This window comes from Battus philenor, unplaced genomic scaffold, assembly GCF_028537555.1.
Source record: "Battus philenor isolate CCGP_79_NKW_IND1 unplaced genomic scaffold, ilBatPhil1.0.hap1 SCAF_6, whole genome shotgun sequence".
NCBI classification, from domain to species: Eukaryota; Metazoa; Arthropoda; class Insecta; order Lepidoptera; family Papilionidae; genus Battus; species Battus philenor.
Window position 1 is genome coordinate 16,216,840 of NW_027181726.1, and position 222,181 is coordinate 16,439,020.

At 34.8% G+C, this 222,181-nt stretch overlaps 8 protein-coding genes across 8 annotated transcripts; 4 read left to right on the plus strand and 4 right to left on the minus strand.

The window, feature by feature from the left end:
• Positions 1-632: 632 nt before the first annotated feature.
• On the minus strand, positions 633-7,037 carry PGAP3 (Per1-like protein PGAP3). The gene is made up of 7 exons (XM_068773807.1): positions 6,780-7,037; positions 6,246-6,403; positions 5,322-5,477; positions 3,539-3,663; positions 2,263-2,396; positions 962-1,169; positions 633-745 (listed from the first exon to the last, which is right to left on the minus strand). The coding sequence occupies exons 1-7, from the start codon at positions 6,916-6,918 to the stop codon at positions 670-672; spliced, it is 996 nt and encodes a 331-aa protein (XP_068629908.1). The 5' UTR covers positions 6,919-7,037; the 3' UTR covers positions 633-669.
• Positions 7,038-7,380: 343 nt separating this feature from the next.
• On the plus strand, positions 7,381-8,648 carry LOC137930516 (GTP-binding protein 10 homolog). Its single transcript, XM_068773791.1, has one exon. It carries the CDS (start codon positions 7,439-7,441, stop codon positions 8,597-8,599), a length of 1,161 nt encoding a protein of 386 aa, XP_068629892.1. The 5' UTR covers positions 7,381-7,438; the 3' UTR covers positions 8,600-8,648.
• Positions 8,649-12,993: 4,345 nt separating this feature from the next.
• On the minus strand, positions 12,994-34,205 carry BTBD9 (BTB (POZ) domain containing 9). Its single transcript, XM_068773378.1, has 15 exons — positions 34,134-34,205; positions 33,230-33,330; positions 31,047-31,210; positions 29,923-29,986; positions 28,150-28,306; positions 26,812-26,911; positions 25,254-25,382; positions 24,141-24,300; positions 22,836-23,058; positions 20,376-20,535; positions 18,429-18,556; positions 17,550-17,789; positions 16,565-16,643; positions 15,017-15,125; positions 12,994-14,023 (listed from the first exon to the last, which is right to left on the minus strand). Exons 2-15 carry the CDS (start codon positions 33,300-33,302, stop codon positions 13,863-13,865), a joined length of 1,947 nt encoding a protein of 648 aa, XP_068629479.1. The 5' UTR covers positions 33,303-33,330; positions 34,134-34,205; the 3' UTR covers positions 12,994-13,862.
• Positions 34,206-35,743: 1,538 nt separating this feature from the next.
• Positions 35,744-69,137, plus strand: l(3)mbt (lethal (3) malignant brain tumor). The gene is made up of 12 exons (XM_068773353.1): positions 35,744-35,859; positions 36,140-36,365; positions 36,438-37,238; positions 38,786-40,933; positions 43,082-43,307; positions 62,929-63,068; positions 64,349-64,520; positions 65,284-65,434; positions 66,011-66,079; positions 66,654-66,711; positions 67,474-67,653; positions 68,573-69,137. The coding sequence occupies exons 2-12, from the start codon at positions 36,213-36,215 to the stop codon at positions 68,762-68,764; spliced, it is 4,290 nt and encodes a 1,429-aa protein (XP_068629454.1). The 5' UTR covers positions 35,744-35,859; positions 36,140-36,212; the 3' UTR covers positions 68,765-69,137.
• A 4,904-nt stretch (positions 69,138-74,041) lies between these two features.
• Positions 74,042-82,689, plus strand: Prp19 (pre-mRNA processing factor 19). Its single transcript, XM_068773499.1, has 7 exons — positions 74,042-74,165; positions 74,406-74,555; positions 76,300-76,433; positions 77,667-77,807; positions 79,471-79,653; positions 80,734-80,975; positions 81,577-82,689. Exons 1-7 carry the CDS (start codon positions 74,147-74,149, stop codon positions 82,205-82,207), a joined length of 1,500 nt encoding a protein of 499 aa, XP_068629600.1. The 5' UTR covers positions 74,042-74,146; the 3' UTR covers positions 82,208-82,689.
• Positions 82,690-82,799: 110 nt separating this feature from the next.
• LOC137930377 (E3 ubiquitin-protein ligase RNF185-like) lies at positions 82,800-108,793 on the minus strand. The gene is made up of 4 exons (XM_068773620.1): positions 108,390-108,793; positions 103,238-103,376; positions 97,874-98,036; positions 82,800-83,367 (listed from the first exon to the last, which is right to left on the minus strand). The coding sequence occupies exons 1-4, from the start codon at positions 108,542-108,544 to the stop codon at positions 83,270-83,272; spliced, it is 555 nt and encodes a 184-aa protein (XP_068629721.1). The 5' UTR covers positions 108,545-108,793; the 3' UTR covers positions 82,800-83,269.
• Positions 108,794-109,875: 1,082 nt separating this feature from the next.
• LOC137930487 (uncharacterized) lies at positions 109,876-121,907 on the plus strand. The gene is made up of 7 exons (XM_068773751.1): positions 109,876-110,351; positions 112,612-112,844; positions 114,255-114,358; positions 116,554-116,704; positions 117,406-117,597; positions 117,852-118,547; positions 119,602-121,907. The coding sequence occupies exons 1-7, from the start codon at positions 110,143-110,145 to the stop codon at positions 119,832-119,834; spliced, it is 1,818 nt and encodes a 605-aa protein (XP_068629852.1). The 5' UTR covers positions 109,876-110,142; the 3' UTR covers positions 119,835-121,907.
• A 2,088-nt stretch (positions 121,908-123,995) lies between these two features.
• sprt (PDZ domain-containing protein sprite) lies at positions 123,996-211,534 on the minus strand. The gene is made up of 11 exons (XM_068773895.1): positions 211,455-211,534; positions 167,323-167,417; positions 162,123-162,210; positions 152,429-152,479; positions 141,594-141,712; positions 140,497-140,724; positions 139,508-139,669; positions 130,252-130,389; positions 127,901-128,066; positions 126,555-126,716; positions 123,996-125,267 (listed from the first exon to the last, which is right to left on the minus strand). The coding sequence occupies exons 2-11, from the start codon at positions 167,388-167,390 to the stop codon at positions 123,996-123,998; spliced, it is 2,454 nt and encodes an 817-aa protein (XP_068629996.1). The 5' UTR covers positions 167,391-167,417; positions 211,455-211,534.
• Between the last annotated feature and the right edge of the window lie 10,647 nt (positions 211,535-222,181).

Consider the following 222,181-nt stretch of genomic DNA (forward strand, 5'->3'; position numbering starts at 1 on the left):
ACGAGAAATCTAGACGGATCTTGGAGGCTCCGAAAGAATGCCGAAATTGAGACTTTAGTAGCACAGCCAAACATCATTGGCGAATATAAAGCTCAACGAATCCGCTGGCTTAGTCACTTGGTGCGAATGGGATCGGATCGGAGCGTGAAGGTAGCGTACCTGAAAAAACCGAGGGGTCGAAGACCAGTGGGTAGACCCAGGTATCACTGGATCGTTCGCGTTGAGGCAGACTTGCGCGAATTGAATGTCAACCAATAGCAGACGATGGCGCAAGATAGAGTAAAGTGGAAGTCTCTCGCTTCGGAGGCCAAGACCCACTTTGGTCAGTGAGCCAGCGGAGTAGTAGTAGTATACCAGTAAAATCTTTAAATATGTAACACAAATGAGAAAATTCGAACATCAGCTTACCGCCATACAATGTTTGCACTTCGCGGCGCACATGCCCGGTTCAGTAGCGTCAATTAGGCGAAACGGACTGCCGTAAGGAAAGGGTTAAAGATATTATTTAACACTCAATGCATATTAAATGTCGGTTTTAAAACTAAAAGTTTCGAACGTACTGCAAAGGATAAGACAATAAATAAAACTGATGATTTAAGAAGATTTATTTTGAATAAACATATAGACTAGATTGAAATGTTAGATTCTTATTGAATACATGTGCGCAGGTTACAAAAGCTTGAAGTCCGCCTTGCCGCCGCTGGCCTGGACCTTCTGTGCGTACTGCAAGTCGTCAATTACGAATCTGTAACCAGATTTTGCAATCGCAAAACTTTTCGCAATTTTTCAAAATAAAAATTAAGAGTAAATCACGAAAGAAAACTTCTCAAAGAAGCATTCGTTGAAAGAACTAAAAAAACTAGAGACGTGATTTCCATTACAATTAAATATTAAAATTGGCAACACAACATCGACGATAGAGGCGAGAATTTCGCCACAGTGGTAATAGTGCGAAGCTCACCTGTAAAACAGCAGTGGGAGTGGCACGGTGCTGAGGTGCCAGAGCGCGTGGGCGTCCCACGTGTGGTAGTGGGGCGGGAAGTCCAGCAGTTCTAAACACAAGGCAGCCCCGGAGAGGAGAGTGAACGCGATCAAACGCCACACGTAGCGGCGACCCGCCAGGTATTGGAAGCATGCCCATAGCAACCAGATCAACGAACCCACAACGCCTGGAAACCCACACTCACTGCTGATCCTTGGAGATTAGTATACCTATTATACATTCAATCTAACGACCGGATAAGTTTCTTGTGGAAGACTTTGAAGTAAGATATTAAACCAATTTAAGATAACCTGCAAGGCAAAAATTTAATTGCCACTTAGACCAACTGTCACGTCGGACCTCATAAGTAGGCTCAGACACTCAGGGTGCAACGGAGAAGACTATGCTCAGAGTTTCGCTGCGAGATCGAATCAGAGATGAGAATATCAGCAGAAGAATTAAGATCTAACCTAACTCGAAGAATTTTGTGTCTGAGTGACAGTTAGCGGGGAACATCGCTCTTGCTACTGATGGCTATTGGGGAAGAAAGGTTATCGGGTGGTGACCACGAACTGGTAGCCGCGGCGTGGGTGGAGTTCCACTAGGTGGACTGACGGCATAGTCAAGGTTGCGGGAGTCGCTGGGTACGGGCAGAGCAATACCGGACATCGTGATGATTTTTGGATGGCTATTCCTTGCAGTGGGCATCAAATACATTATTTTTACAGAACCTTCAGCGTACACCATCATGATGCCATCGTCCTTAGTAGACGTGGTTTATAATCATCACGGACCGCGAAGAGCGCCCAAAGTCCCCTTACTCTCCAAGCGGAAAAACGCATTGTGCCGAATTGATGGTAAATGGTGAATGCCAAGGTGACGAGTTTGGGCAGCAATCACCGGGGGCTCGACAGCAGCCCTAAAGTAGACGGCTTCTTTGGCAGCTTCTACTCGGGCTGTACAGGATGATTATATATAAGGTTTAAGGATGTGAATTCATTTATCATTTATAAGCAAAGCATTTGACCTCTATCTCGTCTGATGTTTAGCAATGACGAGGTATATGCTACATGCTTGTCTAGAAGAAACCTATTCACTCTTGTCTCGAAGACTCCTAAGTTCTTCGACTGGTTGTTTCTTCTTAGCTGTTCGCATTATAAAAGTAGAAAGAATTTCAACTGTGTCCGATGGAAGGAGATGGGGAAATTGTTTGGTGTAATTCCTATAAACATTTTATTTCTGGCAATACAAAGTTTGCACGGAAAGATGGCAACACTTACCAAAGAACACGTTTACCAACATATTGTAGTCATAATCAACATTGTCCGAATAAAGATAACGAACGTGCTCTGCGTAATAAAGCACTGACACGAATAGAACAGCAGCTGCGGTTTTCCTTCTTTTATGAAACACCCTGTAAATACAAAATTAGGATGAACATAAAATTCGTTTATTTAACCTTGACTCTACTCTGCTTCGCAAGGTGTTATAATTATAGAGAAGAAGCAGTAAGAAACTCCACAACAACACATGTTTTAATAAAGTTTAACACAGATTTATATACATACACTTTATCAGATATAGTTTGAATGAAATCAAAATAATCGGTCAATATCGCTGCCAAGGATTCTAGTCATTTAAATATTAATTTATATCTAATAAGTTTTTTACGTCAATTTACTTTTAATATTTGTTTTGAATTTTATAAATGTAGTCCAATAATGTTTTGCGGAATTATATAAAAAAATCTTGTTCCGTACTACACTTTGCAGTCGAATCTTTGGTACAGTCAGTATATCACTCTGCCTTGTAAATACACTATGAATGTCCCCTATTTTTAATTTATTATAATTATTGTAAATGTACAAAATATTATCGTAAATATATTGTGAGGTCACTGTAAGAATTTTGGCGCCATTTGTAAAAATTAAGACGCATTCACATTATGACATTACTTTTGCGCCATCTTATAATTATAGTTCTAAACTCCTTTATAAAGACATCCCTAAATATAAAATACATACTATACATATAATATAGTATATACATATTTATTTTTATATATATATATATATATATATATATTATTAAGAATAGTTATGCACCTTGAAAATATCAATACATTTATATAATGTACATTTAAATATATATCTACATATAGTGTTCTTCTCCATTTTTCTCAAAAAAAAGTTTTATATTGTTGATCCTATCAAGAAGAATTAATAAATTTATTTATTTTTCCAACTTACAATAGATATGATCATATGATCGCATACTAAATAAATAATTTATACGTAATCTTTGGTATAAACAAAATTGTTCCATATAAAAACCTAAATTAAGTTAAAGGAATATTATATTAAGCTATTAATCAGCGAAATTCACCGATTAACTAATCAAAATTTAACAAATCGTTGAACATTGATCTTAATCATTAGTTAATCAACCGTTGATCGATTAAAAATTTTTCTTTTTCGTTTTTGCCACCTTAAATATGTTAATCAATGGTTAACCTTAAATTAAGATTTAAAAAGATCTCATTCGACTGTCTTTTACCTGATTATGGCGGCGGCGTAGAGAACCATGACCATAGACAAAGCGCACGCATAATCCATGAACTCTGTAAACGGGTTGTCGCGAGTGTGGAAGATGATAGACCACACCCATGCATTCATACACACCTACATTATAAAATCAATTTAAAATCCAAAAAATATATCAGGGGTGGCCAAACTGCGGCTCGCGAGACACATGCAGCTCTTTGAACAATTATTTTTGGCTCCGATTAATTATCGAATTATTTCAATATTCAAATTTATATAACCTATGTCCGCTCCTGGGATATCTAAAGAAATTATTGGTATAAATAATTATTATTATTATTCCACCATAATATTAGCGAAATCCAAACACCCATCCTAATTGACTAACCGGCGTATTAAGTATTATTAGGAGTGCTGTCATATACGTGTGCCATTACACATATTTTGTACTTTTGTTTAAATAATTTCAATAAACATGATTTTTGTAAAAAAAACATTCTTTCATTTAACAAAAAAATTACAATTTCGAAAAATGCCTCGCACTATCAAAGAGCTTGGACACCCCTTACATATATTACATAATATATATTTATAAGGCATTTACATGCACTTTTAAATCGTCAATTATATTAACATAATAAGCAATAGGCTACCACTGGTTTGAACACTGATCTGTTTAAAAAAGTCATTCAGTAACTCAAAAGTCGCTCTGATAAAATAAAATTTAAAAAAAAACTTTACATATAAATATAATTTCGATCAACTAAAACACGTGAATGAAATATATAAAATTAATTTAATAATAATATACTTTTAATTTTATATCTAAAACTAACAAAAGGTATGTCTCTGAAGAAATACAACCACAACGACTTGGATATGAACAAAGTAAAAGCTCCTTATTCACATTTCTTTTATTCGCGGATTGAAAAAATTCAACCCAATTCCTATACTCACTGCTACAAATTCTTTTAAAAGGATTCCAATAGATATCTAATCCAATATCCTTTGTTATAGCCATCAAATGGTCCAATAAAAAAGTTATATTAAAATGTTAAATTCACAGCCTGTTGAAGAGGCTTCAACAAGCACTGAAAATGTGATATTTATTTGAAAAATCCTATTGAAGGTTTAGGAATAGCAAATGAGCTTTGCAATTTCTTTATAAACATTCACTCTATAGAACAAAGTCTTATTTTTAAGATGGAAATTGATAATGCGACTGCTGCCTATCAGTCTGAATTAAAAAAGCTTTTAAAAACTGCCAATAAAAACAAAATTATAAAATCCCTCAAATCTTTATTTTAACATTAAGATAATTAATCAAAATACCCAAAAACCTCAACTGAATTGATTTCTTTATACATTTGATCGTTTTTATTGCCACCTAGTAACATATCCTCTATAATCCCATATAAATCACCATTCCGTATTATTCACATGTTACACAATGTATATTCCGTATATTCACAGTTTAGAAACTGTGAATACGGAACTGTGAATATGGTATATGTCCTTTTACATAAAAAATCTTTTACTATGGTGGTCAATTACTTTAATTCCATAATAGCCTAAATTAATTGAAACCAGAAGCATATTTCCCAGAGTTTGGAAACAGTTTGAAAAAACCAAGGCCTTTCAAAGACCTAAATTGTCCTTTATTAAATCTGAGTTGGTAGTTACTTTGTGTATAATGACTACCAACAAATTCATATATTTTTTTTAATGTATATTCTATTTTTTTTTATTAGTATCAATATGGTCAAATTGACCAAAAGTTAATTAATATCACTTACCGCTGCAAAGAAATGCCAGAAGAGTACAATCGGTACATTATCAACAGGAAACAGCCTGGTTATCTCCACATGCATGTAAACATGCATCATCAGGTTCAGGAACGAGGAGAAAGCTGATGCTGGTTCCTGAACACCCATGATTCTCTTGAACGGCCACTAGAATCAAACACACATTTCAACCTGAGCCACAAACAATTATGTCTATTTATTTTATTACACTCTAAACTATTCACATATAATATGTTTGCTATTCATATCCTGAGCTATGTGATAAAAGATGGTCTAGCATCAAGTCATTTGTGCTTTTTCTTAGGTTCCACTAACACACTTCTAACCAACTCTTGTAGCACTATAAGGCTTATATTAAATTTAATGAATGCTTTTAGGTATGTTTTACTTATTTTTTAAATTTCTTAATTTACAATGGCAAACATTTTCACAATATACTTGTCTTATACAAATAAATACAAAACTATGTTTTTCATCACCGCTATCACTGTTTATTCTCCATCACTTACCAAGAGAGCCTCAAGAGTGATGAGCAACATTTACACAAAGACAGAAAATCAATTTTACATGTACGGGTGCAAGGTCCATTGTTTTTAGGCAAGATGAACTGGGTATGGTGTTCATACCTGACAACTAGCATAACAGGTTTAAGAAGATCTCCTTATTGTATTAGTGTTAATCACTGACCAGACTCCTACCCCTAACTATCGACATTAAAAAGATCCTACAGTGCTGCTTCAGATGCCCTTTGAAGAAATGAGCTGATGTCAACTCTTAACAGGCTCTAATCAGGTTAACCATGACAAACAAACTAGTAACAGATGTAAATCAAAATTCTTAAATATATTCAACTGCTTTTATTCAATTACTGGAATGAACATAATTAACATATATTTACTCGCATGTTACACCAACCTTGCCATGGAACTTGGGTATCTGAAAGCCTCGTTCTTGGAAACCTTCAACCGTACGCCACATACAGTTATAGCGGCATTCATCCAGGCAGTTCCATACGAGCAGTTGGTTTGTAGCCTCCAGCTTCTTGGCCAACTTAGGCACATACAATCGACCCTCTAAAATAAATTTATATCCCATATAATTCTTTTGCATAATGTTATTATCTTGGATGAGGAAGGTGAGAACAGGTTGCCCAATAAATTAATTTAAAAAAATTATCAAAAAATTTTTTAATAGTTATGTATCTCTTTGCTTTTACATTTACAGAATCTAATAAAAAGAAATTGAGATTAAATGTAACGTCCAATATATTTTTTACTTATCAATAAATGAGTGCAAATACTAAAATAAACATCGAAATTGTCGCAAAACTTTCCAACATACAACAACACGCTTTATGTATTAAAATTACCTGAATTTAACTTTAATTTAATCTTTTCTCTAATTATAATAAATGAAAGTATTAATAAATCAACGTTCACAAACTTTTACCTTCAGTGCAATTAGCCTTCTTGCATTTATTAACACAGTTTTGGTAAAAAGGCGATCGATCCCCTTCGCTTGCTGATAAATACGATAAGACGTTAAATAAAATTAAAATAAAGACCCATTTACGTTCATGTAGTTCCATTATTAATATTTTATCTTAAATTAAGAATTTAAAAACAATCGTCGCGCCCGGCTTTATTTATTATCGTTCAATATTTTCCTCATTTTCATTTCCACACAAATGACAGAAATGTCACTGGAATTATAATCTTATTTACTTCAAGGTGATGTTGATAATGATTTTACACCAAAGATACACAAAATCAATAACTTTAATTTTTTATATTAACTTCTTGTTTTCATTTAGACAAAAGTTTATATAATTTATATATAATAATGTTTGTTAATATAATGCGATATTATTTAAAATATAAGGGGTATAATTTTACAATATTTAAAAAAAACTTATTGCATTAACAATAATTAATATTTCATTAAAGAAGCAAGTACAAAGACATTTTAATTGCATTTAATGTTAAAATCGAATGGTAATTGATAAATTTAATACATGTAACATTTCACCATCGATGTCAATGTCACAATAGCACATATAAAGTCGTATTAATGTTTTTAAACACAATAACCTGTAAAAAGTTGATATTATGGTTTTTATTACAAGGATTTGCCTTGCAACTAAGGAAATAAAACTTCCACGTAATTATTTACGAACTAAGTTTATAGATTCCGTTAGATTACATGTCAAAGGCGGCACTGGAGGCACCGGCCTCCCCAAATTTGGTGGTTTGGGAGGACAAGGAGGATGTGTATATTGTGTAGGAAATGAAAAAGCTAATCTTCGAAGTATTATGACAAAGTATCGTGCAAAGACAATAAGCGCCGGTCATGGTGAGGACAGTTGCAAGACAAAAATTGTTGGTAGCCCCGGATCAGATATCAAACTTGAGGTACCGCTAGGCGTTACAGTATATAGAGAAGACGGTAAAGTCTTAGGCTCAATAGATAAAGAGGGAGAGACAGTAATTGTGGCTAGAGGTGGACCTGGCGGGAATTCCGACAACAGTTTCCTTGGTCATTTTGGACAAATACATCATGTTCGTTTGGACCTTAAATTAATCGCCGATGTAGGACTCGTAGGGTTCCCGAACGCTGGTAAGAGTTCTCTGCTAAAAGCAATATCAAGAGCCAAACCTCGCATAGCCAATTATCCCTTCACCACAATTAAACCGAATAAGGGAATAATACAGTTTAAAGATTTACGACAAATATCAATAGCCGACCTGCCTGGTTTGATAGAAGGTGCACACTTGAATATAGGTTTGGGACATAAATTCTTGAAACATGTAGAGAGAACTAAGTTACTGCTTTTCATTGCTGATGTGGAAGGCTTCAGACTTACACCAAAACATCCGACAAGGTCCTGTCTAGAGACAGTTTTGTTACTTAATAAAGAATTAGAATTATATGATGCAGAATTGTTAGACAAACCAGCCATTTTGGCAATAAATAAAATGGATTTGGAAGGCGCTGAAGATATCTTCCAAGATGTTAAAAAGTCATTATCAAATATAAATAGTGTTATTGATAGAATACCAGAAGAACTGAGGCCAGAGAAGATTATTTCCTTTGAAGATATTATTGGAATATCTGCATTGAAAGGAACTTCAATTGAGGACTTGAAGATGCTGATCAGAAAGAGATTAGATGAATATGGTGAAGCTAATAACCCTGATTTCATAGACGCAAGTAAATTATTTAAGAGAAATAAGGCTATTGTGAAGGAGAGAGGATCGCAGGTTACATAAAACAGTTATACATAGTGTATAAAAAGTAATTGTTTATATAATATAAGAATGTTAGATATATTAACTTTTTTATTTTAATTCCTACTTAAGTATACTATCATTGGCAATTGGCCATGTTTGTAATAAGTACCTGCTGGGACGGAACAGCATTTACCACATTTTTGCATTTAACAAACTTTCCTGGTGGAAAGTGACATTGTGGTTGAAGATGAAGCACCTAGACACTGTATTCACTCTGCCTTGATAAAGACCTGGGTTACAGTTATCAGAAAATAAGGAAGCAAGCTGAATACAAATTTCAGCCCTGAGCTACATACCTGACTCCATTCTCTACAGCAGTATATTCTAACATTTTAACACCTTAGCCTTTCTACAATTATTACGCCTATATAACATACATAATTTTAATATTAAATTGAAAAGGGTTGAACTCATGTCAAGTTCACTTTCAAGTTGCCTTCCTTAACAAACAAATTGCCGCCTGTTGGGCGTGAGCCATAGGTTGGGAAATGCTGCCGTACAGTATGGACCTGATGCCCATATAGTCAATCTATGGAATGCTGGGATATATCTCTTATGATAGTATTACTGCTTACACTTCTGTATTTCAACTATGATGGAACAAATACAAAAATAAGCTAAAATTCTTTTCTCAATGGTATCAACTAATATATACTGTTAACTTTTTTAAGAACATTAAATAAATATAAAAAAAGTGTTTATCAATTAGCTTGTAAGCCCTCAATAGATGGACAGACAACATAATCAAGGTAATGGGAAGTCACTGGATGCGTGTAGTGCAAGATTTGTTGTGGTAATCTTTGGCAGAAGACTCTGACTTGCAATGGATGGCTATACTATATGAAATGATGTTTATCATATAAAATTGAACCTGCAGCACAATAAGGTAATTTTACAATATTAAGGTATAAGAGTACATGCTTGATGAGATACACAAAAAAACCAAAGTCATGGACATAGCTGGATGAGTTTCTCGTCTGAAGTGGCAGTGAAAGAGTATATCGCTCATACAACTGATGGTCGAAGGGTTCTCGACTGTTGACCATGAGCCTGTAGTCGCAGCGTCGATAGGCCTTCCACTAAGTGGACTATCCAGATGTTACTGGACCTGTAGACGTGACTATGGTGGAGGCCTATGCCATGCACTAGACTACTACAGGCTGAAAAGAAGAAGGGTAATAATAAAAGACTTTATACACAATATTAACTTTATTGAAAATTGTTTAACACACATTGTTCTTATAGCCTACAATAATCACAACTAGGTACATTATCACTAATTGTCCGCACTGCCATCTCCAAGAAGCCTTTCATATCACAGCAAACTAACAACCTTATCACTTACAACCTATTTCTAGCCTAAATAAGGTATACGGTTAGTGCTTAGACTATATAATTTAAAACAAAAACACAATGAAACATTTGTCCATAGATATAAACAGTTTTAAAGCTTACAGATAGAATATACCAAGACTTAAAATTATTTTTGGATAATTAATTTCATATTTTTTCATTCCATCACCTATTTTTCTGATATAAAACACAAATATTTTTATAGGCCCATAAATAAATCTCAAATTAATTATCCTGTATACTACCGTGATCAAAAAGTAGGGTGACATTGTCATTTAAAATTCCCGGACATTAGGAAGACAAGTCTATATCATTTGCCGGGCGTGTATTTAAAAATTTGGAATATCATTTGGCTTAGCCAAAACCATTTTGAAAGATGTTTTGTGTCACAAAGGAGTAAGTCTCGATTGGTCGATGTCATACTGCATTGGTTCTTCGCGACTTTTTTTGCAAAAAAAACCTCGACTGATATTAAAATCAAAATTACATGATTGAGGAGATAAAAACCGAATCGAAGGTTTAGGTTACACCAGAAAAAGACTATCCCAACCATTTCCAGGACTGTAAAAAAATTAGCAAAAATGCGTTCTAACGCATGGGCCTTACATTGAAGGGAATGAAATTATTTTTCTACAAACATATTCACCTTAGTTTTTGATCACAGTAATATTTTAAAAGATATTACGTCTTTATCGCCATTTCAGCTGTCATCTCTTGATGGTCTACCATGGATTTCCAATAAGGCCGTAAACTAACTTTGACAAGGTTTGTCCACTTTGAAGGAGGACTTTCTAAGCTGGGCGTGGTCTGCCCACTGTCAATTACAACTTCTTCAATTTAATTTCACCATAGTTGAATTTCTAGAACTATAGAAGGAATTTTTCTACAAAAAATCCCAAAAATGTGCGAATGAGATGGAATGACAATACTTGTGCTGTGCGAGGAAGATAAATTACACATTGAAAATACTTCCTTTATCTGTTAAACTGTATTAAAAAGTCGCCTCCATATTGTGTTAGCTCAAATAACAGCCAGTATGCACTTTAACTTTTATCCTATAAATATAACAAACGTGTTTGAATATACAGTACCAGGCAATAATATTGCACATCGACAGATATGCTCTACGAAGCCGAAATTAGCCGATTGTCTCTTTCCAAAGGTCGATGTGCAATATTTATCGATGGGTACTGTATTTTGTTAGTATAAAAAGATATTTTATAATATATTATAGTTATTATACATGCAAACAAAAGGCGTCCCACTAGGTGGAAAAACAACCTAACCTTAAAAGTCATCGAAAGATGGTGTAGGCCGCTTCTTACAGGTTCTATTGGAAATCTATTTGGTAGGTCTATGTCCAACAGTAGACATCTAGATATATAGTGCTTATAGAATTTAATTATTTAGTATATGAAATACATAGGCCACATAGATTAGTATTAATATAATATAGAATCTACAGAATAATAGCATATACAAAAGTATTTCTAAGTGTTGCCATACTATAGAAATGACTTTCGTATAGAAAAATCCAGATCCAGAGAATATACAGATTAATAGTAACTAATAGAAGCCACTTCCATAATTTATTAGCAAAAATTATTTCACTGATTTAACTTCTTCAGTCGAATTTTATTAAATAAGTGTTGCCATGAACACAAAACAATTTTTTTTGGATATCAATCGAAATATACAAATTTAATAATGATATTACATAGCAATTATATACATTACTAGCTGTACCTGTGACTTCGTCCACGTGAAATTTAAAAAAAAATCAATTCAGTTTTTTTTTTTAATAAATGAAGCCTAAGTTACTCCTTATTACATCGGCTACCTGCCAGTATAAGCTATTTCAGATATTACCAAAACGAAAAAACAGATAGATGGACAAAAATTTATAAACATGCAATTTTGGTACATGTACTACATATATATATATATATATATATATATATATACTCATATGCGTGCAGTAAAGAGCGGTTATTTTAATATTACAAATAGACAATCCAATTTTTTTTTATTGGTTTAGATAAATATAAACATTTTTTATAATTAACAATTTCAGATGTTGAAATGAAGACTAGAAAATATAAAACTAAACACTAAATAACTAAAACAAATCACTTCTTTATGCCTTAGCTCTAACTTTCATAAACAACGCAGTTTGGCGGGAAAACTATTGCGCATGCAACACTTTTACCTTTTTTTTAATCTCAAAATCGATATTGTAATTTTGCTCATTAACATTATGTAAGAAAATCAATTAAATTTATATACATTGCAACACAAACACATAGTCCAAAATCAACACTCGGAATTTAGTGATGCAGTGATGTCATGACTGTTACACTATATAACTTACATACGTAATACTTTAAGGTCAAAATATAAAATAACACATAGAAATTCTTAAATTCTATTATAGTAATCTTACACAGTATTACTAATAAAATATATTTGTATAACATCTGATATATAATTGTGGTTAAACAAGCAATAATTTGACCTTAATGAAATATAAATTTTGTTCGAAATCAAAACACTCATGTACGAAGTTACGCAATCTTAGTAACTGTCAAAGTGACAGGTTGGCGCCAATTTTCGACATATGTCAAAATGCAAACACATTTCTATATTTTTTTTAAAAAACAATGACATATGCTGCCATTAACTGAAATTATATAAAAGATTTCATTTAAATTCAATTATTAGATAATATTCCTTGAGTTTGGCCACTGTTTTTTATTTAAAACGATTATTGGATTTAATATTTTATTTTCAACGAATTGTTATTAAAATAAATAATTTTAGTAAAAATGGCTATCAATTGAATTAATAAATTTAAAAATAATTGATATTGTTATTACATTTTATGGTATACATATTGCTACAATATGTAATATTAAACACAGATAACAACTACAGCTATAATTCAATTGCGATAAAAATAGCTTCATAAATATAGCAGTGTTAATATTAGCAGTGCCACATTATATTAAAAATACAAAATTTAAACGTTATCAATTTGATCATAATTAAAATTGTTTACAAGTAAATGATACAGTCTGTTCTGGTTAAAAATGCAAAAAACATTCTTCGCTGACCAAGATCCAATTCACACAACATATTCAATCATATCATTACTAATTTGAAAATAAATGTCACATTTATCTGTTAAAGGCATATTTTCAAACATTACCATTATCGAATTAAAAATGTAATGATAAGTATTGTAGCCTATTATAAATATATTTTTTACAGAACTGAGAGAACTGTTCATGTATATGAATATATAAATAATTAGGACACAAAGAATAATATAAGCAATTTGAGAATTAAAAAAGCATCCGTTAATAACAGATTATATAACAACAAAATACCAGAGCCAGTTAACCCTTTCGCTCCGGAGCTCATAAAAATAAATTAATCTCTCAACGGCCAGCGCGACAACAGGTAGTCTGTACTAACGACACGTATTCAAAAACTTCCGAATTTTATTGAACATAACCTCCAAAATACCAAATGTCAAAAACAATGGTTTCAAAGATTTTGAATTACGTAATGATTATACGAAAAAGAGTTCAGAGTGATCACTTTACATAATGGTGATTGCTTTAAATTTTCACACCTATAAACAACATTAATTAAGACAGTTTCTAACATCTATCCGGAGAAGTATCCGTTCTCAAATATCTCGTGTGCGTCTTGTCAATCACGGCTTATGTAGGCAAACTATTTTAATCATGATCAAATTTATAACCCACTGCATTAACATCGTGCTATCCTTGTTACACACGAGTATAGATGTGATGTTAAAGAGAGATGTAATAAAGTAAGGAAGAGTCTACACACAGTTGCAGTATGGCAGTGTCCTGCGTCCTCACTCCTCGTAGTTCTCGGCGGCCTCCTTGGCGGTCTCCGCGGGGGGGATACCGGCGGATATTGGGGGGTCGTCGGCTGAACCAACCGACCCGGCTGAGCTGACCGAACGCGCGGAGCCTGCTGGGGACGCCGTTCTGCGTTCCGGGCTTACGCTACCACCTAGACACAGATACAATTGGATTCTCTTAAAGGAAAGTTTCACGATAGTAACATCTTCTATGGAAACGTGTATCAGAGGGTGAGGACCTCAATAAATGGTTAGACCATTTCACCACAAGGCTCCGGGGACGAGGTTAAGGAGCGAGGCGGTCATCGTCGAACAACAGATCCTCTCGGGCTATATACCAGTGTCCATCATACGGTGGTAGCAATATCACGTCACACAAACTCGTGCGTGTATTGTACGGACGAGATTCAAGATACGATCGTAAAATTCATCAATTTGAATACGGCAACCGCCGCACAGACACTGGCGCACAACATGAGGTTGCCAATATGGAAGAGGGATAAGAAAGTAGAACGAAAGAGAAAGTCGCACGCAAAGTAATTTTAAAAACTGAACACTGATAGGGCGACTTTAAAATATAAAAAGATACTTATACTACAAAAAATGGCACGGACGCTAGTGTCAGTGGAATATGGATCCTAATAAAAAAAAAATTCACCTCCATTTTCAGCAATTTTAAATGGTTAACTAAATTGCTGAAAATGGATGATTTATGACAATTTGCGACTTGTCTAATGTAACTATATCTAATACATAAAATTCTCGTGTCACGGTGTTCGAACTTGAACTCCTCCGAAACGGCTTGACCGATTTTTACCAAATTTTACATGCGTATTCAGTATGTCTGAGAATCGGCTACTATCTATTTTCCATACCCCTAAGTGATAAGGGTGGTCCACCCCTAAATTTTATTTTTTATTTTTTAGACAATTTTTTTTGGTTTTTATTTTATTATGATACAGCATACAAAAATACATACAAACCTAAATTTTCACCCCTCTACGATCAACCCTTATCTTACATTTGTTAATTAAAAACTTTAATTTTTTTTGCAAAACAACGTTTGCGGGATCAGCTAGTATAATATATTTACGTTATTCAAGGCTTCGTGTGGTCTTGGGTACCCCAAAAGGAGAATAACTGACCTGCAGCGTTGCGTGCGTTCTCGCGTTCGTTGCGCTGCTTCTTAGCAGCTGGGTCGTCGCGCGGCTCCTCCACCTGCGCCGGGCACTCCAGGTGTACCAGGTGGAACACCTGTCAGGCACGTTAAAATCACATATAAAATAAATATTTATACTTGCGAATTGACTTCGCTGATTACCTTCGACTAGACAAAACATTGATATAAATAGATAATACATTATTCATTGCATTATTGGTATCATATTTAATGGAATCAGGCGTTACCTTGCGAAAGTACATCCTAAGTAAAAAAAGGACCAATATTTAGCCACTTCCGTACATGCAGTCGTAGTCGTGCAACAAAGTGCACTGCCCGCCAGCTCGCTGATAAATGCGTATGCGGCAAACAATGCGAATCACACAACCGCCACCGCCAAATTACTCAACACGTGTTTCACCCCTCCACGGGGCATCTTCAGGAGTTATGTTACACCGATTAGTGCCAAACACAGAGTCTTTGGCATTAATCGGTGTAACATTATTATTGGTATCGATTTTCACCCAAAATGCACGAAATATCGACTCCATCGAGAAGAATTTTTTCATGATATAAATTGTCCATATAGGCGCAGGCAAATGTTCATACGTTGTTGTTATACCCAAAAGTCAAACTAAACGGATTGACAGCTCGTTTTTGATGAGAGTCGCCAAGATTTGGAACGACCTGCCTGGGTCTATTTTTCCTGATGAGTTAAACTCTGGAGCCTTTAAGAGTAGAGTGAACAGGTTTCTTTTAGATGGGCGTGTATCACCTTCGTCTTCATCTACACTTTCCATCAGGTGAGATGGAAGACAAACGCCTATTCCGTTACAACTATATAAAAAATATGACATGTGAACACCAACATGATATAAATCCAAGTCCATAGAGATAGATCGAGCAGTGTAACCCAGTGGTAGAGATCCAAGACTTCGCGGGTTCGATACCAGATGATGGGTAAAAGTGTCCTCTGCGTACCATAATACCACACTGCTATCGTCTGCCTGCTAAGCGTGGCGATTACGATATATCTCTTATACTTTAGAATTATTTTTGATAAGTAAGTAGTATTGTATCGTAAGTACATTATTTGATTACAAATTTAATTACCTTTAAATCTTTTACTATCTATTTTTAATTATCTTATTTTTGGGACAGAGATATATTAGGTGGACCGGAAAGTAATGTCGCTTTCTGATGTTAAATTCACACGACTACAATATTATCAAGTTTTTATTTCTAATCAACAATATATTCACCTTCGTTATCAACAGCCTTTTGCCGTCTAGTATACAAATCAATGCCGGAGCGGTACCAAATCAATCGGTTTTTTTCTGTAAAATATGTCGACAGAAACGAAATTACTTTCCGGTACTCCTAATATTTCTCAATATTTTTTATTTATCTCCACCTCTTTCTCTCGCTCTCTCTCCATCTCTTTCTCTCGCTCTCTTTCTTTATCTCTTTTACTCTCTCTCTCTCTCTCTCTCTCTCTCTCTCTCTCTCTTAATACTATATGATAAACACTAACCTCGTTAACAGAGTTATGAGTTCCAACGATGCGTATAATGGAGACCGGGCGGGGAGTGAAATAGATCACTTGCCAGGATCTGAAAATCAGTTCCATTTCACAAGGGTCTTTGGTTTTCACCGCCTTCTGCGTGCCAACTGACACAGGACACTTATTAATTGAACATTAAGTAAATATTCAATTAATTAATTTTTTCTATATGACTTCTAACAATATGTATGACCCGTGGCGTACCGCAGTGCAGTGTATAATCGAGTGGTCGTTTATTACCGGATGTACAATTTATAATTATGTTCGCAATGTATAATCTAGTGTTGAGTGTATGACCAGGACTACAATGTATAATTGGGATTGCAGTGTATTGCCGGGTGTGCAGTGTTTAATCAGGTGCGCTGTGTATAATCTGGTGTGCAGTGTATAACCAGGTGTAATATGTGTAATCTAGTGTGCAGTACAGTGAACTCAATGCACAATTGGGTTTCCAGTGTAAAATTTAATTTTCAGTATATAACCGGGACTGTGATGTATAATCGGGTTTGTAGTGTATAACCGGGTGTGTTGCGTATAATCTAGTGTTCTATATATAATTGAGACTGCAGTGTATAAATGCGTTTGCAATGTATAACCGAGTGTGCTGTATATAATCTGATTTGCCGTGTATAATCTAGAGTACAATGTATATCCAGGACTGCAATGTATAATTGGGTATACAGTGTGTAGTCTAGTGCGTAGTTTATAACCAAGTGTGCAATGTATATTTAGGTTTGGTGTGTATAATCTGGTGTTCAGTGAAAAATTGAGCGTGCAGTGCATATTTAGGATTGGTGTGTATAATCCGGTGTCCAGTGTATAATTGAGTATGCAGTGTATAACCGGCTGTGGTATATATAATCGGGTGTGTTGTGTATAATCTAGAGTTCTGTGTATATTTGGGTTTGCTATGTATAATCTGGTGTCCGGTGTATAACTGGGTATGCAATAGTACCTGCAGTGGTCACGGGTGCGGTCAGCTACCATGTCCCAATGCCAATAGTTGAGCGAAGTCTCCACGTAATATGAATAGTGGCGGTAGTCGCAGTCCCAGAGCAGCATGCGGATGGAGCTTAGCATGTAGGGCTGCGCCAGCTGCACCACGATGGCGCCGGAGCCGAGCTGGTGACAGGTATAGCCCTGCTCCCAGTCGTAATGCTCCGTGTCACCGTTCAGCAGAGCATTTCTCGAACGACTGTTAGGGAAGAACTAAAGTTACTACTACACTGATATCCTATATGATCGACTATAGAGTCGATGACATATCAGTTTCTCTTCCTCTTCTCTTGTTCTGGTTGTTTGTTCTCTTGTTATGGTTGTTGTTGTTGCTTCTCTTTCTCTTCTCTGGTATATAGATCCTACCCGGTGGAGAAACGCCTCATTACGGAAATAAACGACATAATTAAGAGAAATGGCTGAATCCGAGCGGCATACGACATGTCTTCGTGACGATCTTTGGGGAGACCTATGATTTGCCAGTAAATTTATCTATAAATCCTAGTAAAGACTTTTTTAATGATAAGATTATGGAATGAATTTCTATAAGGACATATGTAATTCCAAAGCAAATTAAGTTTGTATCAAATAAAATTTCTAGGATCAGATAATGTTTGGAATCCTAAAGGTAAAAGTGATTGATGCCATTATGAGTAAGTTCATTTTGATTCTAGTTTCTATCTAATTGGGTTTTTTAGACATTCTTCTCTGTCCATATTTTCCCATACCGAAAAAGATTATCTAAAAATGTTATCACACACTTTTTCACACAGAACCTATATATATATAGTATGTGATAGGTAAATAAAGACTAGAGATGAACGGTAACTCTTCATACCTGATACCCTCGATAACGACGGCGGCCAGGTCCACGGTGGCAACGTTTTGAGTTGGCCGCACCAGGCCGTTGCACAGCGGCGGCACCCGAGCTGTATACATCGCCTCCAGCGCCACTGCGTGGAACACCTGCAACACATTTGCTGCATTTACCAGGAAGTTGACCTGGTTACCCACACCTGGTTTTATGAGTATAAACTTTTAACAGGTTAGTGAGGCTTCAGTTAGGTCTCCAATTTTTTGCATCAGCACGAAGAATTGCTCATCTGAAATGGAAATGTACAGGGTACATCGCTTGTGCAGCCAATGACCAGTGGGATCAAAAGATTGACGACCACAAGCCGTCAGACGCGGCATTGGAAGGCTTGCACTAGTAGGGCCGACGATGATGTGATTTTTCAGAAGGCCTATGGGGTCTACTATGGGTGTTTAACAGCTGATACCATGACGGAGAATTTTTTATATATGTAATATTTGAACATATATAAATGTTGTAAGATATTAGTTTTTTATCAATTTATCAATTTTTAACAGTTTATCAAATTTTTTATTTATTTTGGTGTTCACATTAGTTAATAGTGAAATCGCGTTACGAACAGTAAATTAGGAAACCGTATTCACATTGACCAGTTAAAGTTATAATAACCTCCAAAAATTAAGGTCGCGTCTTGCTAATTTACTATGATCGAATTAAAAAAAAGAGCAAGAGATACTAAAGGCGGTGTTGGGTGTTTAACAAATTTTTTATACATGTAATAATTGAACATAAATAAATGTTGTAAGAAATTAGTTTTTTTTTCATGTGTATCTTTCATAAAATGGGACTTACACCAATATCTTCATAATAATATTTGTTGTAAGGAAAAAAATGGTGCCCAACCTGAAATCTTGCGAATCTCTGGCCTTGGTAGTGTAGCGGCAACTGGCTGCATAGATTAATGAACGCTTCAAAACTAGGAGCGTTCGTATTTACGTGTATATACCTTTCTCTGTCGTACACATCTTCTGTCGCACTCACACAAACGACACGTGTGATTGGTTATAAAGTAGGGATTGTGATTGGTGGTTTAAATAAAGAGAGTTTTAGGATTCGTCAACGTAGTTTTAAGATTTGGTATAAACATAGGGTATCTGTTTTCATTCTGTTCTCTGCAAACGAGTTACTTTTAACTCCAAGAGACAGTTTCCTAAAGTAGTAATCGCAGTGTTTTGGAACGGTGATGAACTATGCATAGGGCTTACAATACCGAACTAAAATCTGAATACCGGTATTTGATGTTTGAAATATCTGGATACCGATATAAAAACCGGTTTTATTTATAATAAAATTACTAGTTATATTTTTACTTACCTCACAGTTACTATATCGACTTGTTAACAAATAATATATGAAATCCAAGATCAAATTCTTTGTTACATTTTATACATATTAGGCTCATATGGCATTATGTAATTAAAGAAGCAGAATATAAATTAATTGAAAGTATTTATGAAATAATATTAATAACTTGCGTTTATTTATTAAAGTACGCTCTTAAAAAAACAATAAATCGTTCAATTTTTACATGGCAACACTATAGCTGAATTGCAAAATGAAACAATCTAATCTAAACTATTTAATAATTTTCGTGTTACATACTTGATGTATTTGTAAAAACGAGATCTATTCATCAGGCAGTAGACGTAAAACATAAACAATCGCTTTATGGTGCCATATTCGGCTCCGTTTGTGTAATAAATGTGTTTGATATAGATTTTAATACAATCAAATTTTTTATCTTAAAAAAAAATTAATTAATTAATATTATTTTAAATTGGATTTATATTGTCCATTAATTAAATTTTCATCAGCTAATGTAAAACCGAAATACCGGTATTTTTAAATAATTATCGGATTTTAATTCTGGAAAAAAATGGTCCGGGTATTGTGAGCCCTAATTATTCAGACCTTATTGACGGTGTTGCTGGTGCCGACGATCTTGATGTACTGAACTACGCGGGCCTCGAAGTACAGGTTCTGCCAGGAGCGACAGAAGTAATTGCTGTGGTCGATCACCCGCACCCAGTCCTTCTGGTCCACCGACACCTCCACGTAATACGCGTACGATCTGAACACGTTCAATTCTTTTAATAAATGGCTCCACATTTTAATTCATAAACAGTCAAACATATAAGCAGCTCAGAAGACGAATTTGAATGAAATAAATAATAATCTTTTCAGTTATTAAACGATTTACTCGTTGGGTCCTTTTTTCTAGGTTGACCAGCCCTTTTTTAATAGCTCCTGAATATATTGTGTAATAATTTCCGAAGCCACTGTAAATAAGTCTACCTTTTATCAATATTTTTTTACATTAACTTTGATATTAATTTAAATAACTTGAAATATAATGTTTATTGTTATGAGTAAATATAAAACTTATGACAAGCAATGTAATTTTGTTATTTATACTTAAATTTGTTATCTTTCTCAACTGTAAAAATGTAATAAAAATGAAATTTAAGAACGCTGTGATTAATTCAATAAACACTTACGTTTTTATTTACACACCCTGTATATATCTTCTTTTTTTTTTTGCAGAGTTTACACCTCGAAAAATTACTTTATACGCTTTTATAATTAAATTGATTAACAAAGAATTTTAAAAACGAATGTAACAAAAAACATTAATTTTGTCAATGTTTGCGTTTTGACTTAACCGCATTTGCTTCTGAACGGCCCATATCTCAGAATCAAAATAAATTTTAGCAGTAAACTAACACCGAGACTGGTCTGTTAGGAAGAGCTGACCGGAAACTAAACAGTTGCTATTCTTAACCACTTAGATACGAGCGACGAGTATACTCGACGGCGACTGGTGAATGCCCACAGCCGTCTCTTACCTGCTCCGACAATGGTCTCTACTTGCTCTTTAACACACTTGTGACGAGAGTATTTTATATTACAAGCAGATACAGATACACAACACGTTCACCTAATGTTATTATAATAAACTGTAATTACAGAGACAGGTTAAAATTTCTTGCATGACGAGTAAAGTCGACGCTCGGCCGTGCGCGTTAATATTACGACCGTCGACTATACTCGACGCTCGGCTATGTGTATAGTTTTGTGGCCGAAATGGTTAAATGAATTCAGATCATGTCAACAAACCAAGTTACACAAATTTCGATCAATTAACTCTCAACTCTACGAAGATATAAATACGGGCGAAACTCAAATGAATAAACAAACTACTACTTAGGAAGAATCCCACAATGGATTGTAAATGAACAATTTTATTTCTGTGTAATTCCCCTTTTCGATGCGCCGCTGACAATGACGTAATGTTGCCCCTTCAAGTTATATACAATCGTTTACATATTTTTTTTTTCAAATAATTTTGTTTAAATATCAAGATAAAGGAATCTAGTCTTCTGATCAGAGTCTTATGTCTATCATTGGACCTACACCAATACCTCACTTTGTGTCGTGGTTACGTTCCAAAAAAACACGACGCAAATTGAAACGCCGCAAAGTGAATTAAGATTTTCTATAGCAAACCATGTAAAAATCGAAGATAGGTTCCACGGTTACAAAAACACTACATTTTAAAAAGAAAATTGAACAAAGTAAACATTTAAAAAACAAAAATAATATATCTCTGCCAATAAATAAATTGGAATAATATTTACCTTTTTTGTAACCAGAAACCACACGTAAAAACTTTTATAAATTTATTATTCTCTTTAAAAAAAAATCAAAACACACTACATGATTTAAACTGAACTCTACAATTACCAAAACAAAGTGAAAATAAACTGTATTCAAATTTGGTTGTTTTTAGTTAGAAAGGAAATCCCCGAGTTTTGATGGGAGTGTGCAATTAGAAACAACGAGTGTTGCCATCTTTTAAAAAAAAAGAAAATTTAAAAAAAAATTAAAAACTTGAACCTAAAACAACGCAACATCGAAAATCTAACGACACACAATGAAAATTAGTACTAACTAAGCAGCGACGCAAAACGAAACGACGCAAAGCGAGGTATTGGTGTATTTCTCTCTTTCAGACTATTATCTGTGAAGTTTGAGTACTGCAAAGTGTTCTCTGACATCCTGTATAAAAACCTAGAATGTAGTGGTTAAAGATAGATGTATGGCTAATGGAATGAAAGAACGACTGGGAAAATTGAAAAGAAACAGTACGACAGATAAGATGATATATGAAAGAGAAGAATGATAATAATAAAAAATATGAATAAATTACTAGAATTAAAAGGTCCCTGTCCCACACGAGATAGGGGAACGAGAGGTCCCCAACAGCGATGACCATTATAATTTAAAAAAAGACACCCTGTATAGAGTACAGCATCGTTTCCAATCCAATGTATTGCTGGAGTGAAGAAAATAAAACAAAATGATTCTCACCTATTGTCGCGATCCCACAGCAGCAGACGCAGGTGGTTGATGATGGTGCTGGTGGCCAGTCGCACCAGGATGCCGGGGTTGTCGGGCGCGTCGCTGATGGTGTGCCGGGTGTAACCGCGCTCCATGTCGTAGTTCTCCGTATCGCCGTCCAACAGTGCCGACCTCATGTCGCCGGATATAACACGAGCGCCTCGCTTCGGCGTCGCCACGTTCTCTTCCGGCACTGCTGTCAATATTCATAGACAATTCTCTTTTTAAATAATACTTTCACGTATATACATCATTGGTTAATAGGTTAGTAGGTTCACTAGATGTTTGGCACTGGTCGGTGTAACATCTGAAGATGCCCCGCGGAGGGGTGAACACGTGTAGAGTGAATTTATTAGCTACTGCACTCACGACTACTGCTGCATAGCGGTAATAGCTATATATTAGTCGCTTTCTTAGTTCATTGGTTATTGTTTTCTTTGTTTTTTTTTTTAATGGCCTCCACTATTAGGGGCCTCTCGAACCCCTATCTTTGGTGGGACAGGGACTTTATGGGCAATTTTATTTATTCACATAATTATTTTTTATTTTCCTTCTCTACTTTCATACTTCACATAATCTTTCATTCTATTCTTTTATGTCACAATTCTGCTTTCTTTCCCTTTTGCTTTGTTTACCTTTCTTTCATCCTCTTTTCATTATACATTTTCTTCATTTCTATTTTTATTGTATCACATTTTTATCTATTCTATATTACAGTTTTATATTATTTTATTTTTTTAACTTGTCTTGTTAGTTTTTATTTGTTGTCTATGCCTAACTTTTATTTCTTTCTATTGCATATTGTGTGATTCTTTTGCAATAAGAGAGGAATTCTTCCCTTGTATCCTTTCCGCTTATCAGGGAGGCTATTGACTCCTCCCTGATTTCAACGCCAGACCGGCACTCGAAGCCGACATTGGTTATTGTTGCAAAAGTGCGGACATTTCACACGGGAGACAAAGGGAACGCTATCTATTTTTTTTAATTTTTCGTCTGAAGTGGCAGTGGGGGGAGCATATCGCTGACCCGAAAGTTCCTCGAGTGACGACCACGAGCCAGTAGACAAAACGTGGGTCGCCAACATGTGGACCTATGACAAGGTCCAAGGTCGTGGTAAGTCAATTGGATGTAGCCGATATGATGATGAAGAAAGAAAGGAAGATAAAGGTGTCATACTGTCACGAGGTGTAACTGATTTACCGTATAGCTGATCGAAGTTGGCAGCCGGTTTAATAATGTGAGAACATCATAACAAAGGGAGATGAGTGAGCTCACGTAGGAGTCCCCGGTGGCGGAGATCCGTGCTCTTGGTCTGAGTCTTCTCTTGTATGGCGTCCAGGAGCATGTCGGGAGTGACCAGCGCGAACGGCCGCACTACCGTCAACAGCTCCTCCAGGCTCATCAGCGTCAGGCGCACGCACTTCAAGATCTTCTCCTGGGGAGAGAACAAGTCTTTAATACGATACACGGTTGTGCTGAAATACGGATTAATCTATACTGCAGTACGTAGAAAATGGTTTCCATTATTGGTACATATATATCTTGTCTTTATAAATTTTAAACTAAGCCTTTAATAAAAAATCCTCTTTCTTTTTCTATCGTCTAGGTCGTTTAATACCATAAACGACCAAGGTATAAGTGTCTCCTAAAGATATTTGATATCTAATCGCGGTGTAGTATTATTGTAAGTTGAGGGCGCTGCTGTGCGTACTCTGGAAACTTTTTTGTGAGCAGTGACAATCCAATGTAATTAAAATACAAAGGGTGAATTAATTAAGATTATTGTATCCCACAAATCGATCTCACGATCTACAATCACAAGTATCACTTGTCCACTGCTGGGCATCCACTACTAACTTCCTTCTTATTCTAAAGAGAAACTCGATAGCCTGTACAGCGCATAAACGTGGAACCGTAAGATAAAATGAAAGCAAAATTATTCTTTGGAAAGGTGAAGACGAAGAATCCAGCCGTGATTCCTATCCCCACTCCACACATCCATGTACTAATTTCTCCATTTTCCAAACCAGCAATTTCTCTCGATAACGGTTTAATACACGAAAGAATGACATCGTAGAATCTTGTTGTCTAGAATATCGTGAATGGATCTAGGTAAACCAGCTTTGGGATCAGGTAAAGACCTTCATAGAACCTCTTTTGAGTCTAAGCCAAAGTGACTCGGAGTAGGAGAAATAGTCAGTTTACTTGCATAGAACCCTCAAGTACTTCAGCCATATTAAACGGACTAGTGGCTTGAGGATGGTCACCTCCTCGTTGGACAGACTCAGAACTTTCCAAAAACAGAAGTCTAGAAATGACATCAGATGATTGGCCACAACCCTCAGACAAAAAGAAACGCCTGGATAGAAAGTAAGAAGAACATCTTACCACCTGCATCATCCCACTCTCGGACTTGACCCACTGCTGGTTGGCGTTAAACCAGCTGCACACCGCTTTAAAGATGTCCACCTCCGGGGCAAAGAACGAGTCCCTCTCCAGAAGTCCCTGAAGCGCCTCCTGTGACACAATCCAGACATTATTAAAAGATAAAGATAAAAGATAAAACTCGTTTTTAATACATTGGAACTTTTATTGATCGTCAACTTATTATTTATTTCTTTTTTAATCTATTTTATTTTTGACTTTGCTTCGCAAGGTGTTATGGTTGTGGAGAATAATCAGGAAAAATTTAAACACTTTACACTGAAAACTAAGGTATCCTAGAGTCCTCTAGATATATATCTTTGTTGATGACATTTCTCAAGGAGTTTGACTGATTTTGGAGAAATATTATTATTTTTAAACCGTTTATCTCGTGATTGAAATTCTTTGGTAAGCAATTCAATGGTAAGAGACAGATGTCTCTATTATTATATAGTCATGTTATTAATAATTAAATTAAATAAAGGTTTTAAGTTAATCTTGGTTCAATTTAGAATGCTTACACAAGAATTCAAATCGCTTTTGCTGTGAGCTCTTCTCGTGACGTTTTGAACACTCTAAGCTTTAAATTGAAGTATGATTTATACAGGAGTTCAATCTAATTGTATTTTACCATCAGATTGGGTTATTCTGATACTATATATCACATACACAAGTGGTCACTACAAATCAGAAAATTCCAAATTATTTTATACTTGAGTTCACCTTTTCTAAAACGAACTGATATCATGGACTTACATAGTTTTTTTTTTTTAATTTTAATTTTTGAATCTATACACCACAGACATTCGTGCCTTTGTTTTTACAACAGTTAATTTTTCTGTTTTTTTTTCTTTATTGCTCACATTCCTGCATGCCAGTATTTATTAAGCTAAGTTACTCTTGTCAATCCTAAAATTATTTTAAAACTAAATTAGTACTTAAAGTGAAATTGTCATTTAATACTCTGTGGCATTAGGAAGGCAAGTATTTTTTTTCTAAGTTGGTAGAGCTGTCTATAACATTTGCCAAGGATCTGCTTGTCAAAAGTTATATCATTCATCTCAGCCCAAATCATTTTGAAGGATGTTATAAATCTAGATTTTTTCTCTCTTCTTAAATCTAGATTCGCTTTAAATCTAGATTGTTCGAAATCATACTATACTTTTCGCCACTTCAAGCTCAAAATTCCAAAGCGCAGACGCTGTTTTGACTCGAGATAAAAACCGAATCGAAGGTTTTGAAGGCTATACCGGAAAAAGACTATTCCTTTTATCGGCGGGGATAACATTGATTTAAAACAATAAATAAAGAAATTGCATTCTATAAACAAATTGACTTAACTTTTTGATAGCAGTATTACATACTTTTTTTATTGGTATCTTGTGATTTTTTTTACAACGTCATTAGTCAAAATTCTATTTCTGGTGTATTTACTATTGATACAATATACTTATTGATAGACAGTGAGCATCTGTTTGCTGAAACGAAGACAGAGAAAATAGCTAGGATTAAATTCACTTACAACTGATAGCTGCAAGAAGGAGTCATGCTGGAGAACCTCCGTTGCGTTTCTATCCAAGAAGTTGTAGCAGTAGTCCATCAGCGCATCCAATCCGTACAGCCTGCATCAATCAAAATTCAAGTTAATACAAACTTGTAAATTGACTTTAAAGTCATTAGCATTATTTATTCATTTACACTTTACTGTACACCATAGACCAGTGATTTCCAAAGTGGTCTATATCGACCCCTAGGGGTCTATAACAACCTGTAGGAGTAGACCCCTTCAGCGTCCCCGTCAGCGAAAAAAAATTTGGGGGTCCATGAAATGAAAATGGGAATCCACGATAGTGCATCTCATCACTGATAGTACCTATTTACTTACATCATACTATCTTATAATATCAAAACATTTACATTATTTATAAAAGTACCTATGAAGTAAAAAAATTATTATATATGTTTATAAAATTGTGTAAGTTGTAGGATGTTAGTATTCGCTTTGTGGTCGCAGTACAATTTGAACTTGTAAAAACATGAGAGTCGCAGTCTCAGAGCTTCGCTACCTTGCACTGACTTGTTCATTTCGTCACTCTTTAAATACGAATGTGGGACAAATACGTTAATTCGTTTCCTGAATCTTGAAATTCTAAGAAAATATTTTAAAAAATATAAACAGATAGTATATCACATAAACTATAGTGAGTCAGTGTTATTTTGATTGAGAGTGCCGGAGAAAAGTAAGTACATTATTTTTTATTAAATTTTAGTTTTGTACTCGTAGTTAGCAAAGATAGATAAATTACGCCAATCATGACATTTAGAAATTTACAGGAAATCAATATCAGGTAAGTAGGGGATCTACCCAACACGGAAAAACATGGCAAGGGGTCTACGACACAAAAAAGTTTGAGGAACCCTGCCATAGACAATAGGTGTTACCGCACGAGGCAGTCTCTACGAGGACAAGCTTTGGAAAGAAATGAGAGACATGAAGGAAAGGGCACTTCTGGATGCACATACATACAAATACATGTATTTCTTTAAGCACATACATATACACAAACATACTCATATAAAAACACACAAGTTATGCAATTAAAATCATATATATATATATTTTATATATATATATATATATGTATATATATATATATATGTATATATATATATGTATATATATATATATATATTTATAAATATTTATATATATATATATACATACATACATACATGCGTGTGTCGGAACTTTGTAATTTCGGTCAGACAGATGGTGCTAGTAGTTTCACCGCATAAACACTAGGGCTATAAAAAAACATAATACAGTAATAAGAGCTTCCACCGCTTGTAATATCATCACCTGGCAGCATCGAGCACAGAGCAGACGTTCCTCAGCGCCAACACCTGCCGCAAGTAATCAGAAATAGCAGCCTCCAGCTCTTGAAAGTTGAACTGGTGCGCCAGTCCCAGCATATCCAGCACGGTGTCCTCGCGGAGTAGAGACAACCCCATATGGCCTGGGGAAATAACTTTAATCAACATGGTGATGGCCTTTAAGCTTTGTTACCTATGTAGGATAGAACCACCAAACTAATAGTCTATGAGCCCGCGACGCCCAGACCTTCGTTATCTAATATATAAAATTCTCGTGTCACGGTGTTCGAACTTGAACTCCTCTGAAACGGCTTGACCGATTTTTACCAAATTTTATATGCGTATTTAGTAGGTCTGAGAATCGGCTACTATCTATTTTTCATACCCCTAAGTGATAAGGGTTGTTCACCCTTAAATTTTTTTTTATTATTTTGACGAAATTTTTTGTTTTTATTTTTTTATGATATAACATACAAAAATACATACAACCCTAAATTTTCACCCCTCTACGATCAACCCTTATTTTTAAATTGAAAATTAAAAATATTTTATTTTGCAAAACAACGTTTGCGGGATCAGCTAGTATTATATAAGCTGAAAATTCTTCTATATATGTCCCCTATACAGGTATAAGCAAACCCAGCCTATACAACCTGGGTCGCGGTTGGCTTTGGCAGGTAACAGGTAGTAAAGGTGAGTAAAATTGTGTTTCAAATTTGTGATAGTATAAAACCTAGTTTTCATATATTTTAACTAACAATCATATTAGAAACCGCCTCGTCTATTGGCGGACACTTAGAACGGTAACAAACCCTTTCCAGACACCCTCACAGTTTAATTATTCATAAATCTACTTTCATCATAGTATAAAATCTGACTTTTATATATGTTATTCCGAAAACTATATGAATAATGTTTCCACAATCAAGTCACTTTCTATGGTTCCCCTATCTTCCCAGACACATGTACGTTGGTGCGAGTGAAATAGCACGATCTATACTCTAAATATATCAAGAAAATTAATTATGTAGATTTATAAAGGATTAAGAAAATATATTTTACAAAAATAATTTTAAAAAAAATTTTCATCAACAAATTATGAAATCAACAATATAATAATGCGATACATTACGCTATTAACATTCTATGTCTGGGCGTCGCAAGCTCTCACTCTATGAGCTAGACTAATAAGACAAAATGTAAAAGTTCATAGAGGACATGTAAAAATTAAAAAAAAAATTGTGGCGGACACAATATTAGTCATTCTATCTTCTTCCTTCCTTCACATTTTCTTTCATTCTTATTGCCATTATACCTTCTATATATTTTAAAAATATTAAATTTTCTAAAATATCTTTACAATAGATTGCAGGTTTTCTGGTAGAGTGTCCACTAAGGGGACCAACATAGGAAAGGTAATGAGAGCTCACTGGACTTAGGCAGCGCAAAGCAAGTAGATATTAAGGAGAGGCCTAAAGCCTTTGCAGTGTGTCTATACGCTGAAAGCAATATAAGCCGACCATCAATTTGTATCAAATTCAGTATAGTACCCAGCAACCAGAGCTGATGCTTCCGGGACAGCCTTCAAGATTTTGGCCTGCCCACTGTAACTTCAAGTTATTAGTCCTGGGCTACATCAGTTGTCATCTGTTAATTCCTTATTCAATTTTGTAGAGATATCTTCAGCGTAGCCCTCTAAGAGTGATCACATTTCATGATTATTTGGAAAACATTATATATTAATTTTGTAACATCTTACCCGAGTAAACATATCTCAGAAGCGCCTTAAAAGCCTGCAGTGGAGCCTGGAGTTCAACCTCTGCCTGTTAAAAAAAACAATCATTAACTTAATACCCTGTCACTCACATAACCTAAGTAAGGAAACGACCAATATTTAGCCACTTCAGCACATGCAGTGGCAGTCGTGCAACAAAGTGCACCGCCCGCCAGAAAAACATTCACAACAGTCAACAAACAGTCAGAAACATTTTGTCCTTTTCAATTAACACCCTATGATTACACATGTAATATTAAAATAACTTACTATTCACTAAGAAACAAAGATATACTATATCTATTACTAGAAACAAACTCAATTTACAATTTGTATGTGGCGGACATAGGAGCAAGAGATTTAAAAGAGAAATCTCTCTTTAAAAAAGTGTTTCTTTTAAATGGCTCCCACTATTAAGGGCCTCTCATTCACTTACCTTATATTTGGGACAGACATATGTTTTACAATAATTTTTTCACATACTTTGCTATTTTCACCCTTTCTCATTATTCACAAGTTCTCCATCTTTCCTTACTTACTGCCTTTAACAAATTAACTCTCTTCACTCAAGCAGGCTTTAAAAATCCCAATAAAGCTATCATGTGAATAAAGACCATAAAAACAAATGTGACCTCTATTAAATACAGTATTATGCCAGTACTAAAAAAAAGGAAATCCTGTACTAAAATCACCAACAAGCTCCCAAACAAGCTTCCCAAAGATATATATATAGAAGGATATACCATAATCGCCATGCGTAGCAAGCGGGTTGGCAATCACAGTGTGGTATATACACAGAAGACGCTGCTACCCATCCTCTGAAAACTTGTTCTTGAGCAGTGACAATCCCCTGTCAAGTCTCAGTCCTCTACCAGAAAGCTGTTGCTCTTTTTAAAACTATATTTGTAAAGAGCAACTGTTCAGTCTTGCTGGCACTACTCAGCAGTACTGCCTTTTGAGACAGCGGTAGCTTCCTGACAATACTGACATTTTATGCTGATAGACGATTCAAAAGTGCTTGTACCATCCTATTTGAATAGAGAATATTTTAATTTTCACATAGAACTGAAACATAGGTAGTATAACCTAACAATGGTTATAATATTTACCTGATTGGCCTCCCGCATACCACCGTACAGCAGAGCCCTGAAGTAGTCGCTGCTGGCCGCCAGGATCACCTTGTGGGCGGGGATACGCTGCCCCTCAACAACTAGAGTCACATCAGAATACTCCGATGACAGACAGAGAGACCCGATGTGCTCTGACAGGTGACCTATTAAAACATACCATGTTAAAAATACAGTAAACTCTCTTTATTCATGGGTGTACATGTTCCATAAAATTACCGCGAATACAAATACCGTGAATAGGTAATGGTAATTTATATGGGATCAAATCCTAGGAGGCAAAATAAAATAAAACTTACATATTAAAAAATAATTTTAAGTTTCCGAACATACTGAGACATCTTAAATTTTAACAATGCTTTGGAGAATTTCGTAATTTTCTCTTGATTGGCAGTTTTTAAAAGCTCCTTCATTTCAAACTAACACAGCAGACGCATTAGCAATTTGCCTCTTAAAGATGTCTAATCTTTAAGATGTAAATTCATTCCATAGACGGATCAATGTTTATAAAGAAATTGCAAAACTCGTTTGCCATTCTTAAACCTTCACTAATATTTTTCAAACTGAATATCACATTTCTAATGTTTTTTGAAGCCTCTTCTTCAATGGGCTGTGAATTTTACATTTTAACATAACTTTCTTTTAGTCCATTTTATGTGTCAATGGAATCTTTTTATTATTATGTATGTACTTATTAGATCCACAAATAAAGTAGCTTTTAGCAGCAAATTGAGTCACATTTTTTAATCTACAAATAGTGAAAAGGTAAACATGGAACATTTATTGTAGTTTCAAATAAACTGTCACTAGGGTGATGGACAGCATAAGTCACTAGATGCAGTAGTAGAACAGTCATTGTGATGATCTTTGGGGGACCTATGCCTTACAGTGAGTGTCTATGGACTGAAATGACAATACAGATTATATAAGGCCATTGTCAATATAAGCAAAGTCACATAAGCAAGTGTTTTAAATAATTTAGTGGTTTAAACCAAGATCAGTATATTTGGTACTCCATACATACACATTTGACTTTCCAAATGGTCAAGTACCTTATAATGGAATGATTTTTGTATACAACCAACTCTTTTTTTACATGGTGCATATGTTCCTCAGAAAAGTATGCAAAAAAAATTGTTAAACACATTCCATGCCATGATGACCCACATGGCATGGAATGTCCACCACCACACCTCCCTCTGCACTTTCCGTGCAGCCCATTTGCAGTTCTTATTGAAAAACAAAGGATTCTTAAAAAACGAATTGTAGGATAAAGATAACTCCACACCATGTATGTGCATAGGTAATGCATATTAAAATTCATAACTTTTTCCCACAAATTATAGTTTTGCAACATTGAAGCATGTCTTAAACAACTTTTATAATTTTTAAAGTTTGGATCCTATATGCTCCAAAGGGCCTGAATGGAAAATCATAAAAAATTGTTGTGGCACAGAATGTGTTAAACATGCAACATATGGTAAATATAGTAATATGAAAAAACTAATTATATAAAAAAGGCATAAGTAATAATAAAATATATATTATTTGACTATTTATAAAACAAAAAGATTCATATTCATTACAAAAATGAATGAAATTAGTGTACAATGAAAATTCAGTCCATAAATACACAACACAAAAAATTTTAATTAGGAATAAAAATAAATTTCACAACTAATTCTAGCTTTTACTTATATACAGGGAGTGGGGAGAACAATATTCTCCCAAATGTAATTTGTTGCTGTATAAATAACTTTCTACAAGACATTATCTGAGCTATTACAAAATCTTATTAAAAAGACTGTAAAAAAGGAGTTGGGTCTATTTATTCATTTATTTTACTTCAAAGATATTAAGTGCAACAGATTATAAATATTTGATGGAAATCTCTCACATATACATATATAGATAAATAACATGATCACTCTAAAATATGTTTTATTTGCAACATTAACACTTTTTTTCACACAATTGAATGCCCCTATACTCACGACATTGCAAACATTCTTAAAAAATCAAATTCTGAATGTATGGTGGCATTCAATTGTTTTTCTTGCATTAGAAATAAAGAAATAAATTTCCTAAAAATCCATTAACCAACTAGTCATCATTCTAGAAAAATGTGCTTGTTTGTTAAAAGTTAAATTAAACTCTCTACTTACTTATATGTTCAATGTCTCCCACTCTTGTACTGGGAGAGTTGTTCACCGTCATGTACTGGTGTTGGCTGCTCATCTTTTAGCTGCAGCATCCGAAAGCAGCCCTTTATAAACACAGAAAATGTCAAAAATAACTACAGTGTACACATAGTTCATTTTTAAATCAATCTGGTGGTAAAACAGACAGCTTCTAACATGTCGTAAGTTTAACATCAATTAAATGTAGTATCACCAATTTATATAGGTGTAAAGATAGATTAAATGATGGCTGCTACCAACCAGTCTACAAGATAGTATACTTAGATTTATGCTAAGCATCCTCAGTCAAAGATACCAAAGATTTTTATATTCCAAATGTTAAACAACCTAGTGATGAAAAAACACATTATCATAGAAATTTTACTAGAACCTTATAGACCATTGCTACATGATATGATTTTGTATTTTCTTAGTAGAGCTTATCATAGTGAGTAATTAATATGATTTACTGTTGAGTCAAGAAAAAAAATAAAAAAAATGTTTGTGTTTGCGTCTTAATGTGCAAAAAATAATAAGACGCTTATGTCAATTGCTTGTTAAACTTGTTAAGAAGAGAATATGTATTTAAATATATGTGTATTAATTTTTTTTCTACTCGATAAATCTTAAACCATTTTGTTACCTAGCAAAAGGGACATTGAGGGATTAATTCGGTAGTCCCTTGCAGCTTGTTATAAATGCTTTCAAACACAAAATAAATTTATCCACATATATCATAACGATTTATATAAAAGGAAAAGCAAGTAACTAACACGGATATCTTGAAGAAAACCGGCGATGTATTGCGAAAGCTACGTTCACTAACTAAACAAAAATAATAGAAACGCGCAGTGGATTATCTTAAGATTCTTAGAATGCGTGTAATTACCTTAAAAATATAAAACCGTCTATTATAAGCGAAATCACTTCACAGAAATTCTACCCTCTGGTAATGGTATAGTATACTTCAGGGGTATATTTTTGTATAGCATAAAATGAAAAGCTATCTCATAAACTGACATTTGATTATTTTGAAGCGATTTCTTTTTAATTATTGTAACATTCGTTACACAACTTTCTGCCAGAGTAAACAATATAAAATATTCTAAAAATATACTAAAATGAAAAAAAAAACATTAAATTCGAATATAGTTTCATGAATAAAAACATTTTCCGTTCATTTTAATAGTTCCATGTTAATTTTAAAAATTGTGGTAGTAATATCATTACGAAAGTAGCAGGACATTGACCAGTCGATTATAAAACTTGCTCGCAATAGTAAGTATGAAACAGAATTTTTTTCTTCTAAAATTGTGCATCATGTAAAATCGCTGATTAAGTTGAAATAAATTTCATGTTCGAAATGTTGAAGATATTACAAAACAGGACAGATTATTACTTACGCATAATTGTTTGGCGGCAAATATATCTGTAAAAGGATGAGTATAAAAAGGTTACCCGTGATTTTATTAAACTAAAATTGTTGCTTTTTTAAAACCAAAGTGAATTGTAAGCTGAAACCTTATATGGTAATAAAGTCCACTATCGGAATGTTAATTAAATTGTTATATCTTGGGCAAATAAGCAACACCTGATTGTGTTTTGCCCATTTGCTTAAGGGATAAAATGTTACTCTCATTTGCAATTCATTGTAAAAAGCAAGCTACGTGTAGTTTTTGATAAATTCGAAAGAATGTTTATTATTTTTGCTCTTAAATTTTGTCATTGGAATTATCTTTTTAATCAACATGATTAGAAAGTGATAGAAAACTTTTTTTTTTATTTTCAGTTAGAAGTTTTTTCTCGTGAATAATTTTTTCATTTTCAATGTTTCTTATATATTCCATTGAATATTTTTAATATTACTGTTCAAAAATAACATAAATTTCTTCGCTTCGATTAACTATACGAATGCTACTGCATGTATCCGAACGGAAAACTAAAAGAACGGAAACTCGTAGCGGGAACGTAACGCAAAATTCTAAACTTAAATGGAGTGGTAGGTATTTAATTTCCGATTCCGGTATTTCCTGTTTTATACAATATGATAATTTGATAACAGCCTAGATATTATTTAACAGTGTTGTTGATACAAATTTACGTATAATACTTTTTACATATAAACCGTAAAAAAAATATTACGTAATTAAAACTTAAATAAAATTTTTAATAAATTTGGCGAGCAGCTAAAAACAATGATGTAATATTTTAAGATTTTTGTTATTAGAAATAAAGTAATTAAAGTATATGACTTAAGAAATAGTAGGGCGAAATCTCGATGGCCTTTTTGTTACCAATAGTTGAATATGTATTGTGTAGTTATGATAATTATGTAGTACTTATCTTTCATTTTTTTAGCTGAATAATCGGGCGCGAAAGCTTCGTCACAGAAATGCTCGCTGTTGATTGGGCTAAAATTTCGAAAGTGCCAACCTAAGAAATGCTGTAATAATTCGGCTATGTTGTCAGAACTATTACCAGTTGTGTAGGCAGGTAAAATTCGTCGCTTTGCTGAGCATAATTTATTTTTCTTTAATGGTTTTAAAGACGACTATGAAACTGCAATAACTAGAATATTACCGAGAAAATTCCCCTTTACCCTCGAAGTAATAAATGTAAGTAACAAATTATCGTTTCAGTGTTTCGAGAACTTTTCTTTTCAAAAGGTTGTGGTCCTGCAAAAGTAGCTGCACAATTGATAGAGCGCGATAGTCGCGAAAGAAAAATGTAATAATTTTGGTTAATACAAATCAATACAGAAGTAGTGTAATTTTTTTTACTATAATTTTTAATTAACCAAAGAAACTTTATCACTGCGTGTTAATTATTTTAAAAGTGAGTTGTGCGTTGAAGTGATTTTTACTTGACAATATTTTATTTTTAAATACGTTACAGGTGGTCAATAATGAATTGTAAAAGATAATTAAAACGTCGGTAATGATTTGGCCAATGTTTTCGTTGGCGAGAAATGGAGAGGCAGCAGAATAATGTACTTCAAAACTTTGACGATCCAAAAACGGAAATATTGAAAAAAAGATTGTTAAAGGCCGCCAACTCCAACATTAGTGGCAATCTGTCGCAAAATAGTTCGCAGCATAATGTGCTCTTGAACACATTGCGCGTGAGTTGAACTGCTCTCGTGAATTGCAACAAATATGGTTCGTCCTCATTGACGTCATTTAATATATTTCAGGCGCCAATTTCAAGCAGCATGATCGTGTCCTCGGTGCAGGCGCCTCAGAGCTCGATGCCAATCACCCACAATTTAGTCACGCACTCCATTGCGCCTGTGAAGATTCACACAAATAATTCTCCATATCCCCTTCAGCTATCCACTGTACATGTCCCTGTACAAATTCCAGGGTCTACTTCTAACATCAATGTCCCTGTGCAATTGTCAGCTGCCACAAGTACTGTGCCACTACAAATAACACCTGTCAGTCTTCCGCTCCAAGTTTCTGGTACAACCAATGTACCTGTGCAGTTGCCAGCCGGTGAAACAATTAATGTACCATTGCAATTGCCGCCGGTCAGTCAGAATATACAGTTGACCGGGCAAACTCTGCCGTCCATGCCACTCTTGCAAAACACACAGCCTTTGCACAGTTCAATAATTCATGTCCATATGGGATCAAATCCAAGGCCAGGTAACATTGATCCAAATTCTGATATGAATGTCTCCAGTTCAACACAGCTTCAGTTACCAGATTCAACTGGACTTCAAGTCAAAATGAACAATCCTACACCACTGTCCCAAATGCAAGTTACTTCAAATTCAGTTGTACAAATTCCAAACTCCCCCAACAATGCAATACAGTTGGCTCTTCCCGGAGCTGGAAATCCTGGTCCTGTGCAGCTGAGGGGTGCACAGAGGAATGTGCCTCATGTTGTTTACATACAGACACCGACTGGTCTCAAACCAGTGACAAGTACAGAGGTGATAAGTCAGGCCAGTACAAGTGGTAATCCACCACAGATTATTGTGCGGAGACCTGTGAGTATTTTTTTCTATATTTAAATTTTAAATTTTATCTTTTATATTAGATATTCATATTAATTTATTTTAACACTGATATAGCCTGAAAAAATAAGTGGAACTGCTAAAACCACATTCATGTACAGTATATATGTGATAAATAATTTAAACATACATACATTGAAATGTATTATTTATCACTAAGTTCCAGTTCATTTATCAATTGTTTATGTGGCTTTATTTATATTTGTAAATTGTTACATATATTTCAATATGTTAATAATTATACTTTTAATTATATATATTCATTTAAAATCATATTGTTTAGTTACAAATATATACTTCTGTTATATGTAGAAACTTCTACCTCAGAAATATTATGCAATAAAGTTTATTAAAAACATGATTACATAAAAATGTATTACTTAAGTTTCGGGGTGAGAAACCTTTTTAATCAATAGGCAAATCCAAACTTTAATTTTTTGCAACACATAAGCTTACATATAAATAATTTACAAAACTTCATTTATAGTAAACACTAATATTTTTAAAAAATCAATATAGTGATTCCACTTACAAATGTAAAGGCAAAATGTGAAAATAAACAAAAAAATATTAAAGGAATAATGAAAAAGAAATAAAATTACTTGAAATTTTTAATGAGAAATTTGGCACTGTTCAACATTATTCTAAGCTGATTTATATAAGCCGTAATTGATGAGATAACAATATTCACGCAGCTTTCTAATCTTGTATCATTGTCTTGATCTGTGGACATTTTTGATTGATTGTTTCTCTAGGATGTTCTACCATTTTATAATTGTTTTTATAACAAAATATTAATGAGAGAAAATCTATAAAATAGATTCAATTTGATAAATACTTGGAGAGCCGCATAAGTATGTTTAAAGTGCTGCAAGTGGTCCACAGACCATGTGTTGGTCATCCATAAACAACTAAGAAATTTATTGTGGGTTTTTACATTTAGAGCATGTTTGGAATTGAAATATCCATGTGTTTTAAGTAATAGAATCCCAATAAAAGGGACCTTAATTTTATTTCAGTTCCTTTCAAATCAGGTTCTTCCATTATATTCTCACAATATATAGGTGTTCGCTATGGGTGATCCAAAGTGAATAATTATTTGAATTTATGAAAAATATATTTTTTAAATTAAACATTATTTTTTTAAAATAGATCATAAACATTTGTCAATGTTTGTGTATGTATACATTATATAAGGAAATATGTAATCTTAGTAAACAATATTCTATATATAGATATATTATTATTAAAATTGCTTGATGAGGTTGCCATAATAAATAAGGATTGAAAAAAAGGAACTATTTTTAACTAGGTTTAAATATTTTATGTATAATTTAAAACATAAATTGTCTTTATTATTAACTGATTAATTAAATTTTTAGGAGCTGTGGTTAATATCACAGAAACTAATATTTCTTTATAAACAATATTCTATTGTCAGGTTTTTTCTTCTGCTGTTGTGTTTTTTAGTGTGTTAATTAAAATAAATTGTAGGTTTCTATCATATACCTTTGTTTCAGGTCGCTACAAACTCTAATATACATTTAATATCAAATGTAAATAATAAACCAAATATTGCTCAAATGCCAAAGCCTAATAAGTCTTCAATTCTTGCCCCAGCGAATGCTTCACAACCAATTGTAATCCAAAAACCTAAATCCAATGATAAAATGATGGTTCCTGTCAGCATAGCTCCTATGACACAAGCGAAGCAGGCGATCGCATATTTGGGATCCGTAAAGAAAAATAACACAAAAGCAATGAATGAAAATCAATCTATCCTTATATCTAGCAATCAACAGGCTGTTAATTCAAACAATCAAAAACTTTTCTTAACACCAATGAACATGCCTAAAATACAAAACACAAAGTTTATTCTTCCCGTTACTCTACCAGCAACAATGGCATCTAAAGGTCCAATAATAAATTTACAAATTGCAAACGGACAAATACAAAATGATCCGCAAGGAAATATAACTGTTATGAGGGATACTCCATCTATGGATTCATCAGATATGCCTCCACTACACCCACTAGGAAGTTTAATGAATGTAAATGGTAAAGATATGACCATACCTCTGAGTCCAAAAAACGAAAAGTCTTTCGCTATGTCCATTCCAGGTTCAAGAGCTGAACCGACTGGAGAACAAGGCGAATATACTCTATCGATACCAGAAACAAATTCTTCAATGAATGATGATATTTACACAGTCTCTATAGCTGATGAGGAAGGTGGTCATACACTTGAGAAGTCATTTACTTTGGCGATACCAGAGAAGAGTAAGAGTTTGTTAAACAAGAATATAATTGATAGAGATATCGCACCAATGACTGTAGCAGCGCCTGCTATACTTCGTCGCTCTAACTCTGATAATGGAGAGAGGAAAGTCTCAAATGCTAGCATTAAGAGGAGAATCTCACTTAATGATTTTACTAATAAGAATCTAAAGCCGCCTTTACCACAAATGGCTAGGATAGACAGTTTGAACAGCCATATGGACTCTGATATTAACGATGATCATCGGGTGCCTTCTTTGTTCTGTGATGAGAAGTTAGATAAAGATCTAGATATGAAGACCAACATTGGTGGTGATTCGGACCTTGAGGATGACAAGGAGAAGATTAAATTGATTCCAGAGGCAAGCATTGATGCTCTGTACCAATCGCTCAATGACTTCAATTCAAGGAAAAATTTAAAAGGTAATAATAGTGAGCCTACATCAGAGGAGGACCCTCCAGGGTTGATATGGAATAATGGCGTTGCACATCTTCAGGGAAGTAGACTACAATTTCAAACAAATGAATTCGGATTAATTGATTTGGTTGAAGACCACAATAGAATGTCAGGGAACCAGGCTACCAAATATACACCATTAAAGCAAATAAATGATGCTGTGAACAAGGAGAAGAAACCAACTTCACCAGAAGACTTGTATAGATGTGATGGATGTGGTTGCCATGGCATGTCTGCAGAGTTCATAACACCCAACTTCTGCAGTGTCACTTGCCAGACGGAAGTACAGAAGGCAGCACAGAAAAAGAAAGACAGAGAAAAGGCTGAATTGGTGAAGAAGAGGAATAAAATGAAGAAGTTGTTAATGAGGAAGCAGCTATCAGAATCTGATATTCAAGAGTGTAAAGATGGTAAAGTTTCACCCAAGAATTTCGAGTCAGTTGCTGGTGATATTCCATTAACTGAAGCAGCATTACTAAAGATGAGCGAAGATTTAATAGAAGATGAGAAGTATCCTTGGATGTGTGGAAAAAACGGTTTCTCATGGATGAGATACCTTGATATCTGTAAAGCGAAAGCCGCTCCAGTAAAACTATTCAAAGATCCATTCCCATACAACCGGAATGGTTTCAAAGTTGGAATGCGTTTAGAAGCTATAGATCCTCAGCATCCATCGCTGTTCTGTGTAGTGTCAGTGGCTGAGGTCCAGGGGTACAGGATGCGTCTCCACTTTGACGAGTACCCGGACCTTTATGACTTCTGGGTGAATGCAGACTCCATAGACATCTTCCCTCCTGGCTGGTGTGAGAAGAATGGACGGTCTCTTAAGCCTCCTGCTAGCTACACGCCAGCGGGCTTCTCGTGGCCATTGTACCTGAAGAAAATGAGGGCGGTAGCCGCGCCGAGGCATCTCTTTTCACATATAACTACTACGGTAAGTTGTATATGAATTTACATTAATTTATTACTGTGTAAATATGTTCATATATACCTGACCTTACCTGTCATATATTTATTATCAATCAAAACAAAAAAATTGTGATAAGATTATCTATGGTCAATGTCATTATTACAATAGTCTTTCAGATTAAGACAAAAAACTTATTTCTGTTTTGCAAAAGAGAGACATCCAACAACTTATGGCTTAGAAAATGGTTCAAAAAAATCTAAAATCTTACAGTGACCTCACAATATATTTACGATAATATTTTGTATGATTACAATAATTATAATAAATTTTAAAAAAAATAGGAGACTTCTATAGTGTATATTTACAAGGCACTGTGATATACTGACTGAACCAAAGTTTCGATCGAAAAATTCTTAATTCATTTATAATAAATTGAATCAGATTTTTTTAACAAAATTCTGTAATAAAATTCTGTAACGCATTATTGGACTACCATTTTCAAAATTCAAAACATATATTACAAGTGGATTTACAGGAAATGTTTATTGTTTCAATAAATGAATATTTAAATGACAAAAATCCTTGGCAGTGATGTCGCTTGATTATTTTGATTTCATTTAAGATTTATCAGATAAACTGTATATGTATAAATCTGTGTTAAACTTTATTAAAAGATGTGTTGTTTTTGAGTTTCTTCCTCCTTCTCCATAACTATAATAGTTTGCGTAACACAGTCAAAAATAAAACATATTAAAAAAAGTTCTCTTAAAAGTTCCAATGTTCAATAAATTTATTTTACTTTAACATGTTAGTAATGACTATTTATTATTGTGACTTGAAATAAAAGGTATCAAGGGGAAAGATTTTCAAATTAAGAACTGTTTATGTCAAAATTCATGTTACTGCATTGGTTTGATCTTTCTTTGTGCAATGTATGTATATAGTAATTTTTTAATGTTGTCTCACTTATAAAGCGACCACAATGCAACCATTATTTATATGGGAAGTTATAATGTCGCCATTGTTAATATTAAAGATTGCTTTGAAAGCCCGATGAGTATATATTTATATATATATACATAACTTTGGAACAACTTTTAATGAACTCTTATATATCTTCTTGCTTTATGAGGTACTATAGTTGTGGAGAAGAAGCAGTAAGAAACTCCACAACAACAAATCTTTTAATAAATTTTAACACAGATTTATACATATACACTCTATTAGATATAGCTGAATTAAATCACTGCTAAGGATTCTTGTCGTTTTAATATTTATTTATTGAATAATAAGCTTTTTACATTAATTTACTTTTAATATGTGTTTTGAATTTTGATGATGATACAATTACTTTAAATAGAATAATTATGTAACTTTAGTAGGAAGACTGTGAGCAGTCAATGGAATAATAACTTTAAATTCAAAACATCTTTATTTAAGTAGACAAATACATACGCTTTTGAATCGTCGATTATTTTAACATAAGTAGTAAGATATCACTGGCTGATGTTGATCTGTCGAGAAGATCAGACCAGAAACTGAACGGTTGATCTTTTTCAATGGAATTTATCATGGTGGGTGAAAAAACCAAGTTCCACACATTTCATTCAACTAAAAACTATTGAATGATATAATAAGATTTATTTAATAGCATACATTTAATTTTAGATTTATAACTAAGAAACGGAATGACAAAGATATCTTGTGGAACTTTATTATATGTTGTGTATTTGGTAACTTTTTGAATTTTTCAATTAAATTTAAGTGTTACGAGTTGTGTATTTATTTATTATATCTATATGTCTCTCAGTGTGTTTATATAGTAATATAAATTTTGGCATATAAACAATATGTTAGGATAGTAATGTCGTTTTTGTCGAAATATTTTTTTCCGAAAAATTGATTGATTTTTACCACTGCAGCATTGAAAATTTGTATACTAGATGGCAAAAGGTTGTTGATAACGAAGGTGAATATATTGTTGAATAGAAATGAAAAATTTTTAATGATGCAGTCGTGTGAATTTAACTTAAGAAAGCGACATTACTTTTCGGTTCCCCTAATATATCTCAGAAAATATTTATCTTTTTAGTTATAAATAACTAAAGTAGTTCTTTTTGTGTATTATAGAATCAATATTAATGAATATATTTTACCATCTCTATATAGCAGACGGTGAAGCCGAACGGATTCCGAGTGGGCATGAAGCTGGAGGCTGAGGACCTGCAAAACGACATGGTGTGCGTGGCCAGCGTGGCCGATATGCTGGAGAACAGGTTGCTGGTGAACTTCGACAGCTGGGACCACGTGTACGATTACTGGGCCGACCCCACGTCGCCGTACATCCACCCTGTCGGCTGGGCTGAGGAGAACGGCTTCTCATTGACACCACCCAATGGTGAGTACCATTAATTATTACTAGCTTCTAATGTGACGACTCGTCAAGGTTTTTTTTTTTTTTTATTGGAGTTAGTAACAAAAGGCAGTAAGAAAGTATAAACATAGAAGCTTAGAAATATAAAATTAGTTACAGTTGTTACCTAACTATCTCACTGAGAACATATAATGATTTATAGTCAAACAATGAAAAAACAAATAATAACGTTACTAAACAGGGATCAATGGTTATGGTTTATATATTTATACTAGCTGATCCCACAAACGTTGTTTTGCAAAATAATTAAAGTTTTTAATTAACAAATGTCAGATAAGGGTTGATCGTAGAGGGGTGAAAATTTAGGTTTGTATGTATTTTTGTATGCTGTATCATAATAAAATAAAAACCAAAAAAATTGTCTAAAAAATTAAAAATAAAATTTAGGGGTGGACCACCCTTATCTCTTAGGGGTATGGAAAATAGATAGTAGCCGATTCTCAGACATACTGAATACGCATATTAAATTTGGTAAAAATCGGTCAAGCCGTTTCGGAGGAGTTCAAGTTCGAACACCGTGGCACGAGAATTTTATATATTAGATTATGAGAGCACGAGAATATATCAATATCACTAACATATGAATTGTGGAGGTCACACATTCTGTATAAGGGTGCACGTTTACCCATATTAATTTAATTTTTATTTATTTACGTTGCGGTAAGTCACTAGATGCGACGCAGAGTCGAGTCTCATGGCGATCCTTGGAGGTGTTTTATCAAGGAATATCAGCAGATAAAAGCATACGTTGGCTTTTTTGGTTGACATGACTGTTCCTAGTCTTAGAATCAATCAGTTTAGTCTTTAATATTTAATGGAATTAGGCGTTACCTTGCGGAAGTCCATCCTAAGTAAGAAAAGGACCTATATGTAGCCACTTCCGCACATACAGTGGTAGTCTGACCTTTGTCAAGGAATATCAGCTGATGAAAGCATACGCCGGCTTTTTTGGTTGACACGACTTTTCCTAGTCCTAGAATCAATCTGTATAGTCTGATCCATCTTCCTCAAACCACTTTAACAAGGTCTTTTGTCCACCTTATGGATGGACATCCTACGCTGGGCTTGACTTAGATTTGTCTTAGACTTAGACTTGTCTTAGATTTACACTAAAACCTTAAGGTAACTGTTCTGCGTGCTATATAGCCTGCCTACTGCATCTTTAACTTGCCAATTCGCTGGGCTATTTCGATTACTTTAGCTCGATTACGGATCTCCTCTTTTTTATTCCATCTATTAGGGGGGATAAAGTACAAGTATTTATTTCTAATCAACAATATATCCAGCTTCGTAATCAACAAACCATGCCATATAGTAATTAATTTAATATTCTTTATTGTACATGCTAGAAAATATATACATAGTAGCATGCAAGAAAAAAGTACCATGGGCGGTCTTATCACACAAGGCAATTTTTTTCAGACAACCATAGATGAAAATAGTAGAGGAATAAATAACGGGTAGTATATATAGACAAAACATATGTATGTATATATTTTGTGTGTGTAACGGTTAAAAAAAAATATTTAATGGAATCAAGCGTTACCTCGCGGAAGTCCATCCTGAGTAAGAAAAGGACCAATATTTAGTCACTTGCAGTAGTAGTCGTGCAACAAAGTGCACCGCCCGCCAGCCCGCTGATAAATGCGTATGCGGCAAACAATGCGAATCACACAACCGCCACCGCCAAATCACTCAACACGTGTTTCATCGTGTGACTCTGTGTTTGGCACTAATCGGTGTAACATAACTCCTGAAGATGAACCATGGAGGGGTGATTGGACCTTTTCTCATTTGTATAGTCTTTTTCCGGTATAGCCTTCAAGACCTTCGGTTGGGTTTTTGTCTCAATCGGGTCAAAACGTCGACCCCGCGTTAGCCTTTTAAGGTGCTGAATATCCAGTAGTCATATGGAGCCTAATCAAGTAAATATAGTGGTTGCGTACCGATATCAGTCTGAGTAACCTTTATTTAATCAACGGATTAGTTAGATTTTAAATTTTTTTAGTGGGTCGCAAATAACATTTACTAATGAATTTAATTTACAAAACCTCAATAATAAACATAAAAATATAAAAAGTATAAAATTTTAATAAGGTAACGAGTTCGTATACAAATTTTTAAGTAAAATAAATTAAAAAAAAAAACAAGAAAAACGTATTTTGCGACGTAAAACAGTCATGATTTGATTAGTTGTTTCGTTTATTATTATATGGTATAATTACTTTTATAACAATATATTGCAAGGAAAATGTCGATATATTAAAATAAAAGAAATACTTGGCGGGTTGTATAAACATGTTTAAAGGACCGCCAGCGACCCGCGGGCTGCATGTTTCTTACCCCTGATCTAGATGACGAATAAAAGTAATGGAGATAGTCCACCGGTAGAGCCAGTTGAAGTGGGCGCCCAGGCCACAGAGCTCAAAACAGATAGCCATTGTGGCCTTGAGATTCTGGATGAAAGCCCACGGACTGGACTTAATAAAATGTCGCAAAACATCATTGGACTACCATTTACAACAGGGATGAGCAACCGCGGCCCTCGAGGCAAATAATTTTTTTTTAAATGCTAGATTCAAGGCTTTAAAGATGATAAAAGTGTCTAATTAGTTGTAAATCGAGTTTATTACGAAAATAAATTACGTTTAGAACATGGTTCGAACCTTGAATATATACTTTTTTTTTTCATGGCCCACTGTTTTTGAAACTGCGGCCCTCCGACTAAAAAAGGTTGCTCGCCCCTGATTTACAACATTCAAAACGCAAGTTAAAAATAAATTGACGTAAAAAAACTTATTATTCAAACGAATATTTAAATTACAAGAATCCTTGGCAGTGATGTCATCTGATTATTTTGATTTCATTTAGGATATATCTGATAAAGAGTACATATGTAAATCTGTGTTAAACTTTATTGAAAGATGTGTTATTAAGTTTCTTCCTGCTTCTTAATTACAACTATAACACATTGCGAAGCAGAGTTAAAAATAATTAGATAATAAGTTGACGATCAATAAGAGTTCTGTTAAAAGTTCCAATGTTAAATAACGGTCCTACAAGGAACATTTGACCTTGTTAAGCTGGTAAGAAGACGCTGCATACAAGGCACTTTCAAATAGTCATATTGAAGATCGATTTGAGTGAGAGGCTAGCATTGGACGTCGTGATGAATAAATATAGTAAAATTTAAAAGTATGCGAGCGGATCCGTGTTCAGCGCCTTGTAATGCAGAATTAATTTCAACTTCCTATGAGATCGTGAATCTGTCCGGATTTGCAATGACCTCTCGTAAAATACAAATGAATAAGTATTTGGAATAAATTCTCATATCGCCTTGCGGTGGTTGAATAAATTTTGAAATGATAGGCCTCGATATTGGAGCGAATAAGATATTAGTTATACAACCTTCATTTTCAAGCAGAACCTCTTACTGTGGGCTATCTACAACGTTTCGTTTGGTTAGTGCTTCACAGGCGTTTTTATACTGTTACGTGTTAGGATATGTATTTATATGGAATGGAACGTAAGATCATGCGTGAAGAGAAACGTCAGATTGTGCGAGCGAGAGGTGTGTGTGTGTGTGTGAGAGAGAGAGAGATATAGACGACTTTTGAACAACAAAGGAGAAAGGAGTGTGCGGAGCTCTGATTAAGATCTCTTCTTTAAATAAATCTTTGCGACCGACTTTAGATAGAGAGGAAAGACGACGAAAGACTCTACAGTTGAATCTCTGCATCCCAATAACCACATTTATTCACGGCATCGAGATAACAAATAGCCACGGATGTGTATTGACTATTTGCTTACAATTTATTTAAGCGAACGCTAGACTAGGACTAGAACACCTGCAGTATTAATCCAAGAAGTCTCCTTCGACCTTGAGTAAAGTGCCGACCATAGCTTCTTTGTGGTCCGTATGTCGGTCAAATCACTTTTCGCTTTTCTCAAGACAGCTTAAATGCAGCCTTAAATACCGCTGGCAGGTAATTTATAAACTGTTCGACGCTGGTATAGAAGGGGAAGTAAATAAACAATAAAGCCTGAAAGTCGAGCCTTTATTGTATTCCATATTTTATTTAATCTCACCGCCTACAATGAAAAGTGCAATAAAAAGAGGCACGGACAACAGAGCTCGCATAGTTTTATTGCCTTAATTGCACCCTGCACCTTTTTAACGCGCCGTCAGCCCCGATAAGCTCGTTCGTGGTGTTCGTTCGTTGTACCCGACGGTGTTCAGTGACACATAGGGAATCGAAATCATGAATAAAACTTATGATTGTTTTACTAAAAGCAAATAAATTATAGAAATATTTCTATTGGAATGCTACAGGCCAAAAACTTAAGGCAGTAATTTTGAAAAAGCCTTTTCTATATTACCAACAAGTTATTTATTATTGAATATGTGGACAGGGTGGTATAATATAGTAAACAAATAAAAACAAGCAGCGATATATGCACCTCTTTAAAACTGATACTGATTAGGAATCATCCTGTATACACTTCTCTTAATCCTTAAATGGACGATTTTTGTTTCACGTTTGAAAAAAATATATTTGTTAATAGACATGTATTACAGCGTAGGAAAAATGATTAAAAAAATCTAGACATGAATTTACTTTACTTTTTTTTTGCAATAATGTGAATGTTGTTTATTAACTACATTGCGCATTCATTGAGATTTTGCAAGTATGGGTAAAATAAGAGCGGAAATTGTTTTTGAGAAGTATTTATTTATGCTTCATTATGATATTTATAAAAACAATTGCTTTTTTTCGTATCATATAAAGATACACGGCATTTTTGGCACATTTTTAATGTAAAGCCTGAACATTTTGGGAATTTGCACCTGCTGCTGTCAAAGTGCCCAATGACATGTCTGATACAATCTGACGTCTTTCAAAGGAATTGCTTGAGCTGGTCCTCAGAACTTCTTCTTTACAAGTTCTCTTTGTATAGTGCTCCCACTAGGTCGACCACGTTTAGCGCCATTTGCAGTAGTAGATTTGTTTCTGGGCTGCGTATAAGTTACTTTGTTCTACATTTTTATTTTTTAGATCTGATGTTAAATAAAATGTAAAAAAACATACGGCGTGTTACAAAACATCAATGCTTCTGTTATCTGAGTTTCTCCCCTAAAAATAAGGCTGTCTTCAGCAGTAACAAGTTTTCGTTTTCGCCAAATCAGAGGTCGTCTAGGAATCCCTTGTTATTTACTCTGGGGTGCTGCTTCTTCGGCTTCCAAAATTGGAGGGTCTGGCATATTTTCATCGTTGTCGATTACGAGAAGAGGATCAGCACCCACTTCATCAGGCTGGGCATTCTCACCGTCATCACCATTTTCAAGGTCTCGAAGAACATCTCGAAGGATTTGATAATAGTGACCTTCATCCTCTACTTCGAAGTCTCACCCGTCTAAGCCATCTACTGAATCTTCAAGAGTTTCTAAATACTTTGTAATTTTGCTTTCTAGTAATCGCGGCATGGTAAAAACCAAAAGAAAAATCTTTCACCAAACATGCATTTATTTAGCAGGCAATGCGCATTGTAGTTTTCCTACAACATACCAGATTTCGTCCTATTCGACTGTAGCATCAAGTGATTTTCAATGTTTTACAACGTGAACATGTAATTGAAGATATAATCAAGCAAATAAAAATATATTATATACTTACATGATATTTTATCAGTCCAAACACAGTTACAAAACTTAGTTTCGCGCCGCTAGAAAAGTTTTCTTCTAAGTGATTTTGACATTAACTTATTTTCAATGCTTATAAACATTGGATAGTGCTAACATTAAAAAATGTACAAAATTAGTTCACAAATAAGAACTAGTTGTCAAATTTAACAAGAAATTAAAAGAAGGTCCATTTTATCTGTGGTTTTTAGTATGTTGTTTAAAAACAACAATGTGCATTTAAGGGTTAACTGCACGTAGATATAGGACGATGTTACATATGCTTTGGCTTACGTTTTTGGGAACCTCACGTTCAACTTCTACCGTGTTTGGTGCAGTGACTACATTACCGCATAAATAATTTGTCGGAATTTTAATTTTATTCATCTTCATTTCTCATACACTTCTCTCCTTCACTATCTCTTTCATATCTTCTATCACACTTCGCCATCGTTCTCTCGTTGTCATCCTAGATCACAGATTATTAGTTTCAAACTAATTTGACTTGTATATAACTTATTTATAAATATTTTATATTAATTTTTTATATTTAATCTTATTTGTATATAATATATGTGTTTCCTAACCTAACCTAACCTAACATTTTGTTCTATCCCTGAGAATTATTCTTTTATATCATGCAATGTATCATCTTACAATACTCTAAGCAGACTGCGACATTTATCTTCGCCCAAGAGAGACGTTTCTTCCTCTATTCTTCTCCTAACCATTGTGACCTCGGAAGCGGTGTCCTCTAAACAGAATAGCCAGGTCATATATATCGTAGGCGTTATTTTGCGGAAGTCCCTCCTAAGTAAGAAAAGGACGAATATAAATATAAATAATAAGTGCAATAAAGTGCATCGCCCGCCAGTCCGCTGATAAATGCGTATGTGGCAAACAATGCGAATTACACAACTACCACCGTTAAATCACTCAACAAGTGTTTCACCCCTCCACGGGGCATCTTCAGGAGTAATGTTACACCGATGCCAAACACAGAGTGACCATATATGAGATCATATATGTTTACATGTTGCCAGTCACGTATAAAGGGTTAAGCAATTGTTGGACACCCTACTCTTTCATCAAGGATTACCTGTTGGCGTTGAGTTATGTAAGCTTCAATCCGGTCAACACGCGTTCTTGATATACCAGATGTAGGGTCACCATGTCGATTAATTAATTCGGGATTTGTGTGTGTTGCAAACAATACATGTAAGACACATAATTAAAAGAGGTAATAACTAAATATGTACATCTTCAATAACAAAAATGATGAAATAAAAAAAATCGCCTTAAAAAGAATTAACATGAAACAGAGGAATTAAAATGACCATTTAGTTTTCCCGAATGGAATATTTTCGACGACATAGGTTTCAATCGTTGGGGGAGCCTATGTCTTGCTGTGGGCGGAAAAGGAGAAGAAATAATGTAACAGCCCTAGTTGACTAAAGAGACATGAGCGAAACCTTTTATGGCGCTTGTTCACTTTAAATACAGTGAGCCGGTAATTATCCTAAAATAAGGATAATTTATCAATAACATGTACACACACCGGCACAATAAGAGAAACAAAAAAAAATTTTTTTGGTCAATTTTTTTTAATCACATTTTTATGCACTATTGAAAGTATACAGTTAAATGGAGCACAGTCATCACACACAGCATCCAACAAAGTTCTTCATCAGAAATAATTAAAACGCTCGATGTCAGCAAACTCTTTAAAGAACAATAAAACCTATCATCGCACTTGAAAAATGTGAAATATTTTAAGTACGGTATTTCTTAACAGAGTACTTACACATTAATAAAAACTAGTGTCAAGATTTACAAAAACTGCTAAAAAATCTACCTTTTTTAGTTTTCCTAATTGTGCCGGTGTGCGATATAAATCGCTTCACGATATTATTTTTTTTAATTCGTCTAACGCTGGTAGGGTGCGTATGATATAAATTACTTCACGATATTATTTTTTTAAATGGCGTAACGCTGGTAGGTCTTGGAGATGATGACAACACGAAGTCTAAAGTGGAAGTGTGTATATTGATCGAACTTTGTCCATATTTATACCGATTCCTAAAACTATGAAAACAATATTCAACCAATAAAAACCGTCAGCCAATCACAAGGCGAGAAGTGTTGTAGAGCGCTGTCTCTTTCGCACGACTTAAATGAGCCGTTTATTTTGAAAGTGGAATAGTCGCTTTGTTTTTAAGTCGAGACATTTTTTGAAATGTTAGTGTTGCCATTAACTCGATTTTTTTATAAGTGAAGCTCAGTCGTGGGTTTCCCCTGTTCGATACACCGCTGATGATGTAATGTAGCTGTTATATTATAAAGAGAATCTTATCCAATATATAAAATTCTCGTGTCACGGTGTTCGAACTTGAACTCCTCTGAAACGGCTTGACTGATTTTTACCAAATTTAATATGCGTATTCAGTAAGTCTGAGAATCGGCTCTATCTATTTTCTATACCCCTAAGTGATAAAGGTTGTTCAGACTTAATTTTTTTTTTAACAAAATTTTTTGTTTTTATTTTTTTATGATACAGCATACAAGAATATATACAACCATAAATTTTCACCCCTCTACGGTCAACCCTTATTTTTTATTTGTAAATTAAAATAACATTTTTTTTTGCAAAACAACGTTTGCGGGATCAGCTAGTATTATATAAAAACAAAACGTTTTCTATGCGTACTGTCCCAGTATGGAACGATATGCCTGCTTCCTTATTTTCGGAGTAATATTACCCAGGTCTCTTTTTTTTATGGCCTCTGATATTGGGGACCTATCTTATCCCTAACTAGTTTGGAAAAGGGACTTTATTTTATTTTTAATTAATTTTTACCTAAAAAGATTACCAGAAAAGTCCAATTATACTTGCAATTAGTGGCATACTTCAATATTTTTTTGCTGCCTAATAGGGACCTATCGTATTCCTAACTAGTTTGGAATAAGGACTTAAATTTTTTTTGAATTAATTTTTTCACACATATTTATTTATTTTCGCGCTCTTCTACCATGTGTTTTAAGATCTTTAATTTTTTTTTCTTACTTCCTACATTTCATCTGTTCTTACCCTTTCATTCTATATTCTCTCTTTTTTGATGCATTTCATCCATCACCTCATTTCTCAGGTTTTACAATATTTATTTTTATTTTGTTTACATTTTCAATTCCTATTTCTTTTTATTATTTGTGTTAGATCTTTTTTGGATAGCCTAAGAAGTTCAGGTCACATATCGTTTTTAATTAGCGAGGCTATTGTGTACTTTCTGATCTTAGTGTCTAACCACCTCTCGTCTCTTGAAGATCAGGGTTAATAGGTGAACTAAGTCTACGTGCTTCATCTTTGACCACGTCGTCGCTTTCCATCAGGCTAGCTGCTGGTCAAACGCAGGCAAACGTTCACTTATCATATACAGGATGATTAAAAATATGTATTAAACTACAAAGGGTTGAAAGTTTTGTTTAATTGTAAATTAATGTAAGGTGCATATGATTCAAAAATCAATAGTTCTAATAAACGTAATGATATAGTGTGACCAAGCGTTTTGAAAATTCATATATATATATTAAAGTTAATAATTACACAGTAACACTCTATGTTTGGCACTAATCGGTGTAACATAACTCCTTAAGATGCCTCGTGGAGGTGTGAAACACGTGTTGAGTAATTTGGCGGTGGCGGTTGTGTGATTCGAATTATTTGCCGCATACGCATTTATCAGCGGGCTGGCGGGCGGTGCACTTTGTTGCACGACTACCACTGCATGTGCGGAAGTGGCTATATATTGGTCCTTTTCTTACTCAAAGTTAACAAAATTAAACTATCTGTCCGTAATTACGTCTTACTGCCAGAAATTATTGGCCTTTCGCATTCCAATAGACAAAATAAATTAATGTAACATATTTCAGATAGATCAGATATATATATTATACAGGGCGATTGGAAATATGTGTAAAAGGTTTTTGTTGACAAGTGACCTATATATATCCTTTATAGCTACATCTAATTTTAATTGTCAATAATAAATGTAAGATTTTATAAATATTTGCAACAATAATTATTTAAATCAAATATTCTTAAATTTCTCGCTATATAGTACCCGGGGATAGATATTGCACATCGACTTTGGGAAAGAGACAATCGGCTAGTTTCGGCTTTGTACAGCGTTATCTCTGTCGCACGATACAAACACTGACAAAACGTCACATAGGTAGTGTGGGACAGAGATAGTGCTCTACGAAGCCGAAATTAGTCGATTGTCTCTTTCCAAAGGTCGATGTGCAATATTTATCGCCGGGTACTGTGTATCATTTGATTAGATTTCCTATAAATCCGTCTCATATTGTGGTCACTCTACACGCACTAAATTTGTATGTTTGCGTACGAACAGGAATGTCTTCGTTATCAATGTGGCGACGCCCTCGATTTTCCTTTTCGGGTGCATTCGGAACGAAAATCGATCTACATGTTTACGAAATATATTATCAATATGTCTGACTACAATATAATGTGAAGTGAAGAAAGTTGAACGAATGTTGAACGTTAAGATGACAATAAAAATAGAAGATTACCTAATAAAAATATTATTGTAGAAATGATCCCTGTACATACGATATGGAAGTACGAGATACTCCAAAAACAAGGCTAAAAAGTAAACAAAATGTGGCATAAAACCAAAGAAATATGAGTCCCAATGTGTTTTTATCTTTTCCTCAAATGTTACTTGGTTATAACGAAAGTGAATTGGAGCCATTATACATGGATGATTTCTATACTGCATGTATTTTGATCCAAATAAATTCCGTACGGGTCGAACTAAATAAAACATTTTAAAAACGGGGTCCATATAAATGGTACACTAGCAGTAATGATTAAAGCGATAAAAATATAGCGAATAAAATTACAATTAACCTTACGTAATTACATTTAAATTATGATTTTGTATGTAAATTGTTCGCAACTCGCGGACGAGGTCGTATATACGTGAAAATTATGAAGGTTTTTGGATTTTGATCCTACGATCCTTGGTGTTGTCTCGTTTAGTGATGAACTAACACCGTGTTTTAAGTGGGTTGGACGGTGAACACTTTCTAGATTCCACAGACATTAGCGTCCGTGCCTTCATTTTTAAACGGTTTAAATTAGTTCGACCCGTACGGAATTTGATTATTTGAGTCAAAATTAGAAATTGAAATTTAAGCACCTTCCCGTTGTCAGATTGATCTGATATTTGGTACACACATTTAATTTAGATGACAATACAATATAATAAAATCAATAACATTATAAATCTAAGATGGCCGCCGATACAAAATGGCGGATTACATATTTTTGCTTAACCCCCTCGATATGGGTATCAAATGAAAGGGCTGCACTAGTAAAACACGATGATTATGTCAAAATTTAAAATTCAAGATGGACGTCGTTCCAATATGGCGGACTAGGTACATATTTTTCCACAACCACCACAATATGGGGATCAAGAAACCGTTTAACTTAAAAGTTTTTTAAAAGTATTTATTACAATTGCATACCATTTGCACTGGAAGTTTTTTTTGTCTTATTATCAGCAACTCAAAGCCATTTTAGTGAAAAGATCATATTCACATGTAAGTTCATGATATACGCATTGAAAGAAAAGTCATCGTTGTATGTTATTATAAAAATTCTGATTATCCCCGTAGCAGAGCCCTCAAGTTTGAAGACAATTATTAAATGCCTCCGCTCCGAAGCTCTCGAGTGCAAAGGGTTAATATTCCAACTTTTTATTTGCTCGTGTTTCTACATGTGACAGTGCTTACTAAGTCTCTAACTATTTCCTAACTTAAATCATATCTTGTTTGATTTTCACGACGTCCTAACAATGTCAAGTTTTTAACATTACTTTTCGTGCGACCACTTCCTCATCTTACTTCATATTGCCATCCTCAGGTCGTACGCCAGTATCCATATTTTTTTACCCCTTTTCTTGATAATGTATCTGTAGAGATACATGAAATAAAAAAAAATATTGTGGCATCAATTTTAAACGCAAAGTAATCATCTGTATGTGATCATCTGTAGGTAATTTATTAATTTTCGAACGCTTTATCAGTTTTTTCTGTTGGCATCCTTGGGTCTTAAAAGTCAAGTGGTATGAATATTAATGTAATGTTAAAAAAATCTGCCAAGTTAAGGGTTAAAAATTTACTACATTTATACTCGTTTATTTGAAAATACCGCTAAAATCACTTCAAAACAACTATAGTTTTAATAAGTTCATAATATCTACCCGCACAACCTCTCTTTTCATTAGTAAAATATAGATGATCCAATTTTTTTTATCAGTTTTTTTACAAAAGCTACAAAAATATAATTAATTTTATGTGAAAGTGGTTTATTAAAAAAAATTAGTTGTCAACAAGCGTTGAAGTATATAGGTATCTACGTCATAAATGTCAAAGAGCAGTGACATTTAGCGCCATTTGTAAAAATTAAGGCGCGTTCAGGTTATGACATTACTTTTGCGCCACCTGTTACATAAATGTTAATAAGAATAACTGTTGAAGTTAAATAAAATGTCGGTATGTTTTGTATTTTAGATTTGAAAATAGTTTTGCATTTATATAAGTAAAAAAATTGACAGAAAGAAAATCGTCATGTTTTCTTAGGAGAAAGATTCGAAATGTCGATAGACGCCCAATTCAACACATTGGCTTTACTAAAATATCGTCACAATGACAATATATAAGTACGTAATTGTATACGGTCCCATCTTGTTATTGCCACCGTTGTGAAAAAAAAAACACAGCCAACATTCCAACCGGCCAGTGACGTTCCGATTATTCGAAGGAGGATAATTTAAATAGTTTTTAATCGCTCGATACATTGTTTACCGCAATTCGGTATCAGTTGGTGCCGCGCCGCCGAGACGTGCGCACGTCGCACCAGCGCCGGTGTCCATAAACAAAATCCATGTACACATTTCGTGTTCCATTGAATATTATCGTTACGTAAATGATTGTTTTTAATTTGTGGTAATTAATTCAATTATAATTGTCGAACCTATTGTGTTTCGCTGAGGAACGGGCTGTAAAAAGTTCATTTTTTCGTAACCATGTAGATATTTATGTTTTCTGTGTTAATGTTCGAATAATTTGGCGGTGGTGTTTCGTTCAGAGTTGATAAAATCAGTTTTATTGTTATTTTTAATTTGTAAGACGTATTTACGTCTTTGTTATTAAGAAAGTAAGATACTAATTTGTATTGTTGTTGACGTGAGAGTGAATGTTCTAAACTCATTTAAGTAATTGATTCGTCAACTGTTAATATATATGTATATATGTCTATGTGTATAAGTATATATATATATATATATATATGTGTGTGTGTGTGTGTCACAGAAAAAAAAAGTATATAAGGTCCTGATTTAAAAAGCAAAATATTATTTTTCATTTATTTAGTATCGCTTCCATTTTCAATATAATCTGTCTATATTTAACCTCTGAAAGATTTAAAGCCTTCAGGTTCTAATCATCTATTTTTAGACAATTGTCGCCCCGACAGGGTCATTGACCTTTGCGTAGGTTGAATTTTTTTTAGCCAAAAACATATAACCTTTCTCATAACACATATATATATATGATATTGTATTAAACCTTTACCTTGTAATGTTTTTAAAGATGTTTTAATGGTTGCGAATATTTTTAGCTGCCACAGATAACCATATGGTACTTTTTATATCAATATACTTGCCGAAAGGATTATATATAAAAAATTAAATATATCGATAGTTTTAATTGCTAATTTATGTAGTATATAGTTTTGTAATAGAATGAATTACATGTTAATTACGATATGAAATGTCTGTGTCGATCAAATTTCGATGTCATCTTAACCCTTAGTAGCCTGATTCGTAAAGTGATTTTTATTAATATTACTGTGTTTGCTTGAGGGTCTAGATGAAGAGAAAAATAGATTTTTTTTAAATTTCGTTAGCAAGAATATTATACAACAGTAAAATACGTACAGCCAACCTATAAAAATAAAACTAATAGTAATGTGAACATTCGGTTTAAAAGATTGGTATCAAAATTGAAACTCTAGGCTATTAAAGGTAAACGATTTTTATACCTCCTTTTTTTGGCTTTCGATATTGGGGACCTTTCATTCCAACCCCTATTTTGTTAGGAACAGAGTTTTGTTAGGGCAATAATTTATTCAGTTCTTTATTTATTTTACAGTTTCTTTTCTCATCTTTTATACGATTGATGAGATTCTTTCTAGGGCTTGATGATAATAACAACACGAAGTCGGAAGCACAAGTGTGTATATTCATCAAGCTTGGATCATATTTATACAACACTGAATGAAAGCCTTGCCTCTACTTCCTCATCATCCATCTGAGTGTCTGATGCAGGGAAACCAGAATGCTTTAGTTTAGTATAGTTAACAGACCTTTTCGTTTCGTGAACTCATTTCCGATCTGTGAAAGCCTTAATGCTAACAGCAAAAACTTCACACATACAATAAATATCTTTATATGAAGCCTATGCCCTGAGTGATGCGTCTATAAGTTCTAACGACGACGTGTTTATATAAATAAATAACCGAAGTAAACGAACAAATTTATTTCTTTAGAATTCCCCTTTTTGATGCGAAAAGAATAAGGTCTGTCCTGTTGGAAATTTATATACCAATATATATACCGATTTAAAACTATGACAATAAGTCAAGCCAGTCAAGGTAATAAGTAATGTACAGCGCTCTCTTTAAATCGATTTAGTGAAGAATTATATTCCTGTGGGATTCCCCTTTTGAATGCGCCGCTTTTGATGACGTAATGTAGTTGCTACAGCCTCATACATGAAAAGTTTAATAGACCCATATAGACTTTTGAAAAAAATAATCAGGAATAAATCTGAAGACGAACGTATATTGTCTATAAAGTAATATTTTAAATCTAGAAATAGGTTTGTAACATTTTCTAAGATCCTATTTTAAAAGCCTACACGATAGGGTACGAATAGGAGAGAAAAAATTAAATTATATAGGAATGTAAATGTAAAAATATTTATTTACTTTATTAGAGATAGACAGTAACAAAAGGCAATAAGAAAGTACAAACTGAGAAGCTTAGAAATATAAAATTAGTTACAGTTGTTATCTTATAACTATCTCACTGAGAACATATAATGATTTATAGTCACACAATGAAAAAACAAATAAGAATAAAAACATTACTAAACAGGGATCAAAGACTATGGTTTATATATTTATATTATGGTTTAAATTGCATTGTATGTACTCAATAATTTCGAACCAAATTGTTTTTTAAAAGATACGAGAGAGCACGAGGATATATCAATATCACTAACATATGAATTGTGAATAACAAAAAATAAGCTAACAAAGAAATAAAAATAAAGCGAAAGAGAATAAAATGTAAGCTTGTAGTATTCTAGTAGAAAAGCGACGAAATGGAGGTGATGAATGATGTTATTAAAAAAAAGATGATACGTAAATAAAATGATGAAAAAAAAAATATTTTGTAAAAATAATCTCTTTGTACCCAAGAAAGAGTGTTACCCTATACGAGAGACTTTAAAAACGGGGGCCAATATAAAAAAATAGACAAGACTTGTATTATTTATTCTCTGTTGATGTAGGTGCTGTTAGTCCGAAGGCTTTTACAGCTTCATCGGAGCTCAGTTCAAAGTTCAAGAGACAGTAAACTTAAAGAGACTCAATTACCAATAAAATGTCCTCACAACTTGAAGTTGGCTTTAGTTGTAATTAAATACATATTAGAGCAGCGATAGCGGTGTGAACTTGAGACTTGTGATCGCCGGTCGCAAGTTTGACTCCTGAGATACAATCTTATATAATTCACACTGTGTATTATATAGTTATTATTACTCTTTCGTCCCATAACTGATTTTTATTTTTACCATATCGGCGAAAAGTTGTCAGTTTATTAATATTCTACAGATTGCATTTTAGAGTGTGCGTTGAAATTACACCCAAATAATTCAATCATTCTTCCATCAGACAACAAGATGTACGGATATCATATCCGTACACGGTTGAAATTCCTTACCAACTTCACTAAGTGCTGTTTAAAGCCTACCGGAGTCATTGTTCCCAGACAATTATAACTTAGAAGTTTTCAAGACAAGATTGAATAGGTTTCTTCTAGACAAGCATGTGGCATAGACCTCGTCGTCGCTTAACATCAGGCGAGACAGAGGTCAAATGCTTCGCCTATAAAGGAACACATAATATAACCATTATTTACTTTGTATCTTTAAATGTACTTTCAACTTATATGTACTGTAGGTGTACTTAAATATAGAAGCGGCTTCCAACTATTGTTGTAAATAAACGGTGAAGGCTTATATGTCCAGCTGCTTATGTTAAACAACTGTAGAAATGATAATTCAGAAACACAATTACCATCAGTTTGAACTGATCTCGCTTGGTATATTGTTATATAGTAGTAATTATAAAGATTCACATTTAATCAAATATAAAAGCACGTTGTCGTCTTAGCCCATAGAAGCCTTCTGCACGGCATAGGCCTCCCCCAAACAAAGATATACAGTACCCGTCGAGAAATATTGTACATCGACTTTTGGAAAGAGACGATCGGCTAATTTCGGCTTCGTATAGCGTTATCTTTGTCGCACGAGATACAGCAATTGACAAAACGTCACATAGGTAGTGTGGGACAGAGATAGTGCTCTACGAAGCCGAAATTAGCCGATTGTCTCTTTTCAAAAGTCGATCGGCAATATTTATCGACGGGTATTGTAACATAAGTGCCACGCAAGTGTAGTATTATGATACGCAGAGGACATCTCGCCCATCCTCTGGAAACTTGTCTGAGCAGTGGCAATCTTATATAATTAACACACATAGTGTGAATTATTTAAGATTAAGTAAAATAAACTTATTTTATTTTAATATTACAAACAGACACTCGTTTGAATGATATGTTTTTATTGTTATGTTGTTTGTAAGTTAAGTGGTTTTAATTCACTTATTTCTTCACCCTTTTTCTCCGAAGAAACCTTACGCCTTAAACTAAAGAAAATAAAAGTCGAATTGAAGCCGCTGTTAAGTTTTGCGGTCAGCGATACGTTCCATACGTTGATTAATCTTCATTTAATTTATATTTAATTTACATTGTTAGTTTCACTTTAATATAATTTTACAGTTGTATGCACTTGGATTTTTGACCACATGGTGGACAAACTTGTTAGATTCTTCAGAAGGTACTCCATGCAGACCGCTTTTATACGGATACTTTAAAAGTTTCTGGGCAACACCCTATGTCCAACGTGCGTGGTCAATTTTGTTATAACATAATTTATTTATATTCAAAATTCTATTTCTAGAAGCTTCCAATGATAGTAAATTATTTTGTCAACGTAACCCAACAATTCTACGCACATAGTCGAAAGGCGTCTCTCAAATTTGTAAATTCACTCAAAGCGGTCGATATTAACTTGCTAATTTATCGATAAAACCTTACAACGATATTTCAATTTATTAGGGGGACCGGAAAGTAATGTCGCTCTCTTAAGTTAAATTCACACGACTACATTATTAACAAGTTTTTATTTCTAATCAACAATATATTCACCTTCGTTATCAACAACCTTTTGCCGTCTAGTATACATATCAATGCCGGAGCGGTAACGAATCGGTTTTTCTGTAATATGTCGCTAGAAACGACATTACTGTCCTGTTTACCTAATATAATTAAAATAAGCGACATCAATGCCAATAGGATTCTTTTTGTAAATTTATTTTTAACATGCGTTTTGAAGTTTGTAAATGGTAGTTCAATAATGTTTCACGGAATTTTAAACTTCAAGGATAGGAGGTAGAGGGCCAAAAACTCAGATAAAGTGTATACTAAAAACAAGCCTATGTCCAACAGTAGACTTTATATGGTGATTTTCTTTGATCACGACATGACTAGAGAATGTTTTCATTGATTAGTTTTTCTAAAACAATTTACATTTGTAATGCCGTTAGATAGAAGTTTTTTCCGACTGTTTTGTGAGATCCTAGACATCTGTATGATATAGTTACTCTGAGGTATCTTACAACTTATTTTTTAAAATTAGAATCTATATTCTACAGATATTATCGTTCGTGCCTTTGTCGTAATTGTAAAACAAATACAGTAATACCCCGCTTTACGCGAGGGATACGTTCCAAAAAAAAATCGCGTTAACTGAAATTCGCGTATAACGAGGTCTATGATTAAACATAGTCAAAAATTATTACAAAAAAAATACAAATCATTTTAATCAATCACTTTAATTCTAGGAACACTTATGCAATACATACTCTTATTATTTACGGAATAATACATCTATTGTCTTTTGGGTAACGTTTTGTTTACGTTCTTGTAAAATACGTTCATAACACCCAAAACTGTTTTTAAATGTTTGACAGATGGGCAAGAGACCATAGAGAAGTTGATGACTACATTATATTTATACGCACTCTTTCGCGTAATTCGAGGCATTTGAGCGCGAAATTTGCAATTCGCGTTATAGTGAAACCGCGTATAACGGGGTCGCGTAAAGCGGGGTATTACTATATAATTTATATTTGCGATATTTTTTTGGTCATGTTTTTGCTTGTACATTTCCAAACTTGAATCTTAGTTTCGTAAAACGTTGGTGTCTTGTTTATTTTAACGCCCTAACAGTGTGCAGTTTTTAACATTACGTCTCGTGCGACCACTTGCACACCCCTATTCCATGTTTTTTTTTAAATATACCTCCTATCAGGTAGGGGACAGGGACTTTGGTTTTCATTTATTTAATTTTTCACAATCTTTTTTTTATTTTCGCTCTCGTCGTTTATGCATCCTATGTTCTTTCATTAGGTGTTCATTCCACATTTCTTCTTTCATTCTCTTTCGCTCTGTGACCTTCCATTACTTTATAAAATAGTATTTTATTTATTTTATTTCTGTTATTTACATACTTTTGTTTTACATTTATTTCAATTAAGCTGTATAATTCTATTTATTTACAATTTACTACCCTACTCCATATTGGCATCCTCATGTTTTGCGCCAGTGTCTTTGCGGCGGTTGCTGTATTCACAACGATGAACCTTGAGTTCGCATCTTGAGTCTTGTCCGTGCTATACATGCACGAGTTCGTGTGATGATATCGCTACCACCGCACGGACACTTGTATCAGCCCAAGGGTGTCTGTTGTTTGAACGATGACCGCCTCGCTCTTTAGCCCCTGAACTTGTTAACCTTCTAACTGCTAAGCTGTTTTGGCCCCAGGTGCCAAATAGAAATATCAAGTGTAGACTGTCCTTATGTGAAAATTTGGGATCTTTACATTCTATGAATGAATATAACACATTATGTATATCATTATGTACTGAGACCGCCGGCGACCTTCATGGCACTCAAAGGCAACAGAGTACTCGGTGTGCCATGAGGTCGCCGGCGGATCACGTTTTTGTGACACAGAAAACACGATAGGTTTTCAAAGCCAGCTTTGAAATATTATTATATTGTGAATTCAATACAAAGAAAGGTTTCTGTATACATATTCTAATGTAAATTTTATATAAAAAGTGAGGCCGCCCGTGGTCTCATTGGCACCCATGGTAACCGCTTCTAAAACATTCTGCAAATCGTATACCATCCCGTGATCCAGTTGCTAGATGCCTAATGAAGCTAATAATTACCGGAGGGTCGGAAAAAAATAATATTCCTTAGATGTACAGATGAAAAATTGTGAGGTAGCCGGCGGCCCTCACGGCACCTATTGTTGGGTATCGTGAGGTAGCCGGCGGTCCTCATGGCACTTAAAAGGTTAATAATCATGTTGTATTAAAAGCATTTGAATGTGTCGCAGACTACAAGGAAGCGGAGTCGTTCTCGTGGGACGCGTACCTGGCGGAGACGGGGGCTTCGGCAGCCCCGCCGCGCGCTTTCCGCCCACGCGCGCCCCAGGGCTTCAAGCCCGCCATGAAGCTCGAGGTGGTGGATCCCAGGGTAAGTTGACAAACACAATTAACTCCCAATGAAATATCCGCTCAGTAAAATTATACAGGATGATTAGTTATAAGCATAAAATATATAATGTCAGCAAAAAGCTTTAATTACCAATGACCCAAATGAAAAAGAAAGACTGGGAAAATTTTAGAATGAAAGAAACAGTACGACAGATAATATGATACATGAAAGAGAAGAATGATAATAATAAAAAATATGAATAAATTACTAGAAATAAAAATTCCCTGTCCCACATGAGATAGGGGAACGAGAGGTGCCCAACAGCGGGAACCATAAAAAAAATATTACCAATGACGGTCCACGCTGCCGTCTTATCCCGCAAGCACACTCCAGCAACACACCCCGTCAAAGCTCTACCGCGAAGAGCCTTAACAACGTGCGAGCGTCCCCGTGCAACTGGTAGACGCCTCCAGCTTTTAGTTTCTAGTTTTAAATCTAGTTCACGGACCCTTCCGCTCCGTGAACTCAGTACCGATGAACCTGTAAAAGCCTTAGAGCTAACATCATTAACATCTTCAGAAACAATAGATGCACCAAACCAACCGAAGCACGACCACAATCACTCAGACAATAGTACATGAATTAGGAGAGAGAATTCACTTAGAAAATTTCTTATAAGAAGTTATTGTTTATTATCGATCAATAAACATTCCATTCTATGACACAAATATTATTGTCCACCAAATATTTTTGCATACCCACAATGATTCATCAAATATCATTAGAGAAAAGGATATTGAACTTCTATTAGTATGGGGATCCACTTTAGAAAAAAAAAATTCCGAGTACCTTCTCTTAAACACTCATATTGAGAATAATTTTCTGGCTCACGATATCAAAAGATTTATATACATATAATTATTATTCTTTCAGGCATAAAACTATAAAAAAGTATTTATTGTATAAAAATGGACCATAGATTGAGATATGTAATGTAAAATTGTTGTGATCAAGGAAGAAAGATGACGAAAGAGATGAGGAAAGATACAACATGTGAAAAAACATGAGGAGGTCATAAAAGATGTAAAGGAAGAAAGTATGTAAATACAAATTAAAAAACCTTAAGTGAAACAGCCATGCCTCACACATAGCAGGGGGAACAAGAATTACCTTATACGTGACGTCAATAAGAGATATATTTCATTCTATGTTGATTAAAGAATTATTGTAATTTAAATTTTCCCATATAAATAATGCAACTTTGGAAAAACCTGTATATTTTTTGTCTTAAGTAATTTAAAATAATACGTTTGGTGCAGGTGCCTTTCCTGATCCGCGTGGCGACAATCAGCGAGGTGAAGGGGCACCAGGTGCGCGTGACCTTCGACGGCTGGCCCGACGAGCTGGCCTGCTGGTTGGACGACGACTCGCCGGACATGCACCCCGTCGGCTGGTGCCTCAAGACCGGACACCCGCTCGAGCCGCCCCTCAGTCAGTATCCATCATGAGCAGTTCCACAATTCATCACCATCATGTCGATAAACTGCCATTGGAAGGCATCAGCGTCCTCCAAAGATCTGTACAATATGGCTTTGTGTTCCTCGCTACCACTGATATCATATCATATCATTATGTGGACTCGTTGAATATCCACCCACAAGATGGACTGATGATCTTGTATAGATAAAGCCCGTTTAAATAGGTTCTATTAGAAATCTATGGAGGGGATAAAGGTCCAGCAATGGCCATCTTTATGGTGAAATAATGCTGGAAACTACGCAGTAACATCCTACCAAAAACACCTAAAATAGGATCATTATGTTTCGTATATTTAAAAGTAAATTTATAATTTAATGGCTTTAATGTATACACGTATAGACGTATGTACGTGTATACTGTTGTATATATATAACATGGTATATACAGCAGTATTAGTTCAGCTTAAAAAATACTGTGATAAATGACATATGTCAAAATATTTAATGGAATCAGGCGTTACCTCGCGGAAGTCCATCCCGAGCAAGAAAAGGACCAATATTTAGCTACTTTCGCACATGCAGTGGTAGTCGTGCAAATAAAATGCACCGCCGGCCAGCCCGCTGATAAATTCGTATGCGGCAAACAATGCGAATCACACAACCGCCACCGCCAAACTAATGTCTAAAAGCTGTTTTAGAATTTTACACACACTACATTTTATACTACAAATTATTATTTCATAGATAATATATTGATTATCGAAATATACTCACAGCGGTGGAGGAGCTGCGAGTGAGCGGGCCGTGCGGCGTAGGAGGCTGCCGCGGGCTGGGATCGGTGCGTGGCGGCGCTCACAAGCAGCATGCCGCCGCCTCCGCGTGCCCCTACCGCGCGGCGCCCGTGCAGCCGCCGGACCGCCTCGCCAGGTATACCCTCCCCCTCCCACACATATCATATTAATCTTTTCTTCCCACAATTACTACGTACAGGTTCCAATCGAAAAACCGGTATAACTTTCCCTACAAACTGGGACAATGTGGAATTACGAACCATTTACTATAAAGTACGAAATAAAAAACTGGCTTTTTTTCGCCTAATATGACAAAAGTTGATCAGGGAATATAGACGAGGGATGAAAGGCGATGTATGAAATATTTGCGAATGAGGACGGATAGAATATTTAAAGTCAAAAAGAAGGCATAAAAGATAGCGTGAAGTACGGAATATGCGAATAAAAAAATTCTTCCAAAATGTAACATCTCTACTCTACATGGTAGGGAGAACTAGAGGTCCACAAAAACAGAAAAAAACTTCTACTCGTCGATACTCTAAGGTGCTTTTTGTAAGACTACCCATATAAACTAGCGCTAGGCTACTAACGCCATCTATCAGCACCGTTTGAAGTTACATTCAAATATACAGAGTATAAATATATATATCACAGCAACTAATGTTACGAAATAATTATGTTTGTTACTTACACTGATCTATTTACCTTGCAGGGCTCAGAACAAATCACAGAAATCCCAAATACACAGCAGTACATCCAACAGCGACGCGCCCAAAGAGAAGTAAGTTGTTCTTTATCGTTTATAAGTAAAGAATTTGGTCTCTATCTCTTCTGATGTTAAGTGACTGTTAAGGTCTACGATACTACATGCATATCTAGAAGAAACCTATTCAGTCTTGTCTTGAAGACTCCCTAAGTTATAGTAAGAAACAATGAGAACGGTATATTGTTATTATCAAACCGCTTAGTGCTTTTAGAAGCGTCAAATGTTTTGTTGATCAATGAAAAAATGCGAAAATTTACTTTTTAGATGGCAACACTCGCTCAAGGTTGCTATCGACAAATTATGATGCTCAGAAATTATGTTTTTGTTTTTTTTTTTTAATTCACTCCCTTTAATGAATGGGAATGTAAAAATCATAATCAGCATAAATCAATGACAACTCTTGGTGTCTGGTCATCCATGAAGAATCCAAGGATGTGAGAATGGTTTCTTGATTCGTTGAAAAATCTATCCATCGGCATGAGGTATAAAACAACAAAGCTAGCTTACGCTTACACTAAGTTTGATCTGGTATATTTCAACCTATTTATATAATACAAATTAACACATTAATATATAAAATTTGTTCCAGGTTGCCCCGGGGACGGCCGCCGAAACACAAACAAGTTGAAATTGCAAAAAATGCTCATGTATGTATTGATTGCATATCTTTTTTTGTTAAACATTTCAACTTTTAACTGATACCTTAATCATTCAATTGTGGAGCTTCTTCCTGATTCTTATCCACAACAATAACACTTTGCAAAGCAGAGTAGAGTCAATAATAAGATGAAATTGAAAAAAATAAATAGATAACAAAATAGTCAAAAATAGTTTGGTTAAAAATTCCAAAGTTGAATAAACGTGTTTTATCTTTTATCTTATCTTTATCAATAGCACCGCATAGACTAGAACAGCTTCCCAGCCTTTTATCGAGTACTGCCACTTGTATATTAAATGTAAAATAATTAATTCTTTCCCTCGCTTTCTCGTTGTATTGTGGTAGATAGTACCAACCAATATTACTTGTATTAAAATCTTATTACCCCCTTTCACTCACTCTTCACAATTGTGCTATGATCTATATCGATAGGGCCATGAATATTTAGTAAAAATACAAAATTTTATTGTAAAAAAACTTTGGATATAGATTGTTGGTGTGCATGCTACATATTCTAAAAGATTCCAGAGCATGCAAGAAAGTGGTGACGTCCATATTGGAAACCTATCATCAATTAAGCCGCAGTACATGCACAGCTGGGCATACACTTCCCAGAGATTACCAAAAAAGATTGGTTCAAAATGGCCTGCAACGTTTTCCGTCGATTGATGCAGAATTTTAAAACCATAAGATTTTTGACCATTGAAATGTACGATTATTCTAGAAAATAATTATTACTTTATGTTTGCAGTGCTCTGATGATGAGTCACTGTCGAGCGCTGGCGGCAAACGGTGGAGGCGAAGCGCGGGGACGGAGAGCTCACTGGCAGTGCGCGGGGGGGCGTGGTCCCATACACATGCCCCGCGCGCCCTCCTTACCGCACACGTAGCCGAACTCGCCTTGCCTCCCGACCCTGTCGCCTGGACGCAGGTACATGCTTTAAAATGCTTCAAAGAGAACATATCACAAAAAATTCTTTTTGGGGAATTTCTTCCTGCTTTGTCTCCACAACTTAGTAACACCTTTCGAAGCAGAGATTTTAAAGATAGGCAGTGATCAGTTGTTGAGGGTCAGTTGTACAATCTATTTTACTTAATACTTCATAAGGTTGATCAGAAGGTTGCGTGTTCAAATCACGTCGGGGTCACCAGTTGTGATGGAGTTTAACACGTTAAGTAGGCAATGTTAGAGACAACATCTAACGAGCTGGAGCACAAAAATTAAAACGCTTGGATGAAAGATAGACACAGTTTATTTTAAAGGTCATCCGCCTACAACTTCAGATACATCAACGCCGTAATAAATTGTTTGTTATATGTATGAAATAATTATTACATATAACTTTAACCACACATTTGTAAATATTGATTCAAAATTGATATGAGATAGCATTTAATTCCATATTCCATCACAGCACTAAAGATTTGATAAAAATTCACAAACAACAACACATATGTCACTTGACGCCGTTCGACATTTTTTATATTTCATAATATTTTTCGGCGTGAGAAGCGGTTTTGGTAACCGCCTACAAATCATACGCCGCGCGTCCTTACATTCTGCGCATGCATAGACCGATGGATTGATAGATAAGCGAAAGCATTTTGACATCTATGATTATCTCGCTACACTTCCAACAAGTGTTCCATAATCTTTGCATTACAGTTCCCTACGCCAAACATTTGTAGTAAAGGTGACAAAAGATTCTTTGTTTGCTGGAGTACTAAAATGTATAGATCTATACACCTCAAGAACCTTGGGTAGTTACTGGATATCATCAGCAACAAGTCTAGGCTGTTTAAGAACCTCTTGCTACATATAAAAGGTTAATTTTTTCTTATATAAACAGAGCGAAGTGGCGGCGCTAGTGTCGCGGATAGCCGGAGATGCGGCTGGATCAGCAGCTGCCAGCGCGAGGCTGTCAGGAGCCGAGCTGCTAATGGCTTCATGTGAAGAGCTGGTCGCCTGCCTGCGCCTGCGTCTCGGTCCAGCTGTCAAAGTGTACGCGGCCGTGCGCCAGCTACGTGACTCGCTCACGTGACCACTGGCCACCCACCATGCTATCACAGTCTTCATCTGACAAAATTCGAACAGTTTTTAAGCTATTACCGTCTTTATCAAAGAAGCTTTAAAGTGTGTTATTCTGTGACAATACAAGTGTTGTGTTATAAACAATTGTGACATATAACAGTTTTTATTAATAACTATTATAGACTCTTTATAATTATGTGAGTGAAGTGTGCTGTAGCATTCACACAACATTCGTTTTTATTCTGTTATGCATAGAGACTATTTTATTAAGTTCTTATGTGGAATGAGTAATCTGACGTTACTTATAAAGTTTTAACCGTCTTCCGCAAAAAATGAGTGATGCATGTGTTCTATATAAAAATGAAAAATTAATTTTCTATGACTTAAACCTTAATTATGGTTTCCTGCTGTTTTAAATATTTTAGAATCAATAAAGTTATTTATTCTATAAGTTCTTGCCGCATTGTTTGATATCTTTGACTATATATACAGCATGTCCTATTATGTCAAATCAAAATCATATGAGGTATAGGAAAATCTATGCCTCGTGTTTAAAATTGTTGCCTTTAAAAAGTAAATGAATATACACAATTATTTTTACTATCATGTCAACATATTTACTTTTCTCTTACTGACGTTGATATATGGGACAACCTGTATATATTTTAAATATAATTGTATATATATTTTTACTGTTTGATATTAAGGCAAGTGAATTATTTGCAGAGCATAATTTTAATTCATGATAATATATAATTTGCTGAAAAATATCTAATATAAAGTGAACCATGTCCATACTAATATATATATATATATATATATATATATATATATATATATATATATTTAAAACTTCAATTCCACCTTCTCTTCACTATCAATACAAATTATCTCAGAATAAGTAGATTTATTATATCTTTGTACAATATATCAAGTTGTCCATATAAAATAAATTTGGAAAGTCAATTGATCCATTGTGATCTTCATAATGGATTCTTGTATCAATCCTTTTATCTTGGTATTTTAACTTAACCATTTGAGTCCCATTCAGTTAGTTCTCTCTGTTCAGATGTTGAGAAAAGAAAAGATCAATTGCACAGATTTTTACTTATTAGAACATTTTACAATAGATAATATAGTACAGTGCCCAGCAATTAATATTGCACATTGACCTTTCGAAAGAGACTATTTGCTAATTTCGGCTTTGTAGAGCGTTATCTCTGTCACACGACATACAAACAGTCCGGTATCTATTAGGAGCTGTTGAAACAAGTATCATTTGCTTCTTTCAATAGCTATTTTTATTCTTTGTATAAAATATACCAATTTTCTATAAGTGGTGGCTTTAGGTTAGGTTATAATAAAATAAAAAAACATGATCACATTATGTTTACGTATATGATATTTTTTTTAATTTCATATATTTTATACAAAGAATGAAGATAATTATCAAAAAAAGCAAATGATACTTGTTTCAACAGCTCCTAATAGATACTGTACTATTTAAATTTTGTGCGACAGGGATAATGCTCTATGAGTCCGAGTTAGCCTATTTTCTCTTTCCAAAGCTTGATGAGCAATATTCACCACCAGGTATTTTAATGCCCTAGCCGGTTGCAAACCCCGAGATATATTTTTTAAATACCATCCGGGATTCAAGCGGTTAAAGATTTAGTCAAACATTAGTTACCATTTTGCAATAAATAGAACATAATTTCAATTATATATTGAAAGCATATATATTCAGTTTCCAATAATATATGGAACTGATTTTGAATCTTATCGTTTAATTTTTGCTGACAAATTTGTGGCTTATTATCTCTGTGATCAAGAAAGAAGGCAAATAAACTTTATTTACTAGATTGGTAGGACTGTCTATAACATTTGCCAAGCCTATGTTTTGTTTCATTTGGCTTAGCCCAAAACATTTTGAAAGATATTTCATGTCTTCAAGTCTCAATTGATCGATGTCATACTGCATTGGTTCTTTGCACCTTTTTCAACGTAAATTACACTGATATTAATCCATACCTACCGTTTTTGCCTGATTTGGCTCTGTGAGTCTTCTGAGTATATAGCAAATTCAAAAGTACCTTGCGGTGATGTCGTTTTGACATGATTGAGGTGATGAAAACTTAATCTGAAAAAGTTTTGAAGGTTATATTAGAAAGATTTCAGAATGTTGGAAGGACTGCATAAGCATTGGCGAAAGTATGTTTTATCGGTCAAGGATTACTTGAAAGGGATAAAATTGTTTTGAACAAATAAATAAATATTTTAAATTTTATATAGAAATTCACCTTTATTTTTGATCACAGTAACTATAAAATGATAAAATTTAGTTTCAATGCAATCAGTGGTATTTCGGTTTGAGCAGAGATTGAATATTTGTATTCATATCGCCTAAAGTTATTGTTGCTAGGTAACTTTGGTGGCCACTTTATTGAGATAAGTTTGCTGGCTCATTTAAATATTTATAAAATTAAATATTTCTTGTATCTTGACTTTACTTAACCTTCTAGCGGGCTCGTCCCAAAACTTCTGATTTTACCTTCATGTTCCTTAACACATATTTTATCTTATAGAATAGCCTTTCTACATAAAAAAGACGTGACCACATCATTGACATTCTTTTCCTAAAAGATAAGCAGTCTTGTTGAAATAAACAACCAAAATTTGGCAAATAGTAACAAGACCATACATTGAACGTACTACATGTGGGCAGCAGTCTCATCCTTTTCCAGACTCGCCCTGCACAAATGATCTTATGTATGAACTTTTTATTGCAAAAATCAACAATAACTTTATGTACATATGGATTTCAATATATATTCTCTGTTTATAATTTTTTAGTGCTTTAAAAGTGAGTATGACTTGTGGAAGACTGCCTTTGTGCTTTTGTACATACAATGAACAATTTTAATATTTTTATTATGAATTTAAGGTTCAAATTGATGATATATTTTTCGCTTGGCATTTTTCGGTGTATATAAGAGTCAATTGGCTGACAATGTTTTAAAATTAGGCTGTATCATTTCTATGCGATCAAAATCAGCACAAACGTGTGTATTTCTGGTTGTGATATATTCAAATTGTTTCTGTGTTTCAATTACTTTGTTGCTGTGGAACAATGAACAATTTGTTTCTATGTCCGAATGCATTTGTTTTTTGCCAATACCAAAGAAAGGCGATTTTGTAAATGTTAACTATGAGAAGATATACATAAATTTTCCACCAAAATCTATATTTTGGTAATGTAGATTTATTTTTGTAAATATACAGTTACGAAATAGTGCAATTTAGTGTATTTAGTAGTTATGCATTGTATATACAATTATTGTATTTGATTTCTGAAATTTTATGTTCAGTAAACGAATGTATTGTACATTGGTGAGATTATTAACATTGAAGAAGGGACATTCACTAAATTTAGATTAATAAATGTAAATAAATTTCATTTATTGTCTGACTGAAAGGGTACTTACAATTCTGAAATAAATGAGATATAAGAGTATCAAATGTTTTATATATGTTTGGGATTTGAAGTGGTTTCGGTAGTGCCTTCTTGGACAATGTTACTCGATTTGTTTTATTTAGGAGTGACATTTTATTATATTATTAGCTTTATATTTACCTATAATAAGCGGTTATTAATAGATGTGGCGATACATATTTGCAATGTAAAATCATGTCTTATATACCAAGGTTAACTTTGGCTTATGTAGTCAAAAAATTGGCAGCATTATATTATTTTATAATTATTACCCCTATTTATTATTATATAACAAAGTTAAAATATAAACACCCTGTTCCTACCGGAGCACTCATTTTTAATTCAAATTTAATATATTTATGGTTTAAATAGGTGAATTTTAAATCAATTGATATATATTTATGTTTTCATATCAATCTCAAATCAATCATCTATTCATACATATAGATGGGCAGTGGTAACCCAACAGTAGAGGACTGACACTTGCTATCCTATATCATGGGTTCGATTTCCAGGATGCAATAAATTATAATTCAGCAATGTCCTCTGTGTACCATAATAGAAAGCTGGTGGAGGCCTATGTGAAACAGTGGGCGCCTATCGGCTAAAACAATGAATGACATGTACATATTTGTCAACAAGCCAATAAAAATAACTGTTTCTAATATTGAAATTTCTATGTCCATATTAATATATATATCCAAAATCATTTACAGTAAATCGCTACATCTATGTAACTGTTTAATCATGATATGTGTATATTTACTTTTAATCAAAAATGTGTCAAGTAAGTTTTACTCCTCCAGGAGATATATATAAAAGTATTATGTTATTATATTTTTTATTAGTTGTAATTTTGACATTGGTAAATGGAATTAGTTTTATTTTGGATGGAATTGTGAGCTCTGAAATTGTTGCTTATTTTTATTAACACATGTAAATATCAAAGATGTGTATAGGTTACGGTATTTTTGCAGTGGCCATGTACAAAGTTACGATTAGAATAAGTTTTTACACGGAGAACATGTTTAGGCGGTAAGGGATGTGCCATTTTAACCGGCACAAGCTATTTCTAATCTGTTGTTCAGTAATTTAATAAAAATTATAAAATATTTTTTTGACTTTGATTTCACCAACTAAGTGTAATTTTGTCACAAGAATTCCATTATGTATACGTGATGATTGGTAATGTGTATAAAAGTTTTAAAACATAAAAAGTCTTTAAATTCATCACTCTGAAATAAATATTTCTATTGTATTTTGACAGGCCAATAACTTAGGCTGTACGAAGTCCCCCGGGAATATACAGCAAGCAATAATTAATTTTAATATGTAGTCCGAATATTGAAAAGGCGTTTCCTTAATTTATTTATAAACTATTGTTTCTAGATAAGGTATCATACGGTATTTAATAATTTAATTAAAATTTTGTTAAAAGTATTAATTGCAAAAATGTAATTTCTAAAGAGGTAATATTGAAAGAAAAGAATTATAATATTTACCTTACTATAATTTAAAATAAAGGTCATTTACATAATTTTTAAAGAAATCAGATTTTTATTTCATTACCACAAAATGATTATCAATCATTGTAAATATTACATTTTGTAATAAAATACATACAAGAATAATTTTAATTCTTCAATCTCCCTTCATTCATTTATATTTATTTATTCAAAACATATTCTTAAAAAATTACCTTCATTTAGCGTTATATCGTGAGTAATTTTTAATCTATTATGCCTTTCAACGCTTTTGAAGTTTCAAAACTTAGTAATTGATATGTTTAATCTGTGTAAGGTAAACTTAATAACTAATGGACGGTGCGAGTTTTGTTATTTGTTCATTGAATGCTATTGATGTGTTTCTTTTTTAAAATTGTTTGAAACAAGATTTACAATGGCCTTATATTGTGCAAGTAAGTTTGATGTACAATTAAAAATTTTAACCTAAATGTATGAACTGGAGGGGTAACATATTCATGCCGGTGAATTTTGGTTACGTTTTTTGTTTGTGCCTATTGTAGAACAAAATTTTCATTTGAAATCGTTGTTATAACGTAAAGTGTTTTTATAATTAATTTCAGAGTTTGTTTGGTTTCGGCGCGAAACTTTTTGCGTAGATAGATAAAAATTATAACCTATTTACGTATTTTCAGTATCAAATGAGGTACCAGAAGCGCCCGTAGTCTCCCCGTCGTCGGGGGCTGTCTTCGAAAAACGTATAATAGAGAAATACATAATCGAGAATGGCGTGGATCCAATTAGCGGTAAAGAATTAAGAGTGGAGGATCTTATCGAAATTAAAAGTAAGTATATTGTACACATTACATGTGAATAAAAGTTTTTGCTCGTTATAATACGCAGTAAATATTCATTTTTTATTTTATAATTTTTATATGCACAGAAGTTCTCAGACCTGAACTCTTTGCAGCTACATTCCTACTTTATTCCCAAAAAGTGACAAAAAATTTGATGATTGGTTCATACTATGGAAATTTTCAGTTACGACTTTCTATTGAATGTGTAATAAGTAAATTGTTACAAGTAACAGATGTTAGGTTTTGTACATCTGCCTAGATTGATAGGTGAAATCAAGCCCATATTTCAGTTTATCATTATGAGTTCTGCTAAAAAATTGGGAATGGCCATGCCATTACCACTTAGTCTGCCATGGAAATCTGTGGATCGACCTGGAACACTTTGGTGAACATGTGTATATAAAATATTCCAAATTTAATATTAGGCAATCTCACAAATGCGTTAGTTATGAACATCACCAAAGTGTAACTATACATAGAATGACTATATATAGTTTACTTGAGGGCCACAATATTTTTGCATTGTATAATAGTTTTTATACCAAATCATTATTATCATATATAGCAATAAGTAAATGAAGTAAGTATAAGATTTATTGAACAACATAATGCATCAATAATGGATCATCACATCAGCTGATGTGGCCCCACCTCAAGGCATAGGCCTTCCTCAAAGATCACCACAATGTGCAATTTTGTGCTGCCTGATTCTTGCAATTGCCTGTATTTACAATGAATACATGTTAAGAACCATATTAATCAGAACAGAATCCTATATATAAAATATATACAAATAAAAAAATTGGGTTTCATGTATATAAATATATATATGGTACTTATGAAAATATAAATATGCAAGCCCACATACGCTAAAAAAACATTTTTATTAATTTATTGCATATATCAGTTTGGCAAATATAAAGCTCAACGAATACGCTGGCTTGGTCACTTGGAGCGAATGGGATCGGATTGGAGCGTGATGGTAGCGTACCTGGAAAAACCGAGGGGTCGAAGACCAGTGGGTAGACCCAGATATCGCTGGATCGATCGCGTTGAGGCAGACTTGCGCGAATTGAATGTCAGACAATGGCGCAAGATAGAGGAAAGTGGAAGTCTCTCGCTTCGGAGGCCAAGACCCACTTTGGGTCACTGAGCTAGCGGAGTAGTAGAGTAGTAGTAGTAGTATATATCAGTTTGTTTGTTCTGTTTAATCTCTGAAATGGCTGGACTGATTTTGAAAGGACTTATACTGGCAGGTAGCTCATGTTAAGAGGAGTAACTTATGCTACTTTTATTTTAGAAAAATATCTAATCCAAAAATAAAAGTAATTTTTTATTAAATTACATGTGGACACAGATACTTATTAAATATAGGTGGAGATATTTCTTATCTCAGTGAGTTGATTTCTGCAACTAAACATCTGCACATTTAGGGATGAATGTGGAAATGGGTACAAAAGATGACATATATCAGTACAAAACCTGTAACTTATTAAATATATTTAAGAGATGTAACATCTTAGCATTATATGGATTCACTATGCGGGTGTGTTTAAATTATGTTATAGAGAAGGAGTACAGTGATTAGGATTGATGACCTACATAGCTGGTTCAAAGTGACCTTCTTGCAATGCATTGGTAGTTACTGGGTGGACTTCTCCCCCTTTCTCTATCCTCTTTGTACTACTATTTCTACAATATTGTAAACTACAACATCGTAATATAATTTCAGCACCAGCAATTGTGAAACCTAAACCTCCGAGTGCCACATCAATACCCGCTACACTGAAGAGCATGCAAGATGAATGGGATGCTCTAATGCTGCACACATTCACACAACGTCAGCAGCTGCAAACTGCTAGACAGGTATATTTGAATTAGCTGTACTTTTCAGCATATGGACACTCACTGCAAGACAAAGGCTTTACTCAAAGATCTCCACAATGACAGGTACCTGCGCTGTCCGCTTTTAGCAATTTCCCTCATCCACATGGGGAGCCTACCCACGCCTCGTCCACCAGCTCGTAGTTTCCACTCGTGAACCTTAAATATACACATAATGCCCATGTTAAGTGACAATTAACCACTTCAGTACAGTGCTCGGAGGCCACAAAACCATACATATGGCTCAGCGTCGACTTTAGTCATCAACCAAGAAGTTGTAACTTGTCTCAGCAATTAAAGTTTATTATAATCACATTAGGTGAATGTAATGCCTATCTGTATCAACTTGTAATGTAAAAACTTTGTTAAAGAGCAAGATGAGCTCAGTGTCCCTGAAGGTAAGACCTTACTGTGGGTTTTCACCTGTGGCAGTTAACTATAGTGGAAGCTCATACTGAAGTGGTTAAGCCAAATAGTATTGTATTGAAAAAATTTTTGAGATTATCTTGTAGAATTATTCTCATTGTAAAAGTATCCATGGAGTTTCATTCTTCTTCTCTATTTCTACAGAGTATTTTGTATGTGTCCCATTTTGCTTTAATTTAAATTTTATTGATATTAATTCTAATGTTACTGTCTCCCATCGCCTTCAACCCCCCTTGTGGGTGGTATTTCGTTAAATCTATTCTTAGAAGATCTATGTTCAGAGAAAAGAATATTCTAAATTTTAAAAAATTCTAATTTTAAAGTCTCTAAGCCATATATTTTCAGAGATATGATGATGATGAGTCAGTTAAAAAAGTGAAAATCTCATATATACAGGATGTTTGGGAATAGCCTTAAAAGCTTTGAAAAGTTGGTTAATTAATGAATGGTACACCCTGTTCAAAAATCAATTATTTCAGAAATAATATACATACGTAATAATAATATGGTAAGAAATAAATTCAAAATTCAGATTAATACATATTTAGATTAATTATTGTTTAATATCTGTCTGTCTATTGACAGACTGTAATGCCAGAAGTTATAGGGCTGTCACATTCTAATAGAAAAATAAAATTAATGTCACATAAGTATTTCAAAATGAGCACTTTATAAAGGATGATTGTAAGCTTTGATGATTTTACACCTATTTCTTATATATATATATATATATATATATTTAATTTCAATCATTTAAAACACCCATTTCTGGTTGATTTGTGATCACAGGAGTTGAGTCATGCACTGTACCAACACGACGCTGCGTGCCGGGTTATAGCGCGTCTCACCAAGGAGGTGACGGCGGCGCGTGAGGCGTTGGCCACGCTGAAGCCACAGGTGGCGGTGGTGGCGCCACAGCCCACACACGTGGTACGTATCTTACAGATAAACCTTCGGAACTTGTTTAAATCTAACATAGAACATAACCCTCAAAGACAATATAAACTTAATTTAAAAGTATTCCATTTCTAAGTCCTCCTCGCACTGTTATCCTCATTATTCAGGGTCGTGAAGATCTAGACATGGGGTAATCTTTGTGTTCATTATGCCATGCCTATGCTAGATGAAAATATAGATAGCCACATAAAGTGTCAAGCGGAATCAGTCTAACCAACTGACAGCGCTATATAACACTTGAACATAAATTTCCATAATGTCTGTATATCTCTTATAATTGTTATAACAAGAGTAATATACTATTATATTCAAATTGTTTAAACCTTCAGGCTTATCAAGCTTTTTGGGTAGAGACACTTGGACTTAGGCTCAAACTTACCTAAGTTAGTCACAGAACGCTGATTTAAGTTGATCAACAGAGATAGCAATGAAATAATTTCATTATAAGTTACAGCATTTTTAAGTTATTATTAGATAAGTTATCTTATGAGTGAATTGTGTAGTGGTAGCCTAGTGGTGCATGCACTGGTGCAATCAATTTAGTAGGAGACTCAATACCACAGTAGCTGAAGAAATACACAAATTTCAAATTTAAAATATCTTTATTCAAATTACATATATGCTTGCATCATTTGAAATGGTACTCCAAAGGCTGGGAATGCTGATGTGCCAAGAAGAACCAGCTGGAAATTCAACAGTTGCTCTTTTTAAATGAAATTTAAAAAAAAATTATGTGTAAATTATAATATTGACTATATAATGAGTTAACAAACCGATTTTCATACATTTTAACTTAAAAAAAATACTTGTTATGAAATGCTAACAAAAATTTAAAAGAGAAATTACCCGGAAATTAATACCACAATATCAATGTGCCAAATATAGCATATGCTAGATTATCAAAAAAAAAGGAATTAAAAAATCGGATTATTAATATATTCATTTACCTATATACCTTGAATATAATTTCAAAGGTTAGTAAGTAATTATTACTTTATTATTAATTATTTATTTATTCATGCACTCTTGTCCAAGTGGCAGTGGTCATGCCCTGGTCAGTTCTGGTACCCACGCTATTATTGCCAAGTGTCTCTATGTAGCTCGATTTTTGGCGGAGTGAGAGCATTCTATAATATTTAATGGAATCAGGCGTTACCTTGCGGAAGTCCATCCTAAGTAAGAAAAGGACCAATATTTAGCCACCTCCTCACATGCAGTGGTAGTCGTGCAACAAAGTGCACCGCCCGCCAGCCCGCTGATAAATGCGTATGCGGCAAACAATGCGAATTACACAACTGCCACCGTTAAACCACTCAGCACGTGTTTCACCCCTCCACGGGGCATCTTCAGGAGTTATTTAACTGCATGTGCGGAGGTGGCTAAATATTGGTCCTTTTCTTACTGAGAGCATTCATTTACTGATTATAAGTGACAGTTTTAATGAATGCTATATTATTATATATTCTTTATGGTAGTATATGTACAAGTACATAGTATATATGTACAATATATGTATTTCTGTATATATATGATGTTCAACTTAAAACTATTAAAAGGAAGGTCTAAGACATCTTGTGGAACTTTGTTATAGCACATTTCCATTACTTATAAATGATGATAAATGTGTTTTTCACAGGCTGAGGGCGCAGGCCCCGCAGGCGGCGTTACGGCGCTGGGCATGTCGGGCGAGGTGGTGGCGCGGCTACAAGAGCGTGCTACCGCACTCACGCAGGAGCGCAAGCGTCGCGGGCGCACCGTGCCCGAAGGCCTGCTGCCTCCAGACCAGATCCGTGCCTTCCTCACACTCGCTTCGCATCCTGTTAGTGTTCTTTTATACTGTATACAATCTATGTGACTTACATTTAGTATAGGACACAACATGATTGGAGACATCTCAGCCAGCACAAATGTCACTTAGTGGACCCTTTGTAAATGGTATTCCACTAATTGAAGACGGTTTTGGGTTCTTTAAAGTTCAGTGTATATAGGGTGGCGCCCTAAAATCAGCTTCTGTGAATGAGATACGTATGGGTTGATATGGTGCAAAACCATAATGTTGGATGAGGGTTCAGAGGAAAAAAGAAAACATACTTGGAGACGGGCTATACAAAACATATAATGAAGAAATAGCAATGTATGACTATTGTTACTAAAGTCCCTCGCCAGAGTAAAAGGTAACTATGAAAGGTTTTAGATTTGCTGCTTACAATTGGACTATTTGAAAACTTCTTTATGTAATAAAACGAAATTACATTCAGATGACAGTTGTTAAAATTCAGATTTAAGTTGGTTGATGGGGATGTTAAATATAAAAAACAAATTTTAAAACATTTAATGGAATCAGGCGTTATTTTGCGGAAGTCCATCCTAAGTAAGAAAAGGACCAATATTTAGCCACTTCCGCACATGCAGTGGTTGCCGTGCAACAAAGTGCAACGTCCACACTCTGTGTTTGGCACTAATCAGTGTAAAATAACTCCTGAAGATGCCCCGTGTAGGGGTGAAACACGTGTTGAGTCATTTGGTGGTTGTGTTGTATGATTTAACAGTTGGCAGTTGTGTAATTCGCATTGTTTGCCGCATGCGCATTTATCAGCGGGCTGGCGGGTGGTGCCCTTTGTTTCACAACTACCACTGCATGTGTGGAAGTGGATAAATATTGGTTCTTTTCTTAAATTTTAAAACATTGTGACAGATTCTATTACAATAGTTACTTTTTGATATTATCTATTATTCTTGTCTTAAAATATATTTTATATATGTAATTACTTTGGTACATCTGTCTAAGTAGTTGAATGTATTAATTTTACTATCTTTTATTCAATATCCTAGTACTTTTCCATTTGTGGTTTATATATAAGTTGAAATACAATAAATATTAAATAAAACCTTTTGACAGGGTCTGCATTCAGCCAGTGTGCCTGGTATCTTGGCTTTGGACATCAACCCGTCAGACCAGAGCCGTCTGCTGACGGGCGGCAACGACCGCAACGCGACCGTCTTCAACAAGGACACAGAGCAGGTGGTGGCCATCCTCAAGGGCCATACAAAGAAGGTGACGCGCGTCATCTATCATCCAGACGAGGACACAGTGATCACCGCCTCGCCCGATCACACCATCCGCGTCTGGAATGTTCCATCGTAAGTATTTTTTTTTACTTTAAGTCTAATTGCCAAAAGAATTTTTTTGTCGAAAAGAAAGTCTTAATGCAAAATTGCTGCTTGTTCTGCTATGAAATTTTTTCTAGCATGTCTTAATTATTTTTTATATATTTTAAATATAGCGTAAATTGTATGTCTGGCTAATAATTTGTATATGTATATATCAATAACTTTTTAATCAGTATCAGTGATGTCTTCCTTAGCTTTGGTTTTCTTAACATAAATGATGGCAAGGGTAGGGTTAAATGTTTAATGAAAGTCTATGTACAAACAAGATTACTTATTAACCATATGACTACATAGCATTTTTTGGAAAGCAAAGCCCTGGAACTTGAACTCATCTCACAAAAAGTGAGCTGCAAAATACTGTACATTAATATTATGTAAAATTAACTTCCCTTATAAACTTATTTTAAAATTATTGATCGGCCTTTCGTAGTCAAAAGGAAAAGTTGAAATAGGTTTTTCTGCTTTAATAGTAAAAAATTATAATTTACTCAGTCACCAGCCATGTTTACATTTTCACGTCACTTTACCTGTATGAAGTTTGCATGGTTACATTAAGAGTTTATTCGCGCAGATCTCAGACCTCGGTGATCCTGCGTTCACACGACGGCCCCGTGACAGGGCTGTCGCTGCATCCCACCGGCGACTACGTGCTGTCCACGTCCACCGACCAGCACTGGGCATTCTCCGACATCCGCACCGGTGCCTTGCTAACCAAAGTGAGCGACTCCTCCGGCGTCAGCCTCACCACCGCACAGTTCCATCCCGACGGTCTCATCTTCGGCACCGGTACCGAGAACTCACAGGTCAAGATCTGGGATCTCAAGGAGCAGTCCAACGTGGCCAACTTCCCTGGGCACGTGGGACCTGTCACCTCTATATCCTTCTCCGAGAACGGATATTACCTGGCCACGGCTGCGGAAGACGCGTGCGTAAAACTATGGGACTTGCGCAAACTGAAGAACTTCAAGACGATTCAATTGGAAGAGGGTTATGTAATCAAGGAGCTTTGCTTCGACCAGAGCGGAACATACTTGGCCATCGCAGGTACTGACGTTCGCGTCTACCTGTGCCGGCAGTGGCAGGAACTCAAGGTGTTCAACGATCACACGGCCTCCGCCACAGGCGTGCGCTTCGGCAAAAACGCGCAGTATATTGCCTCCACCAGTATGGACCGCACGCTCAAGCTCTACGGCCTCGAGTAACATAACAGACTAGATAGTAGCCCTGACATTCTGATGGACTCTATTCGCATTGATGCATGAGTTGTCGCATAACATTTTTAATTACAAATATAACTGGCAACCTCGTAACTGCTCACCTTGGGTTGCTAGTTATCTTCACGCTCAAGTTCTACAGGCTTGAGAGAAACCATAGATTATACAGCCTTATTGTGATCACCAAGCGGTTTAATAGTCTATGATCGCCATAATGGAGTTGCTTCAAAATATTTTTTTATTATTAATATCACTGGCAACCCTATGAATAATATCATTGGGTTGCCAGTTTTTTTTTCTTAAGTTCAATAATTCCTCTATTTTAAGATACTTTATATATAGCTCGTACTGTTCAATAAATGTTTATTTTCATTTCAATCGAGATATATTTTAATAATTTCTAGATTCTTCTATCACAATGACTGCTGAGAGAAATAATGACTTTTTTAATATTTTTTTCATGTATTTGTTGTCCGCGTCAATTGTAATTTACTTAGAATTAAATTCGAGTGAAAACATTGAGTTTTATTTTAGCTTCAAACCTTGGACCCAAAGGATGTGTTGTAATAATTCTCAACAATAGTGTTACAATCTTTATTTTAATAATTTACATTAAATAACCATTAAGTATATACACGTAGATTAGGTTACACAAGTATTTTTAAAATAAATTCTATCTACCGGATTAACAAAAAAAAAATTAATGTGGTCTTTATACGCGTTCACCTTGGGGACTGACAGTTGGACGGGTTTCCCGCCAAAACGACATAACCTCGAAACCGAATATCACATGTTGCACACAACTGCATTACAATCAGATGTCCACTAAATAATAATAATAATAAAAACAAATATTTTAAGTAGGAATCGCACGGATTCGACCGTCGCCCGGGCGCGACGCCATTGAAATGCAACGATTTTGTTATTCTTAGACATAACCTAACATACCGGAAACGAAAATACACCTTACTAATTAAATTTAGCGATAACCTAGATGAGCTAACTACGTTTTGTATAAGCCGATAAGGGTGTGGGGCGAGTGATGGCGGGTCATGCGAAGATCAGCCACAGCACGAACAGTATGGCCACCCACAGGAAGATCTTTGACAGGAACTGTTCTTCGTCGTACTGGGCGGTGCCGCGGGGCGCTGCAACAAGGAATATCATTAGACCATACTCATGTACTAGACTAAATAATAGGTTGTCAAATACAATAAAATCTCCCTTCCGCCTTTTTGTCTTTTGAATTTCGCGGCTATGTACAAAGCGCTACAAGAGCTCGTATCTGGCAATACTATACATAATTTGAAAGGTCTTGACATAACCTACAAAACGACGCCATGCATGATTAGTTTGGATATTGCGTTCAACAGTTATAGACGTGTAAACATGGAGTTCACTAACGCCGAAATTCGCGCTATTTTAAAGTTTTCCTTCGTTAAAGGCAAATCCGCTAGAGAAACGTTCCGTGAGATTAATGGTGTTTTTGGGGATGGTACTCTATCACTTCGAACCGCGGAGGAATGGTTTCGACGATTCAGAGCCGGCGAAAACGACACCATTGATAAGCCAGCCGGCGGAAGACCTGTGACGACAAATACCGATCAAATCATGGACTACATCGAGTTAGACCGGCATGTGGCATCTCGTGACATCGTCCAGGAGATGGGAGTTAGTCACCAAACCATTTTAAACCATCTGCAGAAGGCTGGATACAAAAAAAAGCTTGATGTTTGGGTGCCGCATGATTTGACGCAAAAAAACCTTCTGGACCGAATCAACGCCTGCGACATGCTGCTGAAACGGAACGAACTCGACCCATTCTTGAAGCGAATGGTGACTGGCGACGAAAAATGGATCACATACGACAATATCAAGCGAAAACGGTCGTGGTCGAAGGCCGGTGAATCGTCCCAAACAGTGGCCAAGCCGGGATTGACGGCCAGGAAGGTTTTGCTGTGTGTTTGGTGGGATTGGAAGGGAATCATCCACTATGAGCTGCTCCCATATGGCCAGACGCTTAATTCTACCATCTACTGCGAACAACTGGACCGCTTGAAGCATATTATGAAGTTGCCGTCTAGATGGAAACAGATTATCGAACAAAACGGCGCATATTTGAACTAAATCCGATCACTGTAACACTTTTTATAAAGCATTGAATAAAGAGCAAAAAAGCGGAAGGGAGATATTTGACAACCTTATATACAATAGAATACCCGGCTATAAAGACAAACGGTAATTCGTAGAGCGTTATCTCTGTCGCACGTTAAATGGTAAATAGTAGAGTGCATTAAGAAACACCCTATTTTTATGTATTTAATGTAGCTATCTAAAATTGTTAATTAAATATTTTGTAAATGGAACTGTTATATATAATATACAGGGTAATTGTAAATATTTAAATTTAAAAGCATAAAATGGGTAAATATATAGCTTATTGTCGTCTATCAAAAATCTTAAACCCATATAAACTTATTTTTAAAACTCTATTTAGATGTTGTACAAAGCCAACAAGGACAAATAATAAATAATTTACTTTCACATTGAGTGATCGGCATTTTTAAAAACCGTTTTTTCTTATTATAAATATGTAATCCATTATTTCTGAAACTATTATATTTTTGGATAAGGTATACCATTCATTAATGACAGCAAATGAAATACATTTACCCCTTTAAAGTTATTACGTTTAAGCAAATCACTATGCATAAGCTATCTGAACAGATATAACAAAAGTAATAGGCTCGTAGCAATTGAAAAATAAAATGAACATCAGACTAAACTCTTTATTTATTGATTTAATGCATTACATTTAATTATATTCTAATGAGTATTTAGGTTTTGATTTAGTTTTTGACAGCTTGAATAAAATGTGTTATTTACTCTGTGGTCTGTATGTTATCTGTATGAATATTTTACGTTTTATTGAAAACATTAAATAACAAATTGGACGAATATTTTTTTTTAAATTTGATTTTTATTTTACTAAGAATATATCTTTGTGATATAAATGACCACAGACTTTGTGCAGCTTTATAGAAATTGGGCTTGCGGGAACAGAGGTCTGAGAGCTAGAAGCTTAACATTGGCAGATCGTATTACAGTTACAAGAGGGACCATACCCATAGAGGTAGATAGTGTTGCGAAGGAAGGACTACTCGGAGGTCCACACCCTCGCTTGAAAGCGGTTACAAAGAATTAAACCTACTTTTGACATCACATTTTGTTTTTAAACGGTTTTATTTAGTTTGACCCGTACGGAATTTATTTGTTTATATATTTGGGTCAAAATTAGAAATTGAAATTTAAGCACCTTCCCGTTGTCAGATTGATCTGAAATTTGGTACACACATTTAATTTAGATCACAATACAAAATAATAAAATCAATAACATTATAAATCTAAGATGGCCGCCGATACAAAATGGCGGATTACATATTTTTCCTTAACCCCCTCAATATGGGTATCAAATGAAAGGGCTACACTAGTTAAAACACGATGATTATGTCAAAATATAAAATTCAAGATGGACGCCGTTCCAATATGGCGGACTAGGTACATATTTTTCCACAACCACCACAATATCAAGAAACCGTTTAACTTAAAAGTTTTTTAAATGTATTTATTAATACGCAATATATATCTTATTACAGATCATTCATTTCTTGATTTCGTCATCACACCACGTGATACAAGTCAGCTTCTCAGCTAATCTTGACGTCACGCTGAAATGAAGCCAGCAACGTGATGTTGTAATGAAAACTTGCTCTATGAACTTTCATATAACGCGTGTCTATGGATTCATTTGATATCAGTCATTGACCGCCGTCCAACCAGCGCGAGGTCCAAAGTCAAGAAACATCAATGAATTTTAAATGCATACATTACAATAATAAGTTGCAAACGCAAATACAGTTACGTGAAAATAAATATTCAAAGATTAAATAAAATTAAGCTACCAGTATTTATTCGCGGCTGAACTCATCAAGGTTGGGAAGTCGCTAACTGACTTCCGATTCATCATGACGATCTTTAGGAAAGACGTATGCCTTGCAGTGGGTGTTTATTGGTTGTAATGATAATGAATATTTTTTTACAATTTTTCTTCTTTTGTATCTGTCTTCTACATCGTCGGTCACAGGACTCTAGGACCGGAGTTTTGATTTCTAACCTTGCATTAATAATTAAGGAACATATTGAGATAGCCGCAAGCATTAAAAAAAATTCTAAATAATATATCATAATAAATTGCACTGCCTGTTTTTTAAACGAACGGTAAATTAGCATGGCATTAGCATTAAATTAACATGTAATATATTCGAATAATTACGTTTATCAAATTTCGAAACCGAGATACTTTGTTTTTAAAAAGAACTATATAAAGTGTTATTTTCTAACCTCTTTTTAGCTTACTTTACTTTTACTTAGCCTTCCTAAAATTATCACGCCTCCTTATTTGCTAGTTTTTTAAATTAACAATTGGATTCTCTTAAGAAACTTTAGTGATAGATCTTAGCAAAAATCATTAGGATTGTAAACAATGCAGTAAGTAATTTTCAAAACAAAGAAAATTTAAAAGTAAATTTATAAATAATTATAATAAAGATTTTTATATTATTATTTTATTGTTTTAATATAGCGACATCCTTCCACTTGTCTGCCACAGATATTATATTATAGGTTCCTATTTCGTTAGCAGATTTCTCAGTAAATTATTTACTACACTAAATCCAAATTCATCTAGAAATAAAGAAGGGTAAAGGAGTAATATTTTTCTTGTATATTTGATTGACTTCCGCTCCGTGAACTCAGTACCGATGAAGCTGTAAAAGCCTTAGGACTTACAGCATTGACATCTTCAGAAACAATAGATTTGATTGAATTCGGGTATTTGATTTCTGTTTTCTCACTAAGCTATACCACTAAGCGGAATATATACGCAATAATTATTTAAGAATACGCATTAAACGTTGAATTTAATACCTAAATATGACCATGCATTTAAATGAACCGAAGCGAAATGACGCTTCGAGTCCACTTTCGAATTGCCCTACTGTGGGACCCAATTGAAAAACACCGATTTAAAGTTTACATGAAATTAAGTACTTAGTACATTCCATGTCATGTTGGGCGTATGCGCTGCACTTTCACGCCATCTGCAGTTCTCATTGAAAAACAAAGGATTCTTAAACAAGACTCAAATATAGATTAACATCACGCATGGTACGTAATGCATATTGAAATCTATAACTTTTTACCGCAAATTATAGCTTTGCAGTAGTTTAAGTGTAAAGCATACGTCCTAAACTTTTTTAATTAATAAGCCCTAACTTGGCAGATTTTTTTAAATATTACATTAATATTCATACCACTTGACTTTTAAGACCCAAAGATGCCTACAGAAAAACTGAACAAGCGTTCGAAAATTAAGAAATTACCTAAACATTCACATACAAATGATTACTCTGCGTTCAAAATTGATGCCACTATTTTTTTTTAATTCTGATGTATCTCTACAGATACATTATCAAGAAAAGGGTTAAACTGTGGGTCAAAAATGCCGCGGCACGGAACGTGTTAACAAAATTGAGGTGAAACATAGATATCCAATATCAGCGCTCCCTTGTGAAGGATCTATTGCAAGTCATCGACATATGAGACAGTCGGGTTTAAGATAACACAATTCTTATAATGCTCACTCAACGCCTTCTGTGAGAACTTCGTGTACCTTTTGCTTTGTCTACGCATTCATTTCTATGAACAGCTCCGCTGCATATATATATAGAGTTGTTACAACAAATATTAATGTTTTTTTTTAATTTGATATACACATCTGTGTGTCATGTCCAGTTACAAGGTCTTTCTTCTCGTACTTTATTCCGCCTTGGGTACGCAGGAGACAACTTTGGATAAAATAAAATTTCTAGGTTCTTTTCCATTTGCTCACTATTCTTATCTACATACTGTTAATGTCTTTCACTCATTCTTCCTTTTTTCCATTATCACTCTTTCCTTTACCTTTCATACATCTTCACCATTTCTTCCAGACTTACAATATTTATTTAGTTTTCAAAATTTATATGGTAAAATTGTGTAAGTTGTAGGATGTTGGTATTCGCTTTGTGGTCGCAACACATTTTGAACTTGTAAAAACCTAATAAATGTATAAATTAACATGTGTTTTTGCTTTAAGTTTTTGAGACTAAACTTCACTACAGTTAGAAATTTACAGGAAATCAATATCGGGTAAGTAGGGGATCTACCCAACACGGAAAAACATGGCAAGGGGTCTACGACACAAAAAAGTTTGAGAAACTCTGCTCTAGACTATTGTTACTTCGGTGGAAAGAAAAATGAATGCCAGATGTCACTGATATAAAATGCATTGCATATTTACAGAAGCACATTTAAAATTCATGACTTTGACCCAAACATAACGAGCGGACACATCAACGCGGGCGTTCGAGTTCAAATCGACGTTCGATTTGAATTTCGAACGCGCAACAACAATTTGTTTTTAATTGCAATAAGTATTTTGATCTTAGTGGCCAATGGCACGGATATATAACCGACTCCTCCGAATAAAATGACAATCACTGTTTTTTTTTTTAATATTTGCAATATGCGTGTGACAATACACTTTGTGATTTTATCCATAATTTTATGGTTAAAAATGGCGTACATAGACAAAGTTACATGTTTTTTTGTCTTTAAAACTATACAAAGATTATGATTGAGAGATATATCCAATATTTTGTTTTTGCCTAATTTAAACTGAAGGGTTCCCGAGCTTAAAATAAAACTAGCCTAATTTTGCTAATTGAACCAAGACATTCCCACGAAGTTAGAGTATATGTGTGGGTGCATATTATATATATATATATATATATATATATATATATATCATAGTTCAGGGTGTAAAATTTATTACGTCACGTTCTACACGACTAAAAACCAACTATGAAGTCATTTTATCACGCGTTAAAAAAAGGTCATTTATTTAACAAAAATATAATATTAAATAAAAATCTATTCTTTCAAATATATTTTGCTAAACATCTTCGAAAAATCAACACATTGATAAAGTCTACATGTAGGGCTTACAATACCGGAATCCTTTTTTCTGGTATTAAAACCGGTATTTATGTAAAAAATACCCATATATTACATTAGTCGATAAAAATTTAATTTATGCACAATGTATATCTAACTTAAAATAATATAAATTAATTACAAGATTTTTTTTGAAAATATATAAACAATTTCATTGTATTAAATTCCATATCAGGCACATTTATTACACAAACAGAGCCGAGTATGGCAACATCGAGAAGCGGCGGTGTCGGCAATATAAAGCGATTGTTTATGTTTTTTAAGAGCATCCTTTAATAAAAAAGCAAGTTATTAATATTATTTCATAAATACTTTCAATGTAATTATATTTCTTGCTCCTTTAATTATATAATGTCATACGAGCCTATTATATGTAAAATGTAACATAGAATTTAGTATGTACTTTTTTTACTTGCACGATTTTTTGTTTCTTTATAATCCTACTTTCTATTTAACAAAATAAATATTATCTACTCATTTCAGAACAATATTTATTGGGTTTCATATGTTATTTGTTAACAAGTCAATATAACTTAGGTAAGTAATAAGTAAATTTAAAAAAACTTTTAAGTTAAACGGTTTTTTGATACCCATATTGTGGTGGTTGTGGAAAAATATGTACCTTGTCCGCCATATTGGAACGGCGTCCATCTTGAATTTTAAATTTTGACATAATCATCGTGTTTTACTAGTGTAGCCCTTTCATTTGATACTCATATTGAGGGGGTTAAGGAAGAATACGTAATCCGCCATTTTGTATCGGCGGCCATCTTAAATTTATAATGTTATTGATTTTATTATATTGTATTGTCATCTAAATTAAATGTGTGTACCAAATTTCAAATCAATCTGACAACGAGAAGGTGCTTAAATTTCAATTTCTAATTTTGACCCAAATAAATAAAACCGTTTAAAAATATAAGTAATATATAAAAATAATAGTAGTATATATATATTTAAAATATGTTTTACATATCAAATACCGGTATTCACATTTTAGTTCAGTATCGTAAGCCCTTACTGCATGATATATTATATTTTGATTCTATTAAAAAAACTTTGCAAGAAACAAGTTATAATCATCCGATATAAATTCTTCGTTTCAAGTCACGCCCACTGCAAGGCAAAAGCCTCCATATATCTATGGGGGGATATACCATAATCGCCACGTTTTGCAGGCGAATTGGCTATCACAGTGTGGTATTATGGTACGCAGAGGGCGTTGCTGTCCATTTAGAAACTTATTTCTGATCAATGACAATCCTATATGATGCACGTAATTATATATCATTGTATATCAGGAACCGAATCCGCGATTTATACAAGCCTTAATCCTTATCTCCTTACTGCTTTATTATCACCCACCACGCCACAACACCTGTTTTTAGTAAGAGGCCTAACCGCGAACAGCGTGGGAAGAACGTGGTTGGATCCGGATCTCTCTTCGGCTCGCCTGCGGTCCACGCTGCCGTCTCAACCCGCAAGCACACTCCAGCAACACACCCCGTCAAAGCTCTACCGCGAAGAGCCTTATCATCGCACAAGCGTCCCTGTGCAACTGGTAGGCGCCCCCACCAGCTTTTAGTTTCCAGTTTAAATCTAGTTCACGGTCCCTTCCGCTCCGTGAACTCAGTATCGATGAAGCTGTAAAAGCCTTATGGCTAACAGCATTAACATCTTCAGAAACAATACAATACACTGTTCTATTGCATTTCGGGTTAGGTATGCTTGCCAAACAAATTGTTTTTATGGTGCTATATTTAAAAACATATTTTTTTTAAACTGAAATTTAAAAATAAGATCGTAATTTGGTATTATGGTACGTAGTGGACGCTGTTGTTTATTTAGAAACTTATTTGGAATTGAACTTATAATCACGATTCTTGGTTGTAAACTTTTTTATTTCACATCACAACAGTTTTGCAACTGTATTCTTGCGTCTTAAATATATTGTTATACAAAATGGCCGCCATCACGCGGATGTTTTTAAATTATTAATAGTTTTACAATTATTATCAAATTAGATTAATTATTCTACAATGTATACGCATCTAATATCTATCGTTTCAAAACAAATTAACCTAAAATTTAAATGTTTTTTATCACGAGGCATTCACCCCATATCGTATCTGTAAACAAACGGATGTTTTGTCCACGAATATATATATATTTTGTTATCCATTTGCGTTCATTGTCCAGGGGCAATTGTTTTTTTTTTAATTCCGGGGTTAAATCTTCCGGATGAGATCTACATCAGGAGTGTAAAAACCGCGGCCCGCATGTTGCATGCGATCCGAAATATACATTTTTGCGGCCCGCTCATTATATCCGAATATGAAATTTTTAACAAAATCAGACATCATGGATGTTACGTATCAAAAGGCAAAAAATAATTTAATTAAACGGTTTTATTTAGTTCGACTCGTACGAAACCCGAAATATATTATTTCGGTCAAAATTAGAAATTGAAATTTAAGCACCTTCCCGTTGTCAGATTGATCTGAAATTTGGTATACACATTTAATTTAGATGACAATACAATATAATAAAATCAATAACATTATAAATCTAAGATGGCCGCCGATACAAAATGGCGGATTACATATTTTTCCTTAACCCCTCTCAATATGGGTATCAAATGAAAGCGCTACACTAGTAAAACACGATGATTATGTCAAAATTTAAAATTCAAGATGGACGCCGTTTCAATATGGCGGACTAGATACATATTTTTCCACAACCACCACAATATGGGTATCAAAAAACCGTTTAACTTAAAAGTTTTTAATTGTATTTATTTTATAAATAATGCAATATTTTTCTACATTTCTGCCGATAGACGCCCACTGCGGGGTAAAAGTCCCTCTCTCTAGCGACAGAAACTAAAAGCTAAACAATGTCATCGATTCACTTAGTGGAAAGCCTACCCATGCCGGGTTTACAAGCTTATAATCGCCATTAAGTGTCCCAACTGCCATCTGCAGTAACAATGTACCCACGCACTGCCATTACAGACGAGCAATTCTTCTAACTACATCCGTATCCTTGTATCTTCTGCGGATCTCATTTATCATTCGATCTCACAGTGAAACACCAGGCACAGCCCTCGTACCTAGCCCTTGTACCTAGCCACCTAAGAGTGAAAAAGATGAGGAAACGAAGGCGATGAAAGCAAGAAGGAATCAAAGATCAAAAATTGCAAAATATTGTGAAGGATAAAAGGAAAGAATAAAATAAATTGAGAAGTATGAAAGTGAGTGTCGAATAAAGATAAAACTCTGAAAAAATTATCTGTTAATAAAGTCCCTGTCCCAAACTAGATAGGGGGTACGAGAGGCTTCCAATAGAGGGGGCCATTTAATAAAAAAAAATAGCACAGCCCTCTCCATTGCTTTCTGGGTGACATTGAGCTTTCTAATGAGGTCCATAGTAAGTGACCACGTCTCGTATCCATATGTCATCACCGGCAATACACACTGATCACATAACTTCGTCTTTATACAGTGATGTATTTTGGACGTGAAAATTTTTATTACCAAACTAAAAAAAATACAAAACATTGCCTTTTTGCGGTTCAATATCTTTTGATTTCGACACCCCTGATCTCGATAGGCTTTCAAGGTAATCATTTTTAATCCGTACGTAAATATGGAATGACAATTGTAATCTATTTTATTAAAGAAAGAAATGTATAAGTTTAACATAGACAGCTGATAGTTTTTGGTAAATAAAAGTTAACATATTATGTCTCCTAAATTGTTTCACTCGGGTGAAGGTTAATACACCTGTTAATACATCGCGAAACAATCAAGGTCAGGGTAAAGTCGGGTGATAGAGCTTGTAGTGGGAACCCGTATAAAATTAATTAAAACAATCGTGTAACAATACCCGGCGATAAATATTGTACATCGACCTTTTTAAAGAGACTATCGGCTAATTTCTGTTTCGTAGAGCGTTATCTCTTTCCCACACCATCGATGTGATGTTTTGTCAGTTGTGCGACAGAGATAACGCTCTATAAAGCTCTAATTAGCCGATTGTCTCTTTCCAAAAGTCGACGTGCAATATTTACGACGAACGACTGACAAAACGTCAAATAGGTAGTGTGGGACAGAGATAGTGCTCTACGGAGCCGAAATTAGCCGATTGTCTCTTTCCAAAGGTCGATGTGCAATATTAATCGCCGGGTACTGTACGTGTTTTAAATAAATTATCTGTATTATCGGAATACGGCTGGGGAATTGTTCAAAAAGCCTATAGATCTTGTCACTAATATTTGATACAATCCGGGAACTGAATCATTCAAACAAAAAATCTACGATTAGTACTATCGTCTTAACTGAAACGCAATTTAAAAAATTGTTAAACAACATTATAAATTCAAAACGCATATTATAGGTAAATTTACGAATAAGGCTAATTATTCAATAAACGAATATTTAAATGAAAAGGATCCTGATCCTTGGCAGTGATGTCGCCTGATTATTTCGTTTTCATTTAGGCTATATCTGATAAAGTGTATAAGTATAAATATGTCTTAAATTTTATTAAAAGATATGTTGTGGAGTTTCTTCCTGCTTCTTCTCCACAACTATAACACTTTGCGAAGGGGAATAGAAACAAAAATAAAATAGTTAAAAAAAGGTGTCGATCAAAAGGAGTCTTATTACGGCTTCGAGTGCCGGTCTGGCGTTGAAATCAGGGAGGAGACAATAGCCTCCCTGATAGGCGAAAAAGAAACTAGGAAATAATTCCTCGCTTGTTGCAAGAAAATAGTTAAAAACGTTATACAAAAAAAAAAAAAAAATCCGAATATACAATAAGAAATGTGATAAAATGTAATAAAATAAAACTCAAATGTGATATATAATGTATTATAGAAAATAAGTAAAAATGTAAAATAAAAATGTAAAAAGAAAAGAGGAAAGAATGATAGATGAACAGAGCAAAAGGGTAAGAAAGTAGAAATGTAGCATGAAAGATAGATAATAGACCGAAAAAGAGAAAGTAAAATATGAAAGAAGAGAGAGAAAATAAAAAATCATGTGAAAATTTTTGAAACATTGAATTAAATTGCAAATAAAGTCCCTGTCCTACCATAAATAGGGGTGTACGAGAGGCCCCCAATAGCGAAGGTCATTAAAAAAAGGATTCCTATTAATTGTTGCAATGTTGAATAAATAAATTATATCTTTATTTAAATAAAAAACAAACATTATTTCATGTCTATTCGTGTAAGTGTAACAGAGAAGGCAAATCGTATTTCGCCAATACAAACTGTTCAGAGAATGTATTTTTTTTTTAATTAATACGTTTCGGCACCAAACCGACACAGTTCCGATCTTTGCGCAATGTAACGGTTAATACGAGTTTTTTTAAAACTTCAATATTCGAAAGCCGCTCTAAAGATATTCAAAGAAACTGGGTCGCTTCGTCTTGAACGCATAAAGACAAAAGGCCGAAATCATGTTTTATGCAAACATATTCTTTCTTATACAACGACTCCAAAAAAATATATACTATAGAGCAGTGATTCCCAAAGTGGTCTATATCGACCCCTAGGGGTCTATGACAACCTGCAAGGGGTCTACGTCGGCGAAAAAAAAGGTAATTAAATTTTTTTGGTTTTATTCTGGAATAGAATTCAATATTTTTCGAATGTACGAGAGCATTATTTCTGCTGTCGGCGGGCCACCAGTATTCGACCGGCGGGCCGCGGTCTGTGCATCCATGCTCTAGACCAGTGATTCCCAAAACGGTCTATATCGACCCCTAGGGGTCTATGACAATCTGCAATGGGTCTACGTCAGCGAAAAAAAATTTGGGGGTCCATGAAATGAAAATGGGGGTCCACGATAGTGGATCTCAACACATACACTGATAGTACCTATTTACTTACATCATACTATCTTATAATAAAAACGTATATTTTACAAAACAGATACAAAATTTTATTTTGAGTAGTTTTAATTTAAATTCAATTAAAATGTGTTTTTACTTTAAGTTTTTAACACTAAACTTCACTACAGTTAGAAATTTACAGGAAATCAATATCAGGTAAGTAGGGGGTCTACCCAACACGGAAAAACATGGCAAGGTGTTTACGACACAAAAAAGGGCAACTCTGCTATACAGTGATATATTTAATTTATCTGTGCTACTTATACGGCATTTTACATCATGGATTTATATCAAATCAATACTCCATCTCCTTTCTTCCACCGGACAACAAGACGCACGGATTCACGACTTCTATACAAGATTGAAATCGCACTAAACCTTTTTATACTTTTTTTTACTACGAGCTTTATTCCACACAAAAAAAATTGGTTCACGTCTTTGCAGGTTACTATCTAATAATGTAAGACTATATATAACTTATTAAAAAAATCAATAGTTTCGGAAATAATAAAAAAACTTAATGATAATATAGAAAAATAGTGTTTTCGAAATTTGAAAACCACATTTTAAAGTTAATTATTTGTTTATTATCTGTTCCTACAGATTATAATGGCAAAAATTACTAGCCAGTTGCATTCAAATTGAAAAATATATTTATAAACCATATTTCATAGTGAATAGCTTTATCTAAATGTGAAATAAATAAATTTATTATATGATCGATAAATAAAGCTGATGAACTGTCAAACGTGCGAAATTTCAAATTTTTTTTCAAAAATTGAAAAGATGAAATATTCTTACGAAAAATATTTTCAACATATAAAAAGGCCCTGATGCCTGTCGATAGAAGCTCAAGGCATATGACTTACTCAAAGATTACAATGAACGGTCTTATACAGTCTGAACTTTCGTCAGTCCATCCAGTCGGGACTTACATTTAGTTATATTCAAGTATTTCTTATATATTTTAATAGTTGTGCAGTATAATATTATAATCAAAAAGTAAGGTGAATTTGTTCATAAATTATTTAAAATATAAATTACTTATTTATTCTAAATCAATCTCATCACCTTCAAATTAATCACCGTCTGATAGAAGGCACTTTTGTCAATGTTTTTTCTACAGTTTATTCTACGGAACAGTCTTTTTTAAACGGTTATATTTAGTTCGACCCGCACGGAATTTATTTGGATCAAAATTAGAAATTGAAATTTAAGCACCTTCCCGTTGTCAGATTGATCTGAAATTTGGTACACACATAATTTAGATGACAATACAATATAATAAAATCAATAACATTATAAATCTAAGATGGCCGCCGATACAAAATGGCGGATTACGTATTTTTCCTTAACCCCCTCAATATGGGTGAAAGGGCTACACTAGTAAAACACGATGATTATGTCAAAATTTTAAATTCAAGATGGACGCCGTTCCAATATGGCGGACTAGGTACATATTTTTCCACAACCACCACAATATGGGTATCAAAAAACCGTTTAACTTTAAAGTTTTTTAAATGTATTTATTTATTCGATTTTGATATCGACAATCTTGTATTTTAATTTCTGAAAAGCTAGAAGTCACACGGAGGCGAATCAGGCGAATACGGTGGTTGCAGAACGATAGCAGTCGAGTTTTTGGCAAAAAAAAGTCGCGAAGAACGAATGCAATACGACATCGACCAATCGACACTTGATGCTTTTGATACACAAAACATCCTTCAAAATGTTTTGGGATGAGCCAAATGATATTTCAACCTTTGATAGACTCTTGGCAAATGTTATTAATGTTCGGGAGTTTAAAATGACAATTTCACTTTACTTTTTGATCACAGTAATATACCTTCAACACTTCATCTGCGAAATGTTCACTTATGGACTCCGCCATAGATTCCCAATCACACCGATGGTAATCGACCTGTATTCAGCGCTGTCTGATGATCTTAACAAGGTGGTCTGTTCAATAGTGTACATAGTAGCAGACACCGTTTCAGCCTACCACGTGCTCTACAGTATCGAGGTGGAGGCGGTTATGGTCCAGCTCTTCACGGGGCACGGGGGGTTCTCCGAGTACCTTCCCCGGTTTAAGCTCAACGAGGACCCCTCGTGCTTCTCTTAACCGAGCGTTGACCAGACCATGATCCACCTGGTAGACCACAGTCCCACATTCGGAGGACTCCGGATCGACTCCGAATGCCGGTTGAACGTAAAAATAAATGAGGAAAACATCGCCTCTATATTAGAAAGTGCCAAAAGCAGGGAATCGTTTCTCAGTTTTTGTAAAGCAATAGTCAAACATGTCACAAAAATAAACAAGTAAAACTGTGTAATAGAGTAAGCATAAAACTGGTAATAAAAATGTGAAATAATGTAAACAAAATTTTAAAATAGAGAAATAAGAAGGCGGTGCATGAATGTGAATTAGAACAAAAGAGAAAGATAGAATGAATTGTGGAAAGAACGAATGGTACGATATATTACGTGAAGAATGATAGTACAGAACGAGAATGAAAAGGACAGTGAAAAAAAAATTAATAAGAAAGCAAGTGACCCTGTCCTTTCCAAAGATAGGAGAACGAGAATAAAAAAAAAGTATACATAGTAGCATAGAATAAAGAAGTAATAAGGACTCACCAGCGCTGGGTCTGGGATCGCCAAAGTTGAAGGTCGAGGTGAAGACGCCGAAAGGGAATGCACCGATGCCAAAAGACATGTGGAAGCCCTCGCCGAAACCGAAGCCCGGGAACCCACTAGTGGGCTCGGGTTCTGTCCGCTGTCCAGCCGGGCGCGGCGGTACCTGCCCACAACGTTCATATTATAATTACCACACCAAACTATATGCACCCATTTATTGTTACACTTGCACACACACAAATAAAACCTCACACATATATACAAAAAAATATTAATTACGTATGTGATAACATAATTAGCATAATTTTTGTTACTTTTTTTCTCTGTTTACCCAGCGATAAATATTGCACATCGACCTTTGGTAAGAGAATCGGCTAATTTCGTTTATTATCGCTAAATTATATCTGTCGCACGAAATACAAATAGTGTGTGCGAAAGAGATAACGCTCTACGAAGCCGAAATTAGCCGATTGTCTCTTTCCAAAGGATGATGTGCGATATTCATCACGAGGAACTGTACAAAGATTCCTAAACTTTCTCATAGACAAGTTGGGTATCGATATAAAACAAGCACATTTAGTTAATTATTTAATGTAAAGAAATCAAATATGTTGCACTTGTAAAATGTCCGTTGATGGAAGATGTTAAAAAATCGTCTTTTGACAGAAGCCGGTGAAAGATGCCGTGTGTTCCGATACACGCACTAAAGTACAATAATAAAAAGTGTTACGTTCGGATACAATATCGAACAACAACTTTAGAAATTTAGCTGGTTACGATGGGTTCTGCCAGTTACATTTCCACCATATATCAATTAACTCCACAAAAATTTTGAACGGTTGATCTGGCTAGGAAAATTTATGCTCCGGTTTCCAATTACAAATAAATAGATTTCATATCACAACGGTTCAGATTGACAGGTGAAGAACAAACCATCATTTCCTTCATCATCGAAATCAAAAAACCAGGACCCATGCTTTCAAATTGTGAACCTTTAATTTTTGTCATGCCAACGTAAACCCTCATCTAGACTCCCGTGGACACCTTGTGGTCCACATGGACCACTTTTGAAACTAGTGATGAAGTAGAAGAAGTATAATAAATATATAAGTAGAAGATGCATATATATCTTTAAATTATTTCGCAGGAGGAAGTTGACGCGTTCAGGACATACTACAACTAAATAACCCGTAATTTTAAAGTGAATTTAAAAACCATGGGAAGTCTGTTCCGAGTGGAATCAATAAATCTACTTCAGAGTCAAACAGGTAGACTGTGGAGTAAAAGTGGAAGCCATGCTTTTATGGCCGCCATTTTTAGGGATCTCTAGTTCATCCATACATATAGGATAGATTTAGTTTATTTTGTTAAAGAAATTAGAGGAAACAATGAAAGGCATTGAGAAGGACGACAGATGAGCATGGACTTTAAAATTAAAATTAAACATTTTACAGAAAACTGTATTGGGTTTTATTAAAACAAGGTAATATTGAAATGAAATACTCGACCATTTTGTTAAAAACAATGCTAATACGTTTTGAAATTTCAATCCAGTAAATTCTAAGTTTTTCCAAGTCAGTATTGCGCGCGCGGCCTGACGGGGAAGTTGCTAAAAAACCACGTGGCGCTCAACGTGTTAAAAAATTACAATATTAAAGACTTTGCCCACCTATGATAAGAGACGAAAATACCCCCCCCCCCCCCAAAGAGAAGCCTGAAAAAGAGAAGCAGTATTTATATTACTCTCTATTTACGGTGATCTCTTAATTTCGGCATGAGAACAATACCATGCTATTCCATCGGAAGCTCAAATCCAGCCAGCAAAATATTTTTTTTCTTCATTTATTTTTACAATAACAAAGCCATATCAAATTTAATTAAAATTAAAATAATGTTAATACGGCACGTCGAATATGTTTTCGCAGAAAAGTAAGCCATTGTTATTTAAAAAAAAAAAAAAAAACGAGTATTATGAATAGCGATAAAACCTGTTATACAAATTGCAAGACTGATACATTAAACGAAATGTAACATTCCAAGGTCGCCCATAATCGTCAGGTATATTTTACTAAATGTTTTCTCTTATGAAATTGCAACGTTCATTGTCGACTTCTAATTTGCTGCTATAATTTTTTTTCACTGAGTCGAAATGACAAGAATCCTTGGCAGTGATGTCGCCTGATTATTTTGTTTTCATTTAGGCTGTATCTGGTAAATGGTATACATATATATAATCTGTATTGTTAAACTCTATTAAAAGGTGTGTTGTTGCGGAGTTTGAAGCTGATTCTTCTCCCCTGATCTACTAGATGAAGAATAAAAGTAACCGATATAGTCCAGCGGATGGGCATGTTGAAGTGGGCGCCTAGGCCATAAAACAGATGTCCATTGTGGCCTTAAAATTCTCGATAAAAGCCCACGGACTGGACTTAATAAAATACCGCAAAACATCATTGGACTACCTTTTACAAAATTCAAAATACATATTAAAAATAAATTGACGGAAAAAACGTATTATTCAAAAGAATATTTAAATGACAAGACTCCTTGGCAGTGATGTCGCCTGATTATTTTGACTTCATTTAGACTATATCTGATAAAGTGTATAAGTGTAAATCTATTTAAAACTTTTTTAAAAGATGTGTTGTTATGGCCTACGGCCTTTCTTTCTGTTTCTTCTTAACTATAACAGTTTGCGAAGCAGAGTCAAGTCAGAAACTTGGTTATGCCCTAAATCTGTTCAAGGGCATATATTCGTCCAAGGAGGAGGTGTACTCCCTGAGCAGGCGTCTTTACTATGGGGAGAATATCGCGAAAGAGAAAAACACCCTGTACCTAAGTCACACCCAAGCAGATAAACATGCCGCTCACTACCCACGAGGCTCAGGGGCTAAAGAGCGAGGTGGTGATCGGTGTCTGTCGAACCACAGGCACCATCAGGCTGTGTAACAGAATCCATCATGCAGCAGCAGCAATATCACAACACACGAACTCCTGTGTGAATTATACGTACGAATCTCAAGATGCGATCGCAAGGTTCATTATGTGGCACAACCTGAGGATGCCAATATGGAGTAGGGATGAGGAGCTGTAGGAGAATGGTGCATGAAACGTAATTTTAAAAACTTCACATTGTCAGGAAGTCGTTAAAATAGATCAATATACTTAGCATAGTGACATGCGAAAACGTGAGCAAAAAAAATTTTGTTTTTCGGAAATATTAAACGTAAATGTTAAAATAAAGCCACAGATGCTAAGATCTGTAGAATATAGATCCTAATAATAAAAGAAAGGTAGAGCTAATAAAAAAGTTGTCGATTAATAAGAGTCCTGTTAAATGTTTTTGATATTGAATAAGCAAATTGTATCTTATCTTCCAGAAGGACCCCGACATCCCTTCTATCCTCGTCAAGCTACCTGGCCTTGATGTCGCCAAGTCCAATCTGCCAGTTGTCATAACGCGGTACAACAGTATTCTCATTGGCTACATATGCAACCCTCACATTTACACATATTTCTAATGATTGCCTTACTTTTTTGGCAATTTTTCTCTAGGAAAGAGATAATTTCCATGTCACTTCACTCTCACACGGACCACTATGATTAGTCCACACACAGGACAAGCACAACCTCGTTAATAAATATGTAAAACTATTTATAAATAACCGTGGCGACTTTTGAAGTTGCCACCAATTTGTGAAAATAAATGTCAAATGTCATTTACGTGTAAACATAAGTAAAAACTTCTATTTTTTTAAAAAATCAATTATTATTTACAAACTGGCCAGTTCTAAAAAAAAATAATGTCAACAAACGTATTACATGGCCAATTAAAAAGAATGGAATTTGCCGTCAATTTGTGAAAATAAACGACAAAAGACATTTACGTGTAAAGATAAATAATTCTATTTTTTAATTTAAAAAAATCGAACATTATTTTTAAAATGATCAGTTTTAAAATAAAAAATATTATCTATTTATTTATTTATTTAACAGTTTATTGTACACAATAAAAACACTAAAGTAACAATACAAATATAACTGACACAACAGGCACTACTTATTTTTAACCAGAAATTTCTTCCAGTAGGCCTACGGAAGGAGATTCATAAAAAGTAAGGCAGACACAACGTGCACAATAATTAAATTGAAATATTTACAATAGATACGACTTTTGACCATAATTATATACTTAACATGAACATAAATGTATACTTACATATTATAAACTTACATAAATAAGCATAATAAATAATATATATACATAATATAAGCATAACAACATATATAACATATATAACTAAAAATATTATATATACTAGACAACTAGCGATAAATAGTGCTCTTTGACTCGCTTTTTAAATACAGGTAATGATGGACAATCACGTACTTCGTAGGGGAGAGCGTTCCATAATCTTGCAGCATGGACAGTGAAGGAATAGGAAAAGAAATCAGAGTGATGGGCGGGGATGGCCAGTGACGTCCTTACGTTCGTACGACAAGGTTTGTCCTGGGCCCGGGAGAAGTGGAAGAGGTTACGGAGATAAGAAGGAGCAGAGGGATTGTATAGGATGTTATAGAGTAGAAAGAACATGAGCGTTCCTGCGGTGACGAATTGGAAGCCACTTGAGTTGCGATCGGAACTGGGAAATATGATCGTACTTACGTAAACCGAAAATAAATCTAATACATACATTTTGGAGACGCTCTAGTTTGTTTAGAAGCTTCTCAGTGGCATCCAGGTAGCACGCGTCAGCGTAGTCAAGAATGGGGAAAAGGAGAGTCTGTACGAGGGAGATCTTGGTTTTCAGAGGTAAAAAGTTCTGGAGGCATTTGAGCGAGTGAAGTGAAAAATGTAATTTTTTGCTGACCTCATTGACGTGCGGGAGCCAAGACAAATTGGAATCGATGATTACCCCTAGATTCTTTGCAGATTTGCTAAAAGGTTTTTCTAAGTATTTCTTGGTCAATAAGAAAACTTCAAAAGTTTCTATCATCCAGTTTTATATACTCAAAAGTCCGAATTTTCCGCCAATTTCTCAAAATAAATGTCAAATGTCATTTACGTGTAAAGATTAATAAAGAATTCCGTTATCTCGTTTTTCTTTTCAAAACCTAAGGTAGCCCTATATTATAATAACAGAAATACATTTATTTCACATAATACACGGAAAATGAGAATTGAAATTAAATAAAAAACACGACAACTACTCATTAAATATCATAAACAAACAAATTTCATAGTTGTCTGGAACGGAATAGTGAGAGTATATGTGTGTGCAATAAGACCTATTCAGCTTGAAACTGCAGCACATGCAGGTCTACCATAGACTCAATATTACACTCATTCATCAAAACATATACCTTATTCCTCGGATCTTCCTGCTTGGTATTCCCCCTGCCATATAGCGGTATCACCTTGTCTCTGCTGATAGCCGCTTTGCAGACCGGACACACCTGTCGGCTTGGCCGCGTCTCTAGCCACTGGTGCAAGCATGGCCAACTGAAACAAGCATTATGGTGAGTGACTGGGAAAGGCCTTAAATAGACTTTCCATGTTCATATTTAAATCTATGTATTATTGTTGAAAATTGATTATTGTAGGGTGGACACACAAGAGTATCTATTTATTTAACGGAAGCAACGGAGATCCCACATGCGACAGTTACTGGTAAATTGGTGGAAAAGAAGATTGGGCAATTCAAGAGCAGACAGTAGCAATGGCCAAGCTATTCATTCTGTTATAGACGATGAACAGGCGGCAGATTCTCTGATCCTCGGACTGGTGCAGATACTTCCAAGGTATGGATACTTTGGTAAATACCAAAATAGTTAAGGAGCCGACAAACATTTGGCACTATAGTGGTAATATGAGGATACATCAGTTGTGCTGGACCGAAAACTCACTATCATGGTGGTGGTCGACCACTCATTGCCTGCTTGCATTTAAGCACATCAAGAGGTCACAGAGCACTGGTATAACCTTCAGAATTAAAGTTTGTTGTAAAAGGATACTGCGGAGAGGGTGAGAAAAAACACCCTCCTCATATGCAGTCAGAGACATGGACGACAGAGGTTTTAGCACACTATAATCACTTACAAGGTGGATTTAGCCCCATGATGCATTCCAGTGTAACTCTTTTGGGAGCAATCCCACAACAGAAGTGGTCATCCTTTTTTTAAAGATTTGCCCACATAACATGAAAATAAGGATAAACACTTAATTTGTCAATGCCTGGATGATAAAAAGTAATTGTTGTGGATGGGTATATATAAGTTGCTTGTGGGAGAGAGGGTTGCTTTAGTGATCTCTAAATAAGTTAGTCAAAAATAAGGAGATTCTCCCAAACTGATGTATTTTTTGGAGCCTCTCGTTTCCCCTATATTGAAGACTTAATTAGCGATTTAATCATATTACATTTTGTTTCTTTTATTTTTCATCTTTCATAAATCACATACACCAATACCTCGGTTTGCGCCGTTTCGTTTTGAGTTTTTTTCGAAGTTGCGTCGCTGCTTAATAAGTACTAATTTTCACTGCGTGTCGTTAGATTTTCGAGGTTGCGTTGCTTTAGGTTCGTCTTCAATTATTTTTTTTTATTTTTCATTTTTTTCTAAAAGATAGCAACACTAGTTGTTGCTAATTGCGCCATGCCATCAAAACTCGGGGATTCCCTTTCTAACCAAAAACAATGCAATTTGAATACAGTTTATTTTCACTTTGTTTTGCTTATTTTAAAGTTCAGTTTCAATTACGTAGTGTGTTGTAATGTAGTGTGTCCTTTTTTTTTCAAAGAGATTAATAAATTTATATAAATTTTTACGTGTTATTTCTGGTTACAAAAATAGGTAAAAAATTTTCAATTTATTTATTGGCAGAGTTATATTATTTTTGTTTTTTAAATGTTTACTTTGTTCAATTTTCTTTTTAAAAGTAGTATTTTCGTAACCCTGGAACATATCTTCGATCTTTCCATGATTTGCTATAGAACATCTTAATTCACTTTGCGTCGTTTCAATTTGCGTCGTGTTTTGTTGGAACGTAACCGCGACGCAAAGTGAGGTATTAGTGTAATCATCTTTTTTTCATCACAATATCTACCATTCTTAACATTGCCCACATCCCTTTCAGGCATTGCCTAACATTCCCCACCATTATTCCCAAGGCCTCACAATTTTCCTAGAATTAACTGATGTATTAGATGTAAACTGTAATTAATAAAAAAAATATGTTAGATTTTTTCGCCGCCGTAAATATTAAAATGAATCTTTAAATGGTTATCGCAAAATTCAAGTATGGCTTAATCAATTTAAACCATATACTAATTTATTTTTCACACTTTCATTACGGCATAATAAAAGGTTCTTATGGAGGAAAAATCGAGAGAAAAATAATTAAAACAACATTTACTGTTTACCAAAACATTGCACAGTATATTAAAATATCAGTTCCTTGCCATGAAACATTCCACATTAATCAAAACAAAGGCATGTTAGTTTATAATGAAATATAAAATACATTTAACTTGTTAAAAAAAGATATGAAAACAAGTTTAATTTTATTAAAGCATTATCTTTGTCTATCGCAATTAATAAATTGTCACAACCATGTGCAATAAACACAACATTCTTTAAAAACAATTCAAGACAATCCTTGTATTTAGTTTTATCATCAGTCATATCATAGTGTGCCAAATCAAATGCCGGGTGCTAAACAATAAAAATATAATCAATCTTTATTTGTCTTCCACTGCCAAAAATAGAAAACATCTTTTTTTTTTTAATTATTTCAAATCATAATATACTTGTATTTGATTTATTTCTATTGTATTGTGTCCAATCAATAACTTCTCACTGATGAAATCTGTCACAGCAAATTGTATCATGTTTGTTTGACAGTTCACCCTGAACTTTGTGCATTTGACAGTTTATTGCAAATTAATACTGTTATCTAAAATGTACATTTGTCAGTGTTTATTTACTATATAATAGATTTATTATTTTCACATTAAATTAACATGCTGTGTGCTGCAGCAATTTTTAAAGAATATACATATATATCTTAATATATATAAATCTCGTGTCACAATGTTTATACTCAATGGACTTCTAAACCACTTAACCGATTATAATAAAATTCGCACACCATGTGCAGTTCGATCTAACTTGAGAGATAGGATAGTTTAAATCTCAAATTATAGTCGCAATTTTAATTTATTGCTAATTATTGTCTGTTATTATTTGACAGTCACAATTATCTGTTAACTCCAAATGATTCTAACAGATGTCGATACCTTTCGACTGGGTTGAGTAAGTAATCAATAGATGGCGCTGCTATGATAAATCTACGAACGTGTCATATAAGCTACATTTTAACAGCATAATTACCACGTGTTGTTGACGCTATAAAATTAATTAAATTTATTTTGTAGTGAACGAAATACCGTATAATTCAATTATTTCCACTTTTTAAATTTTCACAGCAACGCGTGGCCGGGTCAGCTAGTACATATATATAAATATATATGATATTCTATACCAGCTAATTATCAATAGAAAATAGTAGTAAAATCAATAGAATTTCGACAGTATGGTGTTACTAACCCTTAAAAGTACAGTGAACAGATTTTAACCATTGTGGTTCTAGTCACAATGGTCAAAATCTGTTCATCAGACCATCCATGTCCATCATCCAGAAAGCAATGGAGATGGCTTTGCTTGGAGTTTTACTGTAAGATCTAATAAGAAATGAGGAAATCCATAGGAGAACCAAGGTCACAAGCATTGCATCTGAAGGTTCTTGAGTAGCAACCACAAACAGGTAGAAATGTCATGGGGACATACAACATACATACAATAAAACTAGATGAACTGACCAGGAAGGGCTTCGATATGATTGCATATGACTCATTATCTGGCTACAGATTGTTGATCTCTCGTAATAGTGCACTTGACAACACTCATCACATTACAGCAAAGAAGGCAATGCTCACAATAAACTGCCGGCTTTCCAAAACCCTGCTTTGGGTATGGTGACCTCTATTTCTTCTGGTGACAGAAATATTGACTAGACATAGTCATTTTATCAAGCATCTTATCATACTTTACGTGCTGCAGACAGTCTTCAGTGCAAAATATAACAAAAAAGGAGGGGTTTATTCTGCATCTCACATATTAGTCCAGTGTATGATGGTAGCATCCTATAGGGCCACCTTGGTTCACCGGGATGCTTTTCATGATTGCAAGGACATCAAAGAGTTTGTGAGGATTCCCGAATGAGTTGGGCTGGCTAGATTAAACCTAACTATAATATATAATTAGTCCATTTTGTTCTAATTTTAATGTTTATTAAAAAGTCATACAGAAACCATCAAGCTGGTACACTGGCTAAATGACACACAGCATCAGAGAGAACAGTGCTTTTTTTACTAAAAGTTTTAATATGCAGAATAAAAATTGGACAACAATAGTAGAATACACAGTGCTAAAAATCTACAAACTGAAGTGACAGTGGACCCTACTTGTGGTATCAATGAACTTGGAACAATAGCCAGAAGTGAGGAGAACATGACTGCCAATCAATAATCTCTGCTTTATAGCAGTCATTAGGAACAGCCTATGTGTAACCACCATGTGGATACTGGCATAGAACCTAAGGATGGCAATTTGGGTAAGGAAGTGGTTGTATGAAACTTAATGCTAAAAACTGGACATGATTAGGGTGTCATCAAAAATAAATGTTTATAAAAACCTATGATTTAAGTTAGGAAATACTTTAAGAGACTTGTGTCATACACATGCCAGAAATAAAAAAATCATGAATATTAAATATAATTGTAAAAACAATGGTATGGATATTAATGACTGTGGAATATAGAAAAAATAATTATGTGTAAAGATACATGCTTCAACAATTTTTTATTACTTTAGAATACACAGGATGCAGGTTCTTTACCATCATCAAATTGGAAATTTAAGTGGGGATTGCCTGTCCAGCAGAGAACATTCTATGATTCAAATGATGAAGATGATTTATAAAAGGAGGGTAGATAGGTACAAGAATAATGTTTTTTTATCTACCTTAAATAATAATTATACAACAAATATGGGTAATCTGTCTCATTGGGAGTTTATGGGGGTGGCCTAAGTCCAGCAATGGATGTTCCGCAACTGTAATGATGATGATAATAATTAAAGGAATTCATAACATAAAATATAATTATCTACGTCTGTGTCTCTTCTTTCCAATATTAAGGAAATGTGAGTAGGTGTTCTAAAATAACTTAGCAAAGTCTAGAAACAATTTTGCCTCTTACTTAAATATACACTGAATTTAATACCTAATTACTAAAGTTGATTCCAATAAGAAGTTTAAATGTTACATTGTAGTTTCTTATAATTAAACTGATAATAAGCAACGTTTGTCTACTTTACAGGTATTTCTAGTTATATAGATGTTTTATCATTACCCATTAACTATGGGCAAGCCAATAATTGTAATGTTTTGAAATCTCACCAGAACAGATGGCCGCACATACTGACCACGGCGTCCCGTGCCGTGTCCAGGCATATATTGCATTCAAGCATTCTCTCATCACGTTTGTCATCTTCACCGCCTGCGTCGCCCCCAGGCGCTGATGCACTAGCCTGTGCCTCGCTCGTTTCAGCCATCGCAACAACAAACTCAACTTCTTATTACGTCACAAAATTGTTTTACACAACACTCAAAATACGCAAGGTCGCCGTGCTGCAAGCTTACTACGCTCGGTCCCTCAATTTAAAATTTTATCAACCATTTATTGCATTTATCACAAGTCACTCAAACAATTTAGTCGAACAACAAACTGAACTCGAGCTGTATCAAAAAAACAACTGGATCACATCCCCTATCCCGTGTTTGACAGCTTATCAACTGTCAAATGTGTCGTAGATTATAGAATAATGCCGAATCATCACCCCCAACAAAGCCACGTCACAGAACGAAATTTTCGATATTTATGTCTTTCAGTAATATAACATTTTCAATTGCAATTTTATATATATTTAAGAATATCGCAATAAATTTAATTGCAAACATGATTTACAATTTTAAAACGATATTCAAAAATTTCGAGCCTTTTTATTTTTACTTAAGGATTATCTATAAGTAATTGTGCACTTATAGATAGCCTTCGAAGACAATTAATTAAAGATTTGAAATAATCCAATTCTTATTGTTTTTTGACCAGGGAAGCGTATTCTGTACCAAAAATTATCGTAAAATAAAGTGCCTCCTAGATTTGGTAATATGATTTTAATTGGTTTTTAAATAATTACAATTATTATGATCAAGCCCCATTTGTGCTGTTACTTTGTAAAACGATTTCAATAACAATATTTTCGTTAGTTACAATGATTAGTTTTTTATGGTTTTATTACACTGATTAGTCTAATTAAAATAATTCTGCATCATTTTCAATAGTAGAAGCAGATTAATTTTATATTGACAGAAACAAAAAAATAAAATTCACCTTTAGATTTATGTGTTTATATAAGTTGTGAATATGTTTCTTGATTATTACTGAATTCTAATTGCAAAAGTATCGTATTGTTTATTGTAGTTTATGAAAGTTAAAATTTTGTAAGCTATTTATTTCGTTCACGGTAGAGCACAAAACAGTGAATTTAACATAGCCTACATATTTAATATTGCAAAATAAATATTATTGGGCTTAATAATATTTTTTTAAATTATTAAATCTAACTCTCTCTAACTATCTCTATTGTAGTAGCAATGAAATGTGAAGATTTTTTAAAAATTATTGTTGTTATTAGCATTGGAAGCTGTTTAAGTAAACTTAAACTTTAAAATATAGTGTTACAAAAGTAATTGCTTATTTTCATGCTACTAGATTTCCGTTGTATTAGAAATATATATATAAAGTCAACTTAAAATTTTTATTCTTGACATCCCTGTTGCTTTGTCTCTGGTTAATTTTATTGAAACTAAAAAATAACAAATACCTACTACTTCATACAGGATTTGTTTGCTACCATTCTCATTAATGGTTTAGCAGTGAAACTGAAATCATTGCTCTATAAATTAATAATACACACTCGTCGATAACTTGCATTTCATATTGATTATTTAAGAAAATTCGATATTTGTGGATATATCACATGTAAAATTGGATCCGCTTCAAAATATGTGGAAAAACAACCGTGACGTCACAATTTCTATCAGTTGAGGTGCAGGTCTTATTTTTGTGGTGTAGAGTGAAATTAGCAAGATGGGCGGCGCGGTGAGCTCGGGGCAGGACAATAATGAGCTGGTGGACAATTTAATGAACGGGAACTACATCCGTAGCCCGCGGGTGGAGCGTGTCTTTCGAGCGGTGGACCGTGGGGATTACATGACCCAGGGGTCCAGACACCAGGCTTATAAGGATCTCGCATGGCGTCACGGTCCTATGCACTTGTCTTCACCATGTATATACTGGTTAGTGGGTATTTGCTATAGACATTTACTAAAACTGTTAAGAAAAAAATATCATTTTTATAGAAATTTATAAATATCCTACCATATGTCTACGAATTAAAACTATGAATACGCGTAAAAGTAACATTAAATGTCAAAAAACGATATATTCTTACAGAGTAGAACATAGACACTATGAGTAACATATGTTAAGAAATGGTTTTGGTGGTGTGAATAAACATTTATGAAATTATCACCATAACGAGCTTCGTACTTGGGAAACCACCAGCTTGGCTAGATAGACTATGTGATTATTCTCACAAAATATTTTTTTTTGTAACATGACAAAATGAACACTTATCCTAATTCACTGTATCCATTATTATTTAAGAACTTAATTTAAAGATTGCCCGCTGGAGGAAACATTTTGACTATTAGGTTTTTTTGGGTGTCTAAAGTTGGAAGTCACATTTTGCCTCTTACATGGGATCACTCTTCTTCTGTTTGGTTTTTATCTTGTTTTATATAGAAATTTTAAATTTTATTATCTATAAAAAACATATATCAGAACCGCTACTCATGTAGCAGTTTGTACTGTATTTTTAATGTACTGTGTACCTGAATAAATACATAAGAAAATATACATAAATATTTGGACAAAAATTACCAGTATATTAACTGAATTTTCATATTGCACGGAAGAATAGGAAAAAACTTCTGATAACACTGGTTGCCATGCTTAATTTTAAGTTCAAACACTTCCAAAATTAAAAACTTTTTGCTCCATGATTAGTGACTCTTGTGGGTAACTGTGTTAAGATTTACAATAAATGATCATCCTTTTATGTAGTGTTTCTGAATTATTTATTAGATATGTCTAATAGATTTAAAACAACATGGTCAAGGTTGTGAGAAGTAGCTGGATGCTGGCACTACGAGATCAGTCATCATGACTATCGCTGAGGGAGGCACAAGTCATGCAGTGTCTCTCTTTTAATGAACAAAATTATTCAGTAAATGTGATAGGTAAAAATAGTTTCACCCGAAGTCTATTGTTTTCTCTATGCACAAATTAAACACCTAGTATAACAGTTTAATATATTTATTTAATTCTACCTGTGCCCGCAACATCCTCTGAATGTAATTTAACAAAAAAATAATAATTATTTTAGTGTTTTTCTGAAATAAAAGTATTCTAAGTTACACATTATTACATCAGCTATCTGCCAGTATAAGCCCCGTTAAAATCTGTCCAGCTATTTCAGAGATTGGCTGCAATAAATGGACAAAAATATAATTTTGGTGTATGTGACATATGTTTATTTATATACATGTAGTAAAAAGCAGTTACTTGCTTATTACAAACAAACAATCTAATTTTATTTATTTGTATAGATTATAATTGAGTTACAGGTATTCTAATTTGAAATTCCTGCCTGTCTTTATAATCTATCTTCGACAATGTATAATAAAACAATCTATAATAGACTCAAAAGTAATTTTGTGTGTATTTTTGTGAATGAGAAAATCATAGTGATATTATCTGTTTTTTTCTTAATCATAATGTTTAACCCTGTGCACTCGAAGATATTTCTGTGCAAACCAACCAGCAACTCGAGACATTTTGCAACACTCTTGTTAAATTGACTACCTCCAACATATTACAATACCATGTCATTTGCTGTCTTTTGCCATGTTCATTTTTTTGAGAGCAGATTTGCAATCTTTCCTAACTCCTGTTAGGATGACCTTCAGCTTTCCATTTAAGCAAATGTTTTTGGAATTGATGATTGAAGTTGAATATTGAGCTCGTAGTAATGGGCAATATTGAGTCCATGGTAATGGGGATAAAAGCCTTAAATTTTACTTGGACACTTTGCCGCAGCTTTCAAGGTAGAACTAAGGCAAATATGCAATCCAGTTCATGGTTGGTAATTTATTTAAGATAAAAGAGTTTCATCTGAATTTGAAGGTACATCATTGTACACTTTATAAGATTATGCAAAGTATAGGAATACTCATAGAAAGAACAAAATATAATCAATTACTGCTGCACTTTAAGTTAATGGTGAGTGAGACACATCCCTTGAATGCAAAGGGTTAATAGTGACAGTAGATATGGCAGGAATGATAATCTAGAAAATATATTTCTTTTCCTTATTTTACATTAGAATATTTTATTGTAATTGAATGTTACTTGGATCACTATGGTTTTCTTCACAGGCATATAAAGTTTTTAAGCTAAGATATTTTACTCTAAAAGATTTCTTTGTTTCTATAGTGAAGTCCTGGAAGGACTGGAAATGAGGCCGGGCTTATCATTTCTGAATATTGGCTCCGGGATGGGGTACCTCAGCACCATGGTGGGCCTCCTGCTGGGTTCAAGTGGCATCAGTCATGGTGTGGAGATCCATCCGACGGTTGTGGAGTATGCTATTGAGAAGAATACCCAGTTTATGGGACAGTCTCCAGTACTAGATGAATTTGACTATTGTGAACCGAAATATTTTCTAGGTGGGCAATTTTGTATAATTTTTTTAAATTTAATTTATTGAATTGATTGAAATTGATATAGGACAGCATATGCTAGAACCTAAGAGTAGAAGAGCAGTGGGAGGTGTGGTTCTCAGCAATTTAATGAGATTTTTACATATATTGGAAGTACAGTTAATCAATTGATACTATAGATGTATAAGTGGTAGATAGATCTTGAAGAACTTATGAAGTGCAGTAGTCTCTTTGATGCTACCCTATGATGATCCATACATGTTGCTACAGCGCTGCAACAAGTTATTCAAGTGTCAACTACCACTTGTGTTACTCAAGCCAATCAAATTCCTCGGAAAATCCCAGCTCCCATGGTAGACCTGTTGGTAGCCCTGAAGGGTGCTACCTCCGCAGACCGGAATAGTAAATGAGCAACAGAATCATCTTTCAGGCACACCCTGCACAAAGGACTACCTAACAACTTATGTAAATATATGTTTTTTAAAAAGACCATGTCCAATTAAGTTCCCTGCCACAAAGCATAGTCATAATTGGAGCAGGTCGAGTCCAATTTCTATGACAATGTAATTAATAAATCAGGTGAATAGTAATTAAAACAATTACCTTTTGGTTTTGTTACCAACCTATTTTTTACGCTCCAGACTTACAAATAATTATTCTATTTAAATCACTTTTGTGACTTTTATTAATTTGCATAAAAATTTATGATTATAGTTGATGTCTTGACCTAAAGAAATATTAAGAAGTGTTTTCATGGGTATTTTTTTAATAGGTTGATGTAACATTTTATCAATGCAATTTAAAAATTCTTCCTCTTATTCACTATAAGTTTTTGTGTCTGTTTTCTTTAAACATTGAAACATTGGATACATTTTTAGTTTTACAAACTTAATATGTTTCAATCGCAAGTTAAAAGAAGGTAGTCCAAAAGTATGGGATAATAAAGCGAAAAGTGAAATAATATAAAAGCGAGGTAATGTGTGTACACCATACAAAGGACAGATGTTATGTCTGTTTGTAAATGCATCCTTTTTGTTATTACTGACCAATGCAATGCATTTTGTAGTATCAACATAAAATTTTATCGATTTTTAAATTGACCTCTGGTGGTTCTTATGGCTCTGTTCTTGTCAAAGTTGTTTTTAATGCATCATATATAGGATGACAGAGTTTTTATACAAAAAAGGTTTTATACCTATTTTCAATAATTCATTTTTTTAAATTTCACTTCTGGCAATATTTAAAGCATTTAACCAATCAACCTGTATATTTATGTATATGTATTTGTGGAATGAATGAGATACTGGCTCATTCGGGAATTTGTATTTCAAAATACTATATAGTTCAGTGTTGTTGTGGGTAGAATATGTATTAATTAAAATGAAAAGTAAATTTTACTTGTGACTTCACATTCAGGCAATGGACTGTGTTTGGCGCCACTACAAGCGCCCTATGACCGGGTGTACTGCGGAGCTGGATGCCCCGTCGAATATACGGATTACCTAAAGCAACTTATAAGGGTATTTATATTGTGTTACTTGTTTATTGGGAATATAAATGATGATTTCTAGTTTTAGACTTTGTTGATAATACTATAGTGATGTGTATCGTCATGTAGGATACAGTGATGAACTTTCAATTAGATGAAGTAGGATATGGTGATAAATACAATGCACATTATTAAAAATAGCATACATTAAAAAGATAAGAGTTGCCCAATTTAACTTAGTATTGCATGAGGCAATACCAGGATTGAAATAATTTAATGTTTTCCTAATTTAAAAAAATCTTGCCTTAATATAACTGGTTGGAAGCGACCAGTATCGAGTTTCTGAACAACCTTGACAAGGTTCTTTTCACCTTGTCAGTGAATAAAAGATGCGCTTGAGTGTCTGTGGTGTTCACTCCAGAAACTTGAAGCCACTGTGGCTATCTGTTTTGTAACTTTGCCTGTATTCAGTGACATCCTGCAACTTTATGTCGTCGGTTCACTTAGTGGGGGGTTTATCTGCGTCGCGTCCAGTTCGTGGTCGCCGCTCAAGGACCTTTGAGCTCTAACAGCCTTCGGATTTGGCATTTCTTCGACTCATCTCGTTGACTTTAATTGCTCTGTGGATCTCCTATTTTTTTTTTCGTTATTCCACAGACATTAGCGTCAGTGCCTTTGTTTTTACAACTTTATTTTTACATATGCACCCTATCTTAATATATATAAATCTCGTGTCACAATGTTTATACTCAATGGACTTCTAAACCACTTAACCGATTATAATAAAATTCGCACACCATGTGCAGTTCGATCTAACTTGAGAGATAGGATAGTTTAAATCTCAAATTATAGTCGCAATTTTAATTTATTGCTAATTATTGTCTGTTATTATTTGACAGTCACAATTATCTGTTAACTCCAAATGATTCTAACAGATGTCGATACCTTTCGACTGGGTTGAGTAAGTAATCAATAGATGGCGCTGCTATGGTAAATCTACGAACGTGTCATATAAGCTACATTTTAACAGCATAATTACCACGTGTTGTTGACGCTATAAAATTAATTAAATTTATTTTGTAGTGAACGAAATACCGTATAATTCAATTATTTCCACTTTTTAAATTTTCACAGCAACGCGTGGCTGGGTCAGCTAGTATATATATATAAGCAAGTGAAGAGCAACCTATGTACTAAAATACAGAAATAATAATGAATGATTAATGTAGTTATTTAAATTTTTTTTGTATTTTTTCCAAAAAAAAAAACAATCTGCTTATTTATTGCCATTAAGGCGGAACAAAGTTCGCCGGGTCAGCTAGTTACATATATATATATATATGTTACATATATATATATATATGTTACATATATATGTATATATATAAAACATAATTAAAACTGAAGAATATGTGTGGGGCCACGAACAAAGTCCTATGAGTCATGTGAAATCTCTTATTACATCTTACATAGCAAGTTCTTATTATGTTCTCGGAAGGTGTTAAACCTGTGTTTGCAAAGAATCATACGCTGCAAATATTTTAGTTTTTCTTGGAAAAGTATCTTATGTACCGCGGTGGGCTTTCGTGATATAAAACAAAGAGGTCGATATTGAATAAAATGTTAAGTATTTTTACCTACTTGTAATGCAGGGGTGTCAAACTCAAAAGTTAACTAGGGCCGCAAAAAAAAAATTAAATCATTTTTTTTAATGTAATATTCTTCTCATTCGTACACTCTTATTATAGTGAATGTGGTCATGAATCGGTTCTGGTGTTTCACGTTGGTCTAGCTAGGCGTCGCCATGTAGCTCGATGTTTGGCGGATTGATGAGAGCATATACTGAATTAGTGATAGTTTTGATGATGTCTGTCCATGTCGTTGGAACTCGTCCACGAAAGCTCTTACCTTTTACTTCACCCCATCATTAAACGTTCCACTGAGTCCTCCATATTGTAATATATATAAATTTTTTTTTCTTGAGGAGGTCCGGTAAATTGAACGGATGTTTCGAAACAAGTCAAACTAGGTGTCATCGGTTCAGGTAAAGGGGAGGGGGTCCCGGGTCCCCCCTATAAGTTAGTCGCTGTAAGCGGGCAGCACAAGACATCGTGGACGTAGACATCTATTAGCTGATATGAGTGGAATTGGGTTGTGATTTATTTCAAACCAATTTTTTTTCTGTGACACCTGCGCTCCGTGAGAATGTGAGGGATTTCTGTGAAGATCGGTGGTATCCTGGTTATGCCGCTGAAGGATATGCTGCTGCAAGTGAAGAGGCTGGGCGAGAGCGAGTGGTCGACTCGGAGTCTGCTCAACGTGACCTTCGCACCACTTCGGATGCCGGCCTCCGATTCCACGGAGGTCGTCAAGTTAGGTAAGTTTTTTTTATATGGTCTCCGTTGCTAGGACCCTCTCGTTAACCCCTAACTTGGGTGGGACAGGGTCTTTTTTTACAGTTTACTATCTCTCAGAAATTTGTTATTTTCTTTACTTACTTTACACAGGGTAATCAGATATAAGTGAAATGTAAAGGTTTTTACTGACAAATGGGCTATACCATCCCATAACATACATACCCATAACAATTAAATCAAAATCGTCCTATACATACAACGATACGGCATTTCTGAATTTTAATTGAATAGAATTGTTCAGCTGAGATTAAGAGAGGGAAAGAAGGTAGTTGTGATGCGCCGGGTTGACATATCGACGGTCTGTCGGACCCTTCCAGGGGTCTTTAATGACTTCAATAAGGCTGACGTTTGTAACACAGTTAATAAAGAATAGTTAAGGATATACTAGAATTACGCATCGTATATCCCCCCATTGGGGGGCCGACGACGTAATTCGAAGAAAGTCACATGGGGGCAGTGCAAGATCTCTCATCTTGGCGATCTTTACGGTAGGGAGGCCTATATCTTTTGACAAATAAATATAGTATAAAAATATTTACCTGTGTTTTCTGGACCACGTGTCGTACTACCGATAGAAGTATACCGGTGGAAATATTTCGGGAGCAGTAGCAGTAATATTGTGCCGACAGTGTTAGGCTGTAACAAGGAGTGTTTCCTGCAGACGAGCAGGCGCCGCCGCCGCTGCAGCAGTTGGCGCGGCGCGAGATCCGGCGCGCCATCCGCGACCGCCTGCTAGCACGCCACCCCGAGCTGCGCGCGCCGCAGCGCCTGCAGCGTCCCAAGCCCACGCGTGCGCAGCGCCACATGAACCACGCGCCGCGCCGCATCTGCATACCCATCGAAGAGAGGCCAGGTGCGTAACAACCCCATTTGCATACTCATCAACGAGAGATCAGGTGCATTTGACTCCCTCTCGATCCATATACCCACCACGGAGAGGCAAGGTTCATCATGTTCCTCGCCCTATTTCTTTCTCCACAGAGATTATCGTGCCTTTATTTGTTTCAAAATACAATTGATCCTCACTTTACAATTGGTCCTCCCTCCTACCCACTTGTCAACAACTTATTTGACACTCCGACTAATACTGACGTTCCATTTCTGCAGCACAATTTAACATGCTGCACGACCTGGATCGCGAGGACGGAGCCAACGAGATGAACGCGCTACTGAGTCTCGTGCTGAGCATGGGCGAAAACCGCGTGGCAGGCGCGCTGCGCTTCGACGGTGGCTCCGAGTCCTCCGTAGACGAGGACGAGCCCCTCTTAGAAGAAAATGCCGAGGTCGAACTGGACCCCGAAAATGATGATCCGGACCCTGGCCCCGATCCTGACGACCCTCTACAGCGCCGCATCAATGTGGTCTTCCGGAGCCTGCTCAACGAGCGCAACGACCCGGACAACGATGTCTCACGATCCCTGACCTTTGCCATTCGCGACTCCGATTTAACTGACGCGCGTCTCCCTGACGGCGACCCCGAGAACGGCCCCCCGGCCAGCTCCATGGCCGATGTGGAGGTGTATATCGATAACCCAGACCAGGTACCCGGTACCTCTAGGTTCCACATGCAATGGGAGACGCCGACGTCTAGTAAACGGGAGACCAGCGAGGAGACGGAACTTGGCCGCAAGGGTAGCGATGAGAAGCGCCAGAAGCTGGACAGCGGCATCGGGGAAAACTCGCCCTCCAGCTCCTCCGACAGCAAGGACAAGTGCGCCGACACCGAGTTCGCTGACAACGAGCACCTCGACGACTCGCATCTCTCCGACAGCCACACCGACACGGAGGTTCAGGTGGATGCAGGTGATTTTCCTATTTAATTAAAAATCATTATCATTTTAGATATAAGATATTCACTACTTGGCAAAAGCCTAATTCAGAGATTTCCCAATAGAACCAGGAAATGCTGGAAGCTTGTCAGTGTGTGGCTCGCCTTTTTATTAATAATATTTAAGTGTTAAACTGTTTTGGCATATGATAGCCCCATTCCAAGTATATCACTGCTGAATCTCATGATCATCTTGAAACAATGGAACTCATGTTATTTAACCAAACAGGTGAAGCTATTACAGACTATCTAACAGTTCCTTTGTGAAGGTATTTATGCGAGGTAGTTGAGGATGTATTTTGGTAAATTTTTATTGAATTTTTTATATAAATAAGGTATATTGTAGAAACCGTACATATGTCAATTGCCACTGTTTATACCACATATATGCCATTTCATTTATTTACAACCTAATTTCTTAATGAACTTTTGGTAAAGCTTTATTTAAATATTTAGAATAAAATATCATACCATTTGAATTCATTATTGCAATAATTATATTTTATTACCACACTATTTTTTTAAAATATTGCAACAAAAAAAGTTAATATTAGTCAACATGTGTACCAGCATGTTGGGTTATGTCCCGGACTAACAAGTCAGTGCAGATGTAGCATACATATTTTTTTATTACTGTGGCCTCCGCTATTGGGGACCTCTCATACTCCCCTATCTGATTTTGAGACAGGGCTTATTCCTTTTTTTATTTCTTTACTCTTTTAATCGTCATATGATCTAACTTTCCTATTTTTTTATTCTGTAACTCTAGTATTCCTCTACACACTTATTTTTTTTTCTCATCACCTTCTTCACTTAGTTCCTGAAATATTTACACCGATTTAGGTAAATATCACGTTTTTTCGGTTTTAGATTTATTTTTATGCTATATTGTTTTGAATTCATATTTCTTATACTTATTTAACACGGGTTACATATTCATATCTATATATAACCCGTGTTTTAAATTTTAAAATATTACTTCTGATATATTTATAGTACAAATGTTGCAAATACTCGTCTATGTTCTAGGACCACGGCGTCATCAGAAGCGCACGCGGCGGCTGAGTCCATGCTCATCCACTGACGAGGATGCTACAGAGAATGAGCCGGAGGAGCAGAGGCGACGGCGCAAGAGGCGCGTGGTGTCACGCCAAGCACAACCGTACAACGCACGCTTCTCTGTACTCATGAAGCGGTGCGTGCGCTCCCTGCCGCTGCCCTGTGTACTCCAGAAGTACGTCAACCTCGGACGCAGCTTCTAGGCGCCACCTGTCACGCGGGACGGACCAGAATCTTCTAGAACCATCGCTGATAAACAACTATTTTATACATAGTGGTTATACAAATACAATAACCAATATGTCCAATGAACACAGCCCAAATGCTCCAAATATAATGCATCATCATCATCAGCTCTCCAACGTACTGACGCTGTGTCTACCGGCTTGAGAACGCCACCTTAAAAGCTTTCAACCAATATGTCCAATGAACACAAAAGCCTCAAAAATCAATATTTGAAACATACGTCTTGGAGCGTTACATGATCATCAAAGTAATTCTGAAATTTTCTAAGCCTTTGAAACTACATGATTCTTCAGAAGTAAACCAACTTCGGTCACCACCATGTGCATATCACCATGTATGGTTATGATAAGAAGCTTCATAAACCCAAACTGTACTATCATTACGGATACATCATTTAATGTAACAAAAAAGTCTGAACAGACAACAGTGCCTAGTTGAAAACATGATAATGCTTCTCTGTAATGTGAAAATAAGATATTTTAAGTGTTTGTCTTAGAGAACAATAAAGCTAAATAATTTATATTCCTAATATGTCGCAAATGTGTGAAATAAATTCAAGAAAAATAGTTTACGGTGAAAGTATTTCAGTGTATATCTACCATGGTGTTCAGCGAGATCATAGTGAGTGAATATACATAACTAACACTACCTTTTATATTTAAGTATCATAAATAAATTTCATGTTCACAAATTTAATGCAAGTTTGCTGTAGTTTGAATTATTTAATATCGAAGTGTTGGTTTCATTAGACCTTGTTCCTTAATGCAGGCAAAAATAGAAATTTCTGTTTGATACATGTAAAATTAATATATCTTTTCATTGTATAAAAACATACCACAAACAGATGGCACTGGTTATGTACGAAATGTTACCGCCCCTGTTATAAAATTACCATTTGAATCGCTACACATTTATATGTAAACATACAGATAAAATAAACAGTAATTTTTCAATCTCTACCATGGAGGTTCTCAGGCTTTGGTAATGTTTTACTGTACACATTTGAAAATGATATATCATATGTGCATTTAAATGCTTGTGGTTTTAAGAAAAATATAACATGATAATTACATTTATTAAGACAATAACTGACATGGTTATCTTAAGATTTATCTGTTCTTATATATCTCATGTGAGTCTTGTCAATGGTCATTTTCATATCTCGCTACTTAAGGCAGAGACTAACAATTCTATGACCACAGTATATAAATATAATTAACTTGGTTAGAAGTTTATTATAGATTATAAATGATCTTTTAATAAATATACGCGAGGTTTATGAAACCAGAGGACTTTAATTCGGTTTCTTAGTCTTTTAGTAAATAATTGGTAGTTTGTAAAAAGCATATTTTATTCTGTAGTTACAAATAAGTTTTCCTTTAGCAAATATTACTGCCCGTATATAGAATCTGATAAGTTATATAAGTGCAAATATATTTGCGTTCTGAAGATAGATCAGAGGATATCCTTAAGGCAGGAAGGAATCTTCTGGACCGTCTGAGTCATGGACGTCGAAATATACTGATTTTCAAATTTAGAATTATAAATGGATTCTTTTCATCTAGTGTATTCATTCAACACATGTATTTTTTATTTTTAACGGCAGTGTACATTTAAGTGCACAAAAATATAAATTAGTGTGTACTTACAATAACTATGTTGATAATTATTACTAAGATATATAGATATATGCATTTCAAGTTTATATAACGTTGGAAGCAACTGATTTCTTCTTTTTTCTAAAACAAACTTGTAATTTAAATATGATATCTATTGACAAAATTTATTTTTTAATGTGACAGTTAAATTTAGATGGGCCGCAGAAAAAATTGGCAAATTTAAATGATTATTAAGACTGAGTTAGTTTTTGAAATCATATTTAGTTGTAATTAAAAAAAAAATATTAGTGAATGTGTCTTGACAGACGGAGTTTCTTTTTTTTTTTCTATAATTCAATAAGATGGAGCCATTTGTTTTGAAAAAAAAAATGATTATTAATGTATATATAACATGTTCGTTTTTGTTGCAGTTAAAAATACAAGTATACTATGAAAATGTTGTTTCATTTACTACATAATAATGGATAATTAAAAATACTTTATAATTAATTAACATATAGAGTACACGGCGATAAATATTGCGCATCGACCTTTAGAAAGAGACAATCGGCTAATTTCGGCTTCGTAGAGCGTTATCTCTTTCCCACACTACCTATGCTTCGTTTTGTCAGTCGTGCGACAGAGATTTACCGATATACCAGAGATTAGCCGATTGTCTCCTTAAAAAGGTTGATGTGCACGAAATTAACATCTTGAGTCTTTTGCGTATTTTGCTCGCACGAGACTCAAGATGCGATTGCAAGATTCATCCATGTGAATAGGGCAACCGCCGCACAGATACTGGCGTACAAGCTAAGGATGCCAATGTGGAGTGGGGTTGAGGAAGTGGTCCCATGAACCATAATTTTAAAACCGAACATTGCAAAACACTGCAAAAACGTGAGCAAAGAAATTGGAAAAACAAAACTACCGATGTTAATGTCTGTGGAATATGGACTACTTAAAAAAAGTCTTGGACATATATAAAAATGTTTTAATATATGTGTATGGTTGCCAAACACCAAGCTACATGGCCACACTTCGGGATAGCAGTAAGGGCACCAGAACTGACTCGAGTATGACCAAGACCACTCTGATAAGAGTGCATAAATGGCAAGATATATATGTTTATGTTTGTATGTATAATATGCTTTTATATACGTGTATGTTTGTACATGTTAACTACCCCTACTTATACCTTCTCTGTTTTAATACTAAGGTTGTCTGTAAAAAATTGCCTCTTGTAATAAGACCTTCCATACTTTTTTACTATTTTGAAAATATATATGTTTTTTAACATGTAGAACATAGAGTATTATATTATATATACATGCAAACCTATTTTTCTGCAGTTTCTTTTTATATGTATAGGAAATTTAAAAAAAATTGAATGACATTTTAAGAGGTTAATAAAAAAAAATAGTAGGTAGGTTCTTGTATATTTTGACAAACGAGAAATACAAGCATTTAGTGAAAACACAGACAATACAAAAACTGAACACCGACTTTATGTTGACTGAAAAAAGTAAACTTTAAACAACTGAGGTAGTAAGTACTTTCAAATGATAAAGTGATTTTGATTTTGAATAAGAAAGGTTTTGATTCATTTTCTTCAAAGTTAAAAAATACTTTTTAATTGTGCTGTAAAAACTATTTTTATTGCAATTCATGGTGTTTTTTTGCGCTCTTTTTTGCGTATTTTTTTATACTGTACCTATTCATCGCATAAAAATAGACTTGGTTGTAAAACATACATTTCTATTTAGCAAATTGACAATCCTGCGGCAAATCAATCTGTGGCTGCGCCGGCGCAGATGAATATTCAGGGCGGTCTCTACTGGCGCCGCCACAGATGATATGTTTAGCATTGGACATCATTTAGTTGAAATGGCGACGTTCCGAGTGGCAAATCACCAGCTGTCATTGGATCATTTATCAATTAGCATTGTGGTGGAATATTAAAAAGAGTGTAATACAGTAAAACGATTTATTACTTACAATAAATAAAGTTTACGTACAGGTGAGTATTACGGTGGGCCCTATAAGTGTTACAGATTTAGTTATTTACAAAAATATTGTTCTTTTTTCTTAACTGAATGCTATTTTAACACTACCAATACTTTTGACATTTTTTTTATTAAGAACATAATGATTGACGCTTATTTCGTCTATTGACATTGGACAATTAGTTGTCACTTTGACAGTTTTGTATTATAAGTGTATAATTATCTCTTTTTTTTCATTGGGTTAGCAACGATTCTTCTTGACATGACAATTAGCTGTCAGTTGAGAGCTGTATGATTTGGGTTGGTTTAGATGATGGTCAGAACAGATAGACGCCGGGGTTTTTTGTTTCTAGAGTGATGATCACCGCAAGCGCAGCGTAGAGAGTCCACATACAAGGTGCAATACGACCTTGTTAAGGTACGCTGTATGCAGGTCAATTCCAACTTGGGGAGATCATCTTCTTCATCAGCCTCAGATATAACTTGAAAAGTATTTTGTGGCGAAATGTCTGCGTTAACACAGTTTCCCGGCGTGTAAGAGACCATTAAGACGCGTCGGCGCGTGCATCGTGTCCGGGTAAAGGTCATCGGCTGCGGGCGCTTCGCAGGCTGTAAGACCGTTGGCAAGCTTGCGCGTGGGCCGCGGTGTTGCTCGCCCCGGGTCGCGTATCCTCTCGCGCGCCCATCTATCGGCCGCATACGTTCTCTTCACTGGCCTTTTGTTCGAGGGCTCATGTATATCGTTCCTGGTTTCGGAAGGCGGCCGGCTTTGTGTTTCTGATTCGCTGCCGTTTAAGACGGAGTGCGCGCTGCGTGCCTTGTGTAACGACAAGCGGAGCGGTTTCCGCGGCGGCGTCGGCCTCGACTTGTCTTCCCTTTTCTCTTCGTGCTTCCTGTAGTGACTCATCCGCGAGCAGCTCTCGGAGCCGTAGTCCAGCCGCGGCGAGCTGCTATACACGTCCCCGTTCGGGAAATCGGAGCACTCGGACTCGAATTCCGAAGACTTCGCGCTCCGCGAGTGGACCTTCGATGAGCGCCGACTGGACTTGTGCGCGTTCTCCAACACCTTGCCGTCTATCCGATGGTACATGTGGTATCTCTCGGAATCAAGCTGGACGTCCTCCACGCTATCGTTCTTTTTCATTTTCCGCAACCGCTGCGATCTCTTGAGCTGTTCTATGATGGACAGTGTTTTTCTCTCCGCCCAATTAGTCTTCTTAATACTGTCTTCCAGTTTGTTGGTGGTTTTTTTTATCTCGCAGTGTCTGGGGTCGCATCTGCCGTCGACGTCGCTGTCGGAGCGGAAGTGCTCCTCCGTCTTGGAGCCGTGGAATCTTTCGTTCTTCATGCGTTGTTTCTCCATATGCCTTTGGTTTCGTTCGATCATGCGGATGGCGGCGTCAGTTTCTGCGTTGTAGTCGATTGCTGCATGGATGCAGTGGTGGGAGAGGGAGTGTCGCATGCGGCCCGCTCGGTGCTCCAGGCTGTGGGAGCTGTGGGAGCGACGGTTAGGGACCGGAGATGTTCTTGGCGAGTGTGCAGCCCGTGACGAAGCTCCCGACGCGTTTGACCGCGGTCTGACGACTGGGAGATTAGACTCGGGGCCGTCCAGGCCGGGAAGCTTGGCGACGATGGCTGTTATATCTGGCCCCTTTTGGAAGACCTGAACCTCGGACTTGGGGCTGGGCTTATTGTGTTGTGGCTCCGTTGTTATGTTGATGTTTGTCACGTTTTTCTTAGTCTTGTTGACTGTTATGCAGCTGTCGCTGCTGCTTACCGGATGGAGCTGGGAAAGATAAAGATTTAAATTTATACATTAAGTTTATGCTTGGGGATGAATGCAGATGTATATGTAGAAGGCGTATATACATTTTAAATTAAAATTCGGCTGTTTATTTATAACGGAATCAGTAAGCAGTGTTGTAGGTACATACGTAGCCATATAAGAATTTCGTTTGCTTGACATTTCTGCAACCTGATACCAAAAACACGCGACGCGGGAACGCAAGGCGCTAACCGTTGATGCAGCATTAGCCGCGGGCGATGTGAAGAATAGTATTTCGTATAAGAATAGTTTTTAGTATTATCAAATAAGGTTTAAATTTTAATTTATTTTTAAAATAAATATTTATAAGTTAATTAATTTTTTCTCTTCTTAACTAAGGCAACACAATAAAAATATAAGGGTCATTTGTTTTACCTTAAAGGGTTGAATTTATACGAGATCTCGGCGGCCATTTTGTTTTTTAGACTTTTTATATTTTCATCGTATAGAGTGTCCACTGATTACCCGAAAACCATACTAATATCGCGAAAAAATATTATAGGGCAAAAGTCGGTATATACCGTGCGGCCGCCATCTTGAATTTTGCAAATGTCAGATTTTTTTGGAGGTCGCATGAGGAAATGCGGAAATATACATATGTCGACACGGGAGAACAGAAGGAAGTTGCAGGATTATATAAAATAAAGTATTAAAAATACCTCTTTTTCTTATGATTTTGCTAGACACTAGTCTAATGTCATCATGCGCTATATATGCAAGTACGAAAAACGTCCATTTGTACATTTATATTTGTACGTGGTAGCCCACAGGTAGACTGTGACTTGCGATCGTACGTCGCGGGTTCGATTCCTGAGACATAAACTTATATAATGAACGCCTTGTACATTAATTATAAAGGATTGCCACTACTCATAAACATGTTTCCAGAGGATGGGTAGTAGCGTCCTCTGTGTGCTACATTGCAATCGCCAACCCGCGTGCCAAGCGTGGCAGTTATGATATTTTCCTGAAAGATATCTATCACACGTTCTTCGACACCAACGATACAATCTCCTTCAACTTATCATGATGGGAAAGGTCGCTGGTAAAAGGAAGGTTGGTAGGAGAAAGAAATCGTGGCTTCGTAACATTAGAGAGTGGACCGGAATCGCCAGCGCTGCTGAGCTATTACGCAGAACCAAAAATAAGGAAGAGAGCAGGAAGCTGATAGCCAACCTCCACTAGTTGGAGAGGCACTTCAAGAAGAAGATATCTATCATGTCTGTGTGTAAATGTACATCCAAGTACCTGGGCATGCCTTGCGAGCAACTCGGCGACCTGCTCCTCGAGGTAAGAGATGCGGTGCGTGAGGCGCGTGTTGTCCGCGCGAAGGCTCTCCTTGGCCCTCTCCGCGTCCTCCGCCGCAGTGCGCAGAGACCCCAACTCTGCTCGTAGCGATACTGCTTCGTTCTGGAAACAATAGAAAGGTTATATACTGGTAGGTATGCAATTGAGGAGTGTATTGTCAATATCTGTAGCTAAAAATAATTTAATTATTTCTCTATGTTTCTAATTTTGTAATATAGGATTAATAATTTTTTCAGTTTGATTTTTTTTTTCTTCTTTTTTTCCTAACCTTATCTGTTCTTGGCTCTATTCGAATTTCTTTATATTATTATATTAGTCTATTCTAGTCTTTATGTGAACATATCTTTATTTTTATATAGTTCTTCTCTCTGTCTGCTTTCCACACTATTGTGCAAAGCCTTACGGCTTTTATATCTGCTTTACCTTATATTATTTAATCTATTTTTTTTATTATTTATTCTATTATAATATGTATTTCTATTATATGTGCGTGCCATTTATACCCGAAATAGGTCGCCACTGTTATATATATTTTAGTTGGCTATTTCTTTCTTATTACTTTTTAAATTCCTTTTCATACCTCGACTTAATGAAAAAGTTACGTTGTTAGAGACTTCTTTAAGCAATCAAATCATAGTTTTTAGATAATGAATAATTAGTTAAAGCTGTAAATCTTTTATAATTAATCGTAAATATAAAGTTATACTTTTTACGAGTTCATAAAACTTGAAACACCCTATGAAATAAAGATTTTTTGAAGTTTCTGCATATCACAGGCAATAAAGAACGTCTTTGAAAGTAAAAAAACTTAACGAGTTTGTTGTAAACTCTTCTTTGATTAAGACGCGTTTGAAAACCCGACAGCTTTATTTAAGATTGAAAGATATTACCATAGAGAAGTTTAATTTGATTCTAATTCTTTCAAATTGTTTAATGGAATCAGGCGTTACCTCACGGAAGTCCGTCCTAAGTAAGAAAAGTACCAATATTTAGCCACTTCCGCACATGCAGTGGTGTGGGTACACTAATCGGTGTAACATAACTCCTGAAGATGCCCCGTGGAGGGGTGAAACACGTGTTGAGTAATTTGGCGGTGGTGGTTGTGTGATTCGCATTGTTTGCCACATACGCATTTATCAGCGGGCTGGCGGGCGGTGCACTTTGTTGCAAGACTATCACTGCATGTGGCTAAATATTGGTCCTTAACCTACTTTTTCCAAATTGTGTCCAAATATCACTATTAATACAAAAATTATTAACAATATGTATAAAATAAATAGACTCACGTGTGTAAATGTGGTGGGAGGCGCAGGAGGCGTGGCCCTCTGCTCGCGGAGGACTACGACACGCGCAGGGCTTGCAGGTGTGCCTGGGCTTGCAGGAGCAAACGCTCGCTGCAATTCCTCTTGACTCTTGCAGCCCAGCACAGGTGTACCGTTTACTTCTAGTAGTCTGTAATTAATATTCTTTTTTAACAGTGTTGATAAAAGAGGTGTTGGTGATATGCCTTAGAGCAGCGGTTCTCAAAGTAGAGAATCGACGTGCGTTGGTGTGACAAAAAATGGGAGTTAACAGTTGGTAACCACCGCTCACGATGCAAAGAATAAGAAAAAAAGAAAAGGAGAGAATAAGAATTAAGAATTTGAGATAAATAATGTGTCACAATGCCACATACTTGTTGTAAATAGAAGACATGAACACATTGTACGTATAGATAATAGAATTAATAGATAATTTAAGACATGATAGGACAGGAAATCAATATTATAATAAGGCGGTAAGTAGAAAAAAATCTAGCAATATGCAATCTAGGTAAATAATTGGATTGGACCGAATAGAAAAATTAAATAAAGAATTGCAATAAATGTAACCAATATAAAGATCTATGCCATTTGCGGCAGAGAAAAGTTTTGGCTTGACTTTACCTGTAAATGCAGGTAGATAATATTTTAAGGAGCTTTGCGACTGTAACTTGTAAAAACTTGCGTATTCCGTATTCAGCACATGTAGGGAACTGCAGAGGGTCTATCAGAACCAGCTAAATTTTGAAAGTAGCCTATGAGAAAGCCTGGGAATCTCACCCCCAGATCTTAGATAGCTAGGTTGTTAAGGAACATATCGCATGATCGTATTTCAAATTCCATTCCAAACAGCAGTTTTAAATGAGGTTTATATACCGCAGCAAACTAATTTTTATATAACACGATAAATGGCGTAAGGAGCGCTAGAATTACGGATTGCATTGATAGATGGCGCTAGGTGCAGAAAGCCTCATAAAGTAGTTTAGGGCGTACTTTGAAATTAATGTAGAGGATAAAGAACACTGCTTATGAATTGTGAAGAGGATCATCTTTGAATAAAAAACACAAAAAAATATGCATACATTTATCATTTAAAAATTAGCCTCAAGTAGAGGATTATGGCTAGCTCACCCTCATGACAGGAAGCTTATGTTTCAGCTGTAGGAAAATTAGCTAGTAACGAACCTTCGTTATTAATTAATTACCTAATTAATAGATTGTATGTAAATAATAGTAATAAGAATAAAAGAAAACGTGAAGGAGGGAAAAAGAAAGAATGCCAGATATTGTGACGGCCGAAAGAAATAAAACGGAGTCTAGAGGGCCCACAAAAAATACCAAGATAAGATACAAAATTGTGGAATTTACTAGAAAGGGCACAAAAATAATGAAATCCATCTGTCAAAAATATTTTCAATTATATATTTTATTAAGAATAAAAATGTTTCTATGCTTACGGTTCCATTAGAACGTGCTTCTAAAAGTGTACGAATATATATGTATCACAGATAGTAATAAATTGCATTTAACTAAGAAAGCGCTGGCTTTTTCTCACGTTTCGATGTCACGACACACGACTTCGTTGCGACGGAAGCCAGATAATTTGTCGAGACAAGTGAAGCCTTCGTTAACGTTCACTTAATGAATTCAGTAGTGCTTGCTTTCGTTTTGATACTCTGTGGTTTAAGTTTTTATTTTCCTTTTAAATATAACACAAAGTGAAAATAGTTTCTAATATCTAATACAAGATGGCGTTCGGGAATACCTAATTTTTTAATAACGCCGATAGATGGCGATAGCAGTCTCAATGGTAATTGATCCAAATTAGATAATCATATGAAAGAAATTTTAATTAGAGCATTGTGCATTTTGGAAATTGAATATGAAACTTAAAAATATGTCACAGTTTTTAGCGATTTATATTATTAAATATACTATTAATAAAAATATTTGTATTTTAGCTGCGTATTTATTTTAGGTATGCAGAGCTATTCAATAAATATAAAAAATATTTATTCCAACAATTTTTGTACATTGACTTGACGCTTCTGCGAATAAATTTCGTACAGCAATAAAGACAGCAACTAGTAATTGGCTGAGATAAAATCAATAAATCTTTTATTATCTATTTCGACTATTTCAATTCCATAGATGGTTAATTCTCAATTTAATTCAATACACATTTATTTGTTTACCCACAAACTAGACAGGAGATCTATTGTGTAGATACATATGTATATATATATATATAAATAAAGAAAAAATAAAATAAAATATATATATAAAGAGAGAAAAAATAAAATATATATATAAATAAAGTTTGGTCGCCTACGCACTTGTCGCCTTGGCGCAGCGCGGAGTGTTCCGCCGCCCAGCCCACGACGCCACCGGAGGCGCGTAGGACTGCGCCCCACGAGCCGGCCGCGGCCTCCGTTGCAATCACCGTCGCAGTTCCACCGCAATCACGCACCACACTGAAATGAAAAAGTACTTCATAATATATCCCTTAGAGAGCCTTCTAGCTTATATATTGTTAAGAGAATTTGGCTTGATATCTCACGGCATCTCTGAACTTTGCATGCGAATTGCTTCAGAAAGGGAAGATGTCGGAGGACTGAGAGAAGGACCGTGGACCTCCAGCATCGCAATCCTCAACCATGGGCATATATACATGTTCAAACTAAACGTGTTTGATGGTTGGCTATAAATTTCGCGTCTGACATTTCATGTACTACATGTCTTTTAGCCGCTATATTTGACAGTATCTACATTATATTACAATGACCGCATTAATTACAGACCAATAACTTTTTGCTGTTTAATGTCTGCAGGGACAAATAGTGAACAAAAATTAATATTAATATTTAGTTTTCCTTTTTTTGAAATCGCTTTTTCTTATTATATCATTATTATTTCTGAAACTATACATTTTTGTATAGAGTGTAACACATTAATTGACAGTATTTATTGATTGTATATAATATGTAATATAAATATTAAATAAAATGTAAAATATATTAAAAAAATTATTAAAAATTGAAATATTACACTTTTAATATATAACACAATAAAATTAAAATAATACACGCTTAAGGTTTATATATATAAACGAACAACTAGCGCCATCTATTGACAAGTTCTTTATCTACTTCACGGCCTAATATTAAGCTGTAACGGTTTTAAATGTTTGATTTATATTAAATAAATACACTGAATGTAACTACTACCCATAATATCATCCAAAATGAAGTTTTTACAGCTATATTTATTCATATAAATAAACAAATATGCGGTGAAATTATAAATTAAAATAAATTGAAGCTGTACTTACTTTATAAATACATTTAACAAGGTGTAGTATGACAAGCAGATTCATAAATAGCATAAAATGAAAATAAACACGTATGATTTGCAATGTGTACGTTCCATTGACTGCTTAATGGAGAGGACTATGCCCACTCGTAAATCTCGATGAGTAATGAAATGCATTGTAAATCTCTCCGTATGCAGTCGCTTTGTTGCCATGGCTAGATATAAACTTAGGCCTTTGGTTCTTACCTTATAGCATATATTGCTTTGAAGTTTCGTAATTGAGAATCTTCATTATCTTATATCAGATAGCGTGAAGTTAATTTTTTTTATTACTTTTGGTAAATAAATTGTACAGTGTTATATGTACAAGGGACATAGCATATAACAGATGGTTGTTAGGACCTCAAAGTTCTGGAGGGGTGACCAAGGACCTGCAAAAAGGTGGACTTTTGTTAAGGTCATCTAAAGACGCTATATGCAATCTTCGAACCGGTCCTAATGTAAATATATGTATGGACGTCTAGGTGATGAAGAAATGTTGACGATGATGATCATTTATGTTAGAGAAATAGTCTTAGAAGTGTTTTATAAAGAGATGTCAGCTTTGCCGACTTTAAAAATATAATTTGGTGATTAAAAAATACTTTCAATACAACACAGTTTCGTAGGAACTTTTTACATTCTATTAACGTAACGTCTTTAAGATTTAAACCCTCTGACAGTTCTGACGACTGTACCACCTATACATCCTTATATATCAACAAAAAAAAATCAATGTGTACCAAAGTTTCAACTGCAAAATATCTAATTTATATGTAATAAATACATTTAAAAAACTTTTAAGTTAAACGGTTTTTTGATTCCCAATTGTGGTGGTTGTGGAAAAATATGTACCTAGTTCGCCATATTGGAACGGCGTCCATCTTGAATTTTAAATTTTGACATAATCATCGTGTTTTACTAGTGTAGCCCTTTCATTTGATACCCATATTGAGGGGGTTAAGGAAAAATACGTAATCCGCCATTTTGTATCGGCGGCCATCTTAGTTTTATAATGTTATTGATTTTATTATATTGTATTGTCATCTAAATTAAATGTGTGTACCAAATTTAAGATCAATTTGACAACGGGAAGGTGTTTAAATTTAAATTTCTAATTTTGATGGAAATAAATAAACAAATAAATTCCGTACGGGTCGAACTAAATAAAACCGTTTAAAAATCCGCAAAAGATCATTGGACTAACATTAATAAAATTCAAACTCATTAAAAGTAAATTAACGGAAAATGTTTATTATTTCAATCAAAGAATATTTAAATAACTAAAATCCTTGGCAGTGATGTCGCCTGATTATTTTGATTTCATTTAGGCTATATCTAATAAAGTGTATATGTATAAATCTGTATTGTTAAACTTTATTAAAAGATGTGTTGTTGTGGAGTTTCTTCCTGCTTCTTCTCCACAACTATAACACCTTGCGGATTAAATCAATAAGTTCTGTTAAAAGTTCCAATTTTTTATATTAAGATGTGTTTACACTGAAATAATTATATTAACAATTAATTGATTTTACAACGAATATATTAGCAAATATATTAGCATATATGTAACACTCTCTTAAAATATACTTATCAGTGTTATTAAGTAGAAGAACGTGAATATGAAAGTTCAGTTTATTCAAGTTTCTTTCGAATCGAACTCTTTTGGCTTTCTTCTCATGATGTCAGATATTTACAATAAAATGTACGGTAAATGTAAGGTATTTAAAATCAATAAATCTGTAAACTAGTACATGTATTTTTTTCTATTTTTTTTTTGAGATTCTTCGTGTTTTTCTATGGACAAAGAATAAAGTACATCTCGTGCCGGTTCACTGTGTACGGCGGGCGTGCTCGGGCAAGGTGCAGTGACCGCAGGGTGACCACATGTTTCAATATTTCAGGACATGTTCGTTATCATGTCTTTAACATGGTAAGCGCAGATTTCGCATATATTCTTACCACAAACCCTATACATGTCTTTAAATCTTCATTTGTTTAAAGTCACTCTTCAGCATAGTCTTCAAAAAATAAATCAAACCGTGATCTCCGGCCTTTGCGGGCCTCCCAATGGGCTAATTTTACATGATATAACAATCCTGAGGATGCTAAGGAAGTCATCATGCTTAGAAGAATAAATGGGTTTAGGTGAAGTAAGTGAAGAAGTTTATAGCAAATGCTGTAAATGTCAATAACCAAATCATATCGGACAATAATTATTAGCAAAGTCAAATATTAACATAAAAAGGTACCAGTGTTGTCCCAAAAATATTGTTCAAGATAATGGTCACCCTACACGAAGTACTAAAGGTCTCGAAGTCGACACCTACGCCCCGTGATTGCGCTCCAACTTTACTACCATTGTTGTTCGATGTTCCTTCCTACAGGATGCTCCGTATCTGTGATCTGCCCGCGCCGGGGTCAAAGGTCATATCTTGCAGGGAACAAACAACTTGATTGGAATACCAGGAGAACCAGAGATAATTCACTAAGGTCTTTTAATAACCAATAACAGAATTATGATTGTCTATGGAATCTTACCTGTATTAAAAAAGTTTCTCTTTTGACGTTTAAAAAGGCTTGTAATGTTCCATTTTTCAAATCAATTTTATTGCTCTGCAAAATATTAGAATTTTCGTATGTCAAAATGCTCTAAAAATCTTGATAATGCCAATATTAGATATTTTATTTACATTATCTATCTACCTACATCTCCGTTCCAAATTCAATTTTTTTTCCAATACCCTCCAAAAGTTACCGGTAATACATCGTAAAATTAAAAAAGACGGAAATTATGTTTTTGTATTGCAATTATGGGTTATGTTCGGTTTCCCTGCGATGTAGAATGAGGTATAAAGAGATCCATACCAATGTAACTGACGTAGGTAACGGGATTACTAGGTAGGCAGTTAACAGACCATATACCGCTGGAGCCTGGTTCTGAAGCAGAGACCAAGAACCAGCAAGCTTCGGTATTTCAATCCAGAAGGTGAACGGAAAGAAGAAGACGGAAGAAGACGGAAAAAGAAGACGGAATCGTTAGGCTCCTCGGAATACATTGGATATATACATTATCTACAACAGTTATTCAGGTTTAAATACCTCTAAGTAAATCTTAAGCTAAAACCTCTAAGTAAGCTCTAAGTAACCTAAACCATTTTAAAAACTTACTTCCTCTTATGTAATTCATCATTTTTGTATTAAAGCGAAGATTTAAACTAACGTCGAATCCATTTTCTAATTACCCCACAGTTGGGCGTGGGCCGTTGGGAAACATTGATCTAAGGCATGGATGCACAGATCGCGGCCCGCCGGTCGAATACTGGTGGCCCGCCGACAGCAAAAACAATACTCTCGTACATTCGAAAAATATTGAATTCTATTCCAGAATAAAACCAAAACAATTTATTTACCTATACTTCTAGCGGACGGCCCGCCATTAGTTCATGATTTGCCCGAGTGGCCCCTAGTCTTAATAAGTCTGTGCAACAATGATCTAAGGTATATGTATCGTAAATAAATAAGAAAAAAATATTGATTCATTGAATGGATTAAATGAAATGTGTATTTCGATACTTGTGGCTTTGTAGCAGTTACATTGAGGTTTTTATATAAAATCATCTAATGGAGTTCAAGTGAAAGTTTCCAATGAATAGCCTGGAAACCTATAATTACAATCCGCGAGCTTTCGCGTTATTGTAAGACCGCAGAGTGCTTCCAGTTCAGCTTGCCTAATGATGCCCCAAATCGCCCTTTCACTGTTGAAATCTATTTTTGACGTGCTCAGAGATTTCGTCTCTATTGGAATTTGAACTCTCACGGCTACCTCGGAGTTACGTGCTCAGTGAATTGTTTCGTAATCGATTATCTTCGTTATATATCTACCAGTCATTGTTGTATCCCATAAAATATGTCTATTTCATGGTATTTCGAAAGGCGATAGAGTTTGTTTATTATTTTGGAGGTAAGAAAACTTTATTACATAACCGTTGGTGGACTTCGCTCTGATTCGAAAGTGCAGATGAAGAAGAGAACAGAAGAAGGCAGCATTGCTTTCCTCATGGACGACGACAAACACCACAGTATATACCAAGAATTCTCCAAGAGTAGTATAATATACAATAGAAAAGAATAAAACACGGGACTGTTTAAAAAAGTGTCGAGTAAAATTCCGAGCTAGTAATGAATAAAGTTATATAGGTTTAGTTAATAAGAAAAGGTATTTTGCAAGGTATATTGCACCTACAGTTGCAATCGTAAACGCAAATAAAATCCAAAACTTGAGTCAAAAATGTGATAATTGCAAACTGTGGTTTAGAAACGACGATGAGGGAAGACTCTGTGTTTGGCATTAATCGGTGTAACATAACTCCTGAAGATGCCCCGTGGAGAGGTAAAACACGAGTTGAGTGATTTAACAGTGGTAGTTGTATAATTCGCATTGATTCCCGCATGTATCAGCGGGTTGGCGGGCGGTGCACTTTGTTGCACGACTACGACTGCATGTGCGGAATTGGCTGAATATTGGTCCTATTCTTACTTAAGAAGAAAGGTGATAAGATACGAATTGAATGTGAAGAAAGATAGAGATCATAAAGTACAGAAGGATATTGTAATATAAGAAATTGTAAAGGATGAAAGAAGTAAGTGATATAAAAGAACGAAATGAAAGAAATATTTTCCCGAGTTGTATCGCTACAGACATGACAGAATGGAATGAGATGTTCCCAAAAAGGGGGGCTATGTAAAATATGTCCATTAGTACGGGAAGACACTAGTGTTCATTTATTTATTCATGTTACTACCCACGTAGAATCATTTAGTGGTTACTCGTACATCACGAAAAGATTACCAGAAAAGTCCAATTCCACTCGCAATTATTGGCATACTTCAATATCTTTTTTCAAAGCCCCTGATATTGGGGACCTATCATGTCCCTAACTAGTTTGGTATAGGGACTTTTATTTTTTTTTTATTATTTTTTTCACATACATTGTTTTATTTTCGCGCTCTTCTTTCATGCGTCTTAAGATCTTTCATTCTTTTCCTTACTTACATTTCATCTGTGTTACTCTATCATTCTATATTTCCTCTTTTTCGATGCCTTTCATTCATCACCTCATTTCTGAGGTTTTACAATATTTATTGGCATACTTCAATATAAAGTTACAAGAGTTCCGTTGCCTGATTTAAGGAGAATCGACAAAAAACTTTTTTGAATTGAAATGTGACAGACATAACCTCTGATTGTGAAAAGTCTGCAATGACAGATATTAAATAATAATTAATTTTAATATACACCAATACCTCGCTGTGAGTAGTTTCGTTTTGCGTTTTTTTCGAAGTTGCGTCGCTGCTTAATTAGTACTAATTTTCACTGTGCGTCATTAGATTTTAGGGGTTGCGTTGTTTTGGGCCCGAGTCTTTAATTTTTTTTTGAAATTTTCTTTTGTTTCCAAAAGATGGCAACACTTTTGTTTCTAATTGCGCCATGACATCAAAACTCGGGGATTTCCTTTCTAACTAAAAATCAACGCAATTTTAACACAGTTTTATTTTCACTTTGTTTTGCTAATTTTAGAGTTTAGTTTCAATTACGTAGTGTGTTGTAATATAGTGTGTTGTACTTTTTTTTAAAAGAGAATAATAAATTTATATTGATAACGTGTTGTTCCTGTTTATGAAAAGCAGAGTTATATTATTTTTGTTGTTTAAATGTATGCTTTGTTCAATTTTCTTTTTAAAAAGCTGTGTTTTCGTAACCCTGGAACCTATCTTCGATCTTTACATGGTTTGCTATAGAAAATCTTAATTCACTTTGCGGCGTTTCAATTTGCGTCGTGTTTTTTTGTAACGTAACCACGACGCAGTGCGGTATTGGTGTATAGCAGTTTTAAAAATGATTTTTCTTATTGCGTTATCATTTATTAAACTCCTTTAATGGTTTTGGCACTATATAATAAAACCTGTACGAACAAAGATAAAATATGTAATCTGTGAAAATAATTAAAAAATCTTTTAACCTACGATGAATCTAGATACGGTTTGAATGGCGCTGGCAGATTGGATGATAAGACGCAGTAAATCACCTATTCTTACGTGCACACTTCATTGTACGTGAGCGAAGGCGTCACACTTTCTATGGTGTATCGGATGGGAAATATCTCAACAGATACTAGATTATCTGTTCATTGAAATTGCTGTAAAATGTAAAACGTAGATAGTGTACAGTTTGTTGGTGTTAAGAAAGCAATAAATCATTGTAAATGCGCATGCACATGTTTATTTTTATTTGTCTTGTTTTGCTGTCTATATGGCATTTGCATATTCCGCGGCTGTGAGGTAACAGGGCGCTGATGGCGTTTAGTCTAACACCTCTTTTAAGGTAGAAATACTCGAGGCCTTCTTAGGAAGCCTCCGAACTCTTAGATCGCTTTAGTAGACGCTCCATTGAATGATTATATTCAAGGTTACCTTAGAGTTCCATCTCGAGTCCTCAAGGGCGCCTGAGAAAGTAGAACCTCGAGTTACTTTGGCAGAGCGTTTTTGTTAGGGCAATTTGGTGCACTCAGTGATCTCAAAGGCAATTTGAAAAATATCGAATAATTGCAAGAAAAATTCATTAAAAAATGAAAGTATTGGTTTTGTTTTATATTTTTACATACGTCAATATCATTTAGTATTACTTTATTTTTAAAATTTAAAAATAAAAAAAGATTTTAATACTCAAAAAAATGCAGCAAGGGGTTGAGTGAATTTTATGTACATTTTTATATATGTATATATATACACACATATAATAAAGTTTTGTAAAATATTAATAAGTGTTACAATATGTGCGGCCTGCCAAAAGAAAATAAAATTAAAATTTGTTCGTCGAATAAAAAGGTTGCTCACCCCTGAAGTAAGCGCTTAGCGTTTTGATTCAAGGCGCCGAAAGAGAGTTAAACCTGGACTTGGTCGATTCCTATTATCAGACTAACATTACTATCACTTCAGAAAAGAGTGCTAGAAGAAGTAGAGGAAGAAACTCCAGCAATTCTTCTATCTACAATAATGTTGTTGTGTCTTGTTGCTAGACAAGCTTCCTGTATTGTGACATGATTTCTATTGACCTTTTTAAGATTCCCACGACATATCTCACAAAGGTTCGTCTACCCAACGGATCAGATGACGTTGGAGTGTACAGATCGCGTGGATAACATTTGCATCGTGAAACAATTACGCTTTAGTTCACTTAATTACATACCCTGCTCGCTGTGCAGAAACGTTTAGATTTCTCAAGAAGGTTTTAATTAACTGTTATTGTTGTGTCGTGCATTTCGTACGTTTTTTAAAGCAAAATGAAAGCTAAAGACATTCTGATCTCCTAGGTTTTTCTAACTAAACCTTTTTGTAATATTATATTATTGTAGATGATATAGAAAGATTTGGAAGTGATAGAGAGAGAAAATAGTCTCAAAAAGAAAGATATAAAGTGAGATACGTGCAGAAAAGACAGAGAGCCAGACGTAGTGATATTAAGATAGAGAAAATGAGAAAGATAGAGGTATGAAGAGGGCGGAGAAAGAGAGAGAGATACAAAAAAGAGTTAGAGAGTTAATTGATATATATACTGCAAGATATATGCCTCTCCAAAGATCACCACGACGACCAGTCTTTCGAGGCCACATCCAGCTACTCCACGCGTCCTTAATTATGTTGTCGGACTTGCCCACACGGTGTATACTTATAGATTATAACAACAAGTTAATACAGTTTCATTTCAAATTAAACTGTGTATTATAGTAACAAATAAATACATTTAAAAAACTTTTAAGTTAAACGGTTTTTTTAATACCCATATTGTGGTGGTTGTGGAAAAATATGTACCTAGTCCGCCATATTGGAACGGCGTCCATCTTGAATTTTAAATTTTGACATAATCATCGTGTTTTACTAGTGTAGCACTTTCATTTGATACCCATATTGAGGGGGTTAAGGAAAAATATGTAATCCGCCATTTTATATCGGCGGCCATCTTAGATTTATAATGTTATTGATTTTACTATATTGTATTGTCATCTAAATTAAATGTGTGTACCAAATTTCGGATCAATCTGACAACGGGAAGGTGCTTAATTTCTAATTTTGACCCAAATAAATTCCGTACGGGTCGAACTAAATAAAAAAGTTTAAAATGAAGTAGATGTTGACGAAATTTTAGTGGCGGGTGCTGTGAGGGAGAGCTGTGCTGGTTACCTGTAGAGGGTGGCGGCGTGCAAGCGCTGGGCGGCGTGCGCGTGGGCGTGCTCGATGAGCTGCGCCAGCGCGCGCGCCTGTTCGCTCAGCGTCAACAGCTCCAACTCCTCGCGTCCCAGTTGGTACTGCAGCTCCGCTTGTTGGATCCTAGTGTCGATGTTCCTGTGCCCAAACAAATTAATTTCTAACTGCCTCAAATCTTTTTTTTATATTTTATGATTACGTTTTTGGAGGCCTTCCACAGTCTTGGGTACACAGAGACTATTTTTACAAAATTGATTTTTTAGTCGTATTATTTTCATTGTAATCTTTTTTTCTTCGTGTCACTTATTCATTTGCCTAATCCTTTCAATTATCACCTCATTTTGGTCGCCTTCCAACCAGAATACTATAGGTTTACATTTGTAGAGTTTTGATTTATTTATTTCTTTGTAGGCTTTTCAGATCTTCGAGAATGTGAAGATTACTACAATAACTTAGGTCTCCGTATTAGCTCGTAGATTTTCTCATCTGAAGTGGCAGTTACGGCCGAAATTCAGTGCCAACCATGAACTTTCCTCTAGGTGGACTAACAACATTGTCAAGGTCGTCAAGTCTACGACAAGCTGACGGAATCATCACGATAATACGATTTCTTTATTTATCATTTATATAAATAGTTTACGTATGTATTTTAATAATAACATTTATATATCATTATAGTTAGTAGTAGCTATTAGTATATTTAGAGGGGGTGTTATTTTTTTGTTTATTTTCCTTCTCATTTGTAATGTATACTTATTTTTATTGTTTTATCATATATATACATCGCTCAAACTGTTAACTGGACGAAAGTGCTAGCGACATTAAGTTCGTCTTTATACATATATTGTATAAGAATTGTTTATATAATTAAATCAATCAAAAAGTTGTTCTAACTATGCCATATTGTTATATTTAGATGTCTCTACACACAATAGGTAAAGACAGGTGTGTTAAGCTCTACTAACTCAGTGACATGCGTCTTCTCCAGCCTTCTTCTCAGTTCCTGGATGCTGTTTCTCCTCGCTTCCAAGTCCGCGTTGAGGGCTGCGGCGCGGTCTTCCAGCGCACGGCGTTCCTCAACCGAGAGCCCCGCGGGAGACTCCTCATGCTGACCAGCGCGAGAGGCGGTCGGAGACGAGGTCTGGGCAGCAAGACGCGCAGCACTTAGCGACGCACTCAGTTGCTGCTTGAGGCTGATGGTATTGAGAAAAAGGGGGTTAAGAGTCGATCATCAATCCCGAAGGAGAACCTTAGGTTCATCACCGTTATCATTTCAGCCCTATGGGCTCACGCCCACAACTAGTCTTGCGCTGTTCGCATCCAGCGCTTTCCCGTGACTTTGATTGTGTCCTCGGAGCATCTAGTGGGGGACCCATCTATCCTATCTATCGAATCATGGTCACCGCTCCAAAACCTTCCTGCCCCTCTTTGAGTACTGTAAAAACCGTACATACTAAGGGTCGGTAAGACTCTCAGAAAATTAAAAAAACTATTCCAAAAATCTTGTAAAAAGCAATACTGGAAAAATCATGATAATTTAACTACAAATAAAGTGTATGTGTAATGTTAAATTGTGATAATGGAATGTAGATAAGGGGAGAAATACGATGTATAGAAGATGATTTGTAAAAGAGGATAAAGAAAGAGAGAAGGAAGGGAGGAAGGAGGATTTACTACTATTTTAACATTCGTATTAACAGCATCAATTAAGGTAGTGGAAAAGCATTAAAAGGGACCTCTTAGCCTAGTTCTTTATAGTAAACAAGCTTAAGAGCTACCTCAGGAATATTGGCTTAGGCCTTTACTGCATTTAGGAGGCTGAAAGGCTAACGCTTTATTTACCCCTGGGAACTTCGGTTGGGCTTTAGCTCAATTCACATCCAAATTAGCGTGTGCGACGGAGTTGAATCTGATACATATCAATTTTTGTTAGAGGTTCTAGTGCTTCTAGATTATTCTACTAGTAACCATTATGTGAGAATCTAATCATTAGTTATATCTATATTATTGAAAGTGTCGTGAAGATAAGTTGATGTTAATTTTGTTAGGGATATGAACGTACCTCTGTATTAGCGTGTCCTTGTCAAGGATAGCGGTGCGCAGGGTATCCAGCTCCCTCCCTGCATCCCTTCCGCCACTTCGCCGCCGTCCCCCCGCCAGAGAGACTTCTATACTCGCCATCTGTGTAATATCTAATAAGGTCAATACTGCCATATAAATCAATCATAATTGTGTAATCTACTACATAGTTTGCCAAATTTGTCATTTAAAAATAAAATTAAATTACGTCGTAATATAAAAAGTTTCAAACACACGGCACAAGATGGCGTGCTTGGCGCTGTAACTTCAGGCGACGTCGATAGATGTCGCTGGCCGTCGATAACACGCAGCACGACAATTGTTTAAGAGCTGTTGATAAGATTGACTTGGCAAAAAGCAATGACAAAAATAAATGTATACCTGATATATTTATCTAATAAGAAAGAAGAAGTCTAGCAATAATAGTGGGGTACCCGAGGATTGTGGATACTAAAATGTAAGGTCTATGCGTACGTCTATTCAAAATTATAGTTTGTTATATAATTTCACTTATTGCAACTATTGAAAAAAATAACATTCTTTGGCGTAACCGCGTTGTACCCCGGTAGATATTGCACATCGACCTTTGGAAAGAGACAATTGGCTAATTTCGGCTTTGTAGAGAATTATCTCTGTCTCACAGTACCTATGTGACTTTTCAGTCGTGCAATATTTATTGCCGGGTATTGTAAATTATTGTAAGGTGAAAACATGTTTTGTGATTATTAATAAAAAAAATAGTTATTAAGTGTAGATATTTTTAAGTATGATTGTTTTGAGTGTAAATAACGATCGTTGTATTATAAGTTTGTTGTAATGTTAAGATTACATTTGGAGTATATGTAAAACTCACATTACTCTTTAAAAACACTAAAACGGTTATTTCTCCTATTAAATGTCAAAAACAAATCAAAAACCAGTTTCGTGTAAAACAGGATTAATATTGTGTGACAGTTGTATAGTTATATCTGCTAATTGCAAATAAAGTTAATCAATAATTGTTAATATTAAAGAAACTTTCGATGTAACTCTCTTAAAAATACCACTGAAGTTTAAAGTATTTTTGTTACATTTTTTTAAATACGGAAGTCAAGAATATGTGATGCGTCCCACGTTTTTCCTCAACAATGAGGAAGTAGAAAAATTAATGAACTGTTTATATTGTATACATTCGTATTGTCGGGATATAATGCGCCGTAAATATTGCCTGCGAATGTCTGACGGTGCGGTGGGCGGTAATTGATTGCTCTATCGGGGTAATTGTTAACGCCGGCTGTCGCTAGGTGTCGCTTCTTCAGAATAAATAGCGGATAATTGTAGCACGCGGCTGTTACGACGCCAGGGGTGACCAACCGTAAATTAAATTAAAATTGATGTTCGCTAAATGTAAGGCATACGGACAGTCTAGCTATAGAGTTATTAACTTAGTATCTTTTGTTACATATCCAAAATATTAGTAGGAACGTGTTCAACTGACTCTTGAATTAGCTGACGATTAGACGTGATTCAGGCAACATTATTTTGTGAGTGTTACTCTTGGAAAAATAATATAAACTCCTTACTGTGTACAATTCGTATTTGTTCTTGTTTATGTTTTACAGTTTTATATGTTCAACATTACCATCTGTCATTTCTCCTTCCTTTCGATTGTCACATCCGGTTTCTAACTTAACTAAATGTTGCCGCTATAAATATTAAATAATATTTACTCGAGTGCGGCTATTCGCTACAAGTTCCTCGTCAGCGGCGCATCGAAAAGGGAAATACCACGGAAATAAAATTGTTCATTTACATCGGTACAAATACGGGTGAAGCTCAAATGAATATATGTACACACTACTACTTCGGACTTTGTGCTTTTAATGGAAGAATCTCACAAGGTACGCACCTCATTTCGCAACTACAAACTCTAGTAGTTGTGTCATCGTTATCTACATTTAAAATAGAGGGTCCATCGTTACCATATGTTATAAGACTGTCCTAATCTTTCTTCTGAATGTCACCAGTCCAAAAAGATGAGAAAGAACCAAAGCAAGCTTTTACTAACAGGTCCTAAGCGAAGAAACTATTCAGAGTGGGCTTAAAGAAGCAGAATTAAAATGCTCCGCTCGCTTAAAATCATACATGGTAGACATCTTTTCATATTTAATCTGTATAAATAATTCCATTTTCACATGAGCGATATTGTAGGAATATTCAAAAGAAATACCATATATAGGACGCTATTATAGTTATAGACATTTGAGTGATATCTTGTGTAAAGGTCGAGTAGACAGATAGAGTCAACCCGCACTCAGCCAGCGTACCGCAAACATCACGTATTAAAACAGTCATGCATGGCAACAGTCCTCTGATATTTATATATAGATGATGGTAAGCTGCTCTTCAAGGTCTAGGAAGACAGAAACACAATTCTTATGATATAATAATTATTTTTTTGAAGCACATATTACACGCACACAGAGTGGTTTTTAAAGAGAGCGCGTCGGTAAATCAGTACCGCGTTTATGAGGCTTATTGACTAGCGCCATCTAGTAGGTTTTTAGAGATGTAATTAAGCGTAATAAAACCGTGTAAGATATTGTACCTGGCGATAAATATTGCACTTCGACCTGTGGAAAGAGACAATTGACTAATTTCGGCTTCATAGAGTGTTATCTCTGTTGCACGACTGACAAAACGTCACATAGGTAGTGTGGGACAGAAATAATGCTCTACTAAGCCGAAATTAGCAGATTGTCTCTTTGCAAAGGTCGATGTGAAATATTTATCGTCGGGTACAGTAATATATTGAGTAACTTAAAAATTTGAGAAGAAATTGTTATAAATAAAATTAGAAACTTCTTTCAGTTTTGTATGAAATAACATTAAATAAAAATTTAAGGAAAGCACAATGAAAATAGTCAATTGGAAAGGTAAATATTTAAAATTTCAAGAAATGTGGAGAGAGATGACAGGAGAGGATACGTGAATGTAATATAAATGAATGCTGAGAGAATGATGGAATATATGACGGATGGAAGAAGGAGGAAAAGAAAAATTGTGAAGGATATAGAGAGAGGGCGATAATAGGAAAGTGTGTGAAAAAAAAACAGTGTAAAATATATCCCTGTCCCTAAAATATGATGAGGGAACAAGACGCCCCTAATAACGAGGTCCATAAAAGGAAAGCTTTAAGAGAAATATGATAAAATAGTTCTAAATACATACCATTGAGTATATTGCTTAAAACTGCATTACAACATATGAGTAAAATCGTGAACTGTCGTCTTGTATAGTTTTATTCGTGTAATACAAACTAAGAAGAACCTACGTCTAAAAACGTGTGCCTTTAATTAAAGAAAAAATATCCTATTACTCATGTAAAGTCATAGTTATGCAATAGTCAATAATAATTAAAATATTTAAAAAGGTTGGTTACCCCTGGCGCATTAGCTAACTACCAGGGCTCCCCTATCCACTGATCGACGCATCCCTGACGCGGGTTGCTTTAATTTATTGCCGCTATCTGAACATCTTTCGTCTCCACATTAAGTTACGACAACGGATAAGTAAGGTTTGAAAGTGTTGATCTATGTATAAAACTTGACTAAGTTGCCAATAATATATATATATTTATATATATATATATATATATATATATATATATATATATATATATTTATCTATAATATCTAATTTTATCATACTAAAAAAAATTCTTTCAAAAATGGAAACAAATTTTATGCACTCTGTGAAGTTTTTTCTTTCATTTTTTTCCTTTTTATATTACTGTGAGGAATCATATTTTTTTTAATATTATTGGACTACCGTCATTAAAATTCAAAAGTAAATTGACGGTAAAGACTTATTATTCAATAAACGAGTATTTAAATGAAAAGAATCCTTGGCAGTGATGTCGCCTGATTATTTTGATTTCACTTAGGATGTATCTAAGTGTATATGTATAAACCTATGTTAAACTTTATAAAAGATGTGTTGTTGTGGATTTTCTTTCTGATTCTTCTCCTTAACTATATCACATTTTGAAGCAGAATAGAGTCAAAAATAAATTAGAATATAAATAGTCGATCAATAAGAATTCTGTTAAAAGTTCAAATGTTTAATAAATGTATCTTTATCTTTATCTCGTCGACAACCTGCTTCTTTTCCTTCTATTTCGATACTATGTTTGTAAGATATTGTTTTAACTGATAAGATCGCTTCTTGTACTATATATAGTTAAATGTAAATTAAAATTTATAAATACATTCTCTTATGTATTTATTTACTTGTTTATTTTTAATCAGGGTTATAAACGATGTACATGGGTGATTGACATCGTTATGCATACCACTGCGATCTTATCTAAAAGAATTTCTGCGAATTAAAAATGTATTCCCGACCGTTGTCCTGCGGCGCCGAGTTGTCAGGCGATTTGCATGCCTCGTAGCTGAGGTCCATAAACTAGAGAACGTATGAGCCGGTATAAGGTCCAACGACTATTTACGTAGTTAAAACTCCCAGGTAGCGGTCACTAGCCGGGACTCTATAAGCACTTCCCGCCTCGAGTCCAATATATAAAATCGCTAGTAATATCCCTCTGTTAGAAACTATTAATCGATAATTTTTAATAGATGTAAAAGCTTTAAAATGTATGCAAATATAGCTTATTTCATGTCATTTAATGTATGATAGATACTATCCTAAAATCAATGGTTACAGAAATAATAAATAATGTAATGATAATAAGGAAAAAAGTTTTTCAAAATTTGTCAACAAAAAAACCTTTTATACCGGTTTTCAATCATCCTGTGTAGAATTAGTTTGAAATATCTTACGTTAATTTACTTTTTTCAATTGGAATGATACAGAATTATTACATTTGGCAGTATAAAGCCTGCAAAGACAGATTTTTTTTATTAATTCTAATTTGTATCGCTAGTGCTTTTTACAATATTATTTTTTCGCTTTTAGTAAACGCAGACATTTGGGAGGGGGTTGCCGCTATTTGATACAGATCTTTCTTCTCCCACTGCGAGGCACGACAGCGTTTTATCATTATTTACAATATTTCTTATACAATTCTCTCTAATGGGTAAATACAGCTAAAATTAATAGATATAAACAATACAATTTTGAAGTTTCACTCAATTATACATTAGATGGTACATTATTTTATTTCAAGTCTCTGCCCAAGCGCTACAGACTGCTAAATGCCTTGAGGAATAAACAATATTTAATTTCAATGTGTTGTAATGCCATAGTGTGTACATTACATTAATTGAGAGCAAATGAATTGACATATATTCATTTAAAGTTTTTACACATATAATTTTAACGGTGAGACATTACAGTACCCGGCGATTATTGCACATCGACCTTTGGAAGGAGACAATCGGCTAATTTCGGCTTCGTAGAGCGTTATTTCTATCGCATGAAATACGACTAACAAAACGTTACATAGGTAGTGTGGGACAGAGATAGTGCTGTACGAACCCGAAATTAACCGATTATCTCTTTCCAGAGGTCGATGTGCAATATTTACCGTCGGGCACTGTACTAAGGTTTGATTTGAATGTTAAGTCTAGCACAAGAAATAACACGGGAGTCATGCTATTGTCTCGGCTTAAGCGTCTGCCATTTTTTTAAATCTTTTTGTCTCGTATCCACGTTGACAGATAAGACAGTAAGAAATATGAACTGTCAGATTTGAGACAATGCACAAAAACAAAACATACGTTAAAGATTTTTGTATGCGTTTCGTATATATGTAGCACTGATGCGAATGCGCAAAACTCGAGTAACCACCCGTCGAATTCAGCTTTTTTTTCTCATATTTTCATTAAGGCAATAAAAGATAAAATGCTAGTAAATTAGTAAACATTTCCTTTTCAATATAAACCACGTAATTTATCCAGATGAAAATACAATGAAAAAAAATTACAATGTACGAAATGGAATAATTATTTTTGTAAAATTGAAATACATTAAATATATTTAGATTTGTTTAGTTTCATATTAGAATGCTTCAGGCCGCTATGACGACATGTAGATAAAAAATTTTTAGATTAAAATTTTGTGACAGTATATCGTGATAACCTGCAAATTATGTAATAATCCAGAAGGTTCTAATATCATTTTCAAGGGTATATCAATTCATAAGAGTGCTGGCGGCCTCGGCAGTTGGATCTGGTCGTCGTTGGAACCACTTCCCGTCTTCACGGTCGGTTCCACACGAAGGCGCGCAAGGTGACTTCAACAAGCTAATTCGACTTAACTGTCTCTTGCGCTTCTTCTAAACTATACCCTACAAATAACTGTATGAATACTTCACTTTATTTTAATTAATTACTTCAACGCATGTGTTTATTTATATATAGAAATATCGTTTTAAACTTTCATTTTTGGTGATATTAAAGACAGTAGTTACATTCAGTTTATTTATTTAATACAAATAAAACATTAAAAACCGTTACAGCTTAGTATTAGGTGACTGTAAGTAAATACAGAACTTGTCAGTAGATGGCGCTACTTGTCCGTTTAAAGTATTATTGGTTATAGATATAAAAGCTGTAATAGAGTGTGTAATATTTAATTTGTTTTTATTAATTTTTATTTTTTATAATTTTATGTAATATTTATATTATATATAATAAATAAATGCTGTCAATTAATGTAAATGTAAATAATCTTGTCAATAGATGGCGCTGTGTTCCAGTTTAGAGTACGATTGGTTATGAGTGTGGGTTATAAGCTTGAAAGAAGTGAATGGATAGTTCTTTTGCTGTCATTTAATATATGGTATATCCTATTGTAAACTCGATGATTTCAGCAATAATTAATAAGGTAATGATAATATAGTATCTAATAGATTCAGGCGTTACTTTGCGAATATCTATCCTAAGTAAGAAATGGACTAATATATAGTTACTTCCGCTATTCAGCAGTAGACGTGCAATGAAGTGCACCGCCCGCCAGCCTGCTGATATATGCGCGTGCTGTTTTTATTTTCTACGGTTTTCGTTTTCGGTCACGTGCTTTAAGTGGTAGTAGGGGGGAGGTAGCATATAAATGCAGAGCGGTGACGGACGGAGCTCACTCGGTATTTGGCACTGGGGTCGGTGTAACATCTCCTGAGGATGCCCCGTGGAGGGGTCAAACGCGTATAGAGTAAATTAACGGTGGTTTGAAATAGGTGTAAAACCTTGAAATCTTTTTGGTAACAAATGAGCTATATATTCACCCGTTTATAGCTTTTACTTATATAATCACCCCGTATACCTAGCTAACCACACTACCTACGAGAAGTTTTGTCAGTCGTATTTCGTGCGACAGAGACAACGCTCTACGAAGCCGAAATTACCAGATTGTCTCTTTCCAAAGGTCGATGTGCAATATTTATCGCCGGGTATTGTATATGATTTCACTTCTATCCTAAAACGGCAGATACCTTGTACTACCTCATTTAATTTTTTTTCTTTTTAATTACGTAATTACTATTTTATATTATTAAATTACAGGTCTTGTCATTGTTTTATGTGAATTTTTATTTTAATATTATATATATGCACGCGTGCCATATATTAGTCTAATAGATGGTATATAGTATTATGGTATAGCTAGTTTGTTTGGCTTGGATTCATTTATCTATATTTAATTAATTTACTTCTAATTGTTTTAACCCTTTATATCTTATATATAAATTTATTTTCTATTAAAGATATACTATTTTTAACTTTACTATTCATATTATTTAAACTTAATCATCAGTGCCTGATGGTTAAGCAGCAGCTGGCGTAATTCCTCCATGAAACCTAATGCTACCTTTCCTGGCCAGTATGTCCTTCATTACCTGCTCTATGAAAGCAAGAAAAGGCGATCTGAGCCTTTCATGGGAGATGATCTCCGGTAACTCGCCAAGGTCTAACCTTCTCCCCATCTTTGACTCCAAGTCGTCCCTGAGCCGGCCGTATTTCGGACATCCCTGCAATACTTGCAATGGTTTCTCCTCCACCTCTGGATAGCACATGAAAGCCAGGCTGCTCTGCAGCCGGAGTCAATATAGGCCTCGACTCTTTTCACTACAATAATATGTTTTCTTTTTTATTAGTATAAATATATTGTCTATTGCTATTTTGATCATAAACTTTGAGATTATTTTTTGCAATATACAGTTTTAATTTTGTTTAACTTTTTCGAAAAATAAAGCAAAAGGAAAGGGTGCTTTTGTGCTAATATAAAATAAATGATTATCTAAAACCTGTTACACGCGGAGGGTCGTGCTGCTCGTAAATTATTTCGAATGCTAGATATAATCTCGAGCGATCGACAATCTTAAAGTACCCATGGGCGTATGAATGCAATGCCATATAGTATTTTTACAATGAGTTTCATATTGAAATATGGTATCTGTTGGCTTTGTCGGCAGTATATGTGAAGCGGAAACTAATTTTTGTCTTGAGTTCAGCTCATTTAATCCGCTTTTAGTGCTATTACACGTAAGGGAAGTACATGTATACTTTGATAGATAGGTAAGTAACCTTAAAAACAAAATAATTGTGTTGTAAGCGCTACGGCTGCAACAGCATCTAATGTTATTGTTTAAGTAGTACTCTTTGTGATATAAAAGACACAACTATTGCTGTTACCCAAGTGTCAATTTCCGTGGGATTTTCATGGCCCTGTTTTTGGCGCTTCTTGTTTAATCCATATCATGGCTGGACAGGGCGCTTATTGACATCATAATTGTTTTCTGGTATTATTCTCATACAGATCTTTCGTGCTTTTCAATGTCTTTTTCTTTCTTCTACTTTCTTCTACTTTCTTTCACAATATATGATATTCCTTTTCATTCTTCTCTTCCATACATCGCCATACACCCTTCGCTTTCTGTCAAGAGTTCTAAAATATTTACGTATATTATTTTTAACATTTGTTTAACAATTTATTTATTCTTATTTAATTTTTATTTTCTTACTGTCTATCGATCTCATCATTTTATGACTCTTGTCTATTATTTTTGTTCTTTTTTAATTTATTAATTGTTTTTTTTTGTTTTACCTATTCCCTTTATGCAGAAAGGTTTGACACTCTTTACCCCACTTATTATATTTCCTAGGGTTAAGGGTGATGATGGGATTTAGTCTAATTCCGTATATAGATAGCAAATCTAGAGAATTACCTCGGGAACCTTTACTCGGCTCGCTATATTCTACTGTACTACCAAATTGGAAAGTCCTTCGTATAAAACCTTTAACATGAGTAATTTAGGAAGCTGTAAATAATATTAAAATTGACAGTAGAAATCAAAAAAACGGATATATATCTATATATATCTGTTTAATTACGCAGGATGTTGTTAAAATTCAATGCATCTAAACATGCAATTTTTAATAAATGATTTCTATTTTATGTCATTGGAATAAACAATTAATAATTAACTGTAATGACGGCGTCCGATTTCGATTGAGTTTTTTTAATGTAAGTATAAAAAGAAAGTTTCTTTTCGGAGAAAAATGAACCTAGCCGGGCCCTTTGTGTACCTAACTCTTATCTAAGTACAGGTAATAGTTATATCGTTCTTGCGAGCAGTAAATTTAATGGGGTCGGGTAAAACCGACAATAAAAAGCCGAATGTTAAAGGTAATAAAAGAGTAAGATCGACTATCGATGATTATGGAAAAAAAAAAACAAATTAATACAAACTATAAATAATATTGTAAATAAAGAAAAGAAATAAATAGATGCTGTTATATAAGAACTAAATGTAATCAGGAATGTGAATGACGAAAGTGAGGCGATGTTTGAAAGAATATCAGAACGTGAAGAAGAGAAAGAGAGAGAATTTGAAAGGAAAGAGAGTAAGAATAGAAAAAATGAAATGTGAAAAGAATATTTACTCTCGAAATGCAACGTGTGGCAGAAGGAACAAACAAATGTAAGAAACTATGGTCTAGCAATGAAGATGGGAGAAGGAAGGTGATGCAGGGGAAACGATTTAAAAGTAAAGAAACGAGGAGATTATAAAAGATGAATGGAGAAAGTAAAATAGAAGAATAAAATGAAAAAAAACGGTTTACCCGAGCTATAACGTTCCCATCCTACACATGGATAACGATATGTTCCATAAAAGGTTAAAGCCATTATAAAAAAAAATATCAGTCTCTGTCGGCAGTACGACATATATTCTTTTTCTTTTGATGAAAAAGTGTCTAGGTCCACTTATATATTTATGACAACGACTAAGTCCGCGTGAAAGTTACCAAAAAAATTGTTATTTAGGTTTTTTTTTCATTAAAGATTTTTTTTTTCTGAAATAAAAGTAGCCCAAGTTACTCCTAATTATATTAGCTACATGCCAGCATAAGTCTTGATAAAATCTGTCCACCCATTCCAGAGCTTAGCCAGAACAAACACGGACAGACGGACAAGAATTAAAAAAAAAATTGCTATATATACCGTATATATATGCAGATACATGTACGAAAAAGTAACCCTAATTTTATCTATTTGTGTAGATTTCAACCTTCTTCTTTTCAGCCGATGGATGACCACAGCAACACTGAGACCTCCCTCAAAGATCACCACGATGATCAGCCCTGTGCTGCCTTTTTTGAGCTACGTCAATGATCTCAGTTCTTGTTGATTTCCACCTAATATGATGTTATAAGCAGCAAGCAAGTCTTGCATACAAATAAATAAATAAAAAACTGGAATATTTAGTTATCTTTACATCTACGATATTAAGAAAAAAAATTCAAGCAGCCTTATCTAATTAAAACAAGTATAATGTGATTATGTAGATGCGCGTAGGCATCCGTGGGAGGTTATACCAACCTTAGCCTCCAGGTTCTCGAGGTCGACGACCCCGCCAGTCTCCAGGGTTTGCTGGAACAAAGGAGCTGATCATTTGATATGCCTTAGTTGGCTATGTTAATGGGTAGTCGAATTAATTCAAGTGTGTTATAGAAAATATTTAAGTCAACAAAGAAACGAAGTTTCTAGAATTTCTATATAAAATTCCATTAACGCAGTATTTAAAGTTGTTACTCCTTCCTCTAGACTTCAAAAAATTAACCCTTAAATGCATAATGATGAATAACTGCAACATATCACCACCACTTAAATGTAAAAAAAGTACTACACTACTTAAAAGTAAATTCATAGTGTTGTGTATCTGCAACATAAGGGTTTTTTTTTAAATAAATATGTATAAAAAATATTATAAACGTTTATTATTTTATATTTCCCTGCATTGTAGTGTTATCTGCATTATATGTTTTGTTTAAATTATAAATAAAAGCCATGCATTTAAGGGATAATAATTGAAATATTTTGAGCAACTGTTTACAGTTTTACAATAAACAACCATAAAAACATCGCTTCCCTTTTGGAAGACCAGAAGTGACGTAATAAAATGTCACGTAACCGAATACGAAGACTGAATTGATGCATAAAAAGCTAGAATTTTTTAAAAAAAATTGCATTGTATAATAATGTTAAAAATGAAATATTGAGGAAAATTATTAGAAATAAAAATGATAATAATAATGGTAATAATTGTAAATGAGAATAATAAAAATCTCTAAGAAATGTGGCGAGGAATAGGAGGCAATGTATTAATGAAATGAAAATGAATGCTGTGAGAATGAGAGAAAATGTGAAGGATGACAGAAGGAAGAAATAGGGTAATTGTGAAGGATGAGAGAAAGAAGAAAGAGAGAATTTGTAAAGAACGGGAGAAGGAAGAAAGCTAAAATTTTGGAATGACGCAAAAAGAAAAAGAGAATTTGTGAAGGATGAGAGAAAGAAGAAAGGGTGAATTTGTAAAGAACGGGAGAAGGAAGAAAGCTAAAACTTTGGAACGACGAGAGAAAGAAAAAAGAGAATTTGTGAAGGATGAGAGAAAGAAGAAAGATGAAATTTTGAACGATGAGAAAGGGAGGAGAAGAGAATTTGTGAAGAAGGTAGAGTGTAAAAATAAATATGTAAATGAAAAAAAAATTGATAGTAATAGCCCTGTCCCTAAAATAAGACAGGGAAACGAGCGATCCCCAATAGAGACAGTCATAAAAAAAATTACGGTGAAAATGTTTCAAACTAAAAGTTAAAAAAAGTGCTTTTGCAGTGTAAATGATTTTTCAATGGCGCGGTTAATAAAACGCACACGAGATATTTGAGTAGAGACGGTCTTACGTTTGATTACTTTCCGCATTTCCACACGCATACATCAGAAATCTATTTCTATCCGTTTGCATTGTTTGTATTGGTGCTAATGCTGTTAGCCCGTGGACTCTTATAGCTTCATCGGTAATGAGTTCACTGAACGGAAGGGTTCGTGAATTTACAAAAAATGTTAACTGGGCAGTCCTATTACTGTTGCAAGATGTTCGTATGAAGTAGGCAGCTCTATGCGTGTAGATGTGAGATGTGTTATGTTTCGGCTTGCGGATCCTACCTCGGATCGTCTATTGTCTCTTGTCTTATGTGGAGTTTTTGCTGTTAGCCTTGCGGCTTTTACAGCTTCATCGGAAACGAGTTCACGGAACGGAGGGGTCCGTGAACTATATAAAATTTACATGATTTGAGTTTTCGAACCCGCATCAGTACTCGGCGGGGAGACGAGGAAGTCACAAAGGTAGTGGCCGCGAGATAGAAACAGCGGGACTCACCCAGCCAGCCCTCGAGGACACAAACCCAGCGCGACCCAGTTGGCCGGCAGAACTCGCGGCTAGCGCGCATGTCTGGTCAGTGTTACTGAAGTGAGTGAGGAGTTAAGTGTGGACGGCAACGTGGACCACTCGGCAATCTAAGGAAGGATACTGATCCGTAATGTAACGGACGGTAGACCTCGGATAGCCAACGCTGTAAATGATTAGGGAGCGGGAGGTAGACTCCTAAAAAAGATCGTGTAAGTACCACTTGCGTGCACGCTACATATATATAGTTAACGCCTGAGATATGTGTGTGCTGAGAGAGAAAGGGCGACAAACATGACGCACACGAGATGCTTGAGAACGAACAGAATGATTTGTCTTACCTCCCACATTATTAATAAGAATAATGTTCATTAATTAGACGATAGTATGGTCGTGAATGTAGGCGTTTTCGTGTGTGGGTTTATTACGTAATCAGTATTTTCGTCGATATAAAAATTTGATTGTCGTTTGACTTCTTGTCAAGGAATACATTCTTGTGTTTATTCAAAATATTACATTGCGTTGTCGATTTGAATTTTGATTGTTTTGTATAAATGTCGTTTAAAATAAAAATCAAAATGTTCTTTATTCGAATTGGCACTTGTGTTTTGTTTTGTGTTGTGAAATGTCTGCATTGTTGTTCTTACAGGAAGCTGCCGCTAGCTCGGAAGGCGGTTCTGTTGAAAAGAGCCGGCGAGAAACTCAACAGTTGCTCTTTACAAATATAGTTTTATAAATAAGAAAAGGATTACTACATAGCTACTTCCGCTAAACAAACCGGCAAACAATGCGAATTACACAACAACCACCGTTAAATCACTCAACACGTGTTTCACCCCTCCACGCGGCATCATCAAGAGTAATGTTAGGCCGATAAGTGCCAAACACCGAGTGCACTTTATTGCACGACTACTGCTACATAGCAGACGTAGCTATGTAATAGTTCTTTTCTTACTTAGGATGGACTTCCGCAAAGTAAGGCCTGAATCCATTAGATAGTTTAATAAAGTATCCTTGACAATAATTAGCTTCCTTAATGAGCATCAGTATAGTATTTTTTGATAAAATAACATTTTTTTTTCAATAATATTTTTTTAATATTTGTTTCAAATCTCTCCATTGACAGATCTGAAATGTGGAATTTTATTTTACATACATACAACTTGTGACGTAAATGATTTATTTAATTTTTGAAGACGAAAACTAAGATTCTGCCCTGTTCTTTTAAAATCATTTTGAATGTTATTACAGACAAAAATACGAGTTTTTTGGTCTAAAAACCAGACTTCGCTTGCATTAGTTATAATTGTATAAATGTATTTTGTGTTTTAAAACTAAAGGTATAGGGTATAATTTACCCTTTCCTGTATTTGTTGTCATTACAATGTAAAAAAGGGAGGCGTATCATATTTTTTTTCTTTCCATCTTTTGTTTCTCGAAGCTAGTGATTATTTCTTGCTTTCTTTGTTACGCTCAAAATTCATATTGGGATGTTCGGTTTGTATTTTCGATTGAAAGTAGTTACCGAAAAGTAGCTCTTAATGTTTTAAACAAAATTAAATTTAATGAACGTCGCAAAACATTGTACTAGCATTAACAAAATTCAAAACGTATATTAAAAAAAACTCTGTGTTTGGCACTAATCGGTGTAACATAACTCCTGAAGATGCCCCGAGGAGGGGTGAAACACGTGTTGAGTGATTTGGCGGTGGCAGTTGTGTGATTCGCATTCGACTGCATGTGCGGAAGTGGTTAAATATTAGTTCTTTTCTTATTGAGGATGGACTTCCGCAAAGTAATGCCTGATTCCATTAATTATATAGGATTGCTTTGTCACAAATAAGTTTCCTGAGGATGGATAGCAGCGTCTTCTGCGGACCATAATACCACATCGCCATCCCGCCTGCCAAGCGTGGCGATTATGTTATATCCTCGGGGATATCTTTGGGCAGTCTACACCTTGCAGTGGGCTGAATCTACTACAAGGCTTAGAGTTTGAGGATGCCATTATAGTGAAGATCAATTTGATTTTGACTTCTGTTAAGTTGGGTTTTCTTGCATACTTTTCCTGTCCTATATATTTATTTTTGTAGGTGATTTGAAATGGAAAATGATACAAATATTTAATATTATAATTTAATGTCCGATATACTTTATATACAAAAAAAAAATTCGAAGTCTGCGCCAGCTTTTTGTAGACGGAGCCGCAACGGCCGGATCCATAATTGCATCCATTGTACCGCACAGCAGGGTGTTAGGATGAAATCTCGCCGGTGTTTCTTCAGAACGGTATCCAGTCATACCTGAACGAATTTGCTTGCAAACCGCCGTGTGCGGTCAATAGACGATCTTAATTTTTTTAATATTTAGCGTGTAAATGAAGTCTGCATCATTTTCACGACTATTTATTGACCTATTTTTGGTAGGCTTTTTTGAGCAGACGTCACCCATTTTTTCTTTTTTGGTCCCCTATTGGGAAGCAACCACTGACGCGGCTTCACAGGGACGGTTTTGTTTTGTCATTTATTCACATTTTTAATTTTCCCCACTCTTCTTACGTTCTTCATAATACCTCTCACTAATTTTTTTTATCTGTCACGTTATTTTCTGTTCCTCTCCATTTCTGTACCTTTCATAGCTTGCCTCTTATCCTTCACCGTTCCTCATGGGTTGCTATTTTAAAATTTCGATTCATTTATTTATATAAGTAAGAAAAGGACCAATATTTAACCACTTCCGCACATGCAGTGGTAGTCTTGCAACAAAGTGCACCGCCCGCACGACTTGCACGACTACCACTGCATGTGCGGAAGAGGCTAAATATTGGTCCTTTTCTTACTTAGAATGGACTTCCGCAAGGTAACGCCTGATTCCACTAAATATTTGTTCATTTATCCTATTACATATTTTGTTATATTTTTATTGTTTTAACTTATGTCTATTATCATTTAATTTCTTTATCGCATTTTGTTACGTTTTATTTTGAATTGCTACTGCGTTTTATTACCTTTTTTGACTTTATTTACTACCTTCTGGTAGTAATTCAAGATGGTCTAGTGGCTTTTATCTTCACTTCTTAGTGAGGCGATGTTCTCTTCTTCTATTCTTTCCTACAATCGAAACTAGCATTCAACCCGTGATGCATTAAATGCGGGACAGCCGGTGATCAGTTGCGACACGGTCTGGTTTACTACTGGGTCTTAGGTGTACGAGGGAGTCTCCTTGAGTTTGAACATATGATTGTCTACCTCGGTAATATATCTTGAATATTTACTAAGATTGCCTCAAAAGTCTAACATAGAATTCTGCCTCGAAAGTGTACCATGGAAGATAATCTGCCACAAAAGTGTACTACAAAAAACTATCATGACTGTCTGCCATCGCTTCCAAATGTATGCCTCGCAAGTCTAATTGTAACTATCTCCATATGTCGTCAGTGTACACCCCGCCTATATGTCCATACTTGACTCTAGAGTTGCGCGGGCGCAGTGTTAACGAACTCTTGACGTTTATGATTTGCGCACATTTTCCCGTCACAATTATCTTACGCGATTTATTAAAACCGCTTTATTCTTGTTGTCGACTTGTAAATATCTATTTAATGACATGTTAGGTTAAAATTTATTTATGTCATTAAAGTTTAGAGTTATTGAAAGTTATATTACAATCAAGTTATAATTTTACTGTTTAACTTGAATATGGGATGGCACCTTTGTTTTTTATCAGGATCTATATTACACAGACAGCGTCCGAGCCATTGTTATTACAATTGTATTTAATATTTTCGAAACAACATTTTTGCTCACGTTTTGAAATGTTACAGTTTTTAAATCTATTAAACTATTTAAAACTATGAATTATAATCACTTTTTTAAAAATAATTGGTGCCTTGTTTGTTTGTTGTCGATGCCATAACAATATCACCTCTATTTCAGGACTTAATAGTGTGTTGCCAGTGATGACGACTTTGTAAGAAGGCACAAGGTCACTCTTCGAGCTATAGAGGTCCAAGCTCGGATTGTCGCTGCGAGATCGAGTCAGAAGTGGGTTCCGCAGAAGAACCAAGATGAGCGAGGTAGCACGAAGAATTGCTCGTCTGAATTTTAAGGCACAACGATCCTGCAACTGACAGCCGTCGAGGATGACAAGTTTTCAAGTGACGCTGGGTGTATTACGGTGAAACTCGCTGGAAAAGACCAGACAGTGAATGACCGTGTATAATGGCAATCTTTGGTGAAGGCCTAATCCTAACAGGCGTCTATCGGGTAATATGTTGATGATGAAGCCATCACTATTCTTCATCTTGTAGTAAAATATTTCAATGCTATATATACATAATAATCCCATATAAGAGACTACGTGAGTACCTTTTCTATAATCTTTCTTCGATCATTAAAAATCTTGGCAACAGTCAAAAGGTGCTCTTATCTCCAGGTTGTGAACTTTCTTATCTTGGTATGGTTTTCTTCCGTACAATTATATTATCGCTATGTCCTGTTAGGATAAAAATAACTCATACAGCCCAGAGAATTGGCAAGTACATGAGAGAGAGGACAGGTCGCAGTCCGCAAAATTGATTGCCAGCAAGGGTCTAGGGTTTTTTTATTTATGGTCCCGTATCGCCCTTATATAATTTATTCACACAAATATTTTTATTTTCTCGCTCTTCTTCCGTCTCAATATCTTTCACTAGGTCTTCTTTACTCTATCACTTTCTCTTTCATTCCTTTCAATACCTTGTTACCGTGAAAGGTATTGACATTACCTCTCATCCTTCGCATTTCTTCCCGGACACTTCTTTTTTACATTTTTAATTTTATTTCTCTGTGCATTAACAATTTTGGTAACAATAAATTATTTTGTTTTATGCTCATTTTATTATATCTATTTCTATTGTTATATTTATCACAATTTTCTCATTCTTATCACTTTTATCACAGATAGTTTTCTTCTTTATTTATTACCTGACTATTTTGTTTTGTTACTTTTTATAACTTTTTTTTATAACCTCCCGGCACTACTCGAGGAAGATCGGACGGCTTCCTTCTTGGTTCACCAATAAGGGTGATTTTTTCTTGTCTTTTCCTGAAGCCAATATTGGTATTCTGTTCTTATATAGGTTCTTAAGTTCATATGTCTAGGATTGTTAAGGCCATCAGGAGACAATAAATACAGGCCACTTCCTGCTGGTTCTATTGTAGGTTTCTATGGGAGGCTTTTGTGCGGCAGTGGCTTTCTTAGAGACGGAATGATGACGAATTTCCGGTTTCTCAGTCAAAGCTATTCCTTTTTTAAATATTCCAGCAGTCTCAAATCTTGGCTGTTCATCTCCAGATAAATAAAGTCTTCAAAGCCCCATAAGGTCTTCCAATAAGGCCACTGTTTGGCCGACATTCAAATCAAACAACTATAATTAATTTAATCTGCCCATGAAATGGATATTTGATCGAAAAAGGTCATGTATGTATATGTACGGATCAATTACTTCAACGCAATTAGAGCGTAGCGTGAAAATCGAAGCTCTCCATTACATTGCTTCTTGTGTAGGGATCATCGTGGTTGGGTTCTCAAGGTGATATGCCTATGTATTTTGCTTTAGTTCAGTTTTTAGTTTGCATAATATTTCACTATTTTCTTTAGTAAATTTCGATAGATGGCGGTTGTTGTTGTGATTAGAAGGACTAGTTATGCAGTTCTGTTAATTCGAATTTTAAAAGTTAAATCGGGTATTTTTCCATTGAACATCCGACATATATGTAACAGGATATGTATTCTCTGATAGCATCCTGGAATTCACTTTGGCACAGTAGAGGCACAGTGTGTTCCGTAGGGGACCCTGACTTACCCATCCGTCCCTGAGTTACAGAGAACGACCATCGATGGGTCTTATTAAATGTAATCCAACCCAGGGGACATCTAGAAGATTTTGCCCTCAAGAGAGATACCTGGAAAATCTCGTAAGGCCTTTAGAAGACATGTGTAAAGATAAGCTTTCGCGACAGTGGAATTTTTTTTGCTTTAAGGTTCCTTCTATGGGAACCCCTCGTACCCTTCTATCTATTGTGGGACAGGGACTTTGTTTTTATTTAATATTTTTTCGCGCTCTTCTATTTTTCCTCCTATGATCTTTCATTCCTTTATTTTCTTTCTTTTCCTTTCATATCTATTTTTCCTTTTATTCGATACCATTCTTTCTTCACCTTATACCTTAATTATTAAAATTTCTTTGTTTTTATTCTATATCACATATTTTATCTATTCTAGGTATACATTTTAATATTTATTATTTTATTTACTTGCCAATTTTTACAATTTTATTCACAATTTTGTAATTTTAACTCAACTCTTGTTTTTTTTATCATGTTTTCCGTAATCGTTCTACACATTTTTAGGAACGTTGGTTTTAATTCCTTGCCTTTGATTAGCGAGGCCATAGAATCCTCGCTAACCTTACTGCGTAACTGGCATTCGGAGTCGAAGTGGTATTATCTGAAGGTTTCTAGGTCTAAACTGCTGTAGAGGTCAAGAGTGTTTCGTTTATATTACCGAACCACTCACTTGTTCTAGTTCGTTCTAAGGAACACGAGGACGTCGCAGGCCGAGGTTACCACCACGAGGTTACGACCATCGAGCTTCATCAACCGCAACCAGAATTCTAAACCAGGTGTTGGACATTGTATAAATTGTAGAATCATTAGTGTATTTTTTCGAGAAATGAGATATCGATCTATCGATTTATTTATTTACTTATTGATTTGTAATATAATATTTTTTAAAGAGAGAGAGAGACGTGAGTCTTTCGTGCTGTCTCACTCTAGGGTTGACAGTGGTGCATGTAATCTCTTACTGTGCAGTATTTTACATTAATTCAACTAGGCAATTATATTTTATGGAGTATCTTCGATCAATTATGTCAGTTGATTAATTACGAAACGCATTTCCGAACAGTATGATAGAGTTTTGTTTTAAAGTGTGGAACGTGTCGAATGATGTATTTACACATATAATTTAGTTATAACGGATTTATTGAACACTTTTTATAATTAAATTTCTGATTGCTACGAGCAGTGGTAGTCCAGCTGTGGAGGACTGAGAATTTTGATTTTAGCTCGCTGTTTCGATTCCCGTGATATATACAATATATACAATCTTATATAATTCAAACTTTATGCACTCATTATATTTGATAACCATTAATATATGTATATATATATATATATATATATATATATATATATATATATATATATGTATACACACACACGCACAGATAGATAGATATTGATAATAATTTTGTTACTTAAATATTAATTATCTTTAATGTTATCTGTAGTGGTCTAACGTGAAATATGTAATAGAAGACATATGCCAGAGCTGTCAGTCAAGTGTAATAAAGAACATTAAATGTTGTTTTTTGCGTACAAAGAAACTTTATGTTATATGTATATATTTATAACTATATATAACTATATATATATATATATATAGCACATGTCGATATTTGATTGTCATTTGGTTGCTTATTACGTATTTTTATAGTAAAAGATTCTTGATAACGAAGGTGAATATATTGTTGATTAGAAATAAAAACTTGTTAAGAAAATAGTCGTGTGAATTTAACTTTATATAGCGACAATACATTCCGGTCCCCCTAATATGAAGCATTTACCTTTGAATTATGTAAGAATTTTTTTTTACGTAAATATGTACATATCGGTAAAGATTATAATTGTAGTGATTCAGTTAGTTTATAGAGATCTTAGTTATAACACAGTGTTTACTAGTTTTATTAAATAGGAGCTTTAAGAAGATGGTATAGAGTAATTTGTTACCAGCGAGGCGGAGCGCTGCTGCTTGCTGAGATCATGCTGACCACGACGGTCTTCGCCTGCATCCGACAGCTGCCCAGACTTGCGCGAGCTGTGCGCAAACAATAAAAGAATTAAAGAATGTCAATGAAACAAAAATTAAACACTCGATGATGATAGATAAAGGTTTAAAGCAATTATAAGTAAATTAATTACATATAAACAGGTGAAACTAGAAAACAAAAAGTATACCATAATACTATAAGCCATTTATTAGACTAATAGACGGTATGCATGCGTATAATCTCAAAATTAAGATCTAGATCACAGTTCCCCAAACTTTTTTGTGTCGTAGATCCCTTGCCATGTTTTTCCGTGTTGGGTAGACCCCCTACTTACCTGATATTGATTTCCTATAAATTTATTTGTTTGTCCCACATTCGTATTTATAGAGTGACGAATTGAACAAATCAGTGCAAGGTAGCGAAGCTCTGAGACTGCGACTCTCAGGTTTTTACAAGTTCAAAATGTATTGCGACCATAAAGCGAATACCAACATCCTACAACTTACACAATTTTATAAATATATATAATAATTTTTTTACTTCATAGGTACTTTTATAAATAATGTAAATATTTTTATATTATAAGATAGTATGATTTAAGTAAATAGGTACTATCAGTGTATGTGTTGAGATCCACTATAGTGGACCCCCATTTTCATTTCATGGACCCCCAAATTTTTCTTCGCTGACGTAGACCCCTTGCAGGTTGTCATAGACCCCCAGGGGTCGATATTGACCACTTTGGGAATCACTGATCTAGATGAAACAATCATAAGAGCTAGAGTTGATATAGTAAGTAGGGAATTAAAAAAACTGTAAATGAGGTAGAAAAAGGTCTCTACCGTTTTAGGGTAGAGATGTATGGCGACTATAAATAAAGATATTACATTTTAAGTCATAGCTCTATATCTGTATAAAAGAAGAGCCCGATTAGGAAGATTGAGTCCAGCGTATCGGCCGCGACCTGGTGCGGGAGAGCATATCGGGTAGACATACTCAGAGTGCGACAAACTCTCTCTCGTGTTTGTTTTAATTAGAATAAAATACATGCTCATTTGTCGTCGCAAAGGCCTTTTGGGTGAGTATTATAACTTTAATCTTAAAAATGTTGTTGTGTAATATGCATCGATATTTAGAATCGAAATAACATCTCCTTATTTTAATCGATATTTTTAATAACAATTATTAGTCAAGTTTAACAATATATTAACATTTTTGTAATTAATGTAAAAAGAAATATGTACTGTTGAAACGAAAGCAACAAGTAGGCAAAAAAAACCAAAGGGTACTAGATTAGTCAAAATAAATACTTAAATCTGTGATGAATCTGTGGATGTCAAAATAGGAAAATGTAAATTAAATTATTAAGAAATGTAAAAGAAAAATGCAAACAAAGAAATTGAAATGAGGGAAAATAGATCAAAATGTAAACCTGTAGTATTCTGGCGGGAAACCGAAAAAGTGAGGTGATGAATGAAAGGATTAGAAATAAATGAAAGAATTTGTGAAGAGTGAAAGGTGAATAAATAAATGGCATTGAAAAGAAAAAAAGATGAAGAAACAAATAAGACAGAGAAAGTACGAGAGGCCCCAAAAACGGAGGAAATAAAAGTGATCAGAAGTTGAAATGCCGTTGGAGTCTTGAGGTTTCGGAGTGGTTCTGAAGTTTTTAAGGTCATTGGATAGAAGAAGAATTTTAATTCTATGGTTGAAATGATAATGATGAAGTGGTTCGTAGTACTTCAGCTCCCAAAACTCTATCTATCGACGTACAAGCTGCAAAAGCCATGTTCATTTATTGCAGTTTGCTTTATAAGACCCTTGGAAAACCCAATTAAGTCGTGTTTCCATATATTGCAACCGATGAATTATAATGGATTTAGAATGAAACTGACATATTTATTGCAATATGAGTTTTAATTTAGGGTTATCAAAATCTGGACTCATTTTATTTATCTTTACACAGCCTGCTACAGGTGTACAGGTGCTGGAAGGTTGGAAGGCGTGAGTAGGACTCCCACTATGTAACCTGATGATATAGTTATGGTTGCGGGAGGACCCTGGATGCGGGTAGCGCTTTTCTGGTTTTCGTGGTGATCTTTGAGGAAGATCTATGCCATGTAGTGGGCATCCATCAGCTGATGTGATAAAAAAATTGATTGAATTCCATCAACAATAAAATTTATATAGTATTATATAATATATTTAATATTACAACACTGTCAAGTAGCAGAAAGTACTATGCAGTAATATTTTGCAGTTAATGGGAATAAAACGTTTTTATATCGATTGTATGGATTGTTTTAAAATTGCCCAATGGACGCAATTCTTTTCTATCGCACAACTAGAACAGTAAACATACAATTATAAGCCAACTGGCTTGTGAGAACTGGATAGAAAAAAATATCATTTCCGTCTTTGTTTATTCACGTTGTTGCCACAGATTAATTATAGTTGGAACATAGATTAAGTCTTAATTGTTTGAAAGAATTCTGTTTAATAGTGTTAATTGCTAGATATACGAATTGAAACAGATAAGAATTTTATATGTATATATGTATATCTTTTTAATGTTGGTATACTAAAAAGTACTACTAATAATTGTTACCACACAATCATGTAACAATACACTGGATATATGGTCACAATGGCTCCAGAGGCATGATGTTGCAGATGAAATGGTCAGGAGAGGCTCCAGTATGGTGCGTGCGGACCTGGCTAAATATTGCTTCATGAATTTAGCCATTTAACTGCATATGCGGAAGTGGCTAAATATTGGTCCTTTTCTTACTTAGGATGTACTTCTGCGAGGTAACGCCTGATTCCATTAAATATCCAGTATGGTCGTTTACTGCCAGGAGCCCCTCATTTCATTACCAATGGGAAAAGCCAGATCTCTAGTATAGAAGCACACTACAAGTCAACATATTGAGCACTGGATGAGAAATGAGAAGTGCCGACAAACAAAAGAGTCAATGTCTACCATAAGCTGCCGGCTCTACCACAACCTGCTCCGGCAGTCGCGACTCCAATGGCGCTTGATGGCAGGGATCTTAACCGATCACTGTTTTTATATTAGGTGTTATGGACAGTCTTTGTGCAGGACGTGTCTAGAAGAGGACGAGACTGCTGCTCACGTACTACTTCGGTGTACGGGGTTAACACGTTCACTGCGGGCCCAATTTTGAAGAACTTTCAGCTGGTGCGGCTGAGGTCGAATCAGCCTCAAGCTGAACTTCCTAGTAGTGCGGTTGAGGCCTTTTCTGCCTCATGTTCATCAATATTTGTTTCTGCCTCATGTTTCGGTTGAGTGTAAACAGCATTAGAGAGAAAACACGAGTTTTACGCGCCACACCAGTGCAAAGTCTACCATGAGGCTGAAACGGCCTCAAGCCGCAGTGAACGTGTTAACACCTACACTAGGTTAGCCATCGTGGATCACCAAGGTGTCTCCGGAGATCACCAGCAACATTAAGGATCTGCTGGGATTTCTTGAGGGGTTGAGTTGGCCAACCCGGACTCAAAATGAGAGCAGTGCTTGGTTGTGGAAACCAGCCCGCAAAGACAAGACAAGACGGTATGTTTTAAGTCATGGTTGTGCCAATTTTCAAGTAAGAAATTTGAACAAATGAATAATGATTACTCTCTTAAATATAAATAAGAATTGGAACGAGAAACATGACGCAAGAGAACATTTCTATGTTTTGTTTTTATTTTTCAGTAAAAACATGTTGCCTAAAATTCTCAAAGCCGAGATGTTCACTGGCCTGTTTTCCCATTGCATGTTGCAGTATGTACATCTGTAGTACGGTGTACGAGGTTCGTTTCACGTTTTGTGTCGTGTGCTCATTGTTGTATGAACATTTTGTGTTGTATGTTTAGTGCTATGTATTTATTTTTACATGTTTAGTACTGTGTGTTATGATCCTAAATTTGTCTTTTTTATGTCCCCCGCTATTGGAGGCCTCTCGTACCCTTAATTAGTTGTGATCATCGTTGTGGTCTTTGTTTACAAATAAGTTTTTCAGATTTTTCATCTTTATTCTTCACTCACTGTCATACTTCTCAATTTCTTTTATTCTTACCTTATTTCCATTACAATATCTTTCATTTTATTCTTTCATTCCTTCTTGCTTTTTTCTAGTTTTCTTTGGGTTGTGCTTTCTTAATACATTACTACACTTTTCTTATTCTATTTTTCCTATTATCAATTGACTAGTTATTTTATGTGCAGTTTATTAGGTACCTACTTATCTATATTGTTTTGTTTTTATTAACAGTTTCACTCACCACCCTACGAGCAAACGAAATATGTGTCTTTAGTGTTGTGTGTTAAATGTCATGTGTCTAATCTTATGAGTTTAGAGTTTTGTGTAAAGATTGCGTGTAAAGTGCTGTGTGGTTATTGTTGTCAATTTTATATAATGTGTTTAGTGTTGTGTGTTTGATATTTTGTGTTTAGTATTGTGTCTAGTGTAATGTTTTTATAATAGTGTGTTTACTGTTATGTGCTTTATCTTTTGTGTTTAACATTGTATCTATTGCAATGTTTTTAGGATACTGTTTATACTGTTGTGTGCCTAATCTTTTGTGTTTAGTATTGTATCTAGTGAATGTTTTTAGGATAGTGTTTTTACTGTTGTGTGCTTAATCTTTTGTGTTTAATATTGTATCTAGTGTAATGTTTTTAGGATAGTGTGTTAAGTCTTATGTGCTTTTTATTGTTTGTTTAGTATAGTGTGTTCAGTATCGTGTGCTTGGTTTGATGTGTTTATTATTGTGTCTAGTGTTATGTTTTAGTACAGTACGTTAAGTATTGTGTACAGTGTTGTGTTTTTAGTATCATGTGTTTAGTCTTGAGTGTTTGTTATGGTGTCTAGAGTTGTGTTTTTGTGTGTAGTGTTGTATTTCCACTATAGTGCGTTAAGTGTTGTTCACATTATGTTTATAGAATAGTATGTTTAGTATTGTGACCTTATTCTTATCTCTTTAGTATAGTGTTTTGTGCTTAAAATTGTGTATAGTCTCGTGTTTTTAATATAGTGTTGTGTGCCATGTATTTAGACTATTAGTCTCGCAAGTTTTATTAGTATTTTGTGTTGTGTATGTCGCGCTATATGTTATGTGGTTCGTGTTATATATTTTTGTACGTAGGTTACCTCGCCAGCTTCCGGTGCGCTCGGCGGGTGCCGCTGATGATGGACAGCGTGCTCATGACCGCCGACATGGCTGCGGCCTGCGCTGCACATGCGACCTGTACAACAAACACATACTTCATACATCAGAACCTATTTAACACGTTCACTGCGGGCCCAATTTTGAAGAACTTTCAGCTGGTGCGGCTGAGGTCGAATCAGCCTCAAGCTGAACTTCCTAGTAGTGCGGTTGAGGCCTTTTCTGCCTCATGTTCATCAATATTTTTTTACAATATTGAGTCAATGCTTCGCAGACATAAAGAAAGCTATATTTGTTTTTGTCATACCTCATACGGTTGAATGTAAACAGCCGCCGCACTAGAGAGAAAACACGAGTTTTACGCGCCGCACCAGTGCAAAGTCTACCATGAGGCTGAATCGACCTCAAGCCGCAGTGAACGTGTTAAATGTCTTAGAGTTTGAATAAAGAATAAGGTTCTCGGCGCGTAAGCCTATCACTAAGTGGACTGACGACATAATTAAAGTCAGGCAGCGAAAGACCGGTCATCTTAGTGATCTTTGGGGGAGACATATGCCCTAGTGAATTGGCTGACCACAGACCGGCAAGCACAGCGCAGCAGGTGCATCCGCAATATGGACATACAACCTTACTAAGGTCCTCAAAAGACCTGCAGACCGCTTTCAATCACGATATATGGAGCCTTATGTTCTGCAGAGGATGTCGCACAGTTGAAATAATGATGATTATTCGCGAAATAGGACAACGGTAGAACTACTTACTACGGCATACTTCATTGTTTTAGTGATTTAATTTTATAATTGTTATCTTTTTAATATAGCATTAAATATGTATTATATATACGATGCTATAAAAAAATTCGGATGCTAAAAATGATTACAGCGGATTTTGTTAAAAAATATATAAATGTTTAAGAATATATATGAATATAAATTTTAATTATTACTGAATTAAAAATATTTAAAAAAATCGGATCGGTGTGTTCAGCACATATCACGGCGGGTGCCAAATATTCAGATACGCATGCTATAGATGGTAATGCTTTATTCCACAGATATTTGTTCCGCGAGGAGTTATGGAACTCATAACTAATATTTCCGTCAAATTCTGGTTGGCGACCAATATCAAATCTGGCAACTTTAGTGATTGAGCAGGTACATCACGAAGACATGGCTTGTTAAGCACTTAAAGTAGATTTTAATAGTTTACGTTGAATAATAGGATTACCGTTTGACTCATATAAAACTCGTTTAAATGCTGATAACTTTAAAGATTGATAGAAATCTCTACTACATTGTAAGAATACATCCAATATTAGTACGCAAAATATATACTATATATCACTCGCCACAAACGCCAGAGTTTGTTTTACTACTAGAACGGAATGCATGCTCGGATCCGAGTGGTAAGCACTGCTACTATAGATTCGTCCAACTCGGATCCGAGTGATGAGCAATGAATGTGTTATTTAAGTTATTGTAAGGCTTAGGGCTCATAAAGTAATAATGTTTACTACCAAAGGAGGTTCAAAATTCGATTGGTCAAGGTAAGATTTGGATCCAAGGGCACTTTTATATGGCGCTAATCGCATTACAGATGTAAATGCAATGTTCATTCTGCAATTAAAAAAAAAATTCGATATCAAATCGATAAATGTTAATGAGAATTTATACATATAAAATTTGAAAATGATAATTATTTTTAAAAATAAAATCACGAAACACGATCCTTTTAATCAATTAGTACCTGCGATTTTATCTCTCAACTAATTCATTTACCCGTATAATGTCGTACCCTTGAAAATCGATACTTTTTATGCCGTAAAAAATTAGCTAATGCCGAATTTACTCAACTCTGCAAAGATAATTTGCAATTATTCGCAAAAAGTATAAATTACCAATTTTGTAATCAAGTAATTTCATCCGTGCCATTGGAACCTTCGAAAAATTGATTTGCCAAGAGATGATCTGTCCGTATCAAGTGGCCGCTAAATATTTTGCAAGACGAATGTACTGTTTGTCATTGCCTCTATTTAAAAAAAAAACTGTCTGTCAAAGATTAAATATTATTGTAAGTAATCGAATTAAATTTTATTGGCGCATTTATTAAATATATTAGTCAATTATATATCAGGGTTTTTAAGTTGCATGTGTCAAATACATTTTCTTTAAGGTAATTATAAAAGTACGTTGCAAGTCATTAAATTTTACAACATATTCATGAATAAGTAATTTTTAAATCTGGCTTTGTATCTCGAATTAGTCCAGCCAAGCTAATATTAAGGATTTTGAGTTGCGACGGAATCTTTTTATAGCTCTTACAGTCAAAATAATATTAAGTTATTTTAAGTGAATCCTTTTTTTTGTAATTGTCTAAGCTTTTTGTTTTTAAAACGACATAAATACATTTAAAACACTTTTAAGTTAAACGGTTTTTTGATACCCATATTGTGGTGGTTGTGGAAAAATATGTACCTAGTCCGCCATATTGGAACGGCGTCCATCTTGAATTTTGAATTTTGACATAATCATCGTGTTTTACTAGTGTAGCCCTTTCATTTGATACCCATTTTGAGGGGGTTAGTGAAAAATATGTAATCCGCCATTTTGTATCGGCGGCCATCTTAGATTTATTGTGTTATTGATTTTATTATACTGTATTGTCATGTAAATTAAATGCGTGTACCAAATTTCAAATCAATCTGACAACGGTAAGGTGCTTAAATTTCAATTTCTAATTTTGACCTAAATAAATAAATTCCGTACGGGTCGAACTAAATAAAACCGTTTAAAAATTGCGAGTGAATCTACGGATCAATATGTGTTGTTTATAAAATTACTAATGGCGGCCATTTTGCAACATACTTTTACGATCGATTTATATGAATTGCTTTGGCTAGAAATATATTTTATATTTAATAGGTATATTCATCGTTTCTGCCTTTAGACGCAGACTCCTAGGAAAAGTTCTCTCCCAAATATATCTATGAGGGAATACACTATAATTACCACGTTGCGTAGGTGAGTTGGCGATCGAAGTATGGTATTATGGTACACAGAGGATACTGCTGCATATCCTCTGGAAACTTGTTTGTAAGCAGGGACAATCCCATATAATTAATGCACAAAATGTGAATTATATATAGGATTGTATATCGAGAATCAAATCCGTGACGATCGCAAGTTTCAGCCCTCTACCGCTGTCAGCAATTTACATATTAACAATAATCACTTACAGGAATCTGAGATATTTTTTCTGCAAATAATTTAGTTAATACAGACACAAAGAAAGTATATATACATAATTGTGAGTGTTCAATTATGTATATATACTTTTCATTATATTCATTTCATTTTTAAGTATAAAATGGACCAATATTTAGCCACTAATCGGTGTAACATAACTCCTGAAGATGCCCCGTGGAGGGGTGAAACACGTGTTGAGTAATTTGGCGGTGGCGGTTGTGTGATTCGCATTGTTTGTCGCATACGCATTTATCAGCGGGCTGGTGGGCGGCGCACTTTGTTGCACGACTACCACTGCATGCGCGGAAGTGGCTAAATATTGGTTCTTTTCTTACTTAGGATGGACTTCCGCAAACGCCTGATTTCATTTCACATTTCATTTTTGTATCTAAATTATCCTCTTTGAATTTATTAATATATATTCATATGATTAAATTTTCAATTTGATTTCTTTCCGGGACTTTCAATATAACGATTTGCTGGTAAGTCAAACGTGTGCTCACAAGAATGCGTAGAACGATTTGTTAAAACCTACCGTAGCGTTATATAATTCATTCAAAGAAATATCGATACAAAATTGTTTTACTAAATGTAATGGTAAATAAGGTATTTTGATAATTTTTCTAATAAGTTTGCCTATTGAAAAAAAAACTTTGTTAAAAGATGTGTTGTTATGGTGTTTCTTCCTGCTTCATCTACACAACTATAATACCTTGTGAAGCCGAGTAGAGTCCAAAATAAAATAGATTTAAAATAAATAAATAAATAATAAGTTGACGATCGAGTTCTGTTAAAAGTTCCATAGTTTAATATATTAATTTTATCTTTATCTTTTTTCAACCGTTCATTATTTATGATGAAAAGAAACCAAATAATTTCATGTTGATGTGTCTATGGAGGGTATTGTGAGAGGTTAGGCCTCACCCCAGGTTCGTCTCTTATGCCTAAGCACAGTGAGAGAAAGGTCCTTTAGTGTGTTTCGGAAGAGATTCTAAGCCTCTCTAAAATCCTGTGGATTTAAGAGGGCAGGATATACGAACAACTGAAGACTCTGCCTTCTCCTCTTTGTCCACTTTATTGATTGATGTCCCATGTTTATTTTTTATTTATTTTTTATTTTCGTGGCCTATATTTCAACCCCAACCATGGATGGACAGATTCTTTTTTATTCTCATACTTTCTTCCTTCTCAATGTCTTTAATTTTTCCTCTAATTTTCTTCACAAGATCTCTTATCCCTTTAAATAATTTCCTTCTTTCGTCTTCTCCTCAGAATTCTACAGTTTTACATTGAAATTATTACACTTGTCGCTCTGTGATCTCGTCACTCCAGAAATTTAAGACCTCAAAAATACATCCGTGGTGATACGGGCAATAATATATAGAATAGAACCTACTTTCTACTCCCGTTGTTTCTGTAAAAGCTGGCACGGAAATAAATGTTCACAAAAAAACTAATTCCACCAAAAGATTACACATGTAGAATGTTCGGATTCGGGAAGCGCCTTCGTCGCGTTGTGGTCAACTAAAAAAGTACATATGTTTGAAATGTTTAAGTAGAAAACAATGCATAAATGTCGTGTCTGAATTCAATTCATTCTCCGTGTCGTGGCCGCGGCCGGTGGCGCGTGTACGCGTATCGCATTAAGCTCGCGATCGATCTCTTCGATTGGCATTCGGCTAATTGTAAGGCTGTTGTGACACTGGTGTTGTAACACAACTCTATTGTATGCTGACCTCGGTTCTAAGCATCGGGGCACGACTCGTGTTTCGTTACTTCTGTATTATTTTTCAAAATACACCATTTGGTAATCGTTGCATTCGCTGTGAGATGCAATAGTCTAAAACCTCTTTTGTTGATCTTTTTGACGAAGTTTCCGAACGCAGCCGTTGTATTTTGCGAAGAATCTTTTGTTTTTTTTCGAATGAAACCTTTTTTTTATTAACTATGTTTATCCAATATTTATATGGAACACTTCACGTCATATGTACTTAATTTTTATATCTATTATATGTGATTTAATTTATACTGTAAGAAATTAAATAATATTAATTAAAATAAAAAAATATTCAGTGATGAAAATATAGGTAGGAGTCTCTTATCAGTCTCGTATGTAAATACGTAACAGGTGGTGCAAAAGTAATGTCATAATATGAACGCGCCTTAATTTTTACAAATGGCGCCAAATGTCACTGCGCTTTGAAATTTATGACGTAGATATGTAAAGAATTAGTTAAATGTAAATGATAGAGCGATACACACATCAAATACATGGAGTTATTGTCACTACTTATTTGACAAATTTACAGTCTGTTGTTTTAACGCAAAGTGAATTTCCCCGTCATGTTCCTTTTGCTCGGACAATCAAGACTTTTGCCGATAGGCGCCAGAATTTCGCATTTACCGTGATACACCACGCACCTTACAAGCTATAAAAGCTAATATTGAAGAAGATGTCGCCCATTCGGAGCCAGATGTATTGTGAGCAAGGAACCAAAATGCTATAAAACGAGCGCAATATGCATCAACTCGGGAAATGGCCATTTGAGCGATATCATTTTTCCAATTAATGTCATCATTTTATATTTCAAATAACCTTTTTACAACAATACAGTTATCTTACTTTTTTTTATTTATAATTAAATGGCTGCCCATCCAAATTATGACATTACTTTTGCACCACCTGTTATATACGTGTATCTTATATACATAAATGTTATTAGCGTGTTCTGGTCCGCGAGCGCCGTAGCAAATTATTGGGCTAACGAGGCATTCCATGTCTCTATTTGGCGTTGCAGCCTTAAGTAATCCTGCACGATCTCTCACTGATATGGCCTGTATCATTTACAGTCAACTGATCGTCCATGTTTTTAATTGTATAAAAACATCATCCCGTGTGTACGGAACACTGTGATTTAACTTTCTTCAAAATTAAAAATACGTGTTGTGTTTTTTTAACAATTACACGTGACTTTACTTTTGTCTTTTATATACAGGATGTTAAAGCTTTTAAGTGATAAATATATAGCTAATTTGTCATCCTATATAATGTGATCACTTTGAAATATGTTACAATATTTAAGTTTTTTCCTATTGAAGTTCTTAATAATTTTTGTTAGCACGAATTCGGCAATGACAGACAATTAATTTTAGTAAATAATAATCTAAATGGGGTGTGCTATATAAAATATTAGTTGACAGCAGAAGAGCTATAAATTCAGCTTATTAAAGTTTTGACACCTTCAACCAATCACCCTGTATGTTAACGTCACAAAGATAACTGAATAAGATGCTGTTTGCAGGCCGCCGCGAGCAGGTCTTATTGGAAATCTATGGGGGAAGCCTATGTCCAGTAGTGAATGCCTTACATCAGAAATACTGTGATCTAAAAGTAAGGTGTACTTGTTTATAAAATTTAAATTTTTCCAAATCAATTTATCCCCTTCAACGTAATACCCGTCTGATAAAACGCAAAATTGTTCAACGCTTTTTCCAGTCTTCGAAACAGTCGGAATTATCTTTTTTCCGCTATAGCCTTCTTCAAATCGGTTTTAATCTTCTGAGTCATGTCAAAATGGCGTCCCTGCATTGGTATTTTGAGTTTACTAAATAGTCAATAGTCGCACGGAGCCGAATCAGACGAATACGGTGGTCGCGGAACAATATCAGTCGAGTTTTTTTACGGTTTTTTTTACAAAATTAAAAAAAAATTACCTGTCTTCCTAAAGCCCGGGTGTTTTAAATGACAATTTCATCTTACTTTGTCATTACTGCGAAATATATATATATATATATATATATATACATATATATATGTATACACACATATATACATATATATAGTTCGCAGTGTATATACGCGCACACAGGTGTGTGTGTATGTGTGTGTCTGTGTGTGTGCACGCGCGTGTGTGCGTGTGCGTGTGCGTCAAGTACATATTTATACTTCTCTACCTCTTTTATGGCTAACTGGTAAAAAACGCCTTAAGCAAGTTAGCCGTTGTACTTTCTACAGTAAATGTTTAAAAAATAAATTACTTCCAATTTTTACTTACATAAATAAAAAATAGTCTAAGAGGAAAAAAAATACAAAAATTTTATGTATTATTTGCCCGTGAATTGATTTCGGTTCACCTGCACACGCACAAGCCGCGCAACAATTTTTGAAAATTATCTCCATCGTGTTCTTTCAAAAGAAATGCCATTATCTCTCATTATATATCCGTTAACAGTAGATGCTCGTTTCGGATCTCTCATTATGTGCTGGTGTTGTTAACTTCTGTCATTTTTTGCTTTACTTGCGTCGTTATATAATTAATAAATTTATTTTACTGCTTATTCCGTGCTTGCGGATTGCAGATCATTGAACGCGCGTTCAATATCGCATTTTGAACTATCAAGTTAGTTATTTCGGAACTGGAGTACTGCTTTTTAGACAGATGAGATTGCAGGCTGTATCCCACAGGTCTCATTAAAAGTCTCTGGGGTTGCCAATTGCCTGCGTACCTTGCAAAGTAATTTGCGTTTAACTTGTAACTTAATTAGAAAAAAGCACCATAGACAATAGTATGAAATGGTACGGAAAGAACGTAGAAATTAACTACTGTTTAATAGCTGTAATAAACGAAAATTCAAAATAATAACAGAAGACTGTAAATTTGAAACTTAAAGCAACGGTTCTCTTTCAAAATGGCGGCGATCATAGCCGCGGCACAGTGCTGCCCCGCGGCGCCGCGCGCTGCCCTACCTCAAGGCTATCATTATGTTACAAGTATAATAGCTGGCTCCCTTTGTTGTTTGATGTTAGATTTACAGCTATTCTTAATAATGAAGCAGTTATTGATGGTAAAGGTATACACTTCTCAGTGGAATGCCAGCTGAAAATTTAAATTTGTGGAAGTATAGGTTACCATATATTAGAAGATCACAGAAGCTAGATTTAGGCCGTTCTACCTGTTCTATTAGAAATCTACGTGGTAGAGATATATCTGTATTAAAATTTTCCCTATAGATAATATTGTCACTTTTTAAATGCTCTATTTTCATTGATTATTATAAAATTTTTGTAAAACAAAATCATACTCATTTTCCATGCACTCATGTATATTAACTTCGATAATAAATAACACTTCTCATGTATACGATTTATTTGGTAAAAAAAAATTCAATACTATCGGTAATTTTCATTAATGGCTGAATTGTTATAAAACTGTTGCCTTTTTAAAAAGCTGCGCCTTACTTGATACATTAAAAATGCGTTAACCGCACACAGAGTGCTTCTAAACACTCACATTATTAAATCCTTACCATGTTTATATCTCATTTACCCTTAACAGTCGGTTTCTAACGTAAGATCGGCAAAAACTAAACACCGAGGCGAACGCGATCCATTTAAAGGCGAATAATGTACACGTGTACACTCGGCTGTCAACATGGCGGCGTTTTTTGCCGCCATTACTTTGTGAGTACGTAAAGACTCGACGATAAAAAGACAGATAAGACTTATGCCTGAAAACAACTGGAGCTACTATAAACAATCTGTATTAATGGGAACCTAATGAAGTAAAGTTTTCTTGAAGGTTATTTTCCTTTACGTCGGGCCTCATAAGTAACCTCTAAGTCAACTAGGGAGCAACGGAGAAGGCTATAGTCGGAAGTTCGCTGCGAGAGCTAAGAGGATCCGCAGAAGGTCCAAGATCGCTGACGCCGAAGAATTGTTTGTCTGAAGTGGCAGTGGGTGGAGTACGACGCTCGTACAATTGATAGCCGTTGGAGCCTAAAGGTTTTCAAGTGGCAACTACGACTCTACTCTACTAGATTGACCACATAGTTGACTCGGTGATTGGCACTAATCGGTGTAACATTACTCTTGAGGATGCCACGTGGAGGGGTGAAACACGTGTTGAGTGATTTAACGGTGGTAGTTGTTTCGCATTGTTTGCCGCATGCGCATTCATCAGCAGGCTGGCGGGCGGTGTGTTTAATTACACGACTACTGCTACATAGCGGAAGTAGCTATATATTAGTCCTTTTCTTACACATAGTTAAGGTGGTTGGATGTCACCAGATGCATGCGCAAGACCGGTCATGATGGCGAACTGTGCTGGAGGCCTATGTCTTGCTGTGGGCGTCCATTGGCTGATACGAAGAAGAAGAAAAATCTCGTCATTTGTGTATTTCGTTATTACACAGCGATCAGAAAAAGTTAATTATTATTTTGTATTTTCACAGTGAGGTCAAAAAACAAGAAGATTATCAAGTAAATAGATACATAAATATTAAGGAAAAGGCTTTCATCTGTCACTTTAATAAATACATTTAAAAAACTTTTAAGTTAAACGGTTTCTTGGTACCCATATTGTGGTGGTTGTGGAAAAATATATACCTATTCCGCCATATTGGAACGGAGTCCATCTTGAATTTTAAATTTTGACATATCATCGTGTTTTACTAATGTAGCCCTTTCATTTGATACCCATATTAAGGGGGTTAAGGAAAAATATGTAATCCGCCATTTTGCATCGGCGGCCATCTTAAATTTATAATGTTATTGATTTTATTATATTGTATTGTCATCTAAATTAAATGTGTGTACCAAATTTCAGATCAATCTGACAACGGGAAGGTGCTTAAATTTCAATTTCTTATTTTGACCCAAATAAATAAATTCCGTACGGGTGGGTCGAACTAAATAAAACCGTTTAAAAACGTCAAGTTTTAGTGCATTTTTTGTTAAGCGCAGCACCTATTTCGAATCAGACATAACATAATGTGTATATTTTAATAAAAATATATCGTCATCTTTCAGCCCATATACTAGTTTTCTGCAACCGGTGTGCCGTAGATCGGATACAAGTGTGTCGCGGTAAAGATTGATAAATTGAAATTTAACAATTTTTCATTATACATATTTTGTATTTGAGACGCAATGGCGCGTCACGTACAATGGTCTCTCGAATTTATCTTTCGGTGTGCTGCGAAATCTAGGAAAGTTTGTAGTGCCGTAGATAAGAAAAGGTTGCAGAGAACCAACATAGACGACCAGTGGAAGACATTAACCTCTACTTAAAATATCTATAGGGTGATATACCATAATCGCCAAGCTTTGGCAGACAGGTTGGCGATCTTATTGTGCCTTTGGAAACTTCTTTGTAATCCCATGTAATTATTGCAAGAAGTGTGAATTATATAAAATTGAATACCGGTAATCGAATCCGTGATCTATGATCGTAAGACACAATTCTCTACCACTGCGCTACCACCGTTCAAACAAAGTATACATTCAGCTATATTAGTTTATATACATAAAAATTTATTACAAAAATGATTTCTTGTATTCTCCACAGATGGCGCTGTTTATACCACAGCATATGTTATCTTTTACGTCATACATAGATTTTTTTTAATTGATACCAATAGAAAAGGCACACGCCATCTGTCTCTGAGTATGCAATACATCTTTGTCTAATTCAGTAGTTATCTGTGTATTTAACTTGAGTTGAAGCAATTAAAAACGAAATTAACGTCCATCCTGTTTGATATATTTTATCTGTTAAAGTAGGGCTTTTATTTTTTTTATTAACTAGATTATCTGTTTCCCACCTGCTGTTTAGATGTTAATTATGTATTGAAAATATTCGGTTTACGATTATGTATTTTTAAAATTCAGTTACGACAGATAAGATAAAAGATATCCGTATTTACAAAAGATATACGCCGCAATAACAGTATTGAATTAGTTTTGGGTTTCTTTTGGTTTTAATGAGTCATATCTAATATTACTTTAGTGTAAACAGATAATACAAGAATATAATTTAACATCTAAAAACATTTTGATTTTTATTGTCTGTATAATATATAAAGGGTGATTGACCTTATAGTTTATTTGTCAGCGAAAAGTTTTAAAGCTTTTTAACCTATTTCCAATCATCATGTATAATGTATTGACTATTAAATGTAAAACAATGTTAATTATTGTTTCAGAGTATGACAGAGTATGCGGTAATAGATAGTAAATAGTAATTAATTTTAATTACTGATTATTATATATGTTTGTATTCACACAGAACTAATGGCCGTTGGAGGCTTTAAGTTCTGGAGTAGAAACCACATACCACCAGGTAGATAGATGACTATATTAAGCTCATCGGAAAATACTTAATGCTGGCCGGTTTCAACTGGGAATGATCTCGTTATCAGGCTTCGTTAGAACATTAGTATAAAGCAAGCAGTCGTGGAATGCTAATATAAGCTTCTGCGAAAAAGTAATGTTGTAGAAGGAGACTGCGGAGAGAAAGAGAGAAAAAGAACCTCTGAACTCCTAATCCGCAATGGAAAACCTGGACGTCGGAGGAGATTATACCGCACCCTACTCCAACTCTCATAACAAAGCCTTGATGATGGATTCGAGGTATACCGCTGCATGTATGTCCTGGACCTGCAATGGCGCGACAGCTAAACCACGTGTCTATGTTAACGAGTGGAGGACTGCAGGTGTATCGTACTAAGTTGAGGCACTAGACCCTCGCAGTTGAAACTACTGTAGCATGCGAAGGCATTTCCGTAGTTTGAATAAAAGGCGTCGAATAATATCGTGGGGTTTTGGCTAGTAGGAGTCCAGTATACATCTTTCGTTGTTCCCGCGGCGGAGCGATATGTCACGCAGGATTTCCCTAACGGTAGAAAAAAGGTAGCTTCCAACTGGTCTTATTAGATATCTGTGGAGAAAACCTATGCCCAGCTGTGGTCTTGTATTTTCTCTTTCACTCTTGATCACGATGTTGATTAAAGTAACTTAATCTATAAACCACGTTAAGTTAATCAATAAGCAGACTTGTTTCTTTGTAGTATATATATATATATATATATATATATATATATATATGTATATATATGAAGGTTAATTTAGATGAATTCGTCCGCGTTTAGACTTCCCCGAAACACTATGAATCCTAATGTGAGTGATAACAAGTATGAGACCCTGTGTTTGGCACTAATCGGTGTAACATAACTCCTGAAGATGCCCCCTGGAGGGGTGAAACACGTGTTGAGTGATTTAACGGTGGTAGTTGTGTAATTCGCATTGTTTGCTGCATACGCATTTATCAGCGGGCTGGCGGGCGGTGCACTTTGTTGCACGACTACCACTGCATGTGCGGAAGTGGCTAAATATTGGTCCTTTCCTTACTTAGGATGGACTTCCGCAAGGTAATGTCTGATTCCATTAAATGATAATAAGTATATAAGGGGGTTATATTAGTGTCGTTTCTGTCGATATATTTTAAATTTGTTACCGCTCCGGCATTGATTTGTATACTAGATGGCAAAAGGTTATTGATAACGAAGGTTATATTGTTGATTAGAAATAAACACTTGTTAAAAATGTAGTCGTGTGAGTTTAACTTAACCCTTAATAGCCTGATTTACAAAAGTGATTTTTTTTAATATTACTGTGTTTGCTTGAGGGTCTAGATGAATGGAAAAATAATTTTTTTTTAAATTTCGTTGGAAAGAATACTATACTACAGTAAAATTCGTACAGTCAACCTTTAAAAAAACTAATAGTAATGTGAACATTCGGTTTAAAAGATCGGTATCAAAATTGAAACCCTAGGCTATTAAGAGTTAAGAAAGCGACATTACTTTCCAGACCGCCTAATAAATTAATACACCCTAATAAAGAATGTTTATGTCTACCAAATTTGCATTTGTTTTGAATTCGAAAAGAAGTTTTCGTGTATATTCAGTTATGTATTGTTGAATGCGTTCTAATTCGGCGTTGTGGAATTTCGTTTGAATGTATCCCGTGCTCAGGTCGCACCGGGAACCGGTCGGTCGGTGTAGACGCGAAGAAAGTTTTGCGTTTTTTGTACTCTGTTTTTTTTTTTTTTTTCACCACATAATCACAAGTCGAGGCAACGGCGCGGAGTCTCGTGGAGCCACGCTCGCATTATCTACGATGGATTTAATTAGTCGTACAGATGAATTATTCATGAGGTGGCCGAGAGTTGTAATTAGAGTCGCGCGCTTGTGCCGATAATGGCCGGTGCGGATTAGTGCTTATTTGTTTAAATACCCTCACAGATTATACGACATTGCGAAATGAACTCGTGTTTTTAAAGATTATATACAACATCAAGTCTCAAATGCAACTTGAAAACATCCTGTGAGAGTGAAATATAATGTGAAGAACGAAAGAAGATAAAATTATATAAATTGTAAAGAATAAGAGAAAGTGAGAACAATAAGATCTCTGTCCCAAAAATAAGATAAGGAAAAGAGAGGTCCTCAGAGATGCGGACCATAATTTTTTTAACAAAGTCACATTTATCAATTTATACACCAAAGGATAATTTAAAGTAAGTTATACACTTCATAAGACAATGATGAAATTTAACTTCCATGTACCAGGGTCCTATAAGTTAAATCTAAAGGGATCCCAAACACTATATGATCTGCAAAAAGCACATAAACTTATTTTAACGACTTTCACAATTATCCTTAATAGAATTATCCTACCTCTTAAAAATCTTCCACAGCTTAACTTTTGGAATGTTTTCTTTTAATAATATTTTTAAATTTATTTTATGATAACTCAAAAACACTTTTTTGTTTGCTTTTTAAAACTATACAAGTTCTTCTATTTCAAAAGTTACTAATTTTATGGAATCTTACGAAAAGCATTACTCTTTTTTTTAGTCCTTACCTCTGTATACACTATTGTTAGCTACAGGCTGGATCATTTAAAATCTTTTTATTTAATTTTTATACTTGATATATTGCAGTTTGGCTTCTTCTTTTGTTCTATCTGTCTATTATTACGTATTAGTCTACTGTTACCTAGTTTTGTAAAATTATAATGATTTTACCACTATTGTTTTCATTTATTTAATCCGTTTATCTCGCTCGTAAACAACCATATTTCTTATATTTATTAATAATGGAATATATATTGACATAATTTATAGAATTGTGTTGTGAAATTCCAATAATAAATTTTTAAATGACGCAGATAATTTCCGGAGTAAATAAAAGCATTGAAATGCATGTCTTCTTTTTAATTTGCAATATAATTATATGTAAATTTGTCTGAATGTTACTATAATAGTGCAAAACATGGCTAAATATTTATTTGGATTTGTTATATGTATACATAGAATTAAAGCAAAGTTTTGTGGAGAAAATTGTTCGGCTCGAGTCAGCCGGTTATTCTGCGTGTCGGGAGGCGAAGCGTGGCGGGCAGGTGCGCCGGCGCGGGCCGAGCGCCCGAGGGCGGAGCGCCCCGGCCGCGGAGCTCCGACCGTGAAATGAACGCATTGTCCGCGCTCCCACGGCACTCACCTACGAATTACCCGCCAAACGACCGAACCACGGAGTCAGTCACGATCGGCGCCCCTCCGGCGTCTAGATAACTTTTTACAATTATTAATTGATATATTACAATTTAACTATTAACTTGTCTAAATTTATGATTGCACGATGACAAACACTATTGTTATGAAGGCATAAATATTGTGATTAATAATTTTAGTTGACAATTGAAACATAGTTGACGCACCGCGTAGATAGATGGCGCTGATATTAATTTTTAGTCGCGATATAAAATTTTTCCTACTTAGCTACTTAGCTTATCCAAAGCGTCTGATGGTCAGAGGAACAGCGGTAAAGTATTCTTTTAGCTCCCACATAATTCAGTCTTGCGCTTACTAAACGTGGTATCTCGTAAGCTACACGAGAACGATAAGTGGGATTTTCTCTATAGAAAAAAATAAGTAAAAAAAGTCTGTTATTACAATACCCTTATTATTTACGCACGCTGATAAATGCGTATGCGGCAAACAATGCGAATCACACAACCGCCACCGCCAAACCACTCAACCCGTGTTTCACTCCTCCACGGGGCATCTTCAGGAGTTATGTTACTCCGATTAGTGCCAAACACAGAGTCAACTCTTTGTTTGGCACTAATCAGTTATCAGCGGACTGGCGGGCGGTGCACTTTGTTGCACGACTACCACTGCATGTGCGGAAGTGACTAAATATTGGTCCTTTTCTTACTTAGGATGGACTTCCGCAAGGTAACGCCTGATTCCATTAAATAGTGGAAAAACGGTTGGATTCTCTAAGAGAATCCTGGAACTTAGTTAATAAAACGATATTTACTCTGACCGGTAGAGTTCAACCATATCCAAATCGCTTTCATTTAGTTTAAAAAAAATCCAGAAACATTTTTTACGATTATCCAAAGTTAAAATGAATATAATATCTATCACTCACGTATTTCTTTCAAGTAACTCCAGCGGTCATTAACGAGGTAATGCGATTGCGTTGGCTCGCTAGGTTTTTGCTCCACAAGAAAGTGTCTCGACCATCGACGAAAGTAAAAGCGTCCACATTAATTATGAAACCGACAATTTATTGCCGTCATACAATAAATCAATGATTAGACGAACGACTTATGATGTATACGTTTTCTAATCGACTCGTCCGTCCATCCATGTATACGTACAGTTAGTTTACATTTAAATAAAATACTCTTTATACACCTATCCCCCGATTTACACGGTAGATACGTGTAAATCGAAAATTAAAAATTTTCAAGTAAAAACCGTATAAATCGAAAAACTTGCAGAAAATGCATAATTTTGCTATTTAACAGTTGTGATTTTTTTCAATATTTTTAGGTGTACACAGAAATAACAAAAATTACAATTTTTAATATATTACGGAAACACTGTTTTTTGTTTAATTACATTACATTAAACAGAAGAACAAAAATTAAAACCAAGGTGTTTTATTATCCTTTATCACTGTCAGAAATTACTCTCATTCCTTTTTTCGGAATCGAAGGTTCGAATTCACTTTCATCACTCGAAGTTATTTGTGCCGATTCGATGTTTGAAGCAGAAATATTTACATTATGAGAGATGGTAATAAAATCGGTTATTAAAACCAAAAAAATAACTTTTTTGGAAAACCGTGTAAAAGCGAAAACGTGTAAAACAAGTACCGTGTAAATCGGGGAATAGGTGTATTTTTATGATACATTATTAATTAAATAATGTTAATTACACAAATGAGCAATTTATAACGGTGACAAAGTTCTTGAGAAGTGTATAATACGGTATTTGACACAACATTTTTAAGTTTTCAATGCATATAAGGAGTCAAGGCAAAAATCGGGTTTGGCAAACTAAAAAAATATGTTTTTTATTTGTTTGTGTTTTACACTAAACATTATAAAATGGGAATGAATGTTTTATAGACATTCTCGACCCGTTCAATCCAGAGTGATGTGCATACGTAACCGTAGACACTAAACATCCTACAAAATGGGCTGAGAAATGATATTCTAAATATTGACTAACAGACGCTTGGCAAATGTTATAGACAATCCTACCAAACTAGGAAAAAAAAACCTGTCTTCCTAATGCCAAGGAGTTTTAAATAACAATTTTACTTTAATTTTAGATCATTGTAGTAGACATTTTATTATACATATTCATTTACATATTCTCATGATAAACTTTCTACCTTTTTAATACTTCTGAATTGTCACGCAAAAAGTTTATATACTTTCATCGAATCAAAAGTAACAAAAAATTCTTCTGTAATAGTAATAGATTTTTTAACTGGTAATATAGCTATTTATATATATATGTATATATATATGTATGTATATAGTTCATTATTTAATGAGCAGTGGTAGCCCAACGGTAGAGAACTGGGATTAACTACTTTTAATGTTAAAATAATTGATGATTAGAAAATTTATATAAATGCCTACTTAAATAAAGATATTTTTAATTGAATTTGACGGAAGAAGGTGGTAGTAGTTAGTTATTTTCTTGCAAACGAACAGCCATATTCTAAAATCTCAAAGCAAACTATCAAACGCGGGATGTTCACCGCAAACTGTCAAAAGCGCAAAGTTCATAGTGAACTGTCAAACGCATCAGGCTTAAAGCGAACTGCCAAACGTGCAAAGTTAAGCAAACTGTCAAATGCGACAATTGTATTATTCACTAGTAGATGATAGCCGTTTTGGTAAAAATAAAATTAAAAAGTTCGTGTTTTATTTTTAAAAAATATAGTTTTTTTATCTGCAAGTGCGCACTCGCCTTTATCAGATAGCTCGTGAACCAATAAATTTACATTAATAGGAGACACGTTAATTATTAGCTTATTTTAGAAAACGCTGGAACGTTGCTTTCTTGTTAAACGGTACGAGGAACGCCAACACGGTTGGCGTTGTACTGAGAAAAGTGATCGGCGCACAGGGACGGACTTGGAACTATATTATATATATATAATAGTAATATTTTTTTGAAGAAAAACTGCGTTTTTACTTGGCCAACTGTAACATAGAGATGCCAGCTACCCTGATTATATGCTAACCCTTCGACACTACAGAACAGTACCACTACACTATACGCTATTTTTTCACCACCTCACTTTCACCACTTCTTTTAATCTAGATGGCTTCGTTTTTACTGACTGTCGATTCTTTTTTTGGTAATTTCAGACCAGAGGCTGACCAATTAGATGATAGGATATTATTAGTAAAATGCGACCTTATTACGTAGTACAATGTAGTACATTTTATGCCTAAATTCACGAAAAAAATGTTGGTGTGTAAATATTTGGACTGTAGCTCTATTTAGTTCTAAAAGGTCTTAAAAGTTATCATTGCGGAAAATATTCGCACAACGCTCTGATGAGCATCGGGGAAGAAGGTCCCACTTCGTACGGCTTTTGAATGTACAATCTTCTCTAAACCGTTTGACGGTGCGAAATTCAAATATCAAACTTCTTTCTTTCATTCTAAGATCTCTTGAAACTTACCAGCATATAGCGAACACCGAACACACACAAACTTATTTACTCTTGGTCCGACTCAGGTTTATATTATTTTTAAATTTCTTCATATAGGTAAATATAAAGATAAAATTATTCAACATTGGAACTTTTTACAGAACTTTAATCTATTTAACTTTTAACTCTACTTTGCTTCGCAATGTGTTATAGTTGTGGAGAAGAAACAGGGAGAAACTTCACAACGACATAACATTAATTAAAGTTTAACACATACATATACATTCTATCAGATATCTCTGCCAAGGATTCCTGTCATTTAAATATTAATTTCGACAAGCGCAGCGGAAGACGTACTACCACAAGATGGACGGTGTTGTGCAGTTCACCGGAAGGTAAAGATTCTTACTGGTCATATTATAAAATAAAGCCCATGTCAAATAGTGGGCCTTGTACATTTGAAATAATAATGATGGATTAAATATGTAAATTATAGTTTATATTGACTCTCAGTCCGGCCCGGACGGCGGAACTCGAACCGCGAGAGGACATTCTACCGGTGCGCTATCAATGCAAATTGCATACCCATATCCGATATCTCACATAGGTAGCGGCGCGTGCTTCCTCGCAATGACTAGGAGATAATTATATCCAGTACCTTATATATCATTCTATCTAATCCAAAGCAAGTAGACTTGAGCATTACACCGTAGTATCTCATTGCCGAATATAAGCTGAACATGAATTTAAGAAAAACTGAAGGAGGTTTTTCTTTTAAATTCTAGGATGTCAATGAAAAAAATGTATTTAATGGAATCAGGCGTTACCTCCCGGAAGTTCATCCTAAGTAAGAAAAGGACCAATATTAAAGGGAAAAGGGGAGAAGGGTAGCAAATATAACATAACATCGAATCTAACACAAAAAGGAACTAGCAATAGATTAAGAGATTCCATGCGTGATGAATGGTAAAAGTAATACGGTCAGGGCGGTGGTGGCTTAGGAACAAAAAAAATGTGCGGAAGTGGCTAAATATTGGTCCTTTTCTTACTCAGAAAAAAATGTAACAAAAATGAAACTCGATTTGAATCTGTATGTAGTTTCTATCGAATTATTTGTTTCCGGTATTTATCTCCTAGTTATAAATGTATCCTTCAAATCAGTGTGATTAATTAAAATCACTTTTATACTAGTGTAGACACATCCTCAAGGAGAATGTATCATAAAATCTATAGACACATTGACTAACAGTTTTGTCAAATCAAAATCACGTTTCCATTCAGTGTATACACACTCTTACTTTTAGATATACATTACAGTTACAAACGCATAAAAGAATACAACAGTTGATAGTATAAATTTATATTTCGCTCTATTGTAAACACATCTTTAACTTTTAATATCATATAGTATTGCAGTTATAAATCATTCCAGAAAACAACACTAGATAATATTTTATTAAAACAACTTTTTATTTCAGTGTACTCATAATTTATTTTGGTGATGAAACACAATAGTTATAAACGTATTTCATAATACAACACTTGATCACGTTACGCAGTAGTGTGCACACACCTTTACCCATATAGGTTACATTGCAAATACACTATTAAAGTGTCATTAATTGCGCGATCATTAGCCGAAGTTGTTACTCGCACGAACAATTTGTGATGCCTGTGACCTCTGTACCAACTTCATAATCTTAGATGTCACAAAAAATCACTTGTAATGTTATTATAAGGTTTATATACCTGTCATTTGAATTTACGTTATGAGAATTCAGGAATATGAAAAACATAAAAAAATCTTTAATGGAATCAGGCGTTACCTTGCGGAAGTCCATCCTAAGTAAGAAAAGAACCAATATTTAGCCACTTCCGCACATGCAGTGGTAGTCGTGCAATAAAATGCACCACCCGCCAGCCCGCTGATAAATGCGTATGCGGCAAACAATGCGAATCACACAACCGCCACCGCCAAATTACTCAACACGTGTTTCACCCCTCCACGGGGCATCTTCAGGAGTTATGTTACATCGCAACCGCAAAAAAAATCTTATTCTAGAAGTAGCTTTTGATTGAACATTTATAAGAAACAATACAGAATACTTGAGGATATAATGAAAATACCTTCTAGACCAACTTTATTCGTATTAACCAAATGATCACGAATATAGAACACTAAAGAAATTTAAGGTACAGACTTGCCCTTCTGTGCGTTTTGTGACCTGATTAAAGCCACTTCAAAATACCAACCCGCAAGCCTGAAGAACAAAAACCAAGATCATCGACGTAGCTCATAGAACTGCCAGTATGAAGTGTGTGAATGCAGTCAGTGCAGAACCGATCTTCGCAGCGATAGAGACCTATCTCTTGCAATTAACGTCCATCAGCTGAAAAAAAAAGAATCCTGTGTCGGTCGCCTTCGCACGTCCACTGTCTCTAGTCTCTCTGTCTGTAGTTAGCTTGGCTCCTTATTTAAATCTACAAAAAGAGAATATAAAAATTGGCTATTTTATTTCGCCAAATATTTACTGCACAATGTCCTGTCGAATAAGAACTATTTGTAAACAAGGACAGAACAATTGTCCAATAAGCAAAACGATCGCATTACATCCGTTATTGTTGTGTACACATCGCCCCCTTTCATACATTGCTCGTTACGTATGTCTTTCACTACGTATACATTACTCGCTGTGTATTTCAAAAATACGATAAACGTAATTTAGCATCGTTATGTTTGAAAAAGGAAATAATTATATGACCATGAATTTTGAAATATTATTAATAAAAGTTGACAACCCTAGTTCAGTGGCATTGTATTCGACCCTTTTTTCTAAGTTTCCATTCTGTTTTTCGTTGGATTTAGACAAATGAGTTTTGGCCACACCCGGGCGAGATGCGACCCAACTGGTTTTGCGGCGACGTCGTTTCTTTTCGCCGCTGGCCACGTGTTTCGAAACTCACGGAATGCGCTTGGCATGTTCATGGCATCGTTATTTCTTTCAACATCTTAATCCGATGCAGTCCGATGTAACAAGGTACAGTAACTGTCCGGTTAGTAGCTAAGCTATAAAGTAAGTGAATTTATGGAGCCACTATCAATTGACTACTCCGCAAGTTTTTTTAAAGAGCGCTTAAGGCGATTCGACTTAACTTTTTCATAGCAACTAAACACGATTGCTCCCTTAATCATCTCCATTCTCACTCTCTGTCAAAACATTATATTATTTATTCTGGACTTGAAGACCACCGAGGTCTTTGGTCGCTTCGCCATGCATCCTATGGTGTGACTCCGGTCTTAAAATCCCCAGAAAATATCTCGGACTAAATTGTTACTCGAAATGTAATAAACTATTCATGTATAGGTATTGATTTCATTACATATCTTAAACTGTAAGGCAACCTGTAACCTTTGATTTTATGACATATCACCTGTAAGGGAGTTGAGAAAATTCGCGATGCAAGCGAAGAATAGTAGGAATATAGTATGTTTATCATATAATATATATATTAAATATATATATTAAATATATATATACACACATTCGTAACAAAATTAGAAGAAAACATAAAGCAAAACGAAGCAAAGTAATAATGAAATAACTTAACTATATTAAGTACATACAAATATATTAATTGAACTAAATAAAGCAAATAAAACAGGTTTTTTAAAAAAGAAATGATCATTGAACACATTAATTAATATTCTTTCTATTATCTCAATCGAAAGTTTTACTTGTCTCATCAATTTGTATGTAGACACATTGTAAACAGTTATTAGAAGCTATTTCTAAGTTTTATAAGCCACTTGAGAAATGAAAGTTTACGTATTTTATCTAGAACGGATAGAAAATTTAATATTCAAAAGGAAATTGCACATAAACTTGTCAATAAACTATTTTTAATAGCTTGCCTTATATCTTAAATATTTTTGAAAGTTTAATGTGTTTATACACTAATTTAATATATAAAAAAATTATCTTGAATATTGCTAAATGAAAAATCAAGAACGTTTAAACCAATTCGGCTATTTTTTCTTTTTAAATTTTATTTAGACTCGAGGAAACTTAACGCTGATAAGAGAGACTTTCTTTGAATAAAAACTTTTGTAAATTTTATGTAAAGTTCCAAAAGACATCTCAAGCTTTCCGTTTCTTAGTTTTAAATCTAAAATTAAAAGTTTATTATTAAATAAACCTTTTTATATCATTTAAGGGTTTTTAGCTGATCGAAATGTGTGCAACTTGTTTTGTTGAATCATTTACATGGTTGATATTATAATGTAAATATCAAAAATTGTTAAATTTCATAAAAAAAACAATGACAATTTAGTTTCTGATCGTCTCTTTTCAGATCAGCATTCCGCGCTAGTTGTAACTTACTATTTATAATGTTAAAATAATCGACGATTCAAAAGCGTATGTAAATGCCTACTTAAATAAATATATTGAAAATTTTAATTTTTAATTTATTCTTCACTCGCGTCGCTTGTGCTTTGGACCACAATATTAATGGTCTCGGTTGCTAGTGACAGGCCGAGGGACCCGTGATTTGATGAACTTTAACAATGCCACTCTCTGGCTTTTGTTGCCACTTTGATATGTGCATTGATCCACCCCATCACTACCTCTTTCCAACTGTCACATAAAGTTGTATGAAAGAAAACATGTTTTTTTTCGTTTTAATTTCGTTTTCTGTAACATTGACAAGTTGTACAGTAATATTTGATATGTCCGAAATAAAAAAATTATCCTTATTTCACTAGTCTGAAATAAATTTTGTAGCACTCTCACACAATGTATGTTTTGTTTTCAAAAAATATTTTAAAGCCACTAAAATCCCAAGAATCTAGCATTAAACAAAAATTAACGTAAATTTTGCAATTTTTAAATGTATTATATTCACGCAGTAACCTTTAAACTTTTTTTGAGACACTAAATTTTTTACTTGTTATTTATATTATCCGTTAGTTTTAAGTTTCTCAGGTGAGAAAGAGATAAGGACGCTTGATCTATTGTCATCTTTTTAATCATAAGATGTCTATTGTTGAACATAGACGTACTCCAAGGCTTTCCAATAAGGCTTTTAACTTTGAACTAATTAAGCCCGAGGTCTGCTTTGGACGCCGAAGCGGTGCTTGATGGGTTCTTCAGGTAACGGGATAAAAAGCTTCATGTCTGGATTTAGAATTCAAATTCTAAGTTGACCTTAAGGCTTGCACCACAGCTTACTAAAATAAATAACAAGTAATATATTTGTACTCAACTATAAAATATACAAGTAGAATTCAATGACAAATCTATATATGTAAAAAATAATCTTTATTTTCGTTGGTTACGCAATAATTTGCAAACAACTTTACCTGTTTCAATCACCTTTTTTATTTTTTCTAATACTTTGGTAGTATGTATCTGGGCAGTTAGTTTTAAAACAACCTTACGTTGATATAAGTATATAATGTGATATACATATATATTACAAATAAGTATATATTCGCCTTTTAGTATCTCAATCGCTTAAAAAGGCAGTGTATTCCAACATGAAGGCATAGTGTGGATTGATAGATAATTTTAATATAAAAACGAGTTAATAGTTCCATCCGCGAGTGATGTCGCTCACTTATCCGCTTCCGCCTATGACACACACCACTGGCTATCAGGCACAACAATGCAATTGTTACACTTTATTTATATCAAGTTGTAAAAGTCAATACTAACGGTTACCGTGCGGCCCATTCTACTGACTAAGACTTATGTTCCCGCGAAAGAATACATCGTGGCCCACGATCAACATCTGCGTGCTTCGATGGGTGCGTTCCGCTTGTATAAACACAGAAGGCAGGGCCGGATTTAGATAAAAAAATAAGCCAAGGTGATTTGAATTATTACGCCCTTCCTTTCATGTTTTATGAACAGGCTGACTCAATGAGCAAAGTCTTTTATTTATATCCGCCTTTACAAAATTTGTACAGATGGTGAATAAATAGATAAAAATCATCATCATGCCAGCCCATAGACGCCCATTGTATGGCATCGTCCTGTCCTAAAGATCGCTACGATGACCAGTTCTGTACCCGCATACAGCTACTTCCCGTGACTTTAACAGTGTTGTCAATCCACCAAGTGGTGGGCGTGCCCACGCCGCGTCTACCGGCGCATGGTCGCTGCTCGAGGACCTTTCGGCTCTAACAGCCTTCAGTTGTATGAGCGATGCACTCAACCCACTGCTACTTCAGACGAACAATTCTTTGAGCTACGTCGAGGTTCTGCAACCTTATTAATAACAATGAAGCTTTTTATTCCGAGTCAAGTTTTTCAATATTTTTTTTTAGAGACTTCTCGTTCTCTCATGCAGTCTACTTATATAAGCAAGGACTATTTATCAAGGTAATAAAAATTAAAGGTAATATTTTTATTTTTATGCTCCTCTTTCATCCCTATTCAAATCTTCCATTAATTTGTCTTTTTTTTTCTTTCACAATATCTGCCGTTCTTTTTCTTATCTTCTTTGCTGGTTTTTTTATTTACATTTTCGTTTATTTTTGATTTTGACATTTATTTGCCTTAGTTCAATATTGATATCATTTTGTTTCCTTATCTATATCACGGTTTATTTTTAGTCTACTTTTAAAACTTTCAGTTGGTTTACTTTTTTTCTTTTCTTGTCAAGTTCGTTATTACTGTCCACCTCCTCCGCTGTGTTCTACTCAACTCGACTACTAGCATACCATGTATAGTGACTGCCTTATTAGATTTTTCACGAGTATCACGCATCATGTTCCCTGACCTATTGGAAACACTCTGACCTGATATACTAAATACTCTGTATAACACACTTATGTATTCACAACTCTACACACACACACACACACATTGATGCAAGCACAAATGAATTGTGTAACATGTAGGCGTATACCAGAGATTCTCAAAGTAGAAGAAAATTTTGAGGGTCACTCGCTTTAAATTAACCTCTGTTAGTTAGATATTCGTACCGACTTATGTTAAGAAAAACTAATGTTTTATTCAACATAATTTCAGGCGTAAGATGTTCACTGCTGGACATATAACTCCCCCATAGATTTTAACAGGACTAGTTGGAAGAGACCTTCGGGGGTAGCGCATACACGCATACCCCGGGACGGGTTATCGAAAATAGCACGGCGCGAGGGAAGACCGCGTGGCGATCCCTGACCGGGAGATACCGCGGTTCCCCGTATAGCGCAGAGGGCGATCACCAAGGAGGGTTTTAGTAGGTAGGTATCTTACATACCCCTGTCCTCCCCCCAGAGGCGGGGCATCTTGAACTTTCGGAAGATTTCCCCCCTCAAAACCAAAAAAACCACTACATCCAATCTTTGGACGATAGTAACAAGGGCCTGTTTCCACCTTTATTCATGACTAGCCTGGGATCTGGCTCGTGCCTTTTTGACTTAGTTCTAAGTCTGATTCCTTTCTATTCTATTTTGTATTACTTTTTTGGTGAATTTTAGAAATATAGGGGACGTTAGTCATCGCTCACGAGGCAATGCTGCCTTTTTCGATTCACTTCCCCATCTCTACCTCGTAGTCAAGGTAGAGTGCTCCAAACACAGAATATATCCACTCAAACGGTGGATAGATTCTGTGTTCTACGCTGAGTTTCCTGGACCAACATGTCCACTCCTTAAGGAGATCTTAGAGGCATTTGTACGTATTATAATTGTACATTTAACAAAAGCGTTTTTACATGTAATTTGACTTAATAAAATTAAGAATTTTTTTTTATTTTGTTTAATAAGAATGATAATTAAACAATTTGAAAATTTAAAACCGATAAGAATTATATCAATAGAAAAAAAGTAGAAATATTACCTATTCATTTTGTTCAGCTTATTCGTTTGAAAAGGGATCATTTATCCTAAATAATTTGAGAAACATTGGTTTTTACGAGCGTAGCGCTTTGTTAGTGAATGTGTGATCATGGCGCCGTTCAACCGGAAAATCTTTGGACAGATAATAGGATTATGGACTTAATATTATTTATGTCGATTTCTACGATATAAAGTCACTTTTTAAATAACACTAGCTGCATCCTGCGTAAATACATTTGAAGAAAAAACATCAAATATTCAATTCATTTTGAGTTATTTTCCGCTGTTTCTGTTTCCATTCAAATCATCATGAGTTGTCATGACAGTATATGAAAATCTAAAAGAATGGCAGTGGCGCCATCTGTCGAAAGTTGGTCATACCAATTTAGAAACTTGTGGAAATACGCACAACAACTTTGCTAAAGATCATCACATGATCAAATTCATAATTTACAGATCTATAAAGGACATACAGACAAACATTCATTTTTATATATATATATATATACATTAGCTTATTTATAAGCTTATTGGAAACATTACTCAATAGGTAATCACGAGCTTTATCGTTTTTAAAACTTTTCTGTCGTTATACTCGACATTTATAGGCAATAAAATATGAAGTCAAGTTTTAGAACGAGGCCATAAATTTTAAAGCCGTCTCGACTTTCGCTGAATATATTGACAAACGCATAACATATACTTACTTGTCTTAAACATATTTATTTTAAAAAGAATTATATAAATAATAATAACTAAAGTTTGAATTAAATATTCCACAGAAATGCTATAATGTAATACTGTGATCAAAAAGTGAGGTTATGTTATTTATAAAATATTAACTCTTTATTTATTCTTCCAAATCAATTTCACTCCCTTCAAAGAAATCCTCTCCGATAAAAAACATTTTTGTAAACGCTTTTTCAAGTCCACTAAACAGTTGCAATACTTTTTTTCCAGTGTAGTCTTCAAGACCTTTTCAAATTATGTCAAAAAGGCGTCCCCCTTTTGGCAAAGGCATTGACATTTTGAAGCCTGAAGACGCACGAAGCCAAATCAGGAGAATACGGTGGTTGCAGAACGGTATGAGTCAAGTTATCGACACTTTTATGTCAAAAACTTAATAGATTTTGGCACCAAAGTAGATTTGACGAGTTAGTCAAATTTAAACCTTTTGACAAATAGATGCTTGGCAAATGTTATAGACAGTCCTACCAACTTAGGAAAAAAAGTTACCTGCCTTTCTAATACCCGGAAGTTTTAAATGAAAATTTCAACTTATTTTTGATCACAGTATTGTACAAATTTTCTAGAGCGAATGACAATGATTGGAATTTTTTTTTCTTGAATAACGAAGAAGAATGTTATGGTAAAAAAAAATTAAAAGATTGCTGAAATAACAAATGAAAAACGCGATCACAGCGAAATTAGTTTTATTCATTTTTTCTTTTGAACTGCGATAGGCCGATATCTTTTGATAGTACGTAGGCTGTAAGATAGGTAGTTTTATAAATTATCAATAACACCGAATTGATAACGTCAGACGCTTTTTTATGGGGATAACTTTAAACTAATTTAAAAAAAAATCACTTCAATTCTTGTTCATGTTGCACATCGACCTTTGGAAAGAGACAATCGGCTAATTTCGGCTTCGTAGAGCGTTATCTCTGTCGCACGAAATACTATGACTGACAAAACATCACATAGGTAGTGTGAGACAGAGATAGTGCTCTACGAAATTAGCCGATTGTCTCTTTTCTAGGGTCGATGTGCAATAATTATAGCCAGGTACTATAAATAGTTTATTAATTTTAAGCTATAAAGTTATTTTGACTTTAACTGTGTGGAAAGGACAATATTATGTAATATTAACCACTAAAAGTCCGTCGGTATTCGCTCTGCGATGTGTGGACCTCATGACCCCAGTATGTTCAAGTTAAAAGTCACAGTTCTTCCTACTGTGCTATATATCAAACGCCTACAGTAAGGCGGCAATGGCCATAATGTTTAACTTACGGTGATCAATTTCGGATTATAGAGAGCATTGTTAGTCGGCGCCTGCTCTGGCATAGCTCGGGATCCCATTGTGCTCCCGACCCCGAGGTCGTTGTACGAACAGAACGGCCAACACATAAAAATATACGACCCGACCCCAGCCACAGTTTGTAACCAATTTTTCCAAATACAACTTCACTCTCGAATAGTTTGTTATTTAAACTGATTGACATCACAATGTATGTATAATAATGTTTTATTTATCCGCAAAAATTATTTATAAAACAGTAACAGACACTAATGCTCACAGTAAAACGAAGGAAAATCGCTTACTTGGGACACGTTCTTCGACACCAACGATACAATCTCCTTCAACTTATCATGATGGGAAAGGTCGCTGGTAAAAGGAAGGTTGGTAGGAGAAAGAAGTCGTGGCTTCGTAACATTAGAGAATGGACCGGAATCGCCATCGCTGCTGAGCTATTACGCAGAACCAAAAATAAGGAAGAGAGCAGGAAGCTGATAGCCAACCTCCACTAGTTGGAGAGGCACTTCAAGAAGGAGAAAAACAGACACGGTGTTAATAAAGAATAAAAATAAGCTAAATACTCCTAGTTTTCGTCAAGGTGTACGTATGTATAATAAAATTCCACAATCATTTGTAGATCTGTCACTGGAGAGATTAAAAACAAATATTAAAAAGTTTATTATTGTATCCAAGAATACTGTACTGATGTTAATGCGTGGAATATTTTTTTTATGGCCCCCCACTATTGGAGGCCTCTCGTACACCTAATTTGTTGGAATCAGGGTCTTTGTTTACAAATAAGTTCTTCAAATTTTTATCTTTATTCTTCACTCACTTTCATTCTTCTTAATTTCTTTATTCTTACCTATTTTCCTTCACAATATCTTTCATTTTGTTCTTTCATTCCTTCTTGCTTTCATCTTATTACTCTTAGGTGGCTAGCTAGGTACATTTCTTTTACTCTTTATTTTTATTACATATCCTATTTTTTTATCCCATTTTTTTTGGTGTTTGACTTTTTTAACACAATACTACTAATGAGTGAAATTAAATGTTGTTGTTCAGATAGGGAGCTAATTATTTTTGCGGACCTTTTATAAAACTATATTTGTAAAGAGCAACTGTTGAGTTTTTTTCCGGCTCTTCAACATAACTGCTTTCCGAAGCAGTGGTAGCTTCCAGTATAGACAACAATACAGACATTTTATGTTGATTGATGTTTCGAAATTACTTTAATAGCCCTTTCGAATAAAGATTATATTGAATAATTTTTTGATTGGCTGTTTTTTAAAGAACAGACTATATAGAAACGTTATATACGTCAAAATATTGCAATGTATGTAGACGAAGGTATTTAACCAATGTGTGTTGTCGTTGATGACTTATGGATCCAAGATGTGGTGGCTTACCAGAGAACCAATGGCTATGTTTGGAAATTGCAAGATCGGAAAGACGAGGAGATCCAACCAAGAAAGTTACTCACGTAGATCGAAGGATTGCTTATTTTAAGTGACAGCGGGCATGGCTGACAGTTCGTGCAACTGACAGCTAATATAACAAAAGTTTTTTTTTAGGCTACCGTTATTGGGAACTTCTCGTATCCCCTACCATGTGTGGAGCGAGGAAGTTACATATTGTTACATTTTTACAACTTAAATTTTTGACCTTACAATATTTACTACTTAATTTACTTAACTTAGTGTCTTACCCGACCCCTGTACTAATATGTCTTGTTTTTATTTATTGCATACTGCAGTACCTTTCTGCAAAAACCTAGGAACGATGGGTGCAGTGCGACGTCGACCATTATGATGATGTTACCAATTTCTATTTCCACTTATCTCTAACTCGAAATCAAACCTGAGCCATCCAGGAAAGCAGGCAATAAGGTGCACCGCGGCCTTGTCCGCTTCTAGGTCTCCGTGCTTCCAGAAAGAAATTCCTCGTTGTGGATGCCGTCGCAGACCGAAAGGTTCTCGAGTGGTGTCCACATCCTAGAAGACGTGGCGTAAGTAGATCCCTTACTAAGTGGATCGATGATGTATTCAAGGTTGGGAAGCAGCTAGATGCGGATAGCGGAAGACGGGTCATTTTGGTGATCTTTGGGGGAGGCCTGTACCTTACATTGGTCATCTATCGGCTGATATGATGATGATTATGTCCATCACACCACTTTGCCCATTTAACCTATCCCACCTGATGTTATGCGAAAACGAGATTTTCATACACCATCTAATTAGTCGAAGTTATTAACTTTACGGAAGAAATCCTCAAGCTTAATTAACACAACTTGGAGAAAAGGTATAAAACGGTATCATAAAGCCTTCCATATAATTACCTTTTTAATGGTACATACAAAGTTATACAAGACCAAATATGGCTGTAGTTACTCGCGTTACAAAGAAGCTAAGACTAGCGGTCGACCACCTTGAAGCCGGGAAGTTGTAAAGACAAACAGCTTTAATGACACTATATAATAGAGATTTACATAAGGATAGTAACTTAAATTGAGATCTCTCGATGGATCCAACTCGGATGGACAGTTTTGAGGAAGCTCGAAAATCTCTTCTCGTCTAAAATACCGCAATGTTTGAGACGAAAGTCCAATATGCCGGTGATGACATACAGATCTGAGACGGAGATCTCTTATGATGGGCATTATGAGAAGGTTCAAGATCACCCAGAAAACAATGGAGAGAGAGATAATCGGAGTTTCGCTGCGAGATCGAATAAGAAATAAGAAAATCCGAAGAAGAACCCAAATGAAAGAAGAGAAGTGACCTTGGTTGTATCTCCCATGTCGCTCATGCAACCATCAGGCTGTTGGGGCAGATAGAACCAAAAGCCGCTAGACGCTGCGTGGGCAGACCGCCCACTGGGTAGATTGACGACAAAGTTAAAGTCGCGGAAAGAAGTTAGACAGAAGTACTTGAAATACAAAACAAGTTTGTGTAACCTTTCTATAAACTTCATTAAAATTCTTTGAAATTAAGTGTACTTATATGTTTTTAGAATAAACTTCACTGTGATGCCTCATTTGTTCATACATATAACAAGTATATATACTTATCACTTGTGCCCGTCATAATAACACTCGAAGAGTCCAATGTATAGAAACTAAAATTAAATTGGGCTTTCCCTATAATAGCAAATTTCAACGAGATATAAGCTACTAGGAAAATCTAATGTCAGAGGAGACTGCATCAAAAACTGTTTTATTGAAAAAACTTTAACAAAACTTCTCAAGCAAAGTCTTTAACTTATATGTACTCGTATACTAGCTGATCCCGCAAACGTTGTTTTGCAAAAAAATTAAAGTTTTTAATTAACAAATGTAAGATAAGGGTTGATCGTAGAGGGGTGAAAATTTAGGTTTGTATGTATTTTTGTATGCTGTATCATAATAAAATAAAAACCAAAAAAATTGTCTAAAAAATTAAAAATAAAATTTAGGGGTGGAACACCCTTATCACTTAGGGATATGGAAAATAGATAGTAGCCGATTCTCAGACATACTGAATACGCATGTAAAATTTGGTAAAAATCTGTCAAGCCGTTTCGGAGTAGTTCAAGTTCACCGTGACACGAGAATTTTATATATTATATACCACGATCTGTTTCCGGAGGTGTCCTCCCGCCTACTAATCGTGGACAGCGTGGGCGATCCAAGGCGCGATCAGTATCCTCCCTATGATTGCCGAGTGGTCCATGCTGCTGTCCCAAGCCACACACACAACACGCGTAGAGTGAACCTTAACATGTAGCTCAAGTACATGTGACCAGAAAAAATTGCAATTTTTGACACGTGGCGGACCCTTTCTCATATTTTAGGCGCAATAAAAAAATTATAATAAAATAATATTGGCTCATAAAAATAACTCGGTAGGCACCTCGTCCGGCGCCCCGCTTCATACCCCGCGACTCGCGCCGGCGCAAGGCGGGCAGCTGAGTTGTTAAGAGAGATTTATGCCCACACGGCAGGGCAATGGTTGAGTCGTTGATTTCCAGACAATTCCTCTTATGCGATATTTAAAGTAAAATACGTAATCTGTTGGTACTTTTATGAACCACAGATATGCTATCAACATTAAAGCAAGCCGATGTGGTCTTAAACATATTAAACTTATTTCAAGTCATAGCTAAGCCAGTTTAAATATTTAAACAAGTTATGTTTACTTTAGGTTTGTAGTCTTTAGCCCGGAGATGTTTGCCGACGTGGAAACAGATTATATAGCGCAAACAAGAATCCGTTCCCACACTAACAGCGTTATAACGTACGTGCTAATGCGATAACGTAACGCCTCCGTTAATAGCGTTTAACAGTTTCGTTTTAATTAGCATGTTAATAATGTACCGTTTGAATTTTATAATTGTTTCTTTGGGATGTAAATGGCGATACATATTGCTGCGTGCACCAGATGCTCTTTAAGGTATTTTATATTTATAATTACGCATTGCTATCATTGCAGTGTTGTCTGGATAGATAAAAAACGGGGAAAATTGGTACATGTTGATGTTTATTGTAATTTTTATTAAAAAACGGATAAATATTATTCATTTAAATTAATATATGTTTTATTTTAATAATGTCTCTTGAAGAACTCAACTTGCGGGCACATGTGTTGTGATGTGTGTGTTGTGGGCACATGAGTTGTGGGCGCCTTTAGAACCATTGTACTTAAAGCATGTTCTAACGCGCTTTGTAGAATAGTTTAAATTGATCCTTTTTCATATGAAATTGGGTTCTTCAAACTTTTTTCACAATACAAAGTGATCACTGTATATCAAGTGGATAATCATCATCATCACCATTTCAGCCGTTGGATGTACACCAGTGGGCGTAAGTCAGTTTTTTCCAACGTGGCGCCCACTCCCGACAAGAGGGAAAAAATATATTTTTTTTAACATTTCACCTGCTTTATGTTGGCCAGGAACGTTATAGTTTCGGTTTATAGTATTTCTTTCAAATTTGTATTTTTTTATTCGATTATTAAGAAGGGCAATTCGAATCTGGATTCAGACACGAGTTTAACCCTTTCGGCTTAATATATATATATATATATATATATATATGTTCATGTGTGCGTGTTTTTTTTGTAGAGTTTTAAAAATACGCTTGTGCATCATAGGGCCTGATGGTGGTGCCCCGTACGTCGGACTCTATCTAGGCGTAAATACCGACAAAAACCAATTCTCTTTCTTCGGTATCCCTGGTCCCCACGGCATGGCTGCTAGCATTACATCGCGAGGGGGATTGAACCCCACCTTTGCCTGATAAAGTGGCTGTTCAGATCAGCTTCCTTTGCTCCTGCTCTGATGATTTTTCGAGTGTTGTGTTTCTGTCTGTGTGTCACAGTGTATGTTAAAGTCGTGTTACAGAAGTCTTCCAACTCCGTCTGTCTCTCTTACAGTTAAAACGTATTTAAATCATGACGCATGACATTATCATAGTATTTTACAAGGAATAATAAACTAATACTATATCTAAACTTCACCCTACATCTATATATGACGTCACAAATAAGAGATATCAATATGCCTAGTATCGATAGAAAAAAAAACAGGTTAAAAATAAATTTACATAGTAGTTCATAAAAACCTCACAATCCACTTCCGTTCGGGCAGATGGAGAGAGGAACACGTACCGAACTAACAAAGCTAATTAAAATACATTCTTTGAAATCCCGATTCAATGGAGTCGATATAGAAGGGTATAACATAATTAAAACGAAGTACATGTTGTAATAAGGGGTGGATTTTTTTGTTTATTCAGTGTTATAGTGATATCACTCATGTCAAAATTCAATGTAATCAAATATGAGGTTGTATAAAATGAAGTACATACAAACAATTTAGTTATTTACACCAATCCAATTATTATTTACGGATTTGAAATATGGTCACTCTTTCAAGCCTCACAGGTAAGTTCACAGTTGCGTAATAAACCATGAACAGGAATATAACAGAATACCAGTCTCGATTCGCAGAAAGAATAGAGGAGAAGAATATCGCCTCGCCGGTGGGTATGAGGAGTGTCGTCAGACCTTTTTGGAAATCTATTCAGCTAGAAATAAACATAAAAAGAACAAAAATAATAAATAATAAAATAGCTGCGATAGATATAGATAGTAAGAAAATAAAAAAACTATAAAAACTACATAAATTGTTAAATGAATGATAAAATTAATTAATGTAAAAATTATAGAACTTTGGACGGAAGGTGAAAGAAGTGAGGCGATGTATGGAAAGAAAGTATGGAAAGTAATAAGAGACTTTGTGAAGGACGGAAGAAGAGTGTAGAAATAAGAAGCTGAAGTGACAGTACACAAGATACATGGCAGAACAGATGGCAGCAGAGACTACAAGGTTCTGGAGTGATCACGGACCGACAATCACCACGTAAAGTGTCCAAAGATAAGGTTGACCCATGACACTGGGTGTAGGTTGTTTCAAACCGGTCTTGTTGGAAATCTATAAGATGAACCTAAGTTAAGAGATGGGTCTCCTACCTCCTACTTTGTAATTTTATTTATTTATTACAAAGTCCTTCACAGTTGACAGGTTTATTCCTGTATTCCCCAGACAGTGTCCGTACCTTTATTTTTTCCGATTTTTCAATATTTATGTTCGTGTTTACTAGGTTTCTTAAAGTATTTCGTAACTTAAATAACTAATAGCTGGGCTCCACTGCTTAGGGGTCCGTTAATGCGGTTATTGAACCTCTGTTTTTACGTTTTGAGATGCCTAAGGTTTTGGTCCCAGTTCTCACATACTACTACGATAGCTGACAGGTTCGTACGTAACAAAATATAAGCATTCATAGGTTAACTACTCCAATTATTAAATGCACAACTTTATTAATTCAAAAAATTACAAGAAGACATAATAGAAGAAGAATAAAACTTAACTCAACTGCCAATTTCAATATTACAACTATATAAGGCTTGATCTTGCATTCTGAAATGATGAAGGTGATAAAAACCCTGGACTCATAGCCAAAAATTAATGCGAAGAATTATAATAGAAAGTGACGATAACGGAGTTCACCTCTTAGTTCATGCCCAACACACCTTAAATCATGTTTTATAAGCGATGTTTCTATTAACGTCAAAAAACATTCATAAATTTTACCATAAATGTTATTTAAAATCGTACGACATTTAAATATTATTATAACGAAATAATATAAGATATTTTGAAAGTAAAAATGTTACATAACTTTATTAAAATATGCGAATATATTACATCAAATCACCGGACAAAGTTTGTACAAACACATCCCCTTAGATTTCGCAAAGGGTGCGAAGTCGTGAGGGCCTCTCAAAGTTATAGGCAGTGAATAACCAGGGGATCGAATAATAGAAATGTTTTTATATTTATTCTCACTCTATTGCATTTCAAATTAGGGGTTGAGTTTGTAATAAAATTCATACACTTAAAATGGGTACCTACGTCACGCCATAGCTTGAAAACGACTTTTGCGATGTCATTCACCTTTTAATTCATAAGTTTGTTATTACTTTGTAGAAAGTTCACATGAAAAAATTAAATAGCGCAAAAATTTAAAATTTCACAAGTATTCACAAGTTACGATAAATATGTTATTAAATAAATAATATTTTTTTCAACCAAAACTCAATTGAATAAAATTAAGATATTAAAAATATCACATAATAATATTAATATAAAAAAAAATCGTACTAAAAATTAAATCGTAAATATCTAAGCAAAAGAGTTTAACAAAAGACATCAACGCGTTACATGGTTATGTCTCCCGCGAAATTTATTCAAAGATGCTACGAAAGTAGAATATAAACCACACAACTTTCAACTAAGCCTAAGGTTACTAATTTTACATAATGGATACATAAAATGTAAAACGGAGGGATTTCACAATATTATTATTACTTAACTTTAGATTACACAACTTACAACTTAGCAAGTAATTTATGTTAAATTGCAATCATATTTCATCATAATTTTAACCGCAATACATCCACTTCTATGTGATGATTGGTGTAAATAAGTACTTGTCCCGTATTTGCAAATATAAGAGAGACTTTGAACTAGAGTTACAAAGAAGGGTGGAGAGTGGTGCCATCACCTCCTTAGTGGGAGACAAAGAATGTTGCCACATCCTTTTGAAGTGTTGCCGAAAATTATAAAGTAGGTGCTAAGTAAAAATGCAACGAAGAACGGGTAATAATAAGAAAAAGATGACAAATTGTTAATTAAATACAAAAAATATATAGAAATAATTTAACAACAGCATAAGAGTCCTGAAATAAAAATCAAAAATGAAACTTAATATTTATTATACTAGAAGATTGTGACGAAGGAAGATAGGCGAGGTGTGTAAAAACTGTGAATAAAAGAATGTAGAGTGAAGAGAATGTAAATAAAAATATTGAAAAAATTATTTGTGAAATACTTTCCTGTCTCAACAATAAAATATTGGAAATAAGAGCGGAAGAAAAAGGGGGCCATAAAAAAGCTGACACAGAAGCTGGCAAAAAGGCACACTTTGCGAAAATCCCTTTGTCAAATTTCATTCATAAGAGCTTAACGTATTTTATTGTTCTGTCTTGATATCATAAACCTGCTACTATATAAACTGTAAACTTCGTCAAAATAGCTTCGAAGTTTTCACTGTGACGTCACGCTTTAAAAAAACTATGGTTTCAACTCCGTTATTATTAAACGGTTTTATTTAGTTCGACACGTACGGAATTTATTTGGATCAAAATTAGAAATTGAAATTTAAGCACCTTCCCGTTGTCAGATTGATCTGAAATTTGGTACACACATTTAATTTAGATGACAATACAATATAATAAAATCAATAACATTATAAATCTAAGATGGCCGCCGAAACAAAATGGCGGATTACGTATTTTTCCTTAACCCCCTCAATATGGGTATCAAATGAAAGGGCTACACTAGTAAAACACGATGATTATGTCAAAATTTAAAATTCTAGATGGACGCCGTTACAATATGGCGGACTAGGTACATATTTTTCCACAACCACCACAATATGGGTATCAAAAAACCGTCTAACTTAAAAGTTTTTTTAAATGTATTTATTTATATAACAACTTATATAATTTGTTTACAAAACAACTGATAAAATTCAAATATAACCGGGCAGTAGATCATTAATTATCATTAAATACGTAATAATTTAAACTTAATGATGTATTGATTTAACACCTTTCACTATAGAAGTTCATAATTGCTCTGCGCGGTGCGGCTGCGCTCACCGGATATAGGCACATCTGCGCAATACATCATGAGATTAAAAGAGACGTTTAGCATATTTCTGCACTTTGTACCACTCAAACATATCACGGAACTTAATAATCTGTATGCTTGTACAGGATGATTTATAGGTTTAAAATGTTTAAAGGATTGAATGTCTAGCGTATTTGTCAGCAAAGAACTTTAAATCTTTTACATTACCTACTTCCAATCTCCCTGTATATATCACTCTGAAATATTTAACATCAATTTATTTTTCTAATGGAATATGGCTTAAAACTTCTAATAATACATAATGGACTATTGACTACCAGTAGAAACAAATTATCAGAAAGGTGGACAGCGAAATAACAAGAAGAACCCCAATACAGAGGTCCAGTCACAACCATAAACCACTTGATATCCATCCGTACCTTATTTGCACCATAGAACAGCAATAGGAATTGATGGCGTGACATCATAAGGTTAAATGTTTGAGCTATGAGCGTTACATAAGATAAAGATAAAAGATAAAATACCTTTAATTAACATAGAAACTTTTAACAGAACTCTTATTGATCGTCAATTTTTTATCTATTTAATTTTTGACCCTACTCTGCCTCAGAAAGTATTATAGTTGTGAAGAAGAAGCAGGAAGAAACTCCACAGCAATATATCTTTTAATAAAGTTTAACACAGATTTATACACATACACTATATCAGACATAGCCTAAATTAAATCAAAATAATCAGGTGACGTCACTGCCAAGGATTCGTGTCATTTAAATCTTATTTTAGTAAAAAATAAGCTCTTTTGACAATTTATTATTTTGAGATTATTATAGAGGAGTAAGAGAAATTACGATTCATCATGTATTTCAAAAACAATCTGTTGAAAAAAGCCTGCATCCAAAGCCTTCCTACAACCTTTATGAACCTTTTAACTGGAGTGAATAATTTCAGGACATTATAATTTACTCTTAATGAATAAATAAAAGAACGTTTCTTATTTCGAAATTAACTAATTAATATTTTTTCATTTTGTCTTTTATTTAATACATTTGTATTCCGAAATAAATTTACGTAAATACAAATTGTGTAGACAATAGTCGATAATTTTTGTGTAAAAGAATAGGTTATTGACTTACGATACCGTATTGTTGCCGCCCACATAAAACAATACGTTACCCAGGCTTTTGAGATATGTAATATTGATTGCATCTCCGCACACATTGACAGTAACTGTTTCTATGATTATCGCATTATATTCACTCAAATTTATATTTTCAATAGGTAAAGATATAATTAAATAAATAAGTCAACAATCAATATCGTTTATTAATTTTAAGTCGCAGATCGAAGTCTCAACATATAAAGATGGCGTTGGAGACTTTATAATTTCATATTGCGCCGATAGATGGCGCTGACAATCGAATGCATCGCGATATCATTTGGCTTTGTGTAAGCTAATACAAAAATATATATAATGTATGTATATAATGAATTCTAATTACTAACATGAAATAGACCAGTGTTTCTCAACGTAGGGCCTACGCCCCACAGGGGACCAACTTGATTATTCTTCTACTTTTATGCCGGTGTACGCCTACTGCATGGCACAGGACTCCCCCAAAGATGCCGATCCTACGTGACTACCCACGATCCTCACTATGTCATCGGTCCTTCTAGTAGAGGCTTAATCAGGCCGCGTCTACCAACGGTAATTGCCTATCGTTTGCACGAGGGATTTTTTTGTTATTTTTAAGAGGGACTGTTCGAAAGTGAACCGGATACGAGTTTAACTCTTTTGCTTTAAAATAAAAATTATGTATAGGGGAGCGTGAGAATTTTAAAAACGCTTAGATAGGGCATGGCATATAAGAGGTTAAAAAATACTGAAATATACCTTAAAGGTCATTAATACGCAAACATTTACGCCGCCATTTTATTTAAAGGCAAATCCTGATTGCTCGTTTTCACTTCAACAGTTTCACAAAGTCTAAAGTGGCAGAGGGTAAATTTGACAAACTCGAAGATTCCTTCAATAATCATAACACAAACCTTTATATAGTTATGTCATCGGATTGGGAAGCCGTTGAACTCTTAGCAAGAGATGGACCCTTCAATAAGTGCTAAGGATTTAGGGTCCCTTGAAAAAAACCATGGCTTGGACTAGATAAATGTTAACAGTGACTAGAATATACGGATCCATGTTTGATAATATTTCATAACCTCGTAGTTATTGTAATTAATTGGTTAATGATAGATGGAATTTATGGAATAGCCGACGCAAGAATCTCCGGCAAATACGTGTGCTGTCATACTTGATATTCCAATTCAAGGATGTTATAGAGAAAACCTCGACTTCAACGGTTGCTGTCCTCGGCTGCCTTATTATCGTAAGCATTTATCTATACAGAAGTTCTTAGCGCGGGTCGTAAATGCATCTCGACGGCGTTTATTGCGCGAATAATCGTACTTCAGGTTTATAGCGGCGCATATCGTTTGCAACCACTCAGGTTAACGTCCTGCACTTGAAATAGCTTCATGATTTGAACCCTTCCTTAGTAGCGAGAGATTTGAAAATTTTAAAATTGCATATTTCTTTTTATATTTATTGTGTACTAGCTGACACGACGTCTTAGAGTTATAAAGTAAAGATCACTGGTCAGCAAGCTAAGCAAGGAATGTCAAACCACTAGATCAAGATATTTAATGGAATCAGGCGTTACCTCGCGGAAATCCATCCTAAGTAAGAAAAAGACCAATATTTAGCCACTTCCGCACATGCAGTGGTAGTCGTGCAATAAAGTGCACCGCCCGCCAGCCCGCTGATAAATGCGTATGCGGCAAACAATGCGAATCACACAACCGCCACCGCCAAATTACTCAACACGTGTTTCACCCCGCCACGGGGCACTAATCGGTGTAACATAACTCCTGAAGATGCACTTTGTTGCACGACTACCACTGCATGTGCGGAAGTGGCTAAATATTGGTCCTTTTCTTACTAGATCAAGACACTCAATACAGGCCTCTTCCAACCAATGGATGTCCTGCAGTTGAAATGACAATGATTAACTGATTAGACAGGCGTTCTCTTGACTTATCTATGAATCAACATTTCGTAATTCAAAAAATTAAAAATTATTTTAAAAATATACTGTTCATTGTAATGTTTGTACATACAATACATTGTCCTGTTTCTGATGCGTAAATAAGTAATATCTATGATTTTTCAGCACAGGAATGGATGACAAATAATTGACGTTACTACTGCCCCAATCGCATTTATAAATTCGCAGTGTGGTATTAAAGTGCGCAGAGGGTACTTCTTTGGAAACTTGATTTGTGAGCGGTGACAACCCTATATAATTAATACAATGTGTGAATTAAAAGGGCGTATATTTGTCCAAGGTTGTAGTGTACTCCCTGAGTAAGAGTAAACACCCTGTACCTGACACACACCCAGGCCAATAAACAACATCTCAGAGGCTCAGGAGCTAAAGAGCGACGCGGTAACGTAGTGGTAGCAATATCACGTCACGAACTCGTGTGTGTATCACGTACGAGACTCAAGATGCGATCGCAAGGTTCATCGATGTGACAAATACGGCAATCGCCGCACAGACACTGGCGCAGAACCTGGGGATGCTAATATGGAGTAGGCATGTTAAAAACTGTATATTGTCGTGAAAAACAAACAGGACACCAATGACTGAAAAAAATGATTAATTTTATTTTAATTTACCTTAAAATAGTTTAAAATTTAAGTTAAAGAAATAGTTTAAGAGTATAAAGTAACTTAGCTTAGTGAATACTATGACATGCAGAAACGTGAACAAACACAAAAAATACAAAAATATCAAATGTAATTGTAAAAAGAAAGCCAAGGACGCTAATTTCTATGGAATAAGGATTCAATAAATAAAAAATTTGTTAATTATATAAGATCGAATAAGCGAACTACAATCGATAGTTTTATTCCTCTACCACTTGGCTACCACTGTTATTATTAGTTCACGTGCTGCAAATATATATTTTTGTTTACCAGCTGGCGTATTTATCGATCAATAAATGAATCAATTTCAACATTAAGTGATCGCTTCAAAATATGTTATATTATTTTCTTTTCTATTAATATACTACAGGCCAATTACTTTGGGTTGTACATAGTATCTCGGTGCTGTTCATAGATTCAACAAATACGTAGACAGTCTTTAAATAGTGTCACAAGTTTAATAACTTATAAAATTAAAACTAAGGCCTTAACCTATATTGTAGCAACTAATATATAATTGAGTATTGCAAATTGTATTGTTAATATATATAAATTTTAGCTGTATTTATCCATAAAAGAAAATTGTGTAAGAAAAATAGTAAAAAATTATAAAACACTGTCGTGCTTCGCAGCTGGGAGAAGAAAGATCCGTATCAAATAGTGGCAACCCTCTCCCAACTGTCTGCGTTTAGTTAAAGCGAAAAATAAATATTGTAAAAAAAACCTCTAGCGATCAAATTAGAATTAATAAAAAAGGCCTAAACCTAATATTTATTTTTGCTAGAACTTTGTATCAGCATAATATTAATTTTATTCATTATTAAAAATTTTCGCCTACATTTTTGACACACTATATCAGGTCTATTGAACTCACCGCATTTCGTAAGGATGAATTTAGACTTTCCTGGTTTCTATGATATATAACACCTTAGCCTCCAAACTCTGCCATTTTGATAATCCAGAGAATTAAGTTTTTTTTATGCTCTCTGTTATGGCCTGTCTTTTATCCTTATCTTGAGAGGGACAGTATTTTTTACAATTACTTTTTAACTTCTATTTTTTACTCATTTTTTCCATTCCAATTTCAGTCACACATTCCGGTATTTTTCTATACAATATCTCACATTCCTCTAACTTACTAGTCTTCTTCTATACGTAAGAATAAGTGAAGAATGCTTTTGGTAAAAAAGGCCAGGGAACACTTCCTTCTTATATAATTTGTTAAGTAGCATTGATTGTTAGTTTTTTTATTGACTACTGTCAATGCGTCCCAAAACAGTGAAGGATTGATGAAGATATTTCATCAATACTGTAGAACAGTAGTAGACTAGCTTTAGAGAACTGGCACTGGATACAACCTTATATAATTCGCAATTTGTGCATTAATTGAATTGAATTGCCACTGCTTACAAATAAGTTTCCAGAGGATGGGCAGCAGTGTCCTTTGCGCGCCATAATACCATACTACAACCACCAGCCAACCCATCTGCCAAGTGTGGCGACAACAGTATATCCCACAAAGATATCTTTGGGGAAGATCTATGCTTCACAATGTCTATGACGAGGACGAACTAAGCAACTAGTTAAATAAATTAAGATAAACATGGGTAACATTTTGGTGCGCATGTGTATACGGTATCACAATATTGTCCCATATAATTATCATCTAAAAAAAGTAAAAAAAAATCCATTAAATAATAGCTTGTTTAAAAATCCTATTACAGAGAGGTTTTTAGGTGACAATAAAACTTGGAAATGAATCGCTCCATAACTATGATAAGGATAGTATAAAAGTGATCACAAAAAACGCAACCGAGTTTGTTGTGGTCTCTTTTCTGATCGGGATTCGTCTTGAAGCGTTTGTATGATGTGAGAACTAAAATTAATTCCAGTTTATAACAAATTAGAGTTTCCGGGCATGTTTACAAGTTACTAATAAAAATGACACTTAGTGGATACACAGTTTTCACTTATATTTATAATTGGTAATAACAAAACCGTTTAACAAAAAATGTGGCGAAGGATCGGAGGCGATGCGTGAATGTAATGTTAATGAATTCTATGTGAATAATAGAAAATATGAAGGTTGAAAGAGAGAAGAGCTATAGAAATTATAAAGCATGATAGAGAGAGGGTGAAAATAGAAAGTTATATATTCCTGTCCCGAAAACAAGATGGGGGAAAGAGTGTTGAATAAAAAAAAACCACTCATAATAAGTGATAATAAAAGACACCCACTTCTAGTTGGTGCACGTGATCTCTCGTTGTCCCATATTTGCAAGTGCAAGAGAAGAAAGTAGTCTTCTCTTGCACACACACTTGTAACTCTAGAGTTAAGAAGAAGGGAAAAGCGTGGCACCATCACCTTCCTTGTGGGTGATACAAAGTGTCGCCACATCTTTTTGGAGTATTGCCGAAAATTATAAAGGAAGTGATAAGAAAAAACGCATCGAGGGTCGGTTAAGAGTTAAGAAAAGATACCAAATTGTTGATTAGAATAAAAAAAATATAGATGTAATAGAATAATTGTGTAAGAGTCTTAGAATAGAAATCAAAATTGAAACTTAACTGTGATATACGAAAAGGGTGTAATGCAGAAAGAGAGGCGAGGTGTTAATGGAATGTAAATATATGGTAAGATAATGTAAATAACGAATATTGGAGATTGTCAACAACGGAAAGGCACATAAACTGATAAAAAAAACAAAAACTGAAAAAGAAATTATGTCTTCAATATGATTGGTAGCACGAGTGGATCCAAAAAAAAGGTTGATTAAAAAAAAAAGAAAAAATAATATTTTTTCTTTTATATTTACATATACAATATAATCCATGGACACTGTTGTGAGTTACACATTTGTATTTTCTTTTAGATATTGTAATTACCATGTTATATGTTATTTCGTCGACCGTTTGTTCACTTTTCAATTAAATAAATGAAAACATATACCAAATTAATTTTAAAATTAGAAAAAAATATTCTTAGATAAGTTATAAAGACAATCAAGATTTTACGTCAATTTATAGCATATTAATATTACCGTAAAGTAAGACAATAATGAGAGTTTTTCCAAGATTTTTCACCAAAATTTTCCTAACGTAACGTTTTTATATATTTTTTTCCAACAGATATTATATTTGAAATAAATCAAAATAGTTGTTACCGATCCAAATAATAGTCGCACAATCTCGTTGGACACACTGCACTGTATATTCACATAGTTGCACAAGAATTAATCCTCACAAACATAAAGCACTGCACTTAAAACTCGACTTTATTTTACGACTAACTTGAACGCGGAGCGATATAGGCAGACATACGTGCGGCCGTGGTGGCTGCCGCAGGTACACTAACATATTCACGGGCGACCAGCGGAGCGTATCGCCGGCATACTCTAGGAGATATTCACGATTTAATTTTACTGAATATCTTTTTTTTAATGGCCACCATTTTTGGAGAGTTCTCGTAATTCCTATCTTGAGTATACAGGGACCAAATTTACAAAATATTACTTTACGAAAGGTTCTCGGAGGCGACCACAAAAGTTAAATTAAAAACGTATTATTTATTATAATGCATTTTGATTCAAAGAAGTATTTGTTGTCTAACAGGCGAGATACAATTGGTCGGAAACACTTGGAATTTAATGCAAGCTGTACTGGATATCGATGTAGCTCGAAGAATTGCTGATATGAAGTGACAGGGGGCGGGGCACAGCGCTGGTCCAACCGATAAACATTGGGGTGGAAAGGTTCTCGAGTGGCGGCCATGACCCGGTACGCGGCGTGAATAGGCTTCTCATTTTTTTATGGTTCCCGCTATTGAGGACCTCTCGTTTCCCTATCTCGTGTGGGACAGGGACTTTTTATTTCTAAAATTTTATTCATATTTTTTATTATTATCATTCTTCTCTTTCATGTATCATCTTATCTGTCGTACTGTTTCTTTCATTCTACAATTTTCCCACTCTTTCTCTTTCATTCCATTAGCCATACATCCATCCTCAACCACTGCATTCTAGGTTTCCTTACTATTTTATTTTGCAACATTACATTTATTGTTCAAAAATTTAACAAATATTTTCTTCTCATTAGGTAGACTAAGGTAGACGACTAGGTAAACGCAGGACCGGTAATCGTGGCGATTTTTCAGGGAGGCCTAGGCCTTTCAGTGGGCGTATATCAGCTGAAAAAAATATGCAAATGTTCCGATAGTTTTGTCAAAACACGTCAAAGAATGTCCTAGGTTTTCGCATGGCAGAATCCTTTCAATGCAACGGGTAAAGTTTCCCCAAGAGTAAAGAGTCAGACTGATGCCAAACACACGTAATTTTGTTAGACTTGGGTCGTCTATTTTCAGCACATTAATTTATTTTGAACAGCAATTTCAAGACAAAAGAAAAATCATTCTGCATCGTCCTGTGGTACAAGTGGGAGTTAAATATGGAAAGGAAAGAAAGGAGTAGATTGCGAAACTCTTTTTGGCGATTTACTACTTAAATTATACACGTTTGACCTCAACTATAGAGATATTGAACAAAACTACTTTATTTTGAAATATTAAAAGTTCCTATTGCATCCAAAATTTTTTTTGCAATCATAAATTTTACATACCTAGATAAGAATACATAACAGTAGACTGGCACAGGACAAACGAAAAGCAAACTACGGAAAAACACACACTGTCAAAATAAATAATTAAAAAAAAAACAACAATAAAGAACGGAAAAAGGTTCTAAACGCCCAAGTCAGTCGCTAACGTGTTTATTGCACAGATGTGAGAATTGTTGCAGATGTATAGAATATAAAAAATACAACTTTATTCTAATAGATTCAGGCATTACTTTGCGGAGGTCCATCCTAAGTAAGAAAAGGACTAATATATAGCTACTTCCGCTATGTAGCAGTAGTCGTGCAATAAAGTGCACCTCACACTCGGTGTTTGGCACTAATTTGTAAGATTACTCCTGTGGATGCCTCCTGGAGGGGTGAAACACGTGTTGAGTGGTTTGACGGTGGTAGTGGTGTAATTCGCATTGTTTGCCGCATGCGCATTTATCTTTCAGCGGGCTGGCGGGCGGTGCACTTTATTGCACGACTACTGCTACATAGCGGAAGTAGCTATATATTAGTCCTATTCTAACTTTATTCTTTTATATTCTATATATCTGTCTATTAAATTATATTCTATGGATATTATATTTGAAATAAGCAGCAATGTACAAAAAACTAAATAGCATAAAAGATTAACAGATAATATAGCCCCTTCGTTATGCGCCGTGACCCCGCGGGTAATAGCCGCGCGCGTCGATTTATTGTTCCTCGCTCGCAGCCTATTTTTAAAGCCCTCTTTGCATTCTTGGACAATTCTATTGTTAATAAATTACTATAAACTTTCTTTTTATACATCAGACCGAAGGCTCCGGGGACATCTTTTAGAAAAAGTGACCAGGAAGAATTTTCTTTCTTTGATAAAACACAAGTTTCGAGAATCTTATACTCGACTTAAAGCATAAATCCAAAATTTTTTAACATGGCCAATTGGAACACTTATTAACCGCGTCTTACAAAGCAATGTTAAAAGAAACTTAGGGGGCAATTTTTTTTTCTTTTATGGCACCCCTTTTTCAGGACATCTTGTATTCCCTGTCATGAGGGACGTTATAACTCGGGTAGAGTATTTTTTTTTTCATTTTATTCTCTTATTTCACTTTCTCCTTTTATCCTACATTATCTCTATCTTTCTTCGCATTCAAATCGACTCCCGTGCATCACATTCCTTCCTTCATCTTCGTTCCTAGACCACACATTGGGGCAATTGACACAATTTGATATTTAATGTAATTGAAATGAAATTCCATCTACCCCTTAGAACTGCTCATCCGGAGTACCAGTAAGCGGGGCACATCGCTCGTGTAACGTGTTATTTTAGGAACTGCTTTTCTCTCTTATGTAAGTATAAATCTAGATAGATTAGATATATTTCACGTATCGCCCGAAATTTGATATAATACAACGTTAAATATAAAAATACAGTTACACATTTGATTTATTTTAATCAAGCCGCAATATTGAATTGAATACATTCGATATTGAAAATTGTTCAATAATTTTTTTAATCTGATTCCCAACCGCAAATAATAAACCTTAAAGAAGTAATATCGTCTCCAGGAAGTATAAGATTGATATATGTATTACTTGAAGCGATCGAAAATTGTGAAATTGTGGTTTGCGGCGTGAATTTTAAATTGTATGTTAAATAAACACATTTAAAAAAACTTTTAAGTTAGACGGTTTTTTGATACCCATATTGTGGTGGTTGTGGAAAAATATGTACCTAGTCCGCCATATTGAAACGGCGTCCATCTTGAATTTTAAATTTTGACATAATCATCGTGTTATACTAGTGTAGCCCTTTCATTTGATATACCCATATTGAGGGGGTTAAGGAAAAATACGTAATCCGCCATTTTGTATCGGCGGCCATCTTAGATTTATAATGTTATTGATTTTATTATATTGTATTGCCATCTAAATTAAATGTGTGTACCAATTTTCAGATCAATCTGACAACGGGAAGGTGCTTAAATTTCTAATTTTGATCCAAATAAATTCCGTACGGGTCGAACTAAATAAAACCGTTTGATTAAAATAATACACATAGCAGAGTGGATGACCGTTGGATCCTTTACAGTCTGGAAAGGAGAACACGGATCGGCGCAGTGTAAGACGTCTCTGCAAGGTTAGACCGACAGATGACCTTAGTAGATGCAGGCAACTTCTTATCGCTCCTACTGGAAATTTAAGAAAGAGGCCCATGTCCAGGACTAGACGTATGGCTAAAATGATGATGAAAATGAATACAAACTTTGTATGATATTGTTTAGGTAGCAGTAGTTCTTCTATAGCGCTTCTGCAAAATATCTACACTGGAATCAGATCTGTAATAAACTTCGTCTAATTACAATGAAAAATCCTTTTTAATGTATCATCATCTTCATCATCACCTCAGCCGATAGACACTCACTTAATGGAATCAGGCGTTACCCTGCGGAAGTCCATTCTAAGTAAGAAAAGGACCAATATTTAGCCACTTCCGCACATGCAGTGGTAGTCGTGCAACAAAGTGCAACGCCCGCCAGCCCGCTGATAAATGCGTATGCGGCAAACAATGCGAATTACACAACTGCAACCGTGAAACCACTCAACGCGTGCTTCGCCCCTCCACGGGGCATCTTCAGGAGTTATGTTACACCGATTAGTACCAGTTTGTCACTCTGTGTTTTCTTATATAAACACCCACTGTCAGGGATCTTACGGTTACGTCGTAATATATTTATAATAATGTTTTGTTTATCCGCAAATACGTCCAAAATTATTTAAAAAACAGTAATAGACACAGTCTTAATACAAGGAATATAAATAAGACTTATATACTTCTAGTTTTCGTCTTCAAAATTTAAATAATTCGATTACGGTACAAGGTATACTTATGTACAATACATCCACAGATAATTTCAAATCTGCCACTGGATAGATTTGAAACCGATGTTAAAAAATATTATTGAAGATAGTATCTTTATTCTATCAAAGAATACTATACTGATGTTAATGCGTGGAATTAAGTGTTGTTGATGCTCATTAGCTAATTATTTTCAAGCGCTCTGGTCGTTTCAGATCATAAACGCTCACTGCAAGGTATAGGCTTACACAAAAAAATCTATGGTAAGATATACCGTAATCGCCACGCTTAGCAGGCGGGTTGGCGATCGCAGTGTGGTATTATGGTACGAAGAGGACGCTGCTGATCATCCTCTGAAAACTTGTTCTTGGGCAAAGGCAATCCCTTGTCTAGTCTCAGTAGGGTATCGCTCTTTTTAAAACTTTATTTGTAAAGAGCAACTGTTGATTTCCTCGCCGGCTTTTCTCAGTAGAACTGCCTTCCGAGCCGGTGGTAGCTTCCTGTATGAACAACAATACTGACATTTTATGTTGATTGACGTTTCGAAAGTGTTTGTAATAACCTATTTGAATAAGGAATATTTTAATTTTGATTTATAAAGACGAGGGTAATATAGGTTTCTCTCGATTTTTAAAACCTTAATAAGTAACTTTGTTAACCTTTACAATATACCTGTGTTATGCCATAGAATTAAAATGCAATAAATTATAAAGTTCAATAAACAAAAAGTAGTGTAATAATTTATTTGTAGTGATAAACGTTTAAGGCTATTATCAAGCTTGGGAATGACTACCTTTAATTATTGGATAAAGGATATATTTGAAAATGGTCATAAAAAGCATATTTGGAATCCACGTAGTTATGTATTTTAAATCGAAGGACGCCATTTTATATTATACAGATTACATATTTCGTCCAAAAGTTGCTCACTTGTCCCACAAACGCAGTCAGTTTTGTCCACATGTACACGCTAGTTCTTTCTCACAATTCGTTCGCAAATATATTTTATCATAAAATTGGTAGAAAAACATCTCGCGGTGTTACGGTCCGCAAGCGACACAGTTGTACGGACAGCAAAAAAAGTTCCCGTTTCAATTATGTTTTCATAGCGCGTGCTCCATGAAATTAGAATCGAGCAGCTGCAGTGACTCAATCTATGATTTATTTACTTTTTTAGTACAGCACCATCACACTATATCATACCTTAGTCCTGCGTCTCCTAGTGTTTACTACGTATAAGTTACTCTAGTTTCAAACTGATTCCTAACTTAATTCCTTAACTAAGTTAGAGTAAACATATTATAACTTTTTTAATATATAATACTGTTTTGTTTATTACGATGCCCTAACAATGTCCAATTGTTAATATTACATTGCGACCATTTCCTCATGCCAACTCCATATTACCATCCTCATGTTGTGCGCCAGTCAAATCGATGAACCTTGCGATCGCATCTTGAGTCCCGTCCGTGTAATACACGCACGACGCCATATGACGTAATATTGCTACCACTACATTACCGTCTCGCTCTTTAGCTGCTGAGCCTCTGAGATGTTGTTTATTTTCGTTTTATTTATTTACCACAGAAGTATCTAGTACTTATGAATTTACGTGGAAAGACCTCTTTAGTTCCTCTTTGGGTCCTGCCTTGTGATGTTACAGATTGCCTAGACTCGAAGTGGCGAACACTGAAGACATTCCAAACCTTTTAGCCTGTACTTTATCGACACAAGCCGTTATTTTATATAGTAGTATCCTTATTAAATATTATTACGCTATCCTTTGTCTATTCTTGGTCATAAATTTTAAAAAAATACATGTTTTATGTACGCGTATCGGAACGTTTCGATTCCTTTTTCAAATAACAAGTAAGAGATCGGATTTACGTATGGCGGCGACTAATGCTAAAATAACTTAAAAAAAAAACGTGGCGGATATTTCGATGAATTAGTACTTATGCTGTTTTGGTGACATCTAGAATATTATCTTAATGAGTTAATTAAAAATAAATTTAAAAAAAAATCAAAAATCAGCTTTGTAAAAGAACTGACAAAAACAATTTTTACATGTCGGCTTGGAGTTTTGTTTTTAGACTTAACTGAGATATTTTTAAAAAATATAATGAAAAATATGCTCTTATTTAATTGTAGAGACAGTCTGTATTTTAAAAGGTTACTTCGCTTTCGAACGCAGTTTATAATAAACAAAGGACGACCACGCCCAATTATTATAAAATATATTTGATAAAAACATTGGTAAGCTTTCTTTCACTGTTTCTTCTAAAACTAACTCTTTCTAAAGTGACCAATCCATTCGAGATTTGACCCTCCTGGGTGTCCTAAGAGCAGTGCTTCCCAACGTGGACCCACGCCCCACAAGAGCAGTTTGATTGTTAAAGGGAGCAATTAGAAAATGAACTCAACACAGATTTAACACTTTCGCTCGGGGCTATTGTACAATGCTTTTGGTGCTAAAATTAAAAAAAAAAACAATCAAATTCTTTAATAATTTAGGTAAAAATCTTTATTAAAATTATTTGTAATTTTAATTTCAAATATTAGTCATATGTTTTAAAGATATAATTACTATGTTTTGTAAACATTATCATTGTGATTTGTTTCTCAAATCTATCATTTAAATTTCCTAATTGTACTGTGCAATTTTTTAATATTAAAAATTATATATGTCGCATAGAGGAGATCATAAAACATAATGTTGAGAAACATGACCCAAGAGTCACACAGTCTAAGTCATTTCGGTCTTGCATCAGGTCACTTTATGGTACTTATTAAAAAAAAACTAATCGTGCTTTGGTTGCTTGTTATTCAAATCGCAATAAACCTTCTGTTTATTTCTACTACTTCGTTTTGAATAAATAAAAATACACATATCTTTAGTAATAACGACGTAAAGATGCGTTTACACGAGAAAAAAACGTTATGCAGCTGTACTTATTTAATATATTACAATTTTGTCACCAAATAAATTAAAATCGTCTTTGTTAATGTTTGATTTTAGTTGCCTCTGGTCCTGTATTATCTGTGGTGGCGAATGCTGCGTAGTTGTTATAATTGGTTTTCTATCAATTAAGTGAGGAGGCGATGCCGTGCGCCGTCACAGTCTCTTTGTCAGCTCTCGGCGTATGCGTGCTCTGTAAAGATGTCTATACACATACCCTGCCACCAGGGCTTTCAAGCCTCCGAGATATATTGTACGATAAAAACAAAAGTAACTTGAATAGTGCTTATCACAACTTATCAAGACATTATTTCAAAATCTTTCATCAGTAAGAAAAGGACCAATATTTAGCATTTATATTTTTTTAGCAATATTTTCCACGGGGCATCTTCAGGAGTTATGTTACACCGATTAGTGTCAAACACAGAGTACGGATGGAAGAAGGAGGAAAAGAAAAATTGTGAAGGATGATAGAGAGAGGGCGATAATAGGAAAGTTTGCGAAAAAAAAATTGTAAAATATATCCCAATTCCTAAAATATGATGAGGGAACGAGACGCCCCCAATAACGAGGGCCAAAAAAAGAAGGCTTTAAGAGAAATATGATAAAATAGTTCTATATCTATATGTTACACCGATTAGTGCCAAAAACAGACTCTGTTTCACTGTGACTCTGTTTTTGGCACTAATCGGTGTAACATAACTCCTGAAGATGCCCCGTGGAGGGGTGAAACACGTGTTGAGTAATTTGGCGGTGGCGGTTGTGTGATTCGCATTGTTTGCCGCATATGCATTTATCAGCGGGCTGGCGGGCGGTGCATTTTATTGCATAACTACCACTGCATGTGCGGAAGTGGCTAAATATTGGTCCTTTTCTTACTTAGGATGGACTTCCGCGAGGTAACGCCTGATTCCATTAAATATTTAAAATCTTTCATCACTTTTTCATTCACTTTTCGTTCATACTTTGCAATAAAATTCATCTAGAGAAGTGTTTCTCAACACGGGGCCCACTCATCACAGAGAGGCAATTGGATTATTAAAGAGAGGCCATTTGAATATAAAATCGACACGTGTTCAACACTTTCGGTTTAGTTAAAAAATTATGTGTATTACATAGAGGGGCGTGAGAATTTTGGAAAGGTTATGGTGGGGCACAAAAAAGGTTGGGAAACATTGGGTAAAGATCATCCATTTAGAAGCAGAGCAACTCAGAAATTTTATTCTCTTATGACGTGACGACAATTTTTTCCTCATCTGCCTCCAAAGAAACTCAATTGTGACAAGTCATCGTGGCAGCCGATAGACGCCCACTGCAAAGCATGGGCCACCCCTAGGTCTTGTGATTCCCGCATTCAGCCACTTACTGCGACATCCTAAGTCATGTATCCATCCAGTGGGGAACCTAATGGTTGGTCACTGCAGTGTAAATACACCTTAATATCTTTTTAAGCAAAACAACGTTAGTTTGATCGCGACATCGTATTCTCATATTTTAATCTGTATAGCAAAAAGTTCCAGTAATTCCGTAATTGCGACATGCTCTAACGAGTCGACGTATATACAACACGCGTCACGTGCTAGCCTGCAGCTCCTCTACTTGGTAATGACACGGAATTTTCAATAGCAATGCTTGGCTTGAAATACTTTTTATATGCTGGTTGACACGACAAAAGTTGCCATGTCTTAGCTATTAATTCGTAATTAATAAAAAAAAAGATAAGGCATAAACGTAATGTTTATTAAGTAAGAAAAGGACCAATATTTAGCCAGACACACGACAGCCACAGTGACTCTGTGTTAGGCACTAATAGGTGTAGCATGGCTCCTGGGGATGCCCCGTGGAGGGGTGAGGCACGTGTTGGGTGGTTTGGTGGTGGCGGTTGTGTGATTCGCATTGTTTGCCGCATACGCATTTATCAGCGGGCTAGCGGGCGGTGCATTTCGTTGCGCGACTCCACTGCATGTGCGAAAGTGGCTAAATATTGGTCCTTTTCTTACTTAGGATGGACTTCCGCGAGGTAACGCCTGATTCCATTAAATAGTAATGTTTATTATAAAGCATTTTTCTTCAAAGAAGTGTTAGTTGTCCAACACGGAGACAGGCGATATACAATAGGTCAGAAACACTTGTAATTTAATTCAAGCAGTATTGGATATCGCCGTAGCGCGAAGAATTGCTCGTATGAAGGCAGTGGGCGAGACACAGCGCTCGTGCACCCGATGGCTATATGGGCCGAAGGTTCTCGAATAGAGACCAAAATCTAGTAATCGTGACGAATCCGTCAGCTTGTCAAGCAACCACATTATCAATACTTTATTTATTATTTCTTAAACCATTATATACCATTACATAAACTCACAATAATTAGGTTATACAATAGTAAACATATATCATCATCCTTTATAAATAAAATATTAATTAGACTGCATTAAATATTTTAGTGATAAATATAATTTATATCATAAAACTTAATATTGACCGTCCGTTCATCTAGTAAACATATTTAAGCGAGTATATTCTTTATAAACAAATATGTATTTTGCAACACCATGCATGGACCACCATTATCTGGTTTTCGAAAACACGAGACCCGCGCGAGCGTGATTTACGGCCGCCATTTTGAATACCGTTATATTAATTATAATTTATACATCCTACATGAATAAATTACACGCGCTTTAAACATTAAATTTGTTTTGCAACAAAGCATCTAACTGTGCTTTTAAATTTTTTTGTTTTATTTTAATAACATTATAATAATAACAAAATTAGAAATAAAGCTGCCATAGATATTTTTAAATTTTACTTCACTTATCGTAGACATAATTGAACGCTCTATAAAAGTAAAATAACCTTTAAATATGACCACAAAGTTTTACTGGTAACACCCTCGAACTGTTTTCCGCCTGGTCAAAGCAGGGGGGATCACTGGTTATAGCTGGTCAACCATGGTAAAAATAAGAAAATCTAACTAACCAGCAGGGTGCGCAGAGCCGTCCTGAGCTGACTTAGAGTAAGAGAGACCTGAGACGCAGGAGTAAGAGAATGACCTGTACTTTAATAGTCACTTACTTCGTCCCCTTGACCTCTGGATAGAGGATACCTAAATGGGGTGCAAAGTAACAGCGAGCTTTTCCTTTCATAATGCGACAATTTTCTCCCATGATTGAATTTCCTTGTTTATATGTATATATATTTGTTTTGGTTTGTTTGTATGTATAGGTGTACATCCTAAACTGTTCTCTCCTTCAAGTCTCATCTGCATCCAAAGGTAGTCTGGTAGAGATCGCCTCGGGCGATAAGACCGCATCTCTTACCATATGAATTTTCTTTAACCTTTTTTTCCTCTTTTGTGTTAGGTGTAAAAAAAGCATTAATAAATAAATTGAAACTTCCACAATGATGGTAGAACATTGTGAAAATTTCAATTCGTACAAGTCCATTATTATGTGAATGACAATTTGATC

Bases quoted from the DNA above. Each gene is read 5' to 3' on its own strand.
- PGAP3 (XM_068773807.1), bottom strand. From the start codon at position 6,918: ATGGAACTACATGAACGTAAATGGGTCTTTATTTTAATTTTATTTAAC. The intron at 3,664-5,321 runs GTAAGTGATATT...TTTATAATGTAG, and splicing joins TCTGGCATTTCTTTGCAGCG to GTGTGTATGAATGCATGGGT. The intron at 1,170-2,262 runs GTAAGTGTTGCC...GTGGGTTTCCAG, and splicing joins GTTGGTAAACGTGTTCTTTG to GCGTTGTGGGTTCGTTGATC.
- sprt (XM_068773895.1), bottom strand. From the start codon at position 167,390: ATGTCGGCGGTCATGAGCACGCTGTCCATCATCAGCGGCACCCGCCGA. The intron at 152,480-162,122 runs GTAACAAATTAC...CCTTTGTTCCAG, and splicing joins AGCAGCGCTCCGCCTCGCTG to CAAACCCTGGAGACTGGCGG. The intron at 126,717-127,900 runs GTGAGTCTATTT...TATTGTTTCCAG, and splicing joins CTCCCACCACATTTACACAC to AACGAAGCAGTATCGCTACG.
- LOC137930516 (XM_068773791.1), top strand. From the start codon at position 7,439: ATGGTTTTTATTACAAGGATTTGCCTTGCAACTAAGGAAATAAAACTT.
- BTBD9 (XM_068773378.1), bottom strand. From the start codon at position 33,302: ATGAGCAGCCAACACCAGTACATGACGGTGAACAACTCTCCCAGTACA. The intron at 20,536-22,835 runs GTGAGAATCATT...GAACGTGTTCAG, and splicing joins CTGTGGGATCGCGACAATAG to ATCGTACGCGTATTACGTGG. The intron at 18,557-20,375 runs GTCTGAATAATT...AATGTGTTGCAG, and splicing joins CCAGCAACACCGTCAATAAG to GTGTTCCACGCAGTGGCGCT.
- LOC137930377 (XM_068773620.1), bottom strand. From the start codon at position 108,544: ATGGCTGAAACGAGCGAGGCACAGGCTAGTGCATCAGCGCCTGGGGGC. The intron at 103,377-108,389 runs GTGAGATTTCAA...TGCTTGTTTCAG, and splicing joins ATGTGCGGCCATCTGTTCTG to TTGGCCATGCTTGCACCAGT. The intron at 98,037-103,237 runs GTATATGTTTTG...CGTTGTGGGCAG, and splicing joins AGGAAGATCCGAGGAATAAG to GTACCGCCGCGCCCGGCTGG.
- LOC137930487 (XM_068773751.1), top strand. From the start codon at position 110,143: ATGGGCGGCGCGGTGAGCTCGGGGCAGGACAATAATGAGCTGGTGGAC. The intron at 110,352-112,611 runs GTTAGTGGGTAT...TTGTTTCTATAG, and splicing joins TCTTCACCATGTATATACTG to TGAAGTCCTGGAAGGACTGG. The intron at 118,548-119,601 runs GTGATTTTCCTA...TCTATGTTCTAG, and splicing joins GGAGGTTCAGGTGGATGCAG to GACCACGGCGTCATCAGAAG.
- Prp19 (XM_068773499.1), top strand. The intron at 76,434-77,666 runs GTATATTTGAAT...TTGTGATCACAG, and splicing joins AGCTGCAAACTGCTAGACAG to GAGTTGAGTCATGCACTGTA. The intron at 80,976-81,576 runs GTAAGTATTTTT...TTATTCGCGCAG, and splicing joins CGCGTCTGGAATGTTCCATC to ATCTCAGACCTCGGTGATCC.